We start from the raw sequence: 223,982 nt of genomic DNA, 5'->3' as shown, positions 1-223,982 counted from the left end.
TTAATATCTTCTGTATTCACAACCTGGGAATGATCACCAAGACATTTTCTTAACGATGAGACATGAAATACATCATGAATCCGGTCCATACTCGCTGGTAAGGCTAATCTGTAAGCCACTTTACCAACTCTCTCAAGTATCTCATATGGACCAATAAATCTGGGAGCTAGCTTTCCCTTCTTTCCGAATCTCATCAAATGCTTGAATGGAGCAACCTTTACAAATACAAATTCACCTACATTGAATTCCAAGTCTCGGCGTCGATGATCTGCATAGCTTTTCTGTCGATCCTGAGCCTGTTTTATTCTCTCCCTGATCAGTTGGACATCATCAATCATTTTCTGGGTCAATTCGGGCCCAAGGGATAGGGATAACACATCTCTCTCTCCTATCTCATCCCAGTGAAGGGGAGAACGACACCTCCTACCATATAATGCCTCATAAGGTGCCATCTGAATAGTCGTCTGGTAGCTATTATTGTAAGCAAACTCCACCAAGGGCAACATTTCTACCCACGTGGCTTTATGATCTAGACAACAAGCTCTCAACATGTCTTCCAAAATCTGATTAACCCTCTCCGTCTGACCATCTGTCTGAGGATGATAGGCTGTACTAAATGCCAAATTAGTACCCAAGGATCTTTGAAGACTCTTCCAGAAAGCTGATACAAATCTCGTATCACGATCAGATACTATGGTCCTGGGTACACCATGTAATCTAATAATCTCCCTAACATATAATCTCCCCAACTGATCTGTGGTAGTAGTATCTTTGATGGACAGGAAATGAGCTGACTTGGTTAATCTATCAACAATCACCCAAATAGCATTACATCCATTCTGAGCTCTAGGGAGTCCACTAATGAAGTCCATGGAGATATGCTCCCATTTCCATTCTGGAATAGGTAGAGGCTGAAGTAACCCTGCAGGTCTCTGGTGTTCGGCCTTAATTTGCTGACAGGTGAGACATCTAGTAACAAACTCACCTATATCCTTTTTCATGCCTGACCACCAAAAATGTCTTTTTAAGTCTTGATACATCTTTACACCCCCAGGGTGGGCAGTGTAAAGAGAACTATGAGCCTCTGTAAGAATTTTCTGTCTCAAATCAGTTATCTGGGGAACATATACTCGATCTCTGAATTTGAGAATTTTATTCGATACTTGAAAATCTATCTCAAGACCCTCTTGAACCTTTTGAAGTTTCTGTTGACACCATTCATCTTGTGTCTGAGCCTCTCGAATCTCATCTAGGAGAGTGGATTGAATCTCTAACCTGGTGAGGGCCCCAATCACAAGCTCAATTTGTTCTCGGTCCATCTCTCTTTGAATTTCTCTCTGGACCGTCAATTGTGATATCATTACATTTCTACTGAGGGCATCTGCAACTACATTAGCCTTGCCTGGATGGTACTTAATATCACAGTCATAGTCTTTTACTAGCTCGAGCCATCGCCTCTGCCTCATATTTAATTCCTTCTGAGTGAAGAAATATTTGAGGCTCTTATGATCAGTATAAATATTACATTTTACCCCATACAAATAGTGTCTCCAAATTTTCAAAGCAAAAACCACCGCTGCTAACTCCAAATCATGAGTGGGGTATCGAGTTTCAAATTCTTTCAATTGTCTTGAGGCATATGCTATCACCTTGCCTCGCTGCATCAACACTGCTCCTAAACCACCGTGTGAGGCATCCGTGTATAAATCATACTCAACTCCCTCCTCTGGAAGTGCTAACACAGGAGCAGTAGTCAATCTTCTTTTCAATTCTTGGAAGCTTGTCTCACAGGCATCTGACCACTGAAATGGCATTGCTTTCTTCGTGAGGGTTGTAAGAGGTCTAGCTAATCTGGCAAATCCTTCCACAAACCTTCGATAATACCCTGCTAAACCCAGGAAACTACGAACCTCTTTGACTGTCTTTGGTCTCTGCCATTCAACTATTGCCTCAATCTTACTGGGATCCACTGATATACCCTCTGCTGAAATCACATGCCCCAAAAAGGTAACTCTATCTAGCCAAAATTCACATTTCGAGAATTTGGCATACAGTTGTTTTTCTCTCAATCTCTGGAGGGTAAACCTCAAGTGTTGTTCATGCTCCTCTCGACTGCAAGAATATACTAAGATATCATCAATGAATACCACAATAAATTTATCCAGGCAGTCATGAAATACCCTATTCATCAAATCCATAAATACTGCAGGGGCATTTGTCAATCCGAATGGCATCACTACAAACTCAAAGTGGCCATACCTCGTTCGGAAAGCTGTCTTAGGTATATCCTTCTCTGTCACTCTCATCTGGTGATAACCAGATCTCAAATCTATCTTGGAGAAGACCACGGATCCCTTCAACTGATCAAATAAATCATCAATCCTGGGTAACGGGTACTTGTTCTTAACTGTGGCCTTATTTAGCTCTCTGTAATCAATGCACATTCTCATAGACCCGTCTTTCTTTTTCACAAATAGGATGGGAGCTCCCCAAGGAGAATGGCTCGGTCTAATAAAACCATGTTCTAATAACTCTTGAAGCTGCTTTTTCAATTCTTGTAACTCGGCAGGGGCCATTCGATAGGGTGCTCTTGAAATAGGTGCTGTGCCAGGTGCCAACTCTATGCTAAACTCAATCTCTCTCTCGGGAGCTAATCCCGGTAGCTCACTTGGAAACACATCTGAAAACTCACGTACCACTGGTGTTTCCTCAATAGTTGAGCCTGACTCAACTTTGCTCACTATATGAGCCAAATATCCTGTACACCCCTTTCTCAACATTTTACTAGCTTTTAACATACTGATCATCAGACTCCGGATATGACCTTCACCGAACTCGAATTGATCTCCAGAGTCTAGGTTAAATCTCACTTTCTTCTTTTTACAATCAATTTCAGCTCCGTATCTCCCCAAAAAGTCCATCCCTAAAATCATGTCAAAATCTGGCATTTCGAACACAATCAGGTCCACTAGTAACTGTCGACCCTGAATCATAATACTTTGTCCTAGTAGCATCATCTCACTAATGACTAACCCCCCATCCGGTAACTCAATCATAATCCTCTGGGCTATTCTAACAGGTTGCAACTTTAACCTCTCAAGTAAACTCTTGGCTATAAAACAATGAGTAGCCCCACAATCAATTAAAACATAAATAGGAGTATCAAGATAGAGAATCTGACCCGTGACTGCTGATGGGTTAGCCTCTGCTGGGCCCTGAGTGATCGTATAAACTCTGGCTGTGGCTCCTCCTATAGGCTGCTGCTGCTCTACTCTTACTGGGGCAGCTGTGCAGAAACGAGCAATATGTCCAGGCTGACGACATCTGAAACAAACTGTCTGACCTGTCAAACACTCTCCTCTATGGTGCTTCCCACATTTCTGGCAAGCTGGTATCTCAGGTCCTCTTTGTTTCTTTCCACTCTTCCAGTTCTTTTTCATGCCTCTGAACTGGAGAGGTCGTTTACCTTTCCTGTCTCGCTCTGGAGGAGGGCCTCTCTGTACTGAAGCTGAACCACTACTCACCGGGGGAGCTGGCATGGTAGAAGGAGGTGTAACTTTTTGCCCTGTAGTCTGACCAAACCTCCTCCTAACAAAAACCTCTGCCCTCAAAGCTCTATCAAGGGCCTCTGCATAAGTTCTGGGTGGCTGTGCCCCAGTCATAACGTCTCGAGCTATCTCTGGATCCAGCCCGTACACAAACTTCTGCATACGCCCCATTTCTGTGCTAGCTATCTCAGGGGCATACTGGGACAATTGATTAAACTTTGTGGAATATTCTTTTACAGAGTCTGTCCCTTGCACTAGACTGATAAACTCCTGGGCCCTGATACAAGTAACATCGGCGCCCCTGTACTCTGCCTCGAATCGGCGCCTAAACTCTGTCCATGTCATTTCTGAGACATTGACCGTCTCCCTGACTAAGTTCCACCATATTCTTGCCCCTGACTTGAAAAGATAAGTGGCATATCTCACTCTTTCTTGGTCAGTCATGTCAAATAAGGCCATGGCACTCTCTACTGATTCCAACCATTCTTCAGCTGCTAATGGGTCTCTTGCACCATCAAATTTTTGAGGTTGGTGCATACTAGGGAGGTTGAAAATAGGATGTAATTGAGTCCTTACTGGGGCTGCTGTAGATGCTGAAGTAACCTCCCTCATATCATGCCCCTGGATTGGCGGCGTATGAGCCGTCTCACTTCCCTGTGTAGGAGCACCTTTGTGCTCTCTCATCATCTCTCTGAAAATCTCTCGCACATCATGTGCACTGAGTGCCCCCTGGGGTACCTGAGGGGCTGCTCCTTCATTTTGGCCCCTCTGAGAGGGATCTGCTGGTGTTTGACTCATAGGTCCTGAAAATGAACACATTAGTTTCATAAAACTCAGCAGGTATAAATGAAAACTTAACTTACAGTGATCGGCTGCGAGGGTGGTCAGCGTGGCTGAAGGGTATTTTATCTCTGTGTTACTTTGATTACTCCATTTTGTTTTAGAAAACATCTTTTGGGTTCCAAAATCATGCTCTGATACCAACTGTAACATCCCTCCCTAGAAGTACTACCCATCGAAGGAGAAATGTTACGAATTAATATTCGTAGCATCTATTTTTTTTCTTATTTAAAAATACTTTAAAATAAATGCATCATTAAAAGTGTTTAGAAAGTATTCCAAGAAAACTGAAAATCTGGAAGCGAACAAAAGATGTATATACTCATATGAAAGCATCTGAAAACAAGGAGTAATCATATGCAACTGTATCATAATCTCAAAACGTCAAAAATCGATAAAAACATGCCACTGTATGCATGTAATATAAACCAGAGATAACCTGCTCCAGCCGGATCTACCTATGCTGACCTGACCCTGCCTCGCAGCTATCTCGATCACCTGTACCTGCAATCAGGAAAGAAAAGGGAGTGAGTGATAAGAACACTCAGTAAGTGGAAAAATTAAGTAAACTATCTTTTTTTCCTGTTCTAACTCACTTTTGGGACTCAACCCCACATCCTAACCTCTATAAGAGATTGAGGGGGTAATTTAGTTCACTCTTTACTATTTGGGTCATACTTCGTCCCATCTGGTGTCTATTTAATACTTTCTGGAAGCTAACTATAGGGATTTGGCACTTTTCTAAGCTCAAGCTCTTTTTCTTTCACTACACTATTTCTGAATCTGAATTGAGCTCTACTGCGAGCATGCTCTACTGTGAGCGGACCCTACTAGGGGTCTATGTCCTACTACGGACGTGTCCTACTGCGGACGTGCCCTACTGCGGGCGGTGTAGTGTAAAGTGCCCCCTCATAGTTTATAGCATACATACGGATCTTATATTTTACTAAATTTGCTTCCATTTAATTTTGTTCATAACTCACCAGACATTACTCTTGGGACGACCCCTAAATCTTGAGTCCCAAATTCTTTTTCTTATTTTTCTTTCTTTTTCTTTCCTTCTTTTCTTTCCTTTCCTTTCCTTTCTTTCCTTTCTTCTTCCTTTTCTTTCTTTCTTTCTTTCTTTCTTTCCTTCTTTCTTTCCTGCCCAGAATTGCAAAACACTGTTCACAGAACAGACATTTAGCAGGGCAACCTTCTTTTTCATACAATTTAACATCCCAAACGGTTTCTAATTCATACAAGCTATATATCATTGAAAAGAGGATTCAAATATCTTTCCAACGACCTATAATAGCACTCATAATTCGATAGATATGGCAGTCAAAACGTGAGCTAAACTCAGTGATAAAATTACGAAATACTGTTCACAGAACAGACATTTAGCAGGGCAGCATACTTTTTATACAATTTAACAGCCCAAATGGTTTCTAATTCATACAAACTATATATCGTTGAAAAGAGGATTCAAAGATCTTTCCAACGACCTATAATAGCACTCATAATTCATTCAATCAGGCAGTCAAAACAGCAGATAAATTCAGTGGCAAAAACTGCCTCCCCTGTTTTTCTTTAGTAAAACAGTCCTTTCGGTTTATACAATCTTTAACAGTCAAAATGATCTCTAATTCATATAAGCTATATATCATTGGAAAGAGGATTCAAAGATCTTTCCAACAAGATATAATAGCACTCATAATTCATTCAATAAGGCAGCCAAAACATGGGACGAACTCAGTGGCAAAAACTGTAAATATTCTATAACTTTCTGCCATGAGCAAAATCACATACATAGACATCCCAAATGGCAAAACAACATTCCTCAACATCAAAATCAACATATATAATATAGATCTAAGGAACCAAAACCCTAAAACATATCACATATCAAGGAGGAAACCCCTTACCTTATTTCAAGTCAAACCTTTGCAAGTTGGTTTTCTCCTCTTTGTTTTGCTTCCTTTATCATCAAGACAACTTTAAATCAATACCAAAACACTCTAACATATTCACATAACATGCATATAAACATAGATGAAAGGAGAAGGAAGGAGATCTTTGGTTACCAAAGCTTCCAAGTGCTTCCTTTTCTTTTCTTCTTATTTTATCTTCTAATATTCCTTCAACTTCTTCCTTTGGCTTCAAGAAAGCAAAGAAAAGAACATGAAAGGAGGCTGCTGGAGTTTTTTTTACGGGAGAAGATGCAAAATGATGGAAAAGTCTTCTCTTTCTCTTTATCTAATAAGCTTTATCTCTTTCTCTTTTTCTCTTTTCCCTTTTTGCCCTTTTTTTTGCATTTATATATATATATATATATATTTATGCATTATATATATATATATATATATATATATATATATATATATATATATATATATATATATATATATATATATATATATATATATATATATATATATATATATATATATATATAAAGCACACCCCTACATATATATATTTAAAATGAGAAAAATCTCAAAACAGGGTCAAAAGACATAATTACCCCTGGAATATACCTGAGGGTATTACAGAGCGACACTTGTCCAGCCGACGTCAGATTTCAAATTTGAACAAAACCTTTGGCCTTCATTCTTTCGTTCAACATTCCATTCGCGTTAAGTCTTTCGTTTACCTTGTTTCATTGTGCTCCAGTGTGATCAACGGTGAACCTTTAACGGCGACGACAAAGACGACCACGACAAGACATCGTTCGACGTTACCAAGGGTGGACGAAGTAGTTTAGTACCAAAGAAGACGAGAAAGTACAACCTGTTTGCTGTTTTCGGCTACTGTGATCACCAACAGTTCCGACGACAAGTGTAGTGGCTTTTCGTGGTGAGTTAAACTGCAACGACGACGAAGTCTGCTCCAACTGAGGCCTTCAGAAAATATTTCCTGCCGTCCAGGTTTATTCTTTCGGATACCTTGTTTATCCTTGTTGTCGAGTACTGTAATAGTCTGTGTAATGTTAGGGTTAGCCTTATATGTATATTTTGGGTACTATTATAGTCTGTGTTATATTAGGGTTAGTATTATATGTATATTTTAGGGCAAGGCAAAAAAAAAAATTAACGTGGGGGTTTTGCATGTCCACTGTTGACGTAAGTTTCTGTGTATGACTTCTATTTTCGTGAGTTTTCAGTTCTATGTGAGTATTAGGAAGTTGAAGTTTGAAACAGGTTTTGGTTTTTCAGGGTATTGGGGTGCTGTAATGGTCTTTGTAATGTTAGGGTTATGCATTATACGTATATTTGAGTGGAAAAAAAAATTAACGTAGGGGTTTTGCATGTGTACTGTTAACATATTATTTAGGGTTATATTTTGGTGAGCATTCAGTTATGTGTATGAGTATTAACTGCTTTTGTTGGGCTTGTGTATGAGCACTTTCGGTGGCGTTGAGTTCTGTGTATGGGTTATATGTTCAGTTTCTGTGTGTGAGTTAGGGGATGATCAGTTTCTATGAGGGAGTTAGGGCATGATCAGTTTCTGTTTTAAGTATTATGTATCAGTTTCTGTTTCATAATGATTAAACAATAAGGTAGGATACTTTCTGTCAAGTGCACACCCATTTGTATGCTGTTTTGAGTGATTCTGCATGAGTGATAGTCTTCTGTTTCTTTGCATACATGCTGATCAACAACAATGTTGCATACTGCCTTGTTTCTGTGCATGAGGAGTGTTGTTGTTGTGTCATTGGGTAAGTTGCATCATTGTTACATACGCTGGGAAACCCGAGAGTGCAGTGCTACTGGCGCGAAAGAGAAGGTTGCAAAAAACCTTAATTCTCTCTGGTCTAACAAGGCTGTGTAACAGTGTTGCAAGTTGCAACAATGATTAAACAATAAGGTAGGATACTTTCTGTCAAGTGCACACCCATTTGCATGCTGTTTTGAGTGATTCTGCATGAGTCATAGTCTTTTGTTTCTTTGCATACATGCTGATCAACAACAATGTTGCATACTGCCTTGTTTCTGTGCATGAGGAGTGTTGTTGTTGTGTCATTGGGTAAGTTGCATCATTGTTACATACGCTGGGAAACCCGAGAGTGCAGTGTTACTGGCGCGAAAAAGAAGGTTGCAAAAAACCTTAATTCTCTCTGGTCTAACAAGGCTGTGTAACAGTGTTGCAAGTTGCAACAATGATTAAACAATAAGGTAGGATACTTTCTGTCAAGTGCACACCCATTTGCATGCTGTTTTGAGTGATTCTGCATGAGTCATAGTCTTCTGTTTCTTTGCATACATGCTGATCAACAACAATGTTGCATACTGCCTTGTTTCTGTGCATGAGGAGTGTTGTTGTTGTGTCATTGGGTAAGTTGCATCATTGTTACATACGCTGGGAAACCCGAGAGTGCAGTGCTACTGGCGCGAAAGAGAAGGTTGCAAAAAACCTTAATTCTCTCTGGTCTAACAAGGCTGTGTAACAGTGTTGCAAGTTGCAACAATGATTAAACAATAAGGTAGGATACTTTCTGTCAAGTGCACACCCATTTGCATGCTGTTTTGAGTGATTCTGCATGAGTCATAGTCTTCTGTTTCTTTGCATACATGCTGATCAACAACAATGTTGCATACTGCCTTGTTTCTGTGCATGAGGAGTGTTGTTGTTGTGTCATTGGGTAAGTTGCATCATTGTTACATACGCTGGGATACTGTGTTTTTCTGTGCCTTCAGTCTCAAATTAATTGTTATTCTTTTAACTAATTCTGTGTTTTGTTAGGATGGGTTCTACAAAGTTGTTCACTATTAAATTTGAAGCTTGTGGCATACTATCTGAAATAAGAAATATTGATCCAGAAGAGTATAGCTTAATTGTGTTCATCAAGAATGTTAAGCAATGTATTGCAAATGAAAATGAGGAGGTGCAACTTTATCCAGGTGAGCAGATAAAAGTTGAAGCAAGATCAGCTAATGGAGAGGGTAATTACATCATTGCCAGTGATGAGGACATGATGTTTGTCTTTGAAGAGTATAGAAAAGTAGGTCAGCAAATTATTCAGATGTATGTTGAATTTATTCCAGTACAGAGCAGATCTCCTCGGCCTCTACTACCTTCACACAGTCAACCCAACACCGAACCAACAGAACGTAACTCACCCAACACCCAACCAACAGAGCCTAACTCACCCAACACCCAACCAATAGAAAGTTCTGATGAGGGAGAAGAATTTACCCAGCATGATGATGACTTTCATTGGAGTGATGCATCACATGAATATGAGACTATTAGTCATGCCGAAGTTGAAATCAGGTCTGAATCTGTTGAGGATGATGATGAGACACGAGGACTTAATTATAAATCTGACAATAGTGATGGGGAAAGTGATGAGGGAGAAGATGATGGTGCTACCAGATTAGCTAGACATATGAAGGGAAAGGCTTTTAAGAAAGGTACAGATGGGAAGATTTATTTTGAGGTTGGACATGTTTTTGACAGTGTTGAACATTTCAGGGGTGTACTGAAAGATTACACGGTTGATCGTGGGTTTGCTACAAAAAAGATATACAATGAGAAGAGAAGAATAAAGGTTGTGTGTAGATCAGAAGGCTGCCCATTCCATCTTTATGCAGCTCTGATGGTAGATGGTCAATCCTACCAAATACGTCAGTACGAGCATATGCACACATGCCTCAGGGTTAATGATAACCCAGCTGCGAGTGCATCATGGGTAGCTGAGAAATTTGACAGGTTTATAAGGTCACAAGAAGGCAGTAGCATTAAGCCTCTAGCTTCTCAGTTGGAGCAGGAGCATTTTTTAAAGATAAATCATAGAAAATTGTATAGGGCTAAGAAAATTGCCACTGGTTTGACAGCAAAGGAGCATGCAGAGTCGTATAACTGGCTGTTTAAATATTGTCATATTGTGTTGATGACCAATGCAGGATCAAAAGCTGCCCTAAAGGTAATTAGGGATGAAATTCCCTCGACACCGCGTTTTCATCGCTTTTTTCTAAGTTTTGCTGCACAGAAGAAAGGCTTTTTAGAGGGTTGTCGTCGTTTTATAGGGGTTGATGGATGCCATCTGAAGGGGCATTTTGGGGGAGTCCTGCTGTCTGCTGTAGCGATTGATGCGAACAGTGGGATATTCCCATTGGCAATCTGTGTTTGTGAAGTAGAAAACAATGATAGTTGGGGTTACTTTCTGGGGATGTTGAAAGAATTCATGGGTGATGTCTTGCCTATCACTTTCATGAGTGATAGGCAAAAGGGAATAATACATGCCTTGCAAACTCAGTGGCCTAATGCAAAGAGTAGATTTTGTGCAAGACATGTATATGCGAATTTCAGGAAAACTTTCCCTGGGGTACATCTTCGAAATCTGTTTTGGGCTATTTCTAGAGCATCAAATAAAGTGGATTTTCATGAGGCATTAAATAAAATGAAGGCAGTGGATGAAACTGCTTACAAGTGGGTAATTGACAATGAGCCAGATCAATGGTCTAGATTTGGCTTTGACACTGAAGCCAAATCTGACCATATCACAAATAATATGTCTGAAACATTTAATAGTTGGCTTGGAGAAGGTCGGGAGCTGCCTATTCTCAGTTTGTTGGAGTTGTATCGAAGAAGAATAATGAAGAGACTTTATAGTAGGCTGAAGGCAGGGATTGAATGGGTCACTCCATTGCCCCCACTTGTTGTTAAAAAATTGAACAAAAGTATTGAGACAGCTCGAAATGTCTCTATTTCATATGCTGGACTGCAAGAGTTCGAGGTGATTGATATGAATGGTATTCCAAGCAGAACATACACCTTGAATTTGGACAAAAGAATCTGTGATTGTGGGATGTGGCAGCTGTCTGGGATTCCCTGCCAACATGCAATCTGCTCAATATTGCACATGAACTTCCCTACCATTGATAAGTTTGTAGATGACAGGTTGCAAATTTCAGCATATATGAGAACATATGCTGAAATTATTCATCCTATTCCAGACAAGAGAACCTGGCCAGAGGAATATGAAGATAAGCTGCAGCCACCTGTTAGGCATGGCAAAGCTGGCAGGCCCAGAAAGGCTAGGAGGAAAGACCCCACTGAAGAGAGAAAGAGAAAACCTGTGTCTACACTTAGGTGTAGTCACTGCCATGAATTGGGGCACAACAAAAGGTCCTGCCAATACAATCCAAACAATGCAGGAAGACCCAAAAAAAAGGTATTGCTTCTGTTTATATGTTAGCATTCTGTTTGCTACTGTTTTTTCTGTTTTATTAAACCTACTCATTTTTTTTTCCCCTTATATCAGAGAAGAACAATCCCAACCATGGAAAGCCAGTCAGCTAAAAGTCAGTTTGGTTCATCTTCTTCCTCACAGCATCTAGAGTCACAGATACAATGAAACTGGGGATTTCCCTTATGTAAATTTTTTGGATAATTGCTCAATTGCTCAGTTATAAATTTTTTGGATAATTTTTTGGTTCATCTTCTTCCTCACAGCATGTAAATTTTTTCTATAGCTCAGTGAAATGTTCTCTGCATGTAAATTCTTTGGATAGCTCAGTGAAATGTTCACTGTAAGTATTCTGTGTATTCTGTGTTAATTTATAAATTAGTGCATATGAGGAGTATTTTGTGTGTGTGTTGACAGTGTTGAGAGTGTTAATTTATGAATTAGTGCTTATGAGGAGTGTTCTGTGTGTTGACAGTGTTGATATGAGGAGTGTGTTTACAGTGTTGATATGAGGAGTGTGTTGACAGTGTTGATATGAGGAGTATTCTGGGTTGACAGTGTTGATTTATGAATCAAAATGGTCTGTTATTGCATGCATTCCAGTACACAGCTATTTGCATTTCCAGGTTTCCAAGCAGGCCAGTATTAAGCAATGTATTACACAACTCTTTGAAGTATATTTATGAATCAAAATGGTTTGCATTTTCAGGTTTCCAAGCAGGCCAGTATTAAGCAATGTATTACACAACTCTTTGCATTTCATCACTTTCATAATCAAAGGCAGTTCCAACCGAAAATCTGTAATTCAAACTGAAATGATGCATTGTTTTCAGGCCATGGAAGTTGCTGGTTAAATTATGGAATATGAAAAATTGGTTAATTAATTGAGAGGGCATTTTGGTCTTTTTATTTAAGGGTTTTTAGGTCATTTTAGTGAAAAGGGTAATTACGTCATTTGGCATGCAGGACATTTTTGTCATTTCAATTGAAAAGGGTAAAACAGTCATTTACCCTTTTTTCTGACGGAAACTGTCAAAGTTAACCACTGATGGGTGGGTTTTTGGTGTTTTCATAGTTAACGGGTGGGTATTTGAGAAAACGTCAAACCTTGGGTGGGAAATAGTCGTTTGGCCTTTACTTTAACATAACTCATAACCATGTTTAGGTATGAGCCTGTTGAGTTTCTCTCAAACCAATTTGTGTTTGGTTTTTATGAGAAGAGTCGAATTTAAATTTAATTATAATACTAAATAAAGTTAAACTTAAACTTGGTTTGATATTGTATGTTTCAATTTTATCGTAAGTCTCCAAAAAGACGAGTTTGGTATTGTAATCGAATAAAAAATGATCAAAATGATATCTCTTTTATGTGTATTAATTAAAATAATATTGTTTTAATAAATTCAAATCAAATTTTTTTAAACTTACAAATTTGATATGTGAAAGCTCAAGCTCAAACTTCCCATAGGTGAACTTGTTTTGAACTCGGTCGAACCAATCTTATTTTCAATCAAGAATCCAATTCGAATTCGGACAACTTTTAAGCTTTTCCCTTGTAGATGAACAAATTCTAACACATTTCTCAAAAGGCTAAAGGACTATTTCCCACCGAAGGTATGTTTTTTTTTTTTCCAAATGCACCCCTGTTAACTTTGAAAATTTTATTTATCTACCCATAAGCCGTTAAAATTAACTGAGTTTGTTAGTCATATTATTCCCCCCCCCCCCCCCCCCAAATCGTAAAAACTAATAATTTTTTTCCACCCCAAGTTTTAAAAAACTGTATTTTCCCCCTAGGGTTTCCAAACCTTTAGATCATATTTTTTCGGCGACGACCAGTGATCTGCAAACACCTACTGTCCCTCTCTGATGGCCTCTTCTTTTGACTGTACATCTCTCAATGTTGTGTGGTGTTGTCGTCGACGAAGATGATGCTTCTTTGTTGTCTTTATCTAGACGAAGACGCGTCGTCTTCATCGACGATGACGCCTAAGAGGTGAAGACGTCACACGGTCGAAAAGAGGAGACACTAGGGAGGAAAAGGCGTTGCTTGGAGATCATTGATCATTGTCAAAAAATTAAATCCGAAGTTTGGAAACCTTAGGGGGAAAATATTGTTTTTGTAAACTTAGATTAAAGGAAAATTGTTAGTTTTCAAGGTTTAGAGAGAAAAATAAAATAAAATTTAAGTTTATTTTTAATATTACAAATAAAATGATGATTTTATCTTTAAAATTGTTTCTTTTAACAGTTCATAGATAAATAAATTATATTTTCAAAATTAACTGTGCAGGTTGAGGGGGGTGAGAATTTGGACAAAACGCATACCTTCGGTGGGAAATAGTCCTTTGGCCTTCTCAAAAAAAAAAAAAAAAAAAAAAAACAGAAAGAGAAACAATGAAAGAAATGAATGACAGTCCGTTTAATAATGGAGGGTCCCTTGTCACGCCACAGACTAACATGATGTATCTAAGAAGAAGTGTCTATCCGACTCCATCTTTTTATCCCTGCATCACAAATAGTATCCATGGAGACCTCTTCTGCAACAGAAGAGCTGGGCAATGAGATTCAACAACTACTCTTGAACCTTCCAAGAGAGAAAAACTTGGATGGCACTCCTCTCTATTAATACCAAGGGTTTTGGACTCTATCAAAATTCATTCCCGCCATAATCTCCTTTCAGAGACACTTCCAAGCGGAAGACGGTGACATAATATTAACCAGCTTTCCGAAATCAGGCACCACTTGGTTAAAAGCCCTAGCTTTCACCATTGTCAACCGTACTCGTTTTCCTCTACAAAATAGCCCCTTGCTCACCACCCCTCCTCATCAGCTTGTTCCTTTCTTGGAGTTTGACCTTTATTGGAAAAATCAATCTCCTAATCTTGAAGACATTCCCAAGCCAAGGATTTTGGCACCCATCTCCCATATGCTTCATTACCCAATTCTATCTTGAATTCTGGTTGCCGCATTGTTTATGTAGCCAGAAATCCTCTGGATCAATTCATCTCCCTTTGGAAATTCTTGGCCTCATCGCAAGACCAAAATATGAATCTGGTTTCAATTGAGGAGGCTTTCGAGAAGATTTGCAGTGGAGTCCAATTCTATGGCCCCATTTGGGAACACGTGTTGGGGTACTGGAAGGCCAGTCAAGAGAACCCAGAAAAGGTGCTCTTTCTGAAATATGAAGATATGCAAGAGAACATCATATCTAATATCAAGAATTTGGCCAATTTCTTAGGATGTGCTTTCAGTGAAGTTGAAGAGACGCAAGGAGTGGTAAAAGAAATATCAAAGATATGTAGTTTTGAAAATCTGAAAAATTTAGAGGTGAACAAGAATGGTAAATACTTACCAAGATTTGGAAATGAAGCGTTTTTCAGGAAAGGTACTGTGGGAGATTGGAGAAATTATTTAACATCTTCAATGTCGGATCGCATGAAGAAGATACTTGAAGAAAAACTATGCGGCTCAGGTTTGTCTTTCAAGAAATAACCCAGAAAAGTAAAACCTCCGGTGATTTCTCTTTAAATTCAGAAAATTTGAATAAATTGATGTAGTCTTCTTGATTGTCTCTCTATCTCATCATCAGCTTGTTTCCTAATTTGAAGTGTGCCAATGTTCTACTTTTTAATTTATTATATAAAGTTATAGTGATATTGTATTGGTTTAGTTATAAAATATTATTCATGTTAATTCAACATAATTATTTTTGAGTCGAACTAGAGTTAAATTATCAAACTGAAACTCTTGCTCGAATCAAGATGAACACTAATTCAAAGCCAAACTGACTTAGTTCAAGTCTAACCCTAAACACGGCTAGAAATTACAGCAACTCTTCAGCTCTCAGATTTCAACAAATCAAGCACCAGACCTCTTATCATTTAGTAAAAATCAAACATATTGTTACAGGCATGAGAATAATAGATTACATACACATTACATGATGGAAAATAATATTATCAGAATCATTAAATATGGACCTTAGTTCAGTGAAATTCAATTTTGGGGTCAATGCCAAGGCGACCTTCATCTACGAGAGCCAGACTTAACATCTCTGTGCAAAACTGATCATCTGGCTTCAGCCACAAAGCCTGATTTAAAATTATAAATTCAGAATTTGATATTTCGATTCAACAATGCGTGGACATGGCAAACAAGGTTCATAAGCACTTCACAGGTTACCTTATGATAATATGTAATGGCAGAAAAAAATTATCCTGCAAGGGACAGCCAAGGAATATAATTAAACTTACATCATAAATAAACATTAAAAGCCATGTAAAAATTCTAAAATTGGGATTTCTAGAATAATTATACAGGTCTATCTTCTTAAGCAAGGACAAGGAAACAAAAAAAAAACATGATACCTGCAAATGGTAAGTGCAAGCAAGACCAACATGGGTGCTCAAGCTTCTATTTGACGACGTCAGTGCTCTCAAATAACAGAAAATTGCCTCGTGATACATTCTGAAATGTATGTTTTGTTCATTAGTACAATTATACAATCAACCCTAGAATGGAAATGTATGTATTATGAAAAAGGACAGGCATATAGTAAAACCCGGAAAATTTTAAATTAATTTAACTGCATACTTCAACTTTCTGTAAGCATGAGCAAGATTGACAACGGTCGGTTCCCACATTTCGCTTAAAGAGGATGGGATGTGTGCCAAAGTCTTCTCAAACCACCACACAGCTTTATTATACCTACAAGTGTTCAGATGAAAAAACATTACTTGTCAAAATTGATGACCTTACACTGGTTCAACGAAAAGAGCAAGATTACAAAAGTTTAATTCCCAGAAGATTTCAATGGCTCCAACAGTACTATATGTTAGGAATAGGATATAATTCATAACGATTTTTATATTTTTTTTCTAAATACAGCTTAATTGAAAATGATGTTGGGCCTAGTGGTAAAAAGCCTTGGTTCTGGTAGAAGGTTACTTGGCATACTGTATCCAGCAAGTTTCTTTACTACCAAGATTGCAGGGTCTAGAGATAGCCTCCAATTTAAGACTCAGGAAAGCTACAGCGAACAAAGGCTTTCTGGCTTACAAGTTTTATGTTATAGTTCATAGACTTTACTATGATGTATCATTGTACTGCAGCAAAACACATCGATTTCACACCCTCTCAGCTGCCGCAGTGCAACTAATTGTAAAAGCTTTCATAATGTTTGAAAATGAAGCCAGTGTTTGAAAATGAAGCCGATAGTTTGCACTGATCAATTGTTCCTTCTATAACGAAGGAGGGTGTCAAGGGGAAGATGAGAGAAAATGATAGGGAAAACCAGCATTATGCAGGACAGAAAAAACTGAACGTCTGACCGGGCTGGTATTAGTGGACGAGAGCAGATCACCAGAGGATATCCCGAGTTAGAATTGAAAATGAATGGTTAGATGGCAAGAAGCTTCCATTGAAGCTTGAAAAGGGAAAGTGGTCAATGGGACCTCCAGAAAAGAGATTGCGAGATGATGAGTGCTTTCCTGCTGTAGTTGAATGTAGTTGTTTTGGGGCTACACAGGGTGTAGACAAAGCTTGCTTCCTTCATCTTTCCTGCTCTTCTCGATCTTTGGATATACCGTGATGGAGTGTGTTTCAAGAGTAATTGGATGAAGTTCTGCGGAATGGCGGCGCCTGTGAAGTTAAAAAAGGCTTGTTGATGATGGCATCAAGAGAATGCGTTTAGCGTTTATGCATTTGTTTGAGTATTGATGTGATTACTATTTCTGCTTTGTTTTGCTTGCAGGCCTTGAGCATGTTGTCTCTCATCTACAACGAGATGTACTTGACTCTCTTAAAGAAGAATACTCGCAAGCAGGAATATAATTCGCTCAAGTATGATGCATTGATCTTGGGAAGAGATCTTTAGGTCAGGGGTATTCAAAATTATCAGAAAATCAAACCGAATCGATACCCAAACTGTAATCTGATCTATATTACCAAGGTAACCGTAAAACCGAATTTTTAATATAGTTTTTTGGTTGATTTAGATTTAAAAATTAATTATTTGAACCAAACTAATTTTTAAATTAAGTATATAATTAAAAATTATTTTGATATAAATATTAATTAAATTACATAAAAATTAAAAAATCTGCCAATGAAAAGGTTGGCGTTGCATTAAATTCTCGTTCACAAAATTCAAAAATATTAAATGCAAAGTTTGAAAAGGTTGATTTTGTGGGCAAGCATTAAAGAATTCAAAATATTCAATGGGTATTCTTCTATTCTTGTATACTTGCCCTCGTTCTCAATACTTTTGTTTCACTTGAACTCATGCTAGGGTAGATTCAAATTAAGTTTATTTAAATTTGATTTGAATAAGTTTGAAACGAATTAGTTCTATACAAATTCTAGTGAGTTCAAGCTCAAGCTAATATCTTTAAGTTTGAGTTACTCATCAAATTTGTGAATTAAAAATTTTGATATAAAACGTTATCGTTCAAAACGATATCGTTTTAACAACGAGTTAGTTAAAAGCTCGAGATTGAAATGAGTTAAACTAAATTTAAACTAAGTTCGAGCTTAACTTTCATGAGTTCAAACTTGAAATTTATCATATGCAAATTGAACCAAGCTCGAGTTCGATTCGATTTGAATCTAATCCTGATATTATCTATTTCTTCTTGCATCCTTTCACACTGTGATAAAGACTCTCTTGCCTCTTCCTATCTGACTCTTATCTCTTCCAACGATGCTCACCACAATTTAAGTTTTTTTTTTCCTTCTTATTTTTCTTTAATTGAATCAAATTTAAACTCATTCAAATTCAATTTTTTCTTTTCTACACTTTATTTGATGTCGAACAATATCTGGCAATCTCCTCTACCAACATTGTAATTTTTTATTTCATTTTTAAAATGAATTTTTATATAAAATTTAGAAACTGGGTAATTGAAAATTTGGTTAAGTTATCAATTAATTTTTATATAAAATCTGTTTGGTTTCGGTTTGAAATTTTCTTTGAATTGAAAGAAAAATCGGTTTGGTTCACAAATACTCCAAATCGGTTTGATTACCTAGTTTTGTACACCCATACTTTAGGTGGCAGAAGAAAAGCTGAAGGTTGAAGTGCAGCGTTTTAGGGCTAACGAAGAGGCTTTGGAGTTTGAGTTTGATTGTTACAAGCAGCCTGTTGAGAAGGGAGGACAAGTTGAATTAGCTACGTCCACATATTTATGATTCAAGCAAGAAAAGTTTGGACTAGGAGACAGTGAGCAGATAGGTTGGACGTTTAGCTAGAATTTTTTTGGGAAATCTAACAGAATGGTCAGTTGATAAATAGATTGCTTGTGGTTGAGACTGAGGTCAATGATAAGGTCGGACAACTTTTTTATGATGTCTTCTTTGCCATCTAGCATTGGTTCCCTGGTTGTGACTTCACCTTCTTCGAAAGGAATTATACACAACAGGTGAGGAAGTGGAGGCAGATTCAGGCTGTTGAGGAGGCTAGTCACGTTCAGTGAGGGATTTGGAAATGGGAAACTTGAATAAGTTGGATGAGTCAATGAAGAAGTTTCTAGGAAACCGCTCATTAGGAGGCCTAAAGGTAGCCGACAATCCTCCTCTCGTAAGCAACTGATACTTTCTCAAGATTGATACCTTAGCCTTTCCTCTGATTTTTTCTCATTTATCCTTTCTTTCTCCGTAGAAGAATATTCTCATTAATATAATGGATTTTTTTTATGTTAAGTATGTATGTGTTAACAAAACAAAAGATAAAACCGGCTCAAGAGACGCACAAAAATAGCTTAAGCTCATCCAGACCACACGACGACCCATGATAGCTAACACAGTAAAAATGCTATACAAGATCGAAGATAAAAAACAATCCCAACAAGTTCTTATAAACAAGGAACTTAAAAGAGAGGACAACCAAAACCAGAAAAAGGAGCCTAAACGGCAACTTTTGCCTTGCAAGCCCTAAAAAACCACCCTACAGCCCAAATTCCAGATGAGAGCAACAGCCAACCCGTAAAAGGAAACCAACCTGCTCGTCCAAAACAGCACACTCAAAGCCTTAGAGGAAACAGTACCGCAGCCTGAATGGAGAAACAGGGAACCATTGAGACCTTGAATTAAAATCTTGAAGACAACATCCGCTAATTTTACATAGGCGTGAAATCCCCAAAAGCAAAGCCAGGATGCTCCTAAAACTGCCAGCGAACCACCTCCTCAACCACTCACCACAAGACAAGCACACATATTACTAAAACATCCCACGAAGCACCAGGATTCCTCAATTTCTCCTTGCAAAGATGCAATGTGGCAGGCCCCAATTCTGCACGAATGCCTCATCTCATCTCCATTCTTATGTTGGATCTTCCTAAATTCCGTGGCTCGGTCTCTGACAGTTGCTTTGATTTTTTTTATTATCACTTGGTGATTATTTGATTCATTGGCGAACACCCTTTTGTTCCTCTCCAGCCAAATAAAATGGATAGTGGCGCCGAGGCTAATCTTTGCCATTCTGTGTTTAAGACTGTCAGGATTCCAGTTTGCTGCCATCCACATAACATAATGGAATTTTTATATCAAAGATTTTGTTGCTTTATTTTCATCACCGTTGTATTATCTTCAAGACTTCTAAAACACCACGATTAACTGGACAACGGAAATATAAGAGCAAGCATATTCAATAAGGAAATATGTATATCTCGTATTCCACTTTATTGCAACAAGGATTTTGAATAGCCACGCGCAAGTGAATGGTGAAATTAAGCAAGAGTGAATAAAAATTGGGTAATACTATACGTATATATTTTGAGTACACAAATAAATATACACTTATATATGTCATCATGTGATTGAATGTTATTTTATTTTTAATTCTAAATCACCCAATTATATGATGATACACATCGAATGTATATATATTTATATACTTAAAATGGATACATATATTTTTATTGATATAAATTGGTATATGATAACAATAGTTTTATAAGTGTGTAAGCACTGAAATTTTAATTCCCAAGTAAGATATTTGTATAAACCTTTGCTAGGGCAATAAGTTTTATAAACAATAACTAATGAGCATTCAGATGCCCCTAAACTTGGACAAATTTGGTAGAAACTTCGAAGTTAAAAATAAAATTATGTGTAATTTATATATATATATATATATATATAATTATTTAGATATAAAGATAATTAATTATTGTATCATTGGCTTGTGTGGAAAGAGAATATAATCGTATAAGAGTCTTATTTTTATTCAGTTTCACAGTTTTGTTGTTATATTTTTCGTAATTATGAACTCTTTTAAATACCCTTTAATTATAAGATCATTGATTGATTGTGTTTAAAATAATCAAATAATTTAAAATTAAAAAAATAAATGTATCCGTGCAACTTTCCAACTAAAGCCACTCAATGCTAATCCCGACAATTTTTAAGCTTTTCTTCTGTAAAATGGGAAGTTGTTACACATTTCCGAAATTAAAAAAAAGAAAGAGACAAACGCCCTTTAATAATGGAGAGTGTCCCATGTCTCGCCACAGAGTTAAATAAAGTATGATCTAAAATGATGCATATATCCGACTCCATCTTTTTATCCCTGCATTCCAAAAAGTATCCATGGAGACCTCTGCTGCAATAGGAGAGCTAAGCAATGAGATTCAACAACTACTCTTGAACCTTCCAAGAGAGAAAGGCTGGGATGGAAATCCTATCTATCAATACCAAAGGTTTTGGACTCAATCAAATCTCGTTTCCGCCATAATCTCCTTTCAGAGGCACTTCCAAGCAGAAGACGGTGACATAATATTAACCAGCTTTCCGAAATCAGGCACCACTTGGTTAAAAGCCCTAGCTTTCACCGTTGTCAACCGTACTCGTTTTCCTCTACAAAATAGCCCCTTGCTCACCACCCCTCCTCATCAGCTTGTTCCTTTCTTGGAGGTTGATCTTTATTGGAAAAATGAATCTCCTAATCTTGAAGACATTCCCAAGCCAAGGATTTTGGCCACCCATCTCCCATATGCTTCATTACCCAATTCTATCTTGAATTCTGGTTGCCGCATTGTTTATGTAGCCAGAAATCCTCTGGATCAATTCATCTCCCTTTGGAAATTCTTGTCTTCAGTTCAAGACCAAAACATGAATCTGGTTTCAATTGAGGAAGCTTTCGAGAAGATTTGCAGTGGAGTCCAACTCTGTGGCCCCATTTGGGAACATGTGTTGGGGTACTGGAAGGCCAGTCAAGAGAACCCAGAAAAGGTGCTCTTTCTGAAATATGAAGATATGCAAGAGAACATCATATCTAATATCAAGAATTTGGCCAATTTCTTAGGATGTGCTTTCAGTGAAGTTGAAGAGACGCAAGGAGTGGTAAAAGAAATATCAAAGATTTGTAGTTTTGATAATCTGAAAAATTTAGAGGTGAACAAGAATGGTAAAAGCACTAGATTTGGAATTGGAAATGAAGCGTTTTTCAGGAAAGGTTCTGTGGGAGATTGGAGCAATTTTTTAACATCTTCAATGTCGGATCGCTTGGAGAAGATACTCGAAGAAAAGCTATGCGGCTCAGGTTTGTCCTTCAAGAAATAATCCCATAAAGATAAAACCTTCGGTGATTTCTCTTTAAATTCAACAAATTTGAATAAACTGATGTCTAGACTCAATCGAGTTTGAATCAAATTAGCACTTTTAGTGTAGTCTTCTTGATTGTCTCTCCATCTCATCATCAGCTTGTTTCCTAATTTGAAGTGTGCCAGTGTTCTACTCTGTAATGTATTATATGAAGTTATAGTGATATTGTATTGGTTAAGTTATAAAATATTATTCATGTTAATTCACCATAATTGTATTTGAATTGAACTCGAACTAAACTAACGAACTGAAACTCTAACTCGAATCAAACTGAACACTAATTCAAGTCAAACTAATTTAGCTCGAGTCTAGCCTTAAATACAGGGCTAGAAATTACAGTAACTCCTCAGCTATGAGATTTCAACAAATCAAGCACCAGACCCCTTATCATTTAGTGAAAATAAAAAAAATTGTTACAAGCGTGAGAATAATAGATTACATACACATTACATGATGAAAAATAATATTATCAAAATCATTAAATATGGACCTCAGTTCAGTGAAATTCAATTTTGGGTTCAATGCCATGACGACCTTCATCTACGAGAGCCAAACTTAACATTTCTGTGCAAAACTGATCATCTGGCTTCAGCCACAAAGCCTGATTTAAAATTACAAATTCAGAATACATGAAAAAGGACACCTGTGGAGGAGATATAAAATTGCTAAATGTTTTATACGTGAAAAAGAACAAAAATTGCTAAATTATGCTAAACTACATAATCTAACCCACAAAAAAAAAAAAAATCTCTGATCATATTATTAATCTAACCCACAAAAAAAAAATCTCTGAAAAGTATATTATTAAATTTGACATAACAAAACCTAACATGTTTTTCTGTCTTTATGTTGATAGTATCGATGTTCAATGAAATTATTTGTTAGATTTTCTTCTAAACGAGAAAATATCCCGAAGCAAGCAACTAAACACCTTAGTGGGAAATATGGAAGCAAGCAACTAAAAACTTTAGTGGGAAAAAAATGAAAACACTTGCACATATATATTTCCAATCAAACAAAATGTTCCACGGTAGGCAATTGAATTATTGAGTGAATTATTCATGTCAATAATTCAACTTCATGTCAGGAATCTAGAAAAGCTTTTTTAAAAAACTCAGCATAACAGTAAATTAAGCAAAAGAATAAATAAAAGGGTGGGAAAAGGGGTTGGCGATCTACAATAAAAAACAAAAAGGGTTGGCGTGGCCAACCCTTAATAAAACTATAAAAGGGTTGACGTCTATTTGTTTTTTATACCAACTTTTTTTTTTATACAATGATGGGCTTACCCTAAATCCTTACTAAATTTGATTGCAGAAACATGCAAATATTGCAAAAAAATCTTGCAGCGAATAAATTCACTTGCAGAGATGCATTGGTGCAATTGTATTCACGTGATTCATCTTTAATATATATATATATATATATATATATACTTCAATTTAATTCTATTGGAATTCAATTAAGTAAATCAACATATTGTTAAATATTGTAATTTTCATAATATTGTTGATTAGCCAATTGGTTCAATTTTAAAAATGAAAAAACTATTAGAAAACTGATTTTCGCTGGAAAGATTTGGAAAAAGAATATGGGGTTGGCCACGCCTTATTATTGAATTTTGGCTTAATTTATTTATATTTTAAAAATACATTTTTTATTTTCGCTTAATTTATTTATATTTAAATAAATATATATATATATTTTTAAAGTAAATATTTATATTGTTATGCATATATAAATTATTGTTCTCTATTTTTTGGTCAGATACAAAGTGAACATGTTGACTAAGGACTACTATCTAAACTATAAGATGAATCTAGTGCACAACTTTTTCATTCATCTTGGTGTCATGCATGAAAGATATTATGATTTAAAAGATAAGGACATAAAATTAACTGAAAATGAACGGATATCTGGATTACTAAGGTTATTACCAAATTATTGGAATTCAATAATTTTTGATATTGTCTGAGATAAGAAATTCAAGAATTATTGGTAATGTGTGGATGAATTACAACTCGCTAAAGAACGCAGAATTGTAATGAATATAAGAAAGTTAACATCTTTCTCTATTTTCCCAAATCAACGAAGTGCGAGACATATAAATTATTGCAAGTATTATAATAACTTTATCTTAGATAAAGTTACTTCTAGTATTGTTAGAGATAGAGAAAATATCTTTTCTCAATCTGATTGGTGGAGATCGAATCCGTATAAATATGGAGAGCATTTGATTATCAAGATGTCATATTTTAAATTGTACAAATCTCAAGCTAAGGATGGTTCGAAAGTTGGTCAGAGTAATTGAATTTCATGTCCAAATTTATTTTCATGTCCAAATTATGAAGATGTTGAACTCCATGTTGAAATAATCTAATATATTTTATAGTTATTTGTGAAAATTTTAAGACTAATGAAATTATAATATAATATATTTTATATCCAAAAAATTATTAATAATAGTAAAAAAATGGTTAGCGTCAACCATTTAATTATAATTATACTATAATATAATTATAATTATATAATATTATAATTAAAAATATTATAATATTATAATTAAAAATATAATATAATTATAAATATATTATAATATTATAATAAGTGTTGGCAGCAACTCCAACCCTTGGCGTTAACACTATTTTTAAATTTAAATAAACCAAAAACTAAAGGGAAATTGAAATTTTTACCACTATTTTAATCCGCTATACAAAAATGCTACTCATTCTAAAACTTAAATAAATATACCACAACAGTAATCAACTTTTTCAAAATACCTCTCTTTAATCTTTCATGTAGATATTCTCTTTCTTTTTCTCTGCAACTTTTTTTCTCTTCTTCCTTTTTTTTCAAAGTGATAAAGGATTCACTCTCTCTTCTTCCTCATCTTCAAAAACAAAAGAATGAAGGAAAAAACTGAATTATTCAGATTCAGAATTTTTCAAAGTAAGGATATAAAAAAAAAAAAAGAGTAACCCACAAAAACTCAACCACATCCATTTTATACCCTAGAAGAAATGACGATCGAAGAAGATCATTTAGTAGGATTTAATTGAAAAAAAAATTAGCATTTAAGGATTTAAACTGAAAAAAAAGGCATTTAACTAAAAAAAATAGAAAAATTATATTAATATTATATAATATTATAATATATTAATATTATATAAATTATAATAATATTTTTTAAATTATAATATATAATATTATATAATATAAATTATAATATAATATAATAATATAAGAAGGAAAGAAAAAACTGAATTCTTCACATTAAGAATTCTTCAAAGTAAGGATATAAAAAAAAAATAAGTAACCCACAAAAACTCAACCATATTCACTTTATACCCTAGAAAAAATGACGATCGAAGAAAATTATTTAGTAAGATTTAACTGAAAATAAATTAGCATTTAAGGAATTAAACTGAAAAAAAAAGATTGACATTTAACTGAAAAAAAGAAAAATTATATTAATATTATATAATATTATAATATATTAATATTATATAAATTATAATAATATTTTTTAAATTATAATATATAATATAAATTATAATATAATATAATATAATATAATAATATATCATATAATTATATTTTATAATATAATTATAAGTATATTATAATTATATTATTATAGTATAATTATAATTAAATGGTTGACGCCAATAGTAATATACTTTCTCAAAATATCCCTCTTGAAATGATCCATACAGAGAATCTTTGTTTTTCTCTGTAACTTTTTCTCTCTTCTTCCTTAACTGAGGAAGGAATCCCAACAGTATGACAATAAAATATTGCTATTAATGGAAGGAAAAAAACATGTGATTGAATAATAAAATTCGTGAGAAATCCATTATTAAAAAAAAAAAAAATAGCATTTAAGGATTTAAACTGAAAAAAAAAAAAGATTGACATTTAACTAAAAAAGTTGATTTTGTGGGCAAGCATTAAAAAATTCAAAATATTCAATGGATCTTCTTCTATTCTTGTATACTTGCCATCATTCTCTATACTTTTGTCTTGCTTGAACCCTTGTTATCTACACATAGATTCAAACCAAATTTATTCGAGTTCAATTTGAACGAGTTTAAAATGAATTAGTCTTATACAAATTCTAGCAAGCTCAAATTGAAGCTAATATTTTCAAGCTTGAGCTACTCGTCAAATTTATAAATTAAAAATTTTGATACAAAACGATATTATTTTGACTAATATGTATTAAAATGACATCGTTTTAATAACGAGTTAGTTAAAAGTTTGAATTTGAAATGAGTCAAACTAAATTCAAGTCAAGTCCGAGCCTAGCTTTCATTAGCTCAAACTTGAACTTTATTATATGTAAACTGAACCAAGCTTAAATTTGACTCGATTCAAATCTAACTTTGATGTTATCTATTACTTCTTGCATCCTTTCACATTGTCGATGAAGGCTCTCTTGCCTCTTCCTATCTGACTCTTATCTCTTCCAACGAACGTTTACCAAAATTTTAGTTTTTTTTTTCTTGTCTTTCTTTAGTTGAATCAAATTTAAACTCATTTTTTTTTCTCTTCTGCAATTTATTTGATGTCGCACAATATCTGGCAATCTCCTTTGCCTAGGTAATAATTTTTTATTTCACTTTTAAAACAAATTTTTATATAGAATTTAGAAATTGAGTAACTAAAAATTTGGTTAAGTTATCAGTTAATTTTTATATAAAATCTATTTGATTTCGGTTTGAAATTTTCTTTGAATTGAAAGAAAAATCGGTTTGGTTCACAAATATTCCTAATTGGTTTGATTACCCAGTTTTGTACACTCATACTTTAGGTGGCAGAAGAGAAGTTGAAGGTTGAAGTGCAGCATTTTAGGGCTAAGGAAGAGGCTTTGGAGTTTGAATTTGCTCGTTACAAGCAGCCTGTTGAGAAGGGAGGACAAGTTGAATTAGTTGCGTCCACATATTTATGATTCAAGCAAGAAAAGTTCGGACTAGGAGAGAGTGAGCAGATACGTTGGACGCTTAGTTAGAACTTTTGAGGGTAATCTAACAGAATGGTGAGTTGAAAAATAGATTCCTTGTGGTTTAGGCTGAGGTCAATGATAAGGTCGGACATCTTGTTTATGATGTCTTCTTTGCCATCTAGCATTGGTTCCTTGATTGTGACTTCACCTTCCTCGAAAGGAATTATACATAACAGGTGAGGGAGTGGAGGCAGATTCGGGTTGTTGAGGAGGCTAGTCAGCTTCAGTGAGAGATTACGAAATGCAAAACTTGAATAAGTCAGACGAGTCCATGAAGAAGTTTATAGAAAACCGCTCATTAGGAGGCTTCAGGGTAGCCCACAATCCTTCTCTCGTAAGCAACCGATACTTTCTCAAGATTGATGCCTTAGCTTTTCCTCTGATTTTTTTCTCATTTGTCCTTTCTTTTTTTGTAGATGAACATTCTCATTAATAAAATGGATTTTTTTATGTTAAGTTTGTATGTATTAACAAAACAAAAGACAAAACTGGCGCAAGAGACACACAAAAACAACTTAAGCTCATCTAGACCACAAGACGACTCGTGATAGCTAACAGGGAAAAGGACTATTTCCCACCCATTTTTTAGGCCTATCTCAAACTGATACCTACGGGAGATGAAAAAACCTTTTACCCATTCATGACCAAATTGCTGTCTAATTTCTCAGTTAGGGATAAGGGCAAAATCGATATTTTACTGTTTAAAACCTTAAAACTTTAAAATTTCACCATTTCCCCCCTCCAAGTTTTAAAAACTAACAACTCAACCCACCCTCAAAGTTTAAAAAGTTTAGATTTCACCCCTAGGGTTTGCTTTATTCTCCAGCCACCATTGACGGTCGATGCATTCCACTGATCTCGCATCACCGACTACAAAGAATGACGAAGGATAACCTTTCGTCGTCTAGATCTGGAAGAACAGACAAAGGACGATGTTTCATCTTCCTTCGTCGTCGCGTCGTCCAAATGCGAGTTGTCCTCATCTTCTAGGTGGAGCGACGAAGAGATATCTGTCTCTTCGTCGCATCGTAGGACAAGGAGATGAAGATCTCTTCATCGTACCACCGTCGTCACACCAGGAAAAAGGAAGAGGCCGATGATGATGTCGAAAGATGAAATTAAAGAATGGGGGTGAAACTGCTATTTTTGAAAGTTATGGGGGACGACTGCATTTTGAAAAATATGGAAACCCTAGGTTTGGGGGTGAAAATGTTAGTTTTCAAGGTTTAAAAACTTTGGTCAGAGATGAAATATTAATTTCTAAAACCTAAGGGGGGTGAAAAGTAATAAGTTTTATATTTTTTTAATATAAACAATAAAATATCGATTTTGCCCATCCCTAACTGAGAAATTGAACAATAGTTTGGTCATAGGTGGGAGCACGAGTTTTTCATCTCCCATGAGTATCAGTTTAAAATATACCTAAAAAATGGGTGGGAAATAGTCCTTTTCCCTAGCTAACACAGTAAAAATAGTATACAAGATCAAAAATAAAAAACAATCCCAACAATGAGAAAAGAGGCCACCCTCTCGTGAATGTCCATCTAAGTTCCTATAAATAAAGAACTTAAAAGAGAGGACAACCAAAACCAGAAAAAGAGCCTAAACGGCAACTTTTGCCTTGCAAGCCCTTAAAAGCCACCCTACAGCCCAAATTCCAGATGAGAGCAACAGCCAACCCGTAAAAGGAAACCAACCTGCTGGTCCAAAACAGCACACTCAAAGCCCCAGAGGAAACAGTACCGCAGCCTGAATGGAGAAACAGGGAACCATTGAGACCTTGAATTAAAATCTTGAAGACAACATCCGCTAATTTTACATGGGCGTGAAATCCCCGAAAGCAAAGCCAGGATGCTCCTAAAACTGCCAGCGAACCACCTCCTCAAACACCCACCACAAGGCAAGCACACATATTACTAAAACATCCCACCAAGCGGCAGGATTCCTCGATTTCTCCTTGCAAAGATGCAATATGGCAGGCCCCAATTCTGCACGATCGCCTCATCTCCATTCTTATGTTGGATCTTCCTAAATTCCGTGGCTCGGTCTCTGACAGTTGCTTTGATTTTTTTTTATTATCACTTGGTGATTATTTGATTCATTGGCGAACACCCTTTTGTTCCTCTCCAGCAAAATAAAATGGATAGTGGCGCCGAGGCTAATCTTTGCCATTCTGTGTTTACGAATGTCAGGATTCCAGTTTGCTGCCATCCACATAACATAATGGAATTTTTATATCAAAGATTTTGTTGCTTTATTTTCATCACCGTTGTATTATCTTAAAGACTTTTAAAATGTCACGATTAATTGGACAACGGAAATATAAGAGCAAGCATATTCAAAAAGGAAATGTGTATATCTCGTATTCCACTTTATTGCAACAAGGATTTTGAATAGCCACGTGTAAGTGAATGGAGAAATTAAGCAAGAGTGAATAAAAATTGGGTAATACTATACGTAGATATTTTGAATACACAAATAAATATATACTTATGTATGTTATCATGTGATTGAATGTTATTTTATTTTTAATTCAAAACCACCTAATTATATGATGATACACATCAAATGTGTACATATTTATATACTTAAAATGGATAACATATTTTTATTGATACAAATTGGTATATGATAACAATAGTTTTATAAGTGTGTAAGCACTGAAATTTTAATTCCCTAGTAAGATATTTGTATAAACCTTTGCTAGGGCAACAAGTTTTATAAACAATAACTAATGAGCATTCAGATGCCCCTAAACTTGGACAAATTTGGTAGAGACTTCGAAGTTAAAAATAAAATTATGTCTAATTTATTTATATATATATATATATATAATTATTTAGATATAAAGATAATTAATTATTGCATCATTGACTTGTGTGGAAAGAGAATATAATCGTATAAGAGTCTTATTTTTTTTCTGTTTCACAGTTTTGTTGTTATAGTTTTCGTAATTATGAACTCTTTTAAATACCCTTTAATTATAAGATCATTGATTGTGTTTAAAATAATCAAATAATTTAAAATTAAAAAAATAAATATATCCATGCAACTTTCCAACTAAAACCACTCAATGCTAATCCCGACAACTTTTAAGCTTTTCTTCTGTAAAATGGGAAGTTGTTACACATTTCTCAGATAAAAAAAAGAAAGAGACAAACGCCCTTTAATAATGGAGAGTGTCCCATGTCTCGCCACAGAATTAAATAAAGTATGATCCAAAATGATGCATATTTCCGAATCCGACAATTACCCCTTGATCCCTGCATTCCAAAAAGTATCCATGGAGACCTCTGCTGCAATAGGGGAGCTAAGCAATGAGATTCAACAGCTACTCCTGAACCTTCCAAGAGAGAAAGGCTGGGATGCAAATCCTCTCTACCAATACCAAGGGTTTTGGGCTCAATCAAAACTCATTCCCGCCATAATCTCCTTTCAGAGACACTTCCAAGCGGAAGACGGTGACATAATATTAACCAGCTTTCCGAAATCAGGCACCACTTGGTTAAAAGCCCTCGCTTTCACCATTATCAACCGTACTCGTTTTCCTCTACAAAATTGCCCCTTGTTCACCACCACTCCTCATCAGCTTGTTCCTTTCTTGGAGCTTAATCTTTATTGGAAAAATGAATCTCCTAATCTTGAAGACATTCCCAAGCCAAAGATTTTGGCCACCCATCTCCCATATGCTTCATTACCCAATTCCATCTTGAATTCTGGTTGCCGCATTGTTTATGTAGCCAGAAATCCTCTGGATCAATTCATCTCCCATTGGAAATTTTTGTCTTCATTGCAAGACCCAAACACGAATCTGGTTTCAATGGAGGAAGCTTTCAAGAAGATTTGCAATGGAGTCCAATCCTATGGTCCCGTTTGGGAACATGTGTTGGGGTACTGGAAGGCCAGTCAAGAGAACCCAGAAAAGGTGCTCTTTCTGAAATATGAAGACATGCAAGAGAACATCATATTTAATATCAAGAATTTGGCCAATTTCTTAGGATGTGCTTTCAGTCAGGTTGAAGAGAGGCAAGGAGTGGTAAAAGAAATATCAAAGATTTGTAGTTTTGATAATCTGAAAAATTTAGAGGTGAACAAGCATGGTAAATACAGTAAGCTTGGATTTGGAAATGAAGCGTTTTTCAGGAAAGGTACTGTGGGAGATTGGAGCAATTATTTAACATCTTCAATGTCGGATCGCTTGGAGAATATACTCGAAGAAAAGCTATGCGGCTCAGGTTTGTCCTTCAAGAAATAATCCCATAAAGATAAAACCTTCGGTGATTTCTCTTTAAATTCAATAAATTTGAATAAATTGATGTCTAGACTCAATCTAGTTTGAATCAAATTAACACTTTTGGTGTAGTCTTCTTGATTGTCCCTCCATCTCATCATCAACTTGTTTCCTAATTTGAAGTGTGCCAATGTTCCACTCTGTAATGTATTATATGAAGTTATAGTGATATTGTATTGGTTAAGTTATAAAATATTATTCATGTTAATTCACCATAATTGTACTTAAATTGAACTCGAACTAAACTAACGAACTGAAACTCTAACTCGAATCAAGCTGAACACTAATTCAAGTCAAACTAATTTAGCTTGAGTCTAGCCTTAAATACAGGGCTAGAAATTACAGTAACTCCTCAGCTCTGAGATTTCAACAAATCAAGCACCAGACCCCTTATCATTTAGTGAAAATCAAAAAAATTGTTACAAGCATGAGAATAATAGATTACATACACATTACATGATGAAAAATAATATTATCAAAATCATTAAATGTGGACCTCAGTTCAGTGAAATTCAATTTTGGGTTCAATGTCATGACGACCTTCATCTACGAGAGTCAAACTTAACATTTCTGTGCAGAACTAATCATCTGGCTTCGGCCACAAAGCCGGATTTAAAATTATAAATTCAGAATACATGAAAAAGGACACCTGTGGAGGAGATATAAAATTGCTAAATGTTTTACACATGAAAAAGAACAAAAATTGCTAAATTATGCTAAACTACATAATCTAACCCACAGAAAAAAAAAAATCATTGATCATATTATTAATCTAACCTACAAAAAAAAAATCTCTGAAAAGTATATTATTAAATTTGATATAACAAAACCTAACATGTTTTTCTGCCTTTATGTTGATAGTATCGATGTTCGATGAAACTATTTGTTGGATTTTCTTCTAAACGAGAAAATAACCCGAAACAAGCAACTAAACACTTTGGTGGGAAATATGGAAGCAAACAACTAAAAACTTTAGTGGGAAAAAAATGAAAACACTTGCACATATATATTTCCAATTAAGCAAAATGTTCCACGGCAGGCAATTGAATTATTGAGTGAATTATTCATGTTAATAATTCAACTTCATGTCAGGAATCTGGAAAAGCTTTTTTAAAAAACTCAGCATAACAGTAAATTAAGCAGAAGAATAAATAAAAGGGCGAGAAAAAGGGTTGGCGATCTGTAATAAAAAACAAAAAGGGTTGGCGTGGCCAACCCTTAATAAAATTAAACAATTAAAAAAGGGTTGGCATGCCAACCCTTCTGCAATAAGAAAACAAAAAGGGTTGGCCGGCCAACCCTTAATAAAATTAAACAATTAAAAAAGGGTTGGCATGCCAACCCTTCTGCAATAAGAAAACAAAAAGGGTTGGCGTGGCCAACCCTTAATAAAACTATATAAGGGTTGACGTCTTTTTGTTTTTAATACCAACTTTTTTTTTTATACAATAATGGGCCCACCCTAAATCCTTGCTAAATTTGATTGCAGAAGCATGAAAATATTGCAGAAGAATCTTGCAAAGAATAAATTGACTTGCAGGGATGCATTGGTGCAACAGTATTCACGTGATTCATCTTTAATATATATATATATATATATATATATATATATATAGAGAGAGAGAGAGAGAGAGAGAGAGAGAGAGAGAGAGAGAGAGAGAGAGAGAGAGAGAGAGCAATCTATCTTAAACATACCACAAAAGATAGAGAGATCTATACTTTGCACGAGAAAAAATTTTATTGAGCAATCGGCTGACGAAACTTGTTGCAGAGACGAAATATTAGTAGGACAACAGGTAAGGTTTTAACAAACCTTAAATAAATGTATGTGTATTGTATTGCACCAAAAATATTTCAATTTGGATTCAGTCTAAATCACTTCAATTTAATTATATTGAAATTCAATTACGTAAATCAACATATTGTTAAATATTATAATTTTCATAATATTGTTGATTAGCCAATTGGTTCAATTTTAAAAATGAAAAAACTATTAGAAAACTGATTTTGGCTGGAAAGATTTGGAAAAAAAAATGGGATTGGCCACACCTTATTATTGAATTTTGGCTTAATTTATTTATATTTTAAAAATGTATTTTTTATTTTCGATTAATTTATTTATATTTAAATAAAAAATATATATTTTGTTTAAAGTAAATATTTATATTGTTATGCATGTATAAATTATTGTTCTCCATTTTTTGGTCAGATATAAAGTGAATATGTTGACTAAGGACTACTATCTAAACTATAAGATGAATCTAGTGCACAACTTTTTCACTCATCTTGATGTCATGCATGAGAGATATTATGATTTAAAAGATAAAGACATAAAATTAACTGAAAATGAGCGGATATCTAGATTACTAAGGTCATTACCAGATTATTGGACTCCAATAATTTTTAATATTGTCCGAGATAAGAAATTCAAGAATTATTGATAATGTGTGGATGAATTACAACTCGTTGAAGAACGCAGAATTGTAATGAATATAAAAAAGTTAACATTTTTCTCTATTTTCCCAAATCAACGAAATGCTAGGCATATAGGTTATTGCAAGCATTATAATAACTTTATCTTAGATAAAGTTACTCATAGTATTGCTAGAGATAGAAAAAATGTCTTTTCTCAATCTGATTGGTGGAGATCGAATCCGTATAAATATGGAGAGCGTTTGATTATCAAAATGTCATATTTTAAATTGGACAAATCTCAAGCTAAGGATGGTTCGGAAGTTGGTCATAGTAATTGAATTTCATGTTCAAATTATGAAGATGTTGAACTCCATGTTGAAATAATCTAATATATTTTATAATTATTTGTGAAAATTCTAAGACTAATGAAAATATAATATAATATATTTTATGTCCAAATAATTATTAATAATAGTAAAAAAATGGTTAGCGTCAACCATTTAATTTAATTATACTATAATATAATTATAATTATATAATATTATAATTAAAAATATTATATAATTAAAAATATATTATAATATTATAATAAGTGTTGGCGGCAACGCCAACCCTTGGGGTTAACACTATTTTTAAATTTAAATAAACCAAAAACTAAAGGGAAATTGAAATTTTTACCACTATTTTAATCCGCGTATACAAAAATGCCACTTATTCTAAAGCTTAAACAAATATACCACAACAGTAATCAACTTTCCCAAAATATCTCTCTTTAATCTTTCATGTAGATATTCTCTCTCTTTTTCTCTGCAACTTTTTCTCTCTTCTTTCTCTTCTTTCAAAGTTATAAAGGAATCGCTCTCTCTTCTTCCTCATCTTCAAAAACAAAAGAAGGAAAGAAAAAACTGAATTCTTCAGATTAAGAATTTTTCAAAGTAAGAATATAAAAAAAAAAAAAGTAACCCACAAAAACTCAACCACATCCACTTTATACCCTAGAAGAAATGACAATCGAAGAAGATCATTTAGTAGCATTTAACTGAAAAAAATTAGCATTTAAGGATTTAAACTGAAAAAAAAAATTGGCATTTAACTGAAAAAAATAGAAAAATTATATTAATATTATATAAATTATAATAATATTTTTTAAATTATAATATAAATTATAATATAATATAATATAATAATATAAGAAAGAAGGAAAAAACTGAATTCTTCAGATTAAGAATTCTTCAAAGTAAGGAAATAAAAAAAAAAAATTACCCACAAAAACTTAACCACATCCACTTTATATCCTAAAAGAAATGACGATCGAAGAAGATCATTTAGTAGGATTTAACTGAAAAAAAAATTAATGTTTAAGGATTTAAACTGAAAAAAAAAAAAAGATTGACATTTAACTGAAAAAAATAGAAAAATTATATTAATATTATATAATATTATAATATATTAATATTATATAAATTATGATAATATTTTTTAAATTATAATACATATTATAATATAATATAAATTATAATATAATATAATATAATAATATATCATATAATTATATTTTATAATATAATTATAAGTATATTATAATTATATTATTATAGTATAATTATAATTAAATGGTTGACGCCAACAGTAATATACTTTCTCAAAATATCCCTCTTGAAATGACCCATGCAAAGAATCTCTGTTTTTCTTTGTAACTTTTTCTCTCTTCTTCTTTAACTGAGGAAAGAATCCCAGCAGCATGACAATAAAATATTACTATTAATAGAAGGAAGAAAACATATGATTGAATAATAAAACTTGTGAAAAATCCATTATTAAAAAAAAAAAAAGCATTTAAGGATTTAAACTGAAAAAAAAAAATATTGACATTTAACTGAAAAAGTTGATTTTGTGGGCAAGCTTTAAAAAATTCAAAATATTCAATGGATCTTCTTCTATTCTTGTAAATTTGTCGTCATTCTTTATACTTTGTCTTGCTTGAACCCTTGTTATCTACACATAGATTTAAACCAAATTTATTCGAGTTCAATTTGAACGAGTTTAAAATGAATTAGTCTTATAAAAATTCTAGCGAGCTCAAATTGAAGCTAATATTTTTAAGCTTGAGCTACTCGTCAAATTTATGAATTAAAAATTTTGATATAAAATGATATCGTTTTGACTAATATATATTAAAACGACATCGTTTTGACTAATTTGTATTAAAACGACATCATTTTAATAACGAGTTAGTTAAAAGTTTGAATTCAAAATGAGTCAAACTAAATTCAAGTCAAGTCTAAGTCTAGCTTTTATGAGCTCAAACTTGAATTTTACTATATATAAATTGAACCAAGCTTAAATTTGACTCGATTCAAATCTAACTCTAATGTTATCTATTGCTTCTTGCATCCTTTCACATTGTCGATGGAGACTCTCTTGCCTCTATCTGACTCTTATCTCTTCCAACGAAAGTTCACCAAAATTTTAGTTTTTTTTTTTTTCCAGTCTTTCTTTAGTTGAATCAAATTTAAACTCTTTTTTTTTTCTCTTCTGCAATTTATTTGATGTCGGACAATATCTGGCAATCTCCTTTGCCAAGGTTATAATTTTTTATTTCACTTTTAAAACAAATTTTTATATAGAATTTAGAAATTGAGTAACTAAAAATTTGGTTAAGTTATCAGTTAATTTTTATATAAAATCTATTTGATATCGATTTGAAATTTTCTTTGAATTGAAAGAAAAATCGGTTTGGTTCACAAATATTCCTAATTGGTTTGATTACCCAGTTTTGTGCACTCATACTTTAGGTGGCAGAAGAGAAGTTGAAGGTTGAAGTGCAGCATTTTAGGGCTAAGGAAGAGGCTTTGGAGTTTGAATTTGCTCGTTACAAGAAACCTGTTGAGAAGGGAGGACAAGTTGAATTAGCTGCGTCCACATATTTATGATTCAAGCAAGAAAAGTTCGGACTAGGAGAGAGTGAACAGATAGGTTGGACGCTTAGTTAGAACTTTTGAGGGTAATCTAACAGAATGGTGAGTTGAAAAATAGATTGCTTGTGGTTTAGGCTGAGGTCAATGATAAGGTCGGACATCTTGTTTATGATGTCTTCTTTGCCATCTAGCATTGGTTCCTTGATTGTGACTTCACCTTCCTCGAAAGGAATTATACATAATAGGTGAGGGAGTGGAGGCAGATTCAGGTTGTTGAGGAGGCTAGTCAGCTTCAGTGAGAGATTACGAAATGCAAAACTTGAATAAGTCAGACGAGTCCATGAAGAAGTTTATAGAAAACCGCTCATTAGGAGGCTTCAAGGTAGCCCACAATCCTTCTCTCGTAAGCAACCGATACTTTCTCAAGATTGACGCCTTAGCTTTTCCTCTGATTTTTTTCTCATTTGTCCTTTCTTTCTTTGTAGATGAACATTCTCATTAATAAACTGGATTTTTTTATGTTAAGTTTGTATGTATTAACAAAACAAAAGACAAAACTGGCGCAAGAGACACACAAAAACAACTTAAGCTCATCTAGACCACAAGACGACCCATGATAGCTAACAGGGAAAAGGACTATTTCCCACCCATTTTTTAGGTCTATCTCGAACTGATACCCACGGGAGATGAAAAAACCTTTCTCCCATCCATGACCAAACTGCTGTCTAATTTCTCAATTAGAGATAGGGATAAAATCGATATTTTACTATTTAAAACCTTAAAACTTTAAAATTTCACCATATCCCCCTCCAGGTTTTAAAAACTAACAACTCAACCCACCCTCAAAGTTTAAAAAATTTAGATTTCACCCCTAAGGTTTGCTTTCTTCTCCAGCCACCACCGACGGCCGACGCATTCCACTGATCTCGCATCACCAACTACAAAGGACGACCCTTCGTCGTCTAGATCTGGAAGAACAGATAAGGGACGATGTTTCGTCGTCCTTCGTCGTCGTGTCATCCAGATGAGAGTTGTCCTCATCTTCTGGGTGGAGCGACGAAGAGATCTCTATCTCTTCGTCGCATCGTAGGACAAGAAGATGAAGATCTTTTCGTCGCACCAGGAAAAAAGAGGAGGCCAGTGATGACGTCGGAAGATGAAGTTGAAGAATGGGGGTGAAACTGCTATTTTTGAAAGTTATGGGGGACGACTGCGTTTTGAAAAACATGGAAACCCTAGGTTTGGGGGTGAAAATGTTAGTTTTCAAAGTTTAAAAACTTTGGTCAAAGATGAAATGTTAATTTATAAAACCTAAGAAGGGTGAAAAGTAATAAGTTTTATATTTTTTTAATATAAACAGCAAAATATCGATTTTGTCTGTCCCTATCTGAGAAATTGGATAGTAGTTTGGTCAGGGGTGAGAGCAAGGGTTTTTCATCTCCCATGAGTATCAGTTTGAAATAGGCCTAAAAAATAGGTGGGAAATAGTCCTTTTCCCTAGCTAACACAGTAAAAATACTATACAGGATCAAAAAAAAAAAACAATCCCAACAATGAGAAAAGAGGCCACCCTCTCGTGAATGTCCATCTAAGTTCCTATAAATAAAGAACTTAAAAGAGAGGACAACCAAAACCAGAAAAAGAGCCTAAACGGCAACTTTTGCCTTGCAAGCCCTAAAAAACCACCCTACAGCCCAAATTCCAGATGAGAGCAACAGCCAACCCGTAAAAGGAAACCAACCTGCTGGTCCAAAACAGCACACTCAAAGCCCCAGAGGAAACAGTACCGCAGCCTGAATGGAGAAACAGGGAACCATTGAGACCTTGAATTAAAATCTTGAAGACAACATCCGCTAATTTTACATGGGTGTGAAATCCCCGAAAGCAAAGCCAGGATGCTCCTAAAACTGCCAGCGAACCACCTCCTCAAACACCCACCACAAGGCAAGCACACATATCACTAAAACATCCCACCAAGCGGCAGGATTCCTCAATTTCTCCTTGCAAAGATGCAATATGGCAGGCCCCAATTCTGCACGATCGCCTCATCTCCATTCTTATTTTGGATCTTCCTAAATTCCGTGGCTCGGTCTCTGACAGTTGCTTTGATTTTTTTTTATTATCACTTGGTGATTATTTGACTCATTGGCGAACACCCTTTTGTTCCTCTCCAGCCAAATAAAATGGATAGTGACGCCGAGGCTAATCTTTGCCATTCTGTGTTTAAGACTGTCAGGATTCCAGTTTGCTGCCATCCACATAACATAATGGAATTTTTATATCAAAGATTTTGTTGCTTTATTTTCATCACCGTTGTATTATCTTAAAGACTTCTAAAATGTCACGATTAATTGGACAACGGAAGACATTCCCAAGCCAAGGATTTTGGCCACCCATCTCCCATATGCTTCATTACCCAATTCCATCTTGAATTCTGGTTGCCGCATTGTTTATGTAGCCAGAAATCCTCTGGATCAATTCATCTCCCTTTGGAAATTCCTGTCTTTATTGCAAGACCAAAACAAGAATCTGTTTTCAATTGAGGAAGCCTTCGAGAAGATTTGCAATGGAGTCCAATCCTATGGCCCCATTTGGGAACATGTGTTGGGGTACTGGAGGGCCAGTCAAGCGAACCCAGAAAAGGTGCTCTTTCTGAAATATGAAGACATGCAACAGAACATCATATTTAATATCGATACTTTGGCCAATTTCTTAGGATGTGCTTTCAGTCAAGTTGAAGAGACGCAAGGAGTGGTAAAAGAAATATCAAAGATTTGTAGTTTTGATAATCTGAAAAATTTAGAGGTTAACACGGATGGTAAATACAGTAAATTTGGATTTTTTGTAATTAGAAATGAAGCATTTTTTAGGAAAGGTACTGTGGGAGACTGGAGAAATTATTTAACATCTTCAATGTCAGACCGCTTGGAGAAGATACTTGAAGAAAAGCTATGCGGCTCAGGTTTGTCCTTCAAGAAATAATCCCAAAAAGATAAAACCTTCGTTGATTTCTCTTTAAATTCAGCAAATTTGAATAAATTGATGTCTAGCCTCAATCGTGTTTAAATCAAATTAGTACTTTGGGTGTAATCTTCTTGATTGTCTCTCCATCTCATCATCAGCTTGTTTTCTAATTTGAAGTGTGTCAGTGTTCTATTCTGTAATTTATTATATGAAGTTATAACGATATTGTATTGGTTAAGTTATAAAATATTATTCATGTTAATTCACCATAATTGTATTTGAGTTAAACTCGAGCTAAATTATTGAACTGAAACTCTAACTCAAATCAAACCGAACAATAATTCAAGCCAAATTGATTTAGTTCAAGTCTAGCCCTAAATACTGGGCCAGAAATTACAGCTACTCTTCAGCTCTCAGATTTCAACAAATCAAGCACCAGACCTCTTATCATTTAGTGAAAATCAAGCAAATTGTTACAGGCATGAGAATAATAGATTACATACACATTACATGAGGTAAAATAATATTATCAAAATCATTAAATATGGACCTCGGTTCAGTGAAATTCAATTTTGGGATCGATTCCACGACGACCTTCATCTACTAGAGCCAAACTTAACATCTCTGTGCAAAACTGATCATCCGGCATCAGCCACAAAGCCTGATTTGGAAATTAGCATAACAAAACAAATTAAAGAAAAAGCATAAGCAAATTAAAATTATAAATTCAGAATTTCATATTTCGATTCAACAATGCGTGAACATGGAAAACAAGGTTCATAAGCACTTCACAGGTTACCTTATGATAATATGTAATGGCAGCAGAAAAATTATCCTGCAAGGGAGAGCTAAGGAATATAATTAAACTTACCATCATTGATAAACCTTAAAAGCCATGTAAAAATTCTAAAATTGGGATTTCTAGAATAATGATACAGGTCTAACTTCTTGAGCAAGAACAAGGAAATAAAAAAACCATGATACCTGCAAATGGTAGGTGTAAGCAAGACCTGCATAGGTGCTCAAGCTTCTATTTGACAACGTCAGTGCTCTCTCATAACAGGAAATTGCCTCGTGATACATTCTGAAACGTATGTTTTGTTCTTTAGTACAATTATACAATCAATCTGTAGAATGGAAATGTATATATCATGAAAAAGGATGGGCATATAATAAAACCCAGAAAATTTTAAATAAATTTAACTACATACTTCAACTTTCTGTAATCATGAGCAAGATTGACAACAGTCGGTTCCCACATTTCACTTAAAGAGGATGGGATGTGCGCCAAAGTCTTCTCAAACCACCACACAGCTTTATTATACCTACAAGTGTTCAGATGAAAAAACATTACTTGTTAAAATTGATGACCTTACAGTTCTTCAACGAAAAGAGCCAGATTACAGAAAGTTTAATTCTCAGAAGATTTCAATGGCTCCAACAATACTATATGTTCGGAATAGGATATAATTCATAATGATAATTTTTTTCTAAATACAGCTTAATTGAAAATGATGTTGGGCCTAGTGGTAAAAAGCCTTGGTTCTGATAAAAGGTTACTTGGCATATTGTATCCAGCAAGTTTCTTTCCTACCAAGATTGTAGTGCCTAGAGATAGTCTCCAATTTAAGACTCAGGAAAGCTACAGGCGAACAAAGGCTTTCTGGCTTACAAGTTTTATGTTATAGTTCATAGACTTTACTATGATGTATCATTGTACTGCAGCAAAACACATCGTTTCACACCCTCTCAGCTGTCCCATTGCAACTCATTGTAAAAGCTTTCATAGTGTTTGAAAATGAAGCCGGTAGTTCGCACTGATCAATTGTTCCTTCTATAACGAAAGAGGGTGTTAAGGGGAAGATGAGAGAAAATGATAGGGAAAAGCGGCATTATGCAGGAGAGATAAAACTGAAGTTCTGACAGGGCTGGTATTAGTGGCTGAAAGCAGATCACCAGAGGATATACCGAGTTAGAATTGAAAATGAATGGTTAGATGGGCAAGAAGCTTCCTTTGAAGCTTGAAGAGGGAAAGTGGTCAATGGGAACTCCAGAAAAGAGATTGCGAGATGATGAGTGCTTTCCCGCCGTAGTTGAATGTAGTTGTTTTGGGGCTACACAGGGTGTAGACAAAGCTTGCTTCCTTCATCTTTCCTGCTCTTCTCGATCTTTGGATATAGAGGACAACATTAAGTTGCCTTCCAACTTCATTATTGTGACCGTGATGGAGTATGTTTCAAGAGTAATTGGTTGAAGTTCTGTGGAATGGTGGCGTCTGTGAAGTTAAAAAAGGCCTGTTGATGATGGCATCAAGATAATGTGTTTAGCGTTTATGCATTTGTTTGCGTATTGATGTGATTACTATTTCTACTTTCTTTTGCTTGCAGGTCTTGAGCATGTTCTCTCATCTACAATGAGATGTACTTGACTCTCTTGAGGAAGAATACTCGCAAGCAGGAATATAATTCGCTCAAGTACGAGGCATTGACCTTCAGAAAAGATCTTTAGGTCAGGAGTATTCAAAATTATCAAAAAATCGAACCAAATCAATATCCAAACCGCAATCCGATCTAGTTTTTTTTTTAATTTAGTTTTTGGTTTATTTAAATTTAAAAATTGATTATCCAAGCCAAACCAATTTTTAAATTAAGTATATAATAAAAAATTATTTTGGTATAAGTATTTATTAAATTATATAAAAATAAAAAAAATCTATCAATGAAAAAGTTAGTGTTGCATTAAATTCTCATTCACAAAATTCAAAAATAGTAAATACAAAATTTGAAAAGGTTGATTTTCTGGGCAAGCGTTTTAGAATTCAAAATTTTCAATGGATGTTCTTTTATTGTTGTACAATTGCCGTCGTTCCCTATACTTTTGTCTTACTTCAACTCATGTTATCCATTGCTTCTTGCTTCCTTTCACACTATCGATAAAGACTCTTTTGCCTCTTCCTATCTGACTCCGCGGGCAAGGATTCTTACCTCTTCCAACGACACTCACCACAATTTTAATTTTTTTTTTTTGTCTTTCTTTAGTTGAATCAAATTTAAACCTATTCGAATCGATTTTTTTCTCTTCTACACTTTATCTGAAGTCGGACAATATCCGGCAATCTCCTTTGCCAAGGTTATAATTTTTTATTTCACTTTTAAAACACATTTTTTATATAGAATTTAGAAACTGAGTAACTAAAAATTTGGTTAAGTTATCAATTAATTTTTATATAAAATCTGTTTGATTTCAGTTTGAAAATTTCTTTGAATTGAAAGAAAAATCGGGTTGGTTCACAAATACTCCTAATTGGTTTGATTAACCAGTTTTGTACACCCATACTTTTAGGTGGCAGAAGAGAAGCTGAAGGTTGAAGTGCAATGTTTTAGGGCTAACGAAGAGGCTTTGGAGGTTGAGTTTGCTTGTTTCAAGCAGCCTGTTGGGAAGGGAGGACAAGTTGAAATAGCTGCGTCCCCATATTTATGATTCAAGCAAGAAAAGTTTGGACTAGGAGAGAGTGAGCAGATAAGTTGGACGCTTAGTTAGAACTTTTGAGGGTAATCTAACAGAATGGTGAGTTGATAAATAGATTGCTTGTGGTTGAGGCTGAGGTCAATGATAAGGTCGGACATCTTGTTCATAATGTCTTCTTTGCCATCGAGCATTGGTTCCCTGATTGTGACTTCACCTTCCTCGAAAGGAATTATACAGAACAGGTGAGGGAGTGGGAGCAGATTTAGGCTGTTGAGGAGGCTAGTCACGTTCAGTGAGGGATTAGGAAATGCAAAACTTGAATAAGTCGGATGAGTCCATGAAGGGGTTTCTAGGAAACCGCTCATTAGGAGGCCTCAAGGTAGCCCACAATCCTTCTCTCGTAAGCAACTGATATTTTCTCAAGATTGATACCTTAGCTTGTCCTCTGATTTTTTCTCATTTATCCTTTCTTTCTTCGTAGATGAATGTTCTCATTAATATGATGGATTTTTTTATGTTAAGTATGTATGTATTAACAAAACAAAAGACAAAGCGGCTCAAGAGACACAAAAACAACTTAAGCTCATCCAGACCGCAAGACGACTCATGATAGCTAACACAGTAAAAATAATATACAAGATCAAAAATCAAAAACAATCCCATCACTGAGAAAAGAGGCCACCCTCTCATGAATGTCTATCTAAGTTCCTATAAATAAAGAACTTAAAAGAGAGGACAACTAAAACCAGAAAAAGGAGCCTAAACGGCAACTTTTGCCTTGCAAGCCCTAAAAAACCACCCTACAGCCCAAATTCCAGATGAGAGCAACAGCCAACCCATAAAAGGAAACCAAACTGCTGGTCCAAAACAGCACACTGAAAGCCTTAGAGGAAACAGTACCGCAGCCTGAATGGAGAAACAGGGAACCATTGAGACCTTGAATTAAAATCTTGAAGACAACATCCGCTAATTTTACATGGGCGTGAAATCCCCGAAAGCAAAGCCAGGATGCTCCTAAGACTGCCAGCGAACCACCTCCTCAAACACCCACCACAAGACAAGCACACATATTACTAAAACATCCCACCAAGCGGCAGGATTCCTCAATTTCTCCTTGTAAAGATGCAATATGGCTGGCCCCAATTCTGCACGATCGCCTCATCTCCATTCTTATGTTGTCCTAAATTCCGTGGCTCGGTCTCTGACAGTAGCTTTGATTTTTTTTTATTATCACTTGGTGATTATTTGATTCATTGGCGAACACCCTCTTGTTCCTCTCCAGCCAAATAAAATGGATAGTGGCGCCGAGGCTAATCTTTGCCATTCTGTGTTTAAGACTGTCAGGATTCCAGTTTGCTGCCATCCACGTAAAATAATGGAATTTTTATATCAAAGATTTTGTTGCTTTATTTTCATCACCGTTGTATTATCTTAAAGACTTCTAAAACATCACGATTAAGTGGACAACGGAAATATAAGAGCAAGCATATTCAATGAGGAAATATGTATATCTCGTATTCCACTTTATTGCAACAAGGATTTTGAATAGCCACGCGTAAGTGAATGGTGAAATTAAGCAAGAGTGAATAAAAATTGAGTAATACTATATATATATATATATATATATATATATATATATATATATATATATATATATATATATATATATATATATATTTTGAGTACATAAATAAATATACACTCATATATTTTATCATGTGATTGAGTGTTTTTTATTTTTAATTCAAAATCACCTAATTACATGATAATACACATCAAATGTGTATACATTTATATACTTAAAATGGATAGCATATTTTTATTGATACAAATTGGTATTTGATAACAACAGTTTTACAAGTGTGTAAGCATTGAAATTTTAATTCCCAGGCAGGATATCTATATAAACCTTTGCTAGGGCAACAAGTTTTATAAACAATAACTAGTGAGCATTCAAATACCCCTAAACTTGGAGAAATTTGGTAAAGACTTTGAAGTTAAAAATAAAATTATACATATGAATAAATTATACATGATTTATTTATATATATAAAATTATTTAGATATAAGAGTAGTTAATTATTGTATCATTGACTTGTGTAGAAAGAAAATATCATGTATGTTGTCATAGATTTTGTAACCATGAACTCTTTTAAGTACCCTTTAATCATAAGATCATCGATTGTGTTTAAAAAAATAATTAAATAATTTAAAATTAAAAAAATAAATATATAATATAATAGACTGATCTACTAAATATCTATACAAGGGGCCAGGCAACTTTCGAACTACAACCACTCAATGCTAATCCCGACAACTTTTAAGCTTCTCTTCTGTAAAATGAACAAATTGTTGCACCATTGTCAACCGTACTCGCTTTCACCATTGTCAACCGTACTCGCTTTCCTCTACAAAATAGTCCCTTGCTTACCACCACTCCTCATCAGCTTGTTCCTTTCTTGGAGCTTGATCTTTATTGGAAAAATCAATCTCCTAATCTAGAAGACAATCCTAAGCCAAGGATTTTGGCCACCCATCTCCCATATGCTTCATTACCCAATTCCATCTTGAATTCTGGTTGCCGCATTGTTTATGTAGCCAGAAATCCTCTGGATCAATTCATCTCCCGTTGGAAATTCTTGTCTTCATGGCAAGAGCAAAACATGAATCTGGTTTCAATTGAGGAAGCCTTCGAGAAGACTTGTAATGGAGTCCAATTCTATGGCCCCGTTTGGGAACATGTGTTGGGGTACTGGAAGGCCAGTCAAGAGAACCCAGAAAAGGTGCTCTTTCTGAAATATGAAGATATGCAAGAGAACATCATATCTAATTTCAAGAATTTGGCCAATTTCTTAGGATGTGCTTTCAGTCAAGTTGAAGAGACGCAAGGAGTGATAAAAGAAATATCAAAGATTTGTAGTTTTGATAATCTGAAAAATTTAGAAGTGAACAAGAATGGTAAATTCTTATTGAGATTTGGAAATGAAGCGTTTTTCAGGAAAGGTACTGTGGGAGATTGGAGAAATTATTTAACATCTTCAATGTCGGATCGCATGGAGAAGATACTTGAAGAAAAGCTATGCGGCTCAGGTTTGTCTTTCAAGAAATAATCCAAGAAAAGTAAAATTTTCGGTGATTTCTATTTAAATTCAGCAAATTTGAATGAATTGTTGTCTAGACTCAATTAAGTTTGAATCAAATTAGTACTTGGGGTGTACTCTTCTTGATTGTCTCTCTATCTCATCATCAGCTTGTTTCCTAATTTAAAGTGTACCAGTGTTCTACTCTGTAATTTATTATATGAAGTTATAGTGTTATTGTATTGGTTAAGTTATATAATATTATTCATGTTAATTCATTATAATTGTATTTGAGACCAAATTAAAACTCTAACTCGAATCAAACCGAACACTAATTCAAGCCAAACTAACTTAGTTCAAGTCTAACCCTAAATATAGGGCCAGAAATTACAGCTTCTCTTCAGCTCTCAGATTTCAACAAATCAAGCACCAGACCTCTCATCGTTTAGTGAAAATCAAACAAATTGTTACAAGCATGAGAATAATAGATTACGAACACATTACAAGATGGAAAATAATATTATCAAAATCATTAAATATGGACCTCGGTTCAGTGAAATTCAATTTTGGGGTCAATGCCATGACGACCTTCATGTACGAGAGACAAATTTAACATCTCTGTGCAAAACTGATCATCTGGCTTCAGGCATAAAGCCTGATTTGGAAATTAGCGTAACAGAACAAATTAAAGAAAAAGCATAATCATATTAAAATTATAAATTCAGAATTTCATATTTCGATCCAACAATGCGTGAACATGGCAAACAAGGTTCATGAGCACTTCACAGGTTACCTTATGATAATATGTAATGGCAGCAGAAAAATTATCCTGCAAGGGAAAGCCAAGGAATATAATTAAACTAACATCATAAATAAACATTAAAAGCCATGTAAAAATTCTAAAATTGGGATTTCTAGAATAATTATGCAGGTCTAACTTCTTGAGCAAGAAAAAGGAAATAGAAAAAACCATGATACCTGCAAATGGTAAGTGTAAGCAAGACCTGCATAGGTGCTCAAGCTTCTATTTGACAACTTCAGTTCTCTCTCATAACAGGAAATTGCCTCGTGATACATTCTGAAATATATGTTTTGTTCTTTAGTACAATTATACAATCAATCCCTATAATGGAAATGTATATGTCATGAAAAAGGATAGGCATATAATAAAACCCAAAAAATTTTAAATTAATTTAACTACATACTTCAACTTTCTGTAAGCATGAGCAAGATTCACAACAGTCGGTTCCCACATTTCAATTAGAGGGCGTTTGGTTTGGATAATGTTTTATTATCAAAATAGAAAGATTATCTTGAAGATAGATTACTTAGAAGATTACTGGGTATAAATGATTGTTATGTTTGATAAAATTTGATAGGTATAAATAATTATTGTGTTTGATTAAAGGTAATAAAAGATTACTAGTAAATTATTTTATTTAAATGTCATTGAATATAATTATTTTTAAATATTTTTTATATTTTTTATTATATTAATTAAAAATAAATTTATTTTTATCTTATAAAATTAATAAATTATAATAGAATCAAAATTATCTTGATAATCTTTAAATACCTAAGGTGAAGGTATTACCACCTATATTATCTGTCACGTCAGCATTGGTAATAGAAGATTACTGTACTCTAACAAACCAAATAAAGAAATAAAAGATAGATTACTAAGGTAATTTTAAAAAATAACAACCAAACGCCCCCTTAAAAAAGATGGGATGTGCGCCAAAGTCTTCTCAAACCACCACACAGCTTTATTATACCTACAAGTGTTCAGATGAAAAAACATTACTTGTTAAAATTGATGACCTTACACTTGTTCAACGAAAAGAGCCAGATTACAGAAAGTTTAATTCCCAGAAGATTTAAATGGCTCCAACAATACTATATGTTCGGAATAGGATATAACTCATAGTGATAATTTTTTTTCTAAATACAGCTTAATTGAAAATGATGTTTGGCCTGGTGGTAAAAAGCCTTGGTTCTGATAAAAGGTTACTTGGCATATTGCATCCAGCAAGTTTCTTTACTACCAAGATTGTAGTGTCTATAGATAGCCTCCAAATTAAGACTCAGGAAAGCTACAGGCGAACAAAGGCTTTCTGGCTTACAAGTTTTATCTTATAGTTCATAGACTTTACTATGATGTATCATTGTACTGCAGCAAAACACATCGATTTCACACCCTCTCAGCTGTCCCATTGCACTCATTGTAAAAGCTTTGATAGTGTTTGAAAATGAAGCCGGTAGTTTGCACTGATCAATTGTTCCTTTTATAACGAAGGAGGGTGTTAAGGGGAAGTTGAGAGAAAATGAAAGGGAAAAGCAGCATTATGCAGGACAGTAAAAACTGAACGTCTGACCGGGCTGGTATTAGTGGCCGAAAGCAGATCACCAGAGGATATACCGAGTTGGAATTGAAAATGAATGGTTAGATGGGCAAGAAGCTTCCAGTGAAGCTTGAAAAGGGAAAGTGGTCAATGGGACATCCAGAAAAGAGATTGCGAGATGATGAGTGCTTTCCTGCAGTAGTTGAATGTAGTTGTTTTGGGGCTACACACGGTGTAGACAAAGCTTGTTTCCTTCATCTTTCCTGCTCTTCTCGATCTTTGGATATAGAGGACAACATTGAGTTGCCTTCCTACTTCACTATTGTGACCATGATGTAGTGTGTTTCAAGACTAATTGGATGAAGTTCTGGGGAATGGTGGCGCCTGTGAAATTAAAAAAGGCTTATTGACGGTGGCATCAAAATAATGTGTTTAGCGTTTGTGTATTTGTTTCAGTATTGATGTGATTACTATTTCTGCTTTGTTTTGCTTGCAGGCCTTGAGTATGCTATCTCTCATCCACAACGAGATGTACTTTACTCTCTCAAAAGTAGAATACTCACAACCAGGAATGCAACTAGCTCAAGTATGAGGCATTGACCTTGAGAAAAGATCTTTAGGTGTGGGGGTATTAAAAATTATCCAAAAATCGAATAAAACCGTAATCTGATTTGAAAAATAAGGTAATCATAAAACTAGTTTAGTTATTAGAATATGATACTATAAAAACTCAACTTTTGATTTAGTTTTCAATTTATTTAAATTTTAAAATGGGTTATCCGAATTACATTGATTTTTAAATTAAACATATAATAAAAAATTATTTTAATATAAATAGTTATCAAATCACACAAAAATTTAAAAAAAAAAAATCTTTCCATGAAAAAGCCGGCATTGCATTAAATTCTGATTCACAAAATTCAAAAATATTAAATGCAAACCTTGAAGAGGTTGATTTTGTGGGCAAGCATTAAAGAATTCAAAATTTTGGGTGTCTTTCTATATTCTTCTACGCTTGACGTTGTTCCCTGTACTTTTCTGTACTGTTACTTCAACTCATGCTATTTATTGCTTCTTGCGTCCTTTGACACTGTCGGCAAAGACCCTCTTGCCTCTTTTGGTAAAAACTCTCTTGCCTCTTTCGATATGACTCCGCGAATAAAGACTCTTGTCTTTTCCAACGACGCTCAACGCAATTTTAGTTCTTCGATTCTTATCTTTATTTAGTCGATTTTTTTTTTCTCTTTCACACTTTATTTGATTATTTGATAATATTTAACAATCTCTTTTGCTAATGTTATAATTTTATTTTTATTTAAAATTATTTAATTATATGATAATACATATTAAATATATATATTTATATATTTAAAATAAATATATATAATTTTATTAATATAAATTAGTATACAATATCAAGAGTTTTACAAGTGTGTAAACACTAAAATTTTAGTCCTCACATAAGATATCTATATAAATTTTTGCTGGGGCAATAAGTTTTATAAACAATGAACTATCGATAATTTAGATGCCCCCAAACTTGGACAAATTTGGCAAAAGTTATGTAATTGAAATTAAAAATAAAATTATATGTATAAATAAATTATATCAATCTATTTATATATATAAGAGTAGTTGGTTGTTGCATTGTCGACTTTTCTGGAAAGAGAATGTTATGACATAAGAAATCTTGTTTTTATTTAGTTTCATCGCTTTGTTGTTATAGTTTCTGTAATCATGAACTCCTTTAATTAACCTTTAATGATGAGGTCATCAATTGTGTTTAAAAAAATAAAAAAATTAAATAATTTAAAATTAAAAAAATAAATATATAATATGATAAATTACCTATTAAAAGTACATAAAGATATGATCCAAGGGGCTCTAAGCGGTGCACATTCACCTTTTGATGGACCTTGACAAGATACTATAAATCACACCAAATTTGACTCAACACGACCCATAATTATGTTTAGGTTCAAACTTGTGAAACTCTTCTCCAACCAATTTGAGTTTAAATGTTTGAAAGAAGTTAAGTTTGAATTTAACTATAATATCAACTTAAATTAAGCTTGACTTTAATTCAGTATTGTAATTAAACAAAATCAATCAAAATGATTTTTTTATATGTATTAATTAAAATAATATTATTTAAATAAACTTGAATCAAATTTATTAAACTTGCCAACTTAATAAACTGAACACCCTTAACCTCTAGACCAAACTCAACAATATTACTCTTAGGTTTGAGCTCATACTCTAATTAGTGATTGTTCGATCGATCAAATATCTAATTAAACAACTTTTATATTTAAAAAAAAGTTAAACATAAATATAATTATGAATATATATTAAAAAAAACAGTGACTAAATATATATAAACAACTTAAAATATGATTAAAATAATTAATATTTGTAATGATTAGATACTATGGTTAATTTTCATTTTGGTAAATGAAGTGTGCAAAAATATATGATATACAAGTTTTATAAGAATAATTTATACATAAAAATACTATTATATTTTTTGACATAAAATATAATTAATTTTTTATCGTCAATAAAATTTAAAATTTAAAAAGTAAAATATTTAAATAAAATAAAATCAAACTTAATTCAGAAATTCCAACCTGGAACTGGGAGGTTGGAAGTACCTCTTCATAAATTTTCTAAATTCATTGCTGGACGCAGAAACTCCACCTGGAAGGCTGGAACTTACCTCGTCAGACGCCTTTCTAAGTTCATCGATTTACCTTTTTAAAGCTAAATGCATTTTCTTTTGTCTTATTAGAAATGTTCATTTTTTCAGTAATGCTATTAATAATTATAAGGCCAAATCACTATGCCCCACCCAAGGTTGGAGAAATAGCAATAATCACCTTTTCAATTTTAAAACTTATGTCAGCTTATCCTGTGTAATTTTTTTTAAAATTGATGCTTTATTATTTTATTAAAATTATTATTAATATTTAATATAAATATCAAATTATTAATATATTTTGATCGGCCTACAATTTTATTACTATAAAATATCAAAAATCCTTTTGTATTATGATCCAAGCCTGAGCAAAATAACCCAGCCCAGGATCCAGGGCTTCATTAGTTGAAGGGCCCAAGCTGTGTCTCTAAATGCAAGACCAAGACAGAGCTCAGGACCGGGTCCTGTTCGGGAGCTTGGCAGGCCTGACCGGGAGTGTTGGGGCGAATTTTTTTAATGCGTGTATTATATGTGTATTATTATATGGTTAAATAATTTTAAATTTATAATAAAATAATATTCAATCATATAATAACACACATAAATATGTATTCATTTGCACACTTAAAATTGATAGGTATAATATTGCTGTTATTTATATTTTAATATAAATAGATAAATGATGAGCATGACCACGCCATCACCACCACCACACGCCTCCAGTTCGACCACTGCCTCACCTCCGCCACGGCCACAACAGTGTAAGGAACCCAGAAATTTCAGAAATGCAAACCAAACAATCACCACAGGAATAACACTGAGTACCATTTTCCAGGATTCCATCACCTTTTGAACCTACAAAGTGGTGCTCCTAACTGCCCTTTCATCAAAGAAAATTAGAGATGGCTCTAAAACTCAGAGGAAAAATTGTTTCTTGACTTCTACTTGAGCATTCATGAGAGCTTCTCCAGGTTTCTATCCCCCCTACCAAAAACAAATGAACAATATTACTTCTCTTTTGCGACGTTACAATGACATATTTCACCCTGCTGGTAAAAAAAAATAAAAGTGGAAAGAAACGCAGTTGAGTTGAATGATCACTCCACTAACTAACAAATGCATTACTTCATAGCTGCCATCCTTTTACAGATTGACAAAATGCTTTCTTACACATGGCTCCACAAAAACGGATGCTTGATAAAGAAAGGAAACTAGGATTCTTTGGGGTGCCAAAAGAAGCATTTTCGAGACTTCAAGAGTTAACAAAACTTATGAAATATATTAAAATTTTTAGAAAAAAGAAGCATTTTCGAGACTTCAAGAGTTAACAAAACTTATGAAATATATTAAAATTTTTAGAAAAAAGAAGTCTGAGTTTGAGTCTCTATTATACTTAAGAAATCTTGAAACATCTTGGATGTTTTAAGGAAACTCAAAATTTGCAACAAACAGAGATAAAAAGGTTAAAGCTTCATTACCAAGAAGTTGAAGAAAAATTCTATTCTCTCATCTATCTTGCCGGTGGTGCACAAGAAGTCCTCCAAGACTAAAAAAGTAATTAACTCCTTGGAAAAACCAATACAAACCAAATCTTAAAGTCTAGTATGATAACCAAACAATTCAATATTTGATATCTAATTCCAAGTTCAATTTCAATTCCAAAGCCATGCATCCGTATATCAAGTAAAAGAAAAAAAAGAGAACTTTAGTCATACTGAGTCCAGTGATTAAACCTATAATCACTAAATTAAGTAAGTCAAAAGTTATTGATTATTACAACAAAACGTGGAGGCTAAAGTGAAAGGTCCAAAATCCAAAACATAAACCCAAACATCCTTACAAGTTATACACTAGCAAAATCACTTAATATACACAATTGATATGTAAAAATGAATCAAATTCAATGTGATTATCATTACTTTGAGTTGAATTAAACTACAAATTTAAACTATTAATTTGAGTTAAAATATGTTACAAAATTGAACTTTTGATTAGAAATATAAATTCGAACTAAAGCAAATTAAACACCTCTTTATTTAAGTTTGATTTGGTATGTCTTGAAATTTTTTTTGGATTGAATTTGAATTAAACGTAAGAGCATATTTTTTGGTACCTGAAACTCGGCTAATTTCCCTTATTTAATTAGGCATAGCCTTACTCTTTTGAATAGCTTAAAGGACACTGCTTTCAAACTCTATTTGGGGAAAGGACAATTTTCCATCTAAATTTCAGTATGAATTCAAAATCATATTTACCACAGAAAAAAAATCTAAACATCTATTTATGGGGCAACTATCATTCAAATTTTTAATTAGAAATAGAGATAAAATTATCATTTTACATATAAATCCTAAAACCTAAAAGATTTATTAATTTCTCCTCTTAATTTAGAAAACTTATATTTACTCTCATGATTAAGCTTTAAAAAAATTCATTTTTTCTCCTTTTTAATGTTTCATCTCTTATGGTTTAGGGAACTGGTCATTGATCGGAAAGAAGCGAAAGTCTTCTCCAATGAAAGACAACTCTTTGTCGTCCAGATTAAGAAGACTAGATGTCATCCTTTGTCATTGTGTCTGGGTAACTGTCCTTCATCACTCTTTATAATTGGATCTACAAGATAGATGGAAAGTGCTGACTGTTAGTCAAAATAATGGTGATAAAAGAAGGAAACAAACTTTAAAAATAAAATTTAAATATTTAAAATTTTGAGAATGAATTAAAGTATTAATTTTTAACATTTAAAGAGAGGATGATATAACTTTTAAAGTTTTAAAATTTGAAAAATAATAATAATTCTACTTCAGCCTCTAATTGGAAATTTAGAGTGAAGTTAATTTATGAGTGGGGTTTAGATTTCTCATTTCCTATGAGTATGAATTAAGCGTAGGCTGAAATTTGGGTGGGGAAAAGTCCTTTCCCATTGCATTGCTTTACGCATCATCAGGCATCATATTAGCTCGTTGCTGATGAGTTCTCTGCTCTGTACTCGAACCCATCTAGCTTCCGTGTCCGCCTGAAGAACGGTAAATTGCAAGTGAAAACCCAGCAGCAAAAGCAATGGAGAACAAAGCAAGCAAAAAGCTGAACATCGCCATCATACACCCAGATCTGGGAATCGGTAATTTTACTTCTAAACCTCCATTAATTATCTTTTTGTTCGTTTAATTATATCTTTTAGTGCTTCTGTTGGGATTAAAATTTGATTAATGGAACTTCCGATGTTCAGTTAATTGGATTTTGACCCTCTTGGTAGTTCATTAGTTGTATTTTTAGAACCGGTGATTTTGATCTTATTGTCCGGGCACGCTTCAATAATTGATAGGTGGAGCTGAAAGATTAATTGTTGATGCGGCTGTTGAACTTGTTTCCCATGGTCACAATGTTCATGTATTTACAGCTCACCATGATAGGACTCGGTGTTTTGAGGAAACTCTTGGTGGTCAGTAACTTTCCATTATTTAACTTATATGCGATTGAACTGGAAATGCAAATAATAAACTGAGCTGGAGTTAAATTAGAGCTGGGATTTCTATCTGTTATTTTCTCCAAGTGTCTGTCCTATGCAACTTTTATGGTTGAGTAAATTAGTGGGCACAGGATTAATGAAAATGGGTTATGATTTGTATTTTGTTTTGAAGAGGCTGAATATATTTCTGTTATTTTTTAATGTGATAATTGTATCTCGTTTTTTGCATGTTTTATTTCTTATGTGCTATTTAGAAAGCTAGGAGCTATGTATGTATGCTTTTCCAAGTTCGATGTGAACAGTTAGATGAATTAGTTCCTTTAATAAGTTGTATGTGACCCCATCATTGAATTCTTTATACAGAATAAGGAAAATATGATTGACATTTTAGCATGTACTCCGACTAAAAATGTGTTTGAAAAGGCTCTGAGACTAAGTTTAATGTTAGTAAATTAGTGCGGTATAAACTAATTCACTTGAGAAATCTTAGAGTAAAATGATAGGGTTGGTTGGGAACAAAATTGATTCCAGTATCTTGCTAATTCATTGGAACTATTACTCTGAATGGTAGGACAGTATTTGCTAGTTTTTGGAATTTTGTTGAAGTACTTGCTCATCAAGCTTAATTCCTAGTTGATTAAGCAGATGACTGTAACTAGTGATTTCTCTCTGTTAATAAAAAAAATGAGTCTCATTTTGAGCTTAATTTTGGTTTGTTTTAATTCAATTTAGGAATTTGGTCTGTTGAATAGTTGTGAAGGTATTTCAAGGTCCTTGTAATTTCTCAAACATGTGTACATGACAGTCCTTCGCATCCATTTTTTGCCCTTTTGTTTTGGATGAATAGTATATTCTTTACTCATTTAGTGAGACAGTGACATGAATTACTATGATAGGACCCTAAGTTGTAATAAACAAATAATGGGAAGGATTTTATTTGAATAATTAGCAAAAAGTGCCAAAAGGTAAAATAGTATAAAATGAAATAACTTAGACATTATGTCTAGACTGGAATAGAGGTGCTCCACCTATCGTAATTGAGTTACTTTATCAACAATGTTAGAAAGTTAATCGATGTTTTCCCTTACCAACAATGAGTTGTTTAAATAAGTAAATCTTTTCCTTTGTCCGATCATAAATTCTAGTTTAACAAGTAATCTTGCTTATCCTAAATTATAGTTTTAATAAGGAATCTTGTCTAGAAAAAATTCTCAAAATCTTATCTATTTAACTATAATTGGGATTCTAACAATTGTAGCTCTGTTACAATAGGTGGAGCACCTCCATTACGATCAAGACATAGCTTTTAGGTTATTTTATTTTGTATTATTTTACATCTTGGTTGTAATTGCTTATTATTCAAATAAAATTCTTCCCGTTATTTGTTCATTGCTACTTAGGGTCTTATCAATTGGTATCATAGTAGCAATTAAAAAAAACCATGTCATTTTTTTAGCCTATGGTCAACATGCAAATGGAGAGTCATTTAGAATCTTTGGAGAAGGAGATGAAAGATTTAAGGGGCTTGTTGCCAAGAGCATGAAGAAGACAACGAGCAAATTTCAAGTGTTTGACAAGATGTTGTTTGAATTTTTTTTTTAACTAGGACATGTTGGTTGTCGTGAACTAGAGGTTGACTACCCAGGCAAGGACTTGCTTAAGATAGGTTGAAACGTCCGCAAGAGAGGTAACTTCAAGGAGTAGGAGTAATACCAACTACCTCATGGTGACCCATGTTCGACCCACTGGCACCTCAACAAACCCAACCATGCCAACGAACCAAGTCGTGCCACCACCACTTGTGCCTCTGTTCCTCCAACAGGGCAATGGGTTTTGATTGTCGGTTAAGAAGGTTGAACTCCCAAATTTTAATGGCCACGATTTGATGAGGTGGGCATATTTGGCTAAGCAATACTTTGAGGTTCATAATGTCAATCTTGAGCATAAAGTCATATTGGCTTTTATAATAATGGAGAAAATTTCTGTTCACTAGTTAAGATGGATGAAGGGAAAAATGTCGCCAATGAGTTAGGAGATGTTGCCATCAAAATTAATGAAAAAGGTTCAATGAATGGAAGTTCGGAAATCCCTACAAGAAAATGGAAGCTCTTTGTTAGTTTGCCACCATTGAAGACTACATCCAACAAGTTGAACATGTTGTCAAAACAAGCATATTTGGGAAATTTCATCAATGGGCTCCAAGAAGAAATCAAATGTCATATAATGTCAAATGACCTACAGGAGCTCATTTAGATAATGGAGTTGGCTCAAACTAGAGAGGAGGAAATAAATGGGGACACTTTGGACTATGACACCACTCAGGTCACACAACCCCTTTCATATGACCCATGACAAATGAGTGACAAGGCCCAAATCCCAACTCATGGCGACCTAAATGAAATATAGCAATGAACACATCATATGAAGGAAGCAACAACTCCGCCTCTAGCAAATCTCCTATCTCTACTTTGGATTGGTCATGACAATCTAAATTTGACATTGATGTAGATGTAGGCTTAACGAACTAGGCATTAGTGCTTTCGCTATGACGAGTAGCACCCCCAAAATCATATTTTCTTGAACATCCATTTGAGGGTATTGATAGCCAACAACAATGAGGGAGGGAATCTACCTGTGGCGTACACAATAGAAACGGATGATGAACCTATCAATAGGGTAGACATCTGTGAAATTAAAGCACAATTTATGTCCTTGTGCCTTGAGGACAAATTAGTTGTTGAGGGGGTCTAGGGGGAGTATTTGTTAGACTCCCAATTGCTTTTTATAAGATAAGATTTCAGGAATCCTTTATAAACAAGATAATCTATTTAAATGAGCATTTAGGACAAGCAAGATTTCCTAATAAACTAGGAATTAGGATTGGATAAGAGAATGGATTTACCTTTTTAAACAAGCCATTGTTAGGAAGGAAAAACATCAATTAATTTTTTGAACATTGTTGACAGATTAACTCTATCACGTTAAATGGAACACCTCAGTTCCTATCTAGGCATGGCATCTAGGTTATTTTATTTTAAATTATTTTGCCTTTTGTCTGTATTTGCTTGTTATTCAATAAAAATTATTCCTGTTATATGCTTATTGCAACCTAGGGTCCTGTCATACTACTGGGTCATTGACATCCTTTTGAAGTTTATTTCTGCCACATCTTGATGCTTTTCTTTTGCTTTCCAATTGCTTTCTCTGTTTTCTAATCAAAGTCATGTGATGTACCATATTTATTTCATTTGGCTCTCCAGGTACCTTCCCGGTTACAGTGTATGGAGATTTCCTACCTCGCCATATATTCTACCGTCTTCATGCATTATGTGCATATGTTCGATGTATTTTTGTTGCGCTTTGTGTACTTATCAATTGGTCATCATTTGATGTTATACTAGCAGATCAAGTCTCTGTTGTCATCCCATTGTTGAAACTTAAAGGGCCAACAAAGGTATTTATTATTAAAATCAATGCTTGCATGCCATTCCTTGCTATAGTCCTTTCATGTATTACATAGATACATTTCTTTGCCAGGTTTTATTTTATTGTCATTTCCCGGATTTGTTGCTGGCTCAACATACAACTCTTCTCAGGAGTTTATATAGGAAACCTATAGACTTTGTTGAAGAAATAACAACTGGTATGATTCCAAATTCTTGTTTTCTACTGCTCACATGTAATACGATATTCATTTTTATTTTCTTATTATTCTTTTGCAATAAATATCTATTTTTCTTGCTTTTCTGATATGCAGGAATGGCAGATATGATTCTTGTAAATAGTAAATTTACTGCCACTACCTTTGCAAATACTTTCAAGCATCTTCATGCACGAGGAATTTTCCCCACTGTCCTATATCCAGCTGTCAATATGGATCAGTTTAATGAACCCTGCTTTAATAAGTAAAGAATATACTCATATATCCCTTGTTTCTAGCATGAGTTATTCTTAGAAGACTGTGAGAACATGTTATTGGTCATGTATTTTTTACTTGGCAATAATTTGGATTCTCATCTCTTATTTGCTTTTTTTGGTGTAGGTTGAATTTTCTCTCCGTTAACCGTTTTGAAAGAAAAAAGAATATTGATTTAGCACTTTCAGCCTTTGTTATGCTTCATATCCTTGATGGGGATCATAACATACCTGATGTTACCTTGACCATTGCAGGCAAGTCTTTCCCTATTTCTGGTTTGGCAGATATCTCATATTGCATATTGGGTATGTCAGTAAGCTGAGATCTTTTGCATGGGCAGTGGATGCCCATGTAACTTGGATATTTGTGCTGAATGTGTTCACTTTCAGTCTGATAGTAGTCTTGGTTACCTGTCAGAACCCTTGTGGATAGTTTGTCTGGGAATGAAATGACCTGTCAGAAACACTTATATATAGTTTTTCTAGGAATGAAGTTTCTAATGACGTGTCTTTGATCCATCCTTGTTTTGCGGTGGGAATATTTCATTTGTTTAACTTCAGACAGACTTTGTGCTTGGCTTACTCTGTTGTAAAAACATCTCCCTATTAATCTTGATTGCATGTTAAACTTTATATATATATGGCAGTATTGGTCTCTTCTGGAAACTGGACTCAACTCAAGTTTTGTTCTGAATTGTTTCCTGAATAACTTGGAGTTGGCTGTAATGCTGCACTTTATGGCTTATTGTATGCAAATAACTCACATTTCTGTTCATGGTAAAAACAAGGGAGAAAATCAGGCATAATATCATCGGTACTGGAATAGTCTTTGCCGAACAATGTCCTAGTCAAGTTTATAGTTTCACAGTGAAAGATTGAAATGGCATTACTTTATGAAACTCCTAGTGGCCTTTAACATGGAATTGGGGGAACTCAATTATTTGCAGCAGGGAAGGCAAAATAGTGTACTGAGATATGTGCTACATGTACATGAATGAAATGTTATTGCTGATGTGAGAGCAAAAAACTGGCATGACTTTTCGTTTTACAGAGTAATTGAGCTATCTCTTTTGTTGTAGGTGGGTATGATGAACGCTTGAGAGAGAATGTTGAATACTTGGAGGAGCTTAAACGCTTTGCCATAGAAAACAAAGTGGCGGATCAGGTTAACTTTGTTACATCTTGCTCGACAGCTGAAAGAAATGCTCTTCTATCTGAATGCTTGTGTGTCCTTTATACTCCACAGGTGTGGTTTTCTCCTGCATTGTGTTTACAATTCATTAATATTAGATTAAATGGAGATGGGAATTTCAAACCAAATGTTAAAAAATTGTAGGATGAACACTTCGGCATTGTTCCATTGGAAGCTATGGCAGCTCACAAACCTGTAATTGCATGCAACAGTGGGGGCCCTGTGGAGACAATTAAGAATGGGGTTACTGGATTCCTTTGCAACCCTACTCCCCAAGCATTTGCTTTGGCAATGGGTACATTCATCAAGGATCCACAGTTGGCCAAGACAATGGGTGAAGAGGCCTGGAGGCATGTCACAGAGAATTTTTCTACGAAGACTTTTGGCCAGCGTTTAAATCGGTTCTTCAACGATATTTTTGGGAGTAAGGAAGACTGAGAATGACTAACATGCATGATACAATGATTGTTATTAAATTATAGGCGAAAACTTACTACAGATAATTTTGTTCTGAAAATCTGGCAACAGACTCACAAGACCATTGACAGTGTTACTGTTTTGGAAGTCAGAAGATTATCATACAACAAAAAGTTAAATGTAATATGGCTTACAGGTTTAATGTTAAAAGTTTATAAATTTTACTACTGCAGCAAAACACAACCCCTTTTCATGGCTTTCTCAGCTGCCGCATTGCATCTTATTGTAAAAGCCTCCATGGTATTTGAAAATGGAGCCGATAGCCTGCACTGATCAGTTGTTCCTTTTATAACAAAGGAGGATATTGAGGGGAAGTTGAGAGAAACTGAAAGGAAAAAGCAGCATTATACGGGACAGAAAAACCTGTACATCTGATCGGGCTGGTTTTAGTGGCAGAATGCAGATCACTAGAGGATACACTGGATTATTAGCCAAGAAGGTAGAGTCGCACTTAAGCAATAAATTTGTATATTCCTAATGTAAATATGATTTTTAATATTTATTAATATTATAATTAAACTAAAAATAAATAATTATATCACCGACATCATCTCGAATTAGTGGAAACAATAGCTGTCTTTTGTGGATATGAGAGAACAAGAAAGCCATCTTTCAGATATTGATGTATTGCTTTGTATAATTCTTTTACTATAATTGCTATTATTGTAACTAATCGTGGATCATTATTCACTAAATGACGTATATATAAATTTGGCTGAGGAGTTTTGCCTATAAATGATTTAATTACAGCTTCTATTAATGATAATTAAAAAAAAAAATTCTATTAATGGTACCTTAGCTTTAAAGTTTTAAGTTATTGTTTAAATTTTAATTGTTAAAAAATTAAAACAAACATAAATATAATAAAATTAATCATTGTAAATAAAGAATAATATTAAAAATTGAACGCAAGGCTAGACTAGGTCCCTCAGACCTTACATAGGATCCGGAATCTGTCTTGAGGGGCCGCAACCCTGTTTGCCCAGCTCTAAATTTCATAAAGAAGACGTTCCTTTGCTTTTTTTCACCGACAAATGAAAATAACTAAGGTTGGGTTTGATAACTAGGGTTCGGTTTAAGTTGATTTGAACTAGAGTTTAACCAATTTAAGTTTAATTTAATTTGAAGAAGTCGAGTTCAAATTTAAAGTCGAGTAGACATCTCTAGAGGATTTACTTAGCTCTCTCTAAAAAGGTACAATCCATTTTTTTAATAAGTCATATTAGATTTACAGGATATATCAAAGACCTCAGAACCTAATTTGTAAAATAAATTAAAATATTTAAAAAAAAATACGTATATAATATAACAGGTTGACCCCTAAAATGTGTTCGGTGACTCGCAGATGACCCAAGTAGACATAATTAAAGAAGCCAAGGAAGCCATTGTCTTGCCACACCTTGATGGGCCTCGGCAGGATATGGCGAGCCGAACCGAATTTACTTTAACATAACTCATAACCATGTTTAGGTATGAGCCTGTTGAGTTTCTCTCAAACCAATTTGTGTTTGGTTTTTATGAGAAGAGTCGAATTTAAGTTTAATTATAATACTAAATAAAGTCAAACTTAAACTTGGTTTGATATTGTATGTTTCAATTTTATCGTAAGTCTCCAAAAAGACGAGTTTGGTATTGTAATCGAATAAAAAATGATCAAAATAATATCTCTTTTATGTGTATTAATTAAAATAATATTGTTTTAATAAATTCAAATCAAATTTTTTTAAACTTACAAATTTGATATGTGAAAGCTCAAGCTCAAACTTCCCATAGGTGAACTTGTTTGGAACTCGGTCGAACCAATCTTATTTTCAATCAAGAATCCAATTCGAATTCGGACAACTTTTAAGCTTTTCCCTTGTAGATGAACAAATTCTAACACATTTCTCAGAAGGCCAAAGGACTATTTCCCACCCAAGGTATGCTTTTTTTCCAAATGTATCTCTGTTAACTTTGAAAATTTTATTTACCCACCTATAAACTGTTAAAATTAACTGAATCCGTTCGTCATATTATTCCCCCCTCCTAAACTGTAAAAACTAATAATTTTTCTCCACCCCAAGTTTGCAAAAACTGTATTTTCCCCTTAGGGTTTCCAAAACTTTAGATCCTATTTTTTCGGTGACGACCGACGATCTGCAAACACCTACTGTCCCTCTTTGACGACCCCTCCTTTCGACTGTACATCTCTTGATGCTTTGTGGTGTTTCTTTGTTGTTTTCGTGTCCACAAAGACGTATCGTCTTCGTCGACGATTACACCTAAGAGGTGAAGACATTGTATGATTAGAAAGAGGAGACGTCGGGGAGGAAAAAGCGTCACTTGGAGATCATCGATCATTGTCAAAAAATTCAATCTGAAAGTTTAAAAACCCTAAAAAAAAATTGTTATTTTTGAAAACTTAAGTTAAAAAAAAATTATTAATTTTTAGAATTTAGGAGAAAAATAAAATAAAATTTAAATTTATTTTTAATATTATAAATAAAATAATAATTTTGCTTTTGAAATTATATTTTTTAATAATTTATAGATAAATAAATTAGATTTTCAAAATTAACGATGGGGTTGAGGGGTGTGAAAATTTGGACAAAAAAACATACCTTCGGTGGGAAATAGACCTTTGGCCTTATCAGAAAAAAAAGAAAAGAAAGAGAAACAATGAAAGAAATGAATGACAGTCCCTTTAATAATGCAGGGTCCCTTGTCACGCGACAGACTAACATGATGTATCTAAGAAGTGTCGATCCGACTCCATCTTTGTATTCCTGCATCACAAATAGTATCCATGGAGACCTCTTCTGCATCAGAAGAGCTGAGCAATGAGATTCAACAACTACTCTTGAACCTTCCAAGAGAGAAAAACTTGGATGGAACTCCTCTCTATCAATACCAAGCGTTTTGGACTCTATCAAAATTCATTCCCGCCATAATTTCCTTTCAGAGACACTTCCAAGCAGAAGACGGTGACATAATATTAACCAGCTTTCCGAAATCAGGCACCACTTGGTTAAAAGCCCTAGCTTTCACCATTGTCAACCGTACTCGTTTTCCTCTACAAAATAGCCCCTTGCTCACCACCCCTCCTCATCAGCTTGTTCCTTTCTTGGAGTTTGACCTTTATAGGAAAAATCAATCTCCTAATCTTGAAGACATTCCCAAGCCAAGGATTTTGGCCACCCATCTCCCATATGCTTCATTACCCAATTCCATCTTGAATTCTGGTTGCCGCATTGTTTATGTAGCCAGAAATCCTCTGGATCAATTCATCTCCCTTTGGAAATTCTTGGCCTCATCGCAAGACCAAAACATGAATCTGGTTTCAATTGAGGAGGCTTTCGAGAAGATTTGCAGTGGAGTCCAATTCTATGGCCCCATTTGGGAACACGTGTTGGGGTACTGGAAGGCCAATCAAGAGAACCCAGAAAAGGTGCTCTTTCTGAAATATGAAGATATGCAAGAGAACATCATATCTAATATCAAGAATTTGGCCAATTTCTTAGGATGTGCTTTCAGTCAAGTTGAAGAGACGCAAGGAGTGGTAAAAGAAATATCAAAGATTTGTAGTTTTGAAAATCTGAAAAATTTAGAGGTGAACAAGAATGGTAAATACTTACCAAGATTTGGAAATGAAGCGTTTTTCAGGAAAGGTACTGTGGGAGATTGGAGAAATTATTTAACATCTTCAATGTCGGATCGCATGGAGAAGATACTTGAAGAAAAACTATGCGGCTCAGGTTTGTCTTTCAAGAAATAACCCAGGAAAGTAAAACCTACGGTGATTTCTCTTTAAATTCAGCAAATTTGAATAAATTGTTGTCTAGACTCAATCAAGTTTGAATCAAATTAGTACTTTGGGTGTAGTCTTCTTGATTGTCTCTCTATCTCATCATCAGTTTGTTTCCTAATTTGAAGTGTGCCAGTGTTCTACTCTGTAATTTATTATATAAAGTTATAGCGATATTGTATTGGTTTAGTTATAAAATATTATTCATGTTAATTCAATATAATTATTTTTGAGTCGAACTAGAGTTAAACTATCAAACTGAAATTTTTGCTCGAATCAAGATGAACACTAATTCAAAGCCAAACTGATTTAGTTCGAGTCTAACCCTAAACACAGGGTTAGAAATTACAGCAACTCTTCAGCTCTCAGATTTCAACAAATCAAGCACCTGACCTCTTATCACTTAGTGAAAATCAAACATATTGTTACAGGCATGAGAATAATAGATTACATACACATTACATGATGGAAAATAATATTATCAGAATCATTAAATATGGACCTCAGTTCAGTGAAATTCAATTTTGAGGTCAATGCCAAGACGACCTTCATCTACGAGAGCCAAACTTAACATCTCTGTGCAAAACTGATCATCTGGCTTCAACCACAAAGCGTGATTTAAAATTGTAAATTCAGAATTTGATATTTCGATTCAACAATGCGTGGACATGGCAAACAAGGTTCATAAGCACTTCACAGGTTACCTCATGATAATATGTAATGGCAGCAGAAAAATTATCCTGCAAGGGAGAGCCAAGGAATATAATTAAACTTACATCATAAATAAACATTAAAAGCCATGTAAAAATTCTAAAATTGGGATTTCTAGAATAATTATACAGGTTTATCTTCTTGAGCAAGAACAAGGAAATTAAAAAAAACCACGATACCTGCAAATGGTAAGTGTAAGCAAGACCTGCATAGGTGCTCAAGCTTCTATTTGACGACGTCAGTGCTCTCAAATAACAGGAAATTGCCTCGTGATACATTTTGAAATGTATGTTTTGTTCATTAGTACAATTGTACAATCAACCCTAGAATGGAAATGTATGTATTATGAAAAAGGAATTGTTACAGGCATGAGAATAATACATTACATACACATTACATGATGGAAAATAATATTATCAAAATCATTAAATATGGACCTCGGTTCAGTGAAATTCAATTTTGGGGTCAATGCCAAGACGGCCTTCATCTACGAGAGCCAAACTTAACATCTCTGTGCAAAACTGATCATCTGGCTTCAGCCACAAAGCGTGATTTAAAATTGTAAATTCAGAATTTGATATTTCGATTCAACAATGCGTGCACATGGCAAACAAGGTTCATAAGCACTTCACAGGTTACCTTATGATATATGTAATGGCAGCAGGAAAAGTATCCTGCAAGGGAGAGCCAAGAAATATAATTAGCGTTTATGCATTTGTTTGAGTAGTTGTTGAATCTCATTGGTTTCCGTGATTGTGACTTCACCTTCCTCGAAAGAAATTATACCCAACAGATGAGGAAGTGGAGGCAGATTCAGGTTGTTGAGGAGGCTAGTCACGTTCAGTGAGGGATTAGGAAATGCAAAACTTGAATAAGTCGGACAAGTCCATGAAGAAGTTTCTAGAAAACTGCTCATTAGGAGGCCTCAAAGTAACCCACAATCCTTCTCTCGTAAGCAACTGATACTTTCTCAAAATTGATACCTTAGCTTTTCCTCTTTTGATTTTTTCTCATTTATCCTTTCTTTCTTCTTGGATGAATATTCTCATTAATATAATAGATTTTTTTAAGTTAAGTATATATGTATTAACAAAACAAAAGACAAAACCGGCTTAAAAGACACCAAAACAGCTTAAGCTCATCCAGACCACAAGACGACCCATGATAGCTAACACAGTAAAAATGCTATACAAGATCGAAAACAAAAAACAATCCCAATAATGAGTAAAGAGGCCACCATCTCTTGAACGTCTGTCTAAGTTCCTATAAATAAAGAACCTAAAAAAGAGGCCAACCAAAACCCAAAAAAGGAGCCTAACGGCAACTTTTGCCTGGCAAGCCCAGAAAAACCACCCTACAGCCCAAATTCCAGTTGAGAGCAACAGCCAACCCAAAAAGGAAACCAACCTGCTGGTCCAAAACAGCACACTCAACGCCTTGGAGGAAACAATACCGCAGCCTGAATGGAGAAACAGGAAACCTTTGAGACCTTGAATTAAAATCTTGAGGACAACATCTGCTAATTTTACGTAGGCGTGAAATCCCCGAAAGCAAAGCCAGGATGCTCCTAAAACTGCCAGCGAACCACCTCCTCAACCACCCACAACAAGACAAGCACACATATTACTAAAACATCCCACCAAGCACCAGGATTCCTCAATTTCTCCTTGCAAAGATGCAATATGGCAGGCCCCAATTCTGCACGAATGCCTCATCTCCATTCTTATGTTGGATCTTCCTAAATTCCGTGGCTCTGTCTCTGACAGTTGCTTTGGTTTTTTTTTATTATCACTTGGTGATTATTTGATTCATTGGCGAACACTCTTTTGTTCCTCTCCAGCCAAACAAAATGGATAGTGGCGCCGAGGCTAATCTTTGCCATTCTGTGTTTAAGACCGTCAGGATTCCAGTTTGCTGCCATCCACATAACATAATGGAATTTTTATATCAAAGATTTTGTTGCTTTATTTTCACCACCGTTGTATTATCTTAAAGACTTCTAAAACATCACGATTAACTGGACAACGGAAATATAAGAGCAAGCATATTCAATAAGGAAATATGTGTATCTCGTATTCCACTTTATTGCAACAAGGATTTTGAATAGCACGCGTAAGTGAATGGTTAAATTAAGCAAGAGTGAACAAAAATTGAGTAATACTAACGTATAAATTTTGAGCATATAAATAAATATACATTTATATATATTATTATATGATTGAGTGTTGTTTTATTATTAATTCAAAATCATCTAATTATATAATGATACTCATCAAATGTGTATATATTTATATACTTAAAATAGATACACATATTTTTATTGATACAAACTGGTATATGATAACAATAGTTTTACAAGTGTGTAAGCACTAAAAGTTTAATTCCTGAGTAAGATATCTATATAAACCTTTGCTGGGGCAACAAGTTTTATAAACAATAACTAGTGAGCATTTAGATGCCCCTAAACGTGGACAAATTTGGTAGAGACTTTGAAGTTAAAAATAAAATTATACATATGAATAAATTATACATAATTTATTTATATATATATAATTATTTAGATATAAGAGTAGTTAATTATTGTATCATTGATTTGTGTGGAAAGAAAATATCTTCGCATAAGAGTCTTATTTTTATTTAGTTTCACAGGTTTGTTGTCATAATTTTTGTAATCTCGAACTCTTTTAAGTACCCTTTAATCATGAGATTATCGATTGTGTTTAAAAAAATAATTAAATAATTTAAAATTAAAAAAATAAATATATAATATAATAGACTGATCTACTAAATAAGGGGCCAGGCAACTTTCGAACTACAACGACCCAATGCTAATCCCGACAACTTTTAAGCTTCTTTTCTATAAAATGAACAAATTGTTGCACATTTCTCAAAAAAAAAAAAGAAGAAAGAGACAAACATCCTTTAATAATGGAGGGTAAGAGGCAAACACCCTTTAATAATGGAGGGTCCCTTCTCTCGCCACAGAATTAAATAACGTTTGTGCCTAAAATGATGTATATATCCGAATCCGACTCTTGTCTTTTTATCCCTACAATCCAAAAAGTATTCATGGAGACCTCTGCTGCAATACAAAAAGTATCCATGGAGACCTCTGCTGCAATAGAAGAGCTAAGGAATGAGATTCAGCAACTAACCTTGAACCTTCCAAGAGAGAAAAACTTGGATGGAACTCCTCTCTATCAATACCAAGGGTTTTGGACTCTATCAGAATTCATTCCCGCCATAATCTCCTTTCAGAGGCACTTCCAAGCAGAAGACGGTGACATAATATTAACCAGCATTCCGAAATCAGGCACCACTTGGTTAAAAGCCCTCGCTTTCACCATTGCCAACCGTACTCGCTTTCCTCTACAAAATAGTCCCTTGCTTACCACCCCTCCTCATCAGCTTGTTCCTTTCTTGGAGCTTGATCTTTATTGGAAAAATCAATCTCCTAATCTAGAAGACAATCCTAAGCCAAGGATTTTGGCCACCCATCTCCCATATGCTTCATTACCCAATTCCATCTTGAATTCTGGTTGCCGCATTGTTTATGTAGCCAGAAATCCTCTGGATCAATTCATCTCCCGTTGGAAATTCTTGTCTTCATGGCAAGAGCAAAACATGAATCTGGTTTCAATTGAGGAAGCCTTCGAGAAGACTTGCAATGGAGTCCAATTCTATGGCCCCGTTTGGGAACATGTGTTGGGCTACTGGAAGGCCAGTCAAGAGAACCCAGAAAAGGTGCTCTTTCTGAAATATGAAGATATGCAAGAGAACATCATATCTAATATCAAGAATTTGGCCAATTTCTTAGGATGTGCTTTCAGTCAAGTCGAAGAGACGCAAGGAGTGATAAAAGAAATATCAAAGATTTGTAGTTTTGATGATCTGAAAAATTTAGAGGTGAACAAGAATGGTAAATACTTACTGAGATTTGGAAATGAAGCGTTTTTCAGGAAAGGTACAGTGGGAGATTGGAGAAATTATTTAACATCTTCAATGTCGGATCGCATGGAGAAGATACTTGAAGAAAAGCTATGCGGCTCAGGTTTGTCTTTCAAGAAATAATCCCAGAAAAGTAAAATCTTCAGTGATTTCTATTTAAATTCAACAAATTTGAATAAATTGTTGTCTAGACTCAATCAAGTTTGAATCAAATTAGTACTTTGGGTGTAGTCTTCTTGATTGTCTCTCTATCTCATCATCAGCTTGTTTCCTAATTTGAAGTGTGCCAGTGTTCTACTCTGTGATTTATTATATGAAGTTATAGTGTTATTGTATGGCCAAACGACTATTTCCCACCCAAGGTATGTTGTAATGTCAAGTTTCCACATTTTAACTATGGAAACACCAAATACTCACTCATGGCTGGTTAAATTTAACAGAACTCTGACGCTTGAAAATTTTATCTCTTTTTGCCCCCCTAAACTTTAAAAACTAAAATTTTCCCTCAACCTAAGTTTTAAAAAATGACAGTTTCACCCTAGGGTTTGGTTTTGAAATCTCCGGCAACCTCTCCGGCTCCATTGCCGATGGCCTCTCCCTCCCGAAGCATCCTCTCCTTCCGGCAATCTCTTTCCTCCCATTTGGAGGCCCGATCGACGTCGGAGACGCCTTGGGAGAAGACGAACTTCATCGGGGAAGACGAACTTCGTCTTCCCAGTGAGAAGACGACTGTCTTCCTAGACGAAGACGAAGTCGTCGTCTTCGTCTAGGAAGACAGTCGTCTTCTCAGAGGTCTTCTTCTGGGAAGACGATCATCTTCCCAAATGAAGACGACGACTTCGTCTTTGTCTCCCAAGGCGTCTCCGATGTCGATCAGGCCTCCAAATGGGAGGAAAGAGATCGCCGAAAGGAGACGATGTCTCGGGAGGGAGAGACCGTCGACAATGGAGCTGGAGAGGTCGTCGGAGATTTCAAAACCAAACCCTAGGGTGAAACTGCCATTTTTTAAAAGGGTAATTAATTAAAATAAGCAAAATTTTAAGCGTTTATACGTTTTTAGGCCACCCTAAACAAGTTTTACCAAAATAAGCAAACCGTATTTTTTTACCCTTTTTACCCTTATGTTGAAAAACCCAGTAAAAATATTTTTTCTGAGAATGTGCGTCGGTTTATGGTGGTTACAATGGTGGCTAGGGATTTTACACTAAATCCTAAATATGTCGAATTATGTAAATGGATGTTTTTGAATGTTTCGAACGCTTAAAATAATGTAGTTTCAATGTTAATGGATGTCTGGAAGTGTAGCCGTTGAGAGACAAAAACGCGTAAATTTACAGTGTCACGCAAACTGCGCAAATTTACAGTGTTACGCAAACTGCGCAAATCGCGCAAACACTGTTTACACCGCGCAAACCTGTTCACATCGCGCAATCATTGTTTACATCGTGCAAAAGTAGATATTATAGTCTATGAATAGTATTTTTTGCGCGATTTTGCAAGCAGTTTGCGCGATGTAAACAGTATTTGCACGGTTTGCGTGACACTGTTCACCGTTTGCGCAGTTTGCGTGACACTATTCACAGTTTGCGTGACACTGTTCACAGTTTGCGTTTTTGTCTCTCAACGGCTACACTTCTAGGCATCCATTAACATCGAAACTACATCATTTTAAGCGTTCAAAACATTCAAAAACATCCATATACATTCGACATATTTAAGGTTTAACTGTAAAATCCCTAGCTACCATCGTAACCGCCGTAAACCGACGCATATTCTCAGAAAAAATATTTTTACTGGGTTTTTCAACATAAGGGTAAAAAGGGTAAAAAAAATACGGTTTGCTTATTTTGGTAAAACTTTTCTAGGGTGGCCTAAAAACGTATAAACGCTTAATTTTTTGCCTATTTTAATTAATTACCCTTTTTAAAACTTAGGCTGGGAAAAAATTTTAGTTTTCAAAGTTTAGGGGGATAAAAATAGATTATATTTTAGTTTATTTTTTAATATTATAGAAAAAATGATGATTTTACCCTTACCACCGTTATTTTTAACTGGTCACGGGTAGGTATTTGGTGTTTCCATAATTAAAGGGTGAAAACTTGACATTGCAACATACCTTGGGTGGGAAATAGTCGTTTGGCCGTTATTGTATTGGTTAAGTTATTTAATATTATTCATGTTAATTCACTATAATTGTATTTGAGACCAAATTAAAACTCTAACTCAAATCAAACCGAACACTAATTCAAGCCAAACTGACTTAGTTCGAGTCTAATCCTAAATACAGGGCCAAAAATTACAGCTTCTCTTCAGCTCTCAGATTTCAACAAATCAAGCACCAGACCTCTCATCATTTAGTGAAAATCAAACAAATTGTTACAGGCATGAGAATAATAGATTACGAACACATTACAAGATGGAAAATAATATTATCAAAATCATTAATATGGACCTCGGTTCAGTGAAATTCAATTTTGGGGTCAATGCCATGACGACCTTCATCTACGGGAGCCAAACTTAACATCTCTGTGCAAAACTGATCATCTGGCTTCAGGCACAAAGCCTAATTTGGAAATTAGCGTAACAGAACAAATTAAAGAAAAAGCATAAGCATATTAAAATTATAAATTCAGAATTTCATATTTCGATCCAACAATGAGTGAACATGGCAAACAAGGTTCATGAGCACTTCACAGGTTACCTTATGATAATATGTAATGGCAGCAGAAAAATTATCCTGCAAGGGAAAGCCAAGGAATATAATTAAACTAACATCATAAATAAACATTAAAAGCCATGTAAAAATTCTAAAATTGGGATTTCTAGAATAATTATGCAGGTCTAACTTCTTGAGCAAGAACAAGGAAATAGAAAAAACCATGATACCTGCAAACGGTAAGTGTAAGCAAGACCTGCATAGGTGCTCAAGCTTCTATTTGACAACTTCAGTGCTCTCTCATAACAGGAAATTGCCTCGTGATACATTCTGAAATATATGTTTTGTTCTTTAGTACAATTATACAATCAATCCCTATAATGGAAATGTATATGTCATGAAAAAGGATAGGCATACAATAAAACCCAAAAAATTTTAAATTAATTTAACTACATACTTCAACTTTCTGTAAGCATGAGCAAGATTCACAACAGTAGGTTCCCACATTTCACTTAGGGGACGTTTGGTTTAGGAAATATTTTATTATCAAAATAGAAAGATTACCTTGAAGATAGATTACTTAAAAGATTACTGTGTATAAATGATTATTATGTTTGATAAAATTTGGTAGGTATAAATAATTATTGTGTTTGGTTAAAACTAATAAAATATTACTAATAAATTATTTTATTTAAATGCCCTTGAATATATTTATTTTTAAATATTTTTTATCATATTAATTAAAAATAAATTTGTTTTTATCTTAAAAAACAACAACCAAACGTCCATTAAAGAGGATGGGATGTGCACCAAAGTCTTCTCAAACCACCACACAGCTTTATTGTACCTACAAGTGTTCAGATGAAAAAACATTACTTGTTAAATTGATGACCTTACACTTGTTCAACGAAAAGAGCCAGATTACAGAAAGTTTAATTCCCGGAAGATTTCAATGGCTCCAACAATACTATATGTTCGGAATAGGATATAACTCATAATGATAATTTTTTTCTAAATACAGCTTAATTGAAAATGATGTTTGGCCTGGTGGTAAAAAGCCTTGGTTCTGATAAAAGGTTACTTGGCATATTGCATCCAGCAAGTTTCTTTACTACCAAGATTTTAGTGTCTAGAGATAGCCTCCAATTTAAGACTCAGGAAAGCTACAGGCGAACAAAGGCTTTCTGGCTTACAAGTTTTATCTTATAGTTCATAGACTTTACTATGATGTATCATTGTACTGCAGCAAAACACATCGATTTCACACCCTCTCAGCTGTCCCATTGCACTCATTGTAAAAGCTTTGATAGTGTTTGAAAATGAAGCCGGTAGTTTGCACTGATCAATTGTTCCTTTTATAACGAAGGAGGGTGTTAAGGGGAAGTTGAGAAAAAATGAAAGGGAAAAGCAGCATTATGCAGGACAGTAAAAACTGAACGTCTGACCGGGCTGGTATTAGTGGCCGAAAGCAGATCACCAGAGGATATACCGAGTTGGAATTGAAAATGAATGGTTAGATGGGCAAGAAGCTTCCATTGAAGCTTGAAAAGGGAAAGTGGTCAATGGGACATCCAGAAAAGAGATTGCGAGATGATGAGTGCTTTCCTGCAGTAGTTGAATGTAGTTGTTTTGGGGCTACACACGGTGTAGACGAAGCTTGTTTCCTTCATCTTTCCTGCTCTTCTCGATCTTTGGATATAGAGGACAACATTGAGTTGCCTTCCTGCTTCACTATTGTGACCATGATGTAGTGTGTTTCAAGAGTAATTGGATGAAGTTCTGGGGAATGGTGGCGCCTGTGAAATTAAAAAAGGCTTGTTGATGATGGCATCAAGATAATGTGTTTAGCGTTTGTGCATTTGTTTCAGTATTGATGTGATTACTATTTCTGCTTTGTTTTGCTTGCAGGCCTTGAGTATGCTATCTCTCATCCACAACGAGATGTACTTGACTCTCTCAAAAGTAGAATTCTCACAACCAGGAATGCAACTAGCTCAAGTATGAGGCATTGACCTTGAGAAGAGATCTTTAGTTGTGGGGGTATTAAAAATTATCCAAAAATCGAATAAAACCGTAATCTGATTTGAAAAATAAGATAATCATAAAACCAGTTTAGTTATCAGAATATGATACTATAAAAACTGAACTTTTGATTTAGTTTTCAATTTATTTAAATTTTAAAATGGGTTATCCGAATTACATTGATTTTTAAATTAAACATATAATAAAAAATTATTTTAATATAAATAGTTTTTAAATCACACAAAAATTAAAAAAAAAATCTTTCCATGAAAAAGCCCGCGTTGCATTAAATTCTGATTCACAAAATTCAAAAATATTAAATGCAAACCTTGAAGAGCTTGATTTTGTGGGCAAGCATTAAAGAATTCAAAATTTTTGGTGAGTCTTTCTATATTCTTCTACACTTGACGTTGTTCCCTGTACTTTTTCTGATCTGTTACTTCAACTCATGCTATTTATTGCTTCTTGCGTCCTTTCACACTGTCGGCAAAGACCCTCTTGCCTCTTTTGGTAAAGATTCTCTTGCCTCTTTCGATATGACTCCGCGAATAAAGACTCTTGTCTCTTCCAACGACGCTCACCGTAATTTTAGTTCTTTGATTCTTATCTTTATTTAGTCGATTTTTTTTTTTTCTCTTCCACACTTTATTTGATTATCGAATACTATTTAACAGTTTCTTTTGCTAATGTTATAATTTTATTTTTATTTTAAATTATTTAATTATATGATAATATATATTAAATATATATATTTATATATTTAAAATAAATATATATAATTTTATTAATATAAATTAGTATACGATACCAAAAGTTTTACAAATGTGTAAACACTAAAATTTTAGTTCTCACATAAGATATTTATATAAACTTTTGCTAGGACAATAAGTTTTACAAACAATGAACAATCGAGAATTTAGATGCCCCCAAACTTGGACAAATTTGGCAAAAGTTATGTAATTGAAGTTAAAAATAAAATTATATGCATAAATAAATTATGTCAATCTATTTATATATATAAGAGTAGTTGGTTGTTGCATTGTCGACTTTTCTGGAAAGAGAATGTTATGACATAACAAATCTTGCTTTTATTTAGTTTCACTGCTTTGTTGTTATAGTTTCTGTAATCATGAACTCCTTTAAATAACCTTTAATGATGAGGTTATCGATTGTGTTAGCAAGTTTAAATAAATTTGAATCAAATTTATTAAACTTGCTAACTCAATAAACTGAACACCCATAACCTCTAGACCAAACTCAACAATATTACTCTTAGGTTTGAGCTCATACTCCTTATAGTTGAGCATATTCTGAGTTTGTGCTCAAAAGAAGTTTGTGCAAACCAAACTTATTTTCGAACTAAAACGACTCAATGCTAATCCCGACACCCCTTAATAATGGAGAGGGTCCCTAGTCTCCCCACAGAATTAAATAACGTATGGCCTAAAATGATGCATATCTCCGAATCCCACTCCTACCTCTTGACCCCTGCATTCCAAAAAGTATCCATGGAGACCTCTGCTGCAATAGGAGAGCTAAGCAATGAGATTCAACAACTACTCTTGAACCTTCCAAGAGAGAAAGGCTGGGATGGGAATCCTGTCTGTCAATACCAAGGGTTTTGGGCTCTACCAAAACTCATTCCCGCCATAATCTCCTTTCAGAGACACTTCCAAGCAGAAGACGGTGACATTATATTAACCAGCTTTCCGAAATCAGGCACCACTTGGTTAAAAGCTCTCGTTTTCACCATTGTCAACCGTACTCGTTTTCCTCTACAAAATAGCCCCTTGCTCACCACCCCTCCTCATCAGCTTGTTCCTTTCTTGGAGGCTGATGTTTATTGGAAAAATCAATCTCCTAATCTTGAAGACATTCCCAAGCCAAGGATTTTGGCCACCCATCTCCCATATGCTTCATTACCCAATTCCATCTTGAATTCTGGTTGCCGCATTGTTTATGTAGCCAGAAATCCTCTGGATCAATTCATCTCCCTTTGGAAATTCCTGTCTTCATTGCAAGACCCAAACATGAATCTGGTTTCAATGGAGGAAGCTTTCGAGAAGACTTGCAGTGGAGTCCAAATCTGTGGCCCCATTTGGGAACATGTGTTGGGGTACTGGAAGGCCAGTCAAGAGAACCCAGAAAAGGTGCTCTTTCTGAAATATGAAGACATGCAAGAGAACATCATATTTAATATCAAGAATTTGGCCAATTTCTTAGGATGTGCTTTCAGTCAAGTTGAAGAGACGCAAGGAGTGGTAAAAGAAATATCAAAGATTTGTTGTTTTGATAATCTGAAAAATTTAGAGGTGAACAAGAATGGTAAATACGGTCAATTTGGATTTAGAAATGAAGCGTTTTTCAGGAAAGGTACTGTGGGAGATTCGAGAAATTATTTAACATCTTCAATGTCAGATCGCTTGGAGAAAATACTTGAAGAAAAGCTATGCGGCTCAGGTTTGTCCTTCAAGAAATAATCCCAGAAAGGTAAAACCTTCGGTGATTTCTCTTTAAATTCAGTAAATTTGAATAAATTGATATCTAAACTCAATCGAGTTTAAATCAAATTAGTACTTTGGGTGTAGTCTTCTTGATTGTCTCTCTATCTCATCATCAGCTTGTTTCCTAATTTGAAATGTGTCAGTGTTCTACTATGTAATTTATTATATGAAGTTATAGTGATATTGTATTGGTTAAGTTATATAATATTATTCATATTAATTAACCATAATTGTATTTGAACTGAACTTGAACTAAACTATCAAACTGAAACTCTAACTCGCATCAAGTTGAACACTAATTCAAGCCAAACTAATTTAGCTCAAGCCTAGCCCTAAATACAAGGCTAGAAATTACAGCAACTCCTCAGCTCTGAGATTTCAACAAATCAAGCACCAGACCCCTTATCATTTAGTGAAAATCAAAAAAATTGTTACAAGCATGAGAATAATAGATTACATACACATTGCATGGTGGAAAATAATATTATCAAAACCATTAAATATGGACCTTAGTTCAGTGAAATTCAATTTTGGGGTCAATGCCATGACAACCTTCATCTGCGAGAGTCAAACTTAACATCTCTGTGCAAAACTGATCATCTGGCTTCAGCCACAAAACCTGATTTAAAATTGTAAATTCAGAATTTGATATTTCGATTCAACAATGCGTGGACATGGCAAACAAGGTTCATAAGCACTTCACAGGTTACCTTATGATAATATGTAATGGCAGCAGAAAAATTATCCTGCAAGGGAGAGCCAAGGAATATAATTAAACTTACATCATAAATAAACATTAAAAGCCATGAAAAAATTCTAAAATTGGGATTTCTAGAATAATTATACAGGTCTATCTTCTTAAGCAAGGACAAGGAAACAAAAAAAAACCATGATACCTGCAAATGGTAAGTGTAAGCAAGACCTGCATAGGTGCTCAAGCTTCTATTTGACTACGTCAGTGCTCTCAAATAACAGGAAATTGCCTCGTGATACATTCTGAAATGTATGTTTTGTTCATTAGTACAATTGTACAATCAACCCTAGAATGGAAATGCATGTATTATGAAAAAGGATAGGCATATAGTAAAACCCGGAAAATTTTAAATTAATTTAACTACATACTTCAACTTTCTGTAAGCATGAGCAAGATTGACAACGGTCGGTTCCCACATTTCGCTTAAAGAGGATGGGATGTGTGCCAAAGTCTTCTCAAACCACCACACAGCTTTATTATACCTACAAGTGTTCAGATGAAAAAACATTACTTGTTAAAATTGATGACCTTACACTGGTTCAACGAAAAGAGCCAGATTACAAAAGTTTAATTCCCAGAAGATTTCAATGGCTCCAACAGTACTATTTGTTAGGAATAGGATATAATTCATAATGATTTTTCTTTTTTTCTAAATACAGGTTAATTGAAAATGATGTTGGGCCTAGTGGTAAAAAGCCTTCGTTCTGGTAGAAGTTTACTTGGCATATTGTATCCAGCAAGTTTCTTTACTACCAAGATTGCAGGGTCTAGAGATAGCCTCCAATTTAAGACTCAGGAAAGCTACAGGCGAACAAAGGCTTTCTGGCTTACAAGTTTTATGTTATAGTTCATAGACTTTACTATGATGTATCATTGTACTGCAGCAAAACACATCGATTTCACACCCTCTCAGCTGTCCCATTGCAACTCATTGTAAAAGCTTTCATAGTGTTTGAAAATGAAGCCGGTAGTTTGCACTGATCAATTGTTCCTTCTATAACGAAAGAGGGTGTTAAGGGGAAGATGAGAGAAAATGAAAGGGAAAAGCAGCATTATGCAGGACAGATAAAACTGAACGTCTAACCGGGCTGGTATTAGTGGCTGAAAGCAGATCACCGGAGGATATACCGAGTTAGAATTGAAAATGAATGGTTAGATGGGCAAGAAGCTTCCATTGAAGCTTGAAGAGGGAAAGTGGTCAATGGGACCTCCAGAAAAGAGATTGCGAGATGATGAGTACTTTCCTGCAGGGTGTAGACAAAGCTTGCTTCCTTCATCTTTCCTGCTCTTCTCGATCTTTGGATATAAAGGACAACGTTGAGTTGCCTTCCAACTTCACTATTGTGAACGTGATGGAGTGTGTTTCAAGAGTAATTGGTTGAAGTTCTGCGGAATGGTGGTGTCTGCGAAGTTAAAAAAGGCCTGTTGATGATGGCATCAAGATAATGTGTTTAGCGTTTATGCATTTGTTTGAGTATTGATGTGATTATTATTTCTACTTTGTTTTGCTTGCAGGTCTTGAGCATGTTCTCTCATCTACAACGAGATGAACTTGACTCTCTTAAAGGAGAATACTCGCAAGCAGGAATATAAAAGACCTTGATAAAAGACCTTTAGGTCAGGGGCATTCAAAATTATCAAAAAATCAAACCGAATCGATATCCAAACTGCAATTCGATCTAAATAATAAGATAACTGTAAAACCAAACTTTTGATTTAGTTTTTGGTTTATTTAAATTTAAAAATTGATTATCCGAGCCGAACCAATTTTTAAATTAAGTATATAATAAAAAATTATTTTGGTATAAATATTTATTAAATTACATAAAAATTAAAAAAAATCTATCAATGAAAAAGTTGGCGTTGCTTTAAATTCTCATTCACAAAATTCAGAAATATTAAATGCAAAATTTGAAAAGGTTAATTTTGTGGGCAAGCGTTTAGGAATTCAAAATTTTCAATGGCTGCTCTTTTATTCTGCTACAATTACCGTCGTTCTTCTACTTTTGTCTTACTTCAACGCATGGTGTCTATTGCTTCTTGCATTCTTTCACACTGTCGATAAAGACTCTCTCGCCTCTTCCTATCTGACTCCGCGGGCAAAGATTCTTATCTCTTCCAACGACGCTCACCACAATTTCTTTTTTTTTTTTTTTCTTGTCTTTATTTCATTGAATCAAATTTAAACTAATTTAAATCGACTTTTTTTCTCTTTTACTCTTTATTTGATGTCGGACAATATCCGGCAATCTCCTTTACCAAGGTTATAATTTTTTATTTAACTTTTATAATAAATTTTTTTATAGAATTTAGAAACTGAGTAACTAAAAATTTGGTTAAGTTATCGATTAATTTTTATATAAAATCTGTTTGATTTCGGTTTCAAATTTTCTTTGAATTGAAAGAAAAATCGGTCTAGTTATGGACGATGCTCGTTGAGCTTCACCGGACGATGCTTCATCCATTCTGGACGATGTTTTGTTGTCCATTCTTTGGACGACGAAACATCGTCCAAAATAGACGAGGAAACGTCTTCCAGAATGGACGACAATTCATCATCCAAAGATCTGGACGACGGTCATCCAGAGGTGGTTGACTCTGGACAAAAACTTCTCTGTCGTCGCTGAAAAAAGTGGTTGCATTTCAAAGGGAAAAAGTGAATTTTTTAAAACTTAATTCAAGAGGCAAATGTTAGTTTTTCAAATTAAAGGGGGGAACATGAGATAAAATTTTAATTATTTAATATTATTGATAAAATAACGAATTTACCCCTTAATCTAACATAAAATATGTGGGTGGGTGCAAATAGATTAAACTTTGGGTGAGTGTTTGAGTTTTTTATCTGGGTATACGTTTGAAATAAGGCTAAAAAATAGGTGGGAAATAGTCCTTTTCCCTTACTTTTAATTATCAACTAATGGAAAATAGACACATGATTTAACTTGATAAATATCAAGTTTAAGTTCAATAAATGGAAGAAAAAAGAAGAAAATATAGAGATTTTTTTTCCTTCTTCTTTTTGTCGGGAAAAACATCCATTTTTCTTCCTTGAAGGGTGCAAGTCAAGAAATAACTTATTTTAGTGATTCAAGCTTCCTAACTTCAAATCAAATTACAAGATATAAGATAGTTTACATGTTTCTATACTTTATTTCTTGAAACAACATGTAAATTTTATATTACTATTGTTACATAGGATGTGAACATAATCTAAAAATTTTAATTTTCCTACCAAATCCTACACGGTATCTGACAGTTGCTTTGATCTTTTTTTTATTATCACTTGGTGATTATTTGATTCATTGGCGAACACCCCTTTGTTCCTCTCCAGCCAAATAAAATGGATAGTGGCGCCGAGGCTAATCTTTGCCATTCTGTGTTTAAGACTGCCAGGATTCCAGTTTGCTGCCATCCACATAACATAATGGAATTTTTATATCAAAGATTTTGTTGCTTTATTTTCATCACCGTTGTATTATCTTAAAGACTTCTAAAACATCACGATCAACTGGACAACGGAAATATAAGAGCAAGCATATTCAATAAGGAAATATGTATGTCTCGTATTCCACTTTATTGCATCAAGGATTTTGAATAGCCACACGTAAGTGAATGGTGAAATTAAGCAAGAGTGAATAAAAATTGAGTAATACTATACGTATATATTTTAAATATACAAATGAATATACACTTATGTATGTCATCATGTGATTAAGTGTTGTTTTATTATTAATTTAAAATCATCTAATTATATGATAATACATGTCAAATATATACATATTTATACATTTAAAATAAGTATGCATAGTTTTATTGATACAAATTAATAAACCATATCAAGAGTTTTTACAAGTCTGTAAGCACTGAAATTTTAATTCTCGGATAACATATCTATATAAACCTGAGCTAGGGTAACAAGTTTCATGAACAATAACTAGTGAGAATTCAGATGCCCCTAAACTTGGACAAATTTGGTAAAGACTTTGAAGTTAAAAATAAAATTGTGTATGAATAAATTATACATAATTTATTTATATATATATATATATATATATATATATATAATTATTTAGATATAGGAGTAGTTAATTATGGTATCATTGACTTGTGTGGAAAGAGAATATCAACACTTAAGAGCCTTATTTTTATTTAGTTTCACAGGTTTGTTGTCATAGTTTTTGTAATTTTGAACTCTTTAAATACCCTTTAATCATGAGATCATCCATTGTGTTTAAAAAAATAAAATAATTAAATAATTTAAAATTAAAAAAATAAATATATAATATAATAGACTGATCAACTAAATATCCGTAAGAGGGGCCAGGCAACTTTCGAACTAGAGCCACTCAATGCTAATGCCGACAACTTTTAAGCTTTTCTTCTGTAAAATGAACAAATTGTTACACATTTCTCAAATAAGAAGAAGAAAGAGACAAACACTCTTTAATAATGGAGAGTGTCCCATGTCTCCCCACAGAATTAAATAACGTATGATCTAAAATGATGCATATATCCGAATCCGACTCTTACCTCTTTATCCCTGCATTCCAAAAAGTATCCATGGAGACCTCTGCTGCAACAGGAGAGCTAAGCAATGAGATTCAACAACTACTCTTGAACCTTCCAAGAGAGAAAGATTGGGATGGAAATCCTCTCTATCAATACCAAAGGTTTTGGACTCAATCAAATCTCATTCCCTCCATAATCTCCTTTCAGAGACACTTCCAAGCAGAAGACGGTGACATAATATTAACCAGCTTTCCGAAATCAGGCACCACTTGGTTAAAAGCCCTAGCTTTCACCATTGTCAACCGTACTCGTTTTCCTCTACAAAATTGCCCCTTGCTCACCACCACTCCTCATCAGCTTGTTCCTTTCTTGGAGCGTAATCTTTATTGGAAAAATCAATCTCCTAATCTTGAAGACATTCCCAAGCCAAGGATTTTGGCCACCCATCTCCCATATGCTTCATTACCCAATTCCATCTTGAATTCTGGTTGCCGCATTGTTTATGTAGCCAGAAATCCTCTGGATCAATTCATCTCCCATTGGAAATTCTTGTCTTCATTGCAAGACCCAAACATGAATCTGGTTTCAATTGAGGAAGCTTTCGAGAAGACTTGCAAGCCCTAAAAAACCACCCTGCAGCCCAAATTCCAGATGAGAGCAACAGCCAACCCATAAAAGGAAACCAACCTGCTCGTCCAAAACAGCACACTCAAAGCCTTAGAGGAAACACTACCGCAGCCTGAATGGAGAAACAGGGAACCATTGAGACCTTGAATCAAAATCTTGAAGACAACATCCGCTAATTTTACATAGGCGTGAAATCCCCGAAAGCAAAGCCAGGATGCTCCTAAAACTGCCAGCGAACCACCTCCTCAAACACCCACCACAAGACAAGCACACATATTACTAAAACATCCCACCAAGCACCAGGATTCCTCAATTTCTCCTTGCAAAGATGCAATATGGCCGGCCCCAATTCTGCACGAATGCCTCATCTCCATTCTTATGTTGGATCTTCCTAAATTCCGTGGCTCGGTCTCTGACAGTTGCTTTGATTTTTTTTTTTATTATCACTTGGTGATTATTTGATTCATTGGCGAACACCCTATTGTTCCTCTCCAGCCAAATAAAATGGATAGTGGCGCCGAGGCTAATCTTTGCCATTCTGTGTTTACGGCTGTCAGGATTCCAGTTTGCTGCCATCCACATAACATAATGGAATTTTTATATCAAAGATTTTGTTGCTCTATTTTCATCACCGTTGTATTATCTTCAAGACTTCTAAAACATCACGATTAACTGGACAACGGAAATATAAGAGCAAGCATATTCAATAAGGAAATATGTATATCTCGTATTCCACTTTATTGCAACAAGGATTTTGAATAGCCACACGTAAGTGAATGGTGAAATTAAGCAAGAGTGAATAAAAATTGAGTAATACTATATGTATATATTTTGATTACGCAAATGAATATATTTATTATCAATTCATATGATTGAATATTGTTTTATTATTAATTCAAAATCATCTAACTACATAATGATACACATTAAATGTATACATATTTATATATTTAAAATGAGTATACATAATTTTATTGATACAAATTAGTATACGATATCAATAGTTTTTACAAGTCTGTAAGCACTGAAATTTTAATTTCCAGATAACATATCTATATAAACCTAAGCTAGGGCAACAAGTTTTATAAACAATAACTAGTGAGAATTCAGATGCCCCTAAACTTGGACAAATTTGGTAAAGACTTTGAAGTTAAAAATAAAACTATGCTATGAATAAATTATACATAATTTATTTATATATATATAATTATTTAGATATAAGAGTAGTTAATTATTGCATCACTGACTTGTGTGAAAAGAGAATATCATCGCATAAGAGTCTTGTTTTTATTAAGTTTCACATATTTGTTGTCATAGTTTTTTTGTAATTTAAAAAATAATTAAATAATTTAAAAAAGTTAAAATAAAACTCTTTTATTTAGATACCCTTTAATCATGAGATCATCCATTGTGTTTAAAAAAATAAAATAATTAAATAATTTAAAATTAAAAAAATAAATATATAATATAATAGACTGATCTACTAAATATCTATACAAGGGGTCGGGCAACTTCCGAAATAGAACCACTTAATGCCAATCCCGACAACTTTTAAGCTTTTCATCTGTAAAATGAACAAATTTTTACACATTTCTCAAACAAAAAGAAGAAAGAGACAAACACCCTTTAATAATGGAGAGTGTCCCATGTCTTGCCACAGAATTAAATGAAGTATGATCTAAAATGATGCATATATCCGAATCCGACTCTTACCTCTTGATCCCTGCATTCCAAAAAGTATCCATGGAGACCTCTGCTGCAATAGCAGAGCTAAGCAATGAGATTCAACAACTACTCTTGAACCTTCCAAGAGAGAAAAGCTGGGGTGGGAATCCTCTCTGTCAATATCAAGGGTTTTGGGCTCAATCAAAACTCATTCCCTCCATAATCTCCTTTCAGAGACACTTCCAAGCAGAAGACGGTGACATAATATTAACCAGCTTTCCGAAATCAGGCACCACTTGGTTAAAAGCCCTCGCTTTCACCATTGTCAACCGTACTCGTTTTCCTCTACAAAATAGCCCCTTGCTCACCACCACTCCTCATCAGCTTGTTCCTTTCTTGGAGCTTAATCTTTATTGGAATAATCAATCTCCTAATCTTGAAGACATTCCCAAGCCAAGGATTTTGGCCACCCATCTCCCATATGCTTCATTACCCGATTCCATCTTGAATTCTGGTTGCCGCATTGTTTATGTAGCCAGAAATCCTCTGGATCAATTCATCTCCCTTTGGAAATTCTTGTCTTCATTGCAAGACCCAAACATGAATCTGGTTTCAATTGAGGAAGCTTTCGAGAAGACTTGCAATGGAGTCCAATTCTATGGCCCCGTTTGGGAACATGTGTTGGGGTACTGGAAGGCCAGTCAAGAGAACCCAGAAAAGGTGCTCTTTCTGAAATATGAAGACATGCAAGAGAACATCATATTTAATATCAAGAATTTGGCCAATTTCTTAGGATGTGCTTTCAGTCAAGTTGAAGAGACGCAAGGAGTGGTAAAAGAAATATCAAAGATTTGTAGTTTTGATAATCTGAAAAATTTAGAGGTGAACAAGAAAGGTAAATACAGTAAATTTGGATTTAGAAATGAAGCGTTTTTCAGGAAAGGTACTGTGGGAGATTGGAGAAATTATTTAACATCTTCAATGTCCGATCGCTTGGAGAAGATACTTGAAGAAAAGCTATGCGGCTCAGGTTTGTCCTTCAAGAAATAATCCCAGAAAGGTAAAACCTTCGGGGATTTCTCTTTAAATTCAGCAAATTTGTATAAATTGATGTCTAGACTCAATCGAGTTTGAATCAAATTAGTACTTTGGGTGTAGTCTTCTTGATTGTCTCTCCATCTCATCATCAACTTGTTTCCTAATTTGAAGTGTGTCAGTGTTCTACTCTGTAATTTATTATATGAAGTTTTAGTGATGTTGTATTGGTTAAGTTATAAAATATTATTCATGTTAATTCACCATAATTGTATTTGAGTTAAACTCGAGCTAAACTACCGAACTGAAACTCTAATCGAATCAAGCCGAACACTAATTCAAGCCAAACTGACTTAGTTCAAGTCTAACCCTAAATACAGGGCCAGAAATTACAGCTACTCTTCAGCTCTCAGATTTCAACAAATCAAGCACCAGACCTCTTATCATTTAGTGAAAATCAAACAAATTGTTACTGGCATGAGAATTATAGATTACATACACATTACATGATGGAAAATAATACTATCAAAATCATTAAATATGGACCTCGGTTCAGTGAAATTCAATTTTGGGATCGATGCCACGACGACCTTCATCTACGAGAGCCAAACTTAACATCTCTGTGCAAAACTGATCATCTGGCTCAGCCACAAAGCCTGATTTGGAAATTAGCATAGCAAAACAAATTAAAGAAAAAGCATAAGCATATTAAAATTATAAATGCAGAATTTCATATTTCGATTCAACAATGCGTGAACATGGCAAACAAGGTTCATAAGCACTTCACAGGTTACCTTATGATAATATGTAATGGCAGCAGAAAAATTATCCTGCCAGGGAGAGCCAAGGAATATAATTAAACTTACCATCATTGATAAACATTAAAAGCCATGTAAAAATTCTAAAATTGGGATTTCTAGAATAATGATACAGGTCTAACTTCTTGAGCAAGTACAAGGAAATAAAAAAACCATGATACCTGCAAATGGTAAGTGTAAGCAAGACCTGCATAGGTGCTCAAGCTTCTATTTGACAACGTCAGTGCTCTCTCATAACAGGAAATTGCCTCGTGATACATTCTGAAACGTATGTTTTGTTCTTTAGTACAATTATACAATCAATCCCTAGAATGGAAATGTTTATATCACGCAAAAGGATAGGCATATAATAAAACGCAGAAAATTTTAAATTAATTTAACTACATACTTCTACTTTCTGTAAGCATGAGCAAGACTGACAACAGTCGGTTCCCACATTTCGCTTAAAGAGGATGGGATGTGCGCCAAAGTCTTCTCAAACCACCACATAGCTTTATTATACCTACAAGTGTTCAGATGAAAAAACATCACTTGTTAAAATTGATGACCTTACACTTGTTCAACGAAAAGAGCCAGATTACAGAAAGTTTAATTCCCAGAAGATTTCAATGGCTCCAACAATACTATATGTTCGGAATAGGATATAATTCATAATGATAATTTTTTTTCTAAATACAGCTTAATTGAAAATGATGTTGGGCCTACTGGTAAAAAGCCTTGGTTCTGATAAAAGGTTACTTGGCATATTGTATCCAACAAGTTTCTTTACTACTAAGATTGTAGTGTCTAGGGATAGCCTCCAATTTAAGACTCAGGAAAGCTACAGGCGAACTAAGGCTTTCTGGCTTACAAGTTTTATTTTATAGTTCATAGACTTTACTATGATGTATCATGGTACTGTAGCAAAACACATCGATTTCACACCCTCTCATCTGTCCCATTGCAACTCATTGTAAAAGCTTTCATAGTGTTTGAAAATGAAGCCGGTAGTTTGCACTGATCAATTGTTCCTTCTATAACAAAAGAGGGTGTTAAGGGGAGGATGAGAGAAAATGAAAGGGAAAAGCAGCATTATGCAGGACAGATAAAACTGAACGTCTGACCGGGCTGGTATTAGTGGCTGAAAGCAGATCACCAGAGGATATACCGAGTTAGAATTGGAAATGAATGGTTAGATGGGCAAGAAGCTTCCATTGAAGCTGGAAGAGGGAAAGTGGTCAATGGGACCTCCAGAAAAGAGATAGCGAGATGATGAGTGCTTTCCTGCCGTAGTTGAATGTAGTTGTTGTGTTTCAAGAGTAATTGGTTGAAGTTCTGCGGAATGGTGGCGTATTTGAAGTTAAAAATAGGCCTGTTGATGATGGCATCAAGATAATGTGTTCAGAGTTTATGCATTTGTTTGATTACTATTTCTACTTTGTTTTGCTTGCAGGTCCTAAGCATGTTGTCTCTCATCTACAACGAGATGTACTTGACTCTCTTAAAGAAAAATACTCGCAAGCGGGAATATAAGTTGCTCAAGTACGAGGCATTGACCTTGAGAAAAGATCTTTAGGTCAGGGGTATTCAAAATTATCAAAAAATCAAACCAATCCGATCTAAATAATAAGATAACAGTAAAACCAAACTTTTGATTTAGTTTTTGGTTTATTTAAATTTAAAAATTGATTATTCGAGCCGAACCAATTTTTAAATTAAGTATATAATAAAAAATTATTTTGGTATAAATATTTATTAAATTACATAAAAATAAAAATAAAAAATCTATCAATGAAGAAGTTGGCGTTGCATTAAATTCTCATTCAGAAAATTCAGAAATATTAAATGCAAAATTTGAAAAGGTTGATTTTGTGGGCAAGCGTTTAAGAATTCAAAATTTTCAATGGATGTTCCTTTATTCTTGTACAATTGCCGTCGTTCCCTATACTTTTGTGTTACTTCAACTTATGTTATCTATTGCTTCTTGCATTCTTTTACACCGTCGATAAAGATTCTCTTACCTCTTCCTATTTGACTCTGCGGATAAGGATTCTTATCTCTTCCAACTATGCTCACCACAATTTTAGTTTTTTTTTTTTTCTTGTCTTTCTTTAGTTGAATCAAATTTAAACTCATTCGAATCCATTTTTTTCTCTTCTACACTTTATTTGATGTTGGACAATATCCGGCAATCTCTTTTGCCAAGATTAAAACTTTTTATTTCACTTTTAAAACAAATTTTTTATATAAAATTTAGAAATTGAGTAACTAAAAATTTGATTAAGTTATCAATTAATTTTTATATAAAATCTGTTTGATTTCGGTTTGAAATTTTCTTTGAATTGAAAGAAAAATCGGTTTGGTTCACAAATACTACTAATTGGTTTGATTACCCAGTTTTGTACACCCATACTTTAGGTGGCACAAGAGAAGCTGAAGGTTGAAGTGCAACGTTTTAGGGCTAAGGAAGAGGCTTTGGAGGTTGAGTTTGATTGTTACAAGCAGCCTGTTGAGAAGGGAGGACAAGTTGAATTAGCTGTGTCCACATATTTATGATTCAAGCAAGAAAAGTTTGGACTAGGAGAGAGTGAGCAGATAAGTTGGATGCTTAGTTAGAACTTTTGTGGGTAATCTAACAGGATGGTGAGTTGATAAATAGATTGCTTGTGGTTGAGGCTGAGGTCAATGATGAGTCGGACATCTTGTTTATGATGTCTTCTTTGCCATCTAGCATTGGTTCCCTGGTTGTGGCTTCACCTTCCTCGAAAGGAATTATACACAACATATGAGGGAGTGGAGGCAGATTCAGGTTGTTGAGGAGGCTAGTCACGTTCAATGAGAGATAACGAAATGCGAAACTTGAATAAATCGGACGAGTCCATGAAGAAGTTTATAGAAAACCGCTCATTAGGAGGCCTCAAGGTAGCCCACAATCCTTCTCTCGTAAGCAACTGATACTTTCTTAAGATTGATGCCTCAACTTTTCCTCTGATTTTTTTCTCATTTGTCCTTTCTTTCTTTATAGATGAATATTCTCATTAATATAATAGATTTTTTTCTGTTAAGTTTGTATGTATTAACAATAGGGGTGGTTTCGGGGTGAACCGAGTTGAACACCCCTCGGCTCTAGTTCGGCTTGCATTAAAAAATGAGCTAAAGAATTTGAGTTGAACTAAATCTAACCGAATCAACTTTTGAGACCGAGTTGGCTCAGTTGTATACAAACTGTATTGAAAATTGGAGATCATCTCATTTGTACGTGCAGTTGAAACATTCTAAAAATGACTTCTTTATTTAGAGGATAATAAGACATAAATGAAATATAAAGAATATAAAAATGTGAAAAGCAAGTTTGAAGATAATTTGATAGAGTTTTAACTATAGTGGCAATTGAATCCTTTGCAACTAGAGCAAGAGTATTTGCACAAGAAATTATACTAAAACATTCTTTATTTGAGTTGAATTTGAGTTAAACTAAGTCGAACATCATTTGGCTCAAGTTTGACTCTAATTTAAAAATGAGTCCAATCTTTTGGCTCGAGTTTGGTTTGAATCAAACCGAATTGATTTTTAAGACCAAACTAGCTCGGATCATATCTAGGTCTAATTAACAAAACAAAAGACAAAATCGGCCCAAAAGACACACAAAAACAGCTTAAGCTCATCCAGGCCATAAGATGACCCATGATAGCTAACACAGTAAAAATGCTACACAAGATCGAAAATAAAAAACAATCCCAACAACGAGAAGAAAAGAGGCCACTTTCTCTTGAGCCTCTATGTAAGTTCTTATAAACAAGGAACTTAAAAGAGAGGACAACCAAAACCTAAAAAAGGGGCCTAAACGGCAACTTTTGCCTTGCAATCTCGAAAAAACCACCCTACAGCCCAAATTGCAGATGAGAGCAACAGCCAACCCATGAAAGGAAACCAACCTGCTGGTCCAAAACAGCACACTCAAAGCCTTAGAGGAAACAGTACCGCAGCCTGAATGGAGAAACAGAGAACCATTGAGACCTTGGATTAAAATCTTGAAGACAATATCCTCTAATTTTACGTAGGCGTGAAATCCCCGAAAGCAAAGCCAGGATGCTCCTAAAACTGCCAGCGAACCACCTCCTCAAACACCCACCACAAGACAAGCACACATATTACTGAAACATCCCACCAAGCACCAGGATTCCTCAATTTCTCCTTGAAAAGATGCAATATGGCAGGCCCCAATTCTGCACGACTGCCTCATCTCCATTCTTATGTTGGATCTTCCTAAATTCCGTGGCTCTGTCTCTGGCAGTTGCTTTGATTTTTTTTTATTATCACTTGGTGATTATTTTATTTGATTCATTGGCGAACACCCTTTAGTTCCTCTCCAGCCAAATAAAATGGATAGTAGCGCCAAGGCCAATCTTTGCCATTCTGTGTTTAAGACTGTCAGAATTCCAATTTGCTGCCATCCACATAACATAATGGAATTTTTATATCAAAGATTTTGTTGCTTTATTTTCATCATCGTTGTAGACTTCTAAAACATCACGATTAACTGGACAACCGAAATATAAGAGCAAGCATATTCAACAAGCATATTCAATAGGGAAATATGTATATCTCGTATTCCACTTTACTGTAACAAGGATTTTAAATAGCCACGCTTAAGTGAATAGTGAAATCAAACAAGAGTGAATAAAAATTGAGTAATACTACACATATGTATTTGAACACACAAATAAATATGTACTAATGTGTGTCATTGCATGATTGAGTGTTGTTTTATTTTTAATTCAAAATCATTTAATTACATGATGATACACATCAAATGTGTATACATTTATATACTCAAAATGAGTATATATAATTTTATTGATACAAATTAGCATATGATAACAACGATTTTACAAGTGTGTAAGCACTGAAATTTTAATTCCCAAATTAGATATCTATATAAACCTGAGCTAGGACAACAAGTTTTATAAACAATAACTAGTGAGAATTCAGATGCCCCCATACTTGGACAAATTTGGTAAAGACTACTTTGTGGTTGGAGTTAAAAATAGAATTATGCACCTAAATGAATTTTGTTTAATTTATTTATATACATAGTATTTCTCATAAATATGAGTAGTTGGTTACTACATCATTGATTTGTGTGAAGAGAGAAATATCATCACATAAGAGTCTTACTCTTTATTTATTTAGTCTTTGTGGGTTGGTTGTCATGGTTTTGCTCATAAACTGTTTTAAATAATTTTTAATAATGAAATCATTAATTGTGTTCTAAAAAAAATAAAAAAATTAAACAAATTAAATAATTTAAAATTAAAAAAGTACATAATATGATGGGCCCGCCAGCTTGCTAAAAGCCTGTGACGATATGCCTAAGGAACCATAGGCCGCATATGACCCACCTTTCGATGGACTTTAATACGATGTTGTAAACTGCATCAAATTTGGTTTAATACAACCTACGATTATGTTTAATTTCAAACTCACTAAACTTCTCCCAAACCAAACCACTTTAAACTCAAATTGTTTAAAAAAGGTTAAATTTGAGTTCAACTATAATATTGGCTTAAGTCAACCTTGAGTTTAGTTTAACACTGTAATTGATAGAAAATAATCAAAATGATTTTTTTATATATATTAATTAAAATAATATTATTTTAATTAATTCAAATTAAATTTATTAAGTTTGATAACTTAATGAATCGATCAACTCTCAAACTCTAATTCAAACTCAATAATATTACTCTTAGATTTAAACTGAAACTCCTTGTAATTCAGCTTATTCTGAGTTTTTGTGAACCAAACTTATTTTCAAACTAGAACCACTCAATGCCTGCCCTGACTACTTTTAAGCTTTTCTTCTGCAAAATGAACAAATTGTTACACATTTCTCAAAAATAAAAATAAAAAAAGAAGAAACAGACAAACACCCTTGAATAATGGAGGGTCCCATGTCTCGCCACAGAATTAATTAAATAACGTGTGATCTAAAATGATGCATATATCCGAATCCGACTCTTATCTCTTGATCCCTGCATTCCAAAAAGTATCCATGGAGACCTCTGCAGCAATAGGAGAGCTAAGCAATGAGATTCAACAACTACTCTTGAACCTTCCAAGAGAGAAAAACTTGGATGGGAATCCTCTCTGTCAATACCAAGGGTTTTGGGCTCAATCAAAATTCATTCCCGCCATAATCTCCTTTCAGAGACACTTCCAAGCAGAAGACGGTGACATAATATTAGCCAGCTTTCCGAAATCAGGCACCACTTGGTTAAAAGCCCTCGCTTTCACCATTATCAACCGTACTCGTTTTCCTCTACAAAATAGCCCCTTGCTCACCACCAATCCTCATCAGCTTGTTCCTTTCTTGGAGCTTAATCTTTATTGGAAAAATCAATCTCCTAATCTTGAAGACATTCCCAAGCCAAGGATTTTGGCCACCCATCTCCCATATGCTTCATTACCCAATTCCATCTTGAATTCTGGTTGCCGCATTGTTTATGTAGCCAGAAATCCACGGGATCAATTCATCTCCCTTTGGAAATTCCTGTCTTCATTGCAAGACCAAAACAAGAATCTGGTTTCAATTGAGGAAGCCTTCGAGAAGATTTGCGATGGAGTCCAATTCTATGGCCCCATTTGGGAACATATGTTGGGGTACTGGAAGGCCAGTCAAGAGAACCCAGAAAAGGTGCTCTTTCTGAAATATGAAGACATGCAAGAGAACATTATATTTAATATCAAGAATTTGGCCAATTTCTTAGGATGTGCTTTCAGTCAAGTTGAAGAGACGCAAGGAGTGGTAAAAGAAATATCAAAGATTTGTAGTTTTGAAAATCTGAAAAATTTAGAGGTGAACAAGGGTGGTAAATACAGTGAATTTGGATTTTATGTATTTAGAAATGAAACATTTTTTAGGAAAGGTACTGTGGGAGACTGGAGAAATTATTTAACATCTTCAATGTCGGACTGCTTGGAGAAGATACTTGAAGAAAAGCTATGCGGCTCAGGTTTGTCCTTCAAGAAATAATCCCAGAAAAGTAAAACCTTTGGTGATTTCTCTTTAAATTCAGCAAATTTGAATAAATTGATGTCTAGACTCAATCGAGTTTGAATCAAATTAGTACTTTGGGTGTAGTCTTCTTGATTGTCTCTCCATCTCATCATTAGCTTGTTTCCTAGTTTAAAGTGTGTCAGTGTTCCACTCTGTAATTTATTATATGAAGTTATAGTCATATTGTATAGGTCAAGTTATAAAATATTATTCATGTTAATTCATCATAATTGTATTTGAATCGAACTCAAACTAAACTATCAAACTGAAACTCTAACTTGAATCAAACTGAACACTAATTCAAACCAAACTAATTTAGTTTCAGTCTAGCCCTAAATACAGGGCCAGAAATTACAACTCCCCAGCTCTGAGATTTCAAAAAATCAAGCACCAGAGCCCTTATCATTTAGTGAAAATCAAAAAAATTGTTACAAGCATGAGAATAATAGATTACATACACATTACATGACGAAAAATAATATTATCAAAATCATTAAATATGGACCTCAGTTCAGTGAGATTCAATTTTGGGTTCAATGCCATGACGACCTTCATGTACGAGAGCCAAACTTAACATCTCTGTGCAAAACTGATCATCTGGCTTCAGCCACAAAGCCTGACTTGGAAATTAGCATAACAAAACAAATTAAAGAAAAAGCATAAGCATATTAAAATTATAAATTCAGAATTTCATATTTCGATTCAACAATAAGTGAACATGGCAAACAAGGTTCATAAGCACTTCACAGGTTACCTTATGATAATATGTAATGGCAGCAGAAAAATTATCCTGCCAGGGAGAGCCAAGGAATATAATTAAACTTACCATCATTGATAAACATTAAAAGCCATGTAAAAATTCTAAAATTGGGATTTCTAGAATAATTATACAGGTCTAACTTCTTGAGCAAGAAAAAGGAAATAAAAAAACCATGATACCTGCAAATGGTAAGTGTAAGCAAGACCTGCATAGGTGCTCAAGCTTCTATTTGACAACGTCAGTGCTCTCTCATAACAGGAAATTGCCTCGTGATACATTCTGAAATATATGTTTTGTTTTTTAGTACAATTATACAATGAATCCCTAGAATGGAAACGTATATATCATGCAAAAGGATAGGCATATAATAAAACCCAGAAAATTTTAAATTAATTTAACTACATCTATTAATTTGGAAATGACATGATATATTAATTTGGAAAACAACTTGACACATTTATATAGAGCTATGAGCAAGCTCAAATTGAGTCAAGCTGAATGGTTGGCTCGCAAACTCTACTAAATTGAACTTTGTTTAGCTTGAGTTCGATTCGATTTTTCATCGAATCAAAAACTTTAGTTTGAAATCAATTTTAACTTGATAAATATAAATTCGAATTGAGATTTATCTAGCCAAGTCAGCTTGATTTGCTCCATATAAAAATTTGTGTTGATTTTTGTGAACTCTCTTAAATCCGAAGTCTATGCCTTTTTAAGGATCGAAAGTTATTTCATTTTATATATATATATATATATATATATATATATATATATATATATATATATATATATATATATATATATTAAATCATGCTCAACACAATAACTACTTAGTTATTAACTAAATTTCACCATACTCAACACTTTTGTTGATTTCATAATTCTTGAATTTGTTTAATGTTAAATCATGCTCGAATACTCTGCCCCATAGACTTAATGTTGTCCATAATCATTTAAGAGAATACACCTTGTATTTTGTTATTGTTTTCAAGAGATGTGAGACGTTTATACATACTTAACATTTTTTCTTATTTTAGAGATTTTTGAAATAATGAATCCTTATTTGAATCGAACAATTTTTTTTATCTTTTATTATTGAACTAATCACATCAAATAGATAAAATTTTGTATATAATGATCGACTTTATAACTATTACACTACCAAAAGTTTGATTTTGATATATCATCGACGAATTTCAAACTCAAACTCTCTCACTTGAGGATTTCATAACCTTTGTTTGTTAAACTACCAATTTAATATAAAATATAATTATGTTTAGATTTGGGATTAACTGAGATGTTATGTGTTATGACTCTTATCTAATTTTTGTATGGTAGGCCTAAATTAATACACTCCAAGATCATAATATCGTTGAAACCTGAAGGTGAAAGCAGCAAGTGGGGAACGTGCCACGTGAATCACACATCCCATTTAGCTTAAACAGTCAGTACAATCGACCATGGCCAAACAAGAGAAAATGTGGCAACGTCAAAACTTCTTTCTCATTCATATGTCCTTGTCACAGAGAAGATAAATGAACAAACAAATGGAGCAAATGGGCTTGGTAAGGACAAAGAAGGGGGGCTAAACAATATTCTCTCTCTCTCAGTATATCTCAAAGCTGATACAATATGGCCAAATTATCCATCTGTTTCTGGCTTTCTGCACAAATTTTGCCAAGTGTATGGTGTTTTATATCAATTGTTTAATGTTTACTCTTCACAAACTGATCACCGACATGATTTTTTTATACAGAAGAATTAAGTTTCAAGATAACCCAGCTGCTTGTTCTACAATTTTCACCCATTATCTTCGATTTCCCAGACATGGAAGTTTTGTACAGAATTTGTAAGATGGGTGTCATTATTTGTACAGAATTCAGTTTCACAGGTTTGTTGTCATAATTTTTGTAATTATGAACTCTTTTAAATACCCATTAATCATGAGACCATTGATTGTATTTAAAATAATTAAATAATTTCAAATTAAAAAAGTGAATATATAATATAATAGACTGATCTACTAAATATCCATACAAGGGGCCAGGCAACTTTCGAACTAGAACCACTCAATGCTAATGCCGACAACTTTTAAGCTTTTCTTCTGTAAAATGAAAAAATTGTTACACATTTCTCAAATAAAAAGAAGAAAGAGACAAACACCCTTTAATAATGGAGAGTGTCCCATGTCTCGCCACAGAATTAAATAATGTGTGATCTAAAATGATGCATATATCCGAATCCGACTCTTATCTCTTGATCCCTGCATTCCAAAAAGTATCCATGGAGACCTCTGCAGCAATAGGAGAGCTAAGCAATGAGATTCAACAACTACTCTTGAACCTTCCAAGAGAGAAAACCTTGGATGGGAATCCTCTCTGTCAATACCAAGGGTTTTGGGCTCAATCAAAATTCATTCCCGCCATAATCTCCTTTCAGAGACACTTCCAAGCAGAAGACGGTGACATAATATTAACCAGCTTTCCGAAATCAGGCACCACTTGGTTAAAAGCCCTCGCTTTCACCATTGTCAACCGTGCTCGTTTTCCTCTAAAAAATAGCCCCTTGCTCACCACCACTCCTCATCAGCTTGTTCCTTTCTTGGAGGTTGATCTTTATTGGAAAAATCAATCTCCTAATCTTGAAGACATTCCCAAGCCAAGGATTTTGGCCACCCATCTCCCATATGCTTCATTACCCAATTCCATCTTGAATTCTGGTTGCCGCATTGTTTATGTAGCCAGAAATCCTCTGGATCAATTCATCTCCCATTGGAAATTCTTGTCTTCATTGCAAGACCCAAACATGAATCTGGTTTCAATGGAGGAAGCTTTCGAGAAGATTTGCAATGGAGTCCACTTCTATGGCCCCATTTGGGAACATGTGATGGGGTACTGGAAGGCCAGTCAAGAGAACCCAGAAAAGGTGCTCTTTCTGAAATATGAAGACATGCAAGAGAACATCATATTTAATATCAAGAATTTGGCCAATTTCTTAGGATGTGCTTTCAGTCAAGCTGAAGAGAGGCAAGGAGTGGTGAAAGAAATATCAAAGATTTGCAGTTTTGATAATCTGAAAAATTTAGAGGTGAACAAGGGTGGTAAATACAGTAAATTTGGATTTTATGCAGTTAGAAATGAAGCATTTTTTAGGAAAGGTACTGTAGGAGACTGGAGAAATTATTTAACATCTTCAATGTCGGATCGCTTGGAGAAGATACTTGAAGAAAAGCTATACAGCTCAGGTTTGTCCTTCAAAAAATAATCCCAGAAAGGTAAAATCTTCCGTGATTTCTTTTTAAATTCAGCAAATTTAAATAAATTGATGTCTAGACTTAATCATGTTTGAATCAAATTAGTACTTTAGGTGTAATCTTCTTGATTGTCTCTCCATCTCATCATCAACTTGTTTCCTAATTTAAAGTGTACCAGTGTTCCACTCTGTAATTTATTATATAAAGTTATAGTCATATTGTATTGGCCAAGTTATAAAATATTATTCATATTAATTCACCGTAATTGTATTTGAATCGAACTCAAACTAAACTACCAAACTGAAACTCTAACTCGAATCAAGTTGAACACTAATTCAAGCCAAACTAATTTAGCTTAAGTCTACCCCTAAATACAGGGCCAGAAATTACAACTCCTCAGCTCCGAGATTTCAACAAATCAAGCACCAGAGCCCTTATCATTTAGTGAAAATCAAAAAAATTGTTACAAGCATGAGAATAATAGATTACATACACATTACATGATGGAAAATAATATTATCAAAATCATTAAATATGAACCTCAGTTCAGTGAAATTCAATTTTGGGTTCAATGCCATGACGACCTTCATCTACAAGAGCCAAACTTAACATCTCTGTGCAAAACTGATCATCTGGCTTCAGCCACAAAGCCTGATTTGGAAATTAGCATAACAAAACAAATTAAAGAAAAAGCATAAGCATATTAAAATTATAAATTCAGAATTTCATATTTCGATTCAACAATGCGTGAACATGGCAAACAAGGTTCATAAGCACTTCACAGGTTACCTTATGATAATATGTAATGGCAGCAGAAAAATTATCCTGCCAGGGAGAGCCAAGGAATATAATTAAACTTACCATCATTGATAAACATTAAAAGCCATGTAAAAATTCTAAAATTGGGATTTCTAGAATAATTATACAGGTCTAACTTCTTGAGCAAGAAAAAGGAAATAAAAAAACCATGATACCTGCAAATGGTAAGTGTAAGCAAGACCTGCATAGGTGCTCAAGCTTCTATTTGACAACGTCAGTGCTCTCTCATAACAGGAAATTGCCTCGTGATACATTCTGAAATATATGTTTTGTTTTTTAGTACAATTATACAATGAATCCCTAGAATGGAAACGTATATATCATGCAAAAGGATAGGCATATAATAAAACCCAGAAAATTTTAAATTAATTTAACTACATACTTCAATTTTCTGTAAGCATGAGCAAGATTGACAACAGTAGGTTCCCACATTTCGCTTAAAGAGGATGGAATGTGCGCCAAAGTCTTCTCAAACCACCACACAGCTTTATTATACCTACAAGTGTTCAGATGAAAAAACATCACTTGTTAAAATTGATGACCTTACACTTGTTCAACGAAAAGAGCCAGATTACAGAAAGTTTAATTCCCAGAAGATTTCAATGGCTCCAACAATACTATATGTTAGGAATAGGATATAATTCATAATGATTTTTTTTATAAATACAGCTTAATTGGAAATGATGGTGGGCCTAGTGGTAAAAAGCCTTGGTTCTGATAAAAAGTTACTTCGCATATTGTATCCAGCAAGTTTCTTTACTGCCAAGATTGTAGAGTCTAGAGATAGCTTCCAATTTAAGACTCAGGAAAGCTACAGGCAAACAAAGGCTTTCTGGGTTTCATAATAAAAGATAAGTATGGGGTAAATTTTATACAGACACAATTTTGTTCAAGGGCTGATTCATAAGGGGGATAAACAGCATAAACAGCAAGATAAATTCAATTGAAAAAAAAAAAAATCCTTACTCCTTCATATGATAAGCAACAACCCCAAGTTCATTATATACGAGTGGATCTGAAGGGCATATGGTCTTTGCCTGCATAAAAAACTGGAAATGGACAGGGTAATCAAAATCTGAAGATAACAAAATGGAAAATTGCCTATGGTTTACAAGATGATAAAGCACCTGCTCGGCAAGCTTAAAGCTGTGAGTTCGCATGTATTCCATCCCAATGTATAAAGTTGGTAAATGGCACCTGGAATAAGAGAATATCAACATTCAACCTGTAAAAAAACAATTCATAATAATAAGAGTACTCTCATATTGCAATCCAATGCAATGCATCATCAAGCAAATAATTAACAAAACACTGGATATTAATGACCAAAAGACTACTCAAGATTTCTTTGATTCCAAAAAGAAAACTACAAAGGAATGTAGCAATTCCAAATGCCAATATTGAAAGAAAAAAAATTACAATTATAATCCATTTATCAAGAACATCAAAGGAGCATAAGCCATGTACAAAAATAAAATAAAATAAGTGAAAGCCCAAAATGCACTTTATAGTTAAGATGCCCAACAACAGATTTGATCAGAAGGTTCTATAACTTGTACAGCAACTTATTGCTAAAAGGCCCTGCTAGGCTGCCCCCCATAAGAGAGCTAATAACCAAAGATGTGACAAGGAGGCGAACATGGGGGGACATGAAGAGTATGGCAAGAGTAAGGTGGTGTAATGGATGCTCATGACAATATAATTGTTACCAATATGAAGACGACTTTGAGACATAAACATATAACTGCCTGGTCGGGAAAAAATGTGTGTGAAAAACACAGCTGAACAATGACATTCACATGGTGTTAATCATTATACATCAATATTCGGATGGAAGTAATTATTATATATCAATCTTGTCAGATAACCCAATTCCAGAACTTAAAGAATTAATTGAGGCATTATTCAAACTCGAACAATCAAAACATATTGTACCCACATAATTACACACATCAAAATGTTCTTCAATAAATTTAGAATTGAATAAGATCAAGAGAAGTAAGATCTGGAAAACCACGAAAAATAATTCCTTTAAATGTTTATGAGGATCTTCACCTGCAGAACCACGAAAAATAGGTAAAAGATGAATTAGTCCAGATTTTAATTCGAAGGTGGCATTAACATCTAAATTCGGAAAAGTAATGCAGTGTGGTTGTTGATTTAAATTTGGAGCAGCAAGCTCTCGTAAAGTCTGATTTTCAGCCATGTTTTCCTCTGTTTCGTGCACTGATTTGTGTGCTTGCAGTCTCCTTTTCGCTTCTTTTCTCAGCCCTTTTGCAGTCTTTTCAATTTCTGGATCAAACTGTAAACTAGCTTGTTTCAAAGATCGCGTAACGAACATACAAATTAAAAACTCCCCGGCAACGGCGCCAAAATTTGGTACGTGCTGTCGTTGACACCCAAATTAAATCCTAAATTCCTGTAACAAAAATGTAGTAAAGGAAAGTAGGGATCGATCCCTCGAAGAGCCTTGATTAGTACGTCGTTACAAATAATCGAAACAAAGAAATAAAAAGGGGGGTTTTGAACTGAATGCAAATTATAATGAAAACAATAAATAAAAATTCAGAAAAGTAATCTAAAAGGAATAAATTGATTTAACAAACCTTGGTCTTCGGTCACATCCACCATTGGAACTACGATTGATCATCGAAACAAAATATCAAATTAATTAATTGAATATTCGTTGTGATATTAAATTTACCTGTCATTCCTTACGATTAGTTAACCAAAAACATGTATTCCAATTAACCCTTATTGATTAATAATTCGGATACGATCTCGAATTTAATTAAACAATAGCATTACGAATTAGAAAGACCAACGAAGCAAGACAACACAAGCGTACGACGTTGCATTTCTAATTCGTAATTCGTAATGCTATTTCTAAATGCAACGTCGTACGCTTGTGTTGTCTTGCTTCGTTGGTCTTTCTAATTCGTAATGCTATTGTTTAATTAAATTCGAGATCGTATCCGAATTATTAATCAATAAGGGTTAATTGGAATACATGTTTTTGGTTAACTAATCGTAAGGAATGACAGGTAAATTTAATATCACAACGAATATTCAATTAATTAATTTGATATTTTGTTTCGATGATCAATCGTAGTTCCAATGGTGGATGTGACCGAAGACCAAGGTTTGTTAAATCAATTTATTCCTTTTAGATTACTTTTCTGAATTTTTATTTATTGTTTTCATTATAATTTGCATTCAGTTCAAAACCCCCCTTTTTATTTCTTTGTTTCGATTATTTGTAACGACGTACTAATCAAGGCTCTTCGAGGGATCGATCCCTACTTTCCTTTACTACATTTTTGTTACAGGAATTTAGGATTTAATTTGGGTGTCAACGACAGCACGTACCAGGATGTGTGCCAAAGTCTTCTCAAACCACCACACAGCTTTATTATACCTACAAGTGTTCAGATGAAAAAACATTACTTGTTAAAATTGATGACCTTACACTGGTTCAACGAAAAGAGCCAGATTACAAAAGTTTAATTCCCAGAAGATTTCAATGGCTCCAACAGTACTATTTGTTAGGAATAGGATATAATTCAAAATGATTTTTTTTTTTTTCTAAATACAGGTTAATTGAAAATGATGTTGGGCCTAGTGGTAAAAGGCCTTCGTTCTGGTAGAAGGTTACTTGGCATATTGTATCCAGCAAGTTTCTTTACTACCAAGATTGCAGGGTCTAGAGATAGCCTCCAATTTAAGACTCAGGAAAGCTACAGGCGAACAAAGGCTTTCTGGCTTACAAGTTTTATGTTATAGTTCATAGACTTTACTATGATGTATCATTGTACTGCAGCAAAACACATCGATTTCACACCCTCTCAGCTGTCCCATTGCAACTCATTGTAAAAGCTTTCATAGTGTTTGAAAATGAAGCCGGTAGTTTGCACTGATCAATTGTTCCTTCTATAACGAAAGAGGGTGTTAAGGGGAAGATGAGAGAAAATGAAAGGGAAAAGCAGCATTATGCAGGACAGATAAAACTGAACGTCTAACCGGGCTGGTATTAGTGGCTGAAAGCAGATCACCGGAGGATATACCGAGTTAGAATTGAAAATGAATGGTTAGATGGGCAAGAAGCTTCCATTGAAGCTTGAAGAGGGAAAGTGGTCAATGGGACCTCCAGAAAAGAGATTGCGAGATGATGAGTACTTTCCTGCAGGGTGTAGACAAAGCTTGCTTCCTTCATCTTTCCTGCTCTTCTCGATCTTTGGATATAAAGGACAACGTTGAGTTGCCTTCCAACTTCACTATTGTGAACGTGATGGAGTGTGTTTCAAGAGTAATTGGTTGAAGTTCTGCGGAATGGTGGTGTCTGTGAAGTTAAAAAAGGCCTGTTGATGATGGCATCAAGATAATGTGTCTAGCGTTTATGCATTTGTTTGAGTATTGATGTGATTATTATTTCTACTTTGTTTTGCTTGCAGGTCTTGAGCATGTTCTCTCATCTACAACGAGATGAACTTGACTCTCTTAAAGGAGAATACTCGCAAGCAGGAATATAAAAGACCATGATAAAAGACCTTTAGGTTAGGGGTATTCAAAATTATCAAAAAATCAAACCGAATCGATATTCAAACTGCAATTCGATCTAAATAATAAGATAACTGTAAAACCAAACTTTTGATTTAGTTTTTGGTTTATTTAAATTTAAAAATTGATTATCCGAGCCGAACCAATTTTTAAATTAAGTATATAATAAAAAATTATTTTGGTATAAATATTTATTAAATTACATAAAAATTTAAAAAAATCTATCAATGAAAAAGTTGGCGTTGCATTAAATTCTCATTCAGAAATATTAAATGCAAAATTTGAAAAGGTTAATTTTGTGGGCAAGCGTTTAGGAATTCAAAATTTTCAATGGCTGCTCTTTTATTCTGCTACAATTACCGTCGTTCCTCTACTTTTGTCTTACTTCAACGCATGGTGTCTATTGCTTCTTGCATTCTTTCACACTGTCGATAAAGACTCTCTCGCCTCTTCCTATCTGACTCCGCGGGCAAAGATTCTTATCTCTTCCAACGACGCTCACCACAATTTCTGTTTTTTTTTTTTTTCTTGTCTTTATTTCATTGAATCAAATTTAAACTCATTTGAATCGACTTTTCTCTTTTACACTTTATTTGATGTCGGACAATATCCGGCAATCTCCTTTACCAAGGTTATAATTTTTTATTTAACTTTTATAATAAATTTTTTTATATAATTTAGAAACTGAGTAACTAAAAATTTGGTTAAGTTATCGATTAATTTTTATATAAAATCTGTTTGATTTCAGTTTCAAATTTTCTTTGAATTGAAAGAAAAATCGGTCTAGTTATGGACAATGCTCGTTGAGCTTCACCGGACGACGCTTCATCCATTCTGGACGATATTTCGTTGTCTATTCTTTGGACGACAAAACATCGTCCAAAATAGACGAGGAAACGTCATCTAGAACGGACGACAATTCATCATCCAAAGATTTGGACGACGGTCACCCAGAGGTGGCCGACCTCTGGATAAAAACTTTTCTGTCGTCGCTGAAAAAAGTGGTTGTATTTCAGAGGGAAAAAGTGAATTTTTTAAAACTTAATTCAAGAGGCAAATATTAGTTTTTTAAATTAAAGAGGGGAAAATAAGATAAAATTTTAATTATTTAATATTATTGATAAAATAACGAATTTACCCCTTAATCTAATATAAAATATGTAGGTGGGTGCAAATAGATTAAACTTTGAGTAGGTGTTTGAGTTTTTCATCAGACGTGGGTATACGTTTGAGATGAGGCTAAAAAATGGGTGGGAAATAGTCCTTTTCCCTTACTTTTAATTATCAACTAATGGAAAATAGACATATGATTTAACTTGATAAATATCAAGTTTAAGTTCAATAAATAGAAGAAAAAAGAAGAAAATATAGAGATTTTTTTTTCTTCTTCTTTTTGCCGGGAAAAACATCCATTTTTCTTCCTTGAAAGGTGCAAGCCAAAAGATCACTTATTTTAGTGATTCAAGCTTCCTAACTTCAAATTAAATTACAAGATACAAGATAGTTTACATGTTTCTATACTTTATTTCTTGAAACAACATGTAAATTTTATATTACTATTGTTACATATGATGTAAACATAATCTAAAAATTGTAATTTTCCTACCAAATCCTACACAGTATCCGACAGTTGCTTTGATCTTTTTTTTATTATCACTTGGTGATTATTTGATTCATTGGCGAACACCCTTTTGTTCCTCTCCAGCCAAATAAAATGGATAGTGGCGCCGAGGCTAATCTTTGCCATTCTGTGTTTAAGACTGTCAGGATTCCAGTTTGCTGCCATCCACATAACATAATGGAATTTTTATATCGAAGATTTTGTTGCTTTATTTTCATCACTGTTGTATTATCTTAAAGACTTCTAAAACATCACGATCAACTGGACAACGGAAATATAAGAGCAAGCATATTCAATAAGGAAACATGTATGTCTCGTATTCCACTTTATTGCATCAAGGATTTTGAATAGCCACGCGTAAGTGAATGGTGAAATTAAGCAAGAGTGAATAAAAATTGAGTAATATTATACGTATATATTTTAAATATACAAATGAATATACACTTATGTATGTCATCATGTGATTAAGTGTTGTTTTATTATTAATTTAAAATCATCTAATTATATGATAATACATGTCAAATATATACATATTTATACACCTAAAATAGGTATGCATAGTTTTATTGATACAAATTAGTAAACGATATCAAAAGTTTTTACAAGTCTATAAGCGCTGAAATTTTAATTCTCAGATAACATATCTATATAAACCTGAGCTAGGGTAACAAGTTTCATAAACAATAACTAGTGAGAATTCAGATGCCCCTAAACTTGGACAAATTTGGTAAAGACTTTGAAGTTAAAAATAAAATTGTGTTTGAATAAATTATACATAATTTATTTATATATATATAATTATTTAGATATAGGAGTAGTTAATTATTGTATTATTGACTTGTGTGGAAAGAGAATATCAACACTTAAGAATCTTATTTTTATTTAGTTTCACAGGTTTGTTGTCATAGTTTTTGTAATTTTGAACTCTTTTAAATACCCTTTAATCATGAGATCATCCATTGTGTTTAAAAAAATAAAATAATTAAATAATTTAAAATTAAAAAAATAAATATATAATATAATAGACTGATCAACTAAATATCCATAAGAGGGGCCAGGCAACTTTCGAACCAGAACCACTCAATGCTAATGCCGACAACTTTTAAGCTTTTCTTCTGCAAAATGAACAAATTGTTACACATTTCTCAAATAAGAAGAAGAAAGAGACAAACACTCTTTAATAATGGAGAGGGTCCCCTGTCTCGCCACAGAATTAAATAACGTATGGCCTAAAATGATGCATATCTCCGAATCCGACTCTTACCTCTTTATCCCTGCATTCCAAAAAGTGTCCATGGAGACCTCTGCTGCAACAGGAGAGCTAAGCAATGAGATTCAACATCTACTCTTGAACCTTCCAAGAGAGAAAGACTGGTATGGAAATCCTATCTATCAATACCAAAGGTTTTGGACTCAATCAAATCTCATTCCCGCCATAATCTCCTTTCAGAGACACTTCCAAGCAGAAGACGGTGACATAATATTAACCAGCTTTCCGAAATCAGGCACCACTTGGTTAAAAGCCCTCGCTTTCACCATTGTCAACCGTACTCGTTTTCCTCTACAAAATAGCCCCTTGCTCACCACCACTCCTCATCAACTTGTTCCTTTCTTGGAGCGTAATCTTTATTGGAAAAATCAATCTCCTAATCTTGAAGACATTCCAAAGCCAAGGATTTTGGCCACCCATCTCCCATATGCTTCATTACCCAATTCCATCTTGAATTCTGGTTGCCGCATTGTTTATGTAGCCAGAAATCCTTTGGATCAATTCATCTCCCATTGGAAATTCTTGTCTTCATTGCAAGACCAAAACATGAATCTGGTTTCAATTGAGGAAGCCTTCGAGAAGATTTGCAATGGAGTCCAATTCTATGGCCCCGTTTGGGAACATGTGTTGGGGTACTGGAAGGCCAGTCAAGAGAACCCAGAAAAGGTGCTCTTTCTGAAATATGAAGACATGCAAGAGAACATCATATTTAATATCAAGAATTTGGCCAATTTCTTAGGATGTGCTTTCAGTCAAGTTGAAGAGACGCAAGGAGTGGTAAAAGAAATATCAAAGATTTGTAGTTTTGATAATCTGAAAAATTTAGAGGTGAACAAGAATGGTAAATACAGTAAATTTGGATTTAGAAATGAAGCGTTTTTCAGGAAAGGTATTGTGGGAGATTGGAGAAATTATTTAACATCTTCAATGTCGGATCGCTTGGAGAAGATACTTGAAGAAAAGCTATGCGGTTCAGGTTTGTCCTTCAAGAAATAATCCCAAAAAGGTAAAACCTTCAGTGATTTCTCTTTAAATTCAGTAAATTTGAATAAATTGATGTCTAGACTCAATCGAGTTTGAATCAAATTAGTACATTGGGTGTAATCTTCTTGATTGTCTCTCCATCTCATCATCAGTTTGTTTCCTAATTTGAAGTTTGACAGTGTTTCACTCTGTAATTTATTATATGAAGTTATAGTGATATTGTATTGGTTAAGTTATGAAATATTATTAACGTTAATTCACCATAATTGTATTTGAATTGAACTCGAACTAAACTATCAAATTGAAACTCTAACTCGAATCAAGCTAAACAATAACTCAAGCCAAACTAATTTAGCTCGAGTCTGGCCCTAAATACAAGGCTAGAAATTACAGCAACTCCTCAGCTCTGAGATTTCAACAAATCAAGCACCAGGCCCCTTATCATTTAGTGAAAATCAAAAAAATTGTTACAAGCATGAGAATAATAGATTACATACACATTACATGATGGAAAATAATATTATCAAAATCATTAAATATGGACCTCAGTTCAGTGAAATTCAATTTTGGGTTCAATGCCATGACGACCTTCATCTACAAGAGCCAAACTTAACATCTCTGTGCAAAACTGATCATCTGGCTTCAGCCACAAAGCCTGATTTAAAATCATAAATTCAGAATTTGATATTTCGATTCAACATTGCGTGAACATGGCAAACGAGGTTCATAAGCACTTCACAGGTTACCTTATGGTAATATGTAATGGCAGCAGAAAAATTATCCTGCAAGGGAGAGCCAAGGAATATAATTAAACTTACATCATAAATAAACATTAAAAGCCATGTAAAAATTCTAAAATTGTGATTTCTAGAATAATTATACAGGTCTATCTTCTTGAGCAAGAACAAGGAAATAAAACAAAACCGTGATACCTGCAAATGGTAAGTGTAAGCAAGACCTGCATAGGTGCTCAAGCTTCTATTTGACGACGTCAGTGCTCTCTCATAACAGGAAATTGCCTCGTGATGCATTCTGAAATGTATGTTTTGTTCTTTAGTACAATTATACAATCAACCCTAGAATGGAAATGTGTGTATCATGAAAAAGGATAGGCATATAATAAAACCCAGAAAATTTTAAATTAATTTAACTACATACTTCAACTTTCTGTAAGCAAGATTGACAACGGTCGGTTCCCACATTTCGCTTAAAGAGGATGGGATGTGTGCTAAAGTCTTCTCAAAACCACCACGCAGCTTTATTATACCTACAAGTGTTCAGAGGAAAAAATATTACTTGTTAAAATTGATGACCTTACACTTGTTCAACGAAAAGAGCCAGATTACAGAAAGTTTAACTCCCAGAAGATTTCAATGGGTCCAACAATACTATATGTTAGGAATAGGATATAATTCATAATGATTTTTTTTTTTTCTAAATACAGCTTAATTGAAAATGATGTTGGGCCTAGTGGTAAAAAGCCTTGGTTCTGGTAGAAGGTTACTTGGCATATTGTATCCAGCAAGTTTCTTTACTACCAAGATTGCAGGGTCTAGAGATAGCCTCCAATTTAAGACTCAGTAAAGCTACAGGCGAGCAAAGGCTTTCTGGCTTACAAGTTTTATGTTATAGTTCATAGACTTTACTATGATGTATCATTTTACTGCAGCAAAACACATCGATTTCACACCCTCTCAGCTGTCCCATTGCAACTCATTGTAAAAGCTTTCATAGTGTTTGAAAATGAAGCCGGTAGTTTGCACTGATCAATTGTTCCTTTTATAACGAAGGAGGGTGTCAAGGGGAAGATGAGAGAAAATGATAGGGACAAGCAGCATTATGCAGGACAGAAAAAACTGAACGTCCGACCGGGCTGGTATTAGTGGCCGAAAGCAGATCACCAGAGGATATCCCGAGTTAGAATTGAAAATGAATGGTTAGATGGCAAGAAGTTTCCATTGAAGCTTGAAAAGGGAAAGTGGCCAATGGGACCTCCAGGAAAGAGATTGCGAGATGATGAGTGCTTTCCTGCAGTAGTTGAATGTAGTTGTTTTGGGGCTATACACGGTGTAGACAAAGCTTGTTTCCTTCATCTTTCCTGCTCTTCTCGACCTTTGGATATACCGTGATGGAGTGTGTTTCAAGAGTAATTGGATGAAGTTCTGCGGAATGGCGGCGCCTGTGAAGTTAAAAAAGGCTTGTTGATGATGGCATCAAGATAATGCGTTTAGCGTTTATGCATTTGTTTAAGTATTGATGTGATTAGTATTTCTGCTTTGTTTTGCTTGCAGGCCTTGAGCATGTTGTCTCTCATCTACAACGAGGGTACTTGACTCTCTTAAAGAAAATACTCGCAAGCAGCAATATAATTTGCTCAAGTATGATGCATTGACCTTGAGAAGAGATCTTTAGGTCAGGGGTATTCAAAATTATCAGAAAATCAAACCGAATCGATACCCAAACCGCAATCTGATCTATATTAACAAGGTAACCGTAAAACCAAAGTTTTGATTTAGTTTTTGGTTTATTTAAATTTAAAAATTAATTATTTGAACCAAGCTAATTTTTAAATTAAGTATATAATTAAAAATTATTTTGACATAAATATTAATTAAATTACATAAAAATAAAAAAATCTATCAATGAAAAGGTTGGCGTTGCATTAAATTCTCGTTCACAAAATTCAAAAATATTAAATGCAAAGTTTGAAAAGGTTGATTTTGTGGGCAAGCATTAAAGAATTCAAAATATTCAATGGATATTCTTCTATTCTTGTATACTTGCCGTCGTTCTCTGTACTTTTGTTTCACTTGAGCTCATGCTATATAGGGATAGGTTCAAACTAAGTTCATTTAAATTTGATTTGAATGGGTCTGAAATGAATCAGTCGTATACAAATTCTAGCGAGTTCGAGCTCAAGCTAATATTTTTAAGTTTGAGTTACTCATCAAATTTGTAAATTAAAAATTTTGATACAAAACAATATCGTTTTAGCAACGAGTTAGTTAAAGGCTCGAGCTCGAAATGAATTAAACTAAATTCAAACCAAGTTTGAGCTTAGCTTTCTTGAGTTCAAACTTGAACTTTACTATATGCAAACTGAACCAAGCTCAAGTTCAACTCGACTTGAATCCAATCTTGATGTTATCTATTACTTCTTGCATCCTTTCACACTATCGATAAAAACTCTCTTGCCTCTTCCTATCTGACTCTTATCTCTTCCAACGACGCTTACCACAATTTAAGTTTTTTTTTTCCCTTCTTGTTTTTCTTTAATTAATCAAATTTAAACTCATTCAAATCCAATTTTTTCTTTTCTACACTTTATTTGATGTCGGACAATATCCGGCAATGTCCTTTGCCAACATTGTAATTTTTTATTTCACTTTTAAAATAATTTTTTATATAAAATTTAGAAACTGGGTAACTGAAAATTTGGTTAAGTTATCAATTAATTTTTATATAAAATCTGTTTGGTTTCGGTTTGAAATTTTGTTTGAATTGAAAGAAAAATTGGTTTGGTTCACAAATACTTCCAATTGGTTTGATTACCTAGTTTTGTATACCCATACTTTAGGTGGCAGAAGAAAAGCTGAAGGTTGAAGTGCAGCGTTTTAGGGCTAACGAAGAGGCTTTGGAGTTTGAGTTTGATTGTTACAAGCAGCCTGTTGAGAAGGGAGGACAAGTTGAATTAGCTACGTCCACATATTTATGATTCAAGCAAGAAAAGTTTGGACTAGGAGAGAGTGAGCAGATAGGTTGGACGTTTAGCTAGAATTTTTGAGGGAAATCTAACAGAATGGTCAGTTGATAAATAGATTGCTTGTGGTTGAGACTAAGGTCAATGATAAGGTCGGACATCTTTTTTATGATGTCTTCTTTGCCATCTAGCATTGGTTCCCTGGTTGTGACTTCACCTTCTTCGAAAGGAATTATACACAACAGGCGAGGAAGTGGAGGCAGATTCAGGCTGTTGAGGAGGCTAGTCACGTTCAATGAGGGATTAGGAAATGCGAAACTTGAATAAGTCGGATGAGTCCATGAAGAAGTTTCTAGGAAACCGCTCATTAGGAGGCCTCAAGGTAGCCCACAATCCTCCTCTCGTAAGCAACTGATACTTTCTCAAGATTGATACCTTAGCCTTTCCTCCTCTGATTTTTTCTCATTTATCTTTTCTTTCTTCGTAGAAGAATATTCTCATTAATATAATGGATTTTTTTATGTAAAGTATGTATGTATTAACAAAACAAAAGATAAAACCGGCTCAAGAGACACACAAAAATAGCTTAAGCTCATCCAGACCACAAGACGACCCATGATAGCTAACACAGTAAATATGCTATACAAGATCGAAAATAAAAAACAATCCCAACAAGTTCTTATAAACAAGGAACTTAAAAGAGAGGACAACCAAAACCAGAAAAAGGAGCCTAAACGGCAACTTTTGCTTTGCAAGCCTTAAAAAACCACCCTACAGCCCAAATTCCAGATGAGAGCAACAGCCAACCCATAAAAGGAAACCAACCTGCTGGTTCAAAACAGCACACTCAAAGCCTTAGAGGAAACAGTACCGCAGCCTGAATGGAGAAACAGGGAACCATTGAGACCTTGAATTAAAATCTTGAAGACAACATCCGCTAATTTTACATAGGCGTGAAATCCCCGAAAGCAAAGCCAGGATGCTCCTAAAAATGCCAGGGAACCACCTCCTGAAACACCCACCACAAGACAAGCACACATATTACTAAAACATCCCACGAAGCACCAGGATTCCTCAATTTCTCCTTGCAAAGATGCAATATGGATGGCCCCAATTCTGCACGATCGCCTCATCTCCATTCTTATGTTGGATCTTCCTAAATTCTGTGGCTCGGTCTCTGACAGTTGCTTTAATTTTTTTTTTATTATCACTTGGTGATTATTTGATTCATCGGCGAACACCCTTTTGTTCCTCTCCAGCCAAATAAAATGGATACTGGCGCCGGGGCTAATCTTTGCCATTCTGTGTTTAAGACTGTCAGGATTCCAGTTTGCTGCCATCCACATAACATAATGGAATTTTTATATCAAAGATTTTGTTGCTTTACTTTCATCACCGTCGTATTATCTTAAAGACTTCTAAAACAACACGATTAACTGGACAACGGAAATATAAGAGCAAGCATATTCAATAAGGAAATATGTGTATCTCGTATTCCACTTTATTGCAACAAGGATTTTGAATAGCACGCGTACGTGAATGGTTAAATTAAGCAAGAGTGAACAAAAATTGAGTAATACTATACGTATAAATTTTGAGTATATAAATGAATATACATTTATGTATATCATTATATGATTAAGTGTTGTTTTATTATTAATTCAAAATCATCTAATTATATGATGATACTCATCAAATGTGTATATATTTATATACTTAAAATAGATACACATATTTTTATTGATACAAATTGGTATATGATAACAATAGTTTTACAAGTGTGTAAGCACTAAAAGTTTAATTCCTAAGTAAGATATCTATATAAACCTTTGCCGGGGCAACAAGTTTTATAAACAATAACTAGTGAGCATTTAGATGCCCCTAAACGTGGACAAATTTGGTAGAGACTTTGAAGTTAAAAATAAAATTATACATATGAATGAATTATACATAATTTATTTATATATATATAATTACTTAGATATAAGAGTAGTTAATTATTGTATCATTGATTTGTGTGGAAAGAAAATATCTTCGCATAAGAGTCTTATTTTTATTTAGTTTCACAGGTTTGTTGTCATAACTTTTGTAATCTCGAACTCTTTTAAGTACCCTTTAATCATGAGATTATCGATTGTGTTTAAAAAAATAATTAGATAATTTAAAATTAAAAAAATAAATATATAATATAATAGACTGATCTACTAAATAAAGGGCCAGGCAACTTTCGAACTGCAACGACCCAATGCTAATCCGACAACTTCTAAGCTTCTTTTCTATAAAATGAACAAATTGTTGCACATTTCTCAAAAAAAAAAGAAGAAAGAGACAAACATCCTTTAATAATGGAGGGTAAGAGGCAAACACCCTTTAATAATGGAGGGTCCCTTGTCTCGCCACAGAATTAAATAACGTTTGTGCCTAAAATGCTGTATATATCCGAATCCGACTCTTGTCTTTTTATCCCAACAATCCAAAAAGTATTCATGGAGACCTCTGCTGCAATAGAAGAGCTAAGGAATGAGATTCAGCAACTAACCTTGAACCTTCCAAGAGAGAAAAACTTGGATGGAACTCCTCTCTATCAATACCAAGGGTTTTGGACTCTATCAGAATTCATTCCCGCCATAATCTCCTTTCAGAGGCACTTCCAAGCAGAAGACGGTGACATAATATTAACCAGCATTCCGAAATCAGGCACCACTTGGTTAAAAGCCCTCGCTTTCACCATTGCCAACCGTACTCGCTTTCCTCTACAAAATAGTCCCTTGCTTACCACCCCTCCTCATCAGCTTGTTCCTTTCTTGGAGCTTGATCTTTATTGGAAAAATCAATCTCCTAATCTAGAAGACAATCCTAAGCCAAGGATTTTGGCCACCCATCTCCCATATGCTTCATTACCCAATTCCATCTTGAATTCTGGTTGCCGCATTGTTTATGTAGCCAGAAATCCTCTGGATCAATTCATCTCCCGTTGGAAATTCTTGTCTTCATGGCGAGAGCAAAACATGATTCTGGTTTCAATTGAGGAAGCCTTCGAGAAGACTTGCAATGGAGTCCAATTCTATGGCCCCGTTTGGGAACATGTGTTGGGGTACTGGAAGGCCAGTCAAGAGAACCCAGAAAAGGTGCTCTTTCTGAAATATGAAGATATGCAAGAGAACATCATATCTAATATCAAGAATTTGGCCAATTTCTTAGGATGTGCTTTCAGTCAAGTCGAAGAGACGCAAGGAGTGATAAAAGAAATATCAAAGATTTGTAGTTTTGATAATCTGAAAAATTTAGAGGTGAACAAGAATGGTAAATACTTACTGAGATTTGGAAATGAAGCGTTTTTCAGGAAAGGTACTGTGGGAGATTGGAGAAATTATTTAACATCTTCAATGTCGGATCGCATGGAGAAGATACTTGAAGAAAAACTATGCGGCTCAGGTTTGTCTTTCAAGAAATAATCCTAGAAAAGTAAAATCTTCGGTGATTTCTATTTAAATTCAGCAAATTTGAATAAATTGTTGTCTAGACTCAATCAAGTTTGAATAAAATTAGTACTTTGGGTGTAGTCTTCTTGATTGTCTCTCTATCTCATCATCAGCTTATTTCCTAATTTGAAGTGTGCCAGTGTTCTACTCTGTAATTTATTATATGAAGTTATAGTGTTATTGTATGGCCAGACGACTATTTCCCACCCAAGGTATGCTGCAATGTCAAGTTTCCACCTTTTAACTATGGAAACACTAAATACCCACTCATGACCGGTTAAATTTAACAGAACCCTAACGCCTGAAAATTTTATCTCTTTTTGCCCCCCTAAACTTTAAAAACTAAAATTTTCCCTCAGCCTAAGTTTTAAAAAATGACAATTTCACCCTAGGGTTTGGCTTTGAAATCTCCGACAACCTCTCCAGCTCCATTGCCGATGGCCTCTCCCTCCTGAAGCATCCTCTCCTTCCGGTGATCTCTTTCCTTCCATTTGGAGGCCCGATCGGCGTCGGAGACGCCTTAGGAGTTGAAGAACTTCGTCTTCCCAGACGAAGACGAAGCCGTCGTCTTCGTCTGGGAAGACAGTCGTCTTCCCAGAGGTCTTCTTCTGGGAAGACGATAGTCTTCCCAGATGAAGACGACGACTTCGTCTTTGTCTCCCAAGGCGTCTTCGACGTCAATCGGGCCTCCAAATGGGAGAAAAGAGATCGTCGGAAGGAGAGAATGTCTCGGAAGGGAGAGGTCGTCGGCAATGGAGCTGGAGAAGTCGCCGGAGATTTCAAAACCAAACCCTAGGGTGAAACTGCCATTTTTTAAAACTTAGGCTAGGGGAAAATTTTAGTTTTCAAAGTTTAGGGGGATAAAAATATATTATATTTTAGTTTATTTTTTAATATTATAGAGAAAATGACGATTTTACCCTAACCACCGTTATTTTTAACTTGTCATGGGTAGATATTTAGTGTTTCCATAGTTAAAGGGTGGAAATTGATATTGCAGCATACCTTGGGTGGGAAATAGTCGTTTGGCCGTTATTGTATTGGTTAAGTTATTTAATATTATTCATGTTAATTCACTATAATTGTATTTGAGACCAAATTAAAACTCTAACTCGAATCAAACCGAACACTAATTCAAGCCAAACTAACTTAGTTCGAGTCTAACCCTAAATACAGGGCCAGAAATTACAGCTTCTCTTCAGCTCTCAGATTTCAACAAATCAAGCACCAGACCTCTCATCATTTAGTGAAAATCAAACAAATTGTTACAGGCATGAGAATGATAGATTACGTACACATTACATGATGGAAAATAATATTATCAAAATCATTAAATATGGACCTCGGTTCAGTGAAATTCAATTTTGGGGTCAATGCCATAACGACCTTCATGTACGAGAGCCAAACTTAACATCTCTGTGCAAAACTGATCATCTGGCTTCAGCCACAAAGCCTGATTTGGAAATTAGCGTAACAGAACAAATTAAAGAAAAAGCATAAGCGTATTAAAATTATAAATTCAGAATTTCATATTTCGATCCAACAATGCGTGAACATGGCAAACAAGGTTCATGAGCACTTCACAGGTTACCTTATGATAATATGTAATGGCAGCAGAAAAATTATCCTGCAAGGGAAAGCCAAGGAATATAATTAAACTAACATCATAAATAAACATTAAAAGCCATGTAAAAATTCTAAAATTGGGATTTCTAGAATGATTATGCAGGTCTAACTTCTTGAGCAAGAACAAGGAAATAGAAAAAACCATGATACCTGCAAATGGTAAGTGTAAGCAAGACCTACATAGGTGCTCAAGCTTCTATTTGACAACTTCAGTGCTCTCTCATAACAGGAAATTGCCTCGTGATGCATTCTGAAATATATGTTTTGTTCTTTAGTACAATTATACAATCAATCCCTATAATGGAAATGCATATGTCATGAAAAAGGATAGGCATATAATAAAACCCAAAAAATTTTAAATTAATTTAACTACATACTTCAACTTTCTGTAAGCATGAGCAAGATTCACAACAGTCGGTTCCCACATTTCACTTAAGGAGGATGGGATGTGCGCCAAAGTCTTCTCAAACCACCACACAGCTTTATTATACCTACAAGTGTTCAGATGAAAAAACATTACTTGTTAAAATTGATGACCTTACACTTGTTCAACGAAAAGAGCCAGATTACAGAAAGTTTAATTCCCAGAAGATTTCAATGGCTCCAACAATACTATATGTTCGGAATAGGATATAACTCATAATGATAATTTTTTTCTAAATACAGCTTAATTGAAAATGATGTTTGGCCTGGTGGTAAAAAGCCTTGGTTCTGATAAAGGTTACTTGGCATATTGTATCCAGCAAGTTTCTTTACTACCAAGATTGTAGTGTCTAGAGACAGCCTCCAATTTAAGACTCAGGAAAGCCACAGGCGAACAAAGGCTTTCTGGCTTACAAGTTTTATGTTATAGTTCATAGACTTTACTATGATGTATCATTGTACTGCAGCAAAACACATCAATTTCACACCCTTTCAGCTGTCCCATTGCAACTCATTGTAAAAGCTTTCATAGTGTTTGAAAATGAAGCCGGTAGTTTGCACTGATCAATTGTTCCTTTTATAACGAAGGAGGGTGTTAAGGGGAAGTTGAGAGAAAATGAAAGGGAAAAGCAGCATTATGCAGGACAGTAAAAACTGAACGTCTGACCGGGCTGGTATTAGTGGCCGAAAGCAGATCACCAGAGGATATACCGAGTTGGAATTGAAAATGAATGGTTAGATGGGCAAGAAGCTTCCATTGAAGCTTGAAGAGGGAAAGTGGTCAATGGGACCTCCAGAAAAGAGATAGCGAGATGATGAGTGCTTTCCTGCCGTAGTTGAATGTAGTTGTTTTGGGGCTACACAGGGTGTAGACAAAGCCTGCTTCCTTCATCTTTCCTGCTCTTCTCGATCTTTGGATATAAAGGACAACATTGAGTTGCCTTCCAACTTCACTATTGTGACCGTGATGGAGTGTGTTTCAAGAGTAATTGGTTGAAGTTCTGCGGAATGGTGGCGTATTTGAAGTTAAAAACAGGCCTGTTGATGATGGCATCAAGATAATGTGTTCAGAGTTTATGCATTTGTTTGATTACTATTTCTACTTTGTTTTGCTTGCAGGTCCTAAGCATGTTGTCTCTCATCTACAACGAGATGTACTTGACTCTCTTAAAGAAGAATACTCGCAAGCGGGAATATAAGTTGCTCAAGTACGAGGCATTGACCTTGAGAAAAGATCTTTAGGTCAGGGGTATTAAAAATGATCAAAAAATCAAACCAATCCGATCTAAATAATAAGATAACAGTAAAACCAAACTTTTGATTTAGTTTTTGGTTTATTTAAATTTAAAAATTGATTATTCGAGCCGAACCAATTTTTAAATTAAGTATATAATAAAAAATTATTTTGGTATAAATATTTATTAAATTACATAAAAATAAAAATAAAAAATCTATCAATGAAGAAGTTGGCGTTGCATTAAATTCTCATTCAGAAAATTCAGAAATATTAAATGCAAAATTTGAAAAGGTTGATTTTGTGGGCAAGCGTTTAAGAATTCAAAATTTTCAATGGATGTTCCTTTATTCTTGTACAATTGCCGTCGTTCCCTATACTTTTGTGTTACTTCAACTTATGTTATCTATTGCTTCTTGCATTCTTTTACACCGTCGATAAAGATTCTCTTACCTCTTCCTATTTGACTCTGCGGATAAGGATTCTTATCTCTTCCAACTATGCTCACCACAATTTTAGTTTTTTTTTTTTTCTTGTCTTTCTTTAGTTGAATCAAATTTAAACTCATTCGAATCCATTTTTTTCTCTTCTACACTTTATTTGATGTTGGACAATATCCGGCAATCTCTTTTGCCAAGGTTAAAACTTTTTATTTCACTTTTAAAACAAATTTTTTATATAAAATTTAGAAATTGAGTAACTAAAAATTTGATTAAGTTATCAATTAATTTTTATATAAAATCTGTTTGATTTCGGTTTGAAATTTTCTTTGAATTGAAAGAAAAATCGGTTTGGTTCACAAATACTACTAATTGGTTTGATTACCCAGTTTTGTACACCCATACTTTAGGTGGCACAAGAGAAGCTGAAGGTTGAAGTGCAACGTTTTAGGGCTAAGGAAGAGGCTTTGGAGGTTGAGTTTGATTGTTACAAGCAGCCTGTTGAGAAGGGAGGACAAGTTGAATTAGCTGTGTCCACATATTTATGATTCAAGCAAGAAAAGTTTGGACTAGGAGAGAGTGAGCAGATAAGTTGGATGCTTAGTTAGAACTTTTGTGGGTAATCTAACAGGATGGTGAGTTGATAAATAGATTGCTTGTGGTTGAGGCTGAGGTCAATGATGAGTCGGACATCTTGTTTATGATGTCTTCTTTGCCATCTAGCATTGGTTCCCTGGTTGTGACTTCACCTTCCTCGAAAGGAATTATACACAACATATGAGGGAGTGGAGGCAGATTCAGGTTGTTGAGGAGGCTAGTCACGTTCAATGAGAGATAACGAAATGCGAAACTTGAATAAATCGGACGAGTCCATGAAGAAGTTTATAGAAAACCGCTCATTAGGAGGCCTCAAGGTAGCCCACAATCCTTCTCTCGTAAGCAACTGATACTTTCTTAAGATTGATGCCTCAACTTTTCCTCTGATTTTTTTCTCATTTGTCCTTTCTTTCTTTATAGATGAATATTCTCATTAATATAATAGATTTTTTTATGTTAAGTTTGTATGTATTAACAATAGGGGTGGTTTCGGGGTGAACCGAGTTGCACACCCCTCGGCTCTAGTTCGGCTTACATTAAAAAATGAGCTAAAGAATTTGAGTTGAACTAAATCTAACCGAATCAACTTTTGAGACCGAGTTGGCTCAGTTGTATACAGACTGTATTGAAAATTGGAGATCATCTCATCTGTACGTTCAGTTGAAACATTCCAAAAATGACTTCCTTATTTAGAGGATAATAAGACATAAATGAAATATAAAGAATATGAAAATGTGAAAAACAAGTTTGAAGATAATTTGATAGAGTTTTAACTATGGTGGCAATTGAATCCCTTGCAACTAGAGTAAGAGTATTTGCACAAGAAACTATACTAAAGCATTCTTTATTTGAGTTGAATTTGAGTTAAACTAAGTCGAACATCATTTGGCTCAAGTTTGACTCTAATTTAAAAATGAGTCCAATCTTTTGGCTCGAGTTTGGTTTGAATCAAGCCGAATTGATTTTCAAGACCAAATTAGCTCGGATCATATCTAGGTCTAATTAACAAAACAAAAGACAAAATCGGCCCAAAAGACACACAAAAACAGCTTAAGCTCATCCAGGCCATAAGATGACCCATGATAGCTAACACAGTAAAAATGCTACACAAGATCGAAAATAAAAAACAATCCCAACAACGAGAAGAAAAGAGGCCACTTTCTCTTGAGCCTCTATGTAAGTTCTTATAAACAAGGAACTTAAAAGAGAGGACAACCAAAACCTAAAAAAGGGGCCTAAACGGCAACTTTTGCCTTGCAATCTCGAAAAAACCACCCTACAGCCCAAATTGCAGATGAGAGCAACAGCCAACCCATGAAAGGAAACCAACCTGCTGGTCCAAAACAGCACACTCAAAGCCTTAGAGGAAACAGTACCTCAGCCTGAATGGAGAAACAGAGAACCATTGAGACCTTGGATTAAAATCTTGAAGACAACATCCTCTAATTTTACGTAGGCGTGAAATCCCCGAAAGCAAAGCCAGGATGCTCCTAAAACTGCCAGCGAACCACCTCCTCAAACACCCACCACAAGACAAGCACACATATTACTGAAACATCCCACCAAGCACCAGGATTCCTCAATTTCTCCTTGAAAAGATGCAATATGGCAGGCCCCAATTCTGCACGATTGCCTCATCTCCATTCTTATGTTGGATCTTCCTAAATTCCGTGGCTCTGTCTCTGGCAGTTGCTTTGATTTTTTTTTATTATCACTTGGTGATTATTTTATTTGATTCATTGGCGAACACCCTTTTTTTCCTCTCCAGCCAAATAAAATGGATAGTAGCGCCAAGGCTAATCTTTGCCATTCTGTGTTTAAGACTGTCAGAATTCCAATTTGCTGCCATCCACATAACATAATGGAATTTTTATATCAAAGATTTTGTTGCTTTATTTTCATCATTGTTGTAGACTTCTAAAACATCACGATTAACTGGACAACGGAAATATAAGAGCAAGCATATTCAATAGGGAAATATGTATATCTCGTATTCCACTTTATTGTAACAAGGATTTTAAATAGCCACGCTTAAGTGAATAGTAAAATCAAACAAGAGTGAATAAAAATTGAGTAATACTACACATATGTATTTGAACACACAAATAAATATGTACTAATGTGTGTCATTGCATGATTGAGTGTTGTTTTATTTTTAATTCAAAATCATTTAATTACATGATGATACACATCAAATGTGTATACATTTATATACTCAAAATGAGTATATATAATTTTATTGATACAAATTAGCATATGATAATAACGATTTTACAAGTGTGTAAGCACTGAAATTTTAATTCCCAAATTAGATATCTATATAAACCTGAGCTAGGACAACAAGTTTTATAAACAATAACTAGTGAGAATTCAGATGCCCCCATACTTGGACAAATTTGGTAAAGACTACTTTGTGGTTGGAGTTAAAAATAGAATTATGCACCTAAATGAATTTTGTTTAATTTATTTATATACATAGTATTTCTCGTAAATATGAGTAGTTGGTTACTACATCATTGATTTGTGTGAAGAGAGAAATATCATCACATAAGAGTCTTACTCTTTATTTATTTAGTCTTTGTGGGTTGGTTGTCATGGTTTTGCTCATAAACTGTTTTAAATAATTTTTAATAATGAAATCATTAATTGTGTTCTAAAAAAAATAAAAAAATTAAACAAATTAAATAATTTAAAATTAAAAAAGTACATAATATGATGGGCCCGCCAGCTTGCTAAAAGCCTGTGACGATATGCCTAAGGAACCATAGGCCGCATATGACCCACCTTTCGATGGACTTTAATACGATGTTGTAAACTGCATCAAATTTGGTTTAATACAACCTACGATTATGTTTAATTTCAAACTCACTAAACTTCTCCCAAACCAAACCACTTTAAACTCAAATTGTTTAAAAAAGGTTAAATTTGAGTTCAACTATAATATTGGCTTAAGTCAACCTTGAGTTTAGTTTAACACTGTAATTGATAGAAAATAATCAAAATGATTTTTTTATATATATTAATTAAAATAATATTATTTTAATTAATTCAAATTAAATTTATTAAGTTTGATAACTTAATGAATCGATCAACTCTCAAACTCTAATTCAAACTCAATAATATTACTCTTAGATTTAAACTGAAACTCCTTGTAATTCAGCTTATTCTGAGTTTTTGTGAACCAAACTTATTTTCAAACTAGAACCACTCAATGCCTGCCCTGACTACTTTTAAGCTTTTCTTCTGCAAAATGAACAAATTGTTACACATTTCTCAAAAATAAAAATAAAAAAAGAAGAAACAGACAAACACCCTTGAATAATGGAGGGTCCCATGTCTCGCCACAGAATTAATTAAATAACGTGTGATCTAAAATGATGCATATATCCGAATCCGACTCTTATCTCTTGATCCCTGCATTCCAAAAAGTATCCATGGAGACCTCTGCAGCAATAGGAGAGCTAAGCAATGAGATTCAACAACTACTCTTGAACCTTCCAAGAGAGAAAAACTTGGATGGGAATCCTCTCTGTCAATACCAAGGGTTTTGGGCTCAATCAAAATTCATTCCCGCCATAATCTCCTTTCAGAGACACTTCCAAGCAGAAGACGGTGACATAATATTAGCCAGCTTTCCGAAATCAGGCACCACTTGGTTAAAAGCCCTCGCTTTCACCATTATCAACCGTACTCGTTTTCCTCTACAAAATAGCCCCTTGCTCACCACCAATCCTCATCAGCTTGTTCCTTTCTTGGAGCTTAATCTTTATTGGAAAAATCAATCTCCTAATCTTGAAGACATTCCCAAGCCAAGGATTTTGGCCACCCATCTCCCATATGCTTCATTACCCAATTCCATCTTGAATTCTGGTTGCCGCATTGTTTATGTAGCCAGAAATCCACTGGATCAATTCATCTCCCTTTGGAAATTCCTGTCTTCATTGCAAGACCAAAACAAGAATCTGGTTTCAATTGAGGAAGCCTTCGAGAAGATTTGCGATGGAGTCCAATTCTATGGCCCCATTTGGGAACATATGTTGGGGTACTGGAAGGCCAGTCAAGAGAACCCAGAAAAGGTGCTCTTTCTGAAATATGAAGACATGCAAGAGAACATTATATTTAATATCAAGAATTTGGCCAATTTCTTAGGATGTGCTTTCAGTCAAGTTGAAGAGACGCAAGGAGTGGTAAAAGAAATATCAAAGATTTGTAGTTTTGAAAATCTGAAAAATTTAGAGGTGAACAAGGGTGGTAAATACAGTGAATTTGGATTTTATGTATTTAGAAATGAAACATTTTTTAGGAAAGGTACTGTGGGAGACTGGAGAAATTATTTAACATCTTCAATGTCGGACTGCTTGGAGAAGATACTTGAAGAAAAGCTATGCGGCTCAGGTTTGTCCTTCAAGAAATAATCCCAGAAAAGTAAAACCTTTGGTGATTTCTCTTTAAATTCAGCAAATTTGAATAAATTGATGTCTAGACTCAATCGAGTTTGAATCAAATTAGTACTTTGGGTGTAGTCTTCTTGATTGTCTCTCCATCTCATCATTAGCTTGTTTCCTAGTTTAAAGTGTGTCAGTGTTCCACTCTGTAATTTATTATATGAAGTTATAGTCATATTGTATAGGTCAAGTTATAAAATATTATTCATGTTAATTCATCATAATTGTATTTGAATCGAACTCAAACTAAACTATCAAACTGAAACTCTAACTTGAATCAAGCTGAACACTAATTCAAACCAAACTAATTTAGTTTCAGTCTAGCCCTAAATACAGGGCCAGAAATTACAACTCCCCAGCTCTGAGATTTCAAAAAATCAAGCACCAGAGCCCTTATCATTTAGTGAAAATCAAAAAAATTGTTACAAGCATGAGAATAATAGATTACATACACATTACATGACGAAAAATAATATTATCAAAATCATTAAATATGGACCTCAGTTCAGTGAGATTCAATTTTGGGTTCAATGCCATGACGACCTTCATGTACGAGAGCCAAACTTAACATCTCTGTGCAAAACTGATCATCTGGCTTCAGCCACAAAGCCTGACTTGGAAATTAGCATAACAAAACAAATTAAAGAAAAAGCATAAGCATATTAAAATTATAAATTCAGAATTTCATATTTCGATTCAACAATGCGTGAACATGGCAAACAAGGTTCATAAGCACTTCACAGGTTACCTTATGATAATATGTAATGGCAGCAGAAAAATTATCCTGCCAGGGAGAGCCAAGGAATATAATTAAACTTACCATCATTGATAAACATTAAAAGCCATGTAAAAATTCTAAAATTGGGATTTCTAGAATAATTATACAGGTCTAACTTCTTGAGCAAGAAAAAGGAAATAAAAAAACCATGATACCTGCAAATGGTAAGTGTAAGCAAGACCTGCATAGGTGCTCAAGCTTCTATTTGACAACGTCAGTGCTCTCTCATAACAGGAAATTGCCTCGTGATACATTCTGAAATATATGTTTTGTTTTTTAGTACAATTATACAATGAATCCCTAGAATGGAAACGTATATATCATGCAAAAGGATAGGCATATAATAAAACCCAGAAAATTTTAAATTAATTTAACTACATCTATTAATTTGGAAATGACATGATATATTAATTTGGAAAACAACTTGACACATTTATATAGAGCTATGAGCAAGCTCAAATTGAGTCAAGCTGAATGGTTGGCTCGCAAACTCTACTAAATTGAACTTTGTTTAGCTTGAGTTCGATTCGATTTTTCATCGAATCAAAAACTTTAGTTTGAAATCAATTTTAACTTGATAAATATAAATTCGAATTGAGATTTATCTAGCCAAGTCAGCTTGATTTGCTCCATATAAAAATTTGTGTTGATTTTTGTGAACTCTCTTAAATCCGAAGTCTATGCCTTTTTAAGGATCGAAAGTTATTTCATTTTTTATATATATATATATATATATATATATATATATATATATATATATATATATATATATATATATATATATTAAATCATGCTCAACACAATAACTACTTAGTTATTAACTAAATTTCACCATACTCAACACTTTTGTTGATTTCATAATTCTTGAATTTGTTTAATGTTAAATCATGCTCGAATACTCTGCCCCATAGACTTAATGTTGTCCATAATCATTTAAGAGAATACACCTTGTATTTTGTTATTGTTTTCAAGAGATGTGAGACGTTTATACATACTTAACATTTTTTCTTATTTTAGAGATTTTTGAAATAATGAATCCTTATTTGAATCGAACAATTTTTTTTATCTTTTATTATTGAACTAATCACATCAAATAGATAAAATTTTGTATATAATGATCGACTTTATAACTATTACACTACCAAAAGTTTGATTTTGATATATCATCGACGAATTTCAAACTCAAACTCTCTCACTTGAGGATTTCATAACCTTTGTTTGTTAAACTACCAATTTAATATAAAATATAATTATGTTTAGATTTGGGATTAACTGAGATGTTATGTGTTATGACTCTTATCTAATTTTTGTATGGTAGGCCTAAATTAATACACTCCAAGATCATAATATCGTTGAAACCTGAAGGTGAAAGCAGCAAGTGGGGAACGTGCCACGTGAATCACACATCCCATTTAGCTTAAACAGTCAGTACAATCGACCATGGCCAAACAAGAGAAAATGTGGCAACGTCAAAACTTCTTTCTCATTCATATGTCCTTGTCACAGAGAAGATAAATGAACAAACAAATGGAGCAAATGGGCTTGGTAAGGACAAAGAAGGGGGGCTAAACAATATTCTCTCTCTCTCAGTATATCTCAAAGCTGATACAATATGGCCAAATTATCCATCTGTTTCTGGCTTTCTGCACAAATTTTGCCAAGTGTATGGTGTTTTATATCAATTGTTTAATGTTTACTCTTCACAAACTGATCACCGACATGATTTTTTTATACAGAAGAATTAAGTTTCAAGATAACCCAGCTGCTTGTTCTACAATTTTCACCCATTATCTTCGATTTCCCAGACATGGAAGTTTTGTACAGAATTTGTAAGATGGGTGTCATTATTTGTACAGAATTCAGTTTCACAGGTTTGTTGTCATAGTTTTTGTAATTATGAACTCTTTTAAATACCCATTAATCATGAGACCATTGATTGTATTTAAAATAATTAAATAATTTCAAATTAAAAAAGTGAATATATAATATAATAGACTGATCTACTAAATATCCATACAAGGGGCCAGGCAACTTTCGAACTAGAACCACTCAATGCTAATGCCGACAACTTTTAAGCTTTTCTTCTGTAAAATGAAAAAATTGTTACACATTTCTCAAATAAAAAGAAGAAAGAGACAAACACCCTTTAATAATGGAGAGTGTCCCATGTCTCGCCACAGAATTAAATAATGTGTGATCTAAAATGATGCATATATCCGAATCCGACTCTTATCTCTTGATCCCTGCATTCCAAAAAGTATCCATGGAGACCTCTGCAGCAATAGGAGAGCTAAGCAATGAGATTCAACAACTACTCTTGAACCTTCCAAGAGAGAAAACCTTGGATGGGAATCCTCTCTGTCAATACCAAGGGTTTTGGGCTCAATCAAAATTCATTCCCGCCATAATCTCCTTTCAGAGACACTTCCAAGCAGAAGACGGTGACATAATATTAACCAGCTTTCCGAAATCAGGCACCACTTGGTTAAAAGCCCTCGCTTTCACCATTGTCAACCGTGCTCGTTTTCCTCTACAAAATAGCCCCTTGCTCACCACCAATCCTCATCAGCTTGTTCCTTTCTTGGAGGTTGATCTTTATTGGAAAAATCAATCTCCTAATCTTGAAGACATTCCCAAGCCAAGGATTTTGGCCACCCATCTCCCATATGCTTCATTACCCAATTCCATCTTGAATTCTGGTTGCCGCATTGTTTATGTAGCCAGAAATCCTCTGGATCAATTCATCTCCCATTGGAAATTCTTTTCTTCATTGCAAGACCCAAACATGAATCTGGTTTCAATGGAGGAAGCTTTCGAGAAGATTTGCAATGGAGTCCACTCCTATGGCCCCGTTTGGGAACATGTGATGGGGTACTGGAAGGCCAGTCAAGAGAACCCAGAAAAGGTGCTCTTTCTGAAATATGAAGACATGCAAGAGAACATCATATTTAATATCAAGAATTTGGCCAATTTCTTAGGATGTGCTTTCAGTCAAGCTGAAGAGAGGCAAGGAGTGGTGAAAGAAATATCAAAGATTTGCAGTTTTGATAATCTGAAAAATTTAGAGGTGAACAAGGTTGGTAAATACAGTAAATTTGGATTTTATGCAGTTAGAAATGAAGCATTTTTTAGGAAAGGTACTGTAGGAGACTGGAGAAATTATTTAACATCTTCAATGTCGGATCGCTTGGAGAAGATACTTGAAGAAAAGCTATACAGCTCAGGTTTGTCCTTCAAAAAATAATCCCAGAAAGGCAAAATCTTCCGTGATTTCTTTTTAAATTCAGCAAATTTAAATAAATTGATGTCTAGACTTAATCATGTTTGAATCAAATTAGTACTTTAGGTGTAATCTTCTTGATTGTCTCTCCATCCCATCATCAACTTGTTTCCTAATTTAAAGTGTACCAGTGTTCCACTCTGTAATTTATTATATAAAGTTATAGTCATATTGTATTGGCCAAGTTATAAAATATTATTCATATTAATTCACCGTAATTGTATTTGAATCGAACTCAAACTAAACTACCAAACTGAAACTCTAACTCGAATCAAGCTGAACACTAATTCAAGCCAAACTAATTTAGCTTGAGTCTACCCCTAAATACAGGGCCAGAAATTACAACTCCTCAGCTCCGAGATTTCAACAAATCAAGCACCAGAGCCCTTATCATTTAGTGAAAATCAAAAAAATTGTTACAAGCATGAGAATAATAGATTACATACACATTACATGATGGAAAATAATATTATCAAAATCATTAAATATGGACCTCGGTTCAGTGAAATTCAATTTTGGGTTCAATGCCATGACGACCTTCATCTACAAGAGCCAAACTTAACATCTCTGTGCAAAACTGATCATCTGGCTTCAGCCACAAAGCCTGATTTGGAAATTAGCATAACAAAACAAATTAAAGAAAAAGCATAAGCATATTAAAATTATAAATTCAGAATTTCATATTTCGATTCAACAATGCGTGAACATGGCAAACAAGGTTCATAAGCACTTCACAGGTTACCTTATGATAATATGTAATGGCAGCAGAAAAATTATCCTGCCAGGGAGAGCCAAGGAATATAATTAAACTTACCATCATTGATAAACATTAAAAGCCATGTAAAAATTCTAAAATTGGGATTTCTAGAATAATTATACAGGTCTAACTTCTTGAGCAAGAAAAAGGAAATAAAAAAACCATGATACCTGCAAATGGTAAGTGTAAGCAAGACCTGCATAGGTGCTCAAGCTTCTATTTGACAACGTCAGTGCTCTCTCATAACAGGAAATTGCCTCGTGATACATTCTGAAATATATGTTTTGTTTTTTAGTACAATTATACAATGAATCCCTAGAATGGAAACGTATATATCATGCAAAAGGATAGGCATATAATAAAACCCAGAAAATTTTAAATTAATTTAACTACATACTTCAATTTTCTGTAAGCATGAGCAAGATTGACAACAGTAGGTTCCCACATTTCGCTTAAAGAGGATGGAATGTGCGCCAAAGTCTTCTCAAACCACCACACAGCTTTATTATACCTACAAGTGTTCAGATGAAAAAACATCACTTGTTAAAATTGATGACCTTACACTTGTTCAACGAAAAGAGCCAGATTACAGAAAGTTTAATTCCCAGAAGATTTCAATGGCTCCAACAATACTATATGTTAGGAATAGGATATAATTCATAATGAATTTTTTTTATAAATACAGCTTAATTGGAAATGATGGTGGGCCTAGTGGTAAAAAGCCTTAGTTCTGATAAAAAGTTACTTCGCATATTGTATCCAGCAAGTTTCTTTACTGCCAAGATTGTAGAGTCTAGAGATAGCTTCCAATTTAAGACTCAGGAAAGCTACAGGCAAACAAAGGCTTTCTGGGTTTCATAATAAAAGATAAGTATGGGGTAAATTTTATACAGACACAATTTTGTTCAAGGGCTGATTCATAAGGGGGATAAACAGCATAAACAGCAAGATAAATTCAATTGAAAAAAAAAAAAATCCTTACTCCTTCATATGATAAGCAACAACCCCAAGTTCATTATATACGAGTGGATCTGAAGGGCATATGGTCTTTGCCTGCATAAAAAACTGGAAATGGACAGGCTAATCAAAATCTGAAGATAACAAAATGGAAAATTGCCTATGGTTTACAAGATGATAAAGCACCTGCTCGGCAAGCTTAAAGCTGTGAGTTCGCATGTATTCCATCCCAATGTATAAAGTTGGTAAATGGCACCTGGAATAAGAGAATATCAACATTCAACCTGTAAAAAAACAATTCATAATAATAAGAGTACTCTCATATTGCAATCCAATGCAATGCATCATCAAGCAAATAATTAACAAAACACTGGATATTAATGACCAAAAGACTACTCAAGATTTCTTTGATTCCAAAAAGAAAACTACAAAGGAATGTAGCAATTCCAAATGCCAATATTGAAAGAAAAAAAATTACAATTATAATCCAATTATCAAGAACATCAAAGGAGCATAAGCCATGTACAAAAATAAAATAAAATAAGTGAAAGCCCAAAATGCACTTCATAGTTAAGATGCCCAACAACAGATTTGATCAGAAGGTTCTATAACTTGTACAGCAACTTATTGCTAAAAGGCCCTGCTAGGCTGCCCCCCATAAGAGAGCTAATAACCAAAGATGTGACAAGGAGGCGAACATGGGGGGACATGAAGAGTATGGCAAGAGTAAGGTGGTGTAATGGATGCTCATGACAATATAATTGTTACCAATATGAAGACGACTTTGAGACATAAACATATAACTGCCTGGTCGGGAAAAAATGTGTGTGAAAAACACAGCTGAACAATGACATTCACATGGTGTTAATCATTATACATCAATATTCGGATGGAAGTAATTATTATATATCAATCTTGTCAGATAACCCAATTCCAGAACTTAAAGAATTAATTGAGGCATTATTCAAACTCGAACAATCAAAACATATTGTACCCACATAATTACACACATCAAAATGTTCTTCAATAAATTTAGAATTGAATAAGATCAAGAGAAGTAAGATCTGGAAAACCAGTATCACTCAAATTGATGAAACAATTAAGATATCTTTAAGGGATAAAAAAGTGTAAATGCTAGAAGTGTCCTCAAAGATGCACAAATTATTATATTCACTCTCACTCCACTGCTAAATGTGCAACAAAAAAAGTCCAATCTCAGACAGAACACTAATCCAACAAAATATCACTAAAAATTACCCTGGGAACAAACGAGCAGCAGTGCGATAAGCCAACATCGCTTGATCACCCTCTTCTTGAGCAGCAAAGGCATTTCCATAACCTATCAAGGCAGGCGGGAAAGTCCCATCAAGACTTGTTGCCTTACTGTAGTGAACAGACACAACAAGAAATCAGATTTCATTCTTATAACCTCAAATCTTATTAGAAAAAACAAAAACAATGGGAACCTTTTATAAGAGTGACATATAGACAATGACTAGATAATATATAAATCAAAACTAAACTGCAAAGAAGCTCTTGATAAAATAAGAAATGTATTTTTAAACTGAAAACAAAAATAGCTGTGCACATCTTTGCTACCCAAAGAAAGAGAGAGACACACAGAATCAATAAGGAACCAACAGTAAGTTCAATATATACAAGTGCTAGATAACATACGATGTTAATGAAAAACTATAATGGATCCAAAGAATCCAATTAAGAGACATTATTAGACTAAAATTCAACAAGCAATCAGACCAATGCATTGTATTTTTATTAAAAAAAATCACACAAGTCTAATATACACAGATAGAACAAGTGTTGAAAGATTTGTATGGTAATTTAAGATCAACAGGTTTACAAGCTGGATTAATTACAACCCAATACTAAATAATCTATTCACTCATTATATAATACAATACCAACCCAAATGCCAAGCTGATCGATCATACAAGAAAAATGATCTGATTTGGTACTCTAAAATTTGGCAATTGCACAGCCAAGAACACCAATGTTTCAAAGAAAAACCATATGAAATCTAGTATCATCACATGTTAACAGCATCATGAAGTCTTCAAAACTTAAAAAAGATAATATCAGTGCATAACACAAGAATCTCTAGAATCTAACAATAAGAACTTTCCCTCTTATCATATAGGGTGAAAAAGACCAAGAACTAACAAATACGACATTGAAAGTAATGCAACTAACAACAGAAGAATACATAAGAATGAGCAACCGAGTAATTTGTGATGCTTACTTGAAAAATCGGCGTGATTGGTCATACTTCTTTATACAATAATAGTAGCAGCCAACTGCAAACCAGGACAAAGCCCTAAAAGGTTCAAAGTCCTTGTAAGCACTTGAATATAGAAGTTTAAGGAAATCAAAAGGCAGACATTTCAACAAATCTATCTATACATCATACAAGATCTGAAAAAAGAAGGATTTCAGTTTCTCATTTTCTTTTGCTTTTCCATTTACCAAAAATCAGCAGACCATTTTTGGTACCCTTCACGCCCATCCCCTAATCCTGGCAAGTGGGAAGTAATCCCAGCATTTCTTCTCCCTCACCCACAAAACAAATATACTTTTCTCTACTTCAGCCAAATACTATAAAATGCATAAAGAAAGCATCCTCAGCTTTTCACTAGTGCTTTTGGGTGGTACTAAAAAGAAAAAACATTCCTAAATTCATATTTTAATAGCACAAGGTCCCATATAGCCTTATCATAGTGATTTTGGGTGATGCCAAAAATGTTCTAAAATTTGCAATTTGATTGCACAACATCTAATCTACCCCTACATCATTGTATTTGAACCAAAGGAATGGTTGCACACTAAAACCAACTTTAATCTGTCTCCCATATGTCATTAGCAGTTGCATCCACTGGTCTCCATTACAAATTCATTTCTAGATTCAAACATTTTCCCCTCTGCCCATGAACATCAATTGGAGTAAATTTCTATCAAACTTTCAATCAATCACCTAATTATCTAGTTCCCTTTATGAAGTTCTTAACTTTTATTCTGCCACTCTCTCAATTCTGTCTTTTTAACATAAGATTGGATTTCTCCACTATTCTATTATTCTTTAAATAGCTGGGAATCCTATGTCCACACAAGAATACTGCTCCTTTTTTCAGGGTCTTAATAAGACCTACGAAAGATTCTTTGCTTCCACTGCCCTTTTAATACAACTAGGCTAGGACTCAGACCACTGCAATGCAATTTTCTTAAATTCTCGCATATACACTTGAATTCCAACCTCAAAAGCAATTCCATCAGGTCCTACATTTTCTTTTCCCAATTTTTATCTTTTCTCATTATCCTTACTTAAACTTTTTCAAATTTTTCTATAAACAAAAAAAGGAAAAAAATCACAAAAGGGATAAATGAATACTAAAATTTGCATTCTTACTTTTGAGGATAATCCTTCACTAAATTGCATGCCATTAGATAAAGTTCATTCGAATGTCCAAGTTCCATAGCAGCAGCTAAGTGTACCAAGGTACATTTTAGATGGAAAGGATCCCTTTCAAGCAGACTATAACAAAGAAGAGAGAAAGTTTAGTAGTGCATATCAGGAATAGAAAATAGCAACATTTTTGTTCAAAATTTATCACTTACACGGAGGTTAGCTCAAAGCATTTTTGGTATTCACCACACTGATGGTAGTATTCAGCTTTGCAGGCCAAAAGATCGGTATTGTTTTTCAGAGTACATGGGACAGAAGGGCCCAAATGATTACTATCACAGCTTTCTTTTTCAAGCTCTCGGAATTTGGCTTCTACAACGTTCTCCTTGTCATACTGAAAACACCAAGGGGCCAAGGAAAAAGAGAGAGAAAGAAAAGAATTGATCAGCACATGCAAGCACACAGCAAGAATAAAGAATCTTTACTAGTAAAACAAATAGAAAACTTATAAACGTATGCATATGTTTTATATATGGAGTAGCATACATTGAAGTTGTGAACTGTTCACCTTTTTTATCAAACATGAGTAGAATGAAGAGAGCCATCCATCTTCAGGACCAAATTCCAATGATGAAAGTAAACTTGTTTCTGAAAAATTAAGTGAATATAACATATTTAAGTATTGGATAAGGAAAATTGTCTAAAGCAATGTGTTTGCAAAATAAAAAGAATGCATAGAAATATCAAATGGTAGCACAAGATAGACAAAGAAAAGTTCTGCCCTGTAAAACCACATAAGAACACATACATACACGTGCATGAATTTTTCATATGACATATAATATAAGTGTATATATAAATATATTCAATCATGCGAACCAAGTTTGAACTATAAAACATGGTTGTAATTCACTTCACTCAAATGACATACAATATGACTGGAGGAAAACCTCAATAAAATTGGTTTGAACACCACGTACCTTCCTCACACGTCAGCATGTGCTTTTCAATAAGGCATTCCAATGCCTGAGAAAAAATTTCGTACAGACATGAGAAAACCATAATGATGAAATTATTATACAAAATATTTGGAACATGTATCGTAAATTCATAAAATATATAGGTAAAGGGAAAATGAGAAGAAAAGGCCCAAGGGTCAGAAATTTCAAGGACAAATATTTTAGAGTATATAAATAATCCTTAAAAAGGTAAAACAACTAATAAAAGCTAGCAACATGGATACTCAAAACATTTTTCCAGAAAGATAAATGCCAACTTTATGAAGGCACAAAACTCAAATGCAGGAGGTCTCATCTTTTGGGTATGTGGAGAAAGAGAAGCTACTCACCTCCTGCCAGTACAAAACATAAATAAATGAATACACAACAATTGAATGTATCTTGCATACCTCATAACACAAAGGATCAGCTTTGATTGCGGCTTTGTACCTTAGATCATTATAAAAGAGTAGGTCTAATGAGATATTGAACAACATATGGAGTTTCTCTTCAACAATATAGAGAATGGAGAAAAAATGAGAAAACAAAAGAAAGGAAAAGAACATAGCAGGTCACTCATGTTGAAAGAGATAAATTTCAAAGATGAGCCAAGTAAAGCAGTAACTGGTACCACGTTAGTTACTGACAAACACATCTTGAAGAAGGACCTTATCTAAAGAAATAAATGCTACTTTTATTCTGATTAAAAATTTGAGGAATTTTTATCTTATAACAGGAACTTCTAGCATCAATATCAGGCGTAGGTAACAAAAGACATTAAAGTACTATTAGTTTCAAATTCCAAAACAGCCTAAAAATTTAGTCTGAACTCTTAATAATGAAGCAAGATGAAAGACCCAACAAATCAGTCACTCTCTTTCCAGAACCAACTTGACTAATATGACCAAATGGTGTCAATGATTTGTTTCCGTATAGCAGCTAGAAAGTTCAAGCAAGGACTGGAAGAAAAAATGAGCAAAAGAAACGACACTAATAATGGCCGGAAATACCAATCATTTAGCATACATAAACAATTTTAGCAACAAATCCATGTAGCGTTCCATCATTGCAATCCAAACTCTTAGTGAAAGCAGACCACCTCTAGTACCCTTCTTGAATCGAACCATCTAAACACTATTATGTCTGTCCCACCATTGGGTCCAAGAATATCAAATTCTCCATTCAACAACCCATGAGAGAATATCCGGTCTACCCAAGCTATGTTGCATGTTTCTTCAAGTGGTTTCCTAAAGAAGACCTTACGAACAACCATATTTATCAAGCCTTAATATATTCATAAAAGATCTGCTTTGCAAATGAAAATGAAAAACAGATATGTTTGCACTCAGTCACATAGATGGCATACATATCTAGAATTTTCCAATCCAATAAAAAAAATCAATTCACCTTTTTAAGGGATCAGATAAACATAATTGAGGAAATTGTATTATTAATACTCATAATGATTATAACATGATGTGGTAGCAAATAAAATTAGACAGTTAATTATTACCATTTTGACTGAAACACATGATAAGAATTAGCATCAAGCATCTTAAATAACCGCCAAAAGAAAAACAATACTCTGTTTATTTAATCATTTGGAAGAAACACTAACCACTGCCGGGCTTGGGCACGGTTTTCCAAAGCTTCGCATGCTTTGCCTCTCAAAAAGCATATTGCCGAAGAAATCTGTCAGATTAAAAAAATCCTAGGTTCCATAACAGCTGGCAACAGTAAAACATTGAGTAAAAGATCAATTAAAATGTGGAAAAAACTAACATTAATTTCTTTATCTTCCCCATCTTTATCTAAGTACATAACATTGCTATCTTTTGTGTCATATACAATCCCACTGGCATCAACCTTAGCATCACCGAGCATTGATAGACACTGATCCCACTCCTTCAATTCCTCCTATTCATAAATAAGCCAGAAAGAAAAATGACAAAGTCGCGTCAATAAATCAAATATCAGGAAACAAAAGGAATAATGTTTCAGCTCAAATTCAACAGATTTTGCAGAAAAAAAATATAAACGGGATAAAAATTCAATTGAAAGGCAATGAAATTTGAAAATTAATGACTATTACCAGACACTTGGCCGCTAAATAACGAAATCGGAGGTCACGGAGAACAATTTTCGAGGCATTGAGAAGATGGAAGGCACGGCGGTAGTGGCGGCCGAGGAACAAAGCTTGAGCTTGCATGTAGACGTCGGCGGGGTCATTCGTCAGCGCCGCGACTTTATCAGCAAAAAAAATAGCCGACGAGTACAAATGTTTGCTCACGCAATCACGGACCACTCCGCGAAGCTTCTCGATCTCTTCTTCTCTCATTTTCGGGTCGATGATAAAAGATCTGTCAGTCTTAAGTCCTTTTGGCCCCCGGGAACGTTGTTTCTTTAGGTTTGAAAGAAATTGAGGGTTTAGGTCAAGTGAAATGAGCGGGAGCAGATTTTGTTGAATTCTTATAAAGCCAAACAAGCCAAGAGCTTTAATTTTCCGGCCTAATTTTGTGTGATTAGGCCAATCCCTAAGAAGCTTAAGGGCTTTAGTTCGGCCGTATAATTGAGTCGAAGTCTAAGAAGCTTAAGCCCTATTGTTTGGCCCAATGAAAATTTGTAAAAAATATATTGTATTAAAGTTGAACGAAAATATATGTATAAATAAATTATATAATTTTATTTATACAAATTGAGATAATAATTTGTGATTAAGTGATGTAATATTTACATTTTTATTATTTTAATATCACCCGATCAGATAATACGGTCTCAAGTTATATAAATAAGTTTATATAATTTATTTATATATATAGTATTACTCATTAAAGTTCTGTTAAACTTCTATTCTATAACGTCTACTAAAAGTTAAAACTATTGTTCAACAATACAGTCATCAGATATCCAATAGGGTGCTTGCCTCTCGTCTATTGACATTTCATAAAAAATAAAACAATACATATAAATAAATTGTATAAACTAAAGTAATAGTTTACGATGGAGTGATATGATAATTTATTTTTTATTTTTTTACTTGTAAATCACTCAGCTATATACTACTATATCAATTTGTATATATAGACTTATATAATTTATTTGTACATGTAATATTACGCATTTCTTTTTTTTAAATCCAATTCCCCCGCTGAGTTGACATGTAATTAAATTCCAAAATTATCCCATATTTTTAACAGGAAAAATACAGTAATATACCAAATAATTTGATTCACATAGTTTTTTATTATTGAAAAATTAATCCTAAGTCTATTGCATACATTCTTGTAAGTTGAATTCTCTCAAGAACTAAGAGATACAATATTGTAAAAATAGAAGGGTTTAAAGAATTTTTTGGAGGGATGGGAATTTCATATTTGTTATATAGTTAAAGTTTACTGTGAATTAATTTGCAAGCAATTTGATGAAAAAAAAATTGATAACAAAGGGTAATTACGAAATTAAGGGTGATAAATTTAAGGTCAAATTTGGGGGCGGAGAGAATGCTTCAATTGAGATGGTAGTGGTGGCAACGATAATTGGACATTAAGTTTTATCAAGAGACAACCAAATAGCAAAGAAGGATTTTGAGGGATGGGTTGTTGGGATTTGCGTGGGATAATTATATTGTGGTATATCATTATTTATATTAAATTATACATATTATTTATATATATAATTTTATTAAATTTTAATATGAGGGAGAGTAAATTTTTAATTGATATTTATATTAAATATTACGATAATTTTATAATTCTATTGAAAGGATAAATTAATAATTTACTGTAAAATTAAGCAGAATATTAACGAAATTAACAAACGAATGAGAAAAATGGCTTCTCAAATTTTAGGGTTAATTGAAATCGATCGAATCTTTAAATATTAAATTATAGTATTGAAGGATATCAATTGATACTGTATCTTTACTAAATAAGACGACTCTCTTGAGCTTCAAGAGATACCCGGACACGTTAGCTCAGTCTACCAGATGCGAAACAATTCAAAATTCAAACAATATTCTCATCTGATTCCTGAACAGAAAAGCCTTTTAAATCGACAACTCAAATCTTGTACTTCCAAACGGTACTTAATAATACAACCTTGTTAGCTATATTATTTAATATGCGTATACCAATCTGAAGCTAATCAGACAGGTCCCCTACCAGATAATTTGTCCCAATTTTCAGGGACCAAATCTTCAAACTTTTTCTTTCTTAATTTCTTCTGCTACAATTTACCAACGTGCTCTATCATAAAACCCACCAATAAACTTCTTTAACTTCTGGAATAGCCTTTATTCATCATCATCATCAATCTCTCTCATTGTTCTTCTTAGTTGTTTCCAATGGCTACGACCATGTCTGAAGCTTCTTCACCGGGTACATTAGAAAGCAGCAGCGACGAGACTGAGAGTTCTTCTGCAAGCACTCCTAATATTCAGATGGTTTCGAAAACGGTATCCGATAGGCTGCTGGGCAAATTCTTCGACGCCTTACAGTATGATTTTGATTATGAGCAGAGCGGACTGTGGTCTCCTCCAATACCTTGGAAAGTTTACTTGGATTCGCCGGGAAACATATGCTCAGAAGATCAAATGTTCTCCAAACTTACGAAAGCAAAGAAGGCTTGCAGATGGCGAATTTTCTGTTTTAATGTACCGTTGTGTTCATTACAGATGACATATTTGTTTCTTATTCCTTTAAATTTTCAGATTATTTTTTCTTTCTTACGATACAAGAACTTTGCTTGATGTTGATATTTGCATTTTCTAAATTTTTTTCAAAGGCAATATTTTTTTCCTGTTTTGTGAACTCAACTTCCAAAATAATGTTGGCTGCTTTTGCTTTTTGTGCAGGTCTTTTGGTGTTCTTGAAGCTTTATTTCATGGCTTATGGATCGCCATTCTCCATAATTAACTTCAGCAAAGCCTAGTTTCGTCCACTCATAAACTTGACGCTCCACGTTCCATGCATCTAAAGCAAGCAAATCTTAGATTTTATGCTCAACTCGGTCAAAAAGGTCCAGTCAAAAAAGAAATCCTAAGTTTGTCTGGCGATTTGGCCTTGAACAACTAAAAAAATTGCATGTACTCATCTACTACTGCATGTACTAGTACAACATTTTTGTAATACACGAGAACTTTTCATCTCTTGTTTTTCTTTTATATGCGCACCAATCGAATATTTTAATAATGTATTATTATATTATTAAATAATATATTTTTATATATTTGTAACTAGAGATGGCAACGAATAAGTAAATATTGAAAGTTTTGATTCTAGCCCTCGCCTTTATCTCTCCTAGAATCCCTGCAAGAAAATTCCCCGACACTTTCCCCTCAATTAGATGTTGGAACATATTGAAAATTTGAAAGATAATTCATTAGATAAGATTTTAGAAAATATATAAGAAATGAGACTAATTGAGAGGGAAATAGTTCAAAAATATATTTATCTTTATTCCTATTTTATCCTTTATTATGGGGATTTAATTAGTCATCTTTGTTTCTGTTTTTACCGAAAATCTCTTTTGCGAAAGAAAAAAGACTAATTGAAGACCTAATTTCGGAGACTGAATTGCTATCTTTATTTGCAACTTCCGGTCAGTGTGAAGGGAAGTAAAATGCAGTAGTTTTGAATGGTTAAAACGACCCGTCAGCAGACATACTCTGAAATCTGGAAGCCAGCAAAAGGGATTTTCAGAGACTAGTGAGGTCTCCTGCTACAAAAGCACATCATCAGATATTCTTTTGAATCTAATACAAGGACACTGCACAATACAACGGTTCATTTAAGATGTAAAGGACATTGATCTAACAAAACTTTCTTTCTTACGTGTTCTTTCTGCCTTTGCACAGCTTTGAATTAGATTCCCTTCGTTCTTTTTTCAGTAATTCAAAGTTGGTCGGTTCATTTTACTTCATTTTAATGTATCCACTGTCCACATATGTGCCTTCACATACATGCTAAATTTTCCTACCATGCATAAATTTGATAATTTTTATACCAACAAATCCGTTAATTGTAGTTTGCTTGATAGCACTACAAAGTATAATTTGAAGCTTATTTTGTAAAATTTATACCAATATAAAGTTTAGAATTAGTGGGCACACTAACTTCGGGAAAATCTTGAATTTTTATATTTTATAGATACATCCCGGACTACATTAGTGATTTTTTTAATTTAAAATCGAGGTTAAAAACCCAAAAAACTAATACAGAAATAGAGACATTAATCTGAACTTAAAGTTTTGATATTTTTTATCCACAAGATTTCTTATAATTTTATTGGTATATTATGATAAAATGTCAACTCATTAGAAAAATCTAAAATAAATTTGGATATCCAATCAACAATTTACAATATTTAAATCCCCCTATTTTATAAAATCTCGCATTTACCTCTAGTTTAAAGTTTACTGCACCAATTTAAAGTTTGCATATATGTTAAACCTCTGAGAATTGCCTAAACTTACTGAAGTCCAGCAGTCTTGCCCATTTTTTCTCATCATACATCAGTCTATCAATTTAAAAAAGAATTAGTGCCTAATGATCTTAATGTTTGGCTTTAACAAAATCTTTTAATGTTTTTTAGAAGAATAGTGTAATGCCTATATATTGTAAAATCTCATATTTACCCTCAATTTGAGGTTTAGTGTATACCAGTTTGAAGTTTAACGTTGCCTAAACTGGTAGAACCCCAAACAGGAGAAAACGACAACATGACCAGCCCAAAACTCATATCTTCCTTCAGGCTCTCCTCCCTCCTCCGTCTGCAGAAAGACCCCAAACTCGCCCTCCAACTCTTTCAAAATCCCAACCCCAGCGCCAATCAAACTCCTCAAGCCAAACCCTTTCGCTACAGTAATCTAAACTATGACCTTATCATTACCAAGCTCTGTCGAGCGAAGATGTTCGACGAAATGCGTCAAATACTTCACCAACTAAAGCACGACACCCGTATCACCCCCGAAGAGATTATCTTCTGCAATGTCATTGGTTTTTACGGACGTGCGCGTTTGTGCGAGCAGGCGCTTCAGGTGTTCGACGAAATGCCGAATTTTCGGGTGCAGAGAACGGTGAAATCTTTTAACTCACTGTTGAGTGCGATGTTAAAGTGCGGGAGACTTGATAAGATAAGGGAAATTTTTGCACGTGTGGAGGAAGATGGGAGCGCGGATTCTTGTAGTTATAATGTACTGATTCATGGTTGTGTTGTGAGTGGGAAATTGAAGGAAGCTTGGAGTGTGTTTGGTGCGATGCTAAGGAGGGGTTTTAAGGCTGATGAGGTGACTTTTGGGACGCTGATTTATGGGCTTTGTTTGGAATTGAGGTTAAAAGAAGCATCGAAGTTGAAGGAGGATATGGTGAGAGTGTATAAAGTGAGGCCTAACGGGAATATCTATGCATCATTGATAAAAGGATATTGTGTTGTTGGTGAGTTGAGTTTAGCTTTTAGGTTGAAAAGAGAAATGGTGAAAAATGAAATGGAGGTGGATGCAGCGGTTTATTCTACTTTGATTAGCGCCCTTTTTAAGGCAGGGAGGAAGGCAGATGCTATTGGGGTCTTTGAAGAAATGAAGGGCAATGGCTGCAAAATCAACACTGTTGCTTATAATGCGATGATTAATGGGTTTTGCAGAGAAAAGGATTTTGAAGCGGCCTTTGAAGTTCTGAATGAGATGGGCAAAAGTGGATGTAAGGCTGATGTTGTTAGTTATAATGTGATACTTGGCGAATTGTGTAAGCAGGGCAAATGGAGTGCGGCTAATGATCTGCTTGAAGACATGCCTAGACGAGGCTGTGCTCCTGATGTGGTCTCCTATAGGATAATTTTTGATGGGCTGTGTGATGGGTTGCAATTCAAGGCTGCAGCGTTGATTCTGGACGAGATGGTTTTCAAAGGTCATGCGCCTCGCAGCGCTAGTATTCATAAATTTATCAATGGTTTGTGTCCCGTAGGGGATGAGGAGTGTTTATGGACAATTTTGAATACTCTGACTCGAGGAAATATTATTGATTCCGAAACCTGGAACTTGATAGTTTCTACCGTATGCAAGGAGGATGAGCTTTCAAATGCCTTAGAGCTTTTTGAAATCTTGATGATGCCAAAAATTATGACTGTTAATAAGAAAGTTGTTTCTTTTTAACTGAAAAACATGATTTTCCGTTGTGATATTGACCAATGATACTTTTTTTATGAAGACAAAACTAGATTTTGTTGGTAGCAGTTAAATGATCACGTATTAGATTAATAAATGATGATAATTGTGTTAATTAATAAAAATCTTTTATGGAACAAAAGATTATCCCTAATCTACCTTAGAAATATGTATTAATTATGAATCTCTAATGTAGCATAATTGCTTGTGAATCGCAGAGATCAAATGCAATAAAAATGAAGACATACATCGAATGAGTAAGCAAATTTGTGATCAATAGGTTAACACAATCGACCTAAAGAAAGATTCGTGATTAATATTACAGAAATATATTGAATATATAAGTGTTTATTACATAAAATCAACATATACAAAACCAATATGTGGGACTATTTAGCCTCCAAGACAGTCTTTTTCAAGCCCATCCATCCATCCATTTGGTTTAAACTTTGATACTATCTAGAAATATATTGAACCTCAAGCCCACTCATAGCCTCAAAGCCAATATGTGAGACTATTTGATCTCCAAGACTGTCTCCCTCGAGCCCACCTATTTGGTATATATTAGGTTTATAAATATGAAAATCAAAACTCATATTACATAAAATCAATTAACATGTGTTAGAAGTGTAACATCCGAATTCAGGTGTGTCAGTAAACTCCACTTCCAAAATTATCCCTAGAGTTGATTTTATAACTTGTTGTGTAAAGAAATTGCAAAAGAATCATAGAAAACTACTAAATGAGCAATATTTTTCAAAGGGGGTAAAATGGTCATTTTATAAAGATTCAAGGGACAAAGTGGGAATTAAAATTGAAGGGCACACTTGAAATTATATGGTGGTGCTAAGGGTTTTTGGTAATTGACTAAGGATAAAATAGTAATTTATGGAAAAGGTTAAGGGCAAAATGGTCCAAAAGGCTTATAAATTATATAATCTATTCATTCTCTTCAACAATTGCCGAGAGCTCCATTATTTCTTTAGCTAAAGCTTCCCTTAACCAAAATTCGTCCAAAAACCTAGCTAAACCACCTAATTTCAAGTACCCCCAGTTATAAAAAGTGTAGATCTGTCAATTCTGATCAGTTCTAAGGTAAGAAATTTAATTTTTAAGATATGTGAAATTTGGGAGTTTGATGGATGATTATATTTTTGGTTGATTAAGGTTGCCAGAAAGAAGAAAAGAAGGTGAATAAGCTTAAATCACCTATTTGACAAAGAAAAGGTAAGAATTTCATACTTTACATACTTGAAGTAAATTTGAGTTAGGTTATTTAAATAACCTTTACTTATATCAGTATGTAAGGTATTAGAATTAAAGTGATTTATGCTTAAAAGGATAAAGAAATTCATTAGGATTCATGATGTATTTTTTGGCCATAAGGGTAAAAAGGTAATTTTGGCCATAAGGGTAAAAATGTCATTTTATGTGATATAGGTTAATTTTGCTTAATTATATGCATAATATGTGTAATAACCCTTATATTAAGCCTATATTGTATAATTGAAATTAAATTGAGGCATGATATTTATATATATAAATGCATGAGAAAATAATATGATGTTGAGAATGAATGAAAAGAATAAGGGAAAATAACAAATGCGCATATTTCATAATATGGTTATATATGCATACCTGAGGAATCATAACATATGCATGATTTAGAAAAAAATAAAGAAAGAGGAAAAATATTTTCTAAGTCATGCATGCTTTCATAATGACTCATATGATACAGGAAAGCAGAAAACATACTAAAAATCCTTACACGCCAGCTGTACTGTGTGGACAGCAAATAAAATAATCGGTTGTACTGTGTGGACAACCAGCTGTACTGTGTGGACAGCAAAGAAAAAAAAAATATCAGTTGTACTGTGTGGACAGCAAAGAAAAATATCAGCTGTACTGTGTGGACAGCAAAAGAAAAAAAATATAAGCTGTACTGTGTGGACAGCAAAAGAAAAATATCAGCTGTACTGTGTGGACAGCAAAGAAAAATATTAGTTGTACTGTGTGGACAGCAAAGAAAAAAAAATATGCGTGTAAGAGAGAATTATACTTTGTATGGTGACTGCAAGTACTATCATATGTAGTCTAGATCGATCAATGAGAAAGAGAGAGAAACAAATTAATAAATATTTTATGAAAGTCATTTGCATTAGAATTATGCATACAAGCCTGTGTGGCTGATAAAGAGTTGAGAAAGATGTACGATCAGAAAATAGAAATGTCATGACACTCATACATGCATAAATCATAACGAGTGAATCATATCTGTATAGTAAGGAAATGAATAAATGTGTGAAAGGAAAGAATTCTGATATGTGTTTAATGCGTGTCCGTGTCAATAATTTTATATATGAATAGCCCAGACACGCTGAGTATGAAAGAGATTAATATTGGTATGAAATACTTTAAGTGTTTAGTATGATTTTCTTACTGAGCCATAGTCGCTCACTCCGTTTAATTTAATATTTTACAGGTAAAGAAATGCAGTAAAGGTTCCCGGGGAGCACTAATGAGACATGAGGCTAAGGGAGGAAGGCACCATATTTTTATTAATATATATATGTTTTGATGTATATGTGAATATATGCCTATATATATATATATATACTTGATGTAGATATTGGTGGATATGTATATATATATATGGCTAGTTATGAAAAATGATTATAAAGTTTCTGTGGGTGATAATTTTATAATTGTCATTATTATGCATTTATTTTACTAATGGTAATTAAGTTGATGAAAATCCAGTCGATTGGTAGGACTGGTTTGTGTGAATTACAAATTGGGAGTGTTACAGGACATAATTAAAAAGAAAAATATTCCCCGGGCCCTCTAAAGTAGGGGAACTCATGCCGTTTTTCTGTAACACACCCAATTATTTAGGAGAGGTTACAAGAAGTCTCATATACCACACTTCTATATCACTAATTTATATTGTTTTTATTTTATATGAGATTTCTTAATCTCCAACAAATATGAATTTAAAGTTTCCCATGTAATTCCGTAAAATTCTTACTTTAATTTTAAGTGTCTCATTATAATTTGTTTTAAAATAAAATTCATGAAATTGATAAAAATAATAATTTTTTTAAAATTAATTGAAAAATCCTTTTATTTATCTAATATTCTTGTAGTGAATGGAACATCAACAAATTCTTGGTAATGAATTAATATTTGAATACGTAGATTGAAAAAAGAAGTATCCTAAATCAATTAAAATTCAAATCCCTCTATTATGATTCCTAACGGAATTAAATCAATTTCCTGATTCTACTAGGATTAAATTTACTCTATATATAGAACTCAAACTGAGCCAGATTAACTGTCAGTCTTTCATCAAGCTTCTTCAATATGATAATCAAACGTAAACTGATGGCGGAGCCTGAAATTCTATCCTTTCTTGAGAAGAAACCAGAACTTTTTCCACGTAAGAGGAGCACAATGGAGATAACAATGGGATCATTCTATGTCCCTAAGGGCGAAGACTCACTGCCACTTGGCCAAGACGCCCACTTTCTTTGTCCAGAGAAGAAGACTTTCGGGGTGGCTGACGGTGTTGGTGGCTGGATGAAACGAGGGATCGACGCAGGCATATTTGCACGCGAGCTTATGAAAAACTCTGTTATCGCTTTATACGCTTTACCAGAGGAAACCGTGGATCCAAAGAAAGTGTTAAAAGCTGCTTATTCAATCACTAAGGCTAAAGGTTCATCCACTGCCTGCATTGTGACAATAAAAGATGACTGTTTACACGCTGCGAACGTGGGAGACAGCGGGTTTATGCAGTTTAGAGACAAGAAATTTATATACCAGTCGCCAGTGCAACAGCGTCGTTTTAATTGTCCGTATCAACTGGGTAGGGGAAAAAGCGGTGACCGTCCTGATGTTGCTGAAAAGCTGAAAATGCCGATTGAGAGTGGAGATATTATAGTTTGTGGCAGTGATGGGTTGCTTGATAATGTGTTTCCGTCAGAGATTGAAGAAATTCTAGAGGGAATAGAAGAAGAAACATGTCCAGAAAATTTAGCAGAGATTATAGCGGAACTTGCACTGTTTAAGTCTTCCGATAAATCCTCCGATTGCCCGTTTGCAAGAGCTGCCAAGAAAGCGAAGGTCGACCACGTTGGAGGCAAAATCGATGATATATCTGTCATCGTTGCGATAATCAAACCGGCACTTTGATCTTTCTGAATGTAATTTTTTTTTTTTCTGTTTCTTGAATTTCTTGGTGAAAGTTGTACGTAAAGAGTTCTACTAAATCGAAATTGTAAACAATTATGAACAATTCCCAACACTAAAAAATAGAGTTTGATTAGTTTCTTATGTGCTCTTCTGTTAATTTTTAATATTTCTCTACGAATATTTCATAATTTCAAGAAACAATTATCTTTCTGAATAGTTTCAGTCATTCTGTAACATTCTTGGTTCAAGAGTCCAATTTACTCTAATTTTTTATCAAAATATTATCTACTTTTAACTTAAATAACAAGTTATTTAATCAGTAATCATCTTAACAATTCAAATAATGTGGAATGTACAGATAAACTCAACATCTCTTTTGTTTAATTAAAATATAATTTGTTGAATGCACAACTATGTTGAAGGTGGATTATGAAATTACTTAATTACTTACGTAGCTAAATCTCTTTACAAAGATATTTTCTAATTAATGGATTATTGTTAGGAGAGTAGCAATCTAATCTATAAACTCTAAATTATTATTTACGCCAAATCACATTTCCCACCCAAGGTTTCTTTAAAATACTAAATTTTCACTATTAAAATTTCCAAAAATTGAACTTCCATATATCATCCAACTACTTAAAAAATATTAAAACATTTTGATTAATTCTTTAAAAGTGTAACTATTATTTTTTAAATGATTGAAACACATAAAGTATTAAATACACCTCATACTATTTTAAATTCTAAACTTTTTTAAAAATTTTATTAACACATCTAATATTTTTAAAACTAATAGTTTACCCCCAAATTTTTGAAATGGAAAAATAAAAAAGAATAAAAAAAGAGAAAAAATAAAAAAAATTTATGTAAAACAAATTTTTTTACCTTATTAACTCAATAAAATTCAATAATAAAAATGGAGGATAGGTAAAAATTTAACTTTTTAAAACTTAAATTGATAGAAATTTGTCATTTCAACAATCCGTGGATGGGAAATAGTCCTTTGATCTGTTTTTTATTTAATTGATTAGTGGGTAAACTTTTCTTTATATGTCATGTTTTGTGCACAATTAGACTAGCCTGGTAAATACTGATTCCAAAATTATACTACTTGATTGTGGATGCCTAATTGACATATTAAAGTAAATTTATAGCTTAATTATACCTCTCTCTATATAAATACCCATGCACACATGAAGAATTTATATTTATTTCCCAAACTCTTAAGCCACACCAACAATTAGTGTAGCTTTGTTTTGTTTTGTGTGTGTGTGTTTTTCCTTTTAGGTAAATGTATATTAAGAAGGAAATGCCACAACAGAAAAACAATATAAGTTCATCTTGTCTTACCATCTCTACACTTGTAAGATAATGGACAAGATAGCAACAATATAGTGTTATCAAATGTTTTAAAAATCAGATCAGTGATTGAATCGATTGTCTTACTGATTCATGATTCAATTGAAAACTGGTTGATTCAATTTATTATCAAATTATAATATATTTTTTTAAATAATATCAAATTAATTAATAGATTTTGCTTAAAATTTTACAAAAAAACAAAATTAATTAGAATATCTAGACCTATGATAATTAGAATATATTGTTTCTAAAAATGTCAATTATTCACCTGATTTTAATAAAATAATTTGATGAAAAAAATGTGTCTGTCTCATGATACAAAAAAAAAAAACATAATTTTACAAATCATTGTCTATAAAAGATATTTTAATAGATATAAGATATTTTTATTTTTTTTTAATCTTTGAACTTATGTTTTCTTTACAGAGGTTTAGAAATTCATCAAATCTAATTTAAAATAATCAAATTACTAAAAAATAATTAAATTTTTTAAAAATACTCTAAATTTTGGTCAAACTTGATTCAGTTGGTTTTGATTGGATTTAACCAAGTCAACAAGTAAACTATTTTTTAATATTAAGAAAACTAAACTTAGAGTCGGTTCCCAATTGAACCGATCAATCCGATATAATTTTCAAAACACCACATTTATTACCTTATCCTCTATCTCGTAAGTGTTGGGATAGTTTAAGTTGTTCTTCTATTGGACCTTTTCTTCTTAGTATACATTTACTTGGAAAAGAAAAAAAAAAAGGGAAATTTAAAAAAATAGCCAAAATATCCCCTTATTAAGCAAAAATGCCCAAAATCACTATTTTCAAGCAAAAATGCCCAAATTCATTATTCCTAAACAAAAAATACCAAAATTACCCTTCCCCTCATTTATTTAACTCTCTCAATCACTATGAGGGTTAAATATAATTTTAGATAAATATAGGAGGTTTTTAGATATTTGATATTGTAAACAAGTTTGCTGTTACATGACAAATTTTCAAAAAACCCGCTGTGTTCTAAGAAATCTCTGTTGGCTCCCCAATATTTTAAAAAATATATTTTACCCCCCTAACCCACGGTCAATGTCTGCTGACCGTGGGAGAAATCGTTTGACCGTGGGAAACACTGTTCCCACGGTCGAACTGCCGATCCTTTGCAGCCATTTTCGACCAAAATTTGGTTGTTTCGACCTCCGATTTTCACATAAATCAAATCTACACGTTATATAACACAAAACCCCTCAATCAATTCAACAAAAACAACCAAGAATTAAAACATTTTAAGCATTGTTCAAATCGAAACCTTAAAATTTCAAACCGCAAAATCTCAATCAAATCTCAATAATATGAGTAATAACTTGATTTAAATAAGATTACGGGAGATATACTAACCTTATTTGTTATTTGCCGTTGCCGGAAAGCAAGAAAATCGACGGAAATCTAATTGGGAAGTTTCGAACCGTGGGATGAGCGTGGGAGAATGGAAAACCCACGGTCACGCAGTAAATTTCAGAAAAACCTGTCGTGGGCTAAGGGCTCTCCCCGACACCCCAATATTTTAAAAAAACTATTTTACCCCCTAACCCACTGTCAATGTCTGCTGATCGTGGGAGAAATCGTTTGACCGTGGGAAACACTGTTCCCACGGTCGGACTACCGATCCTTCGACAACCATTTTAGGCAAAAATTTGGTTGTTTCAGCCTCCGATTTTCACATAAATCAAATCTACACGTTGTATAACACAAAACCCCTCAATCAATTCAACGAAAACAACCAAGAATCAAAATATTTTAAGCATTGTTCAAATTGAAACCCTAAAATTTCAAACCTCAAAATCTCAATCAAATCTCAATAATATGAACAATAATTTGATTCAAATAAGATTACAGGAGATATACTAACCTTCTTTGCCATTTGCGGTTACCGGAAAGCAAGAAAATCAACGAAAATTTGGTCGACCGTGGGATGACCGTGGGAAAGTGGAAAATTTTGAATTTTACTAACCTTCTTTGCCATTTGCGGTTACCGGAAAGCAAGAAAATCAACGAAAATTTGGTCGACCGTGGGATGACCGTGGGAAAGTGGAAAATTTTGAATTTTCTTTGAATTTACACAGTGAAATGACCGTGGGAAGTAAGGAAATTGGCTGTGTTTATATATGGGGGTAGTTTTGTCATTTCACAAAACCTGGGTATTTTTGCTTAAACCTGAATATTTTGGGCAATTTTGCTTAGATCCCCTAAATTTTAGCTATTTTTTATAATTTCCCAAAAAAAAAACACACCAACTCCTCATTTAATTAGGATCTATTTTGATTAATTAGTGAAGAACCGATTCATGCAATAGGAAAACAAAAGGCAGCAAACTGTCTCTAATGAGACGATGATTAAAATATGAAAAAAATATATATATTCAATTGCATTTATACATGTTATGTAATGTATGACATGAATTAGCTAGTCTGAGCTTAACTAAGACGGCATGCATAAATCATAACATTATATTGCCGGCTACTTCTGGTTTCGACACAGCAACCACTTATATTATTCTCTTTGTTAAAACATCCTTCTCAAAGGATCAATGGCCGCCGTGGTTTGAGTAATCTATACTGTTCTTCTGTTTTCAGAGAAGGAAAAAAAAATAATCGGCCAAATTACTGCTTTTTTCAATGTCAACCATGCTTTGCCAATCCTAGTTTCGATGCTCTTTCTTAAACAAATGAGTCAAAAGAGGGAGCACACGAAGAAAAGTACAATAAAATGTATACATATTTTTAGTATATAATTAAATACATAGATAATGTATTATCATATTATTAGATAATTTTTAATCAAGAATAAAAGTTCATCTAATCACATAAAAATATATCATCTATATACTCAGTTATGTATTCAAAATTATGTATACATAGTATAACTCAAAAAAGTTATTTAGAGGTACAGATTTAAAGTTTTGACTTTTAAATTTTATCAATTTTCTAAGAATTTGATCAGATTTTGTAGACATTTTATCTTTCTTTCCTTGTTAAAATTGTAGTACTATACGTAAAATTTTTGTACATAATTTTATATACAAATAATTATATATTCTCATATGATTAAATATTATTTTATTTTTAATTTTAAAATATTTAATTATATGATAACATATTATTATTTATACATAAAAATTATGTACATAATATTACCCAAATGATAATAAGCCAATTATCCGGGTTTCTGGGTCAAGAGAAATGCTTTGGTGGCTAACATAATCAATGTCAACTGATTAATTACACTAATGACTTATTATTTTAACTAGCAAAGAGGTCTGCAATGCGATAATGTAAAATAATGCCTAATACTTAATTAAGCAATTTGCCTTTAGCTTTTTAATAAGGTTGACTTATTGAATTGTGCTTTTTATGTCTCATAAGCACGCCATGTAGTTTTGTCTTTACCGTGTACATTACTCAGCAGCACTCACACTTGGTCAAATCACAAGCATGCCCCAAAGTAGTTTTGTCCCAACTACATTTTAGTCGACACAACGCATATTCTTATCTTATTTTATTTTATTATTAATTTAAAAATTAAAATTATTTAATTATATTATAACATATTATTTAAATAATAATTTATTTTTAATTTATACCTAATCTTCTTATCCCAACTTTGAAGTTTAATTAATATATGAATAAAATTATATGTATATATTTTTAGTATATAATTTAGATAGATAGATAATATGTTATTACATAATTAAATTATTTTGAGTAAAAAATATAATAATATTTAATCATATGATAATATATTAATTATATATTCAAATTATATATTAAAAAAATATATACCTAGCATTATTGCTCTTGATATATTTAATTTTAACCATAGTTTTCAAATTCCCTATATTAGATAAAAGACAAATTTAATTTTTCATTAAAAACTATATAAATATTTTTAAATATACAATTAAATATATAAATAATATCGATATATAATCGAATAATTTTAAATTAATGATAAAATTAAATTGGATTAAAATGATAACATTATGTACTCAAATTTGTAATTAAAAGAAAAGTGATAATATAACATTACTCTTAATTTTTATGTCACTTGATACAATAAAATTATGTGTACATATTTTGAATACATAAATAAATATATATTTAATTTGTGTTATCATATGAGTAAATAATTTTGAATTAAAAATAAAATATTATATAATGATATGATAACACATAACATTATATTTATTTATATATTCAAAATATGCCTGTAAATATCCGATAGATAAATTGTATCTTGGTGACAGTTAATTGATCTTCTCATCAAATGTGATTTTTCAGAAACAGATATGTAATTGTCACGCAACCGGATTACACATGACCATCGATTAAGATCAACACTGTGTTGGCAGACCTTGTAGCTTTCGGTGCCACTGTTTTTCCATTGAACTTCAATCAGAAGATTCTCAGAGTCTCCCATATACAAACTGTGTTGGCAGACCATGTAGCTTTCGGTGCCACTGTTTTTCCATTGAACTTCAATATGAAGATTCTCAGAGTCTCCCATATACAAATTTTTATACTCAGGAAAAATATATAAACAACAGTGCATGAAACTTTTAGCGAACAATATCGCCGGCTGCCTAGTTCAATTTCACCTAACCCAACTTCCATGAAGCACTTCCATATTTATCCATCAAAATACCTTAAAATATTTCTAACTTGCTGACTTTTCTGCTCATAGCTTTTCCCTCACGACTCTCCTTATGCTATATGTTAATATATATATATATGTAAACATATAGCTCACAAATCCCACCAAGCTGAATCTCCACTTCAAACATTCACTAATCCTCAAGCTTTACATTCGTTCAATAATCTACATTAATGGGCTCTCGCTCAATCACTGGTTTTCTAGTGATCTTCTTTGCTTTAATTTTCATGGTTGCAGCGTCTGTTGAGGCTAGAAAGATCTTGAACATAGAGAAGAGAGAGGTCGTCCCTTCCATGAAGGAAAGTCCGGTTCTCGGATCTCTCCCTCAGGGCCATGCATTGGCTAATAGTGATGATTACCAGCGTTTTACTCGCCACTTAACTGAGATTGATCGCATTTTGGGGTCTGTTCCAAGTCCTGGAGCCGGCCATTGAAAGATTTAATATATATATTCCAATTACAGTGGTCGCTGCCCATCAATACCAAATTGAAGAACAAGTGTTGAATTTTGGGGTTTGGTTTAGACATTCAGTGTATGCAGTATGCTGAAATTTATAAAGTATACATATATTTTTATTATTGATTATTAATTCTGTTAATGTCCTTGATGTTATACTGAAATGTTATAGAAAAATGAAAATAGTCAATACGTATGATATGGGTTTTTATTTTCAAGCAATATAACTTATGACTTTCTTTTAATTTATAGTCAATGTCCACGATGTTTTCTTTCTTTTTATCAAAATTAATTGACTTGGTTGATTGACTAGTTTCACCAATACTTTCATGAAGTATGCCGGCCTTAATCAGCTTTTCCCAATCAAGAATTAATTGAAAGCAGTGGGAAGTGAAATTCCATTTTTGAAACCAAAATCAAATCAAATCAAACTGACCCAGATGTGGGACGTCTTTTAGCTCTAATGGATTTTGGTCAAATAGAATGGACAGCTCAAATCCTGAGTGATATATGAAACAGAACAATACTTTTGTAAAGATGACAGCAGTGAGTTTGTATGTATGGAAATCGTGCAATTGATAAAAACAAAAGTGGTCTATTATGATCATAGCATCATGATCCCAGAAATAGACGTGAAAAAATTGGCCTTTTCAGAAGCTTGACTTATATTGTATGTATGAGCAAGTACAATGCACCAGACTGAAACAAAAGAGAAGCCGGCAGATTAATCAACTGGTCCATTTCCACCTACCCAATATCACCCTGCAGATTAATCAACTGGTCCATTTCCACCTACCCAATATCACCCCGCAGGCAATTTCCACAAATATTTTCAAACGTGACAAAATTTTGCCGAAGTCTACTTTCATTTCCAGTGCTATATATAGAGTCATTGTATGCTTCATAACCATATAAGCCATTATTTGATCATTCTCGCCCTTTCTGTATTTTTTTGTTAACATTCTGAAAAATGGTTCGTTTGAGTTCTGTTTTGTTTGTTTTCTGCCTTCTGGTCTGCTGCCATGTAGAAACTTATGAAGCCAGGAAGCTCTCAAGCGTAGAGATTCAGAGAGAATTCGATGACTCTGTTTTTTCAAGAGGCTCTCCACCTCCTCACGGAAATGCTCATGAAAATGCAATGGCTGGTTATAATGAAAGGCTTTTTCTTAGTCATCTCGCCAATATTGATCGAATTCTACAGTCGGTGCCAAGTCCTGGAGTAGGCCACTAACAAGTAACGACGCATATATTATTTTCACTCTGTACGTATACCCAGTTTTAAGTATCTAATTAGGTAATTAAATTATATATCATTGTATGATTGAATGTTATTTTATTTTCAATTTAAAATCAACCAATCTCATGAGGACATATCATCTGGATATCTAATTGGCCATTTAATATTAAAATAAGACTATATATATCTACTTTGTATACACATATATGTATACATTTATATATGTCATAATATGATTGAGTAACTTTGAATTAAAGATAAAATAACACCTAATCATATGATGACACATATAAGTGTATACATATTTATATACCTAAAATAGGTACGTATAGTATTATACATTTGAAACTATTAGATTGACATAAAAAGAGTGTATTATGAGTTTATAGCCCGTGAGGAATGAAAATTTTCTTTTACTCATAAATTTATTTGGTGTGGTTCGTTAATTCAATGAGTAATTTCCTGTCTTAGACAGCCTTCCCTACTTCCAGCTTCGAAAAGAAACCCATCTTCGTATGCCTGGAGAAAGAATTATTGTCACATAAGAACAGCAGAGCAAAGAATAAAACAGAAATATCATATTAACAGGGTCATCCTAAATTGAAATGTTAGATTCTTATTTAAAAAAAAAAAAAAATTGAAAAGGTTGATTTCTCATCTATATATTAAATTTATTAATATTTTTATAAAAATATAAAGAAGACAAAAAAATTTTCAAGTTAAATAATAGAATAAAGAATACAAAAATACTATACCCCAAATATTATAAAATAATTTTTTGTATACTTAATTCATATTAATTTCAATTAAAAATAAAAAAAATTATTGTATAAGTATATATAGAGATATTAATGACATATAATTGTATGTTTAAGGTAAATTGTAAATTTCTTCAAATTTTAGGGGTCTTTAAAAATTCTAAAATAGTTTGAGGGTTTTTTTTAAATTTTTTAAAATTTCAATAAGCCCTTCAATAATTTCAAAATTCACATTATACCCCTAAAAAAAGGAAATAGTATTATATTATATAATAAATTAGGGGTATAAATATTATTTTACAAATTATTAAGGTTATAAAATATTTTAAAAATATTTGAGGTGAATATGATAATTTGCAAAACAAGGTAGAGAAATGTCCGTTTGCTTCTAGTAAGTTTTGAAATGTGCACTTACACCCCATATTATAATATTTAAACAAAATTGATATAAATAATTTTTAATATTCAAAACTAACAATTGATTTAATAGATGAGTGGGAAATTAGTTTTTTTTAAACTTAAATGATGGAAATATGGCATTTCATCAAAACTTGGGTGGGAAATAGACATTTGGCCTTCTTCTTCAATGGAAACTTTGTTAATAAGACAAAGGAAATGTGAAATACAACTCAAGCTTGAAGTTGATTATTCTAGGTGGGAAAAAGCTTGATAGAAACAGAAAGTAAGGTGTCACTATTTTAGGCTATTGTGGATTGTAAAGATTATACGTCAATCATGCATAATTTTATAGTCTCATTTAACTCCATCCTTGAGACATTGTCTCTTCAGAAGTTAAGGTATTCAAGTAATCAAGAAGCTGAACTTAGAAGAAATTATTGGTCACTCTAGGGCACTTAATAGTTCAGTTAGGCGCCTGTACTTTTCGTTCATTTTATTGGAGTTGTAGAGCTGTCTCAGCCTCAGCTGTTTTGACTATGAACAGCACGCTTTAAAGGCGATGAATGAAAACGACATCACTTTGCACTCGGATTTCTTGTCAATAATTGAAGATCAATTATATATATATAGTTTGCTTGCTTCATTCCCCAAATCTTTTTCCACTTGTCTAATACTATTTCTAGGAAACTTTCAAACAAATAATTCTATAAAGCTCAGGAAAGTCAAACAGAAATTTTTTTTGATATGTATAAATAAAGAAAATGATCAAACTGACCTGAACAACTTAAGCTGACCAAAACCATAACTTTAAAAGACAGTGAGAAGCTAAACAGCATGTCACACCATAGAACAGGCCCTTAGATTACGACCAACAAAAAAAATTTATAGTCTCTTGAAAACTATCAAAAGCAGGTCAAAGATAAGGTTCATGCAAAAACAAGCCAAAGAAAGGAAAAAGGAAACCAAAGCATCCAAAGCAACAAGCACCAATCAAAGCAAGCAGCAAAAAGGGAGGAAAACAGCAAGGCGAATCAGGAGACCAAACAGCACACAAAGAAGGAGCATCCAAGAAGGCGGAGTTCACAAACCAACCCTCTACCAGAACTCCAAGGAAGCAAGAGGAGCCCAAAGGCTGCTCCAAGAGTAAACAGAAAAGTTATGACTGAAATGGCTGAATATAAGCTCTTCTATCCGTCTCAAAATCAAACCGTTTCTTAAGGCTGTTCTCTTCCTTTTCTTCCCAGGAACTGTTAAGCATACAATACATTTCAATATTTATTGCTCTAACTGATTTATTTATTTCAAATTAAAGAACTGGAATCTTATTTAAATGAGCTCATGGCACGATTTCATTAATAATTCATTAAAGAAAGAATTCTGGATGATGGGGTTGCAAAGGGTGGTGATATGTTAAAATTCTAAGTGCAAAGTATAAAACTTAGATCCCATATTAGAAAATATAGACTTTTGATATGAGTTTATATAGTTTAAGCTCTTCAATCTCAAAAATTAATTTTTGAAGTATGATTCTCTCAAGATTCATATCATTTGATATCGTTATTGGCTTTTAAGGTTTAATTACAAGAACTCATTCTTTGAAGGTACTTATAATCGAATCATTGCTAATAATTCATTAAAAAAAAGAAATCCGTTTCATATTTAGAAAATTGCTGTACATTCCCTGACATCTTGTGCAGAAAGTTGAAAGATATACACAATTAAAATCTGTATACTCAGAATGCTACAAATTCAGTTTTCGTCATACAACTGGCTGGTTCTACTAAATTCTCAAGCGTCTGCAACAGTGTTGCAATTTGTAAAGCCGTTTACGCAATCTGCATAAAATTATCTTACCAAGAGCACTACCTCGTATAAGTGACTTTCCACTAATAGACGACCCATTGAACTAGAATAAAAGCAGGCCATCGACTAAAAGTCGTACTAAAAGTTTGCCTAGCCTCTTGATACTTTTTCTGGTTGTACCCCATAATAGAAAAAGTCTTGACAGTAACCCACAGCTAATCAGATCATTAGTTATTGAGCCACAATGCTGTAGTACTTTTACAAATAATGGAGTACATGCATTTAATTTGTGCAAAGTTTCATTATTGTAGCAGGATGTTGGAGTTTTGAAGGCCTGAATAATAAGAAAGACATATTTTTTACCCTTTTCTAATTAACTCTTTGATATTTGTTACGGCTAAAGGTTGGTGAGTGTGACAGGTTTGGGCAAACACGATGATAGACGTGCTTAAAGGTTAGTGTGTATGATTGTTGGTTTTGTAGATATGTTATTGCTTGTTGGGGGAGCTCCAACCGTGGGGAGTATATAATGTAGTGGGCGTATTACACGAGGGATTAGGTCATCATTGCATAAATTGATCGAGAGTTGAAATTGTTCCTTTGATAAGTCCAAGGCAAGATGAAATTGACAACCCTAATCTATAATGTAAGTGCATATAAAACTGATCCTAGAGAAGATAGTATTGGAGATGTCGTGCGAACTGGTCGGAAATTGTCGCCCATGAATATTGCATGCAAAGGGTCAATAATGTAGAAGACTGAAGGCTGTGAGACATGACACGAGGGATTAGGTCATCATTGCGTAAATTGATCGAGAGTTGGAATTGTTCCTTTGATAAGTCCAAGGCAAGATGAAATTGACAACCCTAATCTATAATGTAAGTGCATATAAAACTGATCCTAGAGAAGATAGTATTGGAGATGTCGTGTGAACTGGTCGAAAATTGTCGCCCATGAATATTGCATGCAAAGGGTTAATAATGTAGAAGACTGAAGGCTGTGAGACATGACATGAAAGTGATAGGAACAGAACCCCTTAGGTTATAGTCAAAGCTACCTAACCCAATATTAAGAAGGTCGATTTTCAAGGACACTTAAAAATAGGCCAAAGGAATATTTCCCACCCAAACTATGCTGAAATCTACGGCTGGATTCGAGCCGAGCCAGCTCGAGCTCGGGCTCGGCTCAGCTCTGTTCGAGCCCGAAACGAGCCGGGCTCTACTCGGCTCGATCGAGCTCGAGCTGGCTCGGCTTGGCAGAACAGGTTTTTTTAAAAATTTTTAAAAAATTTTTTATACAAAATGACGTCGTTTTGATCCATATATATACACAAAACGATGTCGTTTTGATATGAAAAACGAGCCGAACCGAGCCAAAAACGAGCCGAACTCGAGCCGAGCCAAGTCAGCTCGAGTCAAGCTCGAGCCGAACTCGAGCCGCCCCTAAATAAAGCGAGCCGAGCTCGGCTCGGCTCGAATCCAGCCCTACTGAAATCTCAAAGTTTCTCCCATTAACTATGGAAATACCGTTTACCCACCCATGATTGGTTAAATTTAACGGAACCCTAACCCCAAAAAATTTAATCTCATTTTCCCCCCTAAAAGTTTAAAAAATAACATTTTTTTCTTAAGCTAAATTTGAAAAGTTCGCATTTCCCCCCTAGGGTGTAGTTTCCAAACCCCTTCACTTTCTCTGGCACCATCGCCGGCCGTCTCTCCCTCCCGACGTTTTTTCTTCCACCAATGGCCCCCCTCAACTCCACTCCAACCCATTCGACGCTGAGATACGACATCTGGGAAGAGGAATCGTCTTCCCAGATGAAGACGACTCGTCTTCCCAAAGGACGACGAGTCGTCTCATTTTCGTCTGGGAAGACAATCGTCTTCCCAGACGACAAAGACGAGATCGATCGATCTCGTCTTTGTCGTCTGGAAAGACGATTTCTCTTCCCAAACGTCTTCTCTCGACGTCGGATGGGTTGGGGTGGAGTTGAGGGGGGTCTCGTCTTTGTCGTCTGGAAAGACGATTTCTCTTCCCAGACGTCTTCTCTCGACGTCGGATGGGTTGGGGTGGAGTTGAGGGGGGCTGTCGGTGGAAGAGAAACCGTCAGGAGGGAGAGACGGTTGTCAATGGCGTCGAAGAAAGTGACGGGGTTTGGAAACTAAACCTTAGGGGAGAAAAGTTAGTTTTTTAAATTTGGAGAGAAAGAAATGAAATTATATTTAAGTTTATTTTTAATATTAAATATAAAATAACGATTTTACCCTTACTACAGTTAATTTTAACTACTCATGGGTGGATAAATGGTATTTCCATAGTTAATGGGGGGAACTTTAACAATTCAACATAGTTTGGGTGGGACATAGTCGTTTGGCCCTTAAAAATATCTCTCTACTATTTCAAACGCTTCAAATTATTGACAGGAGCCCAACTCATTCGACCTTCACGGCTCTTCCCTATTATAAATATAAAGTTGCTTTGCAATTCCTAAACCACAAACCTGCAAATACTTTTGCCTACCTTTTCTCTTCAAGCATATATTTCGATGGCTTCTTTCAGCAAAACTGCCCTCATCTTTGCTCTTGTCATCGCCCTATTCTTTTATGTGCCTTCTTTGGAAGGTAGAAAAATCTTGAGCATGAAGAAAATGAAAAGTACAGTTTCTCTCGAGGAACCGTTTCATTGTAAACTGGCTACGAATAAAAAGTTGAGTGGCTTGAACATTGCAAAGGATGTAGCAGTTCTGCAATATTCAGTTCCCAGTCCTGGAACTGGAAACTAGAAAGCAATCAAAGCATTTACTCTCAACAAATATTTCACTATACCTCTTCTTTCTTTGCGATTTATAAGTGTGTTTACATCTGTACATGTAATTCAGTGCAAAACAAATTATCATATTTGATCAAACATGGGAAAGTCCATGAAATTGACTCTATGAAACAAGTGTTGTTAGTAAGTGTTGCTCATAATGTTTCAGTCAAAAGCAGGGAGTCTCGAATCCAAAACCCATCACTCGGAAATTTCAGGGCTCATCCACTGAAGTCAACTCCTGACTTGTCTTTGTTTTAAATGTTATGTGTTTGATTTCTGAATTCCACATACTCTTTAGTTCATTCAATCAGGTGAGCCATTTTGCAGCTTTTTATATCTATATTAACAAAATCGGAGACAAATCTAAAGTAAGAAACATTTTCAAGCATCGAAAAGTTACAAAGATTTATGTTTTGGCATGCCTTAAGGACAGGAAGTAGTTCCCTGTTGCCTTGTTCTTTGTAGATAACTGAAGAGAGAACTTGCCTTTTGACAGATTGGATGCCGAAATGGTAGAAGTCAAATTTGTCTTAAACCTCAGCAGCTGTTTCAGGAGCCATGTGTTTGTTGGGTGATCAAAGGACTTCCAGAGCCCTTTCTCTTTTGGCATCAACAAGTTCCAAGCTTCCATTTCCACATAAATTAAATTCATCTTTGTAACCTTTTCGCCAGAGGCATTGGTAGACCAAACATGACGATTATCTACATCCCTCAAGAACAAATTTCCAGCAGCATTTACCTCAAGAGTGGCAGTTAGCCCACTTCCTTCGGCCTAATCATGCCCATATAACACCTGAAAAAAGCTTGCCCATATAACATGTGTAAAATGCTATTAAACTTATAGCATTAATGTTGAACCTACTGAGTGGAGCGTAGAAGTGGAATTGTGTATTGTATTGTAAATCAAAATTGTAATTTTTTATATTGTATATTGAATATTGCATCATATTATATATGTCTTTTAAAAATAAAATAATAAAAAATTATAATTAATAATTTATCAATTTAAAAAATATCACAAACATTTCTAAAATTTTAAAATATTTTATATACACCCCAGTTACATCATTTTTTTTCTCTAAAAAAATGTATTAATCTATATCAGTAATATGTATCGTATCGTAAGATACGTTTACTGTATTATATTAATTCAATACACCTTATAATATGTATTATTTTTCATTTGTATTATATCGTATTGTAGGATATCGATAATTATGATGTAAAGTGCAATCTGTACCAGTGATATATATTGTATCTGTAAGATACATATCGTATTATAAAATACATTCATTATATTGTATTAATTTTATATACTTTATAATATGTATTATTTTTCATTTATATTATATTGTATTGTATGCTATTGATAATTATGATGTAGAGTACATCTTTATAATATTAATAACATATTAAAACTACATACCATAGTTATTAGTATCTTACGATACACAATAAGTATCCTATGATATGATACGATATAGATAGAAAACGATACATATCATAAGGTGTATCGAATTAATATGATATAGTAGATATAACATATGATATAATACATATTACCGATATAGATCGATACACTTTTTAAGGAAAATAATTAAATAATTAAATTATAAGGGTTTATATGAAAAATCTTAAATTTTCAAAAATGTTTGTGATATTTTCTAAAATGATTATGTGTGAATTAAATTTTTTTATTTTTTAAAAGTTATATCATACAATACGATATAATACTCAACACATCATACAAAAAATTAAGTTTTTAATACATGCTAAAATACGTGATTCGACTATCATGCTAGATTGATTGAATTGTATTATTAATTCATTTATCTAGGAAAGTGCTTCAACTCTTAAGGGGCTTTTGGTTTGGGTAATGTTTTATTACCAAAATAGAAAAATTACCTTGAAGATAGATTACTTAGAAGATTATTGGGTATAAATGATTACTATGTTTGATAAAATTTGGTAGATATAAATAATTATTGTGTTTGGTTAAAGGTAATAAAAGAATACTAGAAAAATCATTTTACTTAAATACCTTTGAATATAATTATTTTTAAATATTTTTTATATTATTTGTCATATTAATTAAAAATAAATTTATTTTTGTCTCAAAAAGTTAATAAATAATAATATAATTATAATAAAATCAAGATTACCTTGGTAATTTTTAAATACCTAAAGTGAAGGTGATAATCAGGGTACTACCTATATTACCTATCACGTCAACATTATTGATAGAAAATTACTATTACTGACAAATTAAATAAAAGAATAAAAGATAAATTACTAAAGTAATATTTAAATATTAGAATCAAACGGCCTTATTGACTATTGGGATTAAGACGGCCGGCAAATGTATACTTATTTTCTAGAGGACGGATACATCTGATATAATCACAGAAACTGCCGCCGTAATACAAATAATATTTGCTTGAAGACAACTGATAAAACTGAAGCCCATTTGTTGTTTCTGTACAAATCATCTTGGCCCTGATAGAACTGAAGCGGTGATGGGAGATGAATCACCTGGACCGGTTTCGCAGGGGGATTCGGGACGGACAATACTTAAGAAGCTACAATCCATGATAGGTTCCAAGGTTGACAAACCCTCAAAAACCTTTACCAATTCTGATGCTGAAGGCCTTCTATTCAAATTTGTTTGTAAGCATGAAATGGCTACCTGAATGATCTTAACAGCATCTTCTTTGTGGTTCTGCATATCCTCACTTTGTTCGTCAACTAAATCGGAAAGTTGATCTTCTTCAGCTTTGGGTTTTAGAGTACCAATGAGATAAGAGTTGGAATTTCTCTTCCCACATATAATTTCTAATATCACAACTTCAAAGCTGTAAATATCAATCTTCATTGTGATATCTTTGCCTCTAATCAACTCAGGGGCCATATATCCTGGAGTGCCCTTTGGCATTGTGGATACATGGCTTTGATTCCTGGAAATCAGTCTGGCTAATCCGAAATCGGAAATCTTGGCATTCAAATCTTCATTGAGGAGAATGTTTTGAGGTTTGATGTCAAAGTGAATGATGTTAGGATTGCAATAGTCATGCAAATACTCAAGTCCTCTGACTATTTGAACAATGATTTTCTTTTTAGTTTCCCAAGTAAGAGTTTTTGTGTCATTTCGATGGAAAATCCATTTGTCCAGAGATCCATTGCACATGTACTCATAAAACAAAAGCCTCTTTGATCTTTCAGAACAAAAGCCAACAAGTCTAACCAGATTAAAATGATGAATGCTGCCGATTGTCTTCACCTCTGAGAGAAATTCCTTCTTGCCTTGGTTCACATCAGAACCCAACTGTTTTACCGCAACTTTGGTGCCATTCACCAAAATTCCTTCGAAAACAAACCCGAACCCTCCTTGACCAAGCTTCACTTGAAAATCCTGAGTAGCAGCAATAAAAAATTCTAAAGAGAACTTCCTTAAAATATTGGTTACTTGGAATGAAAATTCGTCAATCGAGTCATCTTTCCTTCTTACTAGCCCCTTGAAAAATTTAGTCTTTCTCCATCTCAGGTAAAAACAGCATCCTGCAACGATAGAAACTAGAACTAAAAGAGCTAAAACAGAAGGTTTAGATACATCAGGTAGTGTTTGTACCTTAACATCCGATGGCATTTGTTCCTTGAGGAATGTTACAGCATAAAAATGGGAAAGGGGCATCATTGTGTTCATCAGAGTATAAAGCTCTGTAGGTAAAGAAAATTACCAAAAGAGAGGTTTCCATGGTACCTGAACAAGGCAGCTTTGCAAGAACAATTTCTGAGGCAAGCCGCTTGGCAGCTATCGACACTTGTATTAATAAGGCTGGGGACAAACCAAAGTATAACATTTTCAAGTGGTAAAAGCTTGCGAAGATTCAAATCAGGGCATGTCACAGGAGTGACATCTTCACAAGAAAAATCATTCCCCCCACCGCCCATCTGCCGAAAATATGTCGAATTTCCATCGCCTTCACCAAGGCATGTGCAACGATCATCGGAACATACTCCAAAAGTGCCACAAGTAGTGGGGTCTATACAGTCTCGATAATGTTTGTTTCTGGCGAGATCAATATTAGACGTACTCCCATCATACATATTGAAGTGCCCATTTGATTCGAGCCTCAAATATGGAAAGGATGTTCCATTTTTCTGATACTTCACATCATGGCCAGAAAAATTAAACACTATGCCGTATACATCTGTATATGCAATACTCTGATATTTTTGTGGAGTACTCGGATTGAAAGAAAGATATAGTCTATATCTAGTTACACTGACGAAGAACTTGCCCGGGGAGAGATCAGAAGATGTCACAGTAGAATTCAGAATTGCGCCAATTTCAAGGTTTGTCCCGGGGCCAAATGTTAGTTGGGTGGTCAAAGTACTGCCATTGTGTATTATTGTTGGCATTAACAAGTTTCAGGTTTCCATCGCTGCCTAAAACCATGTTTGTGACTTTTCTGCCGGAGGTGTTGGATGACCAAAGTGGATGACCATCTCCATCTTTTAACATCAAATCTCAACAAACAGTTAGCTCCAGAGTAGCATTCTCTTGAACCAGAGAACCTGCATTGGCAGTCCAGATGATAAGCGGCGGAAGACCATTGTCTAGGTCCTCTCTGAGAAATTTTGCAATGGCGAGATGAAAGATATTGGAAGTTGAGTTTCTGAAAAAGCCAAAACTCAAGTCTGGTTGGCTAGAAATCTCCACAGATAAAATGGGTCTGATTACAGAAGAATCTGAGAATGTTAATGTTCCTTTTGTACCATATTTGTTGGTCCATGAAGTATTGAGAGTTGCTGATGTTTTTCCTGCAAAAATGGGATTTAAAGCATGAACAAAGAGCAATACGAACACATGATATCTATATTGTAGAACATCAATAGCCATGCTTTTCTTGTTAATTTCACTTTGAGAGCTCTCCGACATGGGCATGGCTATTTATATTCACAATGAATGCATTCAGCGTAAGAAGTCAAATCAGCTGACCTTATTTTATAAAGATGAACCATCGAAAATGCTTGGATATTGAAGGCCGGCCAAGTGAAGTTGAATTAGTTTATTATATAGGTAAGTCAAGGACAACAAACTGACCAGGATTTGAAAAAAATTGAGATTTCATCTTTTATCGAACTCATCAATTCATTAATAACATTTCTCCCTGTATACTTCTTTTGGTGGGTGGCATTGCCTGCCGGCCTTAAAGTTGGTAGCTATTTCAGTCAAGGTCTTCCTGTTGTGCCTCCAATTGGAGGAATTTTCTAAATCTTTCCTGTCAAATCTTCTCTAGGTTACAATTTTGCAAATTTCCATCAACTTCTTTATAGGAGAAACATTTGTGTTACATATATATATATATAGAAGAAAAGGAATTGAGATTGTGCTAAAATGTAACAAAATAGAACAAAATTAAAATAGTAGCTAGCCACATATAGCAGCTAGCGTGTATTATTTCACAATCTGAAAATATACAAGAATATTTTAAATGCTTGATCAATGGTGCACTTGCATGCAAGAGGCTGACAACATAGCACTCTCTTAACTGGCTAGACTCAATTGAATTCAACAGAACAACTCAAAAATAACACACTCTTAAAGCACCAAGTGACGACACAGTTATTAAACAATTATATAGGTAATTATATTGCAGCAAATTATGGAAAATTGCCAGTTCCTGGACTTGGAACTGATCTGTTCAGATTATCGCCTTGATCATCCTGGAAAATGTCCTTCGACATCGAACTCTCCTTTGCATAGTCAAAATTTCCCCAAGTAGGTGTTGTGGTGCCCTTATAAAAGGCACTTGAACCCATATTGTCCTTCAGGGTCAACACCTTTCTTCCTTCCAAAGAGGGCATATAGAAGGGGATAGTGATCACAAGAACAAAGAAAAGTAAAGTTTTGCTCACAGAGGCCATGGAAAATGGTTGAAGACAAATTGTGGGCAGTATACTAATTTGCAGAGAAGGCAATTAAAGTAGTGAGGTGAGTTACACTGGCCAAGTATTGCGAGCTATATATATGAGGGAGGAGGAGAGAAGGTCAAAGTAGTTCGGCTGAGAGAATTTTTGTGTTTAGAGTTTAGTAACTTGCTGGAGTGTCATTCTGAATGTTGAGTTAGGTACATTAGAACTAAGCTGAAGGGATTTCTTGCATGCATTGACCTTCAGTTATATAACCTCCCAATATCAGAGTGCTGAGAGAATTTTTTTCTAAGTTAACAGAAACTGAAGGTTATCACAGTTGTCTTTCTCGATCTTCATACAGATTTTCATATCTGTTTCTGCCTCTTCTATATATTTCCATGGCTGCAGCCTGCAGGCCACTTGATATTGAGCAAAACAATGAAAATTAACACAAATTTTAACTTTTTCCGATGGGTTATATGCCTGCAGAAAATTTAGGTGACTACGCTAATAAGGGGCGCTATTTGCAACTGGGAGGCCGGCTTCACTTTTTGTTCAATGGATCCACTATTTGTAGAAAGCCACTTGAAAACAGTAGTGCTATCTGTCATTAATCCATTTATGTCGATTGCGTGTATGGCTTTACAAATTGCAAATTGAAACTGGGGCAGACGTTAGAACTTCCTTGATTTAGTGGGCACCAAGATTTTTTGATGATTAAAACCTTGAATACTACTCTTTCTGAACATCTTTCCGCCCACCCAGCTAAGGAAAATTTGATGATGTAAAGGTAAAAGTTTCATTTTGATTTCCTTAAAAAATTAACCGTATAAGCCTGTCATGTGTACAAAACATCAGAAAATGTGAAATTAAAAAGAAAAAACCCTGAATCTTTGCAATCTGAGTTTTTTCCTCATCTTTGTTGAACAGCTCATTGAGTTCACTCATTATCTCTATCCACACAACTCAGGCGACAATAACAATCAAGATCCATTTAATTGTCTTTGTTTTTTAATCTTTTCTATAATACGTGAGAAATAACCTTCAATCTTCAGAATACTCTAGGTTTTTTAGCATTGATATTTCTTGTCCAAATATTCTCATCTTTTCTTGTATCCTATAAAGAGTCAATATATTTCACCATTCAAAATGGGTTAAAATTTTGTTTGCAAAATATACAACCGGATCTTCGCATTTTGTTTTTCACATAGGCTTGTCAATTCATGAAAGATAATTCTTCTTGTTTTACATTTTTCAGTATTATTAAAAAATCCTGAAGGAAACATCATATGGGCAAGTTATTACTGTGAGTGAACTGTTTTAAACTAAGCTTCACATTCATTTTTGTTTCTCCGTGACCTCCTAATCGAAGAAAAGGTAGAGAGAGATCAAACTATTAGTAGGGTTAGATTCGAATCGAGTTAATTCGAGTTTGAGCTCAAACTCGGCTCGATCAAGCTCAAAACGAGCCGGTCCTAACAGAGTTCGAGCTCGAGCTACTCGCTAGATTTTCTAATTAAAAATTTTGATACAAAACGACATCGTTTCGATCAATATGTATTAAAACAATATCGTTTTAATAACGAAAAACAAGTCGAGCAGAATTCAGACCGATTTCGAGTTTGGCTTTCACGAGTTCGACAAGCTCAAGTTTAACTATATATGAACCGAACCGAGTTTGAGCTTGACTCAGTTTGAATCCAGCCCTAACTGTTAGACTTCCTTTTAATTCCACATGGGCAGCACCCATGTTGATATGGCTACCATTTTACACAGTGATAATTTCTTATTAATTTCAATCACGGCAAGAAACAATCACGAAAGTGTCAAAAAGATGCTTATAAGTTGCATTTGGTTTAATAATATTTTGTTATCAACATAAAATATTACTGTAAAGATAAATTAGTTTGAAGATTAATGAATATAAATTATTATTGTATTTAATAAAAATAATTAAGTATAAATAATTATTGTATTAGATAGAAAGTAATAAAATAATATTACTTAAATATTTTTAAAAAAAATTAATAAATAAGAATAAAATTATAATAAAATTAAAAATACTTTACTAATTTTTTAATACTTAATATGGGGGTAATAATTAAATTATCATCTATATTATCTATCATACTATCATTAATAATCTTTTATTATTAACAAACTAAATAAGATAATACAAATAATAACCAAAACAATTTTTTTTTTAGGCCAAACGACTATTTCCCACCCAAGGTATGCTGCAATATCAAGTTTCCACCCTTTAACTATGGAAATACCGTTTACCCACCCATGACCGGTTAAATTTAACAGAACTCTAACGCCTAAAATTTTTATCTCTTTTTGTCCCCCTAAACGTTAAAAACTAAAATTTTCCCCCAACCTAAGTTTTAAAAAATGGCAGTTTCACCCTAGGGTTTAGTTTTGAAATCTCCGACTCCATTGCCGACGGCCTCTCCCTCCCGAAGCATCCTCTCCTTCCGACGATCTCTTTCCTCCCATTTGGATGCCCGATCGACGTCGGAGAAGCCTTGGGAGACGAAGAACTTCGTACGGAAAGAGATTGCCGGAAGGAGAGGATGCTTCGGGAGAGAGAGGCCGTTGGCAATAGAGCCGGAGATTTCAAAACTAAACTCTATGGTGAAACTGTCATTTTTTAAAACTTAGGTTGAGGGAAAATTTTAGTTTTAAAAGTTTAGAGGGGTAAAAATATATTATATTTTATTTTATTTTTTAATATTATAGAGAAAATGATGATTTTACCCTTACCACTGTTAATTTTAACTGTTCATGAATAGGTATTTGATATTTTTATAGTTAAATAGTAAAAACTTGAGATTGCAGCATACCTTGAGTGGGAAATAGTCGTTTGGCCTTTTTTTTTTTATCACAAACTAAACGACCCATAATGTTTTGACCTCACTATTCTAAATTCCTCAGTCGTCAATCAACTCGATGGTGTCCACTAAATTATGCACCTTTTTTTAACGTCAGTTCCAGGGCTTGCCGGCAATCAGTAAAGCCATACACGCAATCGACACAAATGATAAATGCATTACCTAGGCTCTTCTGCTTTCAAGTGGCAAATAGTAGATCCACTGAATATAATCTAAATTCTGGGTGGCCCCAGAGCAACTACAAATGGCATCCATAGTTTCCTATTTTTCGTAGTTACTTAAACTTGCTGCACAGAAGAAGTAAATTTGACTCTAGCTGATGGGTTTATCTGATTAACAGCTAATCGCAGTTAACATTGTTCTTACAATTTTTGTAGCTGCATGCCCTAGATATGTGTTAGTTTTATTATATTGCTCCATATCAAGTGGCCTTCAGCCATGGAAATATATATAGAAGAGGATAAAATTCTGTAAGCAGAAAGATCTTACGTACCAAACTCAACATTCAGAATGACACTCCAGCAAGTTACTCTCAAATAATTCCTGCAATTTCAGTCCCATCGAGTTGATGACACTAGCAAGCGTGAATCAGCTTACTACTTAATACCTTCGTTCTTGTGATTACCATCTTGTATATACCATCTGTGGGAAGCAAGAAGGGTCCTGAGCTTGGAGAAAATAAAGGCCCTTGCCCTGGAGGACAATCTGGTTAGTGCCTTTGATAATTAAGGGCACTGAAACACCTCCTGGTGGAAAGTTCGAACATAAATTGCCTACGAACGAGAGGTTGATATAATGGACGCACGCGACAAAGTTCTGGATTCATCAGGTCCAAGTCTTGGAATTGGCCATAAGCCGTGATTCTTATTTTTACAATAATATTACATTTATTAATTTTTTAATTAAATATAAAAAAAATAATTACATCCTTTAATTACATTAATACACACCAATAAATATAAGTTTGTATTAAAAAAAAAGTTAGCATAATATTATCATTATTCTTAGAATAATATATACTTACTAACTTTTTTTTATTAATTTATCTATACAAATTAATGTATTTTACCAAATGAGATGTGTTATCAAGTATACGCTAATATTTTTCAAAATAATATTATATATATATATATATATATATATATATATATATATATATATATATATATATAAATAATTTTATTAATTTATCTATTTAATTTAATGTGGAAACATGGGTTGTGTGATTTTGACGGGAAAAAAATAAACAATCGTATCATCTAATCGTATATTATTACTTTAGTTTGTATAAATATGTTAATAAGATTTGTATATACATATAATTTTTTATTTCATCTTATCATTTTCATAATTAATCAGTAACTACTCTATACCGTCTACAATAATCTTCACCTGCCAGGCTTTTGTGGGGAGCTGGTTAGAATAATGGTCTTTTAAAATAGATACAGATAATTGGTCCAGTAGTGAATTAAAGCCCAATGAATAGGCCCATAAAAGGTTTTCTAATGTTTCATTTATCTCTCATTGCTACCTGAAAGAAAGGAAGTTATTTATAATTTTATGTCACTACATAAAGGGTTTATATTAATTTCATTTGGAAGATGAATTAAACCACAACACAACCATTAGTTTTTATCTAAATTGAAGGTTAATTTATTTTTTTAATACTTACGTTATAATGTTTTATTTATATCATATTATTCTTTTTTTAATATATATATATATTCTTTAAGAATGAGATTAGGGTTTAGTTTAAGATTAACTTAAGACCATTAATAAGACTATACATACGTACTCTTATTAAAAACATAAATAGTTATATATTTAATGTATATTATCAAACGATTAGATAATTTTAAATTAATAATAAAGTAACATTCGATTATATGATAACATATAATATGTGTATTTAAAAGCATGTTGTTGTAACAACATATATACATTGTGGTAAATGACCAACATATCCATTGATCCTTAATGTTTGGAATTTAGAAAGGTTAGAACGTTACAAGTTTTAAAAAATAGATTCGCAAACTTCATTCACTAAAATGAAGGTGGGAAAATGTAAGTTCATCACTCATCGAAAGATTTGTTATTGCAATCCCAAGAAGACGTGTTGAAATTTTGGCTTCACATCACAAGCCTCTCCATGACCGACCGAATTAAATAAAGCCGGTGCCACTTTGGGACCCAAACTGCTTTAATAATGTCAAACTTCTGCAATTGCATGCACGTTTATGTCCATATTTTCTTCCATCAGCCTCAAATGGCCCTCTCCCGGAAGACCACAGAGGGAGCCAAAATATGCAAATAATAATAATAAATAAAAATATCATATCTAACAGATGAAATTTACAAATCTATGATTTGTTCTTTTATAAAAGGAGACAACGTCATCTAAATCTAGTCCACAAATTGGGATATTAACCCAAATATATATTTTTTGCTTTTATATACATATACGCCCAATTTTATTTTTATTATATAAATGTAATTATTTTTTAATTTAATTTTATCCCAGTTAGGTTGTCCGGGACTATTTTAATTAATATTCCCAAACCCCCCAAAAAAGGAAAAAGAGAGGTTGAGAGGCCTCTTTCTGGCAATACATGGCAAAGCATCCAAAGAAAGCATATATTACACAAAAATTATAATACATAAAATAATTGAAATTCCCACCTAGGATATATAAATATTAAATAAATCAATATGTACATTACAAACATCAATACAATTATAAAGTAATGATGCAAAACAGCTAACATCCCTCTGTCATTGGCCTAATATCAACAAAATTTTGGCAGGAAGTCCCATTACATCATATAAGCTAAAATGACTCATTCAGTCTACGCGGTTTTCTTTTCAAATTGGCCACATAGATAAAGGACAAAATCCATCTTAGAGTCCCCACAACACACTAATCGACCAGGCAACCCATTTGTCTGATCTTTACTTTTTGAAAGAAAAATCAGAACTTTGAGAAAATCTTGGATGCCGACGGTGCAACGTATCCGACCAATGAGGATGCATTATATGTCATTTTTGCTCATGCGTTGCTGACTCATTCGATGGATACATGTGCATTGCCCACATCCAAGTTTTTTCCCAGGAGGATGGCCTTCCAGTCAATCAATGTTTTAGGATGTGGTCCAATCGTGATTAGTGGTTGTGATTAGTTTGAAATTGGGAGAGATAAACCTGGCACTGTAGAACAGTTTTACCGATCCTAAAGCCTGGAACAACTGTGAAAGCGACTCGAGGGTCGGATTCTTGTGTGTTGTTTGATGGAAGGAAGGCTTCATCATCTAAGCTTTCCATGTAGACTTCCGAGAATCGAGTCCCTTTGTTTACTTGAAAGATTGAGGCCTCAGGCTGAAATGAAAAGGCCAAGCAGTGTAGAAGCCAAACACGTTTTGCCATTTCTGCAAATGAGGCAAAGAATCCGGTATCTGGAAATTCACCAGAATTCACAAGGTTCCTGTGGTTAAGATTGCCAAAAAATGATGATTCCATTTTCGGGTGAATCACTTGCAAGTACTTGACCCGGCAAAATTTTCCAAAGGATGATTTAGACTTCCTTGAGAGATAATCTTTTGCCTTCACAGACTTTAGTTCTGTGAATCTCTCAAAGAACAGCTGTTGCTGTTGTTGTTTCTTTCTCTCTGGCAACGGCTCCTTTGCTGGGGAGTAATTGGGGTAATGAAAAGCATTGAACATTTCCCTGCAAACGAAGGATTCAAATGCAAAACATTTGTGATCAGCTTTATAATAAACCGCATTTGGTTGAATTGAATTGGCTGCAGCATCAATATCCCATCCGGCAGTTTTCATCTCATCAATCATTAACCTGACGAAGCCTCTGATAGATTTCACAGCATGCCGAAGAACTGCATTGAAATGACTAGGACTTAACCCTGAGAAGTGCAGATGATCAAGCATAGATAACTGGCCACTTGAATATAATCTCTTCTCTGTTAACTTGTTTTGTTTATTGATTTCCTCTAACTTCTCTCTAAGAAATATGATTTCAGAGTCCTTGAGCCTCAGCTGAGATTCTAACTTCTTCCTCATGATTTCATAAGTCTTTAGAAGACTATTCAACTCCTGAATTTCAGCAGAAACCAACGTTTTCTCTGGGGAAAAATCAAACTGTTTCTTAAAGTAACACTGCTTAAATTCAGACAAATTCTTCAACTCTTTAACTACCAAACAATCAGCAGATTGAATACCCTCGGCATCATATGGAGACTGCGCGTATTGCAATTGACTATACGCAGCTTTAACTGATGAAATGGTTGCAAAAATTTTTGCAAGAAGAGCTTCAATGACCACTTTGTTTTCATCATCTTTATCATCCTTGTCAAATAACTGAGACCAACTACCTTTACTTTTAACAGGCTTCTGATCATCTTTGACCACCTTCTCCTGAGGCTTAACTTTCTTAACTCCATCAACCGGAGCAACCCCAGATACAGCTCGAATATGAAGAACTTTAGCAAACGTACGTGCCAATTTACTCTTGGCTGGAGTCATGGCTGAAGGTTTCACAGATTCCATCTGCAGAAGAAACTACAGATTGTGATGCTATTGAAAATTCTAAGACATCCCAAATTTAAAAAGGAAAAAAAACAAAGATAATAAAGATGGGGTTATGATGATTATTATGAGCGTGTAGAAGGAATGAAAGAAAAAAGCTAGCAAACGATATACTTTAACACTTAGACCGAGGCCATGGACACTAAAGCACCATTAGAATATCTTTTCGTTTTGGGTTCCACAAGCTTTTTATACTCTACAACTTGCTTTCTCTCAATGACTGAAAAGAGTCAAGCTTTAACGCGGCAAAGAGAAAAAAATTAACAGAAGAAGAATAATGACATCCAAATCAATAAGCAGGAGCTAGCTGGAGCCTGCAAAGATTAATACAAGAAAAATGTTTAATTAATGCTTCACAGTAAATCGAGGCAAGTAAAGACTAGCGCTAGATGTTGTATTTATGTGACAAGAATCAAGTGGGGAGAAAGTATTCGAGCAGATTAAAAATTCTTCTCAATAATGTAATATTTCAAGCTTGGACTATTCTTTCTTTCATATTTGTTGTCTTATTATTATTTTTGTGTCAAAATATTCCTACCATTCAATATCTCAATTCTATGGCCACCATAGACGAACTTTTAATAATAGAAATTAGATGGAATTTTGCCAGCAAGGAGAGACATGGAATTATATTATATTAAATCTAATTTGCCACATTTAGCTAACTAAATGAAACGCACATATTAAATGAGGTTATGATATAAATATAGATTTTATTACTCTCAATATAAATTATGCATAGCATCGGAGTTTAAGTTATAGGTCTCTTTAATCATTTGTTCATCCATTCTTATTCATTTGTTGTTTTTTTCAGTATGGCAGGTGCCTGGTACAATTATGGGTTCATTTTGAATTCAAACAAAGTAATTTTTCTGACAGTAAAGGGTCCATTTGTTCCATTATTAACAGTGAATGCACGATGCTAATGCAGAAAATTCACACACAATATTATTAAAGCATCTGCCACTACCCTGTCATCAACAAGCATCCAAGAAAATTATCAAAATCCACCATAATAAAAGCCTCCTCCCTAGCTACCAAGTAGAATTTACACAAGGAGAATGGCCTAATAATAGTACTAAACAAAAGAATTTTATGTTACCAAACTGATCCTACAGTAATAACCAGAACAAAATAGAAACTTTGAATCTGGGTCAGAGTACAGTGAAAATATATAATTTGATCATTTACTACATATTAAATTCATAGCAAAATCACGTGGCTCCAATGAGTACTCCCCAGAGGGATAGATTTTCTTTTTCCTGATGGACTTGATGACTCAACACCATTATAAACTTGTCCTTTTCCTCAGCGCATTCATTCATCAAAACTCATCTTGGGAGACTACACATTTCATATATCCGTTGGATGTCTAAGACTTCTGAAATTAAATTTTTAGAGATGCGAGCCTTTCTATTTTTTATTACATCATTGTTATCAACGGGCAGAAATCTCAGCCTTTTTGTTCTTCCAAAAAGATGAATATTACATTAAGTTACTTTACTCTCATTATTTCCTTTTACATATATTCATAGCAACTCCATTACTATTAAAATAACTAATATTTTACTAGTCATTTTAATCTAATTGCTAGGAAGATATTACCCAAAACATAAAAAATAAAAATATCACACCCCTGTTTCCACGCCATTAGATTGACTACTTTTGGCTTTTAGGCAATCCAATGGCTGATAAGGTGGTGAAACATTACCACACTAGTCCAACAATAAACCCAGCCGGTAATATTAAATATATTGTCATTTCATTTTAACAATTTCTAAGTTATTAATCTCACGATATTACTGCTAACAAAATAACGTTGGAAACAAGAGAAAGATCATAGAAATTCACATTTTAAATACAAAATAGAGCTGAGAATTAGTGCACACCTTTGACAATCAGAGGAAGAAGTTTGAACTTGTCAACACTCCATGTTTAGCGTAGATCTCAAGAAAACGCAAGGACAAAAACACCACAGCGAACGACTGACAATTCAGTAGCAACTTCTATTTCTCTTCTCTACCACCTGCAAATCAAATCAAAACCAAAACTAATAAAACATCAAAAACAACACCAAACTCAAAATTAAAAAATTAAACACCAGAAACAACGAAGAAACTAAAAACAAAAAATAAGATTCAGAATTACGAACCACATAAGACTCAGAAACTCTGGCCTAATCCCTAAAACAGACAACATAAAATACATGAAAATTTAATAATATATGATTCCCGTTTCCAAATCTTTAACAACTCAACAACCGACAACGAACCTTCGTTATTTAAAAAACAGTTCATTAAAAAAAAACAAAACAGAAAAACAGCTCAATATGGAAATATAATAGCAAGAACAAAGATACAGCTGAGAAATAACTAAAACCAAAAACTATATCAGGAAGTTTCCATAGCTTACCATACAAAAAACCTTCACCTTCCTTCTATAATCTCAAAACAAACCAATTATTTAAGACGATTTTCAATTTTCTAATTTCCGATCAAAATTGGTACGAAAGCACAGGCTGCTGAAATGAAATGGTTTTTTATTTTTTTAATTTGGAAGATGACGAAGAAAGAACGAAAATGACGATAAAGGACACAATCTGTAAATGGTAGCAGCAGGACGTCAAATATAAAAATTTATGTTGGGTCGTTTTCGATTAAACTATTATTCCGTTTGTACCCTTAATCTTTTAAAGGATTTACACGTTCGTTGTCCGGTGGGACAGTGGTACAAGAAGAGGCGGGGAAGGGTAGTTCGGGTATGCGGGATGAAATCTGAGGCTTGTTGCAGGTCTGTTGGTTAGAAAATGGAGGGTTGAGATTTGTCAGAAAAGAGATAGATTGTGTGAAAGGAGCGAGACGAGAGATGTAATTGTCGGACACGTGAGTCGTAGTGGGCACCGGATCGCTGATTCTTCGGGTACCGAGACATCCAGCTGGCATCTTCTAGTTCACATTCTTCTGATTTTTAGCTCTGTAAGAATCTTTAATCAAATACTGATTTTATTTATTTATTTATTTATTTTCGATTTAACCAAAAAAAATTGTATCATTAAAAACAAACGCTTAAATCTTGGACTTATTTGATTTTTTTTTTTTTCAAAATCTTTTCTTTTTAATAAAACCTTATGTGAGCGGATTCTCTCGTTACGGCTGAACTTACCACACTTGGTTAGTAAAAATTTATTAAAAGTTTAATTTTAATATATTTTGATAAATCTCAAACCCATGTCATCTTATTTGGGAATTTTTATCATTTGATTTGGAAATAAAATATTATTATAATAATAAATTTTATAAAAATTATTATTATTAATAATAAATATAAATAACTATTATATTTTATTAAAAATAATAAAAATATTAAAGTATTATTTGATTAAAATATTATTAGTATAATTATTTTAAAATATTTTTATATTAATTAAAAATAAAGATATTTTTATCTTAAAAGTTAATAAATAATGATAAATTGTGATATTATCGATATTTATTTATTTAAGATAGAGATGATAATCAAATTATTTTTTAGTATTATACTATTTTATAACCTAAATAAATAAAATAATATTAATAATATAAAAAACAATGAAGTAAATTTTAAGGAAGTAAGAAAAATCAAAATAATTGACTTGGCATACAGCAAGAAATGTCAAATGGGTTTAAGATATATAATATAATTATAATTCCCTATGAAAAGGAAACAACAAAGCAACCTTTCAATTCAACTGGGGGCCCTAGAAATCTTGAATAATGCAGGATTTAATGTTTATTATATGAATATGATTCATGGAGGGCCCTAGAAATTTAAGCCAAACATGTTTAATTAATTATCACAAGCAAATTATGTTAATAATTTGCTTAATTGTCATTTTCTCTCACACTCAATCAAATATTGAAATACTCCATTGAAAATGACATGAAAACCAATGAGGAAAATACAAGATTTAATGTTCTAATTTAATATTTTATGATAATATTTGACTAAGCAATATTTGCCCCGAAGTCAAAGTTGATGGCGCTATTTTAACATAAAGTTTCCTATTTGAAGGCTTCCAAAATATACAGATAATATATTATTATATAATAAGATTATTTTAAATTAAAAATAAAAATATCTAATTATATGTTAATAATTTATTTATATACTTAAATTATATATAAAAATATATATGTATAGTATTATTTTTTAAATTTTTATAAGTAAAATAATTATAGAATTTTATAATGAAAATGGGTCAATTGTTAAACTTATCAAGGAGATGGTTCCTCACCTTTCAATGAATTTTTAAATTTAACTTAAAAAGTTAAAATAATTATAGATTTTTTAATGAATCTCTTTAATTTTTTTTAGAAAGAGTATTTTACCTTTTTATTTAAATCATAAAATTATTATTAATATTTAATATAAATATCAATTATTAAAAATTTATTATTAAACTCTTAAAAATATTAATATTTTAATAAATAGAAAAATATTATATTTTAATCTATTTTTTAGAATGTATCATTTTTTAAACTATTGAAAAATATATTAACATTTTAAAAATACTTTAAAACTTTTTGAATTTATAAAAAACCTTTGAATTTTTTTTAATATCCCTAATATTTGTAAAACTTATAATATATCCCTTAAATTTTTTTAAAAGAAAAAATATAAAAAATAAAGAAAAAAATATTTTATGCAAAATAATCACCTTTCCTTTTTAATGAGATTCACTGTTAAAATAACCGATGACTGGGTGGAAAATATTCTTTTGGCCTATTATTCAATTTAAAAAAAAAAACATTCTAAATATTTCAATTCAATAAAAAATTGATAAAAATAATTAGATTCAGTCAGTTTTTGCTTTATCTTTTTAAACACATCTTTTAACTTCACTTGTCACAGGCCCTTCTTCTCAAAAGGATGTCCAGCCATGTTAGCTATTTGAAAAGTTGAGGGCGAAGATGAAGATGGGGGCAGAGAATTTCAAAAGCAAAATGAGATACATGTATTACTTACAATGTCAAAGCTTTCTTGTTGGTAGTGAATATGATGATAATAGGGTCAACTCTCTGTAAGCAACTTTTCAGGGCCTCTTAAGGCCATTTGTTGAAGTAGAAGACAGCCATGGCCTCTGTCGCCTCTAAATAATAAAATAAACTTCCAACTGTTAATCAATTAGCAACAGAAATTACCAGCCTTTCTATTTCTTTCGTTCTTTCTTTCTTTCAATGGCTAGGTGAGTGGCCACCAATGTCCCATCACACCAGGGCATCCTATGAATATCATCATTCTAACACTTTGTCTCTACAAGTCTCTGCATTAAAAAAGCCAGGCTCATGTAATGATTCGTCTCCCTTTCTTTACATTCTCTGAATTTTTATATCATAAACCACAGCAACAATCTAACAAATTGTCATTTAGATGATCATTACCGGAAGACTCTTGATTCAAACAAAAGGTCAACAATTTCATCATGGCATTAAATATTTGTTCAATGACTAAAACTTTGATTCAAATATTGGCCTTGTTTTGGTGGGTAATGAACCAATAGCCAGAAATTGACCCAAGCTTGAAATCAAGAAAAATGCTACACAACCTGGCTGCAAATTGATTTATTTCCAATTGCTAATGACAAAAGGTTGAATAAATGAAGGTGACATGGGTTTGAAATTTTACTTAAATAAACAGTAACTAAAAACTCTAATCTGTTTTCTTGAATGTCTGTTTACAAGCTTCACCCAGTATTGTTCAAAAGAAGTAAGATTCCCAGGATCTAACGGAGTTACACTCAAGTAGATCCAATGATCCAGAAGGGAAGTCAGAAATAAAAAACAAAAACAAGCATTACATTTTCAAGAGATGCATGCAGATTGTAATTCCTCACCAACTAGGGCTAAATTCTAACTTGAACCTCTGTGTTAAAAGGGGCCTACATACATCTTCAGCTCTATCAAAAAATTACTGCTCACGGGCACTAGTTACTCATAACACACCATAGCCTTAAAAACCAAAGAAGCCAAGCTCACTGGCTCTTTCCTTCTCAAACGTCTCGAAATACTGATAAATGATAGTCACCGCAAGCAGAATTCCAGTCCCTGAACCAATAGCCCCCATGAAATCTGCCAACACGGTCAGTGCTCCGATACACATACCGCCAAATGCTGCGGCTGTGGGGATATAGCGGTTCAGCTCTTTCTGTAAGTTTGCCTCCCTATGTCCAGGCATAATCATTTGTTGTTCCTAAAAAAATGCAGCGAAAAGTTCAGCACGTAGTCTACACACAATATCAATAGAAAACTGATATATGATGATGTGCTTCATAGTCATGATGACTGAACAGACTGGTACTAAATTGAAGTATAGATTCCCTCTTTAAACTAAGCAGGTTTGACATTGCAGGTCCTATTAGAAAGTTCAGGTCCTAAGCAGCCAACTAGATGTAACAGCAAGGTCCATTCCAACACTGCAATGTAGGATGTATGTTTCAATAATCAATGACTTCACATCAAACTTGGATGATTACTATTCTTTACGCACTACATTAGGGTATATAATTGTCCACGTAAATGTGGGGCTTCATTCACAGGAGCAGAGGTAGGGGCACAAAAATTAGCTCGATGAGTTTTATTCAAGTTTAACTACATTTCAATTTTCAACTGAGTTTAGGTATTTAAAGGATGACATAGGTTATAAATGAGGTGGAGAATTAGGTCCAAGAAGTAAATGCTGAACTTCCTTGGTTCAGAGAATCAATTATGACATAGTAGAGGAGTGACCAATGGGGACACAGAAAAAAAGACAATTCATGAAACTTTCTTAAGATCCCTACAATCTTTAACACCAGTGACATTACCTTAAGTTGCTTGGCAACATCTTTAGCAGATGATCCAGAAACTTCAATCCATGTTTTTGAAAATAGTGCACAAGCTGACAACATAAACACAAGATAGAACAACGCATGGAAAGGATTGGCTGCCATATCAGCTAAGCTGCAAAATACAAGTAATTTCTCAATGGAGAGTTGATGGTATCACTAAACAGAGCACTAAGTCAAGTGAAAAATAGTTACAACTTAAAAAATGCAAATGCAAGCAATAGTAGGTAAGAAAATAAAATAACATTTTAATTACCTGGATGGTGCTGTTATATAATATGCAAGGCCACCCACAGGTACAAATTGGCCAGAGTATTCAGATTCCTTCCATGTACCCAAGAGATTCACAAGAAAGTTTCCACTGTATTTCCTATACAGCAACTGTATAGACACAAGTTGCCAGACTTAAAAAATTGAAATCAGAAAACTTTAACTTTAAGTTGTGCAAATGAACATTTTCCTCCAATACCTGGGAGATGAAGTACAGGTTGGAGACGAGTGCAGATTGCAAGATGATGGGCATGTTTGAGGTGTAGAACAATTTAATTGGATATGAACCCTGTTGTCCTCGGGCATTCTTTGACCGCACAGGCAAAACAACACGGAACCCTTGGAAGTAGATCACGATTAAGAAAATCAAGACTGTAGCAAGCAGGTTTGTCACATTAGGCAGATTCTGCCGGTAAAAGGCTTCGCGAAGAGCACGGACCTTGTCTGTTCTAGTTATCAAGAGATGGAATAAAGCTATAACAGCACCTTCAAATTCAGCTCCTCTTCCACTGTTAATGGTGGTAGGACTAAATGCTTTCCAAATGATATTTTCACTGCAAAGAAATGATAAAACCTACATGAGAACACAAGCATCTTTAATACATCATACCAAAGTAGAATCCATGAGACACACCTATGACATATTAACATCTACCTGAAGAACTAGAATTCTTAATTCCTAAAACCAGATCTAAATTTTCATTATGTAGTCCATTAAAAGCACTTAAAGCTCACCAGATATTGGTTGCTATGAAAAGGGAGATTCCAGAGCCCAGACCATAGCCCTTCTGGAGGAGTTCATCCAAACATATCACAATGATACCAGCAAAGCAGAGCTGAATGATAATAAGAATGGCGTTTCCTACTCCAAGTTGACCAACACTACCATACATCCCTGAGAGAACATAAGCAACTGCTTCACCAATTGCTATGAGAATACCCAACAACTTCTGTGCACCATTTCTGTAAGGAAGAAAAGAGTCATCATATCAGGGGAAAAAAAACGAAAGTTGCACAAACATGTGACAAGTGCAAGTAAAGCCAAAGAACTTTTCAAGCATGAATTAAGTACAGCCTGCATTACAACTGATTAAACCCAACTGTAAATAATAAAAAGTCTTATGCTTTTAAGTGACAAAGAACTAACAAATAAAACAAGCTGCAATAAGAATCTCATTGGACCAGTTTAAAATAAGTAATAAATGCAATCAACATGTAAAACAAAAGCAGTGAATTAATACAGAAACAACCAACTGATCTCCTAATGCAAACAAAATTATAAATTACTATTACTAAGAAAAATCACCAATTTTAAATAATCTCACTAAAGAATACTTACAGGAGGGCACGATCTTCGCGTACATTATTGTCAACTTCAATAATCTTTGATCCAGCAAGAAGTTGCATCACAAGTCCAGATGTCACAATTGGGGTAATTCCAAGTTCCATGACAGTACCACGATTTGAAGCAAGGATAACACGCATCCAATAGAATGGATCTGCACCAGTTGTTGAGTGTATGCCATAGAGTGGGAGCTGACTGCATACCAAGAAAATGAAAAGAGAAATCACAGTGTATATCACCTTCTCTCTGAATGGAACTTTCCTGTCGGCACTCTGAACTTCAGGGAGAAAGGAAAGGAAAGGCCTGACAAGATGGAGCACCCTAAAACCACCTCCCATCTTACTTGGTTCAAACTAAATCAGCACTACCTGCATCACCATTTGAAAAGGGCACAGAAATCAATTAATGCATTAAGCCAACATTACCTGCTTACAACTCTCATGCTTAACAAGAAAACTACCATTATAATGCTTGAATCAAACATTTCTTGGAAACAATGACAAGCTCAATGAATTATTTAAAATCTCTGATAAAGATAAATCCATAAGGCATATGCCGAATAATGTTGTATGATTCTTAACTTCAAAAGCAGAAATCTATAATCATTATTTTAATACTATAAACGAAAACTACTTTCCTTTACATAAATCTAAAAAACCACATTCAGGGATATCAAAATTTAAAGAATACATACATGTGTTCATAAATACAAGTTATTCCTAACTTCAAGACCTCAAATTCCTTCCCAGTTGCTAAAATCTTATCCGTTCCCATTCAAACAGGATAAAAAAGAGGAGTCTTAGAGCAACCCTCCAATGAAATGTTTGTCTTCGTTTCTAATCTTTGCATTAAAGGCAAAGCAAGTTCATGCCAATGGCTAACATATGAACCCCAAATTATGCAAGCTAAGAATCTTAAATGCACCCATCTCAGGATCCCAAAAATAATCTCTAGTACGCTCAAACTAGATCAGTTTCAGACATTTATTCATCAATTATTAGTATCCGAATAACATCATGAAAAATTAAAGTACTATCCCTGTCCAATATACCGTTATACACAGACATGTAAAAGATCTACCAATAATACAATCAGATGATACAAAAACACTCGGTTTGGATGTCGAGAAAAAATCTGCAAAATCTCAACATCGATTTCATCTCAGATCCAGAAAACGAAACAACTACAATTTAACTTAGCTCTAAATTCAGATAAAATAATTAAAAACCCAGTAAATTTTCATTCGAAAATACAGATTCGTGAACAAGATGGATTACTGTAAATCGAAATTGAGAGGGTGCCGAACCGGAGGAATTTGTAGATCGAGGGACCGGAGAGCGTAATGAAGGATCTGAAAGAAACAAAGCAAAGCACGCTTGCGTTTAGTTTTATAGTGATGGCTTTGGGGACGCGACAGTGCCTCCAATGAAAAGTTGACACGCGTAAAAGAAACATGACATGGCTTTTCGAGGGTTAGCAGGCAGCCTTGATATTTTTGAGTGTTTTAGTTTGGATAATTTATAATTATCATATAAAATATTATTAATTACTTTAAATATAGTTAGATATAAATATTTTTATATTTAATAAATTTATTATATATAAATAATAAATGAATTTAATTTGCAGTAATAAATAAATTGTATATTATCATTTTATTTAAATACTTTTAAAATTAATATTATATTTAATTAATTTAACATATCTTACATAAAAATATTTATTTTGTATATTTTTTCAAATATTCTTCATGTTAATAATAAATTAGTATTATTTTTATGCTGTTAAATTATAAAATTAATTAATTAAATAATTTTTTTAAAGTTGTTATCCTATTATCAAAGGATTTTTCTAAAATATTCTTCTTATAAATTGTTATTTAATTTAAAAATAAGATATATATTTTTTTAAAAATTTAATAAATAAAAATAAAATTATAAAAAAATAAAGGTTACATCAATATTATTGTTACATCACAAGTGATGATAAAAATTATCATAATTTTTTATTATTTGATAAATTATTAAAAAAATCTTATATTATTAAATCGAGAATGTCACTTTTTCTCTAATCTTTCACCAAATGCACTTCAAATTCTTCTGATTGATGAACGGAGGCACTTTGAGTTTGTTCAGAGTTTGAATGTGAGGAGAAAATAATTAGGGTTAGGGTATGAAGGGGTATCATGATGTTAAAATTTAAAAAATCCAGGCCTGGCCCAATGTTACTTCGGCGTCGTTTTGACCCAACATTTTTTCCTCCCAAAAACCCTTTCTGCAACTGCGAGTAGCTTCAGTTCACTTCATTACTCGTCTAAAACCCCGCCAAACCCTCGTTTCAGCCATGTTAGTCTTCAAAACCCAAAACCCTCTTCAAATTCCCCGCAATAAACATTTCTCACTTCTTTTAGTACTTCTCAAAACCCTAACATCAACGCCATCACAAAATCAAACTTCCAACAAGAAGCCTCTGTCTGTTCTTTTCGAGGAAGCCATGGGGTTACGGGATAAAGCAGACAGCGACAGCGAAAATGATACCAACAATGAGTTCCAAAATGGATTGAAGGAATTAGAGCGAGAGGTGAAAGACTTGAAAGCCAAGAATCAAGACGAAGTGGGATTCAATTTTGAAAAGAAAGAAGAAACGAAGAATGTGAAGGGTTTGAGTTTGTACTCGTTGTTTGTTAATGGTAAGAAGGTGAGTCTTGAAGGAAAGAACGAGCGAGGAAGGATTAAAGATGAGGGTGGTGTTTTGAAGGAGCTCTCACCGGATATGGTGATGTTTGTGGATCGTTTGTACAAAGAAGGGTATTTTAGTAAAGCTAATTTCGTGCCTCCTAATCAAAAGAGGTTGGATTTTGGCTGTTTTGATGATAGTTATGGCCGGAATTTTATTAAATATGCAGCTGAGAAGTTTGGCAAGGATCATCAAGAAATTGCAAAGTAAGTTCATATTTTCTGGCGTATTTGTCTACTTTTTTTTTGGAATATTTGATAAGGTATTGATTGCAGAAAAAAATTAAAACTTGTAATAAGATATGTATAATGTAACTTTAAGCTTGTATGATTATTATAAACGAGGTGTGGCATTTAGAGTTACCCTTATGAGTAAAACTACGTGCACTAACAATAAGTATTAATTTGTGTACTTGATCACGTATTGACTCACCCTTATTAATGTACAAATTAATACTCAACTCAAAGTTTTATTGATTATAAATATAGTGTGGCATTATTTGTTTATAGACTGATATGAAAGGGAAAATGGTCTAATTGTGTTTGTTAATTGGATGGCCAAGATTTTTAGGCAATTCGGTGTTTGAGAAAATGTAGAGTAGGAGAGAAGGCATTGAAATTTTAACATTATGGTCTTGGTTTACTGAAATGGATAATTTAATAAAGTCGGTTCATCAAATTCATCTTAGTTCAAAGGAGATTTGCCTATATGCTTATATATTCCCTTTATTGAAATTGTAGTAGAACTTTCTCTTACTTTTTGAACAACCAAACATTAGTTATGTCTATTTTCGAAGATATTATTCTGATATTTAAACTGATGAAGGAAGGTCAGCTCAAGTTTGTGAATTTACATTGGCATTGAGATAACCTTTTCAGTGTTATAAATAGCAATGAGGGATGGGAAGTGAACTAGTTCTATTTGAAATTTTCTTGTCTGAGGATTTTTTAAAGATATTTTTATAAATATTTGGTGTGTTTTGCGTTAGTGGGGAAGTGTAGTAATTGGTGCCTTTATTGAACATGAAGCATGCAGATGGTGCTAAGTTTAACAATTTTCACCAGTTTAATTTATGGACATGTCATGGTGTTAAATTCAAGTAATGGGAAAGTGTTAAAATAATGTCATTTCACATAAATTATGGTAATAGCATTCTGCAGCATGTATTTATCTGTAAAGCAGTGTGATTCATGATGTGATGCTCATTTACCAATTTTGCATGGTTACAACATTAGTTACTGCTGTATGTTTGCTACAAGACCTGTGTGAGATGAAATTAGATTGTGCAATCATCTTATCTAATTCAGGCCATAATAAAACTTGGCTCCCGTTCGTTTATTTATAATATGCCTTCTTAAATATCTATTCAACTTAGTATTTCTAATTCCATTGCTTTTTTTTTTTTTTTTTTTGGGGGGTCATGTGTGCCTATTTTTGCACTCCTTGCTTTATAATGTTATTTTGTGGTATTACAGATGGTTGTCGGGAAGTGATTTGAAAAAGATAGCTCTCTTTGGTTGTCCTTCCACGACAAAGAAGACTGTCTTTTCTGCTAAACAAATACGCAGATTTTTTGAAATTCAAGAAGACACTGTAAGCCAATATAGCCATTGATCTTTTTTACATTCATAAAACATATTTATCTCTGGACAGCTATACTGGGAGAGTTCCTTGCCTTTTGCATTTATGCTCATTTAACATGCTTATCGCATTATGACTTGTTTATGAATTTCAGTGAATTGTCCATCGTGCTTGTTTCAGGTGTGTCACAAATGTGTGTTAAAAGAGTCATGCAGGTTTGTAAACCAAAGCATATGGAAAAGTCAAATAAGGAATTTGAATTTGGCTGTTGTGATGAGGGTTATCACTTTGTATGCTCTGGAGTCTGTACCGCCACAGCTAGCAGTGCCTGAAGAAGTAAAGGATTCTGTCAGTAGATTGTTGAAAGAGGTTATCAATCTAAGTGAAACTACTTATAAAGCTACTTCCACCACATCTGCATAATTCAGGTAATTGGTGGCCGATGTACTCTTCAATTGCCCCGCTTTCATGTTATGTCTTATCAACTATTGACAAACATGTTAGTATGACTAATGATTTTAAAAATGGAGGGTATATATATTATTATTTTCATATTATGGCTGATGGTATAACTGCTTGTTCCAGTTGCCGCTTGGATGGATGTTGGACATTCTAGTTTTATCTGAAAGGGCGGCGTTCCTTTATAAGCCTATTGATAGTTATAGTCACAATGCACTAACCTGATTCTCCTTGTGAAGGTGGGTTATAGTTTAGCCAAACAAAAGATTTATTGGAAGTTTTTTATGATTGTAAAATCATAGTTTCATTCTTGACATATGAGCTTCATATTATCTTGTTAAATTCTGCTTGAGGAACTTGTCTGCCATGCAGCCGGTTGATAATGTTATTGATGATCACCTTGAATTATTTGCCAAGTTTGTAATCTAAGCTTGTGGCTTCTTTTACTTTCCTGTTAGGCAAACAGAATCTCTTGTTATTATTTAAACACTTGACAATTAAGGCATGAGGAAGATGAACTGCCTAATTTTTGGTAGTTTCTTACTCACATCACATGCCCTTGCCCTCTGAATTTTCAGGCCAAGTTAACCTTGATCAGCAATCGTTTCCCCAGAGTCATATTATGAAGTTTATGACGATTAACGGTTGTTGGTAACTAATTAATAGAAAATTCTGTCAAAAAAGTTGTTTTCTTTGACATTCGGTGCCCATGCTCTATGTTTCAATATTGCACCAAAATCTCCTCTTTCAAGTAATTCGGCCGATTTCTTTTACCTGGCAATCAATTTGAAGGGGTAGCCCAGCAGTCCAGAAAATTCTGCAATTGGGCTGTTATACTGGCCCCATGATTTGATGAACTTTCCTACATATTGATTCAACCACAACTTTCAAACATTGAACGTTGAAAATGATCTTTCTTTGTCTTCTTGCTCCCGTCACTTTTCTCATTTTTCTAATCCAGAAAATCTGATTTAAGCTGGATCTTTCCTTGGAGAGAGGATCAATAATATTAAATAAGTAAAATTTCGTATCCAAATTTTGAGTCTTGAAAGTCATAATCCCTAATTTGACCAAGAAAAGAAATGTAGAATCTTATTTTTTTTGAATCAAATTAGTTTTTCATACTCAAATTAATCATATTAAATAAGTAAAATTTTAAATTTAATAATTAATTTAATAATTATTAAATTAGATAAATTAAAATTTGAACATTTAAATATTATTATACTGAATTGAAATTTATATTATCTTATATTAAAAATCAAACTATTCTCCATTCCCTACGCGACCTCCAAACTAACGAAGGGACGGGTAACATGCCTTCATACGAAATGAATATAAAAACCAAAGGGAGATGGGTCAGCCAGTTCTTGATGATGTGAAATGACCCATGTTAGCAGAATCAGACCACCCTTCTGACGGCAGAAAAATAAGCAGGCAGGGAAATGGTGACAGCCAGGGTTCCTCGCAATATGAAATCTGTGTCCTGAAGAAACATTTAGGTGAGAATGGGTCCCTTATTATGTCGTCATCCTCTTGAATGATACGTAACTGAAAGAATCCCAATGGTCCACAGGACAATAAAGTATAATTAATGAGGCTGTGTGGGTGGTGACTTAAGTCCACAAACATTAGTTTAATGTAGACCATAAACATGGACGGCTGAAGCAACTTTTGATAACCCCCCTTCCCGCTTAAAAGCCCTTATTATATCGTCACAATAACAACATATCATCAATCTTAAATAATTTATTCAGACTTCATTTTCCCCTTATATTAACAAATTTTTTTTATTATTTGTATTCATAACACGAACACTTGATTACGTCAAAATAATAATTTATTATCTTAAAATTTGGAGAATGACAAATTAACATCATTCATCTAACTTTTTGTTATTTTATCAACTTTGACTGATAAAGGGTATAATAATAATAATTATTATGATATATTATTAAATATTTAATAATAAAATATAAACCATCAACCAGTGAACGGTTATCTGGGCCCATATTGATATTTTGTATTATATATCAAGCCATGTACGTAAAAATAAAATTAAAAAAATTAATATTAAATAAAAATAAAATATATCAAAGTCAATCGAAAAGTAGAAAAATTTGAAAAAGTTAATATAAAATTTTAAGAATTATATTAATTTTTGTCTTATTTAATGCACTGTTTTTTAATTTGAAAATTAAATTATTTGTGGCTAACGTGAGATTAAAACTGTAGTTTTAAATTAAGGGTAAATCACTATCAGTTTTGAATTTTAAGTTAACCGTGTTTTTAGTCCACTATGTTCTATTCAAATTAAAATTAAGGGGTAAATTCGTAAACAACGTTCACCACAAAAACTAACGACAGGTGTTCATTTGTCATTTTTCAATTTTAAGGGTGACAAATACATTTTTAGCATAGTTCAGGTGGGAATTAATGCTCTTCTTCTTCCCAAAATTAATGATTATTGTGATTAATCGTCTTCTCTTCTATGTATCAGTTACGCAACCCCCTTTTCTTCCTCGCAAAATTTGTCGTCACTGTTCCTCATAATTTTCTACGCTCTTTTCTCCCCATTCCCCTCCACCGCTCTCCTTCCATAAATTCCTCCTCAATGTCAACTTTCTTTCTTTTCCCTTCTCTTTCCCTTTCGCTTCATTTACTCCTTTCGTTTTCCCAACATGCCTTCCTCTTTCCTTGCTAATTCAGCCTCTAACGCTTCCTGCGCTCCTTCCTCCTCCCAAAACGATACCGTTTCGCCCTCCACTTCCTCCGATATGTGGAACTACCTCTGGATCCCCATTCTCATCTCTCTTTCTAAAGAGCTCTCTCCTGCTAAAGCTGAGTCAACTATTCTTCTTCCTAGTCAACGACAACAACGAACTGAAGACTCCGTGTCTACTTTGACTGTCCCCCTTGCCCGTTGTCCCCGGCCCGACGCTAAGCTTAATTACCGGCCGGTCATCGGGATTTTAAGTCATCCTGGTGACGGCGCGTCAGGTAGGTTAAATAATGCGTCGAACGCGTCCTATATTGCGGCTTCGTATGTAAAGTTCGTTGAATCGGCCGGTGCTCGTGTGATTCCTTTAATTTATAACGAACCTGAAGAAATTCTATATCAGGTGAATGATTTAGTGATCGATTAATTTAATTTAGTTTTTGCTGTTGTTATTAACATAAATTTTTGTTGTGTCGCTTTTTGCAGAAGCTGAAGTTGGTGAATGGCGTCTTGTATACCGGAGGTTGGGCCAAATCTGGTTATTACTACGAGATTGTTGAAAGAATTTTCAAGGTACAAGGCACACGAAAGCGCATTAACTAACTGTTTATTTTTTCTTTAAAAGCTTTATATTTTACTTTTCCTTAAAAATCACATTTTGAAGAAGTGTTCTTGAAACAAAGCTGCGCCTTTTAGTAGGGCTGGCTAATTTGACCTGAGATATTCTACAGATTGTAAAAATAAATTTTTGCGTCTGAAATGTTTTTAAAGTAAATGCGATTGTTTCAAGTAATTCTACAGATTGTAATAATAGATTTTTGCAAAATACAGTTTTTCTTTCTTTTGTAAAATTGCTTAACTTTTGAGTATGCATCACTTAGTCATTTTACGGGAAAAAAACACTTTAGATGCCTCTTTTTCTGTGCTAGAAAACACGGTTTCTTAAAAAATTGCTTTTTTATCCTGTAAAAATGCCGTTTTTTCTCTTTCTTATCTTGATTAGGATCCAGAAGGAGTAAATAGGAAACGCATTTGATTATTTAAAAGTGCTTACTGATGATGTGAAAAAGTGAACTGATTTACTGAAGTCTACATTTCTACATTTTAGATAGGCCAAGCTAGTATGGTATAGCAGATATTGATAATCTAAAAATGTTGTTTCTTACTGTAAATATTTTCTTTAATTATAAGCTTTTCTCCTTTGTTTCTGGCAGAAAATTTTAAAGAAGAATGATGCGGGAGATCATTTCCCATTATATGCTATTTGCTTAGGCTTTGAACTTTTAACAATGATCATCAGCAAGGTATTTTTTTTTTTCTTTTTTGAGGTGGGGTCATTCATTTTATTTTTTAATTGTCAGACTACAACATTCGTGTGTGTGGTTGAGAGGATTTTAATTTTAGGATTCCTTACCATATATTCGTGAAGTTTTTATTTTTTTTTAATACAGCTTCTGTTTTTTTTTCCTTTGATAACAGAACACAAACATTCTTGAATCATTCAATGCAGCAGATCAGGCATCAACTCTCGAGTTCGTGAGAAACACAAATATTGATGGAACTGTGTTTCAAAGGTAAAAAATTTGATTATGTTTAAAGGACTTTACTGTGTGAATATATGATGGTTCTAGTACTCTAGTTATCGTTAACACTTTTAAGAATTCTTATGTACTTATGCTATTACAGATTTCCACCAGATTTGCTTAAAAGGTTGAGCACAGATTGTCTTGTCATGCAAAACCACCATGTGAGTTACCTGTGCTTCTTCTATTGCTTAACATGTGCATTTCTCTATCTAAATTCACTTAATTGAAAGGAGGTTTTTGGGGTTTATAGGTATTGGGATTTAACACTGCTGACACCAGGGTCAGACACTTGTTTGGTTTAGATTTATATATTTGATAAAATTAATGAAAAAGAAAAAAAATAACTGCAGTTTGAGGGAAGAAATAAAGTTCTGTACCCTCCTTTTGATATGCATAAAATAAAATTTTCATTGTTCAAAAGAAAGTGGAGATGCTTTTTTCTTTTTATTTTTATATGATTTTGCTCTGAAATATAGAACTAAAATGATTTTTGAAGTATATTAATCCATTCTGATATCTTTATTTTCTTTTTAACCTGAAATATCACAAACCTGCTTCATGAACTCAAGTAGAAAACTGACCTCTTTTGCCTCGTTATCATCCCATTTAATTTGTTATTACCAGGAAAGCAGTCAAAGGATATTCTGGCCCTTGAAATAATTAGCAAATAAGCTAAGCCTGGGGTAGAAAATAATATCAATGTTTCCCGTAAATAATCTTTGCTTGATTAGGCAGGCATACTTGAGAATTTTGCTCTGTGTTGTTTTTTTTAATTCAAAGTTCTGAAAGTAGTTCATTTTTATGTACTTCTCATTCAATATATTTATTAAGATGCTGGTCCTAGATTTTCAGAGATGGACTCTTCAATATTTGTCAAGTGATGTTCTCATTCCAAGTGATGGCATTGAGTCAATTGTTGCCATATAATTTTTCATTTTATTTGATCATACACATGAGACTAATCTTTTAATGCTATATCACTCAGGATCTAAAAATTAGGATATATAGTATTACTCATGTTTATTGTTGCATGGTGCATGAATTATTTTTAGGTTAATCTAAATTTTTGTGTTCTCTTTCAACAGTATGGCATTTCACCCGAGAGAATGCAAGCGAACTTGGATCTATCTAGGTTTTTTAAGATTTTGACAACAAGTGCTGATGGAGATGAGAAGGTAAGGTTCATAATCAATTTATTGTTTTATATTAATATGTGGTCTCAGGAAATAATTCTGACATGCATTTACTCAATATGAATCATCTCCGGTAGAATTCTAAATATGGTTTTTATAATTTCAGGTCTATGTCTCCACAGTACAAGCATATAACTATCCTGTGACTGCTTTCCAATGGCATCCAGAGGTATTTACCTCAATGTGCTTCACATTGTTCCTTGTGTGCCCCATTACTTATTGTTCATTATATTGATTATTGAATGTATGGAATATTCTTTTTTACATTTTACTTTTTTTCTCTATTAAAAAAAAAAAAATTCACTAATCAAATTCTGAGATGTATCAATAGTGTTGAAGGTCTAACTTGTTTGAGTTTGTTCCAAGAAATTAAAGCTGTCAAATTATTCAAGGCAACTAGATTAGATCTTATGTCTGGGTTTTATGAAGGGTAAAATGCATGATCACTTAAGTGTTGTTTAGACTGGGCTTCATGCTCTCTTCACTATCTGATATGATGTTACTTTATAGCTAGCTTAACTAATCTGTAATTTATTCCGTATTGATGTGCATTTTTTGGCTTATGTTTTTGTTAATTTTTTTTTTCCCCTCTGCTTGCTATATTGAGTAGATTATAACTAGTTCTCTTGGTAATGCAACTGATTTTAATTAAGGTGAAAAGACTGACCAATTGCTCTGCAGAAAAATGCTTTCGAGTGGGGGTTATCGGGAATTCCTCACTCAGAGGAGGCCATTCAGGTGACTCAACATGTTGCAAACTATTTTATAAGGTTAGTTCTTGTTAAAAGTTCAATTTATACGCACTGCTCAAGCAATAAAAGTTACAGTATTCAATTGGCAATTTCTTGCATCTCTTTTTATATTTTCTGGGCAAGGCTACTTAATTGTTGCCAAAGATGGAGGAAAGCCTAAACATCATTTATTTCTTTTGTTTTTGGCAAGAGCTTGTTTCGTCATAGATAATATTGTTTCTTGTTGATTACTGCCTTTGGTTGCAAAAAATAAGACTAGATTGGAACTTTGCTTTGTGCATAACCATGATGATTAAAGGCACTGAGTCTGAAATCTGACTGTATGTCTTGGTGCAGTGAGGCTAGGAAGTCAATGAACAGACCACCTGCTCGAAAAGTGCTTGACAACCTTATTTACAATTACAGTCCCACCTACTGTGGAAAGGCTGGGTAAGCCTAACCGTCCTTGAATCCCAAGTAGTATATTAGGCTCATTTGGTATATTATTTTAGAAAACGAACTTGAATAATAGAACAAGAAAGTGAATGCAATTGGTGCTGTTTTAAAAAGGAAAAAAAGGGTTTTATATTCTTAATAAATTAAAAAATTTATTAAAATCACTCACCAACTAATAAACTGTATTAGAAACATTACAAAAGTTAGAAAATTGTTAAATCAAAAGGTTTATATTTTGATGATGATGCTGAAACACATCTAAATTTACCTTTAAATGTCTTGATGGATTTGTTTTATGATGTCTTGACTGCAGGAAGGGATATGATGAAGTATACATTTTTACATGACTTTAATCCACTGAATTCTGTAAAGGTTACGATTGTAACAACTTGGAAAATGTAATGTTGATGTCGACGATACTCATTGTGAAGGACTATTTTTAGACCATTTGCCTATTCCTTCTGGGATTGCTTTTAAATCTATTGCCACTAGTTTTATTCCACATCAAGTAGAAAAATTACTACGTATATCTACACCAATTATTCAGGAAAAATTGGAATATAAATTTATCAAAGAATAAAATTATATCAATATATCTATAGGAAAGAGTTCTCAATCACTGTAGAATTGTATGATTTATTTTGTTGTTTTGGAGATCTAGAATTTCCAGCATTGTACAACTAGTCGAAGATGGTGGAACCGTCCCTTCCAATCTGCTGCCACTGAAGTTATGGGTCCTTAAGATGTTGACCTTTGCAGATGTTTTAGGAAAGGTGCCAAAAGAAATCTGTTCTTTGGTAGAGACTTAAGTCATGCTTTATGGACAGTTGGTTCACGGTTTAAAAAACTAAAAATCTTGAATTAAAACAATTATAAGACAGTTCATAACCAGTTTAGAGCCGACATTAAATCGATGGTTCCGATTTATAGCTTCGGTTTGAAATCGACATTAAACTGTAAGTTCTAATACATTGTCTTGATTTATTTTTTTAGTTAATAATTATAAAAATTAAAAATTAAAAAAGGGGTTTGAACTTAATTTTTCAGTTAAGTTTCTTACGTATTTTTGTGGATTTAGAAGAATTAAAGTCTATGTAGTTCTCTTACTTTTATGTATCTAATAGTTGACGATACTCATTTACCTTATTATTTACCTCCGTTACCCTGATTACTGATTTTTGTCATTGAATTATTCATAGTTAAATCAAAAGATTCTTTATTGAAGTCAATTTTTATATCTTATTGGCGTAATTCGGTTCTTGTCTAATTGTTCACGCATATTTGAATTTTAATAGATTTGAGAACCAATTTGATCGTCTCTCATCCAATATATTGTCCCTTGACTAAAAGTTTGTTCCACTGCAACAGTTGATACTGGTACTGCTAGAATTTGTTTAGCAATAACTGCTAATATTGAAAAAGTTGATGCATGTCGACTCTACCATTCTAAAACTGGAAAGTCTTTACCTGTATTATTGTCATCAAACTCAAAAATAGTAATTAAATAAATATCAAGTTTTGAGGGAAAGTCTAATGTTTCTCTTGGTCTTTTGTCCCTTTGCATCATAATACAATTTCTATTACTAATATTTTAGATTGGTGGTGGGCAATAGGTGGTAAAGAGAAAAAAAAACCACTTTGGTTATTATAAATTAATGAATATTCAACATAAATTTCTTTAATTAAATTCATAATAGTAGTTATAATTAATGAAATATTAACTTTATTCTCATAATCTAATTGCATGCATTCATAATATAATATTAAATAATATGTAATATCATCTAATTTAAATCTAGGATTAAAAAAAAAACAAGATAAATTTCTAAAATTTCTTTATAGTAAGTTAACCATTTTATTTTTATTAAAAAAATAGTTTCTTTTAAAATAACATCTTGTTCAGTCTCTTGTAAAGCTCCAATAATATTAAGGGCTTAATTTAAAAATAAATGAGAACTGAGATAATAAACTTCACTTAAAGTATAAGTTGCATTATTAAAATTTTTTAATATGTTTAAAATTGTCTTACAAATATCCTAATGTTAAAGATATAATGTAACTTGTGATATATTTTGTGAAATAAATATACACAATAATTTTCTATAATTAAACGACTTGTTAAGTAATTCATATGTTAAATTTCAACGAGTTCCTTTTAGTATTTTATTATGTATTTTACAAAATTTATCACATTCTTTCATTGTTTGAGGATGTGTCCAAAAAAATAAAATTGTTGTTTTTATTGCACTAATATAATTATTAAGATATTTTAAATTATCTTGTACACATAAATTTAACACATAACATACACATCTAATATGAAAAAATCTACCACTTAATTTGGGCTTGTAAATTTTTGTTAAATCAGTAATTGAGGTCGTATTTGCAGTTGTATTATCAAATGAAATTGAAAAAATTTTAAAAACTAATATATATTTTTCTAATATTCCTTTAATTTTTCTATAAATATTATCGATCATTAAATATCTTAAATGTTAAAATTCTTTTTTATAATTAAAATTTATTATTTATCCAATGAAAAGTTATACTCATATAAGAGTGAATTTGTCAATGGTCACTCCAAATATCACTACATATAAATATATGTCTATCAAAATTTGTAAATAATTGAATTAATTTTTTTGTTTTTTATATAAACTTAATAATGATTTTTTAATGTGTTTCTTAGAATAGTTTTATGTATAAGATTTAATACAACTTTATAATAATTATTAAAATTTAAATTTTGATCAAAACTAAACCTAAGTGATCTATTACTACCATTTTTGTAAATTTTTCTTTACTTTTATTATCACTATAAATAAATAAAGATTTATGTGAAGAACTATATCCAGTTATTTGTGTTTGACCTTTATTTTATCCAATTTTTTCTAGATGCTTCAACTCCAAGTGCCTTTTGAACGCCCCATATCCATCTCTTTACTTGAATTTATAAATTTGCTTATAATAATTGCAAGCAACTTCAAAATTATCATATTATTTTTGTATTTTTTAAAATGAATCTTGAAAATATCATAAATAAGAATTTTTTGGGGTTGTTGTTTTATCTCCATTTATTGTTGATGTTGTTGTTGTTCCACCTCTACATATTGACTTCTATTTTTTTGTGTTGAAAAATCTTTTATAAATTGATCTTTATTCGTATTTGATATATATGAATATTGATCAAATCTCTTATTATCTAAAGAATTTCTATTACTTGCCTTTTTTGAGAATAAATAAAATTAATTATAAAAGATAATAAACAAAATAATAATAAATAATAAACAAAATTAATTATAGGGATAAATTTTATAATTAATTATAAATTATATAATAAAAGTTAAAATTGGAATTGATAAAAAATAAATAGAGAATTTAATTGAATTTGAGAGAATTTGATTGAAAAATTAAGAAAGTATTAAGAATTAAAAGAATGAAATATGACAATAAACAAGAGAATTGAGAGATTGAGTGTATATTTATAAGAGAAATTAAAAAAAAATTAAAAAAAAAAAAAGAGGGGCAACAGACGTTTTGCAAAGGCTGCCTTTGCATTGAAATTTTGCAGAAGACAAACATGCAGGGGACCGAAATTTAAACATTTGCAAGGGACAGTTGATCCCTTTTTTTAATTTAAAAAATTAAAAAAACTTAATAAATTCAATTCATAAAACTTTGAACTGTCGGTTTATGAACCAGTCATAAATCAACAGTTTGATAGTTCAAAAATAAAAAAAACCAAAACTGAACCGTTAAAATCTAGTTTCGATTCTGGTTCAAGCTAGTTCTGATTTTAACGATTCCAGTTTCAATTTTATAAGGGCCGGTTTCGGCCCATGGCCAGGTCAACTTTCGTAGAGTCATCACTTGCAAACTGTTACCAAAGTTTCTATGCATTCTGGAGTGGTGCCACTCAAGCTATTATTAAAGAGATCAAGGATTTCAATGTCTCTCATTTTGCAAATTAAATGAGGTATATTTTTGTGATAATATGGCATATGAGTGAGCATTCTTGATTTCGGGTGGGGTCAACTTGATGACTAATAGTTTGGCCTTTTATTACACATGCAAATGCAAACTAGTTGAGAAGAAGCAGATTCATCATCAATATGATACTTGGCTGGAGGCCCAATGGTGCTCTGGGTGGGTCTATCTATGGCAATGCTGCTTCAATCCATAGAAAGAATTCTTTAGCTTGCAAACAAGATGCTTTTTTCCTAAACTCCTCAAATCCTTCAAATTGTTGCACTTAAAATTGCTCCTCAGACTCACCATGTAGGAAAGCAATTTCAACATCTGACTACTCTAATTCTGGGTCTAACCAAATTGTAAAAGCTAATAATACTTTGATAATAGTATGCCTTACCGTAAAAGAGAAAAACTTATTGTAATCAATCCCTTTTCTACGAGAACCTTTTAACAACTAATTGTACTTTAAACTTATGACCTTCTTATTGCTTCTTTTTAGAAACCCACTTGCATCCAATTGCTTCTTTCTATTAGGAAGTTTAACTAACTCCTAAATTTGATTCTTTTGCAAATATTCCATCTCTTCAGTCAGAGCTTCCGTCCACTTTTCTTGTTCTAAATTGGAAATTGTTTCCTAAAAAGAACTTGTTCTCCACTACTAGTTAACAAAGCCAAAAAAACAGATTTATCTTCAAAACGAGGCTCGGCTGTATGTCTTAGTGTAACTGGACTTGACAAACATAAGTTGGCCCATTTAAATTTGAATCTGACTCTGCTGACGTTAGTTTGAAATATAGCAGTTTTTGGACTAGTTTATCTAAATTTGGATATTATTCTCTTAAGTTTAGCCCAAAATAATCCATAGATCCACACAGGTTATTAACCCACTTCCGACGTTCTCTCTGTTCTTGTCTAAAACTGACAGTTAATTTGGAAAAATTTGACTTTGAGAACATTATTTTCTACATATAATTTAGGCCAAACGACTATTTCCCACCCAAGGTTTAGCGTTTTCTCAAATGTACCCCCTTTAACTATGGAAACACCAAACACCCACCCATGGCCGGTTAGATTTAACCAAACCCTAACGCCGGAAGGAAAGGCTGCTTCGGGAGGGAGAGACCGTCGGCAACGGAGCTGGAACGGTCGCCGAAGATTTCAAAACCAAACCCTAGGGTGAAACTGCGATTTTTTAAAACTTAGGCTGGGGGAAAATTTTAGTTTTTAAAGTTTAGGGGGGTAAAATTAGATTCTATTTTAGTTTATTTTTAATATTATAACAAAAATGACGATTTTACCCCTACCACCGTTAGGGTTTGGTTAAATCTAACCGGCCATGGGTGGGTGTTTGGTGTTTCCATAGTTAAAGGGGGGACATTTGAGAAAACGCTAAACCTTGGGTGGGAAATAGTCGTTTGGCCTATAATTTGCGAGAAATTTCCTAGAATGGTGACATGCCTTAAGATGTTAAAGATATTTCACTATTAAAGGTCTCACAGTGGACTTCTAAATCAATGAAGAGGGTAATGGATTTGAATTTTTTTATATAATTTCCTTAAACTATTAATGCTTGACTATCAATTTGAGTAAATAAACTTTGGGATAATATGGCATATCCATGTGCAAAAAATCAGGCTCATCAATCAGCATGAACCAAGAGGGTAAGTAAAATGTAAAGACAGTTAAGTTTTTGCAAGACCATAGAATGATAAAAGAGGCTGAAATCTTCTTTAATAATATTTTAAGGTTAAATTTTTGAATGATGATTTCTGGGATTCTCAAGGAATTGAAATTCATCAGGGAAAGAGCATTAAGGCAAAGGAGAAAACAGATTGTGATTGCTAAAGTTTATTACATTATATATGGCTGAAACAAAATGAGAAAACCACACTAATTTCTTCTTATTTTGTGTTTGCTTTTCAGCTTTCTCACCCCTTTGTGGCCTTTCCCTTCAACAATGTCTACAATCCATTGAGGCTTTCTCGTTAAAAACACAAGAGATCCCACGAATAATCCAACCACCGTGCCACATCCATAACCCATCATCACGACTTTCCAGCCAAAATCACTGTTAGAGTCTACATCACCTTCTGGAAATGGCTGGGAAGCTTCACCACTGTTACATTTCTTCGTTAACGGCAGCCCACATAATCCTGGGTTTCCTGAGTACGAATCATCTGAGAACGTATCGAATTGGTTCCCCACTGGAATAGGGCCCTCAAGTTGGTTTTGCGACAGATTCAGAACAGCAAGAAATGTCAAATTTGTTAACTGCGCCGGAATTCTTCCACTAAGGTTGTTTGAAGAAAGGTCTAAAGATTCGAGCCCTCCCAGATTACCCAACAATGGAGGAATCGTCCCTGTAAGACTATTATGAGAAAGGTTGAGGTGATTAAGTGCTCGAAAATTTCCAATTACTGCTGGGATTGTACCATGGAAGTGGTTATTCGAGAAATCAATGGTGCAGAAAATGGTGAGAATTTTCACTAGTTTAACCTCAAGCTTTTTCACCACAAGCGTCACTGAATCATCATAATACCTGTCTCCCATATACTCAGGCTTCTTTTTAACTTGACCACTAACATTCATCATAGATTTCATATTTTCAAAGTACTTAACTGGTAATAAACCAGTAAAATTGTTATTTGAGATATCAAAGATTCTCAACTTAGAGAAATAAGAATTGTTTTTAGGCTCAGTCACAGGACCATAAAATTTATTAGAATGAAGAACAAGAACCTGCAAATCCGGAAGTTTGCCAAGCCAATCTGGGAAGGTCCCGCTTATGTTGTTACTTCCAAGATCTAGAACTTCCAACTTTGTACAATTAAGCAAAGATGTTGGGATTGGCCCTTTCAAAGAATTGCTGTTCATGTTGAGGGTCCTTAAATCATTGTCCTTCCCAAATACTCCCGGAATATTGCCATGGAACTGGTTTTTCTGAAGATCTAGCACTCGCAAACTGTTACTGAAGTGCCCCAGACATTCTGGAATGGTACCTGTTAAGCTGTTGTTGGAAAGATCAAGGACTTCAATGGTGCTCATATTGCAGATCAACTCAGGTATTTCTCCCGTCAGTTTATTGTTTGATACTAAGAAGACTTTCATGTCAGGCGGTGGAATTGGGATTCGTCCTTCAAATAAGTTGGATCGGAGGTCAAGATATTGAAGATTCTTCCAGGGAAGTTGTTTGACGTCTATCACGAAATTGAAGACATAAATATAACAACCCAGAATTACAATGAAATCAAAAGATTAAAATTAAAAAAGGAAAGAAAGATTGTTATGATCTTACCAGCCAGATTTGGCTGCTCATAAGCTGATTTAAGATTTCTACGAGGGAGGCCATTAGAAGGAAATTTCAGCTCTTGCTTAAACCTTAAAAGATCTTGTTTCTCACTTCTGAAGAATCCCAAGTCAGATATTCCATTGCAGAAGCTTCTGTTGATGGTTAAAAGGGCAAGTAGCTCAAGAAAAAGAAGAATTGCAGGAGCAGCAACGATGCTCATGGATTCTTTGATTGTTTCTACTTAGTGACACAATCCTTCTGCCATAAAAAGAACAAAAACGTGTAAAACAATCAGATATTTCTCAGCTTGCGTGTTGACCTGGGAGCTAAATTGGAAAAGTAGGTCAAGAACTTCAGTTTTCTGCAACTACAGTCATTGTGAGAATTGGACCAGCTGCAGACGATAATACAAACTACGGACTAATACATGCAGAGAAATCCTGAGATGCTTTTCCAGCTCATTGGTTGCCAGTCTGTGCAGGGTATTATCATATGATATATATTAAATTAATATAATATAATAAACATATTATTAATATAGGTTAATATATTTTATCTTAATTAACAAATAATAACAATATTATTTAAGTTTTTGATTGTTTAAAAATTGATTTTCTTAAAATAATTAAATTAAAGGTCAGTCTAATCAAAATTCTGAATTTTTTTTCTTTAACTCTTTTTCAATCTTCTTTGGTGGAACCTTAGGGTTTTATCGTAATACTTTTGTTAGAGGTGATAATGGAATTCAGAAATTGAATGTGGATGAGGTTAAGGAGGCAGAGGGGGAGGGTAAGGAGGAAGAAGAGAGAAAGGAAGAGGAATTGACAAGTCTTGCCTTTTCATGTACGGTTTCATTAACAAAAATAAATAACTGGTGGGCTATAGGCTTTTCAAACTTTTGGAACATTATTATTTTATCCAAGTTCGGGTGGAAAATAGTGATTCGAATGACCGTGTAACTGTGTTTTATTTTTCAAGATCACTGTTGCTCTGCTGCATTCTCCTTGGCTGTTCTTTCACATGATCATGTCCCGAGAGTTTGAGAATGGCATTTGCTGAAACTAGAGATTAGTGAAGCATCTGAGACCAGAGAAAATATGAAATGTTTACACTATAAATGATCATTCATTCATCAAAAGAAATTTAGGGTCCAATGGATATTCTCAGAAGTGAATTTTCCATTACGTTATTATATTCCTTTCTTTCACTGTCTTGACTTGGGAGTCCACGGTGGGATCTTAAATAAATATTAACTTTCAGAACCTTTCCATACGCCTTCTCGCACTGACTTGACTTTGGAGTCCATGGTGGGAGCTAGAACAGTTTATTGTTACAATGACTGTGTAATCAGTGGCCCTCCACTATAAGGAAAATTATATATCGGAGCTCAGATATTTTATAAAGAAAGACTTACGCAAGATTGATTGGAATGGACTCTAAAATGATAATAGCTTGCTTGTTTTTATTCATTAAAATATTTATTATAAAATTATATATATTTTATATATAATTTAAATATATAGATAATATATTATTATATAATTAAATAATTTTAAATTAAAAATAAAATAATATTTAATTATATAATTATACATTATTTATATAATTAAATTATTTATTTAAATTATATAAATATAATATTGCTCCGAATATATATCCTATTCATTTGATTTTATCTAATTGATATTATAATTTTTATATCAATATGTGCAATTATTTAATATTTTATTATTCGGAAAAACTAATTTATTATATTGGGTGTTGGGCCTTGCGAGCTCAATGGATTTCGTGGGGTCACGTGCTAGAGGCTATCATCAGGTGAGAATTGAACCCGAACCGGATGAACACTTGGGTATCCGATATAAATCACGAGGAAGCAGACAATGGCGGGAAAAAATCAGTGCCCTTGAAGAGTCTCATATTGTGAAACCCATAACAATGTCCGGAATCGAAACCCTAGGTATTCTAGATGAGATTCAAGCTCTTGTCTCTGATCATCTCCAAGTGGTAATTTGTAGCATCGAGCTTTTTTCAATTTATTCACTGTAATGTTTCTCTTGTTTGCTACTTTTTCACTGTTGGATTGCGATTTATTGTTTCGATTTTAAGGGGTTTTTTTAATATGGTTTATCTTGTACTGAATTAGTGTAAAACTTCCTGGCTATTTGGTAAAAATCTCGCCTTTAAACTTAATTGTCCAACTAGGTGGAGATAATTTTCTTTCTTATTGAATAGATGAAAGGACAAAGGAATCGACTTTTTAATTTTTTTTTTTTGGTTTGTTTTAACGTGTGTTAACATTGTATTTGTCCAGTGTTTATTGAGTTGAGGTTGAGATCTATCGCGAAAATAGATATTTCTTAACAATTCCTTCAATATTTGATAGTGGCTTCGACCAGGTTCAATTATAGTTGTTTCTCCTTGAGTAACATGTCAAGCAAATTACCTTTTTTTCGTATTAAGTGGTGTTGTTATCTCAAGATGTTAGCCAAATATGGTCCTTTAAAGCTGGAAATTGATATGTATTTATTTAGACTATTAACAATACATCGCAGGTTTCATATAAGTGGCTGAGTCGCAAATTTTTGGTGTCTTCAAATACCGCAAAGAGGTAAAATATTCTGACTAAAGAGTATTCTTGTGTTTTTTGTTTTGTACTGAATATGTATGGTTTTTTTTTTTTTTTAATTTTTTACTAATTCTGTAATTGGTAATTATAATTAGGTTGCTTGAAGAGTTTGTTGAGAAACATGGAAGTGGGCTGGAAGTAGTATATGCTTTATGTGGCTGGTTGAAAAGCAGTCCTCCAAGTTATAAAATAAAGCTTGTTTCTGGGCCTAAACTTGCAGGTTAGATTTTTGTTTGGATGTTACTGGGATCCACTTGGGCTGAGAGAAGTCTGTGTGTGTGTGTGTGAGAGAGAGAGAGAGATACAGTGGTGCCAATCCTTGGAACATAAATATTATACTTGTATTTTGTAATACATAGTTCTTTTTTGAAATAAGATTTGTTAACGTTCAGAGGCTAACATGAAAAAAGTCAAGTACAATAGCTTTCACTCAAATTTGTTACTGTAATGATGACCAATATTATCATACTGTAAAATAGCCTGAATGGATCACAGAAATTCCACTATGGATAGGCTTTTTTTCTATATCTTTAGCCCTTAGAATATTTATCTCTTTTTTTTGTTTTACATTTGGTAGATCAACTTTTTGTTTATTCAATTTATTTAGTTAGGATTAGTAGCTTGATCAACTTTATGCCCCTTTTCTTTTACATCTTATTCTTAAGTTGCAATTTGCATGAACTCTTTGGAACTCAAATCCTAATTAGCTTGAGGATATGTTACTTTTTCTCTTTCTCTCTCTTTTTTTTTCTTTTTAATTCTCTAATTTTTCCTTTTGGTAGCCAACATTTTATGTAGTCTGCGTAGTTCCTTGATGCTTTCCCTGGCAAGGAAGCTAGTGACCGTACTATCCTTAACATTAATCTGACTTATATTGCCTAGGCCAAACACTTTGAATGAAGTCCAAACAGAAGTTTCTTACACTGTGTCTTGTTAGTATATTTTGACCGCTTTTTTTCATGCCTTATTGCACCCAACTGGGGTAGTTGCATGCAGTTGATAAAGAACTGTGAGTTGTAAGTTAGAAATAATGGTGGAGTATCCTCACTCTCTCTGTCTCCTCCTTTCTTTGCTCCTGTGTCTTCAGGGAAACCTGACCAAATGAAGTAATGATGAGTGTTTAGATCTTTAAATTTGAGTCTCCTTGTCCTGTCCAATTACCTCATATGTCTTAAGCTTAAAGGCTTTAGTTATCTTTGGACTAAAAGCATTTTATGACCATGGGATGTGGATTTACTGTGATTGTGTATAATGATTATCAAGATCTTCTTTCTTCGTTCTTCTTTCTTCTTTCTTCTTTCTATTAGGAAGTTTAACTAACTCCAAAATTTGATTCTTTTGCAAATATTCCTTCTCTTCAGTAAGAGCTTCCGTCCACTTTTCTTTGTTCTAAATTGGAAATTGTTTCCTAAAAAGAACTTGTTCTCCACTACTCGTTAACAAAGCCACAAAAGCAGATTTATCTTCAAAACGATACTCGGCTGTATGTCTAAGTGTAATCGGACTTGACAAACATAAGGTGATCCATTTAAATTTGAATCTGACTCTTCTTACGTTAGTTTGAAATATAGCAGTTTTTGGACTAGTTTATCTAAATCGGATATTATTCTCTTTAGTTTAGCCCAAAATAATCCATAGATCCACACGGGTAATTAACCCACTTCCGACATTCTCTGTTCTTCTATGAAACTGACAGCTAATTTGGAAAAAGTTATTTTGAGAACAGTATTTTCTACATATAATTTACGAGAAATTTCCTAGAATGGTGACATACCTTAAGATGTTAAAGATATTTTACTATTAAAGGTCTCACAGTGGACTTCTAAATCAATGAAGAGGGTATTGGATTTGAATTTTTTTATATAATTTCCTTAAACTGTTAATGTTTGACTATCAATTTGAGTAAATAAACTTTGGGATAATATGTCATATCCATTCGCAAAAAATCAGGCTCATCAATCAGCATGAACCAAGAAGGTAAGTAAAATGTAAAGACGGTTAAGTTTTTGCAAGACAATAGAATGATAAAAGAGGTTGAAATCTTCTTTAATAATATTTTAAGGTTAAATTTTTTAATGATGATTTCTGGGATTCTCAAGGAATTTAAATTCATAAGGGAAAGAACATTAAGGCAAAGGAGAAAGCAGATTGTGATTGCTGAAGTTTATCACATTATATATGGCTGAAACAAAATGAGAAAACCACACTAATTTCTCCTGATTTTGTGTTTGCTTTTCAGCTTTCTCACCCCTTTGTGGCCTTTCCCTTCAACAATGTCTACAATCCATTGAGGCTTTCTTGTTAAAAACACAAGAGATCCCACGAATAATCCAACCACCGTGCCACTTCCATAACCCATCATCACGACTTTCCAGCCAAAATCACTGTTAGAGTCTACATCACCTTCTGGAAATGGCTGGGAAGCTTCACCACCGTTACATTTCTTCGTTAACGGCGGCCCACATAATCCTGGGTTTCCTGAGTACGAATCATCTGAGAACGTATTGAATTGGTTCCCCACAGGAATAGGGCCCTCAAGTTGGTTTTGCGACAGATTCAGAACAGCAAGAAATGTCAAATTTGTTAACTGCGCCGGAATTCTTCCACTAAGCTTGTTTGAAGAAAGGTCTAAAGATTCGAGCCCTCTCAGATTACCCAACAATGGAGGAATCTTCCCTGTAAGACTATTTTGAGAAAGGTTGAGGTTATTAAGTGCTACAAAATTTCCAATTACTGCTGGGATTGTACCATGGAAGTGGTTATTCGAGAAATCAATGGTGCAGAAAATGGTGAGAATTTTCAATAGTTTAACCTCAAGATTTTTCATCACAAGCGTCACTGAATCATCATAATAGCTGTCTCCCATATACTTAGGCTTCTTTTCAACTTCACCACTAACATTCATCATAGATTTCATATTTTCAAAGTACTTAACTGGTAATAAACCAGTAAAATTGTTATTTGAGATATCAAAGATTCTCAACTTAGAGAAATAAGAATTGTTTTTAGGCTCAGTCACAGGACCATAAAATTTATTAGAATGAAGAACAAGAACCTGCAAATCCGGAAGTTTGCCAAGCCAATCTGGGAAGGTCCCGTTTATGCTGTTGCTTCCAAGATCTAGAACTTCCAACTTTGTACAATTAAGCAAAGATGTTGGGATTGGCCCTTTCAAAAAATTGCTGTTCATGTTGAGGGTCCTTAAATCATTGTCCTTCCCAAATACTCCCGGAATATTGCCATGGAACTGGTTTTTCTGAAGATCTAGCACTCGCAAACTGTTGCTGAAGTGCCCCAGACATTCTGGAATGATACCTGTTAAGCTGTTGTTGGAAAGATCAAGGACTTCAATGGTGCTCATATTGCAGATCAACTCAGGTATTTCTCCCGTCAGTTTATTGTTTGATACTAGGAAGACTTTCATGCCAGGCGGTGGAATTGGGATTCGTCCTTCAAATAAGTTGGATCGGAGGTCAAGATATTGAAGATTCTTCCAGGGAAGTTGTTTGACGTCTATCACGAAATTGAAGACATAAATATAACAACCCAGAATTACAATGAAATCAAAAGATTAAAATTAACAAAGGAAAGAAAGATTGTTATGATCTTACCAGCCAGATTTGGCTGCTCATAAGCTGCTTTAAGATTTCTACGAGGGAGGCCATTGGAAGGCAATTTCAGCTCTTGCTTAAACCTTAAAAGACCTTGTTTCTCACTTCTGAAGAATCCCCAGTCAGATATTCCATTGCAGAAGCTTCTGTTAATGGTTAAAAGGGCAAGTAGCTCAAGAAAAAGAAGAATTGCAGGAGCAGCAACGATACTCATGGATTCTTTCATTGTTTCTACTTAGTGACACAATCCTTCTGCCATAAAAAGAACAAAAACGTGTAAAACAATCAGATATTTCTCAGCTTGCGTGTTGACCTGGGAGCTAAAATGGAAAAGTAGGTCAAGAACTTCAGTTTTCTGCAACTACAGTCATTGTAACAATAAACTGTTCTAGCTCCCACCTACCATGGACTCCAAGGTCAAGTCAGTGAGAGAAGGCGTATGGAAAGGTTCTAAAAGTTAATACTTGTTTAAGATCCCACCGTGGACTCCCAAGTCAAGACAGTGAAAGAAAGGAATATAATAACGTAATGGAAAATTCACTTCTGCGAATATCCATTGGGACAGAATTACAATACATCGATCTATTCTGATCCCTAAATTTCTTTTGATGAATGAATGATCATTTATAGTGTAGACATTTCATATTTTCTCTGGTCTCAGATGCTTCACTAATCTCTAGTTTCAGCGAATGCCATTCTCAAACTCTCGGGACATGATCATGTGAAAGAACAGCCAAGGAGAACGCAGCAGAGTAACAGTGGTCTTGAATTAGGGAAATTTTAAAAAATGGCCAAAATGCCCTCCCATTAAACAAAAATGCCCAAAATCACTGTTTCCAAGCTAAAATACCCAAAATCACTATTCCCAAACAAAAAATGCCTATGACTTTTTTTTAAAATACCAAAATTACCCTTTTCTTTATGTTTATATAACTCTCCTCACTCATTATGGGGTTAAATATAATTTTAGATAAATATAGGGGTTTTTTGGATATTTTATATTGTAAAGGCATTTTGATATTTATTTATTTATTTCAAACTTTTTCTAAAATATCAAAATTACCCTTCCCCTCATTTATATAACTCTCCTCACTCACTATAGGGGTTAAATGAATTTCAGATAAATATGGGGGGTTTTTGGATATTTTACATTGTAAAAGCATTTTCATATTTATTTATTTATTTCAAACTTTTTCTAAAATATCAAAATTACCCTTCCTCTCATCTATATAAACTTTCCTTACTCATTTTATTTACACATACTTCTCATATCACTCAAACACTCACTCTTACTTTCATTTTTTTTCAACATCAATTAGTAAGGATTCGTTCGGACGAAAGAAGTTCGTATTTTTGAATTCGACTCGAAAAAATACTATTCATCAAAAAAAGATATTTATGCCAATCTTAGCCTAAAATTTAATTTTATTTGTTAAGTCTAGTTTTTATGTCATAATATAGGGGTTTAATGCAATGTTTGACAAGTATGGGGGGTTAAATGAATTTTAGATAAATATGGGGTTTTTTGGATATTTTACATTGTAAAGGCATTTTCATATTTATTTATTTATTTCATTACTTTTTCTAAAATGTCGAAATTAACCTTCCTCTCATCTATATAAACCTTCCTCACTCATTTTATTTACACACACTTTTCATATCACTCAAACACTCACTCTCACTTTCATTTTTTTTTCAACATCAATTAGTAGGGATTCATTCGGACGAAAGAAGTTCGTATTTCTGAATTCGATTCGAAAAATACTATTCATCAAAAAAAGGTATTTATGCCAATCTTAGCCTAAAACTTAATTTTATTTGTTAAGTCTAGTTTTTATGTCATAATATGGGGGTTAAATGTAATGTTTGATAATATTATTTAAAAAATGAAATCAAATACGATACATATCCATATATAACCACAAATAAAGTATATCATACACATATGTACATACAATAAATATATACATCTAAACATAAGAATAACGATAAATATACATCCGTGAGCTACTCGATACAATGAAAATACAACTGCGTCGCTAATCGTCGACGCATAGCGGTAGACGACTTTCGGGGAAAAACGTAGCTCCGTGACAACGCCAAACACTCAAAAAATCATAACATAAACACGCCACAGTCACCGGGGCCCAATCCCTGCTGAGGGACATCCGACGCTCGATACAAAGTGAGGGGATCACATCGTGGAGTCCTCCCAGAAGCTGTCCAAAAACTTGTTGTCGCTAATAACGCGGGAATAAAGGTCATGTACGGTCGCATGCGCTGCTCCAAAGTCCCTATATTTCCTGAATATGAAACCTCTGAATCGTATACTGTAATCGACCATTCACGGAAATCTATAACTCTGGCGACCCAATGTGCGTTCTCGAAATTTGTAAGAATGAAAACCTATAAACAATGAGATATTTTAGTTACTTATCGTTGTCGTTAACCAATTGAATGTAATAGAAATATATATAAACTCTACCTGATCGATCATCCCCTATGGTTTGTACAACAATCTCAGGGTGTACGTTGCATCAACCATCCTCGTGAAGAGCCCGAAAACTCAAACTCGTCAATCGGTGTGGTCTGCCAACTCTTCCAGGCCATCTCAATATGGCCTCCAAAGAATGTGTGGGCAGTCGTCCACCGCTGTGAGATAGTCGACTGGTGATTGTCCTGCTGCCAACGTAATAAAGCCAAAAAAAAATCCACATACTAAAATGGTATAAACAAGTTCACGTGTTAGTTATTAATAAATATAGCTAGCTATTTACCAAATTATATAGTATAGACAACTCACATCGTCGGTCAACCACTCGCGTAACTCTACAACAAGTCTCCAGAAGCTGTCCTTCGACTTCGATCCTATGAAGTACACATCATGTGTGTCAGAAGCCGCAGCTCTGGTATACCATGTGAGTCCAACCAGTAAAAATACAACCGATATGAGTCCAACCAGGGACGTCTCGCGTACACCACCTAAACATCCGTGGGGACGAATAGGGATGGACAAGGTCAATCCAATCGTGTAACGTCTCTAGAGTCTCATATATCCAGTACCGTAATACATTCATTGACGATGTAAATAAATCAATTTATATTTTTGTCAATTAATAAATATAAATAATAATATAAAATTTACTTGAAATACGAAAGGAAATCCGTAAATGTCGTATTTACGGATTTTAGGTATTCATCCGGAACATACTCTTTCACTCGCCTGTGACATAGAATCGTATGTCATCTGCCACACAACAACGCCCCAGGGGTAGGAATTGAACCCGTCCAAATGATCAACTAACTGAAAGTAATCCGTAGACACCTTTTTTCGTCGATCATTACCAACAAAACAATGTGAAGAATATACAACATGGCTATCTTGACAACGTCAATATCGTCATCCCCCCATGGCCTTGACAAGAAAACATGTTCTAAGTCGTGATACTGCACCGTCAAAAAACCTCGAAAGTATACATCTCTGATCCTATGATCGGATAAGCGAGGCATATAAGAAGAAACATCAGTTCGTCGACTAAACGAAAGACCTGTCACCAGCGCAAACACAAACGGGCTAAATCTCACATCAACCCCACTAACCCTGAACCAAAACTCGTCTCTAGCAGAAGGTCGATGTAGCTGTCGGAGTAGAAAAGCATGAACCAACATCCCGGAGAATTTGGTTTCGGGTAAACGAAGGAGATACCCGAAACATGTCCTCTCAAATAGTCGTAGCTGATCTGCGGTCAATGTAGAAGTAACCCAAGATAATGCGGCACGTTATGCACGACATATCGCATCTGCCCGGAAGTGTCTGGTCTCGTTGGAGAATCGCAACTCGCTGTCAACCCGTCTCCTTTTGCGAGAAATATCCTGTAACAATATAAAAAACTCGTTAGACATTCATAAAAACAAATATGTAAACAAATGTATTCGTGGGAAAACATAAAAAAATGAAAAATACCAAATAATCAAAAAGGAAATGACAAAACTTAAAAAGCAAGATTTAAGTGTCTGTTAACGATGAAATTCGAATAAATGAACTTGAAATTCGAATTCTACAAGTTTAACTACCCTACAATGTTAAGAAACGAAAAATCGATAGAAAATCTATCAAATACGAGTCGATATAGCCAAAAAAGGTGAAATTCAGAAAAACTGTAATGAAATTTGATTCTATAGAATGTTAACAATCGAAAAATCGACGAAAAATAAGAAAATATGAGTTGATATATCCTGAAATGGTGAAATTCAAAAAAAACGGAACTGAAATTCGAATTCTAAAAGTTGAAAAACCCTAGAGTGGCAACAATCAAAAAATCCTTCAGAAATCTGAAAAATACGAATCAAAATCTCATAAAACGATAAAATTCAAAAAAGAAAATTGAAAATCGAATTCTAACAGTTGAAAAATCCTAGAATGGCAACAATAGAAAAATCCTTCAGAAATTGAAAAAATACGAGTCAAAATCTCGCAAAACGGTGAAATTTGAAAAAACGGAACTGAAATTTGAATTCTAAAAGTTGAAAAACCCTAGAATGGCAACAATCGAAAAATCCTTCAGAAATTTGGAAAATACGAGTCAAAATCTCGTAAAATAGTGAAATTCGAAAAAACGAAACTGAAATTCGAATTATAAAATTTGAAAAACCCTAGAATAGCAACAATCGAAAATTCCTTTAAAAATCTAAAAAATAAGAGTCGAAATCTCGTAAAACGATAAAATTCGAAAAAACGAAAATGGAATTCGAATTCTAAAAGTTGAAAAACCCTAGAATGGCAACAATCGAAAAATTCTTCAAAAATCTGGAAAATACGAGTTGAAATCTCGTAAAACAGTGAAATTCGAAAAAACGAAACTGAAATTCGAATTCTAAAATTCGAAAAACCCTAGAATAGCAACAATCGAAAATTCCTTCGAAAATCTAAAAAATACGAGTCGAAATCTCGTAAAAAGGTAAAATTCGAAAAAGAAAACTGAAAATCGAATTATAACAGTTGAAAAACCCTATAATGACAACAATCGAAAAATCCTTTGAAAATTTGAAAAATACGAGTCAAAATCTCGCAAAACGGTGAAATTTGATAAAACGGAACTGAAATTCGAATTCTAAAAGTTGAAAAATCATAGAACGGAAACAATCAAAAAATCCTTCAAAAATCTGACTCGAAATCTCGTAAAACGGTGAAATTCGAAAAAAAAGAAAATGGAATTCGAATTCTAAAAGTTGAAAAACCCTTGAATGACAACAATCGAAAAATCCTTCGAAAATCTGGAAAATACGAGTCGAAATCTCGTAAAACAGTGAAATTCGAAAAAAATAAATTGAAATTTGAATTATAAAATTTGAAAAACCCTAGAATAGCAACAATCGAAAATTCCTTCGAAAATTGGAAAAATACGAGTCGAAATCTCGTAAAACGGTAAAATTCGAAAAAGGAAACTGAAAATCGAATTCTAAAAGTTGAAAAACCGTTGAATGGCAACAATCAAAAAATCCTTCGGAAATTTGAAAAATACTAGTCAAAATCTCGTAAAACTGTGAAATTCGAAAAAACGGAACTGAAATTCGAATTCTAAAAGTTGAAAAATCCTAGAACGGCAACAATCGAAAAATCCTTCGAAAATCTATAATATATGAGTCGAAATCTCTTAAAGCGGTGAAATTCGAAAATACGGAAATGGAATTCGAGTTCTATAAGTTGAAAAACCCTAGAATGACAACAATCGAAAATTCCTTCGAAAATCTAAAAAATACGAGTCGAAATCTCGTAAAACGGTAAAATTCGAAAAAAGAAACTGAAAATCGAATTCTAAAAGTTGAAAAACCCTAGAATGGGAACAATCGAAAAATCCTTCGGAAATTGGAAAAATACGAGTCAAAATCTCACAAAACGGTGAAATTCGAAAAGACGGAACTGAAATTCGAATTCTAAAACTTGAAAAACCCTAAAACAGAAAAAACGGATATAAAATTCGAAAACTACATGATTAGAAACCCTAGATAAGAAAATTCTCAATTTACCCCCTCATGAAAACTCCTATTCTAAACAGATCCGTTGTTATATGGCAAATATCAGAAAACCCCGTTTGTTCTAAGGAATCTACACGGCGTCCCAATATTTTAAAAAAGCTAATTTACCCCCCTAAAAAAGGCCAATCACTGCTGAACGTGGGATGAACGCACTTGACGTGGGAAATATTGTTCCCACGTTAGACTGCCGCACTCTTCGTCAGCCATTTTCGGCCAAAATTTGGTTTTTTTGGCCTCCGATTTCCACATAAAACAAATCTACACGTTGTATAACATAAAACCCCTCAATCAATTCAACCAAAACAATCAAGAATCGAAACATTTTAAGCATTATTCAACATCGAAACCCTAAAATTTCAAGACGCAAAATCTCAATCAAATCTCAATAATATGAGCAATAACTTGATTCAAATAAGATTACGGGAGATATACTAACCTTATTTGCCATTTGCGGATGCCGGAAAGCAAGAAAATCGGTGGAAATTTGCTCGACCGTGAGATGAATGTGGTGCCATAAAATAGTGAAGATTTTTCTTTGAAATGCACAGTAAAATCGCGAAATTTTATATAAGGGGCATTTTCGTTATTTTGCCAAACTCACGTTGACGTGACAAATTAACAAAAAACCCGATGTGGGCTAAGGATCTCCCACGACGCCCCAATATTTTAGAAAAGCGAATTTACCCCCCAAAAAAAACGGTCAAAGTCTTCTGAACGTGGGATGCACCTGCTTGACGTGGGAAACACTGTTCCCACGTCGGACTGTCGAGCTCTTCGGCAGCCATTTTCGGCCACATTTTGGTCGTTTCGGCCTCCGATTTTTACGAAAATCAAATCTATACGTTGTATAACACAAAAGCCCTCAATCAATTCAACGAAAACAACCAAGAATCAAAACATTTAAAGTATTATTCAAACTGTAAACTCTAAAATTTCAAACCCAGAAATCTCAATCAAATCTCAATAATATGAGCAATAACTTGATCTAAACAAGATCACGGGAGATATACTAAACTTCTTTGCCATTTTCGGTTGCCGGAAAGTAAGAAAATCGGCCGAAATGATGTTCGCCGTAGGATTGCCGTGAGAGGTGGGGTTTTCTTTGAATTGCACAGTGAAAATTTGCTGTGTTTATATATGGGGGCAGTTTCGTCATTTCATCAAACTTGGGTATTTTTGTTTAAACCTAAATTTTTTAGGTAATTTCGCTTAGACCCTTTAATTTTGTCTATTTTTAATAATTTCCCCAAAATAAAACACGGTTACACGGTCATTCGAATCACTATTTTCCACCCGAACTTGGACAAAATAAAAATGTTCCAAAAGTTTGAAAAGCCCATAGCCCACCAGTTATTTATTTTTGTTAATGAAGCCGTACATGAAAAGGCAAGACTTGTCAATTTCCTCTTCCTTTCTCTCTTCTTCCTCCTTACCCTTCTCCTCTTCCTCTTTAACCTCATCGACATTCAAATTCTGAGTTCCATTACCATCTCTAGCAAAAGTACTACGATAAAACCCTAAGATTTCACCAAAGAAGATTGAAAAAGAATTTAAGAATTTTGATTAGACCAACCTTTAATTTAATTATTTTAAGAAAATCAATTTTTAAATAATCAAAAACTTAAATAATAATATTATTATTCGTTAATTAAGAAAAAATATATAATATATTTATTATATTATATTAATTTGATATATATTATATTAGAATTTTTATTTTTTTTTAAATGTGTTGGCTCTTCTTATAGGGTACTGATAATACCCTGCACAGACTGGCAACCAATCAGCTGGAAAAGCATCTCAGGATCTCTCTGCATGTCTTAGTCCGTAGTTTGTATTATCATCTGCAGCTGGTCCAATTCTATTTGAGTGTAATCAGTGGCCCTCCGCTATAAAGAAAATTATATATCGGAGCTCAGATATTTAATAAAGAAAGAATTACGCAAGATTGACTGGAATAGACTCTAAAATGATAACAACTTGCTTGTTTTTATTCATTAAAATATTTATTATAAAATTATATATATATTTTACATATAATTTAAATATATAAATAATATATTATTATATAATCAAATAATTTTAAATTAAAAATAAAATAATATTTAATTATATAATTGAATATTATTTATATATTTAAACTATATAAATATAGTATTGCTCCTAGTATATATACTATTCATTTGATTTTATCTAATTAATATTATAATTTTTATATCAATATGTGCAATTATTTAATATTTTATTTTTCAGAAAAACTAATTTATTATATTGGGTGTTGGGCCTTGCGAGCTCAATGGATTTCGTAGGGTCACGTGCTAGAGGCTATCATCAGGTGACAATTGAACCCGAACCGGATGAACATTTGGGTATCCGATATAAATCACGAGGACGCAGACAATGGCGGGAAAAATCAGTGCCCTTGAAGAGTCTCTTATTGTGAAACCCATAACAATGTCCGGAATCGAAACCCTAGGTATTCTAGATGAGATTCAAGCTCTTGTCTCTGATCATCTCCAAGTGGTAATTTGTAGCATCAAGCTATTTTCAATTTATTCACTGTAATGTTTCTCTTGTTTGTTACTTTTACACGGTTGGATTGCTATTTATTGTTTCGATTTTATGGGGTTTTTTTAATATGGTTTATCTTTTACTGAATTAGTGTAAAAATTCCTGGCTATTTCGTAAAAATCTCGCCTTGAAACTTAATTGTCCAACTAGGTGGAGATAATTTTCTTTCTTATTGAATGGATGAAAGGACAGAGGAATCGACTTTTTAATTTTTTTTATTTGGTTTGTTTTAACGTGTGTTAACATTGTATTTATCCAGTGTTTATTGAGTTGAGGTTGAGATCTATCGCGAAAATAGATATTTCTTAACAATTCCTTCAATATTTGATAGTGGCTTCGACCAGGTTCAATTATAGTTGTTCTCCTTGAGTAACATGTCAAGCAAATTACCTTTTTTTCTTATTAAGTGGTGTTGTTATCTCAAGATGTTAGCCAAATATGGTCCTTTAAAGCTGGAAATTGATATGTATTTATTTAGACTATTAACAATACATCGCAGGTTTCATATAAGTGGCTGAGTCGCAAATTTTTGGTGTCTTCAAATACCGCAAAGAGGTAAAATATTCTGACTAAAGAGCATTCTTGTGTTTTTTGTTTTGTACTGAATATATATATGGTTTTTTTTTTTAATTTTTTACTAATTCTGTAATTGGTAACTATAATTAGGTTGCTTGAAGAGTTTGTTGAGAAACATGGAAGTGGGCTGGAAGTAGTATATGCTTTATGTGGCTGGTTGAAAAGCAGTCCTCCAAGTTATAATATAAAGCTTGTTTCTGGGCCTAAACTTGCAGGTTAGATTTTTGTTTGGATGTTATTGGGATCCACTTGGGCTAAGAGAAGTCTCTGCGTGTGTGTATGTGAGAGAGAGAGATACAGTGGTGCCAATCCTTGGAACATAAATATTATACTTGTATTTTGTAATACATAGTTCTTTTTTGAAATAAGATTTGTTAACGTTCAGAGGCTAACATGAAAAAAGTCAAGTACAGTAGCTTTCACTCAAATTTGTTACTGTAATGATGATCAATATTATCATACTGTAAAATAGCCTGAATGGATCACAGAAATTCCACTATGGATAGGCATTTTTTCTATATCTTTAGCCCTTACAAAAGTTATCTCTTTTTCTTGTTTTACATTTGGTAGATCAACTTTTTGTTTATTCAGTTTATTTAGTTAGGATTAGTAGCTTGATCAACTTTATGACCCTTTTCTTTTACATCTTATTCTTAAGTTGCCATTTGCATGAACTCTTTGGAACTCAAATCCTAATTAGCTTGAGGATATGTTCCTTTTTCTCTTTATCTGTTTTTTTTTTTTTAATTCTCTAATTTTTCCTTTTGGTAGCCAACATTTTATGTAGTCTGAGTAGTTCCTTGATGCTTTCCCTGGCAATGAAGCTAGTGACCGTACTATCCTTAACATTAATCTGACTTATATTGCCTAGGCCAAACATTTTGAATGAAGTCCAAACAGAAGTTTCTTACATTGTATCTTGTTAGTATATTTTGACCACTTTTTTTCATGCCTTATTCCACCCACCTGGGGTAGTTGCATGCAGTTGATAAAGAACTGTGAGTTGTAAGTTAGAAATAATGGTGGAGTATCTTCACTTTCTCTCTGTCTCCTCCTTTTTTTGCTCCTGTGTCTTCAGGGAAACCTGACCAAATGAAGTAATGATGAGTGTTTAGATCTTTAAATTTGAGTCTCCTTGTCCTGTCCAATTACCTCATATGTCTTAAGCTCAAACGCTTTAGTTATCTTTGGACTAAAAGCATTTTAGGACCATGGGAAGTGGATTTACTGTGATTGTGTATAATGATTATCAAGATCTTCTTTCTTCTGATTTTCATGCAGAAGCCAAGCTAGAATTTGATGGAAGCTGCTCAGTTCAAGTTTATAGTGTGCAAGCCAGCATTCCTAATGATCCAGCTGCACTTTGGAATGCTGAATATGTACAAGCTGAAGAGCTATTTAAGCAGCGTTCACTTGATAATTGCTTGAGAGATAATAGGTATGATGATACCTTAAGTTATATGGTGTCTGTTTCTTATATATAGAAATTTGTGAGGTTGGTAGCCCACTCTGCCTTTATGTTTTTGGATGAAGTTTTATCTCGTATATTTTGTGAGCAATGTTTTCCTTACAGTTCATATCTTAAACTAGTTTGTTTATATATGATTAAAATTTTGACTGCCTTTTTCTGAATCACTTCTTTCTGTGCTCCTATTGAAGCTTCAGTTTTCAAAATCCTCTGAATTTTGAAATTATGGAGCTATATAGTCAAATATATCGAATATCTTTTTTCTTGGATGCGATATCGCACTTCTTGCTTGATACTCAAAGAATGTTTTCATCAGGTTCTGTGGGATTTCAAATTCCTTTGTGAAGTGCAATGTTGATGGAACTTCTGTAAGCATTGCTGATGTACAGCCCAAAAGTTCAGGGATCCCACAGCTATCTAAAAGTAATTCTATGGTTCAAAACAATTCAGTTCCACCACCTCAGCAAAACAAAATACAGCAATCAAACCCAAAAGTCAGTTTGCTGTCTGCAACTGTGGTAAAAGATGTAAAAGCTGAAAGTAATAGTATAGGAGTTCATGATCAGGCTATAGAAAAAGTAAACACTTTGCTTGCTAGTAAGAAGAAAGGCCAGAATGATAAAAGCTCTTCTGGCAATGGTGGTTCATTAGCAAGTTTATGGGGTCGTGCATCCACAAAGGAAAAGCCCAATTCAGCAGCTGCAGTTGATAACAGTATGGTTTCAAATTCTACTGGCTTTTCCCATTTGATTTCTATCCTCTGATGTAAATCTTTGATTTTCTGTGCTTAAGTGTAATGCACTATTTCTGATTATTAATTGTTTTATGCAAATGTATGTTTTACAAATCTGCAATCTAGGGTATTCTTAGATGATTCATTCCATCTGTTTTATTCTTTTTCATGCAATTAGCTAGTGCAGAAGCTCAAATATCTGTGCGTGAAGCGGCAGAGAACAGCAGTAGTGATGATGATGCCAAAGATGTTAATTTTAGGAGGGCCTCCAATGGTGAAGGAAATAGGAAAAGGAAGGCAGTTTTCGATTTATCAGATGAAGATGAGTATGAAGACACAGTCAATTTGGGATCCCCTGATCCTCCAAAAGGAAAATCAGATTTAATTCCAAAAGAAAATAAAAAACTTTTGGTTATTGGAAAACCAGATCTGATATCAAATGAGCTGAAAGAAGATAAACTAGAAGCCAAGGAAGAGAAAGAAACTAACGGAGAATCCAACCAATCAACAAAGGAAAATTCTGCAGCTGTCAGCAAACTAATGAAGAGTGAAACCTCCTTTACGGAGAAGGCTGAAAGCTTTGTGCCTCAGAATGACATCAATAAGGATAAAGTGGTGAATTCTGTTCCAAATTCAGCTAAAAGGAAGAAAGTGTTGAAGACACACATTGACGAGCGAGGGAGAGAAGGTATACCCATCTTTTTTTTCCCATTTCTTTGTCCTAAAATTAAATTGAAGCTTTACATTTTTTGCTTTTTATGAGAGTTGTTGCTGCATGAGAAGAGTTTTTTTTTTTTTTAATAGATGTTGTTTAAGTTAATTTTGCAGTTTAGAATTCATTTAACTGTTGCGTATTTGCTTTCGTTCACTTTTCATCCCTCTGCTAAAGAAGGACGTAACTATGGAGATTGTTTAATGCCAAAATTGTAGGTTCTTTTAATTTGTGCATGAATAAACCAATTAACAATTCTGGGTGGCTGAATCTCAGTACAATTTGCTGTAAACATTTTTGTGATACTTAGATGCTATACTCTCTAATTTCTCATTGTCCCTCTGACAATATACTTTGTCCTTCCAGTAACGGAAGTTGTTTGGGAGGGTGAGGAAACTGAAATCAAGAGAGCAGACAGTGAGACAATGAATAAAGCTGACAATGAGATGACAAAGAAAGCAGACAGTAATCCAACAAAGAAGGCCGGCAGTAATACAGTCACCGGTAATAGCAACAGGTTAGAGATTAAATTAGGGCAATTAAGCAATCATATATGGCCAGGCATTTAGTAAATTGTTTGTTTATGCCCACGTTCTAAAATCTGAGTGTTGGATTTAAACCAGGCCATCAGCAGCTAAGAAGTCTCCAGCATTGGGAAGCACTGTGCCATCAAATCCAGGGAGCAAAGCAGCAGCGAAGAAAGGTGGAAACCCGAAGGATCCTAAGCAAGGCAACATTTTATCATTCTTCAAGAGGGTCTGAGGAGAAAGAACTCAACTCAAATTTCATTCATGTAACTCGTTTTTCTTTTTATTCCTTTTTGGGGTTACGTTGATGCGAATGTGTATGTTCCTGAATCTTGTAGAAATGCAGGGCTTTGGCGAGTTTAAGTTAACAGCTGAGTAAATTTGTGAAAAGAACTAGGAAACCAGGAATTCCTATATATCAATGACAACAACCAGGAAACCATTCTCATTAAAAAATTTGTGAAAAGAGAATAATTAAATGGCGTTGAATGAATGGTCTTAAGAAAAAACTAGAAAATAAAATGGTGAGGCTGTGAAATTACGATATCCCAATGACAAGGTCCAAAAAGACGGTCAAGCATGATCACTCTGCACAAGCGTAGAATTAGGGGTGGAATCAAATAGAGAAAACTGAGTTGAAAAAAATTTAAATGCAATTAAACCATTTTAAATTTTAAATAAAATCAACTGAAAAAAAAAAGATTTAATTTGATTTAAATTATAATTTGAATATATTAAAAATCACCTACTTTCAAATATTTTTTATTTAAATATACAATAAACATATAAAAATTGACAAATATATAAATATAAAACAAATGATACACCAACTTGCTTATAAAAATTTTTCATCTAATTTTTATGGGTATGTATTTAAGAAAATACAATTTACAATTTAATTCAATTTGAAAAATGTCCAAATCACAATTTGAACTGTAAATTTTTTTTAATAAATTTATGAACTTGAATTAAACCATTTTATAAATCAAACCAAAATAAATTTTAATTTTTAAATAAATTTATTTGATTTTATAATTTGAATCAAATTATGTAAAACCTCTTAATAGATTTGTCTTTCCAGACTGGTCGATGGTACTAATAGCCCATTTAATTTTAGAGTGAAAAGTACGCTTCGGAGATGAAATACTATAGGCCAGCCCAAACAATATTTCTACACGAAAAGTTAGAACTGGTTCGCTCCATTTGTACAAAGTCCAAACAGATGTGCTCTTATCAGTTATGCAGAGAAACTTAACAAGAGATTTGAAAGAAGTCCAACTGAGAACAAACGAACAGGTAAGACCATGATTTTAGGAGAGAAAATATGGAGATTTGAGAGATCGATATACATGGTATACAATCAAATCTTGCACAAGTAAGATACAAGCTATCTCCCTATTTTAACCTTCCTGGATTAAGTTTGTTGGTTCACTCAAAACATACTTGGGTAGTTCATATTTTGCACCTGCAACAAGGTCCAGGCATGGCAACAATATCAAGATAATGAAAAATATATATATTTCAAATCAAGGATTGAAGACTTCAGCTGAAAATACCTCTTTCATCATAGCAGATTGTCATATCAGCATTTTGAATGATGACCCCCGCACTGTCAACAATAGCTTGAGCAAGAGTTAGATCAGCTTCGGCAGCAGCTCGAAGTGCATCCCAAATCTCTGGTATTACAGAAAAATGATACTTACATGCTATTTAACATGTATGATAAATTCAAAAGCATCTTTTTACAAACAGCATTATTTTATTCATGAAACAACAAATCTTATAGCCTACAGAGAGAAAAGAAAATTTAACCCCCTTCAATTCAAATAGTAGTTTGAGTCAGACCTCAATTCACATTACACCATCCCCTAAAAACTTAACTCATATGCATATAACCCAACTCAATTCATAAGGGATTATTTAGGGCAAAGTGTGACTGTATGCACGAATGCAACTCAATATGGGTATTTTTATACAGCACACTATCTTACAAAATTGCCATACTGGTGATTACTTCTATTTGATCGTGCCCCATCATGTTCTGCCTTTTAACCATGCCATTCTGTTTGACCTTCTCCATATCCTAAGAGAGCAACTTAGATCGGGTGGACTCTAGTCTTGATTTTCTAATCTAGGTAATCATTAATCATAATTCCACTTTCCATTCTGTTAGGATCTTGAGAGCAAAGCATGGGGTTTGGATTCCACATTAAAAAGCATCAATTTATACTGTGGGGTTTATATGGTTTTGAACTCTCCAATTTTGACAAATAGTTTTTGAAGTGTGGTTCTTCTAAAATTCATATTATTTTGTATCAAAGTCACCATCTTGTCTCTCAACTACAATCGTACGCCGCAGATGGGGACGCTAATATTGCAGTGTTCGCTCAGAGCTAATAGAGAAGAGCTAGCGCACAAGCCAACCTGTGTGGGTACTAGAGCTGCAGAGTGTGATGGTATGTCAGAATTTCAAGTATAAGGTATGAGACTTGGATGCTACATCGGAAAATATGAGCTTCTAAAGTATGAGCAACCATAGTACTTTGGCTAGATTTGATTCTGTAAAATTATTGAATCAGCTCCAGATCAAACCTTTAAAGAAAACGATGGTGAAAATTCAGTCTAAATGTGCCCTAAACCAAGTCAAACCCAATAAAGCACATCCTTTTGTCCTTCCATTTATCCTTGGAAATCATTTAACTATTTACCAGATGACAGCAAACAACTATATGTATGGATCCACTTTGTGCAAGACCAAGCCATCCAAGAAGAGTTTGCCACTAATTTGTAGGCATACACAAATCAAACATTGGTGCATACTCCCTTACTTTAACTAGTCATCAAACTAAGCCATTAATCTCAACTGATAATGGTAACAGTCCTCAAATAATAATTATATCATCTCTTGCTTAGAGCTTCTATAATCCTGCTAATATGGTATAACTTCAAGCAATCATAATGATGTATCGCGAAGAAATATCTGGTTAACACGAAGACAGAAAAAGCAAGCAATAGACCTGAAGACTATAGTCTTGTTTCTTCACACTACTGGGTCTAACATTCCTTGCTGAATATTGCCTCTTAAACAGTAAAGACTTATAATCTTGCTGGTAATATCATTTACCAATTCCATACAATTACCAATCTAGACTTTGTCAACCTCCTTAACTACTCATGAGAGATCTGAAATTTTAGTAGTATGTTATTTTTTCTTCTTCTCAGGAAAAGGTATTAGCAACATAATGGTCAATCACGCACATTACACTCCTACATAAATGGATTATGGTGGTAGTTCACACCTAAGTTTTCCAAATCAGACTACAACGACCTCAGAGACTAAAATGTACATTGCAATTAACTCAGTCAGATTACCAAGCCCTAAGAAGGGACATAGAGTCCTTGCCTAAAAAACCAGAGATATTACCAAAAAGGACCTCAAAGCAAGACAAATTGCATGTTGACACCCAATAGACAAGCCAACCCTTGCACAACCTCAATAAGCACACCTTAATCCATATGAAATACCTTTAAGTATAGCCCAATGCCTTGATTGATAAATTTGACAAGTCTAGGTTTCACAGAGGAAAACAAACAATATTTTTTGCACGATCCAGCTACGAAATGTGTAATCCTTATATGAAACTTCAACAAGCATGATAATATTATATCTTAACAAAAGGTAAAAAATCAGCAACGTTATATATTAAAAGGATTACTGAGATTGACAGTCAGATTGTGAATAAAAGGTCTAAGAAATATTTCGAGCAATTAATAATAATAATGTCTGCACAAGGATTCAACTTACAGACCAACCTAAAAACTGGTACCTTATGCCTTTCCCTTATATTCTCACATCAAGATCATGAATTCATCCTCTAGTTTTCCAATGTCGTAAGCAATAACGCTTAATGCTCCATATAAAATTTCTCCAGGAAACTATAATTGTCTAAGCCTCTGAAAATAAATACAACTAGAAGACCAACTAAAGTGGAGTCTCAATGTTTTAAGGAGGTAAAAGCTTAATGTATGAAAGAAAGCATAAGTTCAAAAATTTTCACATACAGCTAATGCAGAGGAAAAAGAATTACTGAATAATTTAGTTAAAGCTTTTCCTTTTTAAATCAATTCTATAAATTTTAGAACTGTTTCCCTAATAACTCTTATAAGCACTTATCAAACTCTCCCAAAATATGGTTACAATTGGATCACACAAATGGCATCTCTTTAAATTCTACATAAAATACCTAAGATGCCTTTTATGTAAATCCAGGCCCACACCTCATTTAATAAAATTTATATGTCAGATTGTGTCATTTATGGGATTCATTATCATTACTACTTATACTAAAAGAAAAAAAAAGAAGGGAAGTAGTTAAAGTAATCAACCAACAATAAATTGTCTTCCGATCCTTGGTCAAATAAGAAATTTCAAGTTTAAATCTATATTTCCATAATATTTAATCTAATCTTGAATGTTGCACTGACAAGTTTAAGAAAATTATGAGGAACACTACCTTTCCGGCCACCATAATGAGGTGCAGTGTCCCAAAACTCATCGCGCAGCTGCATCAACTGAGACTTCGTTATTGGCTGAGGATGTTTCCATGGCTTTGGCTTTCGAATCTTTTTCACTGCCCCTGATATAATCAATTCCAATTAAAAGATTAATAGATAAAACTCAAGATTTCAGCTTTAAAGTTAATGAGTTCCAAAAACACAAAAAATGAATAAATCTTGTAACATGGAGGCATTAACTAAACTGAGTAAAGCCCCTCTGCAAGGTATAATCCGAGTCCATCAAATACCGAAAACTATATAAATATTTCTTGAATGAGGCATTAAATCCATAGAAATTTGACAGATTTTCATTCATACCCATGAAAGAGGGTTTCATAAATTTATATAACATCATTTCCTTTTCCTTGTTTTTGCACACACTTTTTCTACAAATTCACACTGCAGATTTGAAATTAAACCACATTCCGTTCAAAATTTAGATCAGCAAAGAAAAGTTATATAACTTAACAAAGCCACAATTAACAAAGGGCTCTTGATAGATCTCTTCATCTAAGCATTCTAAGCACATATCTCAGTTTACATATATTAAACATGTGTTTAACCACAGACTTAACACAAACAAATCAAAATTTCATAATCATGTTGCAATAAATTTGACTTCATCAGAGACTTTCAGTCATCCCATCAAAATCACGCTCACAAAGAAATCCTAATCATGAATTAAAACAAGAGTTCACCAATCGTATCAAAAAAAAATTACACACACACACACTAAAATATCAAACTAAAACTAAACAAACAAACATAACAACAAACGATGAACCTTATGAAAGGAGGCGATAGACACGCAGTTGATCAACAAAAACAACAACAGAGATAATCAAACAGTTGATGTAATATAATGAAGTGAAAAAGAGTAGAGTCATTCACCGTCGGCTTTGCTCTGCGAGGATCCAGCGCAGCCCATGCTGATGCTGAATCTTTGCTTCAAGAATAGAGGTTTTGGTTACTGTTGTCGTTCAGGGAGAAATATACAGCAAACAGATATTCATTGAAGTGAAATTAATTATTATTATTATTATTATTAATAAGAAAAGGTGAGAGCGTGACGGAGCAAGAGAGATTTTTCTTTTTCCCGGTGAGAGTCCTCGCGGTTTCTCCCGTGAGTCGGTAAAGAAAGTCAAAGTTTAAACAATTAATTAAAAAAAAAAAGGGGACGCCGATTATTGTATATTATGATTGGATAATAATAAATTTTTATTTTATTAATTAACAATTCTAGAAAATTTATTAAAATACTCAATTTTTTACAGTTTTTATTTTTAAAAAAATGCAATAATTTTACCTCCCTCCGTTAATCTAAGCAAATAGCTTAATTGAATATAATTTTTTATTCAAGTCTAACCTTTTATACTCTACCTACCTTCAATTGCTTTGTAATATTTCGTTCTTAAAACACAAAATTTAGTTTAAAAAATCATTAAATTCATATATTAAGATCAATTTTAGCTTAAAATATGATGAATTATTTTTAGAATAAATATATATATTTTTAATCTATATATTAAAACAATGTACACATTGGTTTGTAATATTGAGTTCAATTTTAAACGTTTATACGTATTATCTATAATTATTACATTTATGGTCGCTTTATTATTAGATATAAAAGTTAGAAGATAATACAATTAATTATGTTAAAAGAATATAGAAAATAATTAATATTCATCCTTATATGACTTATAATGTGTAGATTGATTTGTTTAGTGATTGTCTATGTATTTATTATAGATAGAATATTATCTGAATTAATAATATTAAACCCAAAGATGATGTCTTATGACATTGAAGATGATAATATTGTAGCTTGTTACATTGCCTTTTGTAAAATAATAACAATAATAACTCATTTATTTTTATATTTGTCTAGTGAATATTTTTATTCATCTTATTTAAAATCTAGACCGATTTTTCCTTATAACTCAGGTTATCAGTCAACTCAATTTCATTGATTTTTAACTCATGTGACAAGTCTCTAATATGTTTGCATAATAACAAAACATAGAATACATTATGAATACAGTCTATATTCACTAGTAACGTATGTCGATATACTACCTTACCAATCCACTCTAATATCTCAAAAGGGTTTATATACTATTTCTCCTAAACCTCATAATATGGTTATAAGAGGCTACTCTAATAAAAACTCGATCACCTACAATGAACTCCAAGTATCTGATTGGTAGAA

The 223,982-nt window shown here is 33.7% G+C and overlaps 33 protein-coding genes, 1 long non-coding RNA gene and 3 pseudogenes across 43 annotated transcripts; 22 read left to right on the top strand and 15 right to left on the bottom strand.

The window, feature by feature from the left end:
• Positions 1-14,014: 14,014 nt before the first annotated feature.
• LOC123211772 lies at positions 14,015-15,276 on the top strand (annotated as a pseudogene).
• A 275-nt stretch (positions 15,277-15,551) lies between these two features.
• Positions 15,552-16,421, bottom strand: LOC123226060 (annotated as a pseudogene).
• Positions 16,422-21,113: 4,692 nt separating this feature from the next.
• Positions 21,114-22,370, top strand: LOC123211756 (cytosolic sulfotransferase 15-like). The gene has a single exon (XM_044630625.1). The coding sequence runs from the start codon at positions 21,151-21,153 to the stop codon at positions 22,120-22,122; it is 972 nt and encodes a 323-aa protein (XP_044486560.1). The 5' UTR covers positions 21,114-21,150; the 3' UTR covers positions 22,123-22,370.
• A 7,993-nt stretch (positions 22,371-30,363) lies between these two features.
• On the top strand, positions 30,364-31,672 carry LOC123211747 (cytosolic sulfotransferase 15-like). The gene has a single exon (XM_044630614.1). It carries the CDS (start codon positions 30,393-30,395, stop codon positions 31,422-31,424), a length of 1,032 nt encoding a protein of 343 aa, XP_044486549.1. The 5' UTR covers positions 30,364-30,392; the 3' UTR covers positions 31,425-31,672.
• Positions 31,673-40,313: 8,641 nt separating this feature from the next.
• Positions 40,314-41,108, bottom strand: LOC123225996 (anaphase-promoting complex subunit 6-like). The gene is made up of 4 exons (XM_044650439.1): positions 40,969-41,108; positions 40,742-40,841; positions 40,557-40,592; positions 40,314-40,418 (listed from the first exon to the last, which is right to left on the bottom strand). The coding sequence occupies exons 1-4, from the start codon at positions 41,106-41,108 to the stop codon at positions 40,314-40,316; spliced, it is 381 nt and encodes a 126-aa protein (XP_044506374.1).
• Positions 41,109-41,753: 645 nt separating this feature from the next.
• On the top strand, positions 41,754-46,583 carry LOC123225923 (cytosolic sulfotransferase 14-like). Its single transcript, XM_044650324.1, has 4 exons — positions 41,754-41,999; positions 43,100-43,207; positions 43,321-43,467; positions 45,565-46,583. The coding sequence occupies exons 1-4, from the start codon at positions 41,754-41,756 to the stop codon at positions 46,333-46,335; spliced, it is 1,272 nt and encodes a 423-aa protein (XP_044506259.1). The 3' UTR covers positions 46,336-46,583.
• A 227-nt stretch (positions 46,584-46,810) lies between these two features.
• On the bottom strand, positions 46,811-48,153 carry LOC123211767 (anaphase-promoting complex subunit 6-like). The gene is made up of 5 exons (XM_044630635.1): positions 48,028-48,153; positions 47,511-47,571; positions 47,284-47,383; positions 47,099-47,134; positions 46,811-46,960 (listed from the first exon to the last, which is right to left on the bottom strand). The coding sequence occupies exons 1-5, from the start codon at positions 48,104-48,106 to the stop codon at positions 46,856-46,858; spliced, it is 381 nt and encodes a 126-aa protein (XP_044486570.1). The 5' UTR covers positions 48,107-48,153; the 3' UTR covers positions 46,811-46,855.
• A 6,051-nt stretch (positions 48,154-54,204) lies between these two features.
• Positions 54,205-60,519, top strand: LOC123195863 (alpha-1,3/1,6-mannosyltransferase ALG2-like). Of its 2 annotated transcripts, XM_044609729.1 has the most exons (8): positions 54,206-54,466; positions 54,671-54,787; positions 58,075-58,268; positions 58,352-58,457; positions 58,572-58,719; positions 58,857-58,984; positions 59,809-59,975; positions 60,066-60,519. In XM_044609729.1, exons 1-8 carry the CDS (start codon positions 54,406-54,408, stop codon positions 60,357-60,359), a joined length of 1,215 nt encoding a protein of 404 aa, XP_044465664.1. In that variant the 5' UTR covers positions 54,206-54,405; the 3' UTR covers positions 60,360-60,519. The 2 variants fall into 2 exon arrangements, with proteins under 2 accessions (XP_044465672.1, XP_044465664.1); XM_044609737.1 differs by lacking the exon at positions 54,671-54,787 and having other exon boundaries at positions 54,205-54,466.
• Positions 60,520-63,183: 2,664 nt separating this feature from the next.
• LOC123225850 (cytosolic sulfotransferase 15-like) lies at positions 63,184-64,152 on the top strand. The gene has a single exon (XM_044650196.1). It carries the CDS (start codon positions 63,184-63,186, stop codon positions 64,150-64,152), a length of 969 nt encoding a protein of 322 aa, XP_044506131.1.
• Positions 64,153-67,918: 3,766 nt separating this feature from the next.
• On the top strand, positions 67,919-69,168 carry LOC123219592 (cytosolic sulfotransferase 15-like). Its single transcript, XM_044641599.1, has one exon. The coding sequence runs from the start codon at positions 67,963-67,965 to the stop codon at positions 68,962-68,964; it is 1,002 nt and encodes a 333-aa protein (XP_044497534.1). The 5' UTR covers positions 67,919-67,962; the 3' UTR covers positions 68,965-69,168.
• A 2,375-nt stretch (positions 69,169-71,543) lies between these two features.
• Positions 71,544-71,987, bottom strand: LOC123219637. The gene is made up of 3 exons (XR_006502903.1): positions 71,955-71,987; positions 71,728-71,827; positions 71,544-71,578 (listed from the first exon to the last, which is right to left on the bottom strand). It is a non-coding gene; the product is annotated as an uncharacterized LOC123219637 (long non-coding RNA).
• A 3,040-nt stretch (positions 71,988-75,027) lies between these two features.
• On the top strand, positions 75,028-75,999 carry LOC123225786 (cytosolic sulfotransferase 15-like). The gene has a single exon (XM_044650078.1). It carries the CDS (start codon positions 75,028-75,030, stop codon positions 75,997-75,999), a length of 972 nt encoding a protein of 323 aa, XP_044506013.1.
• A 538-nt stretch (positions 76,000-76,537) lies between these two features.
• LOC123225746 lies at positions 76,538-78,054 on the bottom strand (annotated as a pseudogene).
• A 3,236-nt stretch (positions 78,055-81,290) lies between these two features.
• On the top strand, positions 81,291-96,745 carry LOC123219541 (cytosolic sulfotransferase 15-like). Its single transcript, XM_044641547.1, has 2 exons — positions 81,291-81,868; positions 96,042-96,745. The coding sequence occupies exons 1-2, from the start codon at positions 81,338-81,340 to the stop codon at positions 96,489-96,491; spliced, it is 981 nt and encodes a 326-aa protein (XP_044497482.1). The 5' UTR covers positions 81,291-81,337; the 3' UTR covers positions 96,492-96,745.
• LOC123219568 (cytosolic sulfotransferase 15-like) lies at positions 83,602-84,735 on the top strand. Its single transcript, XM_044641578.1, has one exon. The coding sequence runs from the start codon at positions 83,657-83,659 to the stop codon at positions 84,626-84,628; it is 972 nt and encodes a 323-aa protein (XP_044497513.1). The 5' UTR covers positions 83,602-83,656; the 3' UTR covers positions 84,629-84,735.
• On the top strand, positions 91,381-92,691 carry LOC123219535 (cytosolic sulfotransferase 15-like). Its single transcript, XM_044641533.1, has one exon. The coding sequence runs from the start codon at positions 91,403-91,405 to the stop codon at positions 92,441-92,443; it is 1,041 nt and encodes a 346-aa protein (XP_044497468.1). The 5' UTR covers positions 91,381-91,402; the 3' UTR covers positions 92,444-92,691.
• On the bottom strand, positions 96,702-98,553 carry LOC123219601 (anaphase-promoting complex subunit 6-like). Its single transcript, XM_044641609.1, has 6 exons — positions 98,427-98,553; positions 98,266-98,348; positions 97,682-97,795; positions 97,455-97,554; positions 97,270-97,305; positions 96,702-97,131 (listed from the first exon to the last, which is right to left on the bottom strand). Exons 1-6 carry the CDS (start codon positions 98,517-98,519, stop codon positions 97,027-97,029), a joined length of 531 nt encoding a protein of 176 aa, XP_044497544.1. The 5' UTR covers positions 98,520-98,553; the 3' UTR covers positions 96,702-97,026.
• Positions 98,554-104,673: 6,120 nt separating this feature from the next.
• Positions 104,674-105,988, top strand: LOC123219525 (cytosolic sulfotransferase 15-like). Its single transcript, XM_044641522.1, has one exon. The coding sequence runs from the start codon at positions 104,712-104,714 to the stop codon at positions 105,741-105,743; it is 1,032 nt and encodes a 343-aa protein (XP_044497457.1). The 5' UTR covers positions 104,674-104,711; the 3' UTR covers positions 105,744-105,988.
• Positions 105,989-106,025: 37 nt separating this feature from the next.
• Positions 106,026-115,160, bottom strand: LOC123219610 (anaphase-promoting complex subunit 6-like). Of its 2 annotated transcripts, none has more exons than XM_044641624.1 (4): positions 114,917-115,141; positions 114,690-114,789; positions 114,505-114,540; positions 106,026-106,386 (listed from the first exon to the last, which is right to left on the bottom strand). In XM_044641624.1, exons 1-4 carry the CDS (start codon positions 115,054-115,056, stop codon positions 106,282-106,284), a joined length of 381 nt encoding a protein of 126 aa, XP_044497559.1. In that variant the 5' UTR covers positions 115,057-115,141; the 3' UTR covers positions 106,026-106,281. The 2 variants fall into 2 exon arrangements, with proteins under 2 accessions (XP_044497559.1, XP_044497551.1); XM_044641616.1 differs by lacking the exon at positions 106,026-106,386 and adding an exon at positions 114,192-114,366 and having other exon boundaries at positions 114,917-115,160.
• Positions 111,895-113,106, top strand: LOC123219580 (cytosolic sulfotransferase 15-like). Its single transcript, XM_044641589.1, has one exon. It carries the CDS (start codon positions 111,918-111,920, stop codon positions 112,884-112,886), a length of 969 nt encoding a protein of 322 aa, XP_044497524.1. The 5' UTR covers positions 111,895-111,917; the 3' UTR covers positions 112,887-113,106.
• Positions 115,161-120,586: 5,426 nt separating the features above from the next.
• On the top strand, positions 120,587-121,896 carry LOC123219557 (cytosolic sulfotransferase 15-like). The gene has a single exon (XM_044641568.1). The coding sequence runs from the start codon at positions 120,608-120,610 to the stop codon at positions 121,646-121,648; it is 1,041 nt and encodes a 346-aa protein (XP_044497503.1). The 5' UTR covers positions 120,587-120,607; the 3' UTR covers positions 121,649-121,896.
• A 147-nt stretch (positions 121,897-122,043) lies between these two features.
• LOC123219627 (anaphase-promoting complex subunit 6-like) lies at positions 122,044-122,747 on the bottom strand. Its single transcript, XM_044641633.1, has 3 exons — positions 122,612-122,747; positions 122,427-122,462; positions 122,044-122,288 (listed from the first exon to the last, which is right to left on the bottom strand). Exons 1-3 carry the CDS (start codon positions 122,708-122,710, stop codon positions 122,184-122,186), a joined length of 240 nt encoding a protein of 79 aa, XP_044497568.1. The 5' UTR covers positions 122,711-122,747; the 3' UTR covers positions 122,044-122,183.
• Positions 122,748-124,594: 1,847 nt separating this feature from the next.
• LOC123219549 (cytosolic sulfotransferase 5-like) lies at positions 124,595-125,954 on the top strand. Its single transcript, XM_044641560.1, has one exon. The coding sequence runs from the start codon at positions 124,660-124,662 to the stop codon at positions 125,698-125,700; it is 1,041 nt and encodes a 346-aa protein (XP_044497495.1). The 5' UTR covers positions 124,595-124,659; the 3' UTR covers positions 125,701-125,954.
• Positions 125,911-134,364, bottom strand: LOC123219514 (anaphase-promoting complex subunit 6-like). Its single transcript, XM_044641511.1, has 16 exons — positions 133,959-134,364; positions 133,649-133,783; positions 133,485-133,558; positions 132,277-132,316; positions 131,849-131,894; positions 131,437-131,516; positions 131,081-131,262; positions 130,872-130,997; positions 129,711-129,785; positions 128,708-128,833; positions 127,637-127,706; positions 127,476-127,558; positions 126,891-127,004; positions 126,664-126,763; positions 126,479-126,514; positions 125,911-126,340 (listed from the first exon to the last, which is right to left on the bottom strand). Exons 1-16 carry the CDS (start codon positions 134,202-134,204, stop codon positions 126,236-126,238), a joined length of 1,638 nt encoding a protein of 545 aa, XP_044497446.1. The 5' UTR covers positions 134,205-134,364; the 3' UTR covers positions 125,911-126,235.
• Positions 134,365-136,076: 1,712 nt separating this feature from the next.
• LOC123210837 lies at positions 136,077-137,022 on the top strand. Its single transcript, XM_044629660.1, has 2 exons — positions 136,077-136,517; positions 136,719-137,022. Exons 1-2 carry the CDS (start codon positions 136,209-136,211, stop codon positions 136,734-136,736), a joined length of 327 nt encoding a protein of 108 aa, XP_044485595.1. The 5' UTR covers positions 136,077-136,208; the 3' UTR covers positions 136,737-137,022.
• Positions 137,023-138,455: 1,433 nt separating this feature from the next.
• On the top strand, positions 138,456-140,092 carry LOC123217014 (putative pentatricopeptide repeat-containing protein At1g53330). The gene has a single exon (XM_044637747.1). The coding sequence runs from the start codon at positions 138,585-138,587 to the stop codon at positions 140,010-140,012; it is 1,428 nt and encodes a 475-aa protein (XP_044493682.1). The 5' UTR covers positions 138,456-138,584; the 3' UTR covers positions 140,013-140,092.
• A 3,316-nt stretch (positions 140,093-143,408) lies between these two features.
• Positions 143,409-144,218, top strand: LOC123225690 (probable protein phosphatase 2C 55). Its single transcript, XM_044649819.1, has one exon. It carries the CDS (start codon positions 143,409-143,411, stop codon positions 144,216-144,218), a length of 810 nt encoding a protein of 269 aa, XP_044505754.1.
• Positions 144,219-160,230: 16,012 nt separating this feature from the next.
• Positions 160,231-162,164, bottom strand: LOC123225605 (G-type lectin S-receptor-like serine/threonine-protein kinase SD2-5). The gene is made up of 2 exons (XM_044649733.1): positions 161,480-162,164; positions 160,231-161,300 (listed from the first exon to the last, which is right to left on the bottom strand). The coding sequence occupies exons 1-2, from the start codon at positions 162,162-162,164 to the stop codon at positions 160,231-160,233; spliced, it is 1,755 nt and encodes a 584-aa protein (XP_044505668.1).
• Positions 162,165-169,218: 7,054 nt separating this feature from the next.
• On the bottom strand, positions 169,219-173,757 carry LOC123227541 (protein GRAVITROPIC IN THE LIGHT 1). Of its 5 annotated transcripts, none has more exons than XM_044652568.1 (5): positions 173,564-173,757; positions 173,304-173,334; positions 173,041-173,177; positions 171,266-171,465; positions 169,219-171,124 (listed from the first exon to the last, which is right to left on the bottom strand). In XM_044652568.1, exon 5 carries the CDS (start codon positions 171,110-171,112, stop codon positions 169,715-169,717), a length of 1,398 nt encoding a protein of 465 aa, XP_044508503.1. In that variant the 5' UTR covers positions 171,113-171,124; positions 171,266-171,465; positions 173,041-173,177; positions 173,304-173,334; positions 173,564-173,757; the 3' UTR covers positions 169,219-169,714. The 5 variants fall into 5 exon arrangements, with proteins under 5 accessions (XP_044508503.1, XP_044508495.1, XP_044508511.1 ...); XM_044652560.1 differs by having other exon boundaries at positions 169,219-171,112; XM_044652576.1 differs by lacking the exon at positions 171,266-171,465.
• Positions 173,758-176,800: 3,043 nt separating this feature from the next.
• LOC123223891 (protein transport protein Sec61 subunit alpha-like) lies at positions 176,801-181,062 on the bottom strand. 3 transcript variants are annotated; one of them, XM_044647363.1, is made up of 7 exons: positions 180,935-181,062; positions 179,623-179,996; positions 179,019-179,246; positions 178,483-178,837; positions 178,270-178,394; positions 177,993-178,128; positions 176,801-177,379 (listed from the first exon to the last, which is right to left on the bottom strand). In XM_044647363.1, exons 2-7 carry the CDS (start codon positions 179,964-179,966, stop codon positions 177,140-177,142), a joined length of 1,428 nt encoding a protein of 475 aa, XP_044503298.1. In that variant the 5' UTR covers positions 179,967-179,996; positions 180,935-181,062; the 3' UTR covers positions 176,801-177,139. The 3 variants fall into 3 exon arrangements, with proteins under 3 accessions (XP_044503298.1, XP_044503290.1, XP_044503306.1); XM_044647355.1 differs by having other exon boundaries at positions 180,906-181,030; XM_044647371.1 differs by having other exon boundaries at positions 179,623-179,998; positions 180,938-180,954.
• Positions 181,063-181,839: 777 nt separating this feature from the next.
• LOC123223910 lies at positions 181,840-184,850 on the top strand. Its single transcript, XM_044647382.1, has 4 exons — positions 181,840-182,570; positions 183,840-183,957; positions 184,126-184,373; positions 184,531-184,850. The coding sequence occupies exons 1-3, from the start codon at positions 181,972-181,974 to the stop codon at positions 184,366-184,368; spliced, it is 960 nt and encodes a 319-aa protein (XP_044503317.1). The 5' UTR covers positions 181,840-181,971; the 3' UTR covers positions 184,369-184,373; positions 184,531-184,850.
• A 2,038-nt stretch (positions 184,851-186,888) lies between these two features.
• LOC123209358 (gamma-glutamyl hydrolase 2-like) lies at positions 186,889-191,536 on the top strand. Its single transcript, XM_044627361.1, has 10 exons — positions 186,889-187,526; positions 187,610-187,696; positions 188,338-188,427; positions 188,603-188,697; positions 188,810-188,870; positions 189,795-189,884; positions 190,009-190,071; positions 190,584-190,672; positions 190,991-191,083; positions 191,403-191,536. Exons 1-10 carry the CDS (start codon positions 187,086-187,088, stop codon positions 191,434-191,436), a joined length of 1,143 nt encoding a protein of 380 aa, XP_044483296.1. The 5' UTR covers positions 186,889-187,085; the 3' UTR covers positions 191,437-191,536.
• Positions 191,537-196,871: 5,335 nt separating this feature from the next.
• Positions 196,872-198,772, bottom strand: LOC123212474 (receptor-like protein 49). The gene is made up of 2 exons (XM_044631634.1): positions 198,357-198,772; positions 196,872-198,258 (listed from the first exon to the last, which is right to left on the bottom strand). Exons 1-2 carry the CDS (start codon positions 198,568-198,570, stop codon positions 196,952-196,954), a joined length of 1,521 nt encoding a protein of 506 aa, XP_044487569.1. The 5' UTR covers positions 198,571-198,772; the 3' UTR covers positions 196,872-196,951.
• A 1,357-nt stretch (positions 198,773-200,129) lies between these two features.
• LOC123225549 lies at positions 200,130-201,504 on the top strand. Its single transcript, XM_044649610.1, has 3 exons — positions 200,130-200,357; positions 200,906-200,961; positions 201,075-201,504. Exons 1-3 carry the CDS (start codon positions 200,130-200,132, stop codon positions 201,202-201,204), a joined length of 414 nt encoding a protein of 137 aa, XP_044505545.1. The 3' UTR covers positions 201,205-201,504.
• A 1,601-nt stretch (positions 201,505-203,105) lies between these two features.
• On the bottom strand, positions 203,106-205,002 carry LOC123212165 (receptor-like protein 9DC3). Its single transcript, XM_044631230.1, has 2 exons — positions 204,591-205,002; positions 203,106-204,492 (listed from the first exon to the last, which is right to left on the bottom strand). Exons 1-2 carry the CDS (start codon positions 204,814-204,816, stop codon positions 203,186-203,188), a joined length of 1,533 nt encoding a protein of 510 aa, XP_044487165.1. The 5' UTR covers positions 204,817-205,002; the 3' UTR covers positions 203,106-203,185.
• Positions 205,003-212,949: 7,947 nt separating this feature from the next.
• Positions 212,950-217,581, top strand: LOC123195692 (DNA polymerase delta subunit 3). Of its 2 annotated transcripts, XM_044609504.1 has the most exons (8): positions 212,950-213,149; positions 213,697-213,752; positions 213,864-213,988; positions 215,055-215,211; positions 215,558-215,955; positions 216,153-216,662; positions 217,053-217,203; positions 217,310-217,581. In XM_044609504.1, the coding sequence occupies exons 1-8, from the start codon at positions 213,027-213,029 to the stop codon at positions 217,446-217,448; spliced, it is 1,659 nt and encodes a 552-aa protein (XP_044465439.1). In that variant the 5' UTR covers positions 212,950-213,026; the 3' UTR covers positions 217,449-217,581. The 2 variants fall into 2 exon arrangements, with proteins under 2 accessions (XP_044465439.1, XP_044465444.1); XM_044609509.1 differs by lacking the exon at positions 213,697-213,752 and having other exon boundaries at positions 212,979-213,149.
• Positions 217,582-218,396: 815 nt separating this feature from the next.
• On the bottom strand, positions 218,397-222,923 carry LOC123211858 (ubiquitin domain-containing protein 1-like). The gene is made up of 4 exons (XM_044630794.1): positions 222,662-222,923; positions 221,728-221,850; positions 218,770-218,889; positions 218,397-218,678 (listed from the first exon to the last, which is right to left on the bottom strand). The coding sequence occupies exons 1-4, from the start codon at positions 222,696-222,698 to the stop codon at positions 218,614-218,616; spliced, it is 345 nt and encodes a 114-aa protein (XP_044486729.1). The 5' UTR covers positions 222,699-222,923; the 3' UTR covers positions 218,397-218,613.
• Positions 222,924-223,982: the final 1,059 nt, after the last annotated feature.

Source organism: Mangifera indica, chromosome 1 (genome assembly GCF_011075055.1).
Source record: "Mangifera indica cultivar Alphonso chromosome 1, CATAS_Mindica_2.1, whole genome shotgun sequence".
In the NCBI taxonomy this organism is placed as follows: Eukaryota; Viridiplantae; Streptophyta; class Magnoliopsida; order Sapindales; family Anacardiaceae; genus Mangifera; species Mangifera indica.
Note: the sequence above shows the minus strand (reverse complement) of the source record. Positions and strands in the feature narration are given on the sequence as shown.

Bases quoted from the DNA above. Each gene is read 5' to 3' on its own strand.
- LOC123211747 (XM_044630614.1), top strand. From the start codon at position 30,393: ATGATGCATATTTCCGAATCCGACAATTACCCCTTGATCCCTGCATTC.
- LOC123225786 (XM_044650078.1), top strand. From the start codon at position 75,028: ATGGAGACCTCTGCTGCAATAGGAGAGCTAAGCAATGAGATTCAACAA.
- LOC123219535 (XM_044641533.1), top strand. From the start codon at position 91,403: ATGATGCATATATCCGAATCCGACTCTTATCTCTTGATCCCTGCATTC.
- LOC123219549 (XM_044641560.1), top strand. From the start codon at position 124,660: ATGATGCATATATCCGAATCCGACTCTTATCTCTTGATCCCTGCATTC.
- LOC123225690 (XM_044649819.1), top strand. From the start codon at position 143,409: ATGGCGGAGCCTGAAATTCTATCCTTTCTTGAGAAGAAACCAGAACTT.
- LOC123225996 (XM_044650439.1), bottom strand. From the start codon at position 41,108: ATGTTTTTTCATCTGAACACTTGTAGGTATAATAAAGCTGTGTGGTGG. The intron at 40,593-40,741 runs GTATCATGGTTT...TCTCCCTTGCAG, and splicing joins CTTACACCTACCATTTGCAG to GATAATTTTTCTGCTGCCAT. The intron at 40,419-40,556 runs GTAACCTGTGAA...TTTCCAAATCAG, and splicing joins CCATTACATATTATCATAAG to GCTTTGTGGCTGATGCCGGA.
- LOC123209358 (XM_044627361.1), top strand. From the start codon at position 187,086: ATGCCTTCCTCTTTCCTTGCTAATTCAGCCTCTAACGCTTCCTGCGCT. The intron at 188,698-188,809 runs GTAAAAAATTTG...ATGCTATTACAG, and splicing joins GATGGAACTGTGTTTCAAAG to ATTTCCACCAGATTTGCTTA. The intron at 189,885-190,008 runs GTAAGGTTCATA...TTATAATTTCAG, and splicing joins GTGCTGATGGAGATGAGAAG to GTCTATGTCTCCACAGTACA.
- LOC123219627 (XM_044641633.1), bottom strand. From the start codon at position 122,710: ATGTATCACGAGGCAATTTCCTGTTATGAGAGAGCACTGACGTTGTCA. The intron at 122,463-122,611 runs GTATCATGGTTT...TCTCCCTGGCAG, and splicing joins CTTACACTTACCATTTGCAG to GATAATTTTTCTGCTGCCAT. The intron at 122,289-122,426 runs GTAACCTGTGAA...TTTCCAAGTCAG, and splicing joins CCATTACATATTATCATAAG to GCTTTGTGGCTGAAGCCAGA.
- LOC123211858 (XM_044630794.1), bottom strand. From the start codon at position 222,698: ATGGGCTGCGCTGGATCCTCGCAGAGCAAAGCCGACG. The intron at 221,851-222,661 runs GTGAATGACTCT...TGATTATATCAG, and splicing joins CTCGCAGAGCAAAGCCGACG to GGGCAGTGAAAAAGATTCGA. The intron at 218,890-221,727 runs GTAGTGTTCCTC...CTGTAATACCAG, and splicing joins TCATTATGGTGGCCGGAAAG to AGATTTGGGATGCACTTCGA.
- LOC123211767 (XM_044630635.1), bottom strand. From the start codon at position 48,106: ATGTTTTTTCATCTGAACACTTGTAGGTATAATAAAGCTGTGTGGTGG. The intron at 47,572-48,027 runs TTTTAAGGGGGC...AAACCAAACGCC, and splicing joins TTTGGCGCACATCCCATCTT to CTCTAATTGAAATGTGGGAA. The intron at 46,961-47,098 runs GTAACCTGTGAA...TTTCCAAATCAG, and splicing joins CCATTACATATTATCATAAG to GCTTTATGCCTGAAGCCAGA.
- LOC123223910 (XM_044647382.1), top strand. From the start codon at position 181,972: ATGTTAGTCTTCAAAACCCAAAACCCTCTTCAAATTCCCCGCAATAAA. The intron at 182,571-183,839 runs GTAAGTTCATAT...GTGGTATTACAG, and splicing joins GATCATCAAGAAATTGCAAA to ATGGTTGTCGGGAAGTGATT. The intron at 183,958-184,125 runs GTAAGCCAATAT...TGCTTGTTTCAG, and splicing joins TTGAAATTCAAGAAGACACT to GTGTGTCACAAATGTGTGTT.
- LOC123219525 (XM_044641522.1), top strand. From the start codon at position 104,712: ATGATGCATATCTCCGAATCCGACTCTTACCTCTTTATCCCTGCATTC.
- LOC123210837 (XM_044629660.1), top strand. From the start codon at position 136,209: ATGGCTACGACCATGTCTGAAGCTTCTTCACCGGGTACATTAGAAAGC.
- LOC123227541 (XM_044652568.1), bottom strand. From the start codon at position 171,112: ATGGAATCTGTGAAACCTTCAGCCATGACTCCAGCCAAGAGTAAATTG.
- LOC123212474 (XM_044631634.1), bottom strand. From the start codon at position 198,570: ATGAGCATCGTTGCTGCTCCTGCAATTCTTCTTTTTCTTGAGCTACTT. The intron at 198,259-198,356 runs GTAAGATCATAA...ATTTCGTGATAG, and splicing joins TGAGCAGCCAAATCTGGCTG to ACGTCAAACAACTTCCCTGG.
- LOC123219541 (XM_044641547.1), top strand. From the start codon at position 81,338: ATGGAGACCTCTGCTGCAACAGGAGAGCTAAGCAATGAGATTCAACAA. The intron at 81,869-96,041 runs GTTTCAATTGAG...AACATGAATCTG, and splicing joins AAGACCCAAACATGAATCTG to GTTTCAATGGAGGAAGCTTT.
- LOC123211756 (XM_044630625.1), top strand. From the start codon at position 21,151: ATGGAGACCTCTGCTGCAATAGGAGAGCTAAGCAATGAGATTCAACAA.
- LOC123217014 (XM_044637747.1), top strand. From the start codon at position 138,585: ATGACCAGCCCAAAACTCATATCTTCCTTCAGGCTCTCCTCCCTCCTC.
- LOC123212165 (XM_044631230.1), bottom strand. From the start codon at position 204,816: ATGAAAGAATCCATGAGTATCGTTGCTGCTCCTGCAATTCTTCTTTTT. The intron at 204,493-204,590 runs GTAAGATCATAA...ATTTCGTGATAG, and splicing joins TGAGCAGCCAAATCTGGCTG to ACGTCAAACAACTTCCCTGG.
- LOC123223891 (XM_044647363.1), bottom strand. From the start codon at position 179,966: ATGGGAGGTGGTTTTAGGGTGCTCCATCTTGTCAGGCCTTTCCTTTCC. The intron at 179,247-179,622 runs GTAAGTATTCTT...TCTTCCTTACAG, and splicing joins CGCGAAGATCGTGCCCTCCT to AAATGGTGCACAGAAGTTGT. The intron at 178,838-179,018 runs GTGAGCTTTAAG...ATTTCTTTGCAG, and splicing joins TTCATAGCAACCAATATCTG to TGAAAATATCATTTGGAAAG.
- LOC123219610 (XM_044641616.1), bottom strand. From the start codon at position 115,056: ATGTTTTTTCATCTGAACACTTGTAGGTATAATAAAGCTGTGTGGTGG. The intron at 114,541-114,689 runs GTATCATGGTTT...TTTCCCTTGCAG, and splicing joins CTTACACTTACCATTTGCAG to GATAATTTTTCTGCTGCCAT. The intron at 114,367-114,504 runs GTAACCTGTGAA...TTTCCAAATCAG, and splicing joins CCATTACATATTATCATAAG to GCTTTGTGGCTGAAGCCAGA.
- LOC123195863 (XM_044609729.1), top strand. From the start codon at position 54,406: ATGGAGAACAAAGCAAGCAAAAAGCTGAACATCGCCATCATACACCCA. The intron at 58,269-58,351 runs GTATTTATTATT...TTTCTTTGCCAG, and splicing joins AACTTAAAGGGCCAACAAAG to GTTTTATTTTATTGTCATTT. The intron at 58,458-58,571 runs GTATGATTCCAA...TCTGATATGCAG, and splicing joins TGTTGAAGAAATAACAACTG to GAATGGCAGATATGATTCTT.
- LOC123219601 (XM_044641609.1), bottom strand. From the start codon at position 98,519: ATGTTGATATTCTCTTATTCCAGGTGCCATTTACCAACTTTATACATT. The intron at 97,555-97,681 runs GTATGTAGTTAA...CATATATTTCAG, and splicing joins CATGCTTACAGAAAATTGAA to AATGTATCACGAGGCAATTT. The intron at 97,132-97,269 runs GTAACCTGTGAA...TTTCCAAATCAG, and splicing joins CCATTACATATTATCATAAG to GCTTTGTGGCTGAAGCCAGA.
- LOC123195692 (XM_044609504.1), top strand. From the start codon at position 213,027: ATGGCGGGAAAAATCAGTGCCCTTGAAGAGTCTCTTATTGTGAAACCC. The intron at 213,989-215,054 runs GTTAGATTTTTG...ATTTTCATGCAG, and splicing joins TTCTGGGCCTAAACTTGCAG to AAGCCAAGCTAGAATTTGAT. The intron at 216,663-217,052 runs GTATACCCATCT...TTGTCCTTCCAG, and splicing joins TGACGAGCGAGGGAGAGAAG to TAACGGAAGTTGTTTGGGAG.
- LOC123219514 (XM_044641511.1), bottom strand. From the start codon at position 134,204: ATGAGAGAAGAAGAGATCGAGAAGCTTCGCGGAGTGGTCCGTGATTGC. The intron at 129,786-130,871 runs GTAAGAATGCAA...TGAACCTTTTAG, and splicing joins GTGAAGGATTATCCTCAAAA to GGCTTTGTCCTGGTTTGCAG. The intron at 127,707-128,707 runs GTAATTTTTAGT...CTCTTATTCCAG, and splicing joins GCTGCTCGTTTGTTCCCAGG to GTGCCATTTACCAACTTTAT.
- LOC123219568 (XM_044641578.1), top strand. From the start codon at position 83,657: ATGGAGACCTCTGCTGCAATAGCAGAGCTAAGCAATGAGATTCAACAA.
- LOC123219557 (XM_044641568.1), top strand. From the start codon at position 120,608: ATGATGCATATATCCGAATCCGACTCTTATCTCTTGATCCCTGCATTC.
- LOC123225605 (XM_044649733.1), bottom strand. From the start codon at position 162,164: ATGCCAACAATAATACACAATGGCAGTACTTTGACCACCCAACTAACA. The intron at 161,301-161,479 runs GTAATTTTCTTT...CTATCGTTGCAG, and splicing joins CCATGGAAACCTCTCTTTTG to GATGCTGTTTTTACCTGAGA.
- LOC123225850 (XM_044650196.1), top strand. From the start codon at position 63,184: ATGGAGACCTCTTCTGCATCAGAAGAGCTGAGCAATGAGATTCAACAA.
- LOC123225549 (XM_044649610.1), top strand. From the start codon at position 200,130: ATGGATTTCGTGGGGTCACGTGCTAGAGGCTATCATCAGGTGAGAATT. The intron at 200,358-200,905 runs GTAATTTGTAGC...AATACATCGCAG, and splicing joins TCTCTGATCATCTCCAAGTG to GTTTCATATAAGTGGCTGAG. The intron at 200,962-201,074 runs GTAAAATATTCT...AATTATAATTAG, and splicing joins TCTTCAAATACCGCAAAGAG to GTTGCTTGAAGAGTTTGTTG.
- LOC123225923 (XM_044650324.1), top strand. From the start codon at position 41,754: ATGGGCAAGAAGCTTCCTTTGAAGCTTGAAGAGGGAAAGTGGTCAATG. The intron at 43,208-43,320 runs GTTGAAATAGCT...GTAATCTAACAG, and splicing joins CTGTTGGGAAGGGAGGACAA to AATGGTGAGTTGATAAATAG. The intron at 43,468-45,564 runs GTGAGGGAGTGG...TCTCTTCTGTAA, and splicing joins AAAGGAATTATACAGAACAG to AATGAACAAATTGTTGCACC.
- LOC123219580 (XM_044641589.1), top strand. From the start codon at position 111,918: ATGGAGACCTCTGCTGCAATAGAAGAGCTAAGGAATGAGATTCAGCAA.
- LOC123219592 (XM_044641599.1), top strand. From the start codon at position 67,963: ATGGAGACCTCTGCTGCAATACAAAAAGTATCCATGGAGACCTCTGCT.